Source organism: Stegodyphus dumicola, chromosome X2 (assembly GCF_044657685.1).
Source record: "Stegodyphus dumicola isolate Sdum_Otavi_A_Nest chromosome X2, ASM4465768v1".
Classification (NCBI taxonomy): domain Eukaryota; kingdom Metazoa; phylum Arthropoda; class Arachnida; order Araneae; family Eresidae; genus Stegodyphus; species Stegodyphus dumicola.
Genome location: NC_140781.1, coordinates 82,409,018 through 82,667,152, shown reverse-complemented (window position 1 = coordinate 82,667,152; position 258,135 = coordinate 82,409,018). Strand labels below are relative to the sequence as shown.

The 258,135-nt window shown below is 34.9% G+C and overlaps 4 protein-coding genes and 1 long non-coding RNA gene across 26 annotated transcripts; 4 read left to right on the top strand and 1 right to left on the bottom strand.

Annotated features, from left to right (window-relative positions):
- Positions 1–31,693: 31,693 nt before the first annotated feature.
- On the top strand, positions 31,694–38,746 carry LOC146992792 (uncharacterized). Of its 2 annotated transcripts, none has more exons than XM_085809292.1 (2): positions 31,694–32,541; positions 38,459–38,746. In XM_085809292.1, exons 1-2 carry the CDS (start codon positions 32,336–32,338, stop codon positions 38,625–38,627), a joined length of 375 nt encoding a protein of 124 aa, XP_085665418.1. In that variant the 5' UTR covers positions 31,694–32,335; the 3' UTR covers positions 38,628–38,746. The 2 variants fall into 2 exon arrangements, 1 of the variants encoding a protein (XP_085665418.1); XR_015039023.1 differs by lacking the exon at positions 31,694–32,541 and adding an exon at positions 36,317–36,453.
- On the bottom strand, positions 32,841–251,602 carry LOC146992788 (uncharacterized). 18 transcript variants are annotated; one of them, XR_015039010.1, is made up of 15 exons: positions 251,445–251,602; positions 214,855–215,049; positions 153,387–153,504; positions 153,110–153,191; positions 116,294–116,411; positions 116,027–116,108; positions 102,274–102,629; positions 84,652–84,769; positions 84,392–84,473; positions 64,765–64,881; positions 64,515–64,596; positions 41,492–41,666; positions 41,092–41,208; positions 40,839–40,920; positions 32,841–37,645 (listed from the first exon to the last, which is right to left on the bottom strand). XR_015039010.1 is itself a non-coding variant. In XM_085809287.1 (5 exons), the coding sequence occupies exon 5, from the start codon at positions 108,158–108,160 to the stop codon at positions 107,384–107,386; it is 777 nt and encodes a 258-aa protein (XP_085665413.1). In that variant the 5' UTR covers positions 108,161–116,108; positions 116,294–116,411; positions 153,110–153,191; positions 153,387–153,504; positions 214,855–214,993. The 18 variants fall into 18 exon arrangements, 3 of the variants coding, with proteins under 3 accessions (XP_085665415.1, XP_085665413.1, XP_085665414.1); XR_015039012.1 differs by lacking the exons at positions 32,841–37,645; positions 64,765–64,881 and having other exon boundaries at positions 38,727–40,920; XR_015039008.1 differs by lacking the exons at positions 32,841–37,645; positions 40,839–40,920; positions 41,092–41,208; positions 41,492–41,666 and adding an exon at positions 80,874–81,229 and having other exon boundaries at positions 63,399–64,596.
- Positions 55,909–62,356, top strand: LOC146992791 (uncharacterized). The gene is made up of 2 exons (XM_085809291.1): positions 55,909–56,114; positions 62,106–62,356. Exons 1-2 carry the CDS (start codon positions 55,909–55,911, stop codon positions 62,272–62,274), a joined length of 375 nt encoding a protein of 124 aa, XP_085665417.1. The 3' UTR covers positions 62,275–62,356.
- On the top strand, positions 133,840–173,216 carry LOC146992790 (uncharacterized). 4 transcript variants are annotated; one of them, XR_015039025.1, is made up of 3 exons: positions 133,840–134,163; positions 165,237–165,286; positions 172,960–173,216. It is a non-coding gene; the product is annotated as an uncharacterized LOC146992790 (long non-coding RNA). The 4 variants fall into 4 exon arrangements; XR_015039026.1 differs by lacking the exon at positions 133,840–134,163 and adding an exon at positions 163,435–163,666; XR_015039024.1 differs by lacking the exon at positions 165,237–165,286 and having other exon boundaries at positions 133,965–134,163.
- Positions 195,276–216,244, top strand: LOC146992789 (uncharacterized). The gene is made up of 2 exons (XM_085809290.1): positions 195,276–195,557; positions 214,823–216,244. Exons 1-2 carry the CDS (start codon positions 195,421–195,423, stop codon positions 215,097–215,099), a joined length of 414 nt encoding a protein of 137 aa, XP_085665416.1. The 5' UTR covers positions 195,276–195,420; the 3' UTR covers positions 215,100–216,244.
- Positions 251,603–258,135: the final 6,533 nt, after the last annotated feature.

Genomic DNA, 258,135 nt, shown 5'->3' with positions numbered 1-258,135 from the left:
TTTATTATTGGTGCTTCAGATTTAAGGTCACACAAAAGTTAATTTGATTTATCTGACTACTGTGGAGGACTTTCTAAGGAAAACTGACTTGTATTCACATTACACATGGGGGAAAAATACTAAAAAAAACAACCATGCACTCAGCTTGTCCAGAAATAGAACAGAAGATGGAACTCCCAGCATTCAGGAACTTTAACCATTCAGCTGTTGGTGGGCCTAACTATTATTCGAAGAGACAAGCAACAATTTTTCAGTGACAACTACTCTACTTTTTTACAGACAAAACTGAACAGTAAAAACTTCTTAAACTCTTGATTAGATTCTAATTTACTTTCTTCCTTTTAAAAGCAGGAGATGCAAAACTTCGCCCATGCTGCTTTTTATTTTGAAGAAGCTTCTTGAGACCAATTCGACGGGCAGTCAAATAATGTTTTATTATTATTTGTTGTACGTTTTGATATTGCAACCAGGAAGGAATATTTATCTCACCTGCTTTCTTACAAATCATATTAATAAATTCCTCATCCATAGTTACATTTCCGCATATTATTTCGTCTTGAAAATTTTGAATTATTTTCTCACACAGAAGGCACAGTTTAAAAATTTTAGGAGAAGGACATTTAACCCACCTAAATTTGCAAAATTAATTACATAATGTTTATTTTCATCAATGGAAGGAATAATTTGCTCACAAACAAAGAAAAACTGTGAGCATAAACTACAAGCATTTTCCAGTACAGAATTTATGCTCTTGCAATATAGCAGACATTATTTTCCTCATTAAGGGTGAGATCCTGTAGAGATAGATCAGAAACTTCTGATATGGGAACAGGCTCTTAAAAAAGCTTTTTTCCCCTTCAGAAATTCAAATTCGTCTTTCGCATAGTTTAATAAATAAATATCTGAGTCAGTAGCATAACTGGAGTTCTTAATGTCAGATATAATGTGAAATAAACAGATAAGCTTTAATGCTTTCGCAGCTTGCAAAGCACTTGGCCTCAAACCAACTTTTTTGCATATCTGAAAAACTGCATTTTCTAGAGCATCTTGTGTCAATCTGCTTGTCAAAATAAACTGGAAATCATTCAGAAAACATGCCTCTGCTAACTGTATGGCTGATAAAGTTGAGAGAATCACACCAGTATGTAATGATTTCCACCCTTTACCAATTTCTACAAGCTGTACAACATTAATAAACTCAAAAAGTAACTCATTTTTTTTTCTTTTATTTGTCCCAGAAATTGAGTTCTTTCTATGTCTAGAGGATAGCATTTGAAACCACTGGCACATAAATCTTATCCACCATGCTGTTGTAAGAGCATTAGGGCGTACCTCTTTTAAAGCTACTGCCTTCTCCAATCCTACAGCTGTTTTAATTGAAAAAAAACCTCACAGCAGAAGCAACATTCATTTTATCAAAATGTGAAGGGAAGAGGTCTTCTTTGCTGAGATGATGCACAGTCCTCAAACCACAATTTTGGTTTGTTTCTGTAATCTAGATATCTTTTATAAATCCTGCAGATACATGCGAAGTAACCAAGTTTTCTTTACAGCAAACATAACTGGGCAGTTTTATACTATGATTAAGAGTTGCAGGCCAGATATTTTTTAAAGATGTGGCACATCTGCAAATACATAGATAATTTTCCTCTTAATTTCTGTAGTGAAATTAATTCTTTAGTTTTGAGAAACAGATATTCCCAAAGAATTCCACAGGCTTATATTTACTGCTGCCATATCGCTAACAATACCAACAACATTAAATTCCACAGAATTAACAGTTTCGATAACATTGACAACAAGTTGTTTCAGCTGGCATCCTGTTACCTGTCCAGTTACCTCATGGGCAACCACTTGCTTCCATTTCAGCTTCAGACCTCTTAGTAAAATAACTAAATAGTAATTTCCTGCACACTTTTGATTTCCTAATGTACATTTACCAATAAATTTACGTTTCGAAATATCACAGTCAGGATTGCCAGAAATCTCCATTTCATCCAATGATAAAATACAGTCTTTATCACTAGCATCCATTTTTTCTTCTTTAATTTTCAAAAGTTCAATCATATCACTGATAACTCTAAAATTCATTTCCAGACCTTGAAGTCTTTTATTTAAAGTGCTGTATGTAGGTACAGGAAAGCCTATTCTGTGCAAGTAATTATAACCATGCTTGCCCAAGACAAATCTAACTTTGACGCCTTTTATTATTCCTTCGTTAGACCATTTTGCAATGCTTCTACCTGGGATTTTCAACATTGCTATTTGCTCATCTGAAAGGAATGTTTTCACTTCTTTCAGCAATTCCTCATGCTGTACTTGAAGATCGTGAAGTTGAATTTAAGTAGTGCTATGCCATTTTTTTTAAAACATTAATTTTTTTTTTTTTTTTTGTTGTTGTTGTTGTTGTTGCTGTAAGTTTTTTCAGAAATAATTTATTTTGGCGCTGCAGAAGCGAGATCAATTCAGTCTGCTGTTTTATAATATTCCTTGAAAAACATCCTGGAATTAAGAAAAATCTATATGAACATAAACATCAAAAAGTACCAAAAAACAATTCTGAAAGGTTTCAGATTTTAAGTTACATCCAAAGGGGCTTTTTTTAACATTTTGTGAATTACCTGTATTTATTAAATATCACGTTCTTCGCGCTTAAACCATAAAATTCAGTTCAAGAGCAATATCGCAAGATAATTTTAAATTGAGCATATCTTTAGAATTTCCGATACATTGTCTCACGCCCTGGAGATAAAAATGTTTTTTCTGTACACCATTGCCGTTGCTCGCCTTAAACTCCTTGAGTTTGTTAATCAAAAATTCGTTTAAGTTTTACAAAATATGAAATACGTAATAAAACAAATTCAAAATTTCAAATTTGGGCTTCCAAATGCCCATATTCACAGTAGAATTACATTATTCAAAATTTGATGGCTCTAGGTACCATTGTTTTATCACAATGCGAGAAACATGCATACATTTATGCAGATTCTTCATTATTTAATTTCTTTAAAGATTATACAGGGGATAATATTTGGTGGCAACAATTTGAAAAGTGATACAGCCGTTTATAGTGTTTCAACGCAAAATCACAAAACGAAAACAATAGTCCTTCAGGAACAAAGCCCTTTTAGATTAAATGCCAAACTTAAACAGATAACAAATCCACAAAATAAAAATACAACTTCCAAGTCTCTTTTCCTATACTGTGGTGGGTTTTTAAATTTGACTTTTTTCTTTTCACATATCTAACTTCATTTCAGCATTTCCTACATTATTTTCGCTTTATTTTCTAAACTTTATTAGAATATTTAAAATTTATTTCACTTAAAAATAGATTTTTAAAATTTATTTCCTGCTTTTCAAGGGTCAATTATCTCCATAATCATGAGCAATTTAATAACACACAAAACATCAGCTTGCATCACAGCCTTCACAAATAGATGGTATTTCATTGCAAGATGAGGAGAGGTTGTTCTTGCAAACAAACCTGAAATATACATAGAGAATTTGCAAATATTGATGAAATTAATTACATTCCTTTTACCAAAAAATTACTTTATGGAACATTTTAAATTTATATAAGGAAGCAATTTAATAATACATTAATTATCAACTTACAGCAGAGCCTTCACAAATAGATGGCATTTCATTGCAAGATGAGGCTAAAGGTTGTTCTTGCAAACAAACCTGAAATGTGCATAAGAATTTGCAAATGCTGATGAAATTAATTACATTCCTTTTACAAAAAACAAAACAAAAAAAAAGTTTATAGAACATTTTTGTATAAGCAAGCAATTTAATAATACACTAATTATCTACTTACATGAGATCCTTCACAAATAGTTTGCATTTTATCACAAGATGAAGTTGAAGCTTGTTCTTGCAAACAAACCTGAAATATATATATATAAGAAATTTACAAATACAGATGATATAAACTACATTCATTTTAAGAAATAATTATTTTACATAACATTTTATAATTCACAAACAGATAATAAATTTTTACACTCAAAATTAAAAAAATAATTCCATAGCATAACAGCCAGATATAGTACAGCTGTTTAGCAAGGCACACAATAAGACAAACAATTTCATATTTCAGAAATCATATTAAAATTCCTTAATATATGTAAAACATATGACATCTCTCCAAAATATGAAGCTGAAGGTTGTTGCAAATGAACCTAAAAGAAATAATATATGAAATACGTGGAAGTGAAAGAATTTTAGAAACTCTGGTCAGATAAAAATAATCATTACCATTTCAAAAGTAATTTTCAACTTATAAAAAAGGAAAAATACATTGGACTGTTCATAGCATCCATACTTCTTAAACTTAGTTTAGGTTATTTAATTACGGCAAAGCCTCGAGGGCTATCTGCCTAAGGGAAGGGATGCCTTCGTGGAGAGCTTTCTAAGGGAACTGGCTCATATACACGTTACGCATGGGGAAAACCACGAAAACAGCCATCCCGTTCGCGGGATTCAAACCTCGGACCGAACTACCAGTGTTCAGCGACTTTTTACCGCTTGGCCGCTAGTGGGCGCCTTCTTAAACTTAAGAACATATTACGTTATCATATTTTCCAATTACAGAAACAGTGTTAATACTTTTTAGAAAAAGTTTATAGTAGTAAATATTTAATAACTGTTGAAATGAAGACTTCCAACAGATGGTTCAGCAACAGAAATCACTGCAGTTGATAAGCTGTGCAGCAAGCCACGCTGAAAATGCTGATAAATAAAATATACTTAATGTAATTTTAATAGTAAATGATATAAATATTCCTAACAAGTTTTGTAAATCTTTAAACAAAAATAACAACATTCAGAAAAGACATATAAGGCAGTAAAATATACATTTAAATCAATGTACGAGTATTATTACTACATTACCATATTCTTATTAAAGTTATTAATTTCAGTATTATTTCTTTTACTTACTCTATGCGTATTCCTCTCTATTTATCTAGAATTTAAAATTAAGCAAAAAAAGCAACTTTAGTTTAATCCAGATTTTGACTTAAACTCTTTCAACTTTGAAGGCAATCAGATACAAGTTTCTCCCTTTCAGGAGCAAGTTTGAAGAAAACAGATCCACGCATGATTGTCCTCGAAAAACTATAAAAACTTCATCAAATTGAGGTTTTATGCCTAATTTTAAATATATGATTATAATAACAAAGTACATATTTATTTATATATTTATTTATATATATAATAACAACACAATTTTAGCCAACATTATGGATTATTATATCTTATTAAAAATTTTAATTTTTTAATCTAATCTTAGGCACTGTAATTACAGCTTTATCACATAATGCCTTAATTTCAATATTTTGATTCTTCTATAAAGCAACTTAGTCCATTTGTAGTAAAAAAACGTATCTTTTTTGAAAACCATAAAAATAAAAAACACATACATTACAAAAATTTAATGTAACTTAATGGTGCTTTCGTAAACCAATGCATTTTAGACGCTGTTGGGTCAACAGTTGTGGCGGATTAAGCACATTGAAAAGAGTTGGCACAGCATTGGGCTTTACGTTTTTACGTCCATCTTGCCTAGAGCAATTGACTTAAATTTCTCGATTTAAAAGATGCCTCATAAGCTCAAAAAACATTTGAAAAAGTCATGTCACATTTGAAAAAGTATTTAGAAGAAGCTCTATAAATAGAAAAGAAATAATGCATAATTTTAATATTAATTATACAATAAACTTTGATCTTAATTTTTATAATCCTTAACCAAATAAAATCGAATTACCCTAAACTTTTTCCCTAATGTAATTAACAAAAACTTGTGAAAATATTTCATTAAACCGTTCTGAGCAAAATGTTCTGTGAAAAGTATAGCATTTAATTCCGTCCAGAATAAAATGTTGTTTAAAAATGTATTCTTTTCACATACTTAAGACTCTGAAATATTATAGAAAAAGAAAATATATACATTTATATATTTACGACGTAACTACAAAATATTTACATCCAATCGTGTCAAAAGCTATTGATCTTAATGATAAGTCACTCAATGTTTTGGTTACCACGAAGGGATCGCTAGTGTTTCAAAGCAGTGTATGGCTCAAATCGGTTAAAGCCTCTCTTTCTTACTTCTTACCTCCATCAGCCTTCTTGTCACCCACATAAACGATGACCCTTAAGTAAATTCAAGAACTAATTGTGACTTTAGAAGTATAGAATGGACTCCAACTTTTTCTGGATAGGTATAGTGTTTCATGTACTCGCGGAAGCCAAAAGCAGAGATAGAATACGTACACTAGTTACAGTTATAGACCTAAATTATGAAATTGCCCAAACACAGGTACCGGGATTTCACGCTGGAAGAGTTTATCTAGAATAATAATAAATAAATAAATAGTTCAGATATAGTGGTCCTTAAGGGGCCCACCGGAAAAGGGCTCACCAGCGGACGAGCAGTAAAGTTGCTAAAAAAACTGGTAGTTCGGACGAGGTTCGAATCCCGGCAAACGGACTGACTGCATGGACGTTTTCATGGATTTCCCATGTTTAACGTGTATATGAGCCAGTTTCCCTGAGAAAGTCTTCCACGAAGGCATTTCTGCCTTTAGGCAGATAGCTATCGAACGCTTTGCCGTGATGAAATAAACCAACCCGACAGCGGAAAGCAAGGCATCAGTTCAGCCAAAACCCTCGTACAACTGCGTAGATCATAGTGAACTATAAACGGCCGTTTGCATTAGGGTTTATCTGAGCACTATCTGTTGACATCTAGCACAGCTGAAACTATTCCATGATGTCGAGAAATCTAGCTTTTCTTTAGTTTAAACATTTGTAATTTGACGTATAATGGAGCTAGTCGACACATGGAACTGAATTTTATTTTTAAACCAGTATGAACGGCCAATTACGTCTTTCAAGCAAATTTTCCTGCTTTTTCTCCCAAAACTCAATTCTATTAAGAGCTGAAAAGCGATAAGGATAATCCAAACAGACTGGACACTAATAAAATCGCAACGTGACGTTTGAAGAAACTGAAGATGCCTTCGAAAATATTTCTTTATCTTCTATAGGTAACGCTAAGAGAAACCACATTTTTAAACTGAAAAATAGTGCTAATGTTGCTTATTCTCTCAACAATCATGGAAGAGATTAGTGAACTTTAAAATTAAATGCTTGAACTATTGTCTCGCACTAATCTTGCAATTAGAGAACCTCAGCTACTTCTTAAGAAAACATCAAAATTTGTGTATACCGCCCTGAAAATCTTTCGCTACAAAATACCACTTTCATTGTTATGAACTAATTTTAGAATTTACCACATTATTTGCAAAACACAAATAGAAGCCACTTGATTTTATTCAGATTCAAGCGGTGAACGGAAAGCACGGTCTTTTCATGTCCCCCCCCCGTTCTGTAATAGCCAGTTTTCCTTAGAACTTTAAGTCTATTTTCCTCACAGGAGGTAACCACTCCGAAGGTAGGCAAATAGCCCTCATGTAGTTTAAAGTCTTTCCCTCGAGTCCAAATAGACAAAACCTCAAATCAAATCAAACCGTTTCTTAGTTTCCGCAGTATATAGTAGAGCAAGCTACTTTGACTGCGTCTATTGAAAGTTTGTGCCCTAAAAGGCGTTGGTAATTTTAAAAGATGAGGCGAAAATCGCCGCGCCGTACAAGGCGAAGCTCGATCAAATACTCACACGGAATGTAATTTGTAGAATTTTACATGAGAAATTTGCTTAAGGTTGAGGGAGCTTAGCGGCTAACCGTCCGAGCTGGGAGTTGCTTCAAGGTGGCTTCAAGGTGCTTCGAGGCCAGTCACGTGGGTTGTCACCCACCCAAGTACTAACCCAGAGAGGAACCGCTTGAAAAAGAAGTTTGCGTGTAGGCAAAGTTTTGTTGATACTGGTCTTTCTGTAGATAACATTTTTTTTTTTTTTTTTTTAAATTTTTTGTTTCAGCTACTTGCATAAGATATTGGAATATCTGAAATCCTATTCTCAGTTTCTCTGTGGTGTTTTTAGCGTTTTTTAATTTTTGAATTAATATCAGATTTTGAAAGTGATTCATGATTCCGGCATCTTGGGAAGTTGACTGCAGGTTTCGAAAAGCAGTGTTCAGATTATCTTCTGTTAATTTATTCTGTAGGATATTGCTATAGCTTGATTTCTTAGTAGTGTACATAACATTTTGTTTAGACAAGTTCAGAAGCGGGACGTTTTCAGCGTTATTCTCTGGTATCTGTGGCCGTGGGAAATTCTGAGTTTTCTCAGTGGGTTTCTTAGCGATGTTTCTTCTATTTATTTCTGCCATTCTACTTTGATATTCACTACATCCAGTAAATGAACTCACGTCATTTTTATTAAAGAAAACGCATTTAGGAGGATCTGTCTTCTTTAGATTACATTCTTTAATTCTGTGATTCGAACCGCATTTGCAGCTGATATGGATTTGATATGGGATGGTGACATCGATGTTGGGTATGCCTATACCGCTGGCATTTATAGCACAGGGTTGGGCGTTTTCCGTTATTTCTATATTTCTCGATCCTTACATTAAAGCTAAAAATGTTGTTTACGTTGTAGATTGCATTTCCTTCGTCGGTGTTGTCAAGTTCAGCAAAATATAGGGGAAGTTTTTCGAAAGTGTCTTCTACTCTTCTGGTGAATTGTTTGATTTTGCGGAAGGGAAATTTTCTTTCAGTTAAATTTCGAAATATTACTTCGGCGGAGATGATTTCTTAAATTCCTTTGATGACACCCTACGTTACACAAAACCTCACATAACTTCGTACTTTAATCTCTTTGCAGTTATTTCTTTACTACAGCCAATAGAATTTTAGCATTGGGATTTTTCTTCAAACTATAGGTGTTGCACGAGTCGCTGCAACTTCAGTATTCCGCTCTTTCCACAGTATTCAACTTATAATCGCCTCATTCGGAGCTGTGATAGCGAGCGTGAAGGTCGCACGTTGGATAAGCTCTGTTACTTTGTTTCAAGTTGACCCAGTCCTGTAGGCGGTCAGCGAATAAATAGTTACTTGTGGTATAGCTACCCTCATACCTCATAGTTCTAGTTAGTTCTACTTCACCGCTTTAATTGCATGCGATTATTATTGTTTGACTGTGCCATATTGCCTATAATTGTCGGTTATCACTTATTTTAGCTGATTTTTGCGGTGCACATTTTACTTAGGTTCTGGTCGTGATATCCCGTATAGTTACCCCCAAGCTTTCGCTTCAGGTGATTGTTAGGGGCCTTTCGGGATTTTCGCCTGCACATCTGTCTGCCGGGACGCCTTTGAGCGAGCCCGGTTCCAGGGTGCAGAACTCTACTTATTTGGGGTCGCTGGATTTTTTGGATTTGACTTGCGAACATGGATGCGGTACTAGGAGCGGTTAGAGTGAAAATTAAGGACTTAGAGGATTTAAGAGTGAAAAACGGAGACTACGGATACTGAATGTAAGTTATTTAAATTTTTACACAGTATGTTAGAAATGCTACAATTGGTTCATGATCAATTAACTAAGGATAAAGCGACAGAAATCCCGAAAAATATCAGGCTATGAGGAAAAGATTCACGAGGTTTATGATAATCGAAAACCGATTGAGGATAATGAACGTAGGCGAAGCCCAATCAAACTAAATGATTTTTCGACTAGTGAAAATGAAAAAGAAATCCCATTAGACCAGGTTACAAGTTCTGAAGATGAAACCCTAATTAGAAGAAAGGGTGATCAAACAGTCAGAACGAAAAGCAAATACTCCCATGTTAAGAAAATGAAATTTTCAAACATGACACAAATCAGGACAAACAATTTACCCATTAGTGACAACACTGACAGCTCCGTTACTCAATTAGCAGCACAGATTGATAACACACATATTGAAAATCACGATATGGACACTAATAACCATGAAACAATTAGCACGGATACTAATACAAATAATACACTCATGTCCATAAATTTAGGATAATGCAAAATCAGGCAAAGGAAGAGTTAGAAGCAAAACAAATTTGACTTATTTGTAAAGCTTATTTATTAAACAAAAGGTAAAGAGCAAAAAAAGATGCTATATGTTTAATATTATTAAAAAAATTAGCGATTTTTTCTCCCTGGAGCAAACTACAAAAAAAAACCTATTTACAAAAACCAATATTACATGGTTGGTATGATTGTTAATACATTGTATGTCTCCCAGACGATGCAATACAGTCTGTACAACGCCTAGGCATGCTGAGTATCAAAGTAGCGATCTGATCTTGGGGGATATTACACCACTCAAAAAGCAATGCTCTCCGAAGTTCCGGTAGACATGTAAGAGGAGGTTGACGGGCTGCAACTCGTCGGCCAAGCATGTCCCACACGTGCTCTACTGGATTCAAGTCCGGTGAGAATGCTGGCCAGTCCATACGGGTGATATCCTCCGATTGAAGGCATTCGCTTACGATGTTTGCACGGTGAGGACGGGCGTTGTCATCCATAAACACAAATTGTGCGCCCATGGCGCCCCGAAACAAACGTACATGTTGTTCCAGAATGCCGTCCCGATAGATTTGGCTTGTCATGGTTCCAATTTGAACATGCAGGTCAGTTCTGGAACCCAGAATAATTCCACCCCAAACGAGCATTCCTGCACCACCGTAACGGTGTCGTTCAATGATGTTTTCCTGGTGGTAACGGCTACCTGGAGCTCTCCATATGGAAGTCCGGCGAGAATCAGACTGCAAGCTAAACCTGGACTCGTCGGAAAACATCACACAAGCCCACTGTTGCGGTGTCCACAATGCATGCTCTCTACTCCAGGCTAACCGCAGGCGACAGTGAGTTGCAGTAAGTGGAACGCATCTGACAGGTCTACGAACATATAGACCAATCTGCCCTAAGCGTCTGTACACGGTCTGCCTTGAAATTGTCGTACCAGTGTCTGAAGAGAGTTGACGAGACAGGTCTGAGGCTGTGCTCCGCCTGTTTCTTTTGGCAGTAACTGCCAAATACCGGTCCTCATTCGGCGTTGTAACTCTGGGGCGACCTATGCTGTAACGTCTACTCACATTACCATCATCTTGGAATCGTTGCCAAAGCCTGGAGATGACACTCTGGGCAATTCCAAGTTCGTCTGATACTTCCAGTTGGGTACGCCCACATTCCAGACGGCCGATAATTCTACCACGTAAAAAATCATCCAAATGCGTCCTTTGTGTCATAACTATTCGGTTATTGCACTGAAATGCTTATAAAGCGCCTGCGAACAATTTTACTTCTTTGCCTGTATTCCTTATATATCACTCTTTTACACTCTCGTCATTGTGACGTACCATCCGTGTCATTTGGTTATTTCCTGAAATTTGCATATGATTCTTAAAGATGCGTGTAGTGATTTTACAGGTGATATATTTATTTTAGAGTTCGATTTCCTCGTGACTCGGAATTATCCTTAATTTACGGACATGAGTGTAATTCAGCTATCATGGATAATTCGCAAAAATCTAAAATCCCAACAATCACGCTCAAAGAGAGCACAATGAATTGGGAAGATATCAAAAGGCATTTTCCTCAAACTAAACTTAAATTTTACGGACAACGAATTCCTGGTGCCATGAAGGTTTATGACGAAAATCCGGATCCGGAAAATTTCCCGTCCGCAAAATCAAACAATTCACCAGAAGAGTAGAAGAAACTTTCGAAAAACTTCCCCTATATTTTGCTGAACTTAACAACACCGACGAAGGAAATGCAATCTACAACGTAAACAACATTTTTAGCTTTAATGTAAGGATCGACAAATATTAGGATTGTTAGAATACTAAATGACCGGATAAGAATATCTGTTAGAATACTAAAAAGCAATTGTTAGAATACTAAATGACCTTAAAGTAGAGCATCACTCTTACGTTTTGCCTGAGGAAAGACATATTCAAGTAGTGATTAAAGGATTAACATCCCGTACTGTAATCGATGATATCAGGGTTGACTGAGAAAGTGAAAATTTCAAAGTAGAGGACATTAAGCAAATGTCTCGCCGTCGTAATGGGGAGGTTACGAAACTCCCACTTTTTATTGTTTCTCTGCCTAGAACGGAAAGCTCAAAGAAAATATATAATGTAAGATACTTGTGTGATATGAGAGTCAGGTTCCAGGAATACAAGGGGCGTCAAGGCCCACTCCATTGTTTCAGGTGCCAGAGTTTTGGCCACACCCAAACAGGGTGTAAGTACGCCCCCAGATGTGTTCGCTGTGGAAAGGATCATGAGTCCAAAGACTGCCCTGATAAAGGCAATCTCGAAGTACCGTTATGCTGTGCCAACTATGAAGATTCTCACACCGCCAGTTTTAGGGGGTGTGAGAAATTCCCCAAGAAAAAAGAAGAAAAGGTAAAAGTTTCCGGTAGCAGAGTTATCGAAAATAAAACATATGCACAAGCCCTGTCTGTGGGGGCCTATTCCGATATGATAAATGAAGCCAAAAAAGTCTGCGGAGATCTGGCAGAATTAGTCTCTGTTATTAAAAGTGCCGGCTTTCATATCACACAACACGTGAGACAGATCACACAACCTAATCAGGAGAACAGTACTTCCAACAATGCTAATAATGGGGAGTAAATCCCCTCTCAGAGCACCCATTAAATTTATGACGTGGAATGCTAGAAGCATTCAATGTAAACTTCCAGAGCTAAACGACTTTTTAGTCTCACAACATATCGACATTGCTATGCTTACTGAGACGCATGCTACGCCGAACATGAGTTTACAAATTCCAAATTTCAGGCGTTATAGATGCGACAGGCTAAGCCATAGGGGTGGAGGAGCGGCTATCTACATTAAGAACACCCTCTAATCATGCTTCATCAGTGGTTACCGGAATAACGGGCTAGAGCTCATTACAGTTTCTGTACTGTTACCATATTATGGTATTGTATATTTTAATTCTCTCTATAATCCTCATCATCAGCTGTTAGACGTGAACCTACTTTAGGATATTTTGAAGCTTGACAGACCTGTGATTCTGGCTGGTGATTTCAATGATAAAACGAAGAATGGTTCTGCAGGAAGTCAAACCCTAAAGGCCCGTTTACACTAGCGAAACTGGTCCCAAGAAACGTACGCTAACGTCCTAAGAAACGTAAACTAAGTCGAACGGTTAATCTCAAAGGGAATTGACCTAAACCCAAGAGATGAAGAATTTTAACTCCGAACCTATGAGATGAAAGATTTGGCGAATTACAGACTTACAAACTATCACGAGGGTTTTGTTGATGCTATATGCGGAAAACATGGCGGAAGATTTGATTACGTCTGATTGCAAATTAATTACAGAAGTGCAACAACACCCGATTTTATGGGATAACAGAAAAAAAAAAAATATCGAATGAAAAGAGGACAAGACGTTGCTTGGCTACTGGTTGCCGAAAGACTACACCGAGATGGTATGTATCCATTTATTTATTTTTTGCTCCTTTCGAATTGCAATGTGCTCTCTTTTATTCTAGCTCTCTTTCGACTAACGCAATTGTTCAAGTACAAAATAGGTTTAATAACGATTACACGATAAAAATTTGTTGACATATATTAAATTATAGCATTTTAGAACATTTCTGAAAATCTGAGTTTTATAAAATTTAAATAAGCTCAGTAGATGGATTTTTTAAATTTAAAAATTATTAACTGCTTTAAACTGTATCTAAATGTACACTGTTCTATGAAAATTATATGCAGCAATCTTCAATTATATATATTTGAAATTTTTTCAAAATTATAGCAATTCAGATGATTACATATTTTTAGCTATTGTCTTTACATTAGTTTGCATTTCCTTTTTGAAACATGTTACTAAAAGCTTATGAGAAGAAGAAAGTAAAAGTATTAAGTATGAAGATCAACAGTAGTAAAAATTTAATTAAAGTTTTCATTCTCAATTTTCAGAAATACATTTTCTTCATTTCTCATGCAAATGTTTATTCCGAAATACATAAAAAATCCATAAATATAAAAATATCCATATATAAAAATATGTAACATCCATATTTCATTTTCGTATGGATACATTTTGTCTTTAATAAATGAATATAATCATTAATCCTATTTCCATAGTATAAATTACTAAGGGAAAAATTACTAATTTAACGCCTTCTAGTAATTACTAATTTACTGATACAAAAAAAGAAATATTTGACAGTCTTTCAATTTTTACTTTCAGGTTTTTGCTAAAAAATAAAAATAACTTACCGTAATTCGAGTATAATTGAAAAATAATTCTGGGTACTTCTGCCTCAGTGACGGAAACAATGTTGCATGAGCGAAATATGTATCTCGCTCTTGAAATATTGACCGAGCTCATTTTCACCATGAAACACAAACGCTTTTGTACAGCAAATACAAACATATTAGATTGCTTCTCAAATGCATAAGGCGCTTTCTTTCTTCAGCCTTTTTAACTTTCTACATTCTACCGCAAACTTTCGACATTGTAAGCCAAAATAGGAAATATTGCCCATGCGCAAATCAAAGCGACTTGATTGGTTGGATTCTTAGGCTTTGAGAATTACAAGTGTAAACGGATGGCATCCTTGGGAGTAACAACTTAACGTTCACGTACGTTTTTTGGGACCAAAGTTCCGCTAGTGTAAACGGGCCTTAACGGTGAAAAGCTATTTGAATTTGTCTGCAAATAGCCTATTTTCTTCTATGCACCCAGAGAATACACATATCTGCCTGATCAGCCAGATAAAGGCGATATTCTACACCTAATTATTACCACTACCTCAATCCCTGTAGACATTGAGGTTTTCCACGACCTAAATTCAGATCATGTACCTGTCGTAGCCACCTTAAACACTTAAACACCGAACAACGTAAGATCGCGAACTGGAAAATGTTTAGTAATTACCTTTCCAAGCCTCCGCCCAGTGCCTGCAGTCTGAGAACTACACAAGATATCTATTTTGCTGTGTATCAGCTTACACATACAATAAATACTTCCTACAATAAGGCCGCAAAGTCGATCCAGATAAATCATGGTACAGACAGACTTCCTTTGCATATCAGGGACTTAATGAGTGAAAGAAACAGACTGAGGAAAAATTGGCACAGATCATGGGACCCACACGATAAGGCCAAGCTTAATAGGATTATTACACAGCATATTAGAGAGTTCAGAAAAGAGACTTGGGACGAAAAGATTATGAGCTACAATGAACACAATAACAGTGCTATTTGGTCTCTCGTGAAAAAAACTTAAGAACAACCCCTCGATCTCCAAGCCCATTCGACCCAATAATAAAACTGCCCTGACAAATAAAGAGAAGGCTAATATTTTAGCTGAGCACTTCGTTGACCAGTTCAAGCCAAACGACGATCTATGTGATATGGAATTTACCTAGAATTTACTTAGATATTGTGTTAAAGACTGGTTACAAGCAAACAGTAATGCAAATGTTCTAGAACTTGCAAGTCCCCAGGAGATACTGAGCATTATTAAACAACTGAAAAATAAGAAAGCACCGGGATATGACAACATTACGAATGTTGGAATTAAATTCTTACCTCCGGGTATCATTACTAGATATACAGGTATCTTAAATGCCTGCATCACAATTAACTATTTCCCAAGTTTACGAAAAGTGCGAAAATGATCGTCCTGCCCAAACCAGATAAAGACACTACAAAGCCTGACGGTTTCAGACCGATTAGCCTGCTACCAGGACACAAAAAAAAATTTTTAAAGCGTCGTTTTTAAACGGATGGAACCCTACTTAGATAAATTACCAGCAGAGCAGTTTGGCTTTCGCAAATCACTGTCCACCACCAAACAAATTGTGAGACTCACTGCGTATATTGGAAGCTCTCTGCACAATCGCCAAAGCATCGCCTTACTCATGCTGGACGTGGCGAAAGCTTTCGACTGCGTCTGGCATGAGGGGCTCATCTTTAAGCTCATTAGAGCTGGTTTATCACCTGCACTTATCAAGCTCGTTCACTCGTTTTTGACGGGGAGAACTTTCCACGTCTCAATTGGTAAGGATACTTCGGATAGCAAGAGAATTAGAGCCGGGGTCCCCCAGGGTAGTATCCTTATTCCCGTGCTCTATCTGTTCTACGTAACTGATCTGCCCAAGACCAATTTATATTATAATTACTTCTTAGGATGTTATGCAGAGGACACCGCCATTTCGGTGAAGTCTGCTTGTCCCAACCTTGCTATAATGAAACTGCAAAGAGTTATGCCCCAGATAGAATTCTGGTGCCGTAAGTGGAGAATTTGCATTAATGCGGGAAAATCACAACTCTTATTCATCAGGAAAAGGAACACCAGAACTGTAATAACGACAAAACTTAGACTATTTCTCACTGAGGTTCCAATGGTGAACAAGGCTTCCTACCTTGGGGTTGTCACCAATTCAAAATTTAACTGGTAGGACCATATCATCAGTGTTCGAGGCAAGACGATAGGGGCTATTCAGAGCCTCATGCCACTCCTGAACTCAGACTCGAAAATGGACCTAAGAAGGAAGAGACATTTATACATTGCAGTAATCCGCCCTATCTTCGCCTATGCTTTGCTGGCCTGGGCCGACATCAGAGATAAGGACTTAGAAAAACTGCAGATTACTCAAAATAAACTTCTTCGTACCATGACCAACGCGCATTTCTTCGTCTCGAACAGGACTCTGCATGAAGACTTGAAAATTGAACTGATCCTCACTTTCTTGCATAAATTGAAACGTAACTTCTTTACGAGAGCTCTGAACTGCCCTCATATGAAAAACCTTAAGGTGTTTGATTATATGATACTGGAGGAAGATAAAGAGTTGAGACCACTAGCCGCTTACCTCACCCGCGACTTAAACTTCCCGACATAGCATGCGTATCCATTTGTACATAGTGTATATACTGTAAATATGTTTTTCTTTTCTCACTTGCTATGCATTTACAACTACATAATATCTTATATATAACGTATTTTAATGTATGTGGATTTGTAACTGCATTTTGTATGCACATGTTAACAATTAATTCATTTCAGTGACGTCTTCGAACTTTACTTATCAGGAATAACAACTTAAGAATGTAGTCTTTGAACTCTTAGCGCTTTCTACTAATCCATATCCTATCCTGGGAGGGGTCTCCCAGGGTAGCATTTTAGAATCTATTATCTATATTATTTATGTTCATGATTTTCCAACCTTCCCTGAAGATTACAACTTTCAACTGGCCTGTTACGCGGATGACTGTCTGCTGTTTTTCTAAAGATTGATTTTACAGACACGCGGCATTCAGCGCATATAAACTTTTCGGATAATTTATTAGTTCTCAAATAGTATATAGACGTTTTCACTTAAATAAAAATTTCGCGTATATTTTGTAAAACATATTCAAAATAGCTTATGCTTCAGATGTTTCATTTTAGTTAGCAGAGTAAAATAAATAAGATATGAATAAAAACTTTCAATAGTGTCAAATGGAGAAATAGTTAAAGTGTAGAGTGTGCAAATAAATTGATCTTGATTGCATTTTAACAAAAATTTCAATAAAAACACTGTAAATTCATACTCAAAAAGTAACTTTAGAATATGTTGTCAGTTAAGTCTGAGATATATGGAAATAATTGTGCAAGACTCTGAAGAAACATTTTCTTTTAAATGTGTGAAACGTTTCATAACATATATGGAAGAAGAAAGTACAGCATTCTGAGTTTTGGATGCTTTTCTCCAAATGTAATATAAATACAAACTAGAAACAGTAATAAAACGTCCTTCCCCTCCAATCAGATCACCTTTGTGTTGCATTGTATTTGTAATACTTCTAAAAATCCAGTTTTTACCTAAATTAAAAAACAGTTATTACATAAAAGATAATAAATTTGAACATATAAGAATGAATTTTGTAATTTGAGTTATGTTACAAAATAATTCATAGTTTATATATTTTATGTTAATAATTTAGATAAAAACCTGTCCTTTCACAAAACACACATTCTTAAATTGTAAAAGGACGACTTAACCACATGTAATTCATTTCAAAGCATAAAAGAAAGCTTATTTTTTATTTTACACAGCAACAGTCTCATGCAGTCAAGTTTTTTTAATTGCTAGTTGTTATACATAATACTTAATTTTAAAAACATTCTTATTAGAGGGCATAACTAAGAAACCTCTCACAGAGTGATTGCAAAGAATGTTGTTAAATTTACAAAAGTATTGAACATATATTGAAGAGCACTGTAACAAGAAAGTACTGTATAAAATATGTAAATTTAGCAAAACTTATTTTTTAGTATTTGCACATAGTTTCCTCCAAATGAACCTTAATGGGAAGTTATTTTGCGAAAATTTAAAAGTATTAAAATGGCCTCTAATTAAGATGTAACTGCATTTATAATCATTTTGTAATTGTGAATATTATTGCAATTATATTATGACTTACAACATAATTGCATAAAGTAATGAAATTAAGAATTCACAGACAGAATGTAAAATAATTACAATGCAATTACCTAAATTGTAATTATAATCACTTATTTAATACCACAATATTATTACAATTACAATGTAATTTAAATTGGGTACAACAATTGCATACCCTCCACTCAAAAGGAGGTACTGATAGGCCTGGACGTTATTATCAACAAAAAGCCTGTTCAGGACAGTTTGATGACAATTTCCACCGGGCGGAAAGTACATTCTTAAGCCCAAGCAAATCATGGCAATAAAAATCATTTAGTCTCATGATTCATTATATTTTCTATATATTTATACATGTATAAGTCACATATCCTAAATTTGAACTCTGCACAAAATTATTTGCCTATATTTTAACATACTTTATGAATTATTAGAAGAGATATCGCAAATATCTTCTAAAAATAACTGTCAAATATTTGTATCCATTAATTGATTCAGATACACACTTTTATTATTTAAGTATATCAAAATAACAGTTTCATGTTCCTGAAATACAAAAATTATGGAAAAAGTTAAAGTAATATTCTTAGAAGCATATGATATTACTCACCAGATGCAAAATTATAATTAATTTTTTGCCCTAAGTACAAGTTTATTACACAGTAGTAAAATGTGTAACTTAACAACATGTTATATAAAAAATTAATGATAATAAGTTAATCAGAAGTGAATTAATTCTGCAAATAAACTTTCTGCACTTGAAAATTACTTGAAACTTTTCTACACCTGAAGGGAGAGAGGTCTAGTTAAAATTAGATTTGTTATAATTTCAGTTGGACCAAACGCCTTCTATATATATATATATATGCATCACTAAAGAAATAAATAAAATTATCATGCTTAAAAAACAGATGAACATATCAGTTTTTTCCCCTTGTTACCCTTTACATTGAGAAATACAAATAGTACAACGCTGAAAAATATTATCCTTGAAATTTTGTTAAAATGAGGGAACACATACCATCTTTTTATTTAAGCATTTCACTTCAAAGACAAATACATATACCAATTTATTTTCACTATCCTTTTTACTGACAAATAACATGACATATAAAAATGAAAAACATTATCCTTGAAATTTAGATAAAATGAAGTAATACATACCATTTTTTATTCATGCATTACTAAAATCAATAAAACGATTATGCTTCAGAAACAGGATACACATAATATACAAGAGGGCCCACCAGCGGCCGAGCGGTAAAGTCGCTGAACACTAGTAGTTCGGTCCGAGGTTTGAATCTCGCGAATGGGCTGGCTGCATGGGCGTTTTCGTGGTTTTCCCCATGTGTAACGTGTATACGAGCCAGTTTCCCTTAGAAAGTCCTCCACGAAGGCATCCCTCCCCTTAGGCAGATAGCCCTCGTGTGCTTTGCCATAACTCAACACACCACCATAATATACAAGATACACATTCTGACACATATTCATGAAGGTTCACTGAAACATCACAATCATCCAGTACTTTAAATAAAGCAATATGTAATAACAAAATGGGAAAATTTACGCACGCTGGACATCTTTTTTTCTATTGCATGTTGTCTGACATGATCCACAAGTGCCTAAAAATGTACCCAAAGAAACACATTTCAATATTAACATAAAAATTGTTTACTGATTAAAATTCTTTCATTTCATATTAGTATTATAAAGATCATGCACGAAACAAATCTACTTTCCCATATTTTTAAGTAAAACTTAACTGAAATTTTATACTGGAAAATAGGCTATATTTCTATATATTACAAACAAGAAATTAATACCATAATAATATACTCATAACCTAGGAGAAAGTAACATATATAATATCAAACACAGAAATTTATATACTCGTAGCCTATGAAAAAGTAATACATATTACATAATACGCAGAAATTATTTAATATAAAACATATATACCTTCTAAAATTGTTTTATTTATTTCAAGGCAGTCGATTTCTTTCTTATTGGCTGATACTGATGAATATGAAACGTTATGGGCTCTTTTGTTGATAAGCTACTGTGTAAGGCCTTTGCATCTCGTAATAAAATTATCAATAATTACTTTCTTAATTTATTTGATTGTTATGCATGCATTAAACACTACACATGCATTAAAAACATAATTATTTTTGAAAAATACACATGCAGAGTTTTCACAAATTTAATGTTCTTATCTGAATGTTCTGCATTCATTTCGAAATCTTTACTCCATTGCCAAATTGTATAATACTGGGATTATAAATATATGGTACTTGCACAATCCTTGCAATTGTTGAAATCAAATTATATATATTTTTTCTCACACTATTCAATTTATTTTATTGACTTCAGATGTCAGTGTCAAAATTCTGGAATTTATTTTAACCGAGAAACGGTAGTGGGCACCGTGCATAAGCAACTCATCTAACTTTTCAACAACAGTGATTATAAAATAAGGATAAAAATTATATATCATTCCACCAATATTGCAACTCATTATGTTACATATATCTTTAGCAAATATTCAGATTTTAACTCGCGTTTCCAAATTATTACTTATTTTTTAATAAATTTCAATATGCTAATGATTTTCATGTTACATTAGTATAAATTCCACAATTGGCACAGGAAAACAAAATCTGCGCTTTAAATTAGAAGAGAAATTTCTTTTCCACATTCAAAACATCCACATTGGCGATGTTTGGCGACGGGTACATTAACCCTAGACTAATTTAATTATAGCTATTATGACAGAAATTAGCAGATACTTAGGTTATTGCACACAAGAATTTCACTTTACTTGCACATTATAAACATCGGAGAAGATATAAACTCTAAATGAAGGCGTAAATAATATTATATTTACTAAGCAAAGTTGAGCACCTGAACTAGGTTTCCAATTGTCTCTTCGGCAATTCTTTACCCATATTTTTCTTCTTTCTTCCCTTTTAGGAAATTTTACCAATATATGACCTTTCCGTGAATGATTTGAGCAATTAATAGCTGCACATCCCCCCCCATTTTACACAAAAAAGCACAAGAAATTGTTGTACCGCTAACTATGCAGACGCCATTAATACTCCCACTTGGGATCCCGAATGCTTGATGATTCAGCCTGGTATATAGGAGCCTTACCTCAGACAGCTTCTGGACTTTATTTTCTACTCCCTCGCCAGTTTTCAAGGGACTTACTTGAGATATTTTTCTTCTTTTTCCTTCCTCTCCCTGCTCCCTCCATGGGATTAATCCAAGAACCTTTCAACACCATGCTCATAGTGGATTTCCTTCAGGTTTACAGGGAAGTACTGCGAATGCAGTAGAACCCCTGTATAAATTACCTCTGTATCAATATCAACCTGCCCAGACACTTTGAAACTCAGGTGCCCACTGGGCTGATTTTAGTGAGCTGGTAACAGCGCGTTTTGCGCGCTAACCCAGCGATAATTGTTCTGATTGGATTGATTCGACCACAGACGGCGTTAAAGAAAGTCATTTTCCTGGTACAACTGCTGTACCGTCGGTTTTAGGAGGTTAAGTAAGTTTTATGTATATATGGAAAGGAGGGAAAAGAAAGCCTGAAATTAAAACTTGTTTTAAAGCAATAAGTAGATAAATAAAATACACTTGATCTATTAACTCCTCAAAACAGAACTGTTATGTACTCTAAAAACAAATCCCATATATCGCATCATGGTACATAAAACTCTTACAAAAGGAGAAATATGTTATTAGGAATATACTCTTTTTATTTATTTGATAACAAATAAGAGTAAAACATATGCAACATCACATTATGAAAATCCTGCAAGTCATTACAATACTATAAGACATTGATTAGCAAGGTGAACATCAGTTGATCATTCTTTTACAGTAGCAATAAATTTTTTATTCAAAATTCTTAATATGCCAAAACAGATTTACGATCGATGCCTCGGATTTAAGGTCACACAAAAGTAAATTTGATTTAGCAGACCATGAGATCTTCCATGACAAATTTATGAACTATGTCATTTATGAGCAAATTAACTCTCTTCAAAATGTACCCGAAAATTTAACAAGAGCATGCATGAAATTTAATATTAACATTTAAATCACTAGTATTTAATTACAGTTACATGTATTAAATGAATTTAATCACGCTTTCAAGAATGAAATTTTCTGGAAACCGGAACCGATGGAAATTCCCGAAGAGAACAGATTCCAACTGCTGAGGAAAATTGCAGAAGAAAGCCTAGAAGGCGGAGCCAACGCAGAAGCCCCTCCCCCACCCATTGTATTCTCACAGGAAGCGAACGACTCGATTACCCTAGATGAAATGTTTACGAAGAACTGTGTCGAACCTCATGAGTGTCAAATGAGAGGAAAATCAATCTTCGTCTATACCAAAAACTTAAAAGACTACAGTACGATGAACGAGCTACTTTTAGAAAAGAAAATCCCTTATCACTCATACCAACTTTATTGCAAAAAGCCAATACGTGTAATTCTGAAGAACCTCCCAGCAACTTTTAAAGAAGAAAACATCCTACAAGACCTTAAACGCAGGAACTTTCCCATAGAAAAAGTAAAGCAGTTCTCAAAACGACGTGATGGCGAAACAACTAAACTTCCTATCTATCTACTTGAGCTCAAAAGGACCCCAGAAGGTAACAGGATTCATGAGCTTAACAACATATTCAGTTTCAACATCACTATCGAAACGTTTAGCCCTAAGAAGTGACCTGTTCAATGCTACCGCTGCCAGCAGTTCGGCCACTCACAATCATGCTGCAATAACCCCGTCAGATGCGTTAAATGTGGACAATAGCACAGGAGCAATCAATGTTCTATGAAACCGGAAGACAAGCCCTGATGTATATTTTGCGAACTTTGCCATGTCAGTAGTTACAGAGGTTGTAACGAGTACAAAAAACAATTCGAAAGGAAAAGCAGTACACCATAAACTACAGCTCCCGAATTAACAGAGGGAAAACTTTCTCAGACCAAAGACTGCTGAGTTCCCAGCGCTGAAAAAACCATCCCAAGCTACTTATAGCGAGAAACTGAAAAGTAAAATTACGCCTCCACCGAAGGACATCCACGACGCTATGGCATGGATACAAGATGACAAGATTTATTAACGCATAACTCAATTATCTCGTGCATAGGACAAATCAGAGCTGCTAAAAGTCTGGCAGAGAAGCAGGTTTTCAGGCAGCCATGCAGAATCGGAGAATTAGAAAAGTAAATGCATCTTTCCTATTACGGACCATTCAGATTACAGGAAATTCACGCAGCTATATTCTTGACGTCACACTTCTAATTCTATCTTCCTCTACCCACGCAGCAGCGGTCTGACCGTTTCTTTCTATCCTCGGAGTAACTCCGAATTTGTTATACGTAAGGCTCACCATCGCTTCATCGAAAATCCTTTTCTGGAATTCTCTGTCAATGGTCATCTATGTTATGGTAGGAAAGCCATGTTTTTCTCCAGGCGTTACACGCAGGATGAGGCTTATTAGCCCAGGGGCCTGATTTCACGTGCTTACGCACCTGAGCCTTAGAATCGCCTGTTGTGTGCTACCGAACATTTATTCGACAATTGATAGGAAAATTTCTTCTTATTTCTCTTCAAAAAGCGTTGTTCAAAAAGCGTGTTCAAAAAGCGTTCAAACACACAAGAGATGCAGAGGGGTCGAGATAGCATTTTTGTCCTAGCACTCAGATCTGTGTTTATAAACTGGAGTTCCATAACTTCATTAAAAGCAACAATATTGGAACAAAGAGTGTATACTCCCGATTTCTGTTTGGTTGCGTAGTTAACAGAAGGAAAAATAAAACTCTGCGCAGAAACAAGCTCCTGAACCCATATTATACGAGCGACTGCAATGCTATTGTCACATCTCACCTTAGTCGAGATTCCACAGAGATGTGTTAATGCATGGGTGAAGATGATATGCCTGGTTTTACATCTGTTGCTTTAATTTGATTAGAAAAACAGATTAGTATGAGAAAAAGTAAAAAAGCAAAGGACTTTTTAGAAATGTAATATTTATTCTAATGATAGAAAACTGAAATCTACATTATTTTTCTAAATAACCTCTCTGGACATCAATGCACCTTCCCCAATGTTTCACAAGTTGCTTTATTCCGCCGGAAAAAAAAGTTTTTCGGTTGCACTTGTAACCAATTTTGCACTGCATTAATGATTTCTTCATCTGTGGAAAATCTTCTTCCCCCTTTTCAATGGTCCAAACATATGAAAATCGCTTGGAACCAGGTCTGGACTAGATGGCGGGTACTCCAGGTTTCAGTCTAGTTCACGACACATTATAATAGTTCTCACTATTGACAGTTTCGACTCTTGGAGTGACATGAATGGATGCTACATCTTCCAAGTCCCAAAATAGTGTTAGCATAATCTTATCAGCTGATGGTTGAAGTTTTAAATTTCTTAACTTCTGGTGATAATGAGTATTTCCAAACCATGGAAGCACCCTTACCTTCTGCTTCGTGATGATATACCAAAGTTTTAGCTACAGTAACGATTTGCTGTAAACATCCGTCCCCCTCGCCACGATTAACGGGCCAAGTGCTTACGACAGATTTCCAAACTTCCAAGAGCCTTATGCTGCGCTTATAATTTTTAGGCGCCCATCTTGCACGTACTTTTTGAAAATTTAGCCTATCATGTAAGATGGAATACACGGAACCATAGCTGATATGTAACGTATTGGCGATTTTGACTGTGATTCGTTTGTTTTCCGTCACTATACCCGCAACTACTTTCAAACTGTTCTCAGTCTTTGACGGCGATGGCCTTCCCGATCTTTAGAGTTCTTCCCTCTTTGAAGCGCTCTATCCATTCGTAGATTTTGCTTCGAGATAAACAGCTGCCAGCATAGTGACCTTGCATTCGACAAATGATTTCTGCAGGTTTAACACCTTCCGCAAACTAAAATCGAATCAAAATCTTCATTTCTTCCTTGGTGCATTTCGAAAATAGAGCTTCCATGTTTAACGGCCTGACACAATAAAAGTACTAACGCGGCAGTAAGAGAGACACATTGCATAGAAGTGTTGCTGACTACAACAAGTCAGCGATGGATATTAGCACGTTTACCAGAACGTAGTGCGAGAAATTACAAAACTCCCTTTATAAGGTATTTCTCCCGCCTTCTTAGCATGCCTTTGTGGCGTCAGCACGCTCGACGCGTCGAGCTGCGTTCACACCAACGCGATCACGTGTAAAGCGTTAACCAATCAGAAGTGAGTTCAGAGGCGGCATTTGCCGGATGGCCGGAGACCGCGTGAGTTGATTCAACTTCAACTTTTTGACGCCAAGTGCAGTTTAAGGCTTCTCGTTTCGAATGTCCAGTTTATGTCATGGTTTTTAAATGATTGCACTTTCAAAAATTTTTCTTGATGAAAAAAAAAGTCAAATCGACTAATCTTAGTTTAAAAAATGCATACGCTAATAGAATAAATAGCTTTATAAATTATTTTAAGGAAAATTCTCAAGTTTATTAGTAGTAATAAACCTTAAAAATCAACCATAAATGATATATGGTTGATAATTTTTACAGAATAATCTAAAGCAATAGATTGTTGCAAGAAAATAGTGATGGATTTCGAAATCCCAGATTCTGAATTTTTCTTAAAATATGTCTACATCAGTTTAAGTTTGCTCTTGTTGCCTAACGGATAAAACGTTGGCTTCTCGAGTTAAAGATTTTGGATTCAAGCGTCACCAGAGTGGTGTTGTAATTGAATTGGTATTTAAAAAAAATATTTACAGAAAATATTATGGAGCCCAGATGCTTCTTCATTTTCCTGAAGGTGAAGTTTGAAAACGATGCTCACCCACAAGGTACCTTAGCGCGGAGGTAACACGCTCAAGTAAAAAATTTGACTTTTTTTTTGGGGGGGGGGTGACACAAGAAACTTGCACTTATTTCATTCATACAAACCTAATTTTCGCTCAGCATTGTGTTCATTATCCTTCTTTTGGCAATGAGCCTTTAGTACAATTCATAAGATGATCTGACTACTATGATCTGATTCTAATTCGGCTGACATGAGACTAGTAAAAGCGATACTGGTATTAGTATAAAGTTGCTGTTTCATCTAATTAAAAAATTTATTGAGTTCTGAATTTTAAACGAGTGGTGACAAGTAAACTATTTGCTTAAAAAATTTAAGAAAACTGTTGTTTATACAGAAAAGAAGCTCGCTAGTATGTATCTGATTTCATGGAATACTTCTATGCATTTTAATGGCTTCATGTTTGTTTTTTTAACATGCATGACCACTTTTCGACAGGTTTAATCTTGGTGTTAATTTTTCATTAATTTAAAAAACTTTTGCATGAGCATTAGCAAATTTGCTAATTGTGGAATTCAATTTTTAACGCAGAAAAAGAAGTATTATATAAAATGCAGTTACTTCAATGAGCTTTAGACAAAAGTGACCTTATAAAATAAACCTTTAGATAGTGGCTGTTCATTAATATATGAATGACTAATTGAAGTAATTACTGTTACACTTAAGGCATGTACATACGGCATGCACTTAAGGCATGTGTTATGTACATACGGCAGAAACTAAAATATTTTAAAAAAAATTAATGTTGTTTATTAACTTAACTCTTTTTTTAAGTGTGATATTTAATTTAGCAATGCTGTAAATCCTAAATATATTTACACAAAACATACTTTTTTATTGCATTATTTAAACCGATTAAGGGAAGTTTATTTAAGGAAGCATTTAAAGGAAGTTCATACATCATGCGAAAACATTTATGGTATTCTACCACATGAAAAATTTACTCTCCAAAATAGAATCATGCAATTAGGATTTTGAACTATCATTAAAAAAAATTCATAAATAAATTAAATTAGATCTATACAGCGTTTGATATATACAAATGATCTATTTCTGGGATATCCTATTCCTATAGTCCAAATGGTTCTTTTCTGAGATATTCTGACAAAAATTAGTGTTATGCTTTTGAATAAATAGTTCAATGAGCGCTAAAAATTCATCGAATTGATGAGGTGTCATGCGAAAGTAATTAAAAGAAATTTCGTTTCGTTCTAGAGCATTTCTTCAATTAAATTATTTGCATCTCCTTACTGCAGTCATCTCTCACATATTAATATAAACCACTGTATTCAGCTTCTCTTACACAAAACAAGAAGTAAAATAAGTTTTAATCGAGGAGAAATTAAATGCATTTTAATTAAAAAATGTAATCGTAAAAAGTCAAAATACCACACAAAAATTTCACGTTTTTCCCAGTTTCCGATATGAAGCGCCATCTAGTGCGAGCATATTACAACTTATAAAGAGAAAGTTGCCGCGCTGCTGTGAACTGATGTACGCGCAAAGCGTTTTTTTACGCTTTGACACTTGACGTCCCAACGGACACCAGTGTGAACGCAGCTTAATCGAGAGGTCCGTGGTTCGAATCAAGACGAGGGCTTTGCTGCTCATTTTTCATCTCTCTTGCTTTCAAAAATATACCCAATGTCTCTATACCTTTACTTTTGACTTTCCCTCGTACATATGCACAAATAAAGATAAACATCACACATAAGTCATTCACCACAGTCAAAGGAGAATGACAGGCGGAATTCCACAGTGGTAGCAAGCATGCTAGTTCCAAAGTTAACCAGTTTCACGCGACATGAGTGAGGTCACTTCAATACTTCACAGATGACTACCAGCGACGGACAGGCCTGTCCAGTCACAAATTCATCCCTACCGGACAAGAGGTAAAGCTAGTAGCGCCAACTTTTTAATCTTTCTGCTGTCTAAAGGACCGTTCTGACTGGGGTTTATCTGAGTTAAAGGAGTGAGTTCCTTGTGTCGACTAGCTCTCTTATGCGTGCAGTACATATTTTTTAAGTCGCTGCGCTATGGGAAAAACAGGTTTTGTAGACGGGTCAGCTACGTCAGTTGTTTCTGTTAGCTCAAATAAACTCCAGTCTGTACATCCCGGAATAGTTCTCTGCACTGTACTCCTCGAGTTCCGAAGGTACGAAGAAAGAAGTCACAAATATCTGGTGTTCAAGCGGACACGTCTTTCCGAAGGTGTGACGACTGGTAGGGCACCAGGAGGAAGCGGGAGATCGGGCAAAGGATGAGGATCTGGAGAAGCTAACGGTTACAAAAAAGCAAGAGAATCATTGAGAACAGAAATTAGAGAATTCGAATTCGAAAGCTTCGAAGAATAATTCCTAGGACAGTTTTCTTGTCAGGCACGAGAACGGTGAAATGCTTGTTGCTACCAGCAGACCTAGAAGGGACCATAGTAAATACGAGTGAGCGGAGGTTTTTACCACGTCGGTACGCACAAACACATGAGTACAAGTGTAGGAAGCACGAATGAAATTCCTGTGTTGTGGCATGATGTAACAGTCGAAGACAGCGTTTTTATCACCGCTCGAAAGTCAGGAGAAAAGAAGATGGTTTGTCAGGAGCAGAAAAGAGTTGAAAGAACTCAGATCGCAGTCGAAGCGTCATTCCGTAAAGGAGTTTGGCGTTTGTACCTTGGAGGTCTTGCTTGAAGGAAGAACGTAGACCCAGAAGCATAAAAGCAAATGATATAGTCCAAGTGTTATTATGACACTTTAGGGCTGCTTTTAGAGCACGGTAAAAACGTTCCACCGAGCTATTTGCGAGAGGATGATACGCCGAAGTTCGAATTTGACGTATTCCAAGCATTGATGTTACAGAAGCGAAAAAGTGAGACTGGAATTGTCGATCTTGATCAACTGTTATGATTGATGGTACATCAAATCGTGAAATCGAACTAGAGATAAATTTCCCAGCCACAGCTTCAGTAGAGATGTCTTGTACCGCAAATGATTCGGGCAATGGAGTAAATCTGTCGACGCCGCAGGTCAGAAGATATCGGTAACCATCAGACGGAGGTACAGGACAAACGATATCCTCTAATTTCTGTGCTCAATGATTCTCTTGCTTTTTTGTAACCGTCAGCTTCTCCAGATCCTCATCCTTTGCCCGATCTCTTTCATTTTGTACTTTGATTCCTTTTCTTCCAATATACATCCAAACTGAAATCAGATATATTAAAAGCTAGCAGAAATTTTCATGTATAATGCATGTGGAAGGAACGAGTCCAATTAGCAATGTTCTTTTATCATATACGCCCAGACAAATCTTTCTTGTATGAGCTGGAAGCCCCAATACCTGGATGCGACAGATTGTGGAAAGAATAAAAGACTTTCAAGTTTCAAGAAGTACGTAAGGTCGAAGTTTGTTAATAAAAGTGCCGTACATTAATTACTTGGAGGTCTGGCGTAAGTTGTGATGACTTGAATTTCAATGAAATGTTTGGGCCTTCACTGAGACGTTTCAACTCGTCATCTGTGGCTTGCCACGAAACCCAATGGTGCATTTGCATCAATGTTTTGAATGCGGGAGAAAGCACCCGCCTCGACGTTGCTGGAGCCAGCTATATGCCGGAAGTACATACTGAACTCACCTATGCAATTTAAATGCCTAATTTGCCATGGTGAAGCAGAATTTGATTTTGATGTCTAAAATATTTTACAGCTGCATAAATGGCAACTAACATTCTGCCATACGTGCTATATTTTTGCTCAGTGGAAGAGCTTTCGCGAGAAAAACGCTAATGGCTGATAGTTGTCAGTGTGTAAAACGTTTAAGACAGCTCCGGTGGAAGTATCAGAAGCGTCAATCAAAATACATAGCTTTTTACTAAGAGTATGACAACCGAGAGTTGCAGCGTTAATAAGTCGTGCTTACATTTTTTCAAATGCCTGCAGGTGTTTTATACCTGAGACAATGGTAAGGACACCTAAGAAGGAAACAGATGGTTTTCCGAGTACGGGTTTAAACTCAAAAATGTTAAAGTTAGGGTTTAAATTCAAATCGTGTTTATTTAAACAATCGAATGATTGACATGATCCTCTCCGTTTAAATGCAAGTCATAAATTTCGTCGAAGAGATTCTGTATTCAAACCAACCGTGCGCAGTTTTGTAGGAAAACTCGAATGCACAGATTGCATAAGCCACCGGAAACGATATGCCACCTTCTTCCCCATAAAATGAACGCTGCCGATAGCATCAAGTTCATCAAGCAATAAAAAATGATCCTCATCGTATCGTCATTTGTCTACCTTTCAGCTCATTATGTTAAAAGCTCTGTGGTTAATAAGGAGCATGATTCTGTAGCGATGTGATCGGGTGTGAAGGTTACAGGATAAAGATACAGCACAGTGGCAAATTTATGCTTCCGGAATGTCAAAAACCGAAAAGGAAGAATCAAATTTTGCGTTATGAATATAATGCAAGAAAACTAAATATGAATCGTGCTTACTTCTCTACCAACAACTGCCCCGATATTCAGCCGATGCCATTGCAATTGCCAGAGCGTAAAACGGATTGAGAGGATAGCCGATTTCTTCATCGGCACATAGTTTTTCTAGCAAAACATCCATCCAGTTTCCGTCACAGCCACATATGTTATGCATAAAGGTAGGCAACGTACGTTATTCTCGAATTTTAGGCACCCTGTGCTTTGCAGAATATCATTTGTTTCTAACACGTGCCTTATTACACGTAGTCACTAGTGAGATACAAAACAGTTTAAGGTCACACTAGTAATCGCACCATATTCCGCTAGATCTCTATTATCCCTGATTTGACACCGGCGGCGCTGTGGATTTATAAAGTCATAGACCAACGGAACATTTATAAAGTCAAAGACCAACGGAACAATTCGAGTATACCAGTGAATTTACACAACACGTGAGACGCACTGAATATCCAAGAACTCTCAGATTCCTATCAAACTCTCCGTGGTTCGTTAGGAACACTGTCATCTATAATTCTCTAAAGAATTTACGATTACTAAACATCACATTCAAATTCTACGAAAAATGCGATTCCTCTACTCACGAAGTCATTAAAAACATAGGGGAGTACGACTATCTAATCAAACAGCCGCATAAACGACCCAAAACTATATATCATAATGTTAGATGATAGTTGTATATATTTTATTCTTTCGACTATTTAATCTAGATTTTGTTTCATCTTATTATGGACTTTGCCCGGTACCAAGGCTACTGACTTTATCATCATTAAATTCATATTTCACGTGACAGTCTACTTCCCTATGAGTATTAAGATATAGGTACTATCACCTCAGACGAAAGCACAAAAATTTTTAGGACTTGAATATAATATTTTCTATTTTTACTGTACGATACTGTGTCAAATCTACGATAATGTGTAAAAGATATGCCAAAGTTATTATTTGCTATTACTGCTTATCCAACAAAGACTTCATTTGTGGCCGATAGACAGCGCCACGCCTGATCAACTTCTTCACTACTGAAGACACCCGGCACTTTTATTATAAGTGCACAGGATTATTCCATTTTTTTGGAATTTAACGAACTTTTACAGGTCATTAGGGCAATGATAAACACGTGGTGGTAAAGGCCTTCGGGTGGAACACCACTTAACGAATGATGATCTCCGATCTCCGTAAAACGTTATATGCATGTATTTTGAAGCTTTTACCTCTCTTTGCCGTTGAGCGTAATATGACCTGGATAAATACGATGGACATATTAGATAACTGCAAAATGTATCTGCAATAAACAACTTATCTTGAGCTTTGTAGTTAAACATCGTTTCATTTAATTTTAGTCTTCTATTATTTTCTCTGTATCACCATCGCACCATTCAGAAACCGATAATTACACAAGTTGCTCGAAAGCCTCATGTGCTTCCCGTTCCTCTTTCTAAATTGCATTGTTTGAATTGGTAACTTTCAAGCCTCATACATGTTTTAACCTTATTTCCCTTTAACGGAAATAACTCAGATTATAGATTCCTCTTTTTTATTATACTATAGGTCCCATCAGTACTATTTTTTTAAAACAATGAGTATTATTTGGGAGCTCGCTGTGGGATATTTTGATTTAGCCGTGGTTCATATTCAATTAGCTGTGGCTCATATTAAACTTGCTATAGATTATTTTTTCCTCCTTCTTCTCTGCATGCTGTACCTCATCCTGGAAAATCGGAATTTCTTCCTAGAAATCCCATCTAGGATCTACAATTGTATTTGCAGAATCATGAACAGAATGTAAGTTCTTTTATTACATACTTTGCTAATATTTTAATAATAGAAACATTAAATTTGAAATAATCAAAACACAGCAGATTCCTGTAATACTATACCATTTAAATATTTTATGTATGAGCTCCAGGTTTATGGAATAATTTAACTATTTAGCTGAATGAACTGGAAATCTTTATAAACCAGGACCTTTAGACGATTTTAGCAAGATTTAAAATAGAATTTGTGCATTAAACCACTTCTGTTTTGATAATTTTGAACATTTCATACCTAGAATAAAATAAAGAAACATCTGCTACCAAACCTGCATACAACACTTTATTTCTTTAAATTGCATACAGACTTATTTAAATATGCTGCCAATGCAAATTTGTATATATATTTTTAGACGGAACACATTCGCGGCTGCGAAAAGATCACCAATATCTGACAGCCAATATGATGAATCAAATCTATTTTATACATATTTTTTTTTTGCACTTCATTCAACCATACATTGAACTAAATTATAAAATTCTGTAAAAATTTGATTTATATTCACAATCTTCCAGAACCTGCATAGCATTAATTTAATATATTTACTATTTTAAGTAACTTCAATTTGTAAAAACTTTATTTATGTTTATTAATAATTAAGTCTTCAGTTACTAATACATGCAAAGATGTTTAGCAGTAATTTTCTGAATGACACAATTATTTGGATAAAATCAAGAAATTTTTCTCTATTTTGTTTTCTTTACAATATTTTTGCAAATTTATTTTACCTAGCGCAAAATGTTGCACAAAACACTGTAATAGAAAGCACCAAATCAATAATATTTTATGGAATCTAAAAGATGCTCCTACTTTAAGTTATAGATATAATTAAAAAATAAACCAGATCTCCCCAAACCATTAAGTACATAGATGTTACATAAAACAAGTTTTTATAGTGACTTTATTCCATGCAGCTATTTGTTACAGACATGGCTTTTAAGTGTGAAACCTTTAAATGAAGAAAATATTTATGTTATGGTATTTTTTAACTTTACCCAGCATGGTTTTGCTATTGTGAATATCAACCTAGATTGAATTTCACAGGCAGCAATATTGCTCCAAGCTGGAAACATTATGTAGCTAATGAACTTTCACATGTTTTCATAGTGTGTAGCTGTATGTTACAGACATAAATGTTGTAAGAGGTGTTATTTTTATAAAAATGTAGCTATTAGCATAGTAGCCAACATTGAAACATTTTTCATTTTATCTGTAATATATTTTAAACTGGCATGACTATTATTCTTTTAAAAATTATTTCAATATTAAACATGTGTGACAGAAATAAGAAGAAATGGGAAAATCATAATTTTGTACATGATTAACTCTCTGACTACATAAAATTCTATGTTCCTGTTTAGCGATACCAGGCATTCAATCAGAGTCTGATCATACAAAGTTTCTGTGGTTTTATCCATTGTTTGTGTTCTTTTTTAAATAACTAGTTTTTATTATGCCAAAAAAAAATAAATAAATAAAAGGCGTTGGCTGGTGAAACTGACTAATGAAGTTCTGTTTTCAGCCGTGCTTAGGGGCAACGAAAATGAAAGTGGGGATGTTAATAAAAATTTATGAAATGGCAACAAATTCACAAAAATAGTGGTGACACAATTTTATGGCTTTTCAAATGAATCTGTAGAGGGCCTGCAAGTAAAATAGACTTTGCTGCACTGTCAGAAAATGCAGGCAGAATGCTGAGTGTGGGAACATAAAACAAAAATTACTGTTGGAGGTGTTCCAGCATCATCTGCAAATAAGTAAAACTGTAGACGATGAAAACATGTATAGATCTTTTTTTTTAGTTCTTGTACAAACAGTAGATGTGGGAAATGAGTTATCACTGAATGCATGCTGTTGCAAAACAACAATAATAACATGTATTCTGGTCACACGTAACACATCCAATTTCAGTACTACGGTTTACCGTAAACCTTCATCAGTTTGTCTACCACCACACTTTAAATCATGTCATCTGAATAAACAAAAGTTAGCTTCATTTTATTCCTATGTTTTCCGTGCTCTTCAAGTTTGCTCCTTCAAACTATCCCTTAATGAAGAACTAAATTATTTAAAAGCAATAGCTCTTGACAGGAGCTTTTCACCCAACATTATTAATCAAGCAGTTCAAAAATTCTCATCTCAACACACTAAAAGGCACACTCTTGCTTTAGGAGATTATAAAAATTTTGCCGTCATTCCCTTCTTTCCATTAACTAGCTATAAAATTGCACATATTTTGCAGAAATTTAACTTTCAGGTCGTTCATTCTCCCATCAATAAAATTTCGAGTTCCATACTCAAGGACCCCATTCCGGATATGAATTCTTGGGGTATTTATAGGATTCCTTGCCAGTGTGGTTTAATTTACATTGGCCAAACTAAGAAAGCCTTAAAATTTCGCGTCAAGGAACATGAGGCATATGTTAGAAAAAAGGAAACACAAAAGTCTTCTGTTGCTCAACATTGTTGTTTCCGAAAATTACACTCTCAATTTTTCTGCTGCCAAAATTATTCAAAAAACATCTTCCATTGGAGAACGAGATTTTCTAGAGACATTTCACATTCAAAAAAATCTTTCTGTTCTAGTTAACCATCCTAATTCCAATCAATCTTTGACTTCAGCCTTTAAAGAAATTATGTTTTAGTTCTGGTTTCATCAACAGATGGCACCACTTGCTTATTTTTGTCCAGGCTGTCTTAACTTATCTAATCATTATATCCTATCTCGTTCATTTGCGGTTTTTCAACTCAGGATGGAGGTTCGGTAAAGCCATTGAAACTAGTCTTGTTTAAATTTTGAAAATATAACGATGATTTTTGTTGTTTGACTTCTAAATTAGTATTTGTTCAGTGTGCTATCGTTTCTTAAAAATAGAGCCTGCTTACAAAATGCGTTACTGTTGCAAAAACATAAATTAGGTTTTACCAGCTATGAATGCCTACAGTGATCAAAGATATATTTTGTCATAATCTTTTATACTTAAAATATTTTTTACAGTTTTGGAAACATTCTTTCAACTCCATGCAATTGATTACTAAATACAAAGTTTTATATGCAATTATTCTCTCTGCATACATTGTCGAACAATTGCTACATGGATGACCATAGCAGCAATAACAACTACAAAATGGAAGCCAGGAAAACGTGGAAATTAGCATAAGTATGGGATATAGTATGACGTGTTGTGGGTGTGCAAATTTTGGATCATCGAAGTTGTGCGTCAGGATTAAGTACACTTACATTCATGGCTACCAGCCACAGGGGTTCCACTGACTGCTGAGCACAAGACTAGATGCATTGTGTGGTGTCAGCTTCATAGTGCATCGACCTTTGAATGGCATAGGATTTTGTTCACGGATGAATCTCGTTTCTGTCTGTCAGGAATGACGGCCATCAATGGACATTGTGGCGACCCAGAGAACGCTACGAAACAGCCAATTTTGCCAACCGTCACACCCATCATTATGGTTTGGGGAGGCATAATGTTTGATCACAAAATGCCACTGGTACACATTAATGGCAGTTTGACAGCGGACCGCTGTGTCATGCAAGTTGTGGAGCCTGTTGTTCTGCCTGGTTGCAGTGTGCCCCCAACACAGTATTCCAACAAGACAATGCCAAGCTGTATGTTGCTTGACATACTCATAACAGACTGACATGATTTCACATCCTACCCTGGCCGGCAGCCTCTCCAGATCTGAATCCCATTGAATACCTGTGGGATGTCATTGAGCATGATATTAACGAAGGACCAAGGCCGCAAACCCTGGATGATATGCTTACAGCAGTGGATGTGGCTTGGCAAAGGCTACCTCAGGCAACCATCAATGAACTCATTGAAAGCATGCCTCGCCAGACTGCAGCCTGTATCGCTGCCCTAGGTGGAAATATTAGATACTGAACAAATTGATTTATAATGATTCTATGTGTCTGTTTTTTTATTCATTTGCATATCAATCTCGTAACTCTCAAACGTGCAATTTGCATAATACTATGAGCATTCTTTCTTGGTGTTGCAATTTCACTTTTGGGGAGTGTATTTCAAGATGCACGTATATATATATATATATATATGTTCTTACAGACATCACAAAAATATTTTTGACTGTATATGTATATATATATATGGCCTAGTCAGTCAGTGAGTTTTAAATGCTACTAAATTACCATGAATAAATCTTAAGTTTGAGAATTATTTTTTTGCTGTTTATATATATATATATATATATATATATTTTTTTTTTTTGCAGTATGTTTTACATAAGACCTTTTGAGTTTTTCATTACATAATTATTCATTTTGATACTTAAATATTTTATGAAAAGTTACCATTATTTTAATATTTCTAATGTAATTTTTATTTTAAATTATGCTTTAATTTAAAATTTCTGCACTGTATATTTCCATAAATAAATGCAATCTTTATTATTACTGATAAAAATATCATGGAGAGTAGTAAGAAGTTTACAGCCTGCAGTAAATCTTAGTGGTCATAATTCCAAACACTAACCATGTCCTTGACTGCTTGATTTTAGGGTAACACGGTAATAAATCCAGTTTTTATCTATGGACTACAGGAGTGTGAGGGGAAAAAATCAAACTAAGGCATAGATTTAAATATTATTCCGAAATAAAATCAGTTTTTAAAAGATTAGGAATCAAAGTGCATTTACTATTTCGGGATTTCAGAGCGGAAAGTGTGTTGTGAGTTACCTCACTTGTCTGACAGTAACAACAGAACAAGCCCATGAAATTCATCTGCAAAAGAATACAAGATTGCACTTGTCATTGGCAAGAACCTTAAGCACCATACAGGTAACAGTATGACTTTACTCAGTTCTTCCCCCAATTTTGATTGCGAGCATACCAAGGGGGATGGGACCAAGGATCTCCCATACCTTGTCCAGACACCAAATTCTCGAGTGACTTTTGTCTCTGTACATATCTGGAGTGCCCCCATGCTGTGCAGACACTATACAGTTACAAACATCCAAGCCTTCTCAGGAATTTGAACCTGGCTCTTTCGGTATGCTAGTCAGCATCACTAACCACTATCCCGACTGGGCATCAGCCCTGAAAGTAGAAAGTTGTTACAATAAGAAATGTTAAGTAGGATAATTTAGTGCCTCTAAAGATGTTTTTGAGCTCCCACATTATGCAAAAGTATTTTATGAAATTTTTATTGGGGTTAATGTTGTTAACTGTTTCAGGATAGGATTTAGGTTTCAAGGTAGGTACAAATTTGGAACTGCTTCTGTTAGATGTTATTTTGCGTTTGCTAGGAGGAGGTATTTATTAATTTGTGGCTAGCACTATTATTATGTTGCATATTAATGGTTTTGATGAAGCTCGGTTTCTGAATATTTTTGGCAGGCATCAATTCCTAAAATATGACTGAGAATCTGCATTGCTTAAGAAAATTTTACACTGAAATAGATTATTTTGATTTCTTGAGTAGTTTGAATAATAATTTTAAAATAAAATATTTCAATGCAAATTAAGTTTCCATTCAAACGTATATTACATGTGACTTATATATTCCCTTCCCCTGTTTTGAAATGGCACTGGCAACTTAAAGATATTTCTAACACAAAATAGAATAAGAATTAAAAGCTTTATGTTAAATTAAGGGTTTAAATCATTAAGCATAGTTCTGTGACAGGCTCCTTGATGTTGTTGATTTTGGTGCACATGCATAGATGAATTTTAATCTCTCTGTGCCTGTCAATTTTGTCTTAGGCAATACTCTTTCAAACGAATTTTTGTCTATGGTGTTTTTGCTGACAGTGAACTAATAAATCTTAATAGTGTTATTTAAACTATACACTTTCTCTCTGTAGGTATAAATATGTTTACTTAAAATTTATTATTGAACTTTTCTTTCAGATTTTTTTACACACCACCTCCTTTAATCACCTTATACATCCGTCATCGGTCTGGAGAGGTGGAGGAAGTTGACATTCAGTATGCTGCAGAGCAGGGCAATGATTGGTTTAACGATGATGAGAGCTTTTTCAGGGACTCTGATGATAATATTGAAGAACAAGAAAATTAAATTTGATTTTATCATTTAAGAACTTTTATAATAATCAAAGATGCATTTTTGGCTAAAGTTATATGTAATATTTTTTGACCAAATTTTATTATAAACATTTTTGCTAAAGTTAAAAGTAACATTTTTTTGAAATTCTTTGAATAGTAGCCACTACATTTCTAAACATAAAAAGGTTTACATCAGTTTACTCCTTTTCTTATATTAGTAGTACATTAATCTTATGATGAAAAGATTTTCTCATCTAGGATGGGCAAAAAAACTTATATCAAATCCTGAATACTAACTTTCTCACAATGTACACACACACCAAAAAGTATGAGCAGGAGAAGAAGGCAAGATCTGTAGACATAATGTAAACATATTTGCTCATTTCAGACTTCAGGCCAGTATGGAGTCAAGACAATGCAAGAGGCAGAGGCGAAGTTCATTTCTGGACAATCAATCCTACTTTAACTGCTAGTGAATTACAAAATGCTCTGTGCACTTTTATATAAATACTTATTAGCAATTAATAATAACTGCAGATTTGTTATGGGAAATATGAAATTCAGGAAAAATTAATACAAATTATAAAATTCCTGCACAGTAAAATATTTTCCAACTTATCAAAAGACCATGTCTTACATCTCCACTTTTATACACATTGCTATAATTATCAGCACAGTTTTAGTACGATGCTTATTTTAATAATGTTTATGATTTATTTCAAGTTAATACCTATCAAATTTTAATACATTCATGAATTTCTAAACTGTGTATTTCTTGATTTTACCTCTTTCCTCGTGTATTTTATTTGTTTACATGATGACAAATACATTAACTTCAAATAATCACTAAATTTTATTACATCTTTTATAACGAAATATTCAACTTAAAATTTTTAAGAACACTTCCCGGACAGCCATCATTCACACCATAGTTTGTGTGCACATCTGCATCAAAATTTGCCCGACTACGGGTCATTAAGAAGTGGCAGGACAAGTGAGGTCAGGCCACAATTGACTCGCTTGGTCATTAGGCAAGAAAGTGTGTTGGATTAAGAGTAATTTAAAGACCAGCATACGTGCCACTGCCTCGCAATTAAGAATGTCTCGTGCCATTGTCCAGCATGTCTTGAATGCTTAGTCCTACCACCCCTTTTTTCTCCAAAGGGATCAGTTACCGCTCCCTGATGACTATCCTGAACGTGTGTCTTCCGCACAGTGGTTTCTGGAAGAAAGTTCTGGAAGAAAAATGTTGCTTTCCCAGCTTATGTGTTGTTTACGGATGAGGCCACATTCAACAGGGATGGCGTACTTAATTATCACGATCAGCACTTGCAGGCTCAAGAAAACACCTACGGTGTGTGGCAGGACTTCCAAGTTAAAGTACGGGCAAGTTTACTCGGCGTCTGCGTATTTGAGCTGTTTCTTTTACCATCCAGGTTGAATGCCACGAATAACCTGATTCTCCCGGCTTCCTTGACGATGTTCCAGGAAATGTGAGGCGCAACACATCGTTCCAACATGATGGGGCGCCTGCTCATTTGGACTGGATGTTCATAGCTATTTGGACAAAATCACCACCGCATCAATGGAGCTGCTACTATCAAAGAAACTCTCAGTGTGTTTGAACATGTCTGGCAATCAATGGTCCATCGGTGTCAGGCATGTTTGGCATCTGATGGTGCAAACTTCGAGCATCTGTTGTAACATTCAAGCTGTTGTACACCATTTGTATTCATGCCCAATAAATGTTTCAATTTCTTGTAACAGGGGTAAGTGGTAGAAGATGGGAAAGAAAACTCTTGTTTCCTTTCCCATCTTCTAGATCCGCTACCACTTACTCCTGCCAATGACGGGCATGGGATCCTATGTAATTCTTAATCCTTATGATGAGTTCCACCTTCCCCCAGGAGTTTGTCGCAACATTTACGGGACACCCTGTATAATTACTGAAATAATTAACTACAGTTGGCATATATCAAATGATGTCAACTGTCGATAAATAGAAGTTAATTGATTTGGACAAATAAATTATTATTATTATTTTGATTACATTAACGAACTATCAGTTTTCACTCATTATCGCGAAGTTCACGCATCTCACACTATTCTTAACATCATTTCAATTAGAACAAGCAATGCAATATTAGGTTGATATTGAAATTATTTAAAGAATTATTTGCAAATGGAATGAATAAATTGACTATAAAAACTTATATTTCTTCACCTTCGTATTATTCACCGTACTTGCCGGATTGTTAGATGGGCCTCTCAATTTCAGTCATCCAACAGAAAAAAGGGATTCAGTTCTAAAAAAATAAAATGAATAAATAGCTAGCAAATAATTTGAAATAATCAATTTCAATTTATTAATAACACTTGTATTCCTATGTAAATTAGTAATTTGGAAAAATCTTTCCCTTTTTTTTTTTTTTTTTTTTAAATCACTAGAAAATGGGGAACAGCATTAAAACACTCACCCATCATGCCAACATAATCTCCAGGCGCTTTCTTGGGATTTCTAAAGGTGAAAAGCTAGAGGCATGGAAAGAAGCCCTCATCGGATAAAGAAATGAAAAACCACCACTAATGCAGCACTAAAAGAGATGTTTTAAAACAGGTTACATCCTAATTTTGAATTCTTAATACAAAGCAGAAAAATTCATAAGACAGAAAATGAACTTCGAAAAATAATACAACATCATTTTATTGCCAGCATTTGAAAACAAACCATAAGTGGTTCTCGAACTACTGAGAGAAAAATAAGTTTCCTACATCTGTTCTAGGAAATCACGATGCATTCAAATAATGGGAAGATATGGAAAAATGTATTTTTAATCTTATATCTTAATAATGAATGCAGGATTAAAAAACACTCACAGCCTTCTCTCTTTCTCTACTAGACTACTCTTCCCAGATGTTCCTATCGGCAATGAAAAATGATTTCCATCATCTTCAACTCATATTCACCATTTTTGGCAGGAATATGAAATCACCTGAGTTGTCAAGGTGTTCAAGAAGGAAAAAGGAGGCAGGTTGAATGTGATGTCACTTTCTACATATTTTAAAAAGAAAGAGAAATAATTCATTAAACATTAGAAATAATTCATTATAAACCACTGAAAGAGAAATAATTCATTGACATAATCAACGATTACCACTCCGATCAATAGGCATTGCATGCTACTTTAGGCCCATAAGAGGCTGAATGAAACTCCAAGTGATACTGGGAGGTGCTACTAAATGGTACACAGTTTAAAAGTGTTTATATGGCAGAATTCAAACCATCCGTCTGCTTAATTTTCCAGGAGCATATTATTTGCAACTGATACCTGTAACCGCAACATGATCCGTTTGTTGCCTTGGTCTAGCGTTTTGTTTGGTTAGAACATGCCTTCCTCCCCCGGCCCCTGGGAAGCAATAAGAATGCATCAGAGTCGGTGCTAGGCTTTTTGCTGCCCGGTGCAAGCTCTGAAAATTCTAAATTCTGGCACCCGGTTTCTTCCAAAAATTGTAAAAGGTTTGGCACCTGTAAATTCTACCGTCTGGTGCAACTTTACAGGTAGCACAGCTTTTGGCGCCAGCCCTGGCCTGCTTTTATTACTAAACCGTCTACAGTGCGCAACTGTGGCCTGAAATCTTCTCATGATAACCACTTCTAAAGAAGATAAACATCCACTGGAAATGATAATGGCTGTCTTTGAGAGAATACTGTATATATTCTAAATTCTTATCTGTGCACACAAGATGGATACGGCATTCAGCTGGGTGTATGGCATGTTTAACTGGGGTTTTGGGGCACTTCCTCTGTGTAGCCTAATCAGAGCCGTCTCTTCACCCACATACAGGATTATCATTGAGTAAATTCAAGAACTAACTGTGACTTTGGAAGTGAAGAATGAACATCAACACTTTCTGGTTAGGTACAGGGCTTTCATGAACTGGCCACCTCCTTGATCCTGCCTTCACAGAATATTTCCGAGCCATTTGGTGGGCAACGTCGACACCAAATTTTGATGAGTTATAAAATGATATTGTTTCTGGAAGCTTTTTTAGGTGATTATTGTCGATATCAACAGTGGGATGAAGGTAGCTCAATAATAAGACATTTTTGCTGGTTTTCCCCTGATAAACTGTCAAAGTTATATCATTATGCTCCAATAACAATGTATTGTACAATGGCATTATTACTTTTTTCACAAATTCAGGTACTTCTTTCCCATTTTGTTTCATCATTCCAGTTAAACTACTGATCTTCATTTTTAACAATTGAGACAGATTTAGTGTAGTGAAAGAATTATCTGTAATGATATTTCTTCCTTTATTTTTGAAAGGTTCTATCAAATGCAAAACGACGTATTCAGACAAAGGTAGGTTTTAAGGACCTTCCTCATCTTTATCCAAATATGGAAAACCATTGAGCACGTATTTACTTTTAACATCTGCTGCAAGCCAGAACTCGATACCAAATTTATCTGGTTTACTTGGCATATATTGCGTAAAATGACATCAGGCTTTAGACGAAAACAGGTGTTCACCAATATATATATATATATATGCTCCTGGTTTCTAGCAAGTTATCGAATTTTCAATAAATTTCTTCCAAACTCCAGAAATGAAACAGAATTTATCTGATTGAAGGTGTTCAGACCGTGTAATTTTTTTGTCGAATTGCAGAAATTTCAAAAGTTCTCTGAGTCTATCTCTCGCCATAGTATCGCGGAAAAAAGGTGGACCCCAAACAACATACCACAGATTATCAAGCTCTATATTATTTGCACCGTATATACCTCGAGCATACACAATTGATACAAAAGCATCTAGTTCGTCAAAGCTGTTGACCATTCATTTTTTCCCAGTTGCCAATGAGCTTCTTCCTCTGCACAATTTTTGATATGACGAAGCATAGCCTCATCTAAAAGTAGCCTCCATGAACTATAATTGCATAGCCATTTTCAATATTTCGCTTTGCATAACTGTTTGGGCCAATCTTTTCTTTGAAAACATCACGTTCAGCAATTCTTCCATGCATACAAGTGATGCAGAAGTGATGATTTCCCAACACGTTCCATCATTTGTAACAAACGTTCCAGAGTTCGCTTCACCGTAATTTGAATCTGATAACTTTTTACGTTTATTTACACATTGTTCTTTCTTCCCAGAAGTGTTTTTTTCTGCTAGTACATTGTACAGGAAAATTAGATACGGTATCTTCATCCGAGGAAATATTTTCTTCACCTGCAGGTACATATTCATCATTGCTGATTTTTTATCATTATCGTTTTTGGATTCATTTTCTCATAATTGCCGCATATATTCGAGGGCCTCGCTAACTGTTAATTTACGTATATTTCTTCCAGCCATTTTCACCTAAGATCAATTTTAACTCTGGGGGTAAACAAGGTGGCAAAAATCGAACAGACACTCAAACTATCAGCAAGGCAATGCGAAAAACCAGTTGTGTAGTCATAAAGAACCAGGTGTGCCCCATTAGACTACCGCATTGGCTACAGTAGTATTGCATCACATTCCATTCAATAGTCCAAAACAAAACACATCAGAGGCAAAACAATCCTTGAATACGCTTATTTCTAGACATTGCTAAGGCTTTTGACAGAGTTTTGCTGGATGCTCTCACCTACAAATTACCCGCCCTGGGCTTCCCAGGCTACGTCATCAACATTATTAATTCCTACATAACCGGTAGATACGTCGACATTCACGTTTCTGGCACAAACTCCATGCTATCCAGGCTGATGTTCCACAGGGGTCCTTACTTGGACCCACGCTTTTTATTATTTACGTGAATGACATACCAACCACACATGACACAACATTAGCTATGTATTCAGACGACACTGCGATGCCAGCACAAAGTGCATGCGTACATCCATTCATTCAACGATTACAAAACTACATCCATACATTAGAGAATTGGCTTATAAAATGGAAAATTCAAGTCAACGTGGATAAAAGACTGGCCATTATGTTCACCAGAAAAAGCAAATTCAAGAGAAATCTCATTTTTAAAGGCACCCCTACTCCCTGGGCCAAGCAGGCCCCTTATCTTGCGGTGATCGTCAACAAAACTCTTACATGGGCCCCACACATTACATCTATAAGTATTTAACGTATCATATTTTCACACATTGTTATTGGTATAAAAATAGGAAAAGTCAAGAAATTTTTTTCAATTCCGTTAGAACTTTTTAGGAAAATCGGAAACAAAATTGCTTTTGGGTCAAAAATGATCCAATCCGCGGTTCTAGTGTTAAATACATGTCTTTTCAAAAACATTTTTGGGTTTTCAAAAAGAGACATATGTCAGATCACTTTTGAAATTAATAGAGTTTTTTTCACTCTCTGCACCCAACTAAGGCTCCTTTTAAGCTTAATTTTAAATAAGAGGTAATTCTTTGAATGATAAGTTGTTTCAAGAAATCTGTATTGAAACTGATGAAAATATCACTTGCTTCATTCTTCATAAAAAAGTGAGTTGGTTCTTGCAGAAAATCTGCTTTACTCGTTTTCCCACATTTTACAATTAAGTTTTAGACTTTTTTGAAGAAAAAGATTTTGCTTTAACAGCAGACTTGATAAAACCAAAACACATGTAGTTTATTCGATAGATTTGTTTAATAAGTTTTATAAATCAAGTTATCAGCTCCAAGGTGTTGACCTGAATCTAATAAAAACGGAAAATTTAATTTCTGTGTTTCTGGAAAAGTTTTATAGCAAACTTGAGATAAGATAATTTATAAATTTAAAAACTGTAGAAAAAAATGACAAAGATGAATCTCTAATATTGCCACTATTTGGAAGCTTTGGAATTGGACGTTAAGAAATAATAACTTCCAGATATTTTAAAAATGAATTTACCCCAGACTTTAGAATACATTTTCCTACGGAATTTTCAAGCCATCTCCAAACTTAAGAGCATATGACTAGCTGAAATTTAAATTTACATTTAGATACCAAAACCTTAGGCTACAGAAGCAGTTCCTGGACTTTATTTTAGTTAACGGAATATTCTGTTTCAAAGTAAAGAAATTCATCTGAGCCTGGGTAAATGGCAGAAGTAACTATGACTCTATTAAATAAATATTGTATAGAAATTTCCCGAAGTATTTTTGCCTTATTTACTGCAAAGTGGTTTAATGCAGTAACAATTCTGAAAACCAGAAATGAAACTGGCTGCAGATAACTAATTAATCGCAGAGAACTGAAAATGTTGTTAACTGAAAGAGAGCCGAGTATTCAGAAATCAGGAGAAACTCATTACATCCTATCATTCTCCTTACAGTTATTTTGTTACAGGTTTAGAATCCCAACTTTTTTATTCTAAATATTAAATATGTGTATTTACTGTTAAATTAATAAACACTCAGATAACTCAGCCTCACCATTATTTTTTTATTACATATTCTTATAACAAAAAGCGACGTTGATTCATAGACGGTATTGAGTATTAATTTTCTTCCATAAATGATTGATTTATTTCATGAAATGAAAAATGTTTCCAAAAACGAATTAATGAATTTCACTTCTTTTTCTGAGACTTCATCGAATGAATCTACAAATACGCATTTCTACAGTTGCTAAAAGAAAACTTATAAGTTTTCTTCGCTTCACACAAGAAATATCTCCTGCGTTTCAAACATTATTTACCTCTTGTCTGTGAAAAAGTATTCGGACTAAAAAAACTTAAAAGACTAAAAAAAAATCTTTATTTTGTGCTACATATATTTGCATACTATTCGTAATTTTGCTTAAATCTTTCCCTTAACTATTTTATAACATAGTGCAAAAGGACTATTCAACAGTCAAATCCATCTGTGATTCAGTTAATCGTCTCATCTAAGAGAATGATGCCTACGGTGAACAGCACAGACAGCTCGATATTGAGCGCGCTAGGAAGTAGCAAAGGTGCACATAATTACAGGACACGTCTTACGCGGGATTCACGCACCAGCGGCCGAGTGGTTGCTGAACACTGGTAGTTCAGTCCGAAGTTCGAATACGGCGAACAGCTGGTTTCGTGTGTTTGCCCAATGTGTAGCGGGTATACGAGCCAGTTTCCCTTAATACGTCCTCAACAAAGGCCTCCCCTACCCTTAGGCAAACAGCGATCGAGGCTTTGCCGTAATCACATAAAACAAACTTGCACGGGATACGTAGCCACATTCTCCCCCCCCCTGCAATAAGCAGCCTACGTCAGGACCGATACGAGGCTTTTCTAAATTCCTTCATCCCTTTTCCTCTAAGTTCTGAAAGTTTTGTCGTCCCTAAATTTTGCAGCCCACTTCGACTTCCTCGCCCTTGCCCTGCGTTTGCCACTAAATCGTCTAGGATGGCAAACCGTGGATAGACTCTTCTCTATGATAATCACATCCAGAGAAATCAAATATCGATGTTGGTATAAAGTACAAAAATAGTTTGATGTATATTGCTTTTAATATAATTATTAACATCACAAATAAATTTTCCTAGCCTTCGCATCCACCAGTGGCCGAGTGGTAAAGTCGTTGAACACTGGTAGTTCGAATCGAGGTTCAAATTCCACGAACGGACCAGCTGCATGGGCGTTTTCGTTGTTTTCCCCATGTGTAACGTGTCTACGAGCCTATTTCTATTAGAATGTCCTCCACAAATGCATCATTTCCCCTTAGCAGATGGCCCTCGAGGCTCTGCCGTAATCACAATAACCGAAGCAATCCACTCAGTTTTGTGTTCATCAAATTGAGCTCCAATACTGTATTAAAAACAACAGGATTCAAACAAAGCGCATACACACTCGACTTCTGTTTGGCTGCGTATTTAACGGAAGGAAAAATAAGATTTTGCGAAAGCAATCTCGTGAAGCCATATTATACGAACGACTGCAAATCTGTGGAAGCATTAGGTTAATTTTATCAGAGGAATATTTATTCAAACCAAATACGCACAATTTTTTTGCAGAGTTTGAATGCACGGACTGCGAAATTAAGACGAAAAATATGAGGTAAAAATTTTTTCATTTCTTTCCAGATATAGTGATATTCAGAGACTTAAAAACAACTTTCTTTAAAAAATATATCTTCTCTTATAACCTCTGGCCCACATATTCACTTTCCCCTTCGTTGATTAACATCCTTCTCCTCTTCCTGATCGCATATGAGACGACACCAGCTATTTCACATAATTTTAATCATCTGTTGTTTTCCTTAAATCGCCATCGCGCACTTAGAAACCTAAAACTCTTTTTTGTTTGCTTTACATACGCTGTTCCAATGTCTCACGCTGCTTCTCGTGATGTACAATTTTGAGCTCTCTTAAAATTTAAATGTTTGAATTGGAATTTTTTCAGATATACAGGGTGTCTCAAAATGTCGTTGCCAAACTTAACATGCTGGTATGTCATACCATTGTAATGTTCTAATCTAGAATTTACAGCTAAGCGTGTGGAACCTTGAGAACTGATAAGCGATTAATTGCTTTAGCTCAAAGAACAGAAACTCAAGAAGGATTATTTACCCTTTATTGCTCAAAATAAAGTTCACAGATGACCCTTTCTCAGGACATACAAATATCTGGTGTTCAAGCGGGCACGTCTTTCCGAAGGTGTGACGACTGGTAGGGCACCAGGAGGAAGCGGGAGATCGGGCAAAGGATGAGGATCTGGGGAAGCTGACGGTTACAAAAAAGCAAGAGAATCACTGAGCACATAAATTAGAGAATTCGAATTCGAAAGCTTCGAAGAATAATTCCTAGGACAGTTTTCTTGTCAGGCACGAGAACGGTGAAATGCTTGTTGCTACCAGCAGACCTAGAAGGGACCATAGTAAATACGAGTGAGCGGAGGTTTTTACCACGTCGGTACGCACAAACACATGAGTACAAGTGTAGGAAGCACGAATGAGATTCCTGTGTTGTGGCATGATGTAACAGTCGAAGACAGCGTTTTTATCACCGCTCGAAAGTCAGGAGGAAAGAAGATGGTTTGTCAGGAGCAGAAAAGAATTGAAAGAACTCAGATCGCAGTCGAAGCGTCATTCCGTAAAGGAGTTTGGCGTTTGTACCTTGGAGGACTTGCTTGAAGGAAGAACGTAGACCCAGAAGCATAAAAGCAAATGATATAGTCCAAGTGTTATTATGACACTTTAGGGCTGCTTTTAGATCACGGTAAAAACGTTCCACCGAGCTATTTGCGAGAGGATGATACGCCGAAGTTCGAATTTGACGTATTCCAAGCATTGATGTTACAGAAGCGAAAAAGTGAGACTGGAATTGTCGATCTTGATCAACTGTTATGATTGATGGTACATCAAATCGTGAAATCGAACCAGAGATAAATTTCCCAGCCACAGCTTCAGTAGAGATATCTTGTACCGCAAATGATTCGGGCAATGGAGTAAATCTGTCGACGCCGCAGGTCAGAAGATATCGGTAACCATCAGACGGAGGTACAGGACAAACGATATCCTCTAATTTCTGTGCTCAATGATTCTCTTGCTTTTTTGTAACCGTCAGCTTCTCCAGATCCTCATCCTTTGCCCGATCTCTTTCATTTTGTACTTTGATTCCTTTTCTTCCAATATACATCCAAACTGAAATCAGATATATTAAAATCTAGCAGAAATTTTCATGTATAATGCATGTGGAAGGAACGAGTCCAATTAGCAATGTTCTTTTATCATAGACGCCCAGACAAATCTTTCTTGTATGAGCTGGAAGCCCCAATACCTGGATGCGACAGATTGTGGAAAGAATAAAAGACTTTCAAGTTTCAAGAAGTACGTAAGGTCGAAGTTTGTTAATAAAAGTGCCGTACATTAATTACTTGGAGGTCTGGCGTAAGTTGTGATGACTTGAATTTCAATGAAATGTTTGGGCCTTCACTGAGACGTTTCAACTCGTCATCTGTGGCTTGCCACGAAACCCAACGGTGCATTTGCATCAATGTTTTGAATGCGGGAGAAAGCACCCGCCTCGATGTTGCTGGAGCCAGCTATATGCCGGAAGTACATACTGAACTCACCTATGCAATTTAAATGCCTAATTTGCCATGGTGAAGCAGAATTTGATTTTGATGTCTAAAATATTTTACAGCTGCATAAATGGCAACTAACATTCTGCCATATGTGCTATATTTTTGCTCAGTGGAAGAGCTTTCGCGAGAAAAACGCTAATGGCTGATAATTGTCAGTGTGTCAAAGGTTTAAGACAGCTCCGGTGGAAGTATCAGAAGCGTCAATCAAAATACATAGCTTTTTACTAAGAGTATGACAACCGAGAGTTGCAGCGTTAATAAGTCGTGCTTACATTTTTTTCAAATGCCTGCAGGTGTTTTATACCTGAGACAGTGGTAAGGACACCTAAGAAGGAAACAGATGGTTTTCCGAGTACGGGTTTAAACTCAAAAATGTTAAAGTTAGGGTTTAAATTCAAATCGTGTTTATTTAAACGATCGAATGATTGACATGTTCCTCTCCGTTTAAATGTAAGTCATAAATTTCGTCGAAGAGATTCTGTATTCAAACCAACCGTGCCCAGTTTTGTAGGAAAACTTGAATGCACAGATTGCATAAGCCACCGGAAACGATATGCCACCTTCTTCCCCATAAAATGAATGCTGCCGATAGCATCAAGTTCATCAAGCAATCAAAAATGATCCTTATCGTATCGTCATTTGTCTACCTTTCAGCTCATTATGTTAAAAGCTCTGTGGTTAATAAGGAGCATGATTCTGTAGCGATGTGATCGGGTGTGAAGGTTACAGGATAAAGATACAGCACAGTGGCAAATTTATGCTGCCGGAATGTCAAAAACCGAAAAGGAAGAATCAAATTTTGCGTTATGAATATAATGCAAGAAAACTAAATATGAATCGTGCTTACTGGTCTACCAACAACTGCCCCGATATTCAGCCGATGCCATTGCAATTGCCAGAGCGTAAAACGGATTGAAAGGATAGCCGATTTCTTCATCGGCACATAGTTTTTCTAGCAAAACATCCATCCAGTTTCCGTCACAGCCACATGTTATGCATAAAGGTAGGCAACGTACGTTATTCTCGAATTTTAGGCACCCTGTGCTTTGCAGAATATCATTTGTTTCTAACACGTGCCTTATTACACGTAGTCACTAGTGAGATACAAAACAGTTTAAAGTCATACCAGTAATCGCACCATATTCCGCTAGATCTCTATTATCCCTGATTTGACACCGGCGGCACTGTGGAGTTATAAAAAAGTCAAAGATCCAACGGAACAATTCGAGTATACCAGTGAATTTACAGAACACGTGAGACGCACTGAATATCCAAGAACTCTCAGATTCCTATCAAACTCTCCGTGGTTCGTTAGGAACACTGTCATCTATAATTCTCTAAAGAATTTACCATTAGATGCCGAATTACTAAACATCAAATTCAAATTCTAAGAAAAATGCGATTCCTCTACTCACGAAGTCATTAAAAACAAAGGGGAGTACGACTATCTAATCAAACAGCCGCATAAACGGCCCAAAACTATATATCATAATGTTAGATGATAGTTGTATATATTTTATTCTTTCGACTATTTAATCTAGATTTTGTTTCATCTTATTATGGACTTTGCCCGGTACCAAGGCTACTGTCTTTATCGGAGATCGGAGATCATCATTCGTTAAGTGGTGTTCGACCCGAGGGCCTTTACCACTACATGTTTATCAATCCCCTAAGGACCTGTAAATGTTCGTTAAATTCCATAAACTGGAAAAGTCCTGTGCACTTGTAATAAAAGTGCAAAGTCTTCAGTAGTGAAGAAGTTGATCAGGGGTGGCGACTTATATCGGCCACAGATGAAGTCTTCGTTGGATAAGCTATAATAGCAACTAAATTTTGGCATATCTTTTACACATTATCGTATATTTGACACAGTATCGTACATTAGTAAGATGAAAAGGATGATAAAGATGAAACAAAATCTAGATTAAATAGTTGAAAATAATAAAATATATACAAGAACTACCATCTAACATTATGATGTATAGTTCTGGGCCGTTTATGCGGCTGTTCGATTAGATAGTCGTACTCCCCTATGTTTTTAATAACTTCGTGAGTGGAGGAATCCCATTTTTCGTAGAATTTGAATGTAATCTTTAGTAAATCAGCATCTAATGGTAAAATCTTTAAAGAATTATGGATGACAGTGTTCCTAACGAACCACGGAGAGTTCGAGAGGAATCTGAGAGTTTTACTCTGAAAACTTTGAAGCCTTGCTCGGTTTGAACGTGCAGTAGCTGCCCACGCCGGAGCGGCATATAGAATTATGGGTCGGATTGCCTGTAGATAAAGTGTTCTTTTAGCGTTGATATTTAACTTCGAATATTTGCACATCAGAGGGTATATGCTCATTAAGGCACGTTGTGCTTTGTCTCTGATATAATTAACATGAAATTTGAAAGTTAACTTCTGGTCGAGATAAACACCTAGATATTTTACTTGGTGGTCACGTGACACGATTTTTCCGTCCATTGTAATTTCTTCTAAGTCTTGAGGGATATTTCCTTTTTTAAAGTAAATCACTTTTGATTTTTCGGGGTTAATTTTAATTTTCCATCCTTTAAACCGGGGTGAAATGTAATTAATGGCATTCTGTAGTTTATTTCTTGCATGATATGGATTAAGTGAGTGACATAAAAGTGCCGTGTCATCGGCATAGCATGCAGTGAGAATATTTTCAATATTAGGAAGATCATTAATATATAAATTATAGAGAAGCGGGGAAATTACCGACCCCTGTGGTAAACCCGCGTGAATTTTTCTTGTGGTAGAATCTTGAATCTTAACTTGAAAAGTTCTGTTCTTTAAAAAATCAGCGATTAGATGGATGATGGCAGGTGGGAAATTATAGTTCATCAGCTTGATGATAAGACCGTGATGCCAAACTTTATCGAAGGCTTTCTCTACATCCATAAAAATAGCAGCAACTACTTCCTTTTTATTAAAATTTTCGCCTATGAATTCTACGATTCGGGCGATCTGCTGAGTCGTTGAGAATCCCTGGCGAAATCCAAATTGATGGTCTTTGATGATGTTATTTTCATTAATAAAAGTGGTGAGTCGAGACTCGATAAGCCTTTCGAAAAGTTTGGCAATCGCAGGCAGAAGACTGATCGGTCTAAAGTTACTTGTGAGATTTCCAGCTTTGCCAGGCTTTTTAATGACAGTTAGAATGGCGTGTTTCCAATTTTTTGGGAATGTATTAAGTCTTAAACATGCGTTAAAAATATTTGTAATAAGAACGATGCCTTTCCTTGGGAGGTATTGCAGGGCCTTATTAGTGATATTGTCATATCCAGATGCTTTCTTTGGATTAAGTTTCTTTATAATTTTCTGTATTTCTTTGGGAGAAGTCGGGTTGTTTTGATTTTCAGGATCTTTGCAGAGGAAATCGGTCACGTGATTGATAATATTGATATCATTCGGGTGTGGGAAATTATTTATATTAAACTGTTGTTCATAGTTATCAGCGAAGAGGTTGACAATTTTCTTATGATCGTAAATTTTGGTATTATTATCATCAAGAATGGGTCCAATATTGGAGGGAGTGCTTCGGATAGCTTTAGTAACTTTCCACACAGAGTGGTCGGTGTGCGAAAGACTTTCAATGAAGTTATCCCAGCAATTGTTTCTGTACTCTTGGATAAGTTTTCTGAGGTTTCGATTGGCAGCATTAAAACTTCTTTTGTCTTGGGTGGAGTGAGAACGTTGATAAATTTTTCTTAGTCTATTTTTCTCTGTAATGTTCTGTCTAATATTGTGTGGGAGCGTATAATTAGTCTGTTTTGGAATACATTTGGCGTGGTTGAGGGCTTCGTTGATTTTACTGATAAGATAGGCTGTGGCATCATAAATTTCGCTGTTGTTAGTCATTTTAGTGGTAGCAGATATGTTTTCTTCAAGGTGATAAGCATAGTTTTCCCAATTAATACGGCACTTTATAGGCGGAAGACCATGCTTTAAGCCATATAAAGTGAATTGTACTGGTAGGTGATCTGAAAAAGTTCTTTATACACTTGGAGAAAAGGTATTTGAGGAACATTGAAGGTAATTAAGATGTCTAATACATCAGAAGTATTTGAGATTTGATGAAGATGCGTAGGTTCATCTGGACCATAAATGTTGATATCAGGGTTGTTGATGATGTAATTATTAAGAATAATTCCGCCTGGATTATTTCGCCTGGAGTTCCAGTTAGCGTGTTTACAATTTAGGTCCCCAGCAATAATAGTTGGATAACCTAAGTTGAGAATATAGTCAAGATCTTGAGTGTTGAGGCTATTGTTGGGTGGCTTATAAACAGCAATGATGAGATATTCTTTATTGTCACTGTTCAAAATACATGCACTTGCTTCAAAGCTCATAAGGGGAAGAGGAAAGATGGTACTGTTTAGGCATTTTTTCATGAGAATAGCTATACCACCACCACGGTTATGAAGACGGTCAGATCTATAGATGTTGTAGTTGGGAATTTTAAATTTGTCATTCGGTTTGAGGTGGGTTTCACTTAATAAAATAACATCCAGACTGTGCTGGTTGATGTAGTTTTGAATTTCAATTTTTTGATTTTTAATACCATTATTATTATAAAACATAAACTTGGCATAATTAATATGTTGCATGGTATTTGGATTAGCCGTATGGGCGTAATTATTCATGCTCGTTCTGGATGAATATCTTTAGTGCTGTCATTGCAGTCTTGAGCCTGGAGTCGGGGTTAGAAGCCTGCTTGTATTGCAGGTAAATTTGGTAAATTTCAGTAATGAACCCGGTGAATTCTTCAAAGGATTGTTCTTCTGTGTCTATGTTTACTGATTTTCGTTTATTTTTGGAGGATTGATCTTCTTTATCGTTATTTACAGATTTCTTATTATTCTTGAGGGGTTTCCTGTCGTTAACCGTCTTCGGGTTGCTCTTGGTAATCGCCGCATATGATTGGTTGTACGGGGCAGTGCCCAAATTACGTGATTGGCTGAGAGTAGCCGGACTCTGTTGATCTTGCTTATTTTGGGAACTTTTTGGTGTTTCTTCTTCATTAATTTTTTCAATAGCTGTATTTCCTGGTCTTTTGGGGCATTCCTTACTACAGGATGCATGTCCTCCTCCACAGAGGACACATTTTGCAGGAAATTCTTTACCTTTTTGAGGGCACTGGAAGGATTTGTGATTCTCGGCGCATCTGAGACACCGGGGCATATTTTTACATGCATGTTGAGTATGCCCGTACCGTTGGCAGTTGAAACACTGCGTCGGTCCGGGCCTGCTTTTGTACGAAACCACTTTTACTCTAATATCAGTAATGTGACGTACATGATTAATTAATTTTCCAGCTTCAGTGCGTGGTAGTTTCAACATAAAAAACGGGTAGGTTCACAGCTATGCCATCGCGCATGCGCTGTATTTGTTTGCATTTTAGTACTGGAATGTTTTGAGATTTAAGATCATCTTCAATTTATCATCATTAAATTCATATATCACGTGACAGTCTACTTCCCTATGAGTATTAAGATATAGGTACTATCACCTCAGACGAAAGCACAAAAATTTTTAGGACTTGAATATAATATTTTCTATTTTTACTGTACGATACTGTGTCAAATCTACGATAATGTGTAAAAGATATGCCAAAGTTATTATTTGCTATTATTGCTTATCCAACAAAGACTTCATTTGTGGCCGATAGACAGCGCCACGCCTGATCAACTTCTTCACTACTGAAGACACCCGGCACTTTTATTATAAGTGCACAGGATTTTTCCATTTTTATGAAATTTAACGAACTTTTACAGGTCCTTAGGGCAATGATAAACACGTAGTGGTAAAGGCCTTCGGGTGGAACACCACTTAACGAATGATGATTTCCGATCTCCTTAAAACGTTATATGCATGTATTTTGAAGCTTTTATCTCTCTTTGCCGTTGAGCGTAGTATGACCTGGATAAATACGATGGACATATTAGATAACTGCAAAATGTATCTGCAATAAAGAAATTATCTTGAGCTTTGTAGTTAAACATCGTTTCATTTAATTTTAGTCTTCTATTATTTTCTCTGTATCACCATCGCACCATTGAGAAACCGATAATTACACACGCTGTTCGAAAGCCTCATGTGCTTCCCGTTCCTCTTTCTAGATTGCATTGTTTGAACTGGTAACTTTCAAGCCTCATACATGTTTTAACCTTATTTCCCTTTAACGGAAATAACTCAGATTATAGATTCCTCTTTTTTATTATACTATAGGTGCCATCAGTACTATTTTTTTAAAAAAATGAGTATTATTTGGGAGCTCGCTGTGGTAAATTTTGATTTAGCCGTGGTTCATATTCAATTAGCTGTGGCTCATATAAAACTTGCTATAGATTATTTTTTCCTCCTTCTTCTCTGCATGCTGTACCTCATCCTGGAAAATCGGAATTTCTTCCTAGAAATCCCATCTAGGATCTACAATTGTATTTCTAGAATCATCAACAGAATGTAAGTTCTTTTATTACACACTTTGCTAACATTTTAATAATAGAAACATTAAATCTGAAATAATCAAAACACAGCAGATTACTGTAATACTATACCATTTAAATATTTTATGTATGAGCTCCAGGTTTATGGAATAATTTAACTATTTAGCTGAATGAACTGGAAATCTTTATAAACCAGGATCTTTAGACGATTTTAGCAAGATTTAAAATAGAATTTCTGCATTAAACCACTTCTGTTTTGATAATTTTGAACATTTCATACCTAGAATAAAATAAAGAAACATCTGCTACCAAACCGTTACAACACTTTATTTCTTTAAATTGCATACAGACTTATTTAAATATGCTGCTAATGCAAATTTGTATATATATTTTTAGACGGAACACATTCGCGGCTGTGAAAAGATCACCAATATCTGACAGCAAATATGATGAATCAAATCTATTTTAAACATATCTTTTTTGCACTTCATTCAACCATACATTGAACTAAATTATAAAATTCTGTAAAAATTTGATTTATATTCACAATCTTCCAGAACCTGCATTGCATTAATTTAACATATTTACTATTTTAAGTAACTTCAATTTGTAAAAACTTTATTTTACGTTTATTAATAATTAAGTCTTCAATACTAATAAATGCAAAGATGTTTAGCAGTAATTTTCTGAATGACACAATTATTTGGATAAAATCAAGAGATTTTTCTCTAATTTGTTTTCTTTACAATATTTTTGCATATTTATTTTACCTAGCGCAAAATATTGCACAAAACACTATAATAGAAAGCACCAAATCAATAATGTTTTATGGAATCTCAAAGATGCTCCTACTTGAAGTTACAGATATAATTAAAAAATAAACCAGATGTCCCCAAACCATTAAGTACATAGATGTTACATAAAACAAGTTTTTATAGTGACTTTATTCCATGCATCTATTGGTTACAGAAATGGCCTTCTATGTGTGAAACCTTTAAATGAAGAAAATATTTATGTTATGGTATTTTTTAACTTTACCCAGCATGGTTTTGCTATTGTGAATATAAACCTAGATTGCATTTCACTGGCAGCAATATTGCTCCAAGCTGGAAACATTATGTAGCTAATACACTTTCACATGTTTTCATAGTGTGTAGCTGTAAGTTACAGACATGAATGTTGTAAGAGGTGTTATTTTTATAAAAATGTAGCTATTAGCACACTTTTACATTATATCTGTAATATATTTTAAACTGGCATGACTTTTATTCTTTTAAAAATTATTTCAATATTAAACATGTGTGACAGAAATAGAAAGAAATGGGGAAATCATAATTTTGTACATGATTAACTCTCTGACTACATAAAATTCTATGTTGCTGTTTAGCGATACCAGGCATTCAATCAGAGTCTGATCATACAAAGTTTCTGTGGTTTTATCCATTGTTTATGTTCTTTTTTAAATAACTAGTTTTTATTATGCCAAAAAAAAAAAAAAATAAATAAATAAAAGGCGTTGGCTGGTGAAACTGACTAATGAAGTTCAGTTTTCAGCCGTGCCTAGGGGCAACGAAAATGAAAGTGGGGATGTTAATAAAAATTTATGAAATGGCAACAAATTCACAAAAATAGTGGTGACACAATTTTATGGCTTTTCAAATGAATCTGTAGAGGGCCTGCAAGTAAAATAGACTTTGCTGTACTGTCAGAAAATGCAGGCAGAATGCTGAGTGCGGGAACATAAAACAAAAATTACTGTTGGAGGTGTTCCAGCACCATCTGCAAATAAGTAAAACTGTAGACGATGAAAACATTTATAGATCTTTTTTTTTAGTTCTTGTACAAACAGTAGATGTGGGAAATGAGTTATCACTGAATGCATGCTGTTGCAAAACAACAATAATAACATGTATTCTGGTCACACGTAACACATCCAACTTCAGTACTACGGTTTACCGTAAACCTTCATCAGTTTGCCTTCCACCACACTTTAAATCATGTCATCTGAATAAACAAAAGTTAGCTTCATTTTATTCCTATGTTTTCCGTGCTCTTCAAGTTTGCTCCTTCAAACTATCCCTTAATGAAGAACTAAATTATTTAAAAGCAATAGCTCTTGACAGGAGCTTTTCACCCAACATTATTAATCAAGCAGTTCAAAAATTCTCATCTCAACACACTAAAAGGCACACTCTTGCTTTAGGAGATTATAAAAATTTTGCCGTCATTCCCTTCTTTCCATTAACTAGCTATAAAATTGCACATATTTTGCAGAAATTTAACTTTCAGGTCGTTCATTCTCCCATCAATAAAATTTCGAGTTCCATACTCAAGGACCCCATTCCGGATATGAATTCTTGGGGTATTTATAGGATTCCTTGCCAGTGTGGTTTAATTTACATTGGCCAAACTAAGAAAGCCTTAAAATTTCGCGTCAAGGAACATGAGGCATATGTTAGAAAAAAGGAAACACAAGTCTTCTGTTGCTCAACATTGTTGTTTCCGAAAATTTCACTCTCAATTTTTCTGCTGCCAAAATTATTCAAAAAACATCTTCCATTGGAGAACTGGATTTTCTAGAGACATTTCACATTCAAAAAAATCTTTCTGTTCTAGTTAACCATCCTAATTCCAATCCATCTTTGACTTCAGCCTTTAAAGAAATTATGTTTTAGTTCTGGTTTCATCAACAGATGGCGCCACTTGCTTATTCTTGTCCAGGCTGTCTTAACCTTATCTAATCATTATATCCTATCTCGTTCATTTGCGGTTTTTCAACTCAGGATGGAGGTTCGGTAAAGCCATTGAAACTAGTCTTGTTTAAATTTTGAAAATATAACGATGATTTTTGTTGTTTGACTTCTAAATTAGTATTTGTTCAGTGTGCTATCGTTTCTTAAAAATAGAGCCTGCTTACAAAATGCGTTACTGTTGCAAAAACATAAATTAGGTTTTACCAGCTATGAATGCCTACAGTGATCAAAGATATATTTTGTCATAATCTTTTATACTTAAAATATTTTTTACAGTTTTGGAAACATTCTTTCAACTCCATGCAATTGATTACTAAATACAAAGTTTTATATGCAATTATTCTCTCTGCATACATTGTCGAACAATTGCTACATGGATGACCATAGCAGCAATAACAACTACAAAATGGAAGCCAGGAAAACGTGGAAATTAGCATAAGTATGGGATATAGTATGACGTGTTGTGGGTGTGCAAATTTTGGATCATCGAAGTTGTGCGTCAGGATTAAGTACACTTACATTCATGGCTACCAGCCACAGGGGTTCCACTGACTGCTGAGCACAAGACTAGATGCATTGTGTGGTGTCAGCTTCATAGTGCATCGACCTTTGAATGGCATAGGATTTTGTTCACGGATGAATCTCGTTTCTGTCTGTCAGGAATGACGGCCATCAATGGACATAGTGGCGACCCAGAGAACGCTACGAAACAGCCAATTTTGCCAACCGTAACGCCCATCATTATGGTTTGGGGAGGCATAATGTTTGATCACAAAATGCAACTGGTACACATTAATGGCAGTTTGACAGCGGACCGCTGTGTCATGCAAGTTGTGGAGCCTGTTGTTATGCCTGGTTGCAGTGTGCACCCAACACAGTATTCCAACAAGACAATACCAAGCTGCATGTTGCATGACATACTCATAACAGCCTGACCTGATTTCACATCCTACCCTGGCCGGCAGCCTCTCCAGATCTGAATCCCATCGAATACCTGTGGGATGTCATTGAGCATGATATTAATGAAGGACCAAGGCCGCAAACCCTGGATGATATGCTTACAGCAGTGGATGTGGCTTGGCAAAGGCTACCTCAGGCAACCATCAATGAACTCATTGAAAGCATGCCTCGCCAGACTGCAGCCTGTATCGCTGCCCTAGGTGGACATATTAGATACTGAACAAATTGATTTATAATGATTCTATGTGTCTGTTTTTTTATTCATTTGCATATCAATCTCGTAACTCTCAAACGTGCAATTTGCATAATACTATGAGCATTCTTTCTTGGTGTTGCAATTTCACTTTTGGGGAGTGTATTTCAAGATGCATATATATATATATATATATATATATATATGTTTTTACAGACATCACAAAAAATATTTTAAACTGTATATGTATACATACAGCCTTGTCAGTCAGTGAGTTTTAAATGCTACTAAATTACAATGCATAAATCTTAAATTTGAGAATTATTTTTTGCTGTTTTTATATTTTTGTTTTGCAGTATGCTTTACATAAGACCTTTTGAGTTTACAGAGATGTTTTTCATTTCATAATTATTCATTTTGATACTTAAAAATTTTATGAAAAGTTACCATTATTTTAATATTTCTAATGTAATTTCAATTTTAAATTATGCTTTAATTAAAAATTTCTGCGCTATATATTTCCATAAATAAATGCAATTTTTATTATTACTGATAAAAATATTAAAATATCATGGAGAGTAGTAAGAAGTTTACAGCCTGCAGTAAATCTTAGTGGTCATAATTCCAAACACTAACCATGTCCTTGACTGCTTGATTTTAGGGTAACACGGTAATAAATCCAGTTTTTATCTATGGACTACAGGAGTGTGAGGGGAAAAAATCAAACTAAGGCATAGATTTAAATATTATTCCGAAATAAAATCAGTTTTTAAAAGATTAGGAATCAAAGTGCATTTACTATTTCGGGATTTCAGAGCGGAAAGTGTGTTGTGAGTTACCTCACTTGTCTGACAGTAACAACAGAACAAGCCCATGAAATTCATCTGCAAAAGAATACAAGATTGCACTTGTCATTGGCAAGAACCTTAAGCACCATACAGGTAACAGTATGACTTTACTCAGTTCTTCCCCCAATTTTGATTGCGAGCATACCAAGGGGGATGGGACCAAGGATCTCCCATACCTTGTCCAGACACCAAATTCTCGAGTGACTTTTGTCTCTGTACATATCTGGAGTGCCCCCATGCTGTGCAGACACTATACAGTTACAAACATCCAAGCCTTCTCAGGAATTTGAACCTGGCTCTTTCGGTATGCTAGTCAGCATCACTAACCACTATCCCGACTGGGCATCAGCCCTGAAAGTAGAAAGTTGTTACAATAAGAAATGTTAAGTAGGATAATTTAGTGCCTCTAAAGATGTTTTTGAGCTCCCACATGATGCAAAAGTATTTTATGAAATTTTTATTGAGGTTAATGTTGTTAACTGTTTCAGGATAGGATTTAGGTTTCAAGGTAGGTACAAATTTGGAACGGCTCCTTTTAGAAGATGTTATTTTGTGCTCGCCAGGAGCAGCGTTATTTTTTTTTTTTAATTTTATTTATTTATTTATTTATTTTAGATTATCCATTTTGTGGCAAGCACTATTATTATGTTAAATATCAATAGTTTTGATGAAGCTCGATTTCTGGATATTTTGGGCAGACATCAATTCCTAAAATATGACAAGAGAATCTGCATTGCTTAAGAAAATTTTACACCGAAATACATTATTTTGATTTCTTGAGTACTCTGAATAATAATTTTAAAATAAAATATTCCAATCAAAATTAAGTTTCCACTCAATCGTAAATTGCGTGTGACTTTTTATTAACTTCTGCTGTTTTCAAATGGCACTGGCAACTTAAAGATATTTTTAACACAAAATAGAATAAGAATTAAAAGCTTTATGTTAAATTAAGGATTTAAATAATTAAGCATAGTGCTGTGACAGGCTCCTTGATATTCTCGGTTTTGGTGCACATGCATAGATGAATTTTTATCTCTCTGTGCCCGTCAAGTTTGTCTTAGGCAATACTCTTTCAAACGAATTTTTGTGTATGGTGTTTTTATGCTCTGTAAAGTATTATTTCATTTCCCATTCAAAATCTTTCCTTACAGTGAACTAATAAATCTTAATAGTGTTATTTAAACTATAAACGTTCTCTCTGTAGGTATAAATATGTTTACTTAAAACTTATAATTGAACTTTTCTTTCAGATTTTTTTACACACCACCTCCTTTAACCACCTTATACATCCGTCATCAGTCTCGAGAGGTGGAGGAAGTTGACATTCAGTATGCTGCAGAGCAGGGCAATGATTGGTTTAACGATGATGAGAGCTTTTTCAGGGACTCTGATGATAATATTGAAGAACAAGAAAATTAAACTTGATTTTATCATTTAAGAAATTTTATAATAATCAAAGATGCATTTTTGGCTAAAGTTATATGTAATATTTTTTGAACAAATTTTATTATAAACATTTTTGCTGAAGTTATATATAAAATTTTTTGAAATTCTTTGAATAGTAGCCTCTACATTTCTAAACATAAAAAGGTTTACAACAGTTTACTCCTTTTCTTATATTAGTAGTACATTAATCTTAGGATGAAAAGATTTTCTTATCTGGGATGGGCAAAAAAAGTTATATCAAATCCTGAATACTAACTTTCTCCAAATGTACACACACACCAAAAAGTATGAGCAGGAGAAGAAGGCAAGATCTGTAGACATCATGTAAACAAATTTGCTCATTTTAGACTTCTGAATTCAGGCCAGTATGGAGTCAAGACAATGCAAGAGGCAGAGGCGAAGTTCATTTGTGGACAATCAATCGTACTTTAACTGCTTGTGAACTACAAAATGCTCTGTGCACTTTTACATAAATACTAATTAGCAATTAAAAATAACTGCATATTTGTTATGGGAAATAAGAAATTCAGGAAAAATAAATACAAATTATAAAATTCCTGTACAGTAAAATATTTTCCAACTTACCAAAAGACCATGTCTTAAATTTTATACACATTGCTACAATTATCAGCACAGTTTTAGTACAATGCTTATTTTAATAATGTTTATGATTTATTTCAAGTTAAAACCTATCAAATTTTATTACATTCATGAATTTCTAAACTATGTATTTCTTGATTTTAACTCTTTCCTCGTGTATTTTATTTGTTTACATGATGACAAATACATTAACTTCAAATAATCACTAAATTTTATTACATCTTTTATAACTAAATATTCAACTTAAAATTTTTAAGAACACTTCCCGGACAGCCATCATCCACACCATAGTTTGTGTGCACATCTGCATCAAAATTTGCATGACTACGGGTCATTAAGAAGTGGCAGGACAAGTTAGGACAGGCCACAATCGACTCGCTCGTTCATTAGGCAAGAAAGTGTGTTGGTCATGGTGGAGAGTAATTCAAAGACCAACATACGTGCCACTGCCTCTCAATTAAGAATGTCTCGTGCCAGTGTCCAGCATGTCTTGAATGCTTAGTCCTACCACGTCCTTTTTTCTCCTTTTTTTTTACTTAGTCCTTTTTTCTCCAAAGGTATCAGTTACCGCTCCCTGATGACTATCCAGAACGTGTGTCTCCCGCACAGTGGTTTCTGGAAGAAAGTCCCAGTGATGTTGCTTTCCCAGCTTATGTGTTGTTTACGGATGAGGCCACATTCAACAGGGATGGCGTACTTAATTATCACGATCAGCATTTGCAAGCTCAAGAAAACACCTACGGTGTGTGGCAGGACTTCCAAGTTAAAGTACGGGCAAGTTTACTCGGCGTCTGCGTATTTGAGCTGTTTCTTTTACCATCCAGGTTGAATGCCACAAATAACCTGATTCTCCCGGCTTCCTTGACGATGTTCCAGGAAATGTGAGGCGCAACACATCGTTCCAACATGATGGGGCGTCTGCTCAATTTGGACTGGATGTTCACAGCTATTTGGACAAAATCACCACCGCATCAATGGAGCTGCTACCATCAAAGAAACTCTCAGTGTGTTTGAACATGTCTGGCAATCAATGGTCCATCGGTGTCAGGCATGTTTGGCATCTGATGGTGCAAACTTCGAGCATCTGTTGTAACATTCAAGCTGTTGTACACCATTTGTATTCATGCCCAATAAATGTTTCAAACTCTTGTAACAGGGGTAAGTGGTAGAACATGTGAAAGAAAACTCTTGTTTCCTTTCCCATCTTCTAGATCCGCTACCACTTACCCCTGCCAATGACGGGCATGGGATCCTATGTAATTCTTAATCCTTATGATGAGTTCCACCTTCCCCCAGGTGTCTGTCACAACTTTTACGGGACACCCTGTATAATTACTGAAATAATTAATTACAGTTGCCATACATCAAATGATGTCAACTGTCGATAAATAGAAGTTAATTGATTTGGACAAATAAATTATTATTATTATTTTGATTACATTAACGGACTATCAGTTTTCACTCATTATCGCGAAGTTCACGCATCTCACACTATTCTTAACATCATTTCAATTAGAACAAGCAATGCAATATTAGGTTGATATTGAAATTATTTAAAGAATTATTTGCAAATGGAATGAATAAATTGACTATAAAAACTTATATTTCTTCACCTTCGTATTATTCACCGTACTTGCCGGATTGTTAGATGGGCCTCTCAATTTCAGTCATCCAACAGAAAAAAGGGATTCAGTTCTAAAAAAATAAAATGAATAAATAGCTAGCAAATAATTTGAAATAATCAATTTCAATTTATTAATAACACTTGTATTCCTATGTAAATTAGTAATTTGGAAAAATCTTTCCCCCCCTTTTTTGGGGGGGGAATCACTAGAAAATGGGGAACAGCATTAAAACACTCACCCATCATGCCAACATAATCTCCAGGCACTTTCTTGGGATTTCTAAAGGTGAAAAGCTAGAGGCATGGAAAGAAGCCCTCATCGGATAAAGAAATAAAAAACTACCACTAATGCAGCACTAAAAGAGATGTTTTAAAACAGGTTACATCCTAATTTTGAATTCTTAATACAAAGCAGAAAAATTCATAAGACAGAAAATGAACTTCGAAAAATAATACAACATCATTTTATTGCCAGCATTTGAAAACAAACCATAAGTGGTTCTCGAACTACTGAGAGAAAAATAAGTTTCCTACATCTGTTCTAGGAAATCACGATGCATTCAAATAATGGGAAGATATGGAAAAATGTATTTTTAATCTTATATCTTAATAATGAATGCAGGATTAAAAAACACTCACAGCCTTCTCTCTTTCTCTACTAGACTACTCTTCCCAGATGTTCCTATCGGCAATGAAAAATGATTTCCATCATCTTCAACTCCTATTCACCATTTTTGGCAGGAATATGAAATGACCTCAGTTATCAAGGTGTTCAAGAAGGAAAAAAGGAGGCAGTTTGAATGTCATGTCACTTTCTACATATTTCAACCAGATAATGCACTAAAAGAGAAATAATTCATTGACATAATCAACGATTACCCCTCCGATCAATAGGCATTGTATGCTACTTTAGGCCCATAAGAGGCTGAATGAAACTCCCAAGTGATACTGGGAGGTGCTAATAATTGGTACACAGTTTAAAAGTGTTTATATGGCAGAATTCAAACCATCCCTCTGCTTAATTTTCTGGGAGCATATTATTTGCAACTGATACCTGTAACCGCAACATGATCCGTTTGTTGCCTTGGTCTAGCGTTTTGTTTGGTTAGAACATGCCTTCCTCCCCCGGCCCCTGGGAAGCAATAAGAATGCATCAGAGTCGGTTCTAGGCTTTTTGCTGCCCGGTGCAAGCTCTGCAAATTCTAAATTCTGGCACCCGGTTTCTTCCAAAAATTGTAAAAGGTTTGACACCTGTAAATTCTACCGTCTGGTGCAACTTTACAGGTAGCACAGCTTTTGGCGCCAGCCCTGGCCTGCTTTTATTACTCAACCGTCTAGAGTGGCAAACTGTGGCCTGAAATCTTCTCATGATAACCACTTCTAAAGAAGATAAACATCCACTGGAAATGATAATGGCTGTCTTTGAGAGAATTCTGTATATATTCCAAATTCTTATCTGTGCACACAAGATGGATACGGCTTTCAGCTGGGCGTATGGCATGTTTAACAGGGGTTTCGGGGCTCTTCCTCTGTGTAGCCTCATCAGAGCCATCTCTTCACCCACATACAGGATGACCATTGAGTAAATTCAAGAACTAATTGTGACTTTGGAAGTGGAGAATGAACATCAACACTTTCTGGTTAGGTACAGGGGTTTCATGAACTGGCCACCTCCTTGATCCTGCCTTCACAGAATATTTCCGAGCCATTTGGTGGGCAACGTCGACACCAAATTTTGTTGAGTTATAAAATTATATTGTTTCTGGAAGCCTTTTTAGGTGATTATTGTCAAGCTCAATAAGACATTTTTGCTGGTTTTTCCCTGATAAACTGTCAAAATTATATCATTATGCTCCAATAACAATGTATTGTACAATGGCATTATTACTTTTTTCACAAATTCAGGTACTTCTTTCCCATTTTGTTTCATCGTTCCAGTTAAACTAGTGATCTTCATTTTTAACATTTGAGACAGATTTAGTATAGTGAAAAAATTATCCGTAATGATATTTCTTAATTTATTTTTGAAAGGTTCTATCAAACGCAAAACGACGTATTCAGACAAAGTTAGGTTTTAAGGACGTTCCTCATCTTTATCCAAATATGGAAAACCATTGAGCACGTATTTACTTTTAACATCAGCGGCAAGCGAGAACTCGATACCAAATTTATTTGGTTTACTTGGCATATATTGCGTGAAATAACATCAGGCATTACAAGAAAACAGCTGTTCTTTAATATATATATATACATGCTCCTGATGTATAGCAAGTTATCGAATTTTCAATAAATTTCTTCCAAACTTCAGAAATGAAACAGAATTTATCTGTTTGAAGGTGTTCAGATCGTGTAATTTTTTTGTCGAATTGCAGAAATTTCAAAAGTTCTCTGAGTCTATCTCTCGCCATAGTATCGCGGAAAAAAGGTGGACCCCAAACAACAGATCATAGATTATCAAGATCTATATTATTTGCACCGTATATACCTCGAGCATACACAATTGATATAAAAGCATCTAGTTCGTCAAAGCTGTTGAATATTCATTTTTTCCCAGTTACCAGTGAGCTTCTTCCTGTGCACAATTTTTGATATGACGAAGCATAGCCTCATCTATAAGTAGCCTCCATGAACTAATTGCTTCCAGAAGTGATGATTTCCCAACACGTTCCATCATTTTTAACAAAAGTTCCAGAGTTCACTTCACCTGAATTTGAATCTGATAACTTTTTACGTTTATTTACACATTGTTCTTTCTTCCAGAAGTGTTTTTTCTGCTAGTACATTGTACAGGAAAATTAGATACGGTATCTTCATCCGAGGAAATATTTTCCTTACCTGGAGGTTCATATTCATCATTGCTGATTTTTTATCATTATCGTTTTTGGATTCATTTTCTCATAATTCTCGCATATATTCGAGGGCCTCGCTAACTGTTAATTTACGTATATTTCTTCCAGCCATTTTCATCTAAGATCAATTTTATCTCTGGGGGTAAACAAGGTGGCAAATATCAAACAGACACTCAAACTATCAGCAAGGCAATGCGAAAAACCAGTTGTGTAGTCATAAAGAACCAGGTGTGCCCCATTAGACTACCGCATTGGCTACAGTAGTATTGCATCACATTCCATTCAATAGTCCAAAACAAAATACATCAGAGGCAAAACAATCCTTGAATACGCTTATTTCTAGACATTGCTAAGGCTTTTGACAGAGATTTGCTGGATGCTCTCACCTACAAATTACCCGCCCTGGGCTTCCCAGGCTACGTCATCAACATTATTAATTCCTACATAACCGGTAGGTACTTCGACGTTCGCGCTTCTGGCACAAACTCCATGCTATCCAGGCTGATGTTCCACAAGGGTCCTTACTTGGACCCACGCTTTTTATTATTTACGTGAATGACATACCAACCACACACGGCACAACATTAGCTATGTATTCAGACGACACTGCGATGCTAGCACAAAGTGCATGCGTAGATCCAGTCATTCAACGAGTAAAAAACTACATCCATACATTAGAGAACTGGCTTATAAAATGGGAAATTCAAGTCAACGTGGATAAAACACTGGCCATTATGTTCACGAGAAAAAGCAAATTCAAGAAAAATCTCATTTTTAAAGGCACCTCTATTCCCTGGCCCAAGCACGCCCCTTATCTTGCAGTAATCATCAACAAAACTCTTACATGGGCCCCACACATTACATCTATAAGTATTTAACGTATCATATTTTCACACATTGTTATTGGTATAAAAATAGGAAAAGTCAAGAAATTTTTTTTCAATTCCGTTAGAACTTTTTAACAAAATCGGAAACAAAATTGCTTTTGGGTCAAAAATGATCCAATCCGCGGTTCTAGAGTTAAATACGTGTCTTTTCAAGAACATTTTTGGCTTTTCTTAGAGACCTATGTCAGATCACTTTTGAAATTGATAGAAATTTTTTCAATCTCTGCACCCAACCAAGGCTCCTTTTAAGCTTAATTTTAAATAAGAGGTAATTCTTTGAAATGATAAGTTGTTTCAAGAAATCTGTATTGAAACTGATGAAGATATCACTTGCTTCATTCTTCATAAAAAAGTGAGTTTGTTCTTTCAGAAAATCTGCTTTATTCGTTTTCTCACATTTTACAATTAAGTTTCAGACTTTTTGGAAGAAAAAGATTCTGCTTTAACAGCAGACTTGATAAAACCTAAAACATATGTAGTTTATTCGATAGATTTGTTTAAAAAGTTTTATAAATCAGTTATCAGCTCCAAGGTGTTGACCTGAATCTAATAAAAATGAAAAATTTAATTTCTGTGTTTCTGGAAAAGTTTTATAGCAAACTTGAGATAAGATAATTTATAAGTGAGTTTTTAAAAGTGAGTTTGTTCTTTCAGAAAATCTGCTTTATTCGTTTTCTCACATTTTACAATTAAGTTTCAGACTTTTTGGAAGAAAAAGATTTTGCTTTAACAGCAGACTTGATAAAACCGAAAACATATGTAGTTTATTCGATAGATTTGTTTAATAAGTTTTATAAATCAAGTTATCAGCTCCAAGGTGTTGACCTGAATCTAATAAAAACGAAAAATTTAATTTCTGTGTTTCTGGAAAAGTTTTATAGCAAACTTGAGATAAGATAATTTATAAATTTAAAAACTGTATAAAAAAATGACAAAGATGAATCTCTAATATTGCCACTATTTGGAAGCTTTGGAATTGGACGTTAAGAAATAATAATTTCCAGATACTTTAAGAATGAATTTAGCCTGGACTTTAGAATCCATTTTTCTACGGAATTTTCAAGCCATCTCCAAACTTAAGAGCATATGACTAGTTGAAATTTATCTTTACATTTAAATACCAAAACCTTAGGCTACAAAAGCAGTTCCTGGACTTTATTTTAGTTAACGGAATATTCTGTTTCAAAGTAAAGAAATTCATCTGAGCCTGGGTAAATGGCAGAAGTAACTATGACTCTATTAATGAATATTGTATAGAAATTTCCCGAAGTATTTTTGCCTTATTAACTGCAAAGCGGTTTAATGCAGTAACAATTCTGAAAACCAGATATGAAACTGGCTGCAGATAACTAATTAATCGCAGAGAACTGAAAATGTTGTTAACTAAAAGAGAGCCGAGTATTCAGAAATCAGGACAAACTCATTACACTTATCATTCTCCTTATAGTTATTTTGTTACAGGTTTAGAATCCCAACTTTTTTATTCTAAATATTACTGTGTATTTACTGTTAAATTCATAAACACTCAGATAACTCAGCCTCGCCATTATTGTTTTATTACATATTCTTATAACAAAAAGCGATGTTGATTCATAGAAGGTATTGAGTATTAATTTTCTTCCATAAATGATTGATTTATTTCATGAAATGAAAAATGTTTCCAAAAACGAATTAATGAATTTCACTTCTTTTTCTGAGACTTCATCGAATGAATCTACAAATACGCATTTCTACAGTTGCTAAAACAAAACTTATAAGTTTTCTTCGCTTCACACAAGAAATATCTCCTGCGTTTCAAACATTATTTACCTCTTGTCTGTGAAAAAGAATTCAGACTAAAAAGAACTTTAAATCTTTATTTTGGGCTACATATATTTGTATACTATTCGTAATTTTGCTTAAATCTTTTCCTTCACTATTATATAACATAATGCAAAAGGACTATTCAACAGTCAAATCCATCTGTGATTCAATTAGTCGTCTCATCTAAGAGAATGATGCCTACGGTGAACAGCACAGACAGCTCGATATTAAGCACGCTAGGAAGTAGCAAAGGTGCACACAATACAGGACACGTCTTACGCGGGATTCACGCGCCAGCGGCCGAGTGGTAGGTTCGCTGAACACTGGTAGTTCAGTCCGAGGTTCCAATACCGCGAACAGCTGATTGCATGGGCGCTTTCGTGGGTTTTCCCAATGTGTAAGGCGTATACGAGCCAGTCCTCAACAAAACGTCCTCAACAAAGGCCTCCCCTACCCTTAGGCAAACAGCGTTCGAGCACGGGATTCGTAGCCACATTCCCCCTCCTGCAATAATCAGCCTATGTCAGGACCGGAGCTAGGCTTTTCTAAATTCCTTCATCTCTTTTTCTCTAAGTTCTAAAAGTTTCGTCGCCCCTAAATTTTGCAGACCACTTCGAATTCCCGGCCCCTGCCCTGCGTTTGCCACTAAATAGTCTAGGATGGCAAACCGTGGATAGACTCTTCTCTATGATAATCACTTCCAGAGAAATCAAATATCGATGTTGGTATAAAGTACAAAAATAGTTTGATGTATATTGCTTTTAATATAATTATTAACTTCACAGATAAATTTTACTAGCTTTCGCATCCACCAGTGGCCGAGTGGTAAAGTCTCTGAACATTGGTAGTTCGAATCGAGGTTCAAATCCCGCGAAGGAACCAGCTGCATGGGCGTATTCGGGGTTTTCCCCATGTGTAACGTGTCTACGAGCCAATTTCCATTGCAACGTCTTCCACAAAAGCATCCCTTCCCTTTAGCAGATGGCCCTCGAGGCTTTGTCGTAATCACATAAACCCAAGCAATCCACTCAGTTTTGTGTTCATCAAATTGAGCTCCAATACTGTATTAAAAACAACAGGATTCAAACAAAGCGCATATACACTCGACTTCTGTTTGGCTGCGTATTTAACGGAAGGAAAAATAAGATTTTGCGAAAGCAATCTCGTGAAGCCATATTATACGAACGACTGCAATGCTGTGGAAGCATTAGGTTAATTTCATCAGAGAAATCTTTATTCAAACCAAATACGCACAATTTCTTTGAAGAGTTTGAATGCACGGACTGCGAAATTAAGACGAAAAATATCAGGTAAAAAATTTTTCATTTCTTTCCAGATATAGTGATATTCAGAGGCTTAAAAACAACTTTCTTTAAAAAAAAATATCTTCTCTTTTAACCTCTGGTACACATATTCATTTTCCCCTTCGTTGATTAGCATCATTCTCCCCTTTCTGATCGCATATGAGACAATACCAGCTATTTCACATAATTTCAATGATCTGTTGTTTTTATTATATCGCCATCGCACACTTAGAAACCTAAAACTCTGTTTTGTTTGCTTTACATACGCTGTTGCATTGTCTCATGCTGCTTCTCGTGATGTAGAATTTTGAGCTCTCTTAAAAATCAAATGTTTGAATTGGAATTTTTTCAGATATACAGGGTGTCTCAAAATGTCGTTGGCGTACTTAACACGCTGGTATGTCATACCATTGTAATGTTCTAATCTAGAATTTACAGCTAAGCGTGTGGAACCTTGAGAACTGATAAGCGATTAATCGCTTTAGCTCAAAGAACAGAAACTCAAGAAGGATTAATTACTCTTTATTGCTGAAAATAAAGTTCACAGATGACCCTTTCTCAGGACGTACATAAAAGCCTCCACTTTGGCTTGAACTCAAGAATACCAAGAAATAAAACTTAACTAATGCTTTGCAGTATCGTGTGGCCCCAACTTGTCAGCAACTGTGGTAGTGACTGCTACTAAGCGTAAATTTACACAGACACGTAAGAAGGGTTTAAAGCCCTTTTTATTCAACTATTAAAATAATAGCTGCGTCCACTTGACGCTCACAGACTACGCCGAGCCGGCGGTTTAACTGAAACAGAACGTAAAACTGAACAATAATGACTGGATGAATAAAATAGCGTGAACACTATCCACGAGGCTCTGAGATCTTAAACTAACCTAACCGCGTTCTAAAATACCGCTGAGATTCAGCGAGCTTACTAATTAAGCAGTTGAAGATTCATCAAAAACTGCCGAGATCCTTCAATAGGTGCAAAATTAAGTAATTCTTTTTTCCCAAATACATGCAATATCTCTCAGCTGTAAATTTGTAATGTTACTTAAGCCCGTTGACGACTATCAAAGTTTTTTTTTTTTTTTTGTTAATAAAAAAACACCTCTCTACTTTCAGTAACCATGTGCAGCTATTCTTTTCTCGTTTTCTTCTAGTGCATTCTGGGGATAGTTCAAAGAAAATTATTATGCAGCAAAACATTCTAATAGCTGGGGATACTTACATAATTAATAACTTGTGTCACTAGGATCCAAAAATTACATGTTCCATAATGATTCACTAGGCCAAGTGATTAAGCTAAAGAACACAAAGACTATTTACCTTAGTGGAGAAGGATGCTTTTGTGGAAAATTTGTAAAGGGAACTGTTTCATATTCACAATATGCACAGGAAACACAGTGAAAATTCCCATGCAGCTAGCACATTCGCCAGGATATAGCCCCAGCTGAAATTAGTGTTTAGTGATCTTAGCACTTGGCTGCTACTAGGTTCACAATAAGTATGAATTTTAAAAAGTTAAATTATTCTTAAATGAGGAAAAGAAAATAAATGGTGTTTGTTTATAGAATAGTAGTATATTTCTCTTGCAAGAACAGAAATTAGATATTACCATTTATGAGCTTGTACAACCATCAGACATGTGTTTTATTATAATACTTTATGCTTAATATATTATTTCATATTTTTCTTAAACATTCTTTGAATAGCATGCACTATATTACTAAATATAAAAAAATTTTTACATAAATTTTATTCCTTTCTTATATTAGCTCAAAAGATTTTCCAGTCTGGGATTAAATAAAATATGATAAGCCACTTTGGCAAATAAATGCAACTGAGGATGCTAACTTGTGGTTTGGCACTCTCTATTATGGGCACCCCTTTCCCAGGGACGACAGATCAAAATTTGTAACACCTTTCAAACCGAACCACTAGAGTAATTAGAATTTCTCTACCAATGCAGGATATTTAGCCTATGAAATGAGTAACAGAAGACTGGTTGTCCTGCTACTCACTTGGACGGCTAATGCTACTACCCTCTGGGAGAGCATACACTGCCCTTTTGGATAGTAAGTAGGCTTGGGTATTTTATACCTACGGCGCTATGACTGTCAAAGTACAGATCTCTCTCAGTACAATCAACACCCCCTGGGGCATCATTTTGAGACTGACAAACTTTTTTAAAGTTCTCAATCTTATTCTTTTCATATTGAACAGACACACAGCAAATAATATAAATAGGAGAAGAAGGTAAGTTGTTGTGGACACAATATAAGCCAGTCCATTCACTTTGGGTGACTTTTGAATCCAAACCAGTATACAGTGAAGCTAATGCCCAGGGTGCAAGTGAAATTTATTGGTGAAGAATCAGTCCTACCTTAAACCTCTGACTGGCATGGAGTTTCACAAAGAAAGCCCAAATTTCTGAAAACTGCCAAGATAAAAAGGTATTTTCCTGATTTTAATGCCAAAATGCCCCAGGTACTTTATACCTGGATTTATGCACCTTTAGCTTTTTGGACATACACTCCTCAAAAGTGAAACAGCAATACCAAGAATGCATGTAGCATCATGCAAATTACAGGAGCGAGAGTTGTGAGGTGGTTATGCATGTTAAAAATATATGTAAATGTGCCAGTCCCAATATTTACTTTATGAGAATTGGCAACAACAGTTTTGTTGTCATTCTATCCCTGTCTGGTGTGCATAGCTGTGGTTGCTTGTTCCCATGTAACCTGATATTCCCAATATATTTTTATTTGTTCGACCTGGACTATGTCATTTCTTTAACCCACGACTAATCTCGATTTTTAACACGTTATCAGCACGAAAAGCTCAAAAGGAAATGCCATTATGATCCAGGATTGAAGATCGCACCGAAGCCTAACCGCGCCGATCGCCGAAGCCTAACCACGTTGTGAATCTGAAGTGAGCTGGATAACCATCCTTTAACGAAGTAAATAAAAATTGTTTTGGTTAATTTAGCTCGATATATTTACTTAAAAAATGACATCTGAAGATTATAAAATGCCGAAACTAAACGGCGATAATTATGACACATGGTGTATACGTTCGCGTGCCGTGCTGGTGCAGAAGAGATGTTGGGAAGCAGTGGAACCCGGATATGGAATTGAAATGAATGAAGCGGAGATGAAAAAGAATGACGAAGCTCTTACCCTATTATTCCTCATAGTTGAAGATACATTTCTAGATGATAGCGGAGATTGTATTAGAGCCAGAGACGCCTGGAACTGTTTAAAAGAAATGCATACAAAATTCGGTTTGCTTCACGTACTGCAGCTTATGAGAGAATTTTTTAACATAAATATGAAGCCAAATGAGTCTGTCCAATCCTATCTAGCAAGATTAATGGACTTACATAGAAAATTAGCTAATGGTGGATATGCATTCACAGATAGAGAAGTGGCCCTAGTGATGCTGTTGGGACTGCCTAGAAGTTATGAATCGCTTATCCTAAGTTTGGAAAAAGATGAAGCAAATCTGAGAACTACAATTGTGAAACCAAGGCTACTCGTAGAAGAGAAACGTATAGTCAGAAATGAGAGTTCAGCCAAAGTGTATCATGAAGAACAAGCTCTTCACACTAAAAGTTTTGCCACTAACCAGAAGAAGCCTGCATTTGGAAAACCCATGAAGAAGTATGCAGCTAAAAGGCCAAATGAAGAAGAAACTAACAGAGGAAGAAATACTAAATGCTTCAGCTGTGGCCAGTGGGGGCACATATCTAAAAATTGTGAAGAGGCCAAATATCAGAAACAAAACAGCGCCAAAACTGCAGTTGACCTCAAGACAAACATTGCACTTCTGGCAAATGAAGAAAAATCAAGAAAAAGTAATCTGTGGATTTTAGACAGCGGAGCTACAGAACACATGACCTCTGATAAAAGAAAATTCTCAGTCCTTAAGAAGTACACATCTGAAGTTGAAGTTGCTAATTCAGAAAGAATAAAGGTCACTGGAATTGGAAATATTTCATTTTCTGTTGGAGAAGAAGACGGAGAAAAAAACATCACTATTGAAAATGTCCTATATGTTCCAGAACTAGGAGGAAATCTATTATCCATTGGTAGAATTGAAGAAAGAGGCTTAAAAGTAGAATTTGCTGAAGGAAAAGCCAAAGTAATGATAAGAATGGAGATACTCTTTTATCTGGTGAGAAAAAAGGAAGACTATACATAATCGAAGAAAAGATGGCAACTGCCTACGCTACGAAAACTGAAAGTGCCGACTTGCTGCATCGTAGACTTGGTCATCCACATTCTTGTACAACAAACAATATTGTCCCCATCGACAGAAACCTGAAATCAACAGTATTAGCAAATGAACCTTGCCAGGTTTGTATTCAAGGAAAAATGAAAAGGAAGAAATTTCCAAAAGCCGCTAGTACAAAAGCTAAACACATCCTAGAAGTTATACATTCAGATGTTGTTGGCAAAATTTCTCCCCCTTCCTTTGGAGGCTCAAATTACTTTGTGACTTTCACGGATGAATTTTCTCACTATACCACGGCATTCCCTATGAAAACCAAAAGTGACGTACTAGAAAAATTTGAGGAGTACCGTTGTATGGTAGAAAATCTCCAAAACAGAAAAATCAAATTCTTGAGAAGTGACAATGGTGGGGAATATATAAGTGGAAAGTTTGACAAGTACCTTGCTGCACATGGGATCCAAAGACAACTAACTGTACCTGACACGCCTCAACAAAATGGTCTGGCTGAAAGACTGAACCAAACATTGATAAACACAACGAGATGCTTGCTTATTGAGTCCGGAGCAGATCACAGGTTTTGGGCTGAAGCAATGGCCACTGCGGCCTATCTCCACAACAAGCGGCCATCTATGGCAATTGATGGCGATATTCCGGAGGAACGATGGTCAGGGTATGGAAGCAAAACAGACCACCTCAGAGTTTTTGGATGCAGAGCCTGGAGCCATGTTCGCTCACACTCAAGAGGAAGCAAGCTTGATCCTAAAGCTACAGAATGTGTTTTTGTGGGATATCCTAAAGGAGTTAAAGGCTACAAATTGTATGATCTGAAGAAGAAACATTTTTTCGTCAGCAGAGATGTCATTTTTGAAGAAAATGTTTTCCCTTTAAAACTGAGCAAGTGTGACAATCCTGCAGAAGAAGCTACCCTTAAAATTCAAGACTTTGAATCAGAATATCCTTTGGACCTACCTGAAACAGAAGCTCGTGACTCATCTCTAGATTATATAACTCCTGATGTAAATAACTTGGATGAAACCGAATGTCCCAATACAGATCCAATTTACCGAAATTCCGAAAGATGTCCAGACATACAGCTTGAAAATACTTCAGATTACAAAGATGAAGGCCAATCAGTTGCTCAAATACAAGACGTTGCTAATAACCTAGACCCTGAAATCGAAGTAGCAGCCAGAAACCCTACCCGTGGAAGTGAGAGAGGTGAAAAAAGAAAAACCAAAATTCCTAAACGTTTCGAAGACTTCTATCTGTACGATGCCCAAGAGGTACAACAATCTGAAGAAAAGGACCCAGTAACCCTAAAAGATGTCCTGAAATCACCCGCTGCTGACATGTGGTTAAAAGCCATGGAGGAAGAAATTCAGAACCTCACTCAAGCTCAAACCTGGGAACTAACTACAAAACCACCAGGAGCTAAGGTAATACCATCCAGATGGTTGTTTCGTAAGAAAAAAGACGAGATTGGGAACCGAGCAAAGTTCAAAGCCAGATTGGTAGCAAAAGGCTATCTGCAAATGCCTGGAGTGGACATTCAAGACACCTTTTCACCAGTCATCAAACTCAAATCTGTAAGATTATTGCTTGCCGTAGCTGCAGAGAAAAACCTAGAAGTTCACCAAATGGATGTAACAGCTGCATACCTTAATGGAATCCTAGAAGAGGACATATATATGGCACAGCCAGAAGGCTGCATTGAGAAAGGGAAAGAACACCTTGTCTGCCACCTGAAGAAAAGCATCTATGGTCTTCGACAATCAGGACGTGCATGGAATACTTGCTTGAATGACTTCCTGATCCAGTATGGATTGAAAAGGTCAAATGCAGAACCTTGTATTTACTTTTGTCATGAGAAGAACATCATAATTGGAGTTTATGTTGATGACCTCTTGATAGTTGGAAACATGCCAGAGATAAATGAATTCAAGGAAGGCATTAAGAAAAGGTTCAGTGTCAAGGACCTAGGTCCTGCAAGCCAGATCTTATCCATGCGAATATGCAAAGAAGATAATGGGTCATACACACTAGATCAAATCGTTTATGCATCAGAAATCTTAGAAACATTTAAAATGACTAAAGCAAAATGTGCATCCACACCACTGGACCCCAGCATAAAATATAAAAATGTAGATGAACAGCAGTGGGAAGAAATCAAAGAAAACAGCAAGGGAATCCCTTATAGACAAGCTATAGGAAGTCTTCTATATTTGACTTGTGGTACTCGCCCAGACATGGCTTATTCTTCCACTTATATGAGCCAGTTCAATGAAAAACACACGGAAGAACATTGGAGAGGTGTGAAGCACATTCTAAGATACCTAAAGGGAACACGACACAGAAAGTTGAGATTCCAGAAGACAGGTGAGCCACTTCAAGTCTACTCAGACGCTGACTGGGGAGGTGACAGAACTGACCGTAAATCTTATAGTGGTTATATAATGCTACTCGCAGGTGCTCCAATCTCATGGTCGAGCAAGAAGCAATCCACAACAGCTTTATCGACGACAGAAGCAGAGTATGTGGCAATGTGTCACACTGCCAAGGAAATCCTATGGATTAAAAATTTGATCAAGGAAATCTGTAGTGAATTAGCTGCTTCACCTCAAAAAGTGCTAGTCGACAACCAGGGAGCAATCTTCTTAGCAAAGAACCATGTTACTTCTGAAAGAAGTAAGCACATTGATATTAAATTTCATTTTCTGAGAGACCTAGTGAAGGAAAATGTGATTATATTTGATCATGTGCGATCCAGCGACAATCTCGCTGATCTCCTAACTAAGCAGACCTCAAAAAAACTTTTACGTGACATGAACTATGCCGGGACTTGTACGTAAAAATGATCTCCTTTGAAGTTTACGACTGATAGTGTCTGCATAGAGACTTGACTTAAAATTTCAGAAAGAAGCCTAGATACAAATTTTTCTTAATTGCTTTTATGTAAACATTGTGTTTCCTAGTATAACTTAATATGTGTTCATTTAATGATGTAATTCATAAGTAGAAGTCAATAGTGTTTAAGCATGTAATAGCAGCTACATTGTTTTTCTGTAAATGTGTACAACCACAGCGTGATCAATTTTTGTGGAAGTATGTAAGTATCTTGCAAATAGTGTGACTGGCAAGGGGGCGTGTTAAAAATATATGTAAATGTGCCAGTCCCAATATTTACTTTATGAGAATTGGCAACAACAGTTTTGTTGTCATTCTATCCCTGTCTGGTGTGCATAGCTGTGGTTGCTTGTTCCCATGTAACCTGATATTCCCAATATATTTTTATTTGTTCGACCTGGACTATGTCATTTCTTTAACCCACGACTAATCTCGATTTTTAACAATGCAAATGATAAAAGTTGTGCACACATTGGATCATGTGGTATGCATATGCAGGCGTTAAAAGATCAGCCACTTTCCCTTCTCGTAAACAGCATCTGAGGGTTTATGAAGCATTGGAGACTTTAGAAGAAAAGTGGAAAATTCCACTGAGATGTCGGCGAGTTCAATACCATCAGTTAACAACCGAGGAACGTGACCGTATTATCGAACTCCATGAACTTGGTTTGTCACTGCGCACAATAACCACTTGTGTTAGGCACAACATATGTACCATCCAATGCTGTCTCAAACGATGGATTCAGGTCAGTGCACGTGAACGTCGAAGAGGAAGTAGCGTGCACAGGTGCACATCAGAGAGCAAAGACAGGCACATTCGGCGTTCAAATAATGGAGACCCTTTCTCTAAATCATGTGACATCAGAAGCTGGTTGCCTCCAAGAGCAGGTGGATCTGCGTCCACCCAAATTATACGGTACAGACTGCATGAAGTACACTTACATTCATGGGTACAAGCCACAGAGACCATTAACTGCTGAGCACAAGACTAGATGCAAGGTGTGGTGTCAGCATCATAGTGCATGAACCATCGAATGGCATCAGATTTTGTTCACAGATGAATCTAGTTTTTGTCTGTGGAGGAATGACAGCCATCAACGAATATGGTGGCAACCTGGAGAACACTATGAAACAGCCAATTTTGCCGAGCATCACAGAAGGCATAGTGTTTGATCACAAAATGCCACTGGTACACATTAACGGCAGTTTGACAGCGGACCACTGTGTCATGAGAGTTGTGGAGCCTGTTGTTCTGCATGGTTGCAGTGTGCACCCAAAACGGTATTCCAGCAAGACAATGACAAGCTGCATGTTACACGGCATACTCATAACAGTCTGACCGGATTTGACATCCAAACCTGGCCGGCAGCCTCTCCAGATCTGAATCCCATCGAATATCTCTGCAATGTCATTGAGCACGATATTAACCGAGGACCAAGGCTGCAAACCCTGGATGATATGCTTACAGCAGTGGATGTGGCTTGGCAAAGGCTACCTCAGGCAACCATCAATAAAGTCATTGACAGCATGCCTTACCGCACTGCAGCCTGTATCGCTATCCTAGGTGGGCATATTACATACTGAATAAATTGATTTATAATGATTCTATGTGTCTGTTTTTTTATTCATTTGTATATCCATCTCGCAACTCTCGATTGAGCAATTTGCATGATGCTACGAGCATACTTTCTCCGTGTTGCAATTTCTTTTTTGAGGAGTGTATTCCAAGATGCATGTATATACATGTTCTTACAGACGCAGAAAAAATATTTTAGACTATATATTTATACATATATGGCCTTGTCAGTCAGTGAGTTTTAAATGCTAGTAAATTACATTGCAAAAATCTTAAATTTGAGAATTATTTTCTGCTGTTTTCATGTTTCTGTTTTGCAGTACGCTTCACATAAGACGTTTTGAGTTTACAGAAACTTTTTTTCATTTCATAATTATTCATTTTGATACTGAAATATTTTATAAAATGTTATCATTATTTTCATATTTCCAATGTAATTTCTATTTTAGACTTTAATTTAAAATTTATGCGCTATATATTTCCAGAAATAAATGCAATTTTTATTATTACTGATAAAAATATAATGGAGAGTACTAAGAAGTTTAAAACCTGCAGGAAATCTTAGTGGTCATGCTTCCAAACACTAACCATGTCCTTTACTGCTTGGTTTCAGGAAAACATGGCAATAAATCCAGTTTTTATCTCTGGGCTACTGAAGTGTGAGGGGTAAAATCAAACTAACACATAGATTTAAATATTATTATGAAATGTAATCAGTTTTTCAAAGTTTAGGAATCAAAGTACATTTTCTATTTCGGGATTTCAGAGCTGAAAGCGTGTTGTGACTTACCTCACTTGTCTGACAGTAACAACAGAACAAGCCCATGAAATTTATCTACAAAGGAATACAAGATTGCACTTGTCATTGGCAAGAACCTTGAGCACCATACAGGTGACAGTACGACTTTGCTCATTTTCTTCCCCAATTTTGATTAAGAGTATCCCGGGGGGAGGGCGAGGATCGGCCATTCCTCATCCTGACACCAACCTCTTGAGTTACTTGTGGCTCTGTACACATTTAGAGTGCCACCATGCTGCACATACACTATACAGTTACAAACATCCAAGCCTTCTCAGGGATTTGAACCTGGGTCTTTCGATATGGTAGACAGCATCACTAACCACTATCCCGACTGGGCATCAGCCCTGAAAGTAGAAAGTTGTTACAATAAAAAATGTTAAGTAGGATAATTTAGTGCCTCTGAAGATGTTTTTGAGCTCCCACATTATGCAAAAGTATTTTATGAAATTTTTATTGGGGTTAATGTTGTTAACTGTTTCAGGATAGGATTTAGGTTTCAAGGTAGGTACAAATTTGGAACTGCTTCTGTTAGATGTTATTTTGCGTTTGCTAGGAGGAGGTATTTATTAATTTGTGGCTAGCACTATTATTATGTTGCATATTAATGGTTTTGATGAAGCTCGGTTTCTGAATATTTTTGGCAGGCATCAATTCGTAAAATATGATAAAGAATCTGCATTGCTTAAGAAAATTTTACACTGAAATACATTTTTTTTTTTTTGATTTCCTGAGTAGTCTGAATAATAATTTAAAAATAAAATATTCCAATGAAAATTAAGTTTCCATTCAATCGGTTATTGCATGTGACTTTTTATTACCTTCTCCTGTTTTGAAATGGCAATGGCAACTTAAAGATATTTCTAACACAAAATAAAATAAGAATTAAAAGCTTTATGTTAAATTAAGGCTTTAAATCATTAAGCATAGTGCTGTGACAGGCTCCTTGATGTTGTTGATTTTGGTGCACATGCATAGATGAATTTTAATCTCTCTGTGCCTGTCAATTTTCTCTTAGGCAATACCCTTTCAAACGAATTTTTGTCTATGGTGTTTTTATGCTTTGTAAAGTATTATTTCATTTCCCATTCAAAATCTTTCCTTACAGTGAACTAATAAATCTTAATAGTGTTATTTAAACTATAAACTTTCTCTCTGTAAGTATAAATATGTTTACTTAAAATTTATTATTGAACTTTTCTTTCAGATTTTTTTACACACCACCTCCTTTAACCACCTTATACATCTGTCATCGGTCTGGAGAGTAGAGGAAGTTGACATTCAATATGCTGCAGAGCAGGGCAATGATTGGTTTAATGATGATGAGTTATTTTTCAGGGACTCTGATGATGATATTGAAGAAGAAGAAGATTTAACTTGATTTTATCATCAAAGAACTTTTATAATAATCAATGATGCATTTTGGCTAAAGTTATATGTAATATTTTTGACCAAATTTTATTATAAACATTTTTGCTAAAGTTATATGTAACATTTTTTGAAATTCTTTGAATAGTGACCACTACATTTCTAAACATAAAAAGGTTTACATCAGTTTACTCCTTTTCTTATATTAGTAGTACATTAATCTTATGATGAAAGATTTTCTTATCTGGGATGGGCAAAAAACTTTATATCAAATCCTGAATATTAACTTTCTCACAATGTACACTCACGCCAAAAAGTATGAGCAGGAGAAGGCAAGAACTGGCAGACATAACGTAGACATATTTGCTTATTTCAGACTTCCGAATTCAGGCCAGTATGGAGTCAAGCCAATGCAAGAGGCAGAGGCGACGTTCATTTGTGGACAATCAATCCTACTTTAACTACTAGTGAACTACAAAAAGCTCTGTGCACTTTTATATAAATACTAATTAGCAATTAATAATAACTGCAGATTTGTTATGGGAAATATGAAATGCATGAAAAATAAATACAAATAATAAAATTCCTGTACAGTAAAATATTTCCCAGCTTATCAAAAGACCATGTCTTACATCTCCAATTTTATACACATTGCTACAATTATCAGCACAGTTTTAGTACAATGCTTATTTTAATCATGTTTATGATTTATTTCAAGTTAAAACCTATCAAATTTTATTACATTCATGAATTTCTAAACTATGTATTTCTTGATTTTGCCTCTTTCCTTGTGTATTTTATTTGTTTACATGATTACAAATACATAACCTTCAAATATTCACTAAATTTTATTAGATCTTTTATAACTAAATATTCAACTTAAAATTTTTAAGAACACTTCCTGGACAGCCATCATCCACACCATAGTTTGTCTGCACATCTGCATCAAAATTTGCATGACTATGGGTCATTAAGAAGTGGCAAGACAAGTGAGGACAGGCCACAATCGACTCGCTCGGTCATTAGGCAAGAAAGTGTGTTGGATATGGTGGAGAGTAATTCAAAGACCAGCATACGTGCCACTGCCTCTCAATTAAGAATGTCTTGTGCCAGTGTTCAGCATGTCTTGAACACTTTGTCCTACCGCCCCTTTTTGTCTCCAAAGGGATCAGTTACCGATCCCTGATGACTATCGTGAACGTGTGTCTTCCGCACAGTGGTTTCTGGAAGAAAGTCCTCGTGATGTTGCTTTCCCAGCTTATGTGTTGTTTACGGATGAGGCCACATTCAACAGGGATGGCATATTAAATTATCACGATCGGCATTTGCGAGTTCAAGAAAACACCTACAGTGTGTGGCAGGACTTCCAAGTTAAAGTACGGGTGGGTTTACTCAGCGCCTGCATATTTGGGCTGTTTCTTTTAGCATTCCAACATGATGGGGTGCCTGCTCATTTTGGACAGGACGTTCATAGCTATTTGGACAAATCAGCCCTGCATCAATTGAGCTGCTACTGTCAAAGAAACTCCCAGTGTGTTTGAGCATGTCTGGCACTCAATGGTCCGTTGGTGTCAGGCATGTTAGGCGTCTGATGGTGCAAACTTTGAGCATCTCTTGTAACATTCAAGCTGTCGTACACCATTTGTATTCATGCCCAATAAATGTTTCAAACTCCCTTAACAGGCGTAAGTGGTAGAAGATGGGAAACTCTTGTTTCCTTTCCCATCTTCTACATCCGTTACCACTTACCCATGACAATGATGCGCATGGGATCCTATGTCATTTTTAATCCTTATGATGAGTCCCACCTTTCCCCAGAAGATTGTCGCAAGATTTACGGGACACCCTGTATAATTACTGAAATAATTAACTACAGTTGGCATATATCAAATGATGTCAACTCTCGATAAATAGAACTTAACTGATTTGGACAAAAAAATTATAATGATTATTATTATTTTGATTACATTAACCAACTGTCAGTTTTCACTCATTACTGCTAAGTTCATGCATCTCACACTATTTTCAACATCATTTCAATTAGAACAAGCAGTTCAATATTAGGTTGATATTTAAATTATTTAAAGAATTATTTGCAAATGGAATGAATAAATTGGCTATAAAAACTTATATTTCTTCACCTTCGTATTATTCACTGTACTTGCCAGATTGTTAGATGGGCCTCTGAATTTCAGGCATCCAACAGACAAAAAGGATTCAATTCTAAAAAAGTAAAATGAATAAATAATAAATAGCTAGCAAATAATTTGAAATTATCAACTTGAATTTATTAATAACACATGTATTCCTATGTAAATTGGTAATTTGGAAAAATTTATCTTTTTTTTTTTTTTTTTTTTTTGAATCACTAGATAATGGGGAACAGCATTAAAACACTCACCGCATCATGCCAACATAGTCTCCAGGCGCTTTCTCGGGATTTCTAAAGCTGAAAAGCTAGAGGCATGCAAAGAAGTCCTCATCGGATAAAGAAATGAAAAACCACCACTACTGCAGCACTAAAAGAGATGTTTCAAAACAGGTTACATCCTAATTTTGAATTCTTAATACAAAGCAGAAAACTTCATAAGACAGAAAATGAACTTTGAAAAATAAGATATCATCATTTTATTGACAGCATTTGAAAAGAAACCATAAGTAGTTTTCGAACTACTGAGAGAAAAAATAAGTTTACTACATCTGTTCTAGGAAATCAGGATGCATTCAAATAATGGGAAGATATGGAAAAATGTATTTTTAATCCTCTATACTTTATACATATTTTAACCAGATAATGCACTGAAAAAGAAATAATTCATTGACATAATCCGATGCTGTAATGTAAAAAAAAAAAAAAAAAAAATGCTTTCTTGCTGTAGTCTTAGGTAAATTACCTTAACAGATAGGGAATGCTCTCAAAGTGATTACTTCATACAAATGCCTACTTGTCAAAAGACTAGCATTTCTGAGAAAACAAACATAACCCAGGATTAATGACTAAATTACAATTTCATACAACAATCATTCCCTAACCTGACCAACAAAATCAAACAACAGTTTTACGCATATGTGTTAATTAATATGTTGAACTTCATTTGTTTTTCAGAATACATGTGTGGCATTATATTATGTTAATTAATCGGTTATTATGGTTTAAACTTTACTGTCCCTTCTTTCGGTTTCCACGGCAGAATGCAAATTAGCTTGCGTGTATTTAAACTGAGGTTTTAAGATTGTAAAAACAGAGCGCGTTCTGCCTCCCGAGGTCCCGTTAAGTTGCTGTTAACTCATATAAGAATTGTAGACTTCAGTCTTCCATTATAATTGCCGGTATTTGAATAGTTATGCTGGTTGGATTGCAAGAAAACTTTGTGTTAAATTGAATTGTTTAGCCTTTAACTACTTGCTTATTTTAAATTTGAACTTACTGTTATTCAAGTTAGCTCGCCATAAGTGTTGGCTGAGTTGTAAGCACAAGGTACGCCTTGTACATCTGCTTTGTTAGCATTGAATATTTTCTAAGCTTGATTCTGCACTTTCAACCCCAAATACATTAAATCAACGATTCGAAAATGTGAGTGGTACCCCTCTGATCAATGGGTATTGTATGCTACTTTAGGCCCATAAGAGGCTGCATGAAACTCCAAGTGATACTGGGAGGCGCTAATAATTGGTACACAGTTTAAAAGTGTTTATATGTCAGAATTCAAACTATCCCTCTGCTTAATTTTCCGGGAGCATATTATTTGCAACTGATACCTGTATCCACAACATGATCCGTTTGTTGCCTTGGTCTAGCGTTAGCGTTTTGTTTTCATGGAACATGCCTCCCTCCCCCCCGCCCCCGGGAAACAATGAGAATACATCACAGCCTGTGCTAGGCTTTTTCCTGCCTGGTGCAAGCTCTGCAAATTCTAAATTCTGGCACCCGGTTTCTTCCAAAAAATTGTAAAAGGTTTGCCAAATGTAAATTCTACCGTCTGGTGCAACTTTACAGGTAGCACAGCTTTTGGCACCAGCCCTGACCTGCTTTTATTACTAAACCGTCTACAGTGCTCAACTGTGGCCTGAAATCTTCTCATGATAACCACTTCTAAAGAAGATAAACATCGACTGGAAATGATAATGGCTGTCTTTGAGAGAATTCTGTATATATTCCAAATTCTTATCTGTGCACACAAGATGGATACGGGATTCAGCTGTGTGTATGGCATGTTTAACTGGGGTTTTGGAGCTCTTCCTCTGTGTAGTCTACTCAGAGCCGTCTCTTCACACACATACAGAATGATCATTGAGTAAATTCAAGAACTAATTGTAACTTTGGAAGTGAAGAATGAACATCAACACTCTCTGGTTAGGTACAGGGGTTTCATGAACTGGCCACATCCTTGATCCTCCCTTCACAGAATATTTCCGAGCCATTTGGTGGGCAACGTCGACACCAAATTTTGTTGAGTTATAAAATGATATTGTTTCTGGAAGCATTTTTAGGCGATTATTGTCGATATCAACAGTGGGATGAAGGAAGCTCAATAATAAGACATTTTTGCTGGTTTTTCCCTGATAAACTGTCAAAGTTATATCATTATGCTCCAGTAACAATGTATCTTACAATGGCATTATTACTTTTTTCACTAATTCAGGTACTTCTTTCCGATTTTGTTTCTTCGTTCTAGTTAAACTAGTAATCTTCATTTTTAACATTTGAGACAGATTTAGTGTAGTGAAAAATTATCTGTAATGATATTTCTTCCTTTATTTTCGAAAGTTTCTATCAAACGCAAAACGACGTATTCAGACAAAGGTAGGTTTTAAGGACGTTCCTCATCTTTATCCAAATATGGAAAACCATTGAGCACGTATTTACTTTTAACATCAGCGGCAAGCCAGAACTCGATACCAAATTTATTTGGTTTACTTGGCATATATTGCGTGAAATAACATCAGGCTTTAGACGAAAACAGCTGTTCATTAATATATATATATACATGCTCCTGATTTATAGCAAGTTATCGAATTTTCAATAAATTTCTTCCAAACTTCAGAACTGAAACAGAATTTATCTGTTTGAAGGTGTTCAGACCATGTAATGTTTTTGTCGAATTGCAGAAATTTCAAAAGTTCTCTGAGTCTATCTCTCGCCATAGTATCGCGGAAAAAAGGTGGACCCCAAACAACAGATCATAGATTATCAAGCTCTATATTATTTGCACCGTATATTCCTCGAGCATACACAATTGATATAAAAGCATCTAGTTCGTCAAAGCTGTTGACCATTCATTTTTTCCCAGTTGCCAATGAGCTTCTTCCTCTGCACAATTTTCGATATGACGAAGCATAGCCTCATCTAAAAGTAGCCTCCATGAACTATAATTCCATAGCCATTTTCAATATTTCGCTTTGTATAACTGTTTGGGCCACTCTTTTCTTTGAAAACATCATGTTCAGCAATTCTTCCATGCATACAACTTCCAGAGGTGATGATTTCCTAACACGTTCCATCATTTATAACAAAAGTTCCAGAGTTCACTTCACCTGAATTCGAATCTGATAACTTTTTACGTTTATTTACACATTGTTCTTTCTTCCCAGAAGTGTTTTTTCTGCTAGTACATTAAACAGGAAAATTAGATACGGTATCTTCATCCGAGGAAATATTTTCTTCATCTGGAGGCACATATTCGTCATTGCTGATTTTTTATCATTATCATTTTCGGATTCATTTTCCCATAATTGCCGCATATATTCGAGGGCCTCACTAACTGTTAATTTACGCATATTTCTTCCAGCCATTTTCACCTAAGATCAATTTTAACTCTGGGGGTAAACAAGGTGGCAAAAATCGAACAGACACTCTATCTATCAGCAAGGCAATGCGAAAAACCAGTTGTGTAGTCATAAAGAACCAGATGTGCCCCATTAGACTACCGCATTGGCTACAGTAGTAGTGCATCACATTCCATTCAATAGTCCGAAACAAAACACATCAGAGGTGAAACAATCCTTGAACATGCTTATTTCTAGACATTGCTAAGGCTTTTGACAGAGTTTTGCTGGATGCTCTCACCTATAAATTATCCGCCCTGGGCTTCCCAGGCTACGTCATCAACATTAATAATTCGTACATAACCGGTAGATACTTCGACGTTCGCGTTTCTGGCACAAACTCCATGCTATCCAGGCTGATGTTCCACAAGGGTCCTTACTTGGACCCACGCTTTTTATTATTTACGTGAATGACATACCAACCACACACGGCACATCATTAGCTATGTAATCAGACGACACTGCGATGCTAGCACAAAGTGCATGCGTACATCCATTCATTCAACGATTACAAAACTACATCCATACATTAGAGAACTGGCTTATAAAATGGGAAATTCAAGTCAACGTGGATAAAACACTGGCCATTATGTTCACGAGAAAAAGCAAATTCAAGAAAAATCTCATTTTTAAAGGCACCTCTATTCCCTGGCCCAAGCACGCCCCTTATCTTGCGGTAATCGTCAACAAAACTCTTACATGGGCCCCACACATTACATCTATAAGTATTTAACGTATCATATTTTCACAGATTGTTATTAGTATAAAAACAGGAAAAGTCAAGAAATTTGTTTTCAATTGCGTTAGAACTTTTTAAGAAAATCGGAAACAAAATTGCTTTTGGGTCAAAAATGATCCAATCCGCGGTTCTAGTGTTAAATACGTGTCTTTTCAAAAACATTTTTGGGTTTTCAAAGAGAGACCTATGACAGATCACTTTTGAAATTGATAGAGTTTTTTTCAATCTCTGCACCCAACCAAGGCTCCTTTTAAGCTTAATTTGAAATAGGAGGTAATTCTTTGAATGATAAGTTGTTTCAAGAAATCTGTATTGAAACTGATGAAAATATCACTTGCTTCATTCTTCATAAAAAAGTGAGTTTGTTCTTTCAGAAAATCTGCTTTACTCGTTTTCTCACATTTTACAATTAAGTTTCAGACTTTTTGGAAGAAAAAGATTTTGCTTTAACAGCAGACTTGATAAAACCGAAAACATATGTAGTTTATTCAATAGATTTGTTTAATAAGTTTTATAGATCAAGTTATCAGCTCCAAGGTGTTGACCTGAATCTAATAAAAACGAAAAATTTAATTTCTGTGTTTCTGGAAAAGTTTTATAGCAAACTTGAGATAGGATAATTTATGAATTTAAGAACTGTAGAAAAAAATGACAAAGATGAATATCTAATTTTGCCACTATTTGGAAGCTTTGGAATTGGACGTTAAGAAATAATAACTTCCAGATATTTTCAGAATGAAGTTACCCCAGACTTTAGAATCCATTTTCCTACGGAATTTTCAAGCCATCTCCAAACTTAAGAGCATATGACTAGCTGAAATTTTAATTTACATTTAGATAACAAAACCTTAGGCTACAGAAGCAGTTCCTGGACTTTATTTTTGTTAACGGAATATTCTGTTTCAAAGTAAAGAAATCCATCTGAGACTGGGTAAATGGCAGAAATAAATAGGACTCTATTAATGATTATTGTATAGAAATTTCCCGAAGCATTTTTGCCTTATTTACTGCAAAGCGGTTTAATGCAGTAACAATCCTGAAAACCAGAAATGAAACTGGCTGCAGATAACTAATTAATCACAGAGAATTGAAAATGTTGTTAACTAAAGGAGAGCCAAGTATTCAGAAATCAGAACAAACTCATTACACCCTATTCTTCTCCTTACAGTTATTTTGTTACAGGTTTAGAATCCCAACTTTTTTAGTCTAAATATTACTGTGTATTTACTGTTAAATTCATAAACACTCAGATAACTCAGCCTCACCATTATTGTTTTATTACATATTCTTATAACAAAAAGCGACGTTGATTCATAGACGGTATTGAATATTAATTTTCTTCCATAAATGATTGATTTATTTCATGAAATGAAAACTGTTTCCAAAAATGAACTACTCAATTTCACTTCTTTTTCTGACATTTCATCGAATGAATCTACAAATAAGATTTTCTACAGTTGCTAAAACAAAACTTATAAGTTTTCTTCGCTTCACACAAGAAATATCTCCTGCGTTCTGAAACACTATTTACCTCTTGTCTGTGAAAAAGAATTCAGACTAAAAAGAACTTTAAATCATTATTTTGGGCTACATATATTTGTATACTATTCGTAATTTTGCTTAAATCTTTCCCTTCACTATTTTATAACATAATGCAAAAGGACTATTCAACAGCCAAATCCATCTGTGATTCAGTTAGTCGTCTCATCTAAGAGAACAATGCCTACGGTGAACAGCACATACAGCTCGATATTGAGCGCGCTAGGAAGTAGCATAGGTGAACACAATACAGGACACGTCTTACGCGGGATTCACGCACCAGCGGCCGAGTGGTAAGTTTGCTGAACACTGGTAGTTCAGTTCGAGTTTCGTATACCGCGAACTGCTAATTGCATGGGCGCTTTCGTGGTTTTTCCCAATGCGTAACGCGTATACGAGCCAGTTTTCCTTAAAACGTCCTCAACAAAGGCCTCCCCTACCCTTACGCAAACAGTACTCGAGCACGGGATTCGTAGCCACATCCCCCCCCCCCTGCAATAATCAGCCTACGTCAGGAACGGTGCTAGGCTTTTCTAAATTCCATCATCTCTTTTTCTCTAAGATCTAAAAGTTTTGTTGCTCCTAAATTTTGCAGCCCACTTCGACTTCCCCGCCCCTGCCCTGCGTTTGCCACTAAATCGTCTAGGATGGCAAACCGTGGATAGAATCTTCTCTATGATAATCACTTCCAGAGAAATCAAATATCCATGTTGGTATAAAGTACAAAAATAGTTTGAAGTATATTGCTTTTAATATAATTATTAACTTCACACATAAATTTTCCTAGCCTTCGCATCCACCAGTGGTCGAGTGGTAAAGTCGCTGAACACTGCTAGTTCGAATCGAGGTTCAAATCCCGCGAACGAACCGGCTGTATGGGCGTTTTCGTGGTTTTCCCCATGTGTAACGTGTCTACGAGCCAATTTCCATTACAACGTCTTCCACAAAAGCATCCCTTCCCCTTAGCAGATGGCCCTCGAGGCTTTGCCGTAATCACATAAACTAAAGCAATCCACTCAGTTTTGTGTTCATCAAATTGAGCTCCAATACTGTATTAAAAACAACAGGATTCAAACAAAGCGCATATACACTCGACTTCTGTTTGGCTGCGTATTTAACGGAAGGAAAAATAAGATTTTGCGAAAGCAATCTCGTGAAGCCATATTATACGAACGACTGCAATGCTGTGGAAGCATTAGGTTAATTTCATCAGAGAAATCTTTATTCAAACCAAATACGCACAATTTCTTTGGAGAGTTTCAATGCACGGACTGCGAAATTAAAACGAAAAATATCAGGTAAAAAATTTTTCATTTCTTTCCAGATATAGTGATATTCAGAGACTTAAAAACAACTTTCTTTAAAAAATATATCTTCTCTTATAACCTCTGGCCCACATATTCACTTTCCCCTTCGTTGATTAACATCCTTCTCCTCTTCCTGATCGCATATGAGACGACACCAGCTATTTCACATAATTTTAATCATCTGTTGTTTTCCTTATATCGCTATCGCACAGTTAAAAACCTAAAACTCTGTTTTGTTTGCTTTACATACGCTGTTGCAATGTCTCACGCTGCTTCTCGTGATGTAGAATTTTGAGCTCTCTTAAAATTCAAATGTTTGAATTGGAATTTTTTCAGATATACAGGGTGTCTCAAAATGTCGTTGCCAAACTTAACACGCTGGTATAACATACCATTGTAATGTTCTTATCTAGAATTTACAGCTAAGCGTGTGGAACCTTGAGAACTGATAAGCGATTAATCGCTTTAGCTCAAAGAAGAGAAACTCAAGAAGGATTAATTAACCTTTATTGCTCAAAATAAAGTTCACAGATGACCCTTTCTCCGGACGTAAATAAAAGCCTCCACTTGGGCTTGAACTCAAGAATACCAAGAAATAAAACTTAACTAATGCTTTGTAGTATCGTGTGGACCCAACTTGTCAGCAACTGTGGTAGTGACTGCTACTAAGCATAAGTTTACACAGACACGTAAGAAGGGTTTAAAGCCCTTTTTATTCAACTATTAAAATAACAGCTGCGTTCACTTGACGCTCACAAACTACGCTGACCCGGCGGTTTAACTGAAACAGAACGTAAAACTGAACAATTATGACTGGATGAATAAAGTAGCGAGATCACTATCCACGAGATCTTAAACTAACCTAACCGCGTTCTAAAATACCGCTGAGAATCAGCGAGCTTACTAATTAAGCAGATGAAGATTCAGCAAAAACTGCCGAGATAGGCACACAGGCCGCAAAGCGCGGTTCTTAAATTTCTACCTAGCCACCTTCAAGTTCGCGATTCAAGAACCACACCTACAATCTCGTTTTCCTTCAATTTAAAACTCAACTTACTTCTGCTAAATTTGAATATACTGCGCGCTCTACTACAATTTACATACTCTAGCATTGGCAATTCTAGGGGGAAGTAAAGGCTTGACATGAAAGACAATTTAAACTTAAAATAAATGTTAGTTAAAATAAATATAAACCCTACAGCTTAACTAAAAAGATATCAAAATTCTACAGGAGTTGGTCCCTTAAACGCTAACTAAACCGCGAAGTTATCAAGGGCCTGACATACGGCCGAGCATAATAATAGCTTAGAGAGAGTGTAGGCAAAAGGAGAACGTGCGCTGTGCAATCTCTGGCTCTCTAACGAAGTCAGTGGACCTTCGACTTTAAGTACAGCTCTTCCTTCATTTGCATTTAACCGCGATTCCGAAAACACATTCTGGCAGAAAATTGTAAGCTGAAATTAAGAGCGACAGGAAAGTGGCTTTAACTAAAAATAACAAGTCAGGATAGACCTTACACCGTGACATGCAAGATTTATATAGGAACTTATGTACGAAAATGCGAACGGTGGCCGCGAGGTGATAATGTTCGCAAGAGCAAGAAAGAAAGGATATCGAAAGAGGTGTTAATATGACTTTTATTAAAGAACATGGTTAAGTCACAGAAGATGTTCAAAAGTCCTTCCAATTGTCACAAGGCGTGTTTCACAACATAGAAGCATGGATTCGCGGGTCCGTTCAAAATGAGCAGATGTGCCACGGACACGTCCCTCCACTTCCAAGATCATGCCGACGAAATCCATGTCTGATGTTGCGGTCGTCTCGTACACCATAGACTTCATGTACCCCCATAAGCAGAAATCAAGGGGATTCAGGTCGGGGGATCAGAGCGGTCATGCGACTAATCTGCCACTGCCAATCCCGCGATCACGGTATGCCCTATGGAGGTATTCTCGCACAGTGCTCTTAAAATGGGCAGGCACTCCGTCATGCTGAAACAAGATTCGGCGTGTAGCTGCTGGAACGCATCTGGTTGCCATCAGATCCGGCAACACTCTTTCCAAAAAATGTCCATAAAGACCCGAGTTAGTAAACCGATTCATTCTTCTCCTGCAACGTCCTCGCCTAAAATGATCACATTTCCCACTCTCCCATAAGCCTGCGAACACTGCCTTTTAGCGGTCGCCATTGTGATTTTCGGAGCCAAATTCCCATGTAAATCTTATCTATTATGGTATAGCAGACCAACATGTAAAGTTTGACAACGACCTTTTAAAACACCCTCTATTTGTCAGCGTGATATATATAGCCTTATATTCCCATACACCACAAGCACATGCCAGCCTACTGGAAAATTTGCAACGGATTTCATTTTTTGTGCAACAGTGGTTGTCATTAATAACCCGAATTGTTTTATGATCCTGGAACTCCATGCCTGCCATGCACCTCATAAGCTGACATGCAGAATTCTACGTGCGTGTCTCTTAACCTTAAGTTGGTTTCATACCATCCACCCTTTAAAGGAACCATGCTAAAAACAAGTAGTGTCCAATTAATCTCAAACTAGTCAAATTTAAGACAATATGGAAGATTAAACTCAAAATCGCTCAGCAACTCTTATTTCTTTCTATAATTTATTGACATCTCATGGGCTAGCTACTCCGAGGTTTTCGTTTTTTTCCTGGGTATAATTGCGAATACAAATCAATTATTCTTAGAATATCCTACACAAAGGCATCTAGGCTCACGATAGAGAACATTTGTATGTTATGCTTTAAAAAAAATTATCATAAACCAGCATCCGGTGAAATTCTTATGGCCGTATAACGAATTATCAATTTCTGCTTGATAATTTTCCTTGCCATTAATAGAAGAAATATAATCAGTGATTGGTTAAAATATTTTGCGTCCGTTACAACACTTATGTGCTACTTATGCTATGTAAAGACATAAACAGCAAAGAGAAAAAATAACACCATTTATATGGACGGTTATGGTTAAAATAATGCTGTCCCTCAATATTTAAAAAGGCAAACTGGCGCCCATGGCATTCCTTTCCTTCCCCACAAAAGAATTAGCTTTTATTTTATTATTAATTAGCTACCTGATTTTCGATTTTTAATGTGAATGTACGGTACGATACGATACCATATGATATGATACAATATCACATGACACACTTTCCTTTACTGGTAAACTGCAACAGTAATAAAAATCTTATACTCATTCTACTTCAGTACCAATTGGTCTTTGGAATTACCCATCAGTATGAATATATTTCTTGATTTCCGTGTACTTTTATTCGAGATATTTGAAATAGGTATAATAATTTTTCTCCTGTATTGGATCTGCAGAATTTCTTACTTCATCATCATTAGGAAGTAAGTCCTACATTTACATACTCTATTAATATTTTAATAATAGATAGAACTGAGAAAATACATGTTTCCATATTGGTTCATAATCATGTAACTGGTTTTTACTTTATTGCGTCTGTTTCAGAAATAATGAAGATTTTTATTAATTATAGCTTTATTCAATATAAACATAAAATTAACTAATTCATACTTTAAAATGGTTTTGGTTAAATTATAATAGCCTGAATGCAGTTTTTCTAATTTTATTTTCACAAAAAAATCTTAAAAATTTTTAGTTGGCGCATTTTGTGATTCTCATTCTGAATCACACATAATTTGTACTACAGGAAAGCTTTATTATTCACCCAAATTTTTCTTTTGTAAAACAGATGCATGTTTTAAATTAAATAAAAGCTTTAGACTAGGTAAAATATTAACGTTCAGCATTACATTACTTTTCATTACAATTCGAATATAGACGTCAATTTCTCCAAAAGAAACGAGTTTCTTATTTAACATTTTCTACGCTTGTTTTAAAGAAAATGAAACGAAACTGATGGATTCTATATAAGAGACTAACAGTAATAAGTTAAGCATAGTTAGCATTCAATTTAATCTTACTAATTGAAAGTTTCTTCACCATTTTAATTAACTTAACAACTACATTAAATAATATTTTGGGTAATTCTAAAACGGTGACATTCCTTATGCAACAAAAGTAGAATTTGAGTTGCATCGCTTTAAACTAAGGGTCAGAATGCTTCATAAAATTTTAAATCATCAAAAGAAATCAGACTGTTATAATATTCTATACCTTTTACCAATGATCTACAAGTTTGCAAAATAATTTAACTTTCTAGCTGAATAACCCAGAAATATTTATTTATTAGGATCCTTTAAGCAGGATAATTTTAGTAAGCTTTAAAACAGAATATTTATATCAAACTGTTTATGTTTTGATAATTTTCTAATCATTTTGAACATTTCATACCCAGAGTGAAATAAAGAAATAAATATTCCTAAATACACACTGTTAGTTTATAAGACTTTGAACAGCAGTTTTGAAAAATTAGAATTAATGTCTTAAGAAACAAAAACTATCTTACTCAATATTAGCCTTTTACCAATTAGCTTAAGCATAAAAATGATTACTCATTTATGAGTATATATATAGCCGAAACAAACAAAAATCTTAAACAAGCTTTACAACCAAATTTTAGCTTGCAATATGTGGTTTCTTTCTAAACAAAATCAAAATTAATGTTTTGTTCAAATTTTGAATAGAGTCAAATGCCCTTAATTTAAGGCATTTGACTCTATTCAGAAATTTCTTAAATCTATTTAGGTGACTTATTTGCATTAAATATCGTAAAAATTTCACTTATCTTCTAAATGAAACACAGTAACAGCATTCATGCTATGGAAAATGCAGTTTTTAATGCAGCTTTAGAATACTTGTATTCCAGACTTATGGTTTCTGTTTTCTTTTTTAGCTTCTGCACTTTTTCCTACTCTTTTTTTGTTGCCAACTCCCATTCTTTTTAATTTTATATAGATTTATATATGCTTCCAATGCAAATTTTATAATATATTTTTAGAAAGAAAACTACTTGTGGATGGATCCCAAAATGTCTCAAAAAATATCTCAATAGCAATAAATGTGAAGCAGAAGATTCATGGCTGTACACCTACTTTACTTTTATTACCGAATAATTTACTTTTAATGAAAGATTTAACACTATTCTTATATTCCAGATTACATACAATTGAATAAATTACTCTTATGACTAAAAATAACTTCTAAATAGCATAAAATCTGCTGTTATTGCCATAATGCCACATGTTGTATTTTCCATTTCGCATTTTTAGCAGAAGGTTTTGTTTTACATGATTAATTTGTGATCCTAATTTCTACACTGATGGCTGAGTGAATCCGTAAGCCAATTTATCATGAATTGATTAGACAGACATGTTTATATATACATACATATATAAATAAAAGAGTAAAGTTAAATTAAATTTAAATAATTCTCTTGTGCATTGCTGCAAGGAATGAAATTTGAATTCTATTTGCATAAAGCTAATTTAAATGAAAATTTTAAATTATGAAATTTTAATTGCTTACAAATAAAAGATAAATTACTGATAAATTTACAATACCATTTAAATTCTGAGAGCATGTGTAAATTAAGTGCAAGTATCTAAAATCAGGGATAAATATATAATATTCCAAAAAACTATTCCCCGCAATTTTTTTAATTTGTTAAGACTAAATTAATTTACATAAGTGAATAATTGTTGAGCAGGCAGGAGACAGATCTTATCAAGGGGAAGTTGCCTACAAACCTAATTCTTCAATTACTCAATTCCTGTTTCATCATCCATATAGGCACGTGTATAGTAATATTCAAAATCAAAAGTAAAACTAAATGTAGTGAATTACTTAAAAAAGAAATTTAAATTAAAGGAATTTTGAGAAATTTAGTATGCAAATTGACTAGGAATCAAAATATTAATTAAATGTAAATTGCCAAATTTAGGAAGTATTATTTTTTGTATTTTAATAGATTGTATATAGTTTATTCTTGGTTAAGATGCATAAGTAGTGTCGAGGAAGTTTTCAATAGGCAGAGGTTTCTAAATTACTTTGGTTTTCAAATTTAATGATGCACACTAATGGATTAGAAATCAGAAAAAGGCCTCTCAATTGGTTGCACCCAAAAAAGCTCTTACAATAATTAATGCAAAGAATATGCCTGAACATGCGGCTAACATAGAACCAGAATATCTCTACCTTATTTTGCCTTCTAAAATGACTTGAAGACAGTAAAAAGTGCTTTTCTGAAAATATAGAGGCAAACCATAATTCTTTTGCAAATAGTTTTAAATTGAAACTGGTCTTACTTTAAGTAAATGAACAATTTGATGCCCATTAGAGAATAAAAAGGTGTAATCGTGAAGTTCATGGATGTTCTATTTCTTAAAGGAATGCATATCAAACATGTATGCATTTTACCAAATTGTATCATATCAGAAATGACTAGACAAATCAAAGATATTGCAAAGATATATACTCTGGAGCAAAGAAACAAAAATTAATTTATTTGGAATTAATGGGAAACAAATTCCTTGCCAACCTGAAGCCCAGGCATAGAATTCAAAATACACAAGGAAAATTGTTAAAATTAGAGACAGCAGTCTTATGTTGTAGAATTTTTTTCTTGGTATGCTGTGGAACCAAGTTTCTTCTATAGATGGTATCACAACCAAAGATGTGGATATCTTGAAGAACACACTTACCATGGGCAGACAAATTATGTCACTAAAATTGCTTCATTAACAAGATAATATCTCAAGCATTCAGCAAAACAGACATGCTGGTTTAAATAAAATAGATTTTTCTGCCATAGCCTTCTCACTCATTAAACCTACATCCAACTGGGAATTAATGGTATGAATTAAAGACTGAAAAAAAAAATATCCCCATCAAATCAGAAGGAACCTAGAGAACTATGCACGATGCATCATGTTCAGTTCTTGCAAAATAATGTAAACCATTAGTAAACCCCACAGCAAACAATACTCCTGTCCTTGCAACTAGATATTAATCCTTCAGTGGGTGCAAAATTAAGTAATTCTTTCTTCCCAAATACATGCAATATCCTCAGTTGTAAATTTGTAATGTTACTTGAGCCCGTGGACGACTATCAAAGATTTTTTTTTTTTTTTTTTGGTTAATAAAAAAACACCTCTTTAATTTCAGTAACCATCTGCAGCTATTCGTTTCTCGTTTTTTTCCAGTGCATATTGGGAATAGTTCAAAGAAAATTATTATGCAGCAAAACATTCTAATAGCTGGGGATACTTACATAATTAATAACTTGTGTTGCTAGGATCCAAAAATTACAAGTTTCATAATGATTCACTAGGCCAAGTGATTAAGGCAAAGCACACAAGGACTATTTACCTTAGTGGAGAAGGATGCTTTTGTGGAAAACTTGTAAAGGGAACTGTTTCATATTCACAATATGCACTGGAAACACAGTGAAAATTCCCATGCAGCTAGCACATTCGCCAGGATATAGCCCCAGCTGAAATTACTGTTTAGTGATCTTAGCACTTGGCTGCTACTAGGTTCAAAATAAGTATGAATTTTAAAAAGTTAAATTATTCTTAAATGAGGAAAAGAAAATAAATGGTGTTTGTTTATAGAATAGTAGTATATTTCTCTTGCAAGAACAGAAATTAGATTTTACCATTTATGAGCTTGTACAACCATCAGACATGTATTTTATTATAATCCTTTATGCTTAATATATTATTTCATATTTTTCTTAAACATTCTTTGAATAGCATGCACTATATTACTAAATATAAAAAAAAAATTTACATAAATTTTGTTCCTTTTTTATATTAGCTCAAAAGATTTTCCAGTCTGGGATTAAATAAAATATGATAAGCCACTTTGGCAAATAAATGCAACTGAGGATGCTAACTTGTGGTTTGGTTCTCTGTGTTAGGTGAGGCAGTGGTCTCACAAGTTCCCTGTTAAAAAATAACTGCACAAACTCATCTACATCGTACCATCCTGGGCACCACTATTCCAGGGAGGCCAAATCAAAATTTGTAACACCTTTCAAACCGAACCACTAGAGTAACTAGAATTTCTCTGCCAATGCAGGATATTTAGCCTATGAAATGAGTAACAGAAGACTGGTTGTCCTGCTACTCACTTGGATGGCTAATGCTGCTACCCTCTGAGAGAGCATACACTGCCCTTTTTGGATAATAAGTAGGCTTGAGTACTTTATACCTACAGCACTATCTCTCTCAGTACAATCAACACCCCCTGGGGCATCATTTTGAGACTGACAAACTTTTTTATAAAGTTCTGAATCTTATTCTTTTCATATTGCACAGACACACAGCAAAGAACGTGAATAAGAGAAGAACGTAAGTTGTTGTGGACACAATATAAGCCAGTCCATTCACTTTGGGTGACTTTTGAATCCAAACCAGTATACAGTGAAGCTAATGCCCAGGGTGCAAGTGAAATTTATTGGTGAAGAATCAGTCCTACCTTAAACCTCTGACTGGCATGGAGTTTCACAAAGAAAGCCCAAATTTCTGAAAACTGCCATGATAAAGAGGCCTTTTCCTGATTTTAATGCCAAAATGCCCCAGGTACTTTATACCTGGATTTATGCACCTTTAAGTTTCTGGACATACACTCTTCAAAAGTGAAATAGCAATACCAAGAATGTGCATAGCATCATTCAAATTACAGGAGCGAGAGTTGTGAGGTGGTAATGCAAATGATAAAAGTTGTGCATTCATTGGATCATGTGGTATGCATATGCAGGCTATAAAAGATCAGCCACCTTCCCTTCTCGTAAACAGCATCTAAGGGTTTATGAAGCATTGGAGACTTCGAAGAAAAATGGAAAATGCCACTGAGACGTCGGAGAGCCCAATACCATCAGTTAATAACCGAGGAATGTGACCGTATTATCGAACTCCATGAACTTGGTTTGTCACTGCGCACAATAACCACTTGTGTTGAGCACAACATAAATACCATCCAATGCTGTGTCACACGATGGATTCAGGTCAGACATCACACGATGGATTCAGGTCAGACGTCGAAGAGGAAGTAGCGGGCACAGGTGCACATCAGAGAGCAAAGACAGGCGCATTTGGCGTTCAACTATTGGAGACCCTTTCTCTAAGTCACGTGACATCCGAAGCTGGTTGCCTAGAGGAGCAGGTGGATCTGTGTCCACCCAAATTATATGGTACAGACTGCATGAAGTACACTTACATTCATGGGTACAAGCCACAGAGACCATTAACTGCTGAGCACAAGACTAGATGCATGGTGTGGTGTCAGCATCATAGTGCATGAACCATCGAATGGTATCAGATTTTGTTCACAGATGAATCTCGTTTCTGTCTGTGGAGGAATGACAGCCATCAACGAATATGGTGGCAACCTGGAGAACGCTATGAAACAGCCAATTTTGCCGAGCTTCACAGAAGGTATAGTGTTTGATCACAAAATGCCACTGGTACACATTAACTGCAGTTTGACAGCGGACCACTGCGTCATGCGAGTTGTGGAGCCTGTTGTTCTGTGTGGTTGAAGTGTGCGCCCAACACGGTATTTCAGCAAGACAATGCCAAGCTGGTATATTCATAACAGCCTGACCGGATTTGACATCCAACCCTGGCCGGCAGCCTCTCCAGATCTGAATCCCATCGAATATCTGTGCAATGGCATTGAGTACAATATTAACCGAGAAACAAGGCCCCAAACACTGGATGATATGCTTACAGCAGTGGATGTGGCTTGGTAAAGCCTACCTCAGGCAACAATCAATGAACTCATTGGCAGCATGCCTCACCGGACTGCAACCTGTATCGCTGTCCTAGGTGGTCATATTAAATACTGAATAAATTGATTTATAATGATTCTATGTGTCTGGTTTTTTTATTCATTTGCATAACCATCTCGCAACTCTCGATCGAGCAATTTGCATGATGCTACGAGCACACTTTCTCTGTGTTGCAATTTCTTTTTTGAGGAGTGTATTTCAAGTCGCATGTATATATATATGTTCTTACAGACACAGACATCAAAAAAAAATATTCTAGACTGTATATGTACACATATACGGCCTTGTCAGTCAGTCAGTTTTAAATGCTAGTAAATTACAATGCATAAATCTTAAATTTGAGAATTATTTTCTGCTGTTTTGATATTTCAGTTTTGCAGAATGCTTCACATAAGACCTTTTGAGTTTACAGAAACTTTTTTCATTTCATAATAATTCATTTTGATACTGAAATATTTTATAAAAAGTTACCATTATTTTAATATTTCCAATGTAATTTCTACTTTAAATTAGGCTTTAATTTAAAATTTATGTGCTATATATTTCCATAAATAAACGCAACATTTATTGTTATTGATAAAAATAAAAAATATCATGGAGAGTAGTAAGAAGTTTCAAGCCTGCAGGAAATCTTAGTGGTCATGCTTCCAAATACTAACCATGTCCTTCATTGCTTGGTTTTAGGGAAACATGGCAATAAATCCAGTTTTTATCTCTGGGCTACTGAAGTGTGAGGGGTAAAAACAAACTAACACATAGATTTAAATATTATTCTGAAATGTAATCAGTTTTTCAAAGCTTAGGAATCAAAGTACATTTTCTATTTCGGGATTTCAGAGCTGAAAGCGTGTTGTGACTTACCTCACTTGTCTGACAGTAACAACAGAACTAGCCCATGAAATTCATATACAAAGGAATACAAGACTGCACGTGTCATTGGCAAGAACCTTGAGCACCATACAGGTGACAGTACCACTTTGCTCATTTTCTTCCCCAATTTTGATTAAGAGTATCCCGGGGGGAGGGCGAGGATCGGCCATTCCTCATCCTGACACCAACCTCTTGAGTTACTTGTGGCTCTGTACACATTTAGAGTGCCACCATGCTGCACATACACTATACAGTTACAAACATCCAAGCCTTCTCAGGGATTTGAACCTGGGTCTTTCGATATGGTAGACAGCATCACTAACCACTATCCCGACTGGGCATCAGCCCTGAAAGTAGAAAGTTGTTACAATAAAAAATGTTAAGTAGGATAATTTAGTGCCTCTGAAGATGTTTTTGAGCTCCCACATTATGCAAAAGTATTTTATGAAATTTTTATTGGGGTTAATGTTGTTAACTGTTTCAGGATAGGATTTAGGTTTCAAGGTAGGTACAAATTTGGAACTGCTTCTGTTAGATGTTATTTTGCGTTTGCTAGGAGGAGGTATTTATTAATTTGTGGCTAGCACTATTATTATGTTGCATATTAATGGTTTTGATGAAGCTCGGTTTCTGAATATTTTTGGCAGGCATCAATTCCTAAAATATGACTGAGAATCTGCATTGCTTAAGAAAATTTTACACTGAAATACATTTTTTTTTTTTTGATTTCCTGAGTAGTTTGAATAATAATTTTAAAATAAAATATTTCAATGCAAATTAAGTTTCCATTCAAACGTATATTACATGTGACTTATATATTCCCTTCCCCTGTTTTGAAATGGCACTGGCAACTTAAAGATATTTCTAACACAAAATAGAATAAGAATTAAAAGCTTTATGTTAAATTAAGGCTTTAAATCATTAAGCATAGTTCTGTGACAGGCTCCTTGAAGTTGTTAATTTTGGTGCACATGCATAGATGAATTTTAATCTCTCTGTGCCTGTCAATTTTGTCTTAGGCAATACTCTTTCAAACGAATTTTTGTCTATGGTGTTTTTGCTGACAGTGAACTAATAAATCTTAATAGTGTTATTTAAACTATACACTTTCTCTCTGTAGGTATAAATATGTTTACTTAAAATTTATTATTGAACTTTTCTTTCAGATTTTTTTACACACCACCTCCTTTAATCACCTTATACATCCGTCATCGGTCTGGAGAGGTGGAGGAAGTTGACATTCAGGATGCTGCAGAGTAGGGCAATGATTGGTTTAACGATGATGAGTTATTTTTTAGGGACTCTGATGATGATATTGAAGAAGAAGAAGATTGAACTTGAGTTTTTCATCAAAGAACTTTTATAATAATCAAAGATGCATTTTTGGCTAAAGTTATATGTAATATTTTTGACCAAATTTTATTATAAACATTTTTGCTAAAGTTATATGTAACATTTTTTGAAATTCTTTGAATAGTAGCCACTACATTTCTAAACATAAATTGTTTTACATCAGTTTACTCCTTTTCTTATATTAGTAGTACATTAATCTTATGATGAAAAGATTTGCTGGGATGGGCAAATAACCTTATATCAAACCCTAAATATTAACTTTCTCACAATGTACACACGCACCAAAACGTATGAGCAGGAGAAGAAGGCAAGATCTTGTAGACATAATGTAAACCAATTTGCTCATTTCAGACTTCCGAATTCAGGCCAAGAGGCAGAGGCGAAGTTCATTTGTGGACAATCAATCCTACTTTAACTGCTAGTGAACTACAAAATGCTCTGTGCACTTTTATATAAATACTAATTAGCAATTAATAATAACTGCAGATTTGTTATGGGAAATATGAAATGCAGGAAAAATAAATACAAATTATAAAATTCCTGTACAGTAAAATATTTTCCAACTTATCAAAAGACCATGTCTTACATCTCCAATTTTATACACATTGCTACAATTATCAGCACAGTTTTAGTACAATGCTTATTTTAATCATGTTTATGATTTACTTCAAGTTAAAACCTATCAAATTTTATTACATTCATGAATTTCTAAACTATGTATTTCTTGATTTTACCTCTTTCCTCGTGTATTTTATTTGTTTACATGATGACAAATACATTAACTTTAAATAATCACTAAATTTTATTAGATCTTTTATAACTAAATATTCAACTTAAAATTTTGAAGAACACTTCCCGGACAGCAATCATCCACACTGTTACAACTCGAACGCGAAATGAGCGAAAGTTTCTGTTCTGCCTGTGGCAATGGGGAGTCGAAAAACGAACTTGGATGAGAGCGGTCGCTCACTCGGTTTCTCTCGATAGAATTTGATACGAAGGGAGGATAATCCCCACCTTTTGATTTGAAATTAATCTTGAATTATGTATATATTATAATATAAAAGATGTGTGTAAATAAAAGTCATTAAGACTTAATTGAAGTAGTTATTTGAATCGAATATAGAGATCGAAAGCTCTCCCAAATAGAACTATGGATTTTAGAAATGACATATTTTAGTGGTGCCTTCACCAAGGGACATTTGGATTAGAATTTTGAAGATTAGCAGATGGATTACCTGTAAATAGGTAAGTAATTCCTTTTTCTTTGAAAATTTGGAAAAAAACTGAGTTTCAATATTGTGATTAGTCAATATTAAACATGGAAGCTTTAGACAAACTGAAGCAGAAACGTACGAATGAACACAGTAGCGTTATGAAATTAATTACAAAAATAGAATCTTTATTATCAGAAAATATCGAAAACACAAACATTGAGGAATTGCAGGAGATGAATGAAACAATTATCGAAAGAGAAAACACGTTGAAAATGTTGAATTCACAAATCGAAACTCAGTTAAAAGATGCTGAAGAATTTGAAAAAGATATTACTGCAAGTGATAAATACAATGAACAAATAATGATTGTAAAGTTTAGAATTAAAATAAGATTAAATAAATGTAATGAAAATTTGTCTGTGAAAAAGACATCAGATGCAAATTCTTCGAACACTTCTGTTTCTGAAATAAATGTATTGTCATCGGCTATGAAATTGCCAAAGTTAAATATTCCAAAATTCTCAGGAGATGCAGGAAAATGGTTAGAATTTTTTAACAGTTTTCAAGCTGCAATGATCAGAACAAAGCGTTAAGCAAGATTGAAAAATTCATACAGTTGAAATCATTATTGATAGGGCAAGCATATAATGTTGTCGAAGGATTTCAGTTAACTGAACACAATTACAATTCGTGCTTAGAACTTTTAAAAGAACGCTTTGGAAAACCAGAGAAAATTATAAAATCACATATAAATAATCTTTTGGACATAGAACCAGTTAAGAATTCTTCTAACTTAAGTGCACTAAGAAGATTACACGACGCTTGGGAAATAAACATTCGAAGCTTAAGTAATTTAGGAGTAACTTCAGGTTCGTATGGACACTTGTTAAATCCGATATTATTGAATTTATTGCCTCATGATTTGATTCTCGAATATCTCCGAAAGCATGATCCAAAAGAGGAATCTGATGTTACAGGTTTAATTGCTTTTTTGAAAATCGAAATTGAATGCCGCGAACAAACGTAAATGGGTTGGATTTTAATGGGAAAACTATTTGATCGTATTGAAGATGGGGAAAATGTAACTAATGCCATCTCAGTGACTTCTTTATTAATTCACACATCGAAGATTGAAATTTGTGGAAATTAGATTTATTGGGGATTCAAGACCCTGTTGAAACAAAATACTTACGCAGTTAACAAACCAGAACCGAAACTCGCTCCATTTAACGGAAAGAATAAACACTTCGACAAACACATAAGTTATTATAAATACATAAACAATAAGTTTAACTCTAAAGTTAACCCCTTGTCGGCGGCAGAATTATTAGCTCCCGTAAAAGAAGAAAACTGTATTTTTTGCAAAAATAACACACATAATAGTGAAAAGTGTAATATAAGTGTAAATGAAAAATGAAATGTATTGCGATTAGAAAGTCGTTGTTATGTTTGTCTGGCTCAATCGATTTTCTGATTGTTCTGAGAACTCTTGTGTATACTGATACAAAAAACATAATGCAACCCTTTGTTTTTGTTACAAAAATGAGAAAAAACCCGAAATATCCCAATCAAAAAGAGTAGAAAATTCAGCGTGCAATCACATTACCATCGGTAGGAATAAAATATTTTTATAGATGGCGACAGTAGAACTTAAAAGTAGGTGAAGCAATAAATTAGTTCGTTGTTTATTTGACAGCACTAGTCAACGCTCATATATTCAGAAACGTCTGTCTAAACAACTGGGATTAAAAGTCGTGGGAAGGGAAGAAATAATGATTCATACTTTCGGATCTCAAGTGCCTACCAAGCAGAACTGTGCACGAGTAGAAGTAAAAATAAAAAACATTTTCGATAACAAGGAATTAATTATTCAGGTTTTAGAGACTGATGAAATATCGAGTGCTGAGCTAGACTATCCTCCTGAAAATATTCGGGAGTTGTTAAAAGATAGGGGAATAATTTTAGCGGACGTTGATCACGAATATTTAGATAACAACAACGTATCTTTACTTATTGGAGCTGATAATTATTGGAAATTAGTAAAAGACAAAATTGAACGTTTGAACTCATCATTAGTTACAATGGAAATGGGTTGGATTTTAATGGGAAAACTATTTGATCGTATTGAAGATGGGGAAAATGTAACTAATGCCATCTCAGTGACTTCTTTATTAATTCACACATCGAAGATTGAAATTTGTGGAAATTAGATTTATTGGGGATTCAAGACCCTGTTGAAACAAAATGCAGAAAGGAAATGGAAATTGCCGCATTGAATCCTTTTAACGAAACTGTTACCTTTAAAGAGGGAAGGTATGAGGTTCAGTTGCCTTGGCATACTTGCCAACCTATGACACTCAAAAATCAGGAGATTTTTCACAATGTTAAAAAGACTTTAAATGATAAAAATATAGTTTTTAATAATGAATTTACTTTAAATAGTTACTAAGTCTTAAATGCAAGCAAAACAAAAATACCTTAGACATAAAAAACATTCTTATTACTTTCATCATTTAAAAAAAAAAGGCACTTTAATCAGTTTTCATACAAATGTTATGGACAGTGGCAGATTTTGCTCTCGTTAAGAAAGAAACTTCATAATTTTGTTCATAGCAATTGCCACGTAGGCCTGCTTTCGCTAATAAAAGTTTTTCTAATGTGTCATCACTAATATTAGATCTAAATTTAGTCCTCGTTTTCGCAACAACACTGAAAATCCTCTCACACTCTGCATTACTATGGGGAACTGTCAAGATGGCCAACATAATTCTAGAGAGTTCACTATATTTTAAAATTCCATCAGCACCTTTCAATTTTCCAATTAACCTCCACTGGGTGTCAATCCTAGCTGATTTTATAACTTCATCCAAGTTTTCTAATTGTAAACTGCAAAATTGCGACTGCAGTATATCAGTAGCAACATCAATATCATCATCTTTCATGACTAAACGAAGTAACACAGGAAATCTGTTCAAAAAGTACCTTATATCAAAAAAAGATGCATTTGCTAGAGCAGAAACATCAGCAACTTTAGCATGCAAAATCACTTCATCTTTGACTAGAAATTTATGTAGTGTGTAATCACATACTCGACAGAAGTAACTTCTAACATGAAGATAAAACTTATTTTTGTCTTCTTCTGAAAGTTCTTCCACTACTTTTGTAGTTGCAGCTCCTATTACCAAATCTTCATCTTCCTTCTGGTTTTCTGTTTCACCATAAATCACATCATATATAGAATTACAAGACAAAACACAGACTGGTTTTACAAACTTTGATAAAATGTCTTTAAACAGATCATAAATCATTGATTGCAAAACATGAATTAATGGAATTCTGCTTTGTATAATTGTGTTCAGAACATCGAATGATGGCAAAATGAATTTAAAAAAAAAAGGGGCAAAAAGCTTTGTTAAGGTCTGAAGAAAAAAACATAAATATTCGTTCTTCACAAGATAAACTTACAGTAATCGGAAAATGTTTCGTGTGTTGAGCAATTTTTTTTTTTTATTATTTTGAGAGAAATTTGTATCAGCTTTACGCTTATATTTTGCAGTATTATTTTGAGAACTGCCAGTTGAATTGCTGAATGATGCAGAAATTACAAAAAATCAACAATGTGTTCATCCACATTTAATGGTAAAGAATCTGCCCCTTCTTCAGCTGCTAAATTTAAGAGGTGACAGGTGCACCTCATAATCTGCAAATCTGAATTTGCCTTTCTTAAGATGCCTGCAACACCAGTCTTCAAGCCTACCATTACTGGTGCATTATCGGCACCAAGCGCTAAGCAATTATCCAGAGGGACTGCATTTTATTTTAAAGTTTAATAATTAGCTGTGGTATATTAAAGCCTGTCAAATGTCCTTCTAAAATGGGGACAGAAAGTAAACTGCACTCAATTTCTTAAGAATCTGGATTAAAAAAAGAAACAACAATTGGATACAGTTTTGAATTGGTATTATTGCTTCCATCCGTAGAGAGGCAGAACGGAGCTGTTTTAATGCAATCAATAACTGAAGATTTATTTTTCAAACCCATTTCTTTAACAATTGCACCTGTTTTGGTCCTTGCACTTGAGTATTTCTTAGCGATTTCACTATCGGGAAACATTTTTCTAAATAAAGCTGCAGTGTGATCCGATGCATTCAGTGGCAGGTTGTGCTCCAGTAAACAAGCAGAGAACAGACATTCTGCATTAATAACTTTTTGGTCCTTTGTTTCCGAAGAAAAATTTAATTTTTCGTTTTTTTCAAAATAACTCATGTTATCCTTGTGTTTTTGTGTACGCACATGTTTGAGAACATCCGCTCTTCCAACATACGAAATCGAAAAATCGCAACGACAGGCGGTACACATCGCAAATTTATTACATTTCCTTGAGGAAATAATGGAAGGAAAGTCAACTGTGTACAATTTTTGAAACGTGCACGAGTATTTCACCTTTCTCGCAGACATATCAAAAGACGATAATTTCTAAAACTATTTCCTAAAGGCACGTGTACTCACACAACTCAGGACAAGATGAACGAAATAGCGAAAGAACATCCAAAGAACGGCCAACGACCTTGAGCTTGCTTTGTGCTCATTGGCTAATATATGCCAGATGACACGCAGTGGAGCTCGATGCCCATCGGACAACTGGAGAACGACGTTTCTGGATACGCATGCTGTCAATCACAAAGCAGAAATTCTCATCTGATTCGCAAGGTTTCACTTTAGATATAATCTAGAGAAAATTCAGTTGCTTTCAGACGTCCAAAATCACTTTTTTTTTTTTTTTTTTTTGTTCATATAACGAAGTATTAAGCCAAGTTCCATAAAAATCATGAGAAATATTAAGAATAAGAAAAAGTCGGGAGAAATATATTGTAAATCGGGGGCGGGAGAGCGGTCAAAAATCGGGAGTCTCCCGCCTAAATCGGGAGAGTTGGCAACTCTGCCTTGGGTAACAGAAAAAAACTGTTTAAGTCAAAATTTCGGTATTGCTAGACAGCGTTTAAACAGTACGACACACAGGTTGATACAAAAAGGCAAATTCGAGGATTACGAAAATGTTTTCACAGATTGTTTAAATGAAGGAATTATAGAGGAAGTTCCTGAACATGAAATGAATAATCAGTGTCACTATGAACCACATAAAGGGGTATTAAAAGAACCAAGAAATTGACCACGAAATTGCGACCGGTATTTGATGCTTCCTGTAAAGACAAAAATTCGTGCTCACTTAATGATTGCTTAGAAAAGGGTCCAAATTTGCTGGAACAAATTATTCCTATAATTTTAAGATTTCGCAAGAATAGAATAGGAGTTATTTCAGACATAAGAAAGCTTTTTTGCAAATGTCAGTGAATAAGAGTGATCGAGATTTCTTACGATTTTTATGGTGGAAAGACTTTGACAAGAAGAAACTTGAGGTTTTAGACAAAAATGCGTTGTTTTTGGATTGAACTGCACTCCCTTTTTATTGGCTGCTGTATTAAGCCATCACATTGATCTAAATTCGTCTAAATATCCTGAAACAGCGGAAAATTTAAAAGAATCATTCTATGTAGATAATTGCATCACATCTGTTCCTGATGAAGAAACACTTACGCGATTCATCGAGGAATCGAAACAAATATTATATTCTGCGTCATTCGATTTGAGAGGGTGGGAACACATTTCTCTTTTGAAATCTGAAGACAGTATAGAACCTACACCTGTATTGGGAATTTTATGGGATAAAGAAGATGATAGCCTTTTCTGTGAGGTGAAGACTGCTACTTACAAACCAGTGAATCTTACTACAAGAAATATATTGTCTGCGGTCTTCACATTTTCGACCCTATGGGTTTTCTCTGCCCTATAACGCTAACACCTAAACTACTCATACAAAAGACGTGGTTGTTAAAAATTGGTTGGGATACAAATATACCCGAAGACTTAGGAAAAGAGTTCTATTCGTGGATTGATGATTTGTCACTTTTATCCAGTATTAGAATTCCAAGGGCTTTACATATAAATGGAAATGAAAGTCTTAGTCTTCATACGTTCTGTGACGCAAGTAAACAAGCCTATGGATGTGTGATTTATTTAAGAAAAGAAACAAGTGTAAATGTATTGGTGTATTTTCTTCTAGCTAAAAGTAGAGTGAGTCCATTAAGAAAAATGACCATAAATCGTCTAGAATTATTATCCTGCTGTATAGGAGTCAGACTCGCAGCTCTTGCTTTACAAACACTCAAATTAGACAACGTTCCAAGCAACTATTGGACAGATTCGAGTACTGCTCTTTCTTGGATCCAAAGAGATGACCATTGGGTGCCATTTGTCGCAAATAGAGTAAAAGAGATACGAAAATTGTCATCGGAATCTGAATGGCGTCACATTCCAGGAAATTCGAATCCAGCAGATATACCATCATGAGGGTGTTCGATTAAGAGTTTTGTGAAATCTCGCTGGTGGCAAGGGCCAGAATGGCTTATGAAGAACGATGAAGAGTGGCCAACTAGGGAAGTGATTACTAACGAAGAAGAAATTATGAAAGAAAAGCGAAAGAACATTATTTCGACTTTGGCTAAGATCACCGCTGAAAAATGGTATCTGATTTACTTTTCAAGTTACTTTAAAATTGTGAGAATGATTTCTTGGATTTTAAGATTCATAAATAATTGTAGACATGGAGGAAGAAATTATGGCAAAACCCTGAGTGTTGAAGAATTGGACATTGCTGAGAAGAAATTAGTGAAGATCGTTCAACAAGAAGTATTCTCTAGTGAAGAACAGTTGAAGGGACATTTTACTTTCAAAGATGAAGAAGGGATTATAAGATTGAAAACGAAGATTTTGAGAAGACATGATGATGAAAACTTCCGGTACCCCATTGTACTTCCAGCGAAACATGAATTAGTAGAAAGAAGGATACGAGACTACCATTTACAACTTTTACATGCTGGTATTCAAGTTCTTTTGACCAATATTCGTCAAAAATTTTGAATAATAAAAGGAAGAAAAACAGTACAAGGAGTCATATCGAAGTGCGTTCAGTACAAGAGACACTCGGCGAAAGCTCTAGATACAGTGCCTTGTCCTCTCTCAGAAGATCGAGTCAGAGATGCTTATGCATTTGAGGTGACAGGTGTTGATGTAGCAGGACCACTTTATTTAAAAAAAAATAGAAAAGCTTGGATCTTGCTTTTTACTTGTGGAGTTTATCGTACGGTTCATTTAGAATTAATTCAAAGCTTATTGACTAATGGATTTTTTCTCGGATTTAGAAGATTCATAGCACGAAGAGGACGGCCTAGAGTAGTATACAGCGATAATGGCACAAATTTTGTAGGGGCAAGGAATTTGCTCCGATCTGTTGACTGGAACCAAATTATCAGAAATTCTTCGATAATGAAGATTCAGTGGAAGTTAAATCCACCAACCACAGCATGGTGGGGCGGCTGGTGGGAAAGACTGGTTCAGATGATCAAGAAATTATTGAGAAGAGTCCTGGGAAAAGCATTACTTTCATATGAAGAAATGTTAACTATCCTGTGTGATGCAGAAGCAAATATCAACTCCAGACCATTAACATACGAGTCAGAAGATTCCACCGATTTATGTGCACTCACTCCATCTATGTTTATTCAGGATGTGCAAACTGAAGGTGTTCCGGATCTGGACAGTTTGGATAAAATCAACTTATCGAAAAGATGGCGATACCACCAAAAGTTACGTGTGGAATTTCGTAAAAGATTTAGAGAGGAATAGCTTGGTATATTAGTACATTGACCAAAGACTGTACCTTGGCAAACTATCAAGAAAGGTGATTTAGTGTTTGTAGAGGACGACAGAAGGAAAAGAACAGACTGGCTTATGGGTCGTGTGATCGAAACATACCCAGGAAAAGACAACAACATCAGAGTGGTGAAAGTAAAATCATCTAGTGGTGAACTGTTAAGACCAGTTCAAAGAATATTTCCAATGGAGATAAACAATAAAGAATCTATCTTTGACCTTAAAACTACTGAATCATCCACATCTCCGAGAAATACTGGTAAAAGGAATGATTTAGTAATTGATACCAAAAACTGTGTACTTAAAAATTCTGATAAAAACATTCAGTTTAGTAAATATGGCAGAAAAGTTGTGAAACCAAAGAAGTTCATTTAGTTTAATTTTGTTTTCATTACCACTATTATTTGTTTTCTTTATTCCTTTCTTTGAATTTAAATTTTGTATACAATTTGATTTTCCAGTTTAGTGAATTAATCTCTTTTGCTAGTATTTTTCAGAAAAGAATTTTTTGCCTGTTGTTTTAAGAATGTAAGTTTGCAGAATATTAAGTAAATTAAAATATTCAAGATATTTGTTACGCCTAGGTGAAATTGTTGATTTTTGTAAGATTTAAATTACTCATCTTATATTCGTATTTCAATTTTCATTTCAGAATTGTTTTGATTTTTTCATACGTTGTCAAAAATCAAAAGGTGGGAGAAATGTTACAACTCAAACGCGAAATGAGTGAAAGTTTCTCTTCTGCCAGTGGCAACAGGGAGTTGAAAAACGAACTTGGATGAGAGCGGTCCCTCACTCGGTTTCTCTCGATAGAATTTGATATGAAGGGGGATAATCCCCATCTTTTGATTTGAAATTAATCTCAAATTATGTATACAGTCAAAAGTCGTTAATTCGGACACCCATAATCCGGAATGATCTATAATCCGGACCTCAAAGCTACAAACTTTCTGCGCAAGCGTTGCGTTGACGCATGCGTGTAAGACCTTTACGGCTGCGAATATGCGTGTGCGCAAAATATGTTTACGAATGCGCGTTTAATGTATAACGGACGGTATAAGCTAAGCTAAAATTATCTAATTCAGTTAATGTTGCAGATTGCATTGTTCCTTAATCTTCGAATTGGATTTGGCTTATTATTTTTTGCAGACTGATAGAGCAACGTTGTAAAAGCAAGCTTGAACTTTCGATTATGTTAAATAGAATTTCTGATATATATTTACTAATATGTAAAGGATCTACAAAGCGAAAGTATGTTTCGAAGTCCATTAAACAAAAAGTGGAATTACTGCAAAAAATGGATAAAGGCATATCCTTTGTTTATCTAAACTTTGTTTATCTTTAACGCCGCGCAATGAATTGGAAGTTGATCTGTCAGCACTATCCTTATTATCTGGGCAGATGTTTTTATTTTATTTGGCTTATAATTCCTTACTAAATGTAGTATTTCATCTCGATGTACTCCATCTTTGATATGATTAAAATCGAATTCCTCGTCATTATAATTCGATTCCGATAGCGAAGAAACTGACAGAGGTTATTGAAAACGAAAAAATTTCGATTGACAAATTAGTCGGCATTCTCGACACAGCAATTATAGGACTTGAACAGCGGAACTTTGTAACTGAACAAGAAATTATGTCTGTTTATAGAATTAAAGAGAATGTATTATGACATAAAAACCGAAGCAACTTAAACAACTTACATGGAAAGAAATGTTTAATAAAGTAAACAAATAAATATTAAGCTTTTTTTTTTTTTTTTTTTTTTTTTTTTTTTTTTTTTTTTTTGTAAATTTTGATACCCTTTAGATCATAATTGTTCTCTATTTCATAAATTAGGTTTTCATATTTTTCATTTTATAATTTCTGCATGCGATCTTACCAGATTTAAACTGATGATCTATAATCCGGAAAAATCGATAATCCGGAATCGCCGAAGTCCCGACGAGTCTGGATTAACGACTTTTGACTGTATATTATAATATAAAAGATGTGTGTAAATAAAAGTCATCAAGACTTAACTGAAGTAGTTATTTGAATCGAATATATAGATCGAAAGCTCTCCCAAATAGAACTATGGATTTTAGAAATGAAACACACCATAGTTTGTGTGCACATCTGCATGAAAATTTGCATGACTACGGGTCATTAAGAAGTGGCAGGACAAGTGAGGACAGGCCACAATCGACTCGCTCGGTCATTAGGCAAGAAAGTGTGTTGGATACGGTGGAGAGTAATTCAAAGACCAGCATACATGCCACTGCCTCTCAATTAAGAATGTCTCGTGTCAGTGTCCAGCATGTCTTGAATGCTTAGTCCTACCACCCCTTTTTTCTCCAAAGGGATCAGTTACCGCTCCCTGATGACTATCCTGAACGTGTGTCTTCCGCACAGTGGTTTCTGGAAGAAAGTCCCGTGATGTTGCTTTCCCAGCTTATGTGTTGTTTACAGATGAGGCCACATTCAACAGGAATGGCATATTAAATTATCACAATCAGCATTTGCGAGTTCAAGAAAACACCTACGGTGTGTGGCAGGACTTCCAAGTTAAAGTATGGGCGGGTTTACTCTGTGCCTGCATATTTGGGCTGTTTCTTTTACCATCCAGGTTGAATGCCACGAACAACCTGCTCTTCTCACTTGCTTGACAATGTTCCAGCAAATGTGAGGCACAAAACATCGTTCCAACATGATGGGGCGCCTGCTCATTTTGGACTAGATGTTCATAGCTATTTGGACAAATCAGCCCCGCATCAATGGAGCTGCTACTATCAAAGAAACTCCCAGTGTGTTTGAACATGTCTGGCAATCAATAGCCCGTTGGTGTTAGGCATGTTTGGCGTCTGATGGTGCAAACTTCGAGCATCTCTTGTAACATTCAAGCTGTCGTACACCACTTGTATTCATGCCCAATAAATGTTTCAAACTCTTGTAACAGAGGTAAATGGTAGAAGATGGGAAAGAAAACTCTTGTTTCCTTTCCCATCTTCTACATTAACTACCACTTACCCTTGACAATGACGGGCATGGGATCCTATGTAAATCTTAATATTTATGATCAGTCCCACCTTCCCCCAGAAGATTGTCGCAACATTTATGGAACACCCTGTATAATTACTGAAATAATTAATTACAGTTGGCATATATCAAATGATGTCAACTGTCGATAAATAGAAGTTAATTGATTTGGACAAATAAATTATAATTATTATTATTTTGATTACGTTAACGAACTATCAGTTTTCACTCATTATCACTAAGTTCACGCATCTCACACTATTCTTAACATCATTTAAATTAGAACAAGCACTGCAATATTAGGTTGATATTGAAATTATTTAAAGAATTATTTGCAAATGGAATGAATGAATAAATTGACCATAAAAACTTTTATTTCTTCACCTTCATATTATTCACTGTACTTGCCGGATTGTTAGATGGGCCTCTCAATTTCAGTCATCCAACCGACAAAAAGGATTCAGTTCTAAAAAAATAAAATGAATAAATATTAAACAGCTAGCAAACCTAATAGCAAATAATTTAAAATAATCAACTTCAATTTATTAATAACACTTGTATTCCTATGTAAATTGGTAATTTGGAAAAATTTATCTTTTTTTTTTTTTTTTTGAGTCACTAGAAAATGGGGAACAGCATTAAAACACTCACCGCATAATGCCAACATAACCTCCAGGTGCTTTCTCGGGATTTCTAAAGCTGAAAAGCTAGAGGCATGGAAAGAAGTCCTCATCGGATAAAGAAATGAAAAACCACCACTACTGCAGCACTAAAAGAGATGTTTCAAAACAGGTTACATCCTAATTTTGAATTCTTAATACAAAGCAGAAAACTTCATAAGACAGAAAATGAACTTTGAAAAATAATATATCATCATATGTCAATAATGACAGCATTTGAAAAGAAACCATAAGTAGTTCTCGAACTACTGAGAGAAAAAATAAGTTTACTACATCTGTTCTAGGAAATCCCGATGCATTCAAATAATGGGAAGATATGGAAAAAGGTATTTTTAATCTTCTATACTTTATACATATTTTAACCAGATAATGCACTGAAAAAGAAATAATTCATTGACATAATCCGATGCTGTAATGTAAAAAAGTAAAAAAAAAAAAAAAAAAAAAATGCATTCTTGCTGTCGTCTTAGGTAAATTATCTTAACAGATAGGGAATGCTCTCAAAGTGATTACTTCGTGCAGATGCCTAGCATTTCTGAGAAAACAAACATAACCCAGGATTAATGACCAAATTACAATTTCATACAACAATCATTCCCTAACCTGACCAACAAAATCAAACAACAGTTTTACGCATATGTGTTAATTAATACGTTGACCTTCATTTGTTTTCCAGAATACATGTGTGGCATTATATTATGTTAATTAACCGGTTATTATGGTTTAAACTTTACTGTCTCTTCTTTCTGTTTCCACAGGAGAATGCAAATTAGCTTGCGTGTATTTAAACTGAGGTTTTAAGATTGTAAAAACAGAGCTTGTTCTGCCTCCCGAGGTCCCGTTAAGTTGCTGTTAACTCAGATAAGAATTGTAGACTTCCGTCTTCCATTATAATTGCCGGTATTTGAATATTTATGCTGGTTGGATTGCAAGAAAACTTTGTGTTAAATTGAACTGTTTAGCCCTTGACTGCTAGCTTATTTTAAATTTGAACTTACTGTTATTCTATAAGCTCGCCATAAGTGTTGGCTGAGTTGCAAGCACCAAGTACGCCTTGTACATCTGCTTTGTTAGCATTGATTATTTTCTAAGCTTTATTCTGCACTTTCAACCCCGAATACATTAAATCAACGATTCGAAAATGTGGGTGGTACCCCTCCGATCAATGGGCATTGTATGCTACTTTAGGCCCATAAGAGGCTGAATGAAACTCCAAGTGATACTGGGAGGCGCTAATAATTGGTACACAGTTTAAAAGTGTTTATATGGCAGAATTCAAACCATCCCTCTGCTTAATTTTCCGTGAGCATATTATTTGCAACTGATACCTGTAAACGCAACATGATCCGTTTGTTGCCTTGGTCTAGCGTTTTGTTTTGTTAGAACATGCCTCCCTCCCCCCCGCCCCCGGGAAACAATGAGAATGCATCACAGCCTGTGCTAGGCTTTTTGCTGCCTGGTGCAAGCTCTGCAAATTCTAAATTCTGGCATCCAGGTTCTTCCAAAATTGTAAAAGGTTTGCCGCCTGTAAATTCTACCGTCTGGTGCAACTTTACAGGTAGCACAGCTTTTGGCGCCAGCCCTGGCCTGCTTTTATTAGTAAACCGTCTAGAGTGGCAAACTGTGGCCTGAAATCTTCTCATGATAACCAATTCCAAAGAAGATAAACATCGACTGGAAATGATAATGGCTGTCTTTGAGAGAATTCTGTATATATACCAAATTCTTATCTGTGCACACAAGATGGATACGGCTTTCAGCTGAGTGTATGACATGTTTAACTGGGGTTTTGGAGCTCTTCCTCTGTGTAGTCTACTCAGAGCCGTCTCTTCACCCACATAGAGGATGATCATTGAGTAAATTCAAGAACTAATTGTGACTTTGGAAGTGCAGAATGAACATCAACACTTTCTAGTTAGGTACAGGGCTTTCATGAACTGGCCACCTCCTTGATCCTGCCTTCACAAAATATTTCCGAGTCATTTGGTGGGCAATGCCGACACCAAATTTTGTTGAGTTATAAAATGATATTGTTTCTGGAAGCATTTTTAGGCGATTATTGTCGATATCAACAGTGGGATGAAGGAAGCTCAATAATAAGACATTTTTGCTGGTTTTTCCCTGATAAACTTAAGCTGATCAAAGTTATATCATTATGCTCCAGTAACAATGTATCGTACAATGACATTTTTACTTTTTTCACAAATTCAGGCACTTCTTTCCGATTTTGTTTCATCGTTCTAGTTAAACTAGTTACCTTCATTTTTAACATCTGAGACAGATTTAGTGTAGTGAAAAAATTTACTGTAATGATATTTCTTCCTTTATCAAACGCAAAACGAAGTATTCAGACAAAGGTAGATTTTAAGCACGTTCCTCATCTTTATCCAAATATGGAAAACTATTGAGCCCGTATTTACTTTTAACATCAGCGGCAAGCCAGAACTGGATACCAAATTTATTTGGTTTACTTGGCATATATTGCGTGAAATAACATCAGGCTTTAGACGAAAACAGCTGTTCATTAATATATATATATACATGCTCCTGATTTATAGCAAGTTATCGAATTTTCAATAAATTTCTTCCAAACTTCAGAACTGAAACAGAATTTATCTGTTTGAAGGTGTTCAGACCATGTAATGTTTTTGTCGAATTGCAGAAATTTCAAAAGTTCTCTGAGTCTATCTTTCGCCATAGTATCGCGGAAAAAAGGTAAAACCCAAACATCAGAACACAGATTATCAAGCTATATATTATTTGCATTGTATATACCTCGAGCATACACAATTGATATAAAAGCATCTAGTTCGTCAAACCTGTTGACCATTCATTTTTTCCCAGTTGCCAGTGAGCTTCTTCCTCTGCACAATTTTTGATATGACGAAGCATAGCCTCATCTATAAGTAGCCTCCATGAACTAATTGCATAGCCATTTTCAATATTTCGCTTTCCATAACTGGTTGGGCCACTCTTTTCTTTGAAAACATCACGTTCAGCAATTCTTCTATGCATACAACTTCCAGAAATGATGATTTCCCAACACGTTCCATTATTTGTCACAAAAGTTCCAGAGTTCACTTCATCTGAATTTGAATCTGATAACTTTTTACGTTTATTTACACATTGTTTTTTCTTCCTAAAAGTGTTTTTTCTGCTAGTACATTAAACAGGAAAATTAGATACGGTATCTTCATCCGAGGAAATATTTTTTTTTTTATCTGAAGGCATATATTCATCATTGCTGATTTTTACATCATTATCGTTTTCGGATTCATTTTCCCATAATTGCCGCATATATTCGTAGGCCTCACTAACTGTTAATTTACGCATATTTCTTCCAGCCATTTTCACCTAAGATCAATTTTATCTCTGCGTGTAAACAAGGTGGCAAAAATCGAACGGACTGGTACACTCAAACTATCGGCAAGGCAATGCGAAAAACCAGTTGTGTAGTCATAAAGAACCAGATGTGCCCCATTAGACTACCGCATTGGCTACAGTAGTATTGCATGCCATTCCATTCAATAGTCCAAAACAAAACACATCAGAGGGAAAACAATCCTTGAATACGCTTATTTCTAGACATTGCTAAGGCTTTTGACAGAGTTTTGCTGGATGCTCTCACCTACCAATTACCCGCCCTGGGCTTCCCAGGCTACGTCATCAACATTATTAATTCCTATATAACCGGTAGATACTTCGACGTTCAAATTTCTGGCACAAACTCCATGCTATCCAGGCTGGTGTTCCATAAGGGTCCTTACTTCGACCCACGCTTTTTATTATTTACGTGAATGACATACCAACCACACACGAGACAACATTAGCTATGTATTCAGACGACGCTGCGATGCTAGCACAGAGTTCATGCATAGATCCAGTCATTCAACGATTACAAAACTGCATCCATACATTAGAGAATTGGCTTATAAAATGGAAAATTCAAGTCAACGTGGATAAAACACTGGCCATTATGTTCATGAGAAAAGCAAATTCAAGAAAAATCTCATTTTTAAAGGCACCCCAATTCCCTGGCCCAAGCACGCCAGTTATCTTGCGGTAATCGTCAACAAAACTCTTACATGGACCCCACACATTACTACCGCATGGATAAGTATTTAACGTATCATATTTTCACAGATTGTTATTGGTATAAGAATAGGAAAAGTCAAGAAATTTGTTTTCAATTCCTTTAGTAACTTTTTAAGAAAATCGGAAACAAAATAGCTTTTGGGTCAAAAATGATCCAATCTGCGGTTCTAGTGTTAAATACATGTCTTTTCAAAAACATTTTTGACTTTTCAAAAAGAGACCTATGTCAGATCACTTTTGGAATTGATAGAGTTTTTTTCAATCTCTGCACCCAACCAAGGCTCCTTTTCAGCTTAATTTTAAATAAGAGGTAATTCTTTGAATGATAAGTTGTTCAAGAAATCTGTATTGAAACTGATGAAGATATCACTTGCTTCATTCTTCATAAAAAAGTGAGTTGGTTCTTGCAGAAAATCTGCTTTACTCGTTTTCCCACATTTTACAATTAAGTTTTAGACTTTTTGGAAGAAAATGATTTTGCTTTAACAGCAGACTTGATAAAACCGAAAACATATGTAGTTTATTGGATAGATTTGTTTATTAAGTTTTATAAATCAAGTTATCAGCTCCAAGGTGTTGACCTGAATCTAATAAAAACGAAAAATTTAATTTCTGTGTTTCTGGAAAAGTTTTATAGCAAACTTGAGATAGGATAATTTATAAATTTAAGAAATGTAGAAAAAAAATTACAAAGATGAATATCTAATATTGCCACTATTTGGAAGCTTTGGAATTGGACGTTAAGAAATAATAACTTCCAGATATTTTCAGAATGAATTTACCCCAGACTATAGAATCCATTTTCCTACGGAATTTTCAAGCCATCTCGAAACTTAAGAGCATATGACTAGCTGAAATTTAAATTTACATTCAGATACCAAAACCTTAGGCTACAGAAGCAGTTCCTGGACTTTATTTTAGTTAACGGAATATTCTGTTTCAAAGTAAAGAAATTCATCTGAGCCTGGGTAAATGGCAGAAGTAACTATGACTCTATTAAATGAATATTGTATAGAAATTTCCCAAAGTATTTTTGCCTTATTTACTGCAAAGCGGTTTAATGCAGTAACAATTCTGAAAACCAAAAATGAAACTGGCTGCGGATAACTAATTAATCGCAGAGAAATGAAAATGTTGTTAACTAAAAGAGAGCCGAGTATTCAGAAATCAGGACAAACTCATTCCACCCTATCCTTCTCCTTACAGTTATTTTGTTGCAGGTTTAGAATCCCAACTGTTTTATTCTAAATATTACTGTGCATTTACTGCTAAATTCATAAACACTCGGATAACTCAGCCTCAGCATTATTGTTTTATTACATATCTTATAACAAAAAGCGACGTTGATTCATAGACGGTATTGGGTATTAATTTTCTTCCATAAATGATTGATTTATTTCATGAAATGAAAACTGTTTCCAAAAATGAACTACTCAATTTCACTTCTTTTTCTGACATTTCATCGAATGAATCTACAAATAAGATTTTCTACAGTTGCTAAAACAAAACTTATAAGTTTTCTTCGCTTCACACAAGAAATATCTCCTGCGTTTTGAAACACTATTTACCTCTTGTCTGTGAAAAAGAATTCAGACTAAAAAGAACTTTAAATCTTTATTTTGGGCTACATATATTTGTATACTATTCGTAATTTTGCTTAAATCTTTCCCTTCACTATTTTATAACATAATGCAAAAGGACTATTCAACAGCCAAATCCATCTGTGATTCAGTTAGTCGTCTGATCTAAGAGAACGATGCCTACGGTGAACAGCACAGACAGCTCGATATTGAGCGCGCTAGGAAGTAGCAAAGGTGCACACAATTACAGGACACGTCTTACGCGGGATTCACGCACCAGCGGCCGAGTGGTAGGTTCGCTGAACACTGGTACTTCAGTCCGAGGTTCGAATACCGCGAACAGCTGGTTGCATGGGAGCTTTCGTGGGTTTTCCCAATTCGTAACGCTTATACGAGTCAGTTACCCTTAATACGTCCTCAACAAAGGCCTCCCCTACACTTAGGCAAACAGCGCTCGAGCACGGGATTCGTAGCCACAGTCTCCCCCCCCCCGCAATAATCAGCTTACGTCAGGAACGGTGCTAGGCTTTTCTAATTCCTTCATCCCTCTTTCACTAAATTCTAAAAGTTTTGTCGCCCCTAAATTTTGCAGCCCATTTCGACTTCCCCGCCCCTGCCCTGCGTTTGCCACTAAATCGTCTAGGATGGCAAACCGTGGATAGAATCTTCTCTATGATAATCACTTCCAGAGAAATCAAATATCGATTTTGGTATAAAATACAACAATAGTTTGATCATATATTGCTTTTAATATAATTATTAACTTCACACATAAATTCTCCTAGCTTTCGCATCCACCAGTGGCCGAGTGGTAAAGTCGCTAAACACTGGTATTTCGAATCGAGGTTCAAATCCCGCGAACGGAGCAGTTGCGTGGGCGTTTTCGTGGTTTTCCCCATGTGTAACGTATCTACGAGCCAATTTTCTTTAGAATGTTCTCCACAAAGGCATCCCTTCCCCTTTGCAGATGGCCCTCGAGGCTTTGTCGTAATCACATAAACCCAAGCCATCCACTCAGTTTTGTGTTCATCAAATTGAGCTCCAATACTGTATTAAAAACAACAGGATTCAAACAAAGCGCATATACACTCGACTTCTGTTTGGCTGCGTATTTAACGGAAGGAAAAATAAGATTTTGCAAAAGCAATCTCGTGAAGCCATATTATAGAACGACTGCAATGCTGTGGAAGCATTAGGTTAATTTCATCAGAGAAATCTTTATTCAAAATACGCACAATTTCTTTGGAGAGTTTGAATGCACGGACTGCGAAATTAAGACGAAAAATATCAGGTAAAAAATTTTTCATTTCTTTCCATATATAGTGATATTCAGAGACTTAAAAACAACTTTCTTTAAAAAAAATATCTTCTCTTATAACCTCTGGTACACATATTCACTTTCCCCTTCGTTGATTAACATCATTCTTCTCTTCCTGATCGCATATGAGACGACACCAGCTATTTCACATAATTTTAATCATCTGTTGTTTTCCTTATATCGCCATCGCACACTTAGAAACCTGAAACTCTGTTTTGTTTGCTTTACATACGCTGTTCCAATGTCTCACACTGCTTCTCGTGATGTAGAATTTTGAGTTCTCTTAAAATTCAAGTCTTTGAATTGAATTTTTTCATATATACAGGGTGTCTCAAAATGTCATTGCCTAACTTAACACGCTGGTATGTCATACCATCGTAATGTTCTAATCTAGAATTTACTGCTAAGCGTGTGGAACCTTGAGAAATGATAAGCGATTAATCGCTTTAGCTCAAAGAACAGAAACTCAAGAAGGATTAATTACCCTTTATTGCTCAAAATAAAGTTCACAGATGACCCTTTCTCAGGACGTACATAAAAGCCTCCACTTGGGCTTGAACTCAAGAATACCAAGAAATAAAACTTAACTAATGCTTTGTAGTATCGTGTGGACCCAACTTGTCAGCAACTGTGGTAGTGACTGCTACTAAGCGTAAATTTACACAGACACGTAAGAAGGGTTTAAAGCCCTTTTTATTCAACTATTAAAATAACAGCTGCGTTCACTTGACGCTCACAAACTACGCTGACCCGGCGGTTTAACTGAAACAGAACGTAAAACTGAACAATAATGACTGGATGAATAAAATAGCGTGATCACTATCCACGAGGCTCTGAGATCTTAAACTAACCTAATCGCGTTCTAAAATACCGCTGAGATTCAGCGAGCTTACTAATTAAGCAGTTGAAGATTCAGCAAAAACTGCCGAGATAGGCACACAGGCCGAAACGCGCGGTTCTTAAATTTCTACCTAGCAACCTTCACGTGTGCGATTCAAGAAACACACCTACTATCTGGTTTTCCTTCTATTTAAACCCGGCGGAAGTCGCATCAAGAAAAGTTACTAGAGTGAGTGCGTGGGGTATCACATAACCCAATATTTAAAATATGATAAAAATAGTATTATTTAGTTTTAAAACAGTTTTTTTTCCCGCGGGTATTATAAATACGTGAATAATAATTGGGTTTCAAAAAATTAATTTCCGAAACAATCTTAAGAGTTAAAATTAAGATAAATAAAAATAATAAAAAAATAAACATAATGCCTCTAAGTTTCATTGCATTTCTAATACACCATGCTTATTTTATTTCTTCACACTTTGAACGAAATACATTCATGTGTTCTTGGCACAGAATGTTTTCACATTTTAAACATTGCAGTCACGTTCCTCTGTCCTTGGCGCGAGGGCAAAAAATTTATCACATCTTTCATACTTAGTTGTGTGGTGATGGCGATAAGTGTGGCAATCCTAGAGGAGAAGTTTCTTACGAGTAGCGAGCAGAGCGAAACAGGCCGGCTGTCGGGGAGCGTGCGCGAAGTTCCGAAATAAAGCTTAATTTTTATTGTGCACTATGTCTTGTTAATATTTATATTCAGTAAGAACATAATCTGTGATATGGAATGCGAGGATTGGCGGTAACAATATGATAGGAATCACCATAATGGTAACCCGGGCTGTGTTAAATCAGGCCGTATGAACAGTTCTCAAGCATTTTCGGTTTTGACTACAAGCCATCACTCAAGATCTCCAAACCAGAAGTAATGGATTACATCGGTTTTCATCCTCCGGATCACAGATGAGTAGTAATTATAGATCATTTTATAATTCTGTTTTCTACTTATCATTTAATTTCATTTTCTTTAGTTACATTTTTGCTTTTATTTTGGCTTAAAAACCTTGCACAATGTCTGAAGTTCATGCCGTCCAAATTCCGGTTTATAACCGATCAGACCCATCTTTATGGTTTATTATGTGTGAAAGTACCTTTGCTCTTGCCACCCCCAAACCTATCACAGAATCCATTACTAAATATAATTATGTAGTTTCTCATCTTCCTCCAGATATTGCATCACTAGTGAGGGATTTACTTATGAAACCAGACCCTATTGATCCATATACAAAGCTCAAAACAGAGTTAATAAATCGTTCAGAAGAATCTTCTCAGCAAGAAATTCGCCAATTAGGGTTTTCATCCGCAGAGAACCCGTTGGCGCTTCGGGAAAGAACCCGTTGGCGCCGTTGCATTTTTACTCGCCAAGCTCGCGGTTCATCGAAGATGATCCGAGCCGTAAACAGATTATTTACCGTAAACGTGATATTTTGTTAACGTGATTTTTAGTGCATGTAAATTCAAGTTAGCAAACAAAACAATATATTAAGCATGTGGTAGTAAAAATTCACAGATAATATGCATGTAGACGTAAAACTAACCGGTTAAACGTGATATATTCATTTAAAAATATAAATTAGTATTAATGTACTGAAATTAACCGGTTAAACGCGATAAACGAAAAAAAAATTGTCTTAAATTCCAGTTAACACAGAAAACAATATATTCCTTACACCAGCAGTGGTTTGCTAATTTTGATAACCATGGTGATGCATCAAACTATTCTGTCATCTTAGATAATCAATAATATTTTTGATTTCAATTTAATCATCTATTTATGTCACACCTGCCATCCTCTGAAAGGTTATTGTTAAAAAAGCATTAACATTATCTCGTTAAAATTTTACGCCATCAAAATTGATTTATTCTCATAATTTTAGATGACAATAACTAATAATAAAAATAAAAGCATTATTTATTTATTTAAAATGCACATGCACATTTTTGCGGCCTACGGAAACAAATTATTTTAGAGGTTGGAAACCTCATGATTCTGCTCGTGGTTCTTAAGAGCTGTTAATAATTAAGAACACAACGTGAACAGCCTTGTTACAAATTAGCATTCACCCCTCCCGCCGTATTTTCTTCCTTCATCCCCGAGGAGAACCGGCATCTATCTACGAAAATATTTCTATCTATTCATTGTTAAAAAAATTCAGAAAAAATAATAATAAATAAGAGAAGAATAATATAAATCTGCAAATGCGAACAACAACAGTGATAATTCAACAAAATGAACGCAAGAGGAATGGTTGCAAACTTCGAACAAGCGAATAGGATAAATCTGCTGGGTTACCAGTCTTGATATATTATCGCCAAAGTTGGCAATGTTTACATTTACCGGGTTCTCTGCGGAAGTGCTTCCGCCAATTATTATCTGGAGAGGAATTAGGTTCTCGAAAACCTTCCGATTTGCTTAGAAATATGAAACGTCGAGCAGAATCTTTAAATGTTCCTGATAACGTAATGTTAGAATTATTCCTTCAACGTTTGCCTTCCGACTGTTCAGTCTATTTTGGCAGCGGTTTCCAATTTAACTGTAGATAAAGCTGCAGAAATTGCCGACAGAATTTTAGAAGTAAATCCAACCCCAGGGACTTGTGCCGTTTCTCGCACAGTCGATCAGTCTTTTGAGGATAAATTATTTAAACAAATAGAAAAATTAAACAAACGTATTGATCGCATTTCTCTTTCTCGTAGTCGCTCGCCAAATCGCGGAGATCGCAATAAGGAAAGAAGCAATTCCAAAAGGAGAGATTATTCTGTTTGCTGATATCATAGACGCTTTGGGAAAAATGTAGAGAAGACAAATGTACAAAACCTTGTTCATGGCGGGGAAACGAAACCAGCAAAGAATAGAGGCGACTTATTCTTTGCCTCAAGTTTCACGTCGCCTGCTCGTTCGTGAGCGTAGAACAAACCTTTCATTCTTAGTCGATACCGGCTCTGACGTGTCCTTACTTCCAGCAAATAATTCTCAAAAACGGAATTCTAATCAACAAACACTTTTCGCTGCTAATTCTTCCACTATTCATGTTTATGGTCAAAAAACACTTTCTTTGGATTTCAAATTAAGACGACAGTTTACATGGACTTTCCTTATAGCAAATGTTAGTACACCCATTCTTGGAGCAGATTTTCTCCATTTCTTTGAATTGGTGCCTGATCACAGAAACAAATGTCTCAAAGATTTAAAAACGCAATTTAAAACCGTCGGCTGCGTGAAAAACGCAAGCATTTATTTAGTAAAAACTGTGTTTAGTGATACACCATATCACAAAATTTTAAAAGAACTTCCTTCAATTACTAGATTACCAGATCCTAAACAACCTGTTAAACACAACACCGTTCATTATATCATAACTAAGGGTCCACCTGTGGTTGCAAAACCTCGTCGGTTAGCTCCAGATCGCTTAAAAATAGCAAAACAAGAATTTCAAACTATGATGCAATTGGGGCTTTTGAGACCTTCCAGCAGCAATTATGCATCCCCACTTCACATGGCTCCAAAAAAGGGTAGTCTGGAATGGAGACTTGTAGGAGATTATTGAGCATTGAACGCTCAAACAATAAAAGACAAATACCCTATTCCATGCTTAGCCGATTTTACTGCTGCATTGCACGGTACTAAAATGTTTAGTCATGTTGACCTGATTAAGGCATACCATCAAATACCAATTAACCCAGCCGACATCCACAAAACCGCCATATGCACACCATTCGGTTTATTCGAAAGTACCCGTATGCAATTCGGCTTATGCAATGCATCCGCGACTTTTCAACGTTTTATAGATGGAAGTCACGCGGGATTTAGAAGGTGTTTATGCTTTCGTCGATGACTTGCTCATAGCCTCTAAAGATTCTGAGGAACATTGCAGGCATTTGAAAGCTTTATTTTCCAAACTTCAGGAATATGGACTTTGCATAAATGTTTCAAAATGTACCTTTGGTCAAACGTCTATTGATTTCTTAGGTTTTCACCTTAGTGAAAACGGAATTGAACCTCTTCCTGACAAAGTCAAATGTATTTTAGATTTTCCTCAACCTACGACTCTCACTCAGCTTCGCTGATTTTTAGGCATGTTTAACATTTACAGATGTTTCATACCTAAAGCAGCACATATTCTTTCTCCTTTAATAAAATTGTTAGAAGGCTACATTAATAAAAAGAAATTTCGTTCTCGTGTTCAGGATTCATCCCCACAATTAAATTGGAACGAAAATGCTGAACAAGCCTTTATTGCTGCTAAAAATGCCATTGCTCGGGCTACCCTTTTGAGACACCCTATTCCCGGAGCCCAGCTAAGCATCTAGGTAGATGCCTCAGACGTCTCAATAGGCGGCACACTTATGCAATTGTCTCAACAAACATGGGAACCTATAGCATTTTTCTCTATGAAACTCAATAAAAGTCAACAGAAATGGTCCGCGTACGATAGGGAATTATTTTCAATTTATTCTGCAATTAAGAAATTCCGACACATGTTAGAGGGCAGAAATTTTATAATTTATACGGATCAAAAACCGTTAATATACGCTTTTAAACAGAACCCTCATAAATGTTCACCTCGGAAATTGCGCCTTTTAGATTCTATTTCCCAGTACTCTACTGATATTAGGCATGTGCAAGGTTCAAAAAACGTCGTTGCTGACGCTCTTTCAAGAATTGAAATTGATTCCATAACAAAATCTCCATTTTTGGATTTTAAAAAATTTTCGGAAGCTCAACGGCATGATCCGGAGGTACAAGACCTTCTCAAAAACAATACATCATCTCTGAAACTGGAATTTAAATCGTGCAATATTCTGATGGTAATATTCTTTGTGACATATCAACGAACATTACTCGTCCATTTGTTCCGAATTCCTTTCGCACACTCATCTTTAATCATCTGCATAATCTGTCACATCTAGGAATTGCAGCTACTACGAAGCTTATTTGTTCTCGTTATGTATGGCCAGTGGCGTAGCTAGGATTCTAGAGCCCAGGGACAACTGAAGAATTTGCGCCCCTTTCTGTGTGCCAAGAATGCAAAACATTTCATTAAAAAATTTCGTAGCATCAATTTGGCGCCCCCTGGATGCTGCGCCCGGAGACAGATGTCCCCTCTTGCCCCACCCTAGCTACGCCACTGTGTATGACCCGATATGAAACGTCATATAAAAAATTGGGTGAAATCCTGTGAATCTTGCCAAAAATCGAAAATTACTAGGCATACTAAAGCACCACTGGTCACATTCTCTTTTCCTGATGCACGTTTTTCAGAAATCCACCTGGATATCGTCGGACCGTTACCTCCATCAGAAGGCAACGTGTACCTTTGACTCTAATAGATAGATTCTCCAGATGGCCTGAAGTCATTCCCATCCCGGATATGAAAACGGAAACCATTTGCAGAGCCATCTTCAACTGTTGGATATCTCGTTTTGGCTGCCCATCGATCATAACAACAGACCAAGGTTCTCAAATGAGATCCGCACTTTTTGCAGAATTTACGCGCATTTTAGGTACCAACAGAATCACAACAGCCTATCATCCAATGTCCAACGGCATTGTTGAACGATTTCATCGACATTTAAAATCTTCTCTCAAGGCTCACGAGACCAATAACTGGACTGAAACACTACCAGTTGTTACGCTTGGTATTCGGAGAGCCGTAAAGGAGGATCTACAGTCATCTCATGCTGAACTGGTGTACGGCACAACTCTCAAGCTGCCCAGTGATATGATAACGTCATCTAAGATATCTCCGTATGACACAATTTATCACGAATCTTCGGCATAGAATGCAACAATCGAATCCAATAGCAACATCTGCACATTGCTAAGAAAAGTGTTACGTAAGTGCTACCTTAAAGTCGTGTACGCATGTATACTTACGTGTCGATCGAGTAAAGCCACCTCTGGCCAACCATATACAGGTCCGCATAAAGTCCTTTCTAGAACGAACAAAACTTTCACAATTGATATTAACGGTCTAAAATCTACTGTGCCTATAGACCGTGTGAAACCAGCCTATTTGCTTTCGGACTCTTAATTTGCCTGAACTGAAAACAAATAAAGACTTAAAGACAATTCAGCAGAATAAATCTGAAAACGAATTCTCTAAGACACGAACTGTCAAGAGATCGGGAAGACATGTTCACTTCCCTAAGAAACTTGCTTCTTACATAACAATTTAAAACTTTTTTTTTTTTTTTAAATTCATATCGTAACGTATTTTTTGTTATTTCATGTTTATTATATGTTATATATTGAACTGCATTTTGATCTTTTCTAATTTTATATTCTAATTTTGCAATCATGAAAAAAATACCCGACAGTACGGATCCTCTGAGATAATTTCATAACCTGATGTCGTTCCTTTGAATAGCCATCAAATGAACTGGGCGGGGAACTCCGTGGTGATGGCGATAAGGAGCGCGCCTTGCGCCCTCCGATAAGTGTGGCAACTCTAGAGGAAAAGTTTCTTACGAGTAGCGAGCAGAGCGAAACAGGCCGGCTGTCGGGGAGCGTGCGCGAAGTTCCGAAATAAAGCTTAATTTTTATTGTGCACTGTCTTGTTAATATTTATATTAATGCAGTAAGAACATAATCTATGATATGGAATGCGAGGATTGGCGGTAACAATATGATAGGAATCATATTGTTTCGAATTTCATGTATTCGTTTTAATTCTTCGTCGAAACTTCTGCTTTTGTTTTGCATGCAGTACGTCAATTTCTTGGAAAAGTATTAATCTCTGATCTTTGTTCAATACTTTTTTTCATTAATTGTAATGCTAAGTCCTTCAAAAACAGACTTCTGTTTCTGGTTTGTGGATTAGCAGTTGAATGTAATTCAAGCATTTATTACAGCAACATTCAGTGCAGGAAAGAAAATTACCATTGTCCACCTCCTTGTTATTCTGGCAATTGAATAATTGGCTGACATTTCATCCCCCATATCCACTGCTCCTTTAGTCATATTACATATTAAAACATATAATTCCTGACGTTTTATTTTCTCCAATAGTATCATGTATAGCATGATCGTTAGATAATGTTGAAAGCATAAGAACAGTTTTTCCTTTTTTTAGGAACATCATGGATTAATGTTTTATCTTTTTCGAAACCAAAGCATTGTAGAAAATATTCTTAGCTTCATCTTCAGTTTCCGAAAGGCAATCTTCATCGCTTTCAAATATCTAATAAATCTCACATGCGTTGCATCTCCAGTTCATAGGGACTCATTCTTTTTATCATAATGCAGTTAGAAATTTTTAAGAATTTAATGTTAAGTACTTTAAAATCACTTGCGAGTAGAAATACTTACTGTTACACTCTAGAAATAAATTTCTGGACTAAATATTCAGTCAGAAAAGCACTTAAACGGACAGGCGCGTGGGGTGTGTCATACCCCAGTTCCAACAAAATACCGATAAATCTTTTTCTGAAACAAACAGGCAAAGAAAAAGCAGTTCTGTAAGTCAACCACAACTACGAACTCAGCTACTGAAAGCAGCACAGAATTTCAGTTTCACAAGTTAGGAATATTCCACTTTTATGTAGGGTTGGATTATGATACAGCCCACGCGCTTTGCCGCGGGTTAAACTCAACTTACATCTGCTAATTTTGAATATACTGCGCGCTCTACCACAATTTACATACTCTAGCATTGGCAATTCTAGAGGAAAGTAAAGGCTTGACGGGAAAAGATAGTTCAAACTTAAAATACATGTTAGTTAAAATAAATATAAACCCTACAGCTTAACTAAAAAGATATAGCCGAAGCTATTAAAATTAAATGCTACAGGAGTTGGTCCCTTAAAAATAACTAAACGGCGAAGCTATCAAGGGCCTGAAATATGGCCGAGCATAATAATAGCTTAGAGAGAGTGTAGGCAAAAAGAGAACGTGCGCTGTGCAATCTCTTGCTCTCTAACGAAATCAGTGGAACTTCGACTTTAAGTACTGCTCTTCCTTCATTTGTATTTAACCACGATTCCGAAAACACATTCTGGCAGGAAATTGTAAGCTGAAATTAAGAGCGACAGGAAAGTGGCTTTAACTAAAAATAACAAGTTAGGATAAAACTTACACCATGACAAGCAAGATTTACACAGGAACTAGTGTACGAAAATGCGAAGGGTGGCCGCGAGACGATAATGTTCGCAAGAGGAAGAAAGAAAGGATATCGAAAGAGGTGTTAATATGACTTTTATTAAAGAGCGTGGTTAAATCACAGAAGATGTTAAAAATTCCTTCCAATCGTCACAAGGCGTGCTTCACAACATAGACGCATGGAATCGCGGGTCCGTTAAAAATGAGCAGATGTGCCACGGACACGTCCCTCCACTTCCAAGATCATGCCGACGAGAAGATTCCAAGATCATGTCTGATGTTGCGGTCGTCTCGTACATTATAAACTTCATGTACCCCCATAAGCAGCAGAAATGCAGGGGATTCAGGTCGGGGGATCAGAGCGGTCATGCATTTTATCTGCCACTGCCAATCCAGCGATCACGGTATGCCCTATGGAGGTATTCTCGCACATTGCTCTTAAAATGGGCAGGCACTCCGACATGCTGAAACAAGATTCGGCGTGTAGCTGCTGGGACACATCTGGTTGCCATCAGATCCGGCAACACTCTTTCCAAAAAATGTCCATAAAGACCTGAGTTAGTAAAGCGTTTCATTCTTCTCCTGCAACGTCCTCGCCTAAAATGATCACACTTCCCACTCTCCCATAAGCCTGCGAACACTGCCTTCTAGCGGTCTCCATTGTCATTTTCGGAGCCAAGTTCCCATGTAAATCTTATCTATTATGGTATGGCAGACCAACATGTAAAGTTTGACAACGACATTTTGAAAAACCCTGATTTGTCAGCGTGATATATGTAGCCTTATATTCCGATACACCACAAGCACATGCCAGCCTACTCGAAAATTTGCAACGGATTTAATTTTTTGTGCACCAGTGGTTGTCATTAATAGCCCGAATTGTTTTATGATCCTAGAACTCCATGCCTGCCATGCACCTGATGAGCTAACATGCACAATTCTATATGCGTATCTCATAACCTTAACTTGGTTTCATAACATCCACCCTTTAAAGGAGCCATGCTAAAAACAAGTAGTATCCAATTAATCTGAAACTAGTCAAATTTAAGACAATATGGAAGATTAAACTCAAAATCGCTCAGCAACTCTTATTTCTTTCTATAATTTATTGACATCTCATGGGCTAGCTACTCCGAGGTTTTCGTTTTTTTCCTGGGTATAATTGCGAATACAAATCAATTATTCTTAGAATATCCTACACAAAGGCATCTAGGCTCACGATAGAGAACATTTGTATGTTATGCTTTAAAAAAAATTATCATAAACCAGCATCCGGTGAAATTCTTATGGCCGTATAACGAATTATCAATTTCTGCTTGATAATTTTCCTTGCCATTAATAGAAGAAATATAATCAGTGATTGGTTAAAATATTTTGCGTCCGTTACAACACTTATGTGCTACTTATGCTATGTAAAGACATAAACAGCAAAGAGAAAAAATAACACCATTTATATGGACGGTTATGGTTAAAATAATGCTGTCCCTCAATATTTAAAAAGGCAAACTGGCGCCCATGGCATTCCTTTCCTTCCCCACAAAAGAATTAGCTTTTATTTTATTATTAATTAGCTACCTGATTTTCGATTTTTAATGTGAATGTACGGTACGATACGATACCATATGATATGATACAATATCACATGACACACTTTCCTTTACTGGTAAACTGCAACAGTAATAAAAATCTTATACTCATTCTACTTCAGTACCAATTAGTCTTTGGAATTACCCATCAGTATGAATATATTTCTTGATTTCCGTGTACTTTTATTCGAGATATTTGAAATAGGTATAATAATTTTTCTCCTGTATTGGATCTGCAGAATTTCTTACTTCATCATCATTAGGAAGTAAGTCCTACATTTACATACTCTATTAATATTTTAATAATAGATAGAACTGAGAAAATACATGTTTCCATATTGGTTCATAATCATGTAACTGGTTTTTACTTTATTGCGTCTGTTTCAGAAATAATGAAGATTTTTATTAATAATTGCTTTATTCAATCTAAGCATAAAATTAACTAATTTATACTTTAAAATGGTTTTGGTTAAATTATAATAGCTTGAATGCAGTTTTTCTAATTTCATTTTCACAAAAAAAATTTTAAATATTTTTAGTTGGCGCAATTTGTGATTCTCATTCTGAATCACACATAATTTGTACTACAGGAAAGCTTTATTATTCACCCAAATTTTTCTTTTGCAAAACAGATGCATGTTTTAAATTAAATAAAACCTTTAGACTAGGTAAAATATTAAAGTTGAGCATAACATTACTTTTCATTACAATTCGAATACAGACGTCAGTTTCTCCAAAAGAAACGAGTTTCTTATTTAACATTTTCTACGCTAATTTAAAAAAATGAAACGAAACTGATGGACTCTATAAAAGAGACAAACATAACAAGTTAAGCATAGTTAGCATTCAAGTTAATCTTACTAATTGAAAGTTTCTTCACCATTTTAATTAACTTAACAACTACATTAAATAATATTTTGGGTAATTCTAAAACAGTGACCTTCCTTTTGCAACAAAAGTAGAATTTGAGTTGCATAGCTTTAAACTAAGGGTCAGACTGCTTCATAACATTTTAAATCATCAAATAAATTCAGACTGTTATAATATTGTATACCTTTTACCAATGATCTACAAGTTTGCAGAATAATTTAACTTCCTAGCTGAATAACCCAGAAATGTTTATTTATTAGGATCCTTTAAGCAGGATAATTTTAGTAAGCATTAAAACAGAATTTTTATATTAAACTGTTTCTGTTTTCATAATTTTGTAATAATTTTGAAAATTTCATAACCAGAGTAAAATAAAGAAACAAATATTCCTAAATACACACTGTTAGTTATAAGACTTTGAACAGCAGTTTTGAAAAATTAGAATTAATGTCTTAAGAAACAAAAACTATCTTACTCAATATTAGCCTTGACCAATTAGCTTCAGCATAAAAATGATTACTCATTTATGAGTATATATATAGCTAAAACAAACAAAAATCTTAAGCAAGCTTTACAACCAATTTTTAGCTTGCAATATGTGGTTTCTTTCTAAACAAAATCAAAATTAATGTTTTGTTCAAATTTTGAATAGAGTCAAATGATCTTAATTTAAGGCATTTGACTCTATTCAGAAATTTCTTAAATCTATTTAGGCGACTTATCTGGCATTAAGTATTATAAAAATTTAACTTATCGTCTAAATGAAACACAGTAACAAAATTTATGCTATGGAAAATGCAGTTTTTAATGCAGCTGTACTTGTATTCCAGACTTATGGTTTCTGTTTTCTTTTTTAGCTTCTGCAATTTTTCCTACACTTTTTTTGTTGCCCCCTCCCATTCTTTTTAATTTTATATAGATTTATATATCCTTCCAACGCAAATTTTATAATATATTTTTAGAAAGAGAACTATTTGTGGATTCCCAAAATGTCTCAAAATTTTGCACGGCGAGTGGTAAAATCACTGAACACTAGCAGCTGAAGCCAGATTCAGACCTCCATAAGTGGGCTAGCTGCGTTACAGTTTTCTTAGTTTTCCTTACATGTAATATAAATACAAGACAGTTTCTTTCAAACCCCTTTGATGCAGGCACTCTTTTCAGGCATATACCCCTCATGTGTTTTGCCATACTCTAAACAAACCAATCCAATTTTTAGTCCAACAATCATAGAAAACATTCATTTGATTGAAAACATATTTCATTTATGCATATAATTTAATGCGTTTGCTATAAGCCTGTATTGAAAGACTAGCGCTGTTTTCTCAAGTACAAATTCTGTAACATTCTAAGAATTAATTCTTCTTTTTGAAAAATTACCCAATCATCAAAATTTTCTTAACAGTGTGTATAACAACACTTGTTCACAGTTACTTGTTAACTACACTTGTTAGATAAAAACCTAATTATTTTGCTCTTCAATCAGTATACAACTACTGAAACTGTGTTGTATTTTATATGTGTTGGGTACGTGCTCAGTGATGATTACAAGATGTACACAAACATCGTTTATTCTACATTACTCATCTACTATATTATATTACAGTTACGATTAAAGATAATAATAGTTACAGTTACATATATAACATCTCCCTTTTTTATAAAAAATGATAATAGTAGTAAAATTAAACATATTCTTTTAAATAATAAGGTTTCTTAACAGTCCTACCAGATCGAGTGACGTAGTTATGTCCATTTGAAGAATTTGATGATACTATACCTCTTTCACTATTTGGTGACACAACACTTCTGTTAGATTTCGAAGGACTTACAGGCACATCTAAATTTGTAGTGCTCCTACTATTTTCATGTATCTCGGGTTCATCTATAACTTCATTCTCATAGTTGTTTTGTATTGCAAACTCTTCCTGATTAGTTCCTTTAAGAAGGTCTCTTCTGTTCCTTTCTGCAATTCTTCCATCTGTTCTTATAATCCTATATGAACGTGGTCTTTCTGCTTCTTCTATAATTTTCCCTCTTTCATTTAGTTTTTTCCCTTTCTCTTTTATGTAAACATGATGTCCTGTTTTCAGTGGTTTTAATGGTCTTGCATTCATATCATAATAACTTTTTTGTGAGGTTTGTCTCTTCAGTAAATGCTGTTTATGGTCTTCATATCGTTTAGCTTGGATGAAATTCTCTTTTATAGGCATCAATCCATTTACTTTTCTTCCAAACATCAATTCAGAAGGTGACTTAATTTCATCTGAAATAGGAGAGTTACGATATTCCAGTAAAACTAAATATGGATCCTTGTTGTCAACTACAGCTTTTTCTAACATTCGCTTGACAGTTTGAATATGTCTTTCAACCATTCCATTAGACTGTGGATATTTTGGACTTGAAGTTCTGGTTTCAAAATTCCATCTTCTTGCAAAATCTTTATATTTCCTGCAATTATATTGTGGACCATTATCCGAATATACTATTTTCAGAATACCATGTCTTGCAAAAACTGATTTCAATTGCTTTATCACTGCTACACTTGACAAATCTTCCAAACGTCCAATTTCAACATATTTGCTAAAATAATCTATAACTATTAGATAATCCCTTCCTTGAAAGTAAAAGAGGTCTGTTCCCAATACTTCCCATGGACCATTAGGTATTTCTTTAGATATCATTGGTTCTTTAGTATTAGCATTTTGTAAACTTAAACATGTTTGACAATTCAGTACCAAATCTTCAATTTCTTTGGACATTCCTGGCCAATATAATATTTCTCTTGCTTTGATCTTGCATTTTACTACTCCTAAATGACCATAATGAATTCTGCTTAACATATCTTTTCGTAAACTTCTTGGTACAACAACACAGGAATTTTTAAATATTAATCCATTTGCTTCTGATAGTTCTTCTCTGAAGTTAAAATATGGTTTTGCCAGTTCTGGAACCATACATTTTTCATCTGGCCATCCAGTTTTAATTAATTTTCTTAAAACTTGTAGTTCTTCATCTTTTCCTGTTTCCAGTTGAAAAACTTCCATTTTACCATTAGACATTGGTATACATTCTACAACTAATCCAACATGAGCTTCTATTTCTCCTTCAAAGAAATCAGATCCTTTATCAGTGAATGATCTTGATAATGCATCCGCTATAAAAAGTTCTTTTCCTGGTTTATATTTTATCTCAAACTGATATGGCTGTAATCTTACACGCATTCTTTGTAGTCTTACAGGACATTTATTTAATGGCTTTTTGAAAATTGATTCCAGTGGTTTATGATCACTTTCCACAGTAATATTTTTTCCAAATATATACTGGTGAAATTTCTCACACGCAAATACAATAGCTAAAGTTTCCTTTTCAATTTGAGCATAATTCTTCTGTGTATCTGTTAATGCCTTAGATGCATATGCCACTGGTAAATTATTCTGCAGTAAGACTGCTCCTAGTCCTTCTTGAGATGCATCTACAGATAAAACTACTGGCATGTTTATATCATAATACTGTAAAATTGGTTTATTTACCAAGACATCTTTTAGTCTTCTAAATGCTTTTTCATGTGTTACATTCCAGTTCCAGATAACTTGTTTTTTCAACAAATCTCTTAAACATGATGTCAATTCTGATACATTAGGTATAAATCTAGAAACATATGTAATCATTCCTAGGAAAGTTTCTAATTCTTTCACATTTTTTGGTGGTTTTATATCTAGAATAGCCTTAATTTTGTCTTCATCTGGTTTTAAACCATCTTTAGAAAATATATGTCCCATATATTTCACTTCATTCAGCCCAAATTTACATTTATTTAAATTAAATTTAACATTCTTTTCTCTGGCTCTGTCCAACAACTTCTTTAATCTTGAATCATGTTCTTTTTTATCTTTACCCCAAACTAATAAGTCATCTATATATATTTGAACTCCTTCTAAATCACTAAAAATTTCAGAAAAACTTCTGTGGAAAACTTCTGGTGATGAACTCAGTCCATATGGCAACCTCAAAAAACAATATCTACCAAACGGAGTGTTAAATGTAGTAAATTCACAACTTGAAACTGACAGTTTAATTTGCCAAAATGCTTTGTTTGCATCTAAAATACTAAAGACCTTCGCATTTGTCATTTGAGATGAAATTTCTTCAAAGGTTGGTATGTGATAATGTTCTCTCAGTATATTTTGGTTAAGGTGCTGAGGATCTAAACACACTCTTTAATTTCCATCCTTTTTCCTTACTACCACTAATGAATTCACGAATTCTGTTGGTTGGTTAACTTTCTTTATAATACCATCTTTTTTCCATTCTTGCTATTCCTTTTTTAATGGATTTAATAAGCTAAGTGGAATTTTCCTACAGGGTTCTATTTTACTAACAGCTCCTGGTTTTAATTTAATATGATATGTATATCCAGTTAAATTCCCAGTTCCTTTAAACAAATCTTGATATCCTTTTAAAAGTTCTGGTAACTTTTCATTAGAATCAGGATTTACTGTACAAATCCTTTGTATTAGGTTTAATTTTTGCAATGTAGGTAAACCTAAAATAGCTGGAACAGTTTTATCACATGCTACGACTTGAAATTCTATTTCATCCTTGTCCCCTTTCGATGTTTCACATAATAATTTACATTTTCCAACTACATCAATTGTAGTACCATTGTAATTATTTAAAGTGACTTTTGATTTAGTCAAACATTTCTCTCTTAAATTTAATTGTTTAAATTTAGGCAATGGTAGCACATTACACTGAGCTCCAGTATCCAACTTAACAAATAAATATTTAGATATGTTTACTTTTAGTTTTTCAAACCATTCGGTTTTATTTTTAGAAAATGGCTTTATATCTTCTACTAACCCTAAAATATATTCATTACCATTATTATGTAACTCATGCTCTAAATTATTCTGTACAACATTAACATTTTTATAAGTGCACATTTTAGAAAAGTGATTTTTCTTTTTACAGTACAAGCAAATCTTATTATAAGCAGGACAGTTGTATAACTTATGAAAAGTTCCACATTTTCTACATGGTTTTGGATTATTGTACTTATTTCCTTGATAGTTTGAAGAAGATTTAGTACTTTGTTGCTTTTGGTTTACATGAAAGTCTTTCTTACAAGGCTGACTTTTTTCCTCTGAAGGTCGAAATTTATTACGTTTGATAGCTTCTATTTTATTTTCTTCAGTTAAAGTTTTCAGCTGAAGTTCTGCTAATTCAGAAGCTTTACACATTTTAATACATTTCTCAAATGTTAACTGATCTTCCCTTAATAATCTATCTTTGAGATTTTTATTTAGAATTCCACTTACTATTCTATCCCTTATTAAACTATCTTTTAATTCTGCAAATCCACAGTTGCTACTTAATTTCTTTAAATCGGTCAAGAAATCATCAAACGATTCACCTACATGTTGTGTTCGACAGAAAAATATATGTCTATCAACACTTTCGTTTGCTTTCGGTATGCAAAAATTTTTGAAAGCTTCAATTACTTTGTCAACATCCTTCTTATCTTCTTCACTTAAATTAAAAGTATTAAATTTTTCAAGTGCTTCTTCACCAATTATATGCAATAAAATAGCTACTTTAATTTCAGGTGATTTAGTAATACCACCAGACGCTAACATATAAATTTGGAATTTCTGTTTCCATTTCTTCCAATTTTCGCTTAAATTTCCTTCGAAACTTAGATTACTTGGTGGCTTTAATCCATCCATATTTAATTTAGGACTTTAAATAGTTTATATATACATATTTTTAGCCACTTCCAATAATAATAAACAACTCACTTAACAGCGATATAAGTTTCGATTTCACAGTAAACAACTCTTCATGATGTTTTTGTTTAGAACATCTTTACCGAGGCTGCATGGTTCTTCAAAAAAGATTTTCTTTTCTAATCAACGACGAGCTGCGCCATGTGTTGTATTTTATATGTGTTGGGTACCTGCTCAGTGATGATTACAAGATGTACACAAACATCATTTATTCTACATTACTCATCTACTATACTATATTACAGTTACGATTAAAGATAATAATAGATACAGTTACAGTTACATATATAACAGAAACTTCATCTTAAAATTTTAAACTAAATCATTTATTCAATTTTTGTCAGTACCAACACTAAATTACTTTCTCAAATATCCTAGTTTTCAAAGTTATCTTCGTAAGGACATGTGGTTGCAGTGACACATTAAGTTATATTCAAATGATATACATCATAAAATACTATAAAGGAATGCCAGATCAATTATATATATAACATGAAGAAACTATACAGGAAGGCCAAATCAATGATCTTTGCAATCAAATGAAGTAGTACAAAATTATTTAATGAAAGATAATAGAGAGGCAACCCCTGTTTAAGGTGGTTATGTTAAAGATGATGTTGATGGCTCAACCAAACTTATGTTGAATTCAAGACCAGTCAAAACACACAGAAATAAAGAGTAACCCATTAACCTGCAGAAAATACTATTAACAATCTGTACTTTCAAACACTTGAATTTGCACTAAATAAACTCAAGTTCTTTTTGTTAGTAAATTAAATGAGTAAAAAAAACATTGATTTCATTTATATTACATGAGTATCTCAATAGCAATAAATGTGAAGCAGAAGATTCATGGCTGTACACCTAGTTTACTTTTATTGCTGAATAATTTACTTTTAATGAAAGATTTAACACTATTCTTATATTCCAGATTACATACAATTAAATAAATTACTCTTATGAATAAAAACAACTTCTTAATAGCATAAAATCTGCTGTTATTGCCGTAATGTTGTCTTTTCCATTTCGCATTTTTAACAGAAAGTTTTGTTTTACATGATTAATTTGTGATCCTAATTTCTACACTGATGGCTGAGTGAATCCCTAAGCCAATTTATCATGAAGTGATTAAACAGACATGTGTATATATACATACATATCTAAATAAAAGAGTAAAGTTAAATTAAATTTAAATAATTCTCTTGTGCACAGCTGCAAGGAATGAAATTTGAACTCTATTTGTATAAAGCTAATTTAAATGAAAATTTTAAATTATGAAATTTTAATTGCATACAAATAAAAAGATAAATTATTGATAAATTTACAATATCATTTAAATTCTGAGAGCATATGTAAATTAAGTGCCAGTATATAAAATCAGGGATAAATATATAATATTCCAAAAAATTATTCCCCCCCCCCCAATTTTTTTAAATTTGTTAAGACTAAATTAATTTACATAAGTGAATAATTGTTGAGCAGGCAGGGACAGATCTTATCAAGGGGAAGTTGCCTCCAAACCTAACTCTTCAATTATTCAATTCCTGTTTCATCATCCATATAGGCATGGGTATAGTAATATTCAAAAATCAAAAGTAAAACTAAATGTAGTGAATTACTTAAAAAAGAAATTTAAATTCAAGGAATTTTGACAAATTTAGTAAGCAGATTTAGTTTTTTATTATTATTATTATTATTATTATTTGTATTTTAATAGATTGTATATAGTTTATTTTTCGTTTACATGCATTAGTAGTGACGAGGAAGTTTCCAATAGGCAGAGGTTTCTAAATTACTTTGGTTTTCAAATTTAATGATGCACAGTAATGGATTAGAAATCAGAAAAAAACCTGTCAATTGGTTGCATCTTGCACCAAAAAAAGCTCTTACAGTAATCAGTGCAAAGAATAAGCCTGAACATGTGGCTAACATAGAACCAGAATATCTCTACCTTATTTTTGCCTTCTAAAATGACTTGAAGACAGTAAAAAGTGCTTTTCTGAAAATATAAAGGCAAACCATAATTGTTTGGCAAATAGTTTTAAATTGAAACTGGTCTTACTGTAAGTACATGAACAATTTTGATGCCCATTAGAGAATGAAAAGGTGTAGTCGCGAAGTTCATGGATGTTCTCTTTCTTAAAGGAATGCATATCAAACGTGCATGCATTTTACCAAATTGTATCATATCAGAAATGACTGGACAAATCAAAGATATTGCAAAGATATATACTCTGGAGCAAAGAAACAAGAATTAATTTATTTGGAATAAATGGGAAACAAATTCCTTGCCAACCTGAAGGCCAGGCATAGAATTCAAAATACACAACGAAAATTGTTAAAATTAGAGACGGCAGTCTTATGTTGTAGAACTATTTTTCTTGGTATGGTGTGGAACCATGTTTCTTGTATAGATGGTATCACAACCAAAGATGTGGATGTCTTGAAGAACACACTTTCCATGGGCAGAGAAATTATTTCACTAAAATTGCTTCATTAACAAGATAATATCTCAAGCATTCAGCAAAACAGACATGCTGGTTTAAATAAAATAGATTTTTCTGCCATAGCCTTCTCACTCATTAAACCTACATCCAACTGGGAATTAATGGTATGAATTAAAGACTGAAAAAAAAAAAATATTCCCATCAAATCAGAAGGAACCTAGGGAACTATGCACGATGCATCATGTTCAGTTCTTGCAAAATAATGTAAACCATTAGTGAACCCCACAGCAAACAATACTCCTGTCCTTGCAACTAGATATTAATGCTTCAGTGGGTGCAAAATTAAGTAATTTTTTCTTCCCAAATACATGCAGTATCTCTCAGTTGTAAATTTGTAATGTTACTTGAGCCTGTTAACGACTATCAAAGATTTTTTTTTTTTTTTTTTTTGTTAATAAAAGACACCCCTTTACTTTCAGTAAATATGTGCAGCTATTCTTTTCTCTTTTTTTTTTTTTTTTTTTTTTTTCCAGTGCATACCGAGGATAGTTCAAAGAAAATTATTATGCAGGAAAACATTCTAATAGCTGGGGATACTTACATAATTAATAACTTGTGTTGCTAGGATCTAAAAATTACATGTTCCATAATGATTTACTAGGCCAAGTGATTAAGGCAAAGCACACAAGGACTGTTTATCTTAGTAGAGAAGGATGCTTTTGTGGAAAATCTTTAAAGGGAACTGTTTCATATTCACAATATGCACTGGAAACACAGTGAAAATTCCCATGCAGCTAGCACATTCGCCAGGATATAGCCCCAGCTGAAATTACTGTTTAGTGATCTTAGCACTTGGCTGCTACTAGGTTCACAATAAGTATGAATTTTAAAAAGTTAAATTATTCTTAAATGAGGAAAAGAAAATAAACGGTGTTTGTTTATGTCAAAGTCAAAAGTCAGTCTTTAATCAGTCAAAAGTCTTTAATCCGGACTCGTCGGGACTTCGGCGATTCCGGATTAGAGATTTTTCCGGATTATAGATCATGAGTTTAAATCTGCTAAGATGGCATGCAGAAATTATAAAATTAAAAATATGACACCGTAATTTATGAAATAAAGAGGAATTATGATCAAAATTTAGGAAAAAAAAAGTTTATATTTATTTGTTTACTTTATTAAACATTTCTTTCAACGTGCGCATGCGTAAAGCATACATTACGCATAGTCAAAATTAGAATATTGCAACCAGAAAACTATTTGGTGTGTATTCGTGATATTTATAATGACGAGGAATTTGATTTAAATCATATCAAAGACAGATTACATCGAGATGAAATACTACATTTAGTAAGGAATTATAAGCCAAATAAAATAAAAACATCTGCCCTGAAGATAAGGATAGTGCTGACAGATCAACTTACAGTTCATTGCGCGCCATGTCATCCCTCCCCCCACAGCAGCGTGATATTGATAAACATATTTTGGAATGATTAGAGAATCAAAGGATATACCTTTATCCATTTTTTGCAGCAATTCCACTTTTTGTATGATGGACATCGAAACATGCTTTCGCTTTGTAGATCCTTTGTTAGCCCCAGAATCGGAAATTCTTTTTGACTTAATCAAAAGTTCAAGCTTACTTTTATAAAATTGCTCTAACAGTCTGCAAAAAATAATAAGCTGGATCCAATTAGAAGATTAAGGAACAACGCAATCTGCAACATTAACTGAAATAGATAATCAGATAATTTTAGCTTAGCTTATACTGTCCATTATACATTAAACGCGCATGCGTATGCGTAGACGCATATGCGCTTGCGTAAAGGTATTATGCGCATGCGTTGACGCATGCGCAGAAAGTTTGTAGCTATGAGGTACGGATTATAGATCATTTCATACGAGGGCTATCCAGAAAGTAGATTACGTTTTGGAATAAAAAAATAAACAAAGTATAGGAAACAAATTTTATTATATACAGATGAAAGCCACACTCAAATACTACTTTTCTACATAGTCACCATACAAATTAAGGCATTTATCGTAGCGATGTACAAGCTTGGAAATTCCTTCGTCGAAAAATTCGGCCGCCTGCGCCTTCAACCACTTCGTTACCTCTTCTTGCCTTCCATCTTGCACAAAACTTGTGGTAACCAAGCTTTTCGCTGATGATTTCGTGCAACAAACTTCGCGAAATTTGTGGAAAACTCAAAGAAAGTTCCGTTATTGTGAAATTTCGATTTTCACGGACTTTAGCATCGACTTTTTCGAGAAGTTCGGCGGTCACTATGCTGGGTCTCCCACTTCGATCTTCGTCATGAACATTGGTTCGGCCATTTTGAAATCTTATGACCCACTGACGCACTCCACCTTCAGTGATAATGTTGTCCCCATACACTTCACGAAGCTGCCGATAGATTTCTATCGGTTTACAGTTTTTTGCAGTCAGAAACCTTATTACTGAGCGCACCTCGCAGCTCGCGGGATTTTCAATTAACGCAGACATTTCAAACCGTCACAGTATCTGAACGGAGCACAGCACGAACCTCTCACTAGCACGGCTAGATGCAGACTGAGCTGCGCAACGCTCTGACCCCAAGATGGCCGCGCTAGCCCCGCCCCTAGCGGACACAGACGGAAACGTAATCTACTTCCTGGATGGCCCTCGTATTATGGACATCCGGATTAAAGACTTTTGACTGTAGTCTATTTCTCTTGCAAGAACAGAAATTAGATTTTACCATTTATGAGCTTGTACAACCATCAAACATGTATTTTATTACAATCCTTTATGCTTAATATATTATTTCATATTTTTCTTAAACATTCTTTGATTAGCATGCACTATATTACTAAATATAAAAAAAAATTACATAAATTTTATTCCTTTCTTATATTAGCTCAAAAGATTTTCCAGTCTGGGATTAAATAAAATATGATAAGCCACTTTGGCAAATAAATGCAACTGAGGATGCTAACTTGTGGTTTGGCTCTCTGTATTAAACCCATGACGGCAGAGTATTAAACCCTTATCACATTACGATATTTGTTGCCGGAACAAAACGTTTGCAGCAACAGTTCTGAGAAACGGCCTTTGGTGAAATAGGGTTACCATCTTCACTTGGTAAACAGGCTGAAAGCCAAACAAGAATCAGTTATCGCTCAGATTGGCGAAAGTCACGTTTGCTTCTTCGTGTTGTTTTGTATCGCTCACACTCTTTTCGATTTAAACTTTATTGTTAGTAATGGAAGATAATAGACAGATGATTGCTATCAAGTATCTCCTGTTAATCACTTTGATCTCCACTCTGGCACTTCAAGTAACAGATAAAGACACTTCTGGTTATAGCAATCCATTACATCAGTAATAGCCAAATTCTGTATACACTAAGAATAGTTTAAAACGTGTGCTGGATAATATATTTATTTGACATTAGTTATGTTTATTTTCTGTTGTCTGCATTCCATTGATGGCTCACTGGAAAATTTGTGACCTGGTGAAAGCATTTTCTTGACTAACTTTATGGCTCATAATTACTGTTCTGTCCATTCAAACAAACAAACAGACAAAAAAAAAAAAAAAAAAAAAAAAAGAAGAGACCTTCTATGAGAAAAATCTATATGGCTGATATTTACATCCTCACAGCCAGGAGATACTATTCAGCAAAATGAAGATCAAATAAAGCATGTGAATACATGAGCAATCAAACATGTGCGAGTTGTTTACTGTCCCATAGAACACTCGGTAATATACCTAAAACACATTAATTATACCAACTCTAGAAATCAGGTGTACATCATGAGTTTGTATTATGTGATTACGGCAAAGCCTCGAGGGATATCTGCCTAACAGGAGGGATCTCTTTGTAGAAGATTTTTTAAAACTGGCTCGTGTATCAGTTACAAATGGGGTAAACCAAGAAAACGCCTATGTAGCGAGCCTGTTCGCGGCATTCTAACCTGAGACAGAACTACCAGTGTTCAACGACGCTTCGGCCACTAATAGGCCCGTGCACTTAATTGGAAAGTACAATTCATTATGTAATCAGACATGAAGGTGATAATCAGTTGTGCACTGTTTTAAGTAATCAAATGTTATAAATACACAGCTGTTACATCTTATTTTATTTATTAGTCATGTTTATGTTACGTAGATCATACGTATGATATCATTATGAATTAGCCCAATAACAAAACGTGTACACTCTTTAGTACTCAAATGCTCAGCAATTATTTTTCAACTGATTATTACATATCCATAATAATTTGCAAAGAACTGATGACTACAGTTGCTGCCAATTACATGATCGTTATATGAATTAAAAGTAACTTTAAATAAACTTTTTGGCAATCTTCATTTTTGTATTCATACATACATTTCTAATAAGTCTATCTTTCTATCTGTATGTAAATATATGACTTATTAGATACACATGATTTAGAAGTTGTTAATATATATTTATTAGTATTAATGTAATGAATAAGATTTATATTAATGAATGTATATACAAATGTTTTTCATCATGCATAATAATAAATCCATAAATTTCCAATGTTTCAATATGTAGCATTTACAATAAAAGTATAGTTTCTAATGTATTTATAATCCAAAAAGTATTTGATTAATAACATGAAAATAATAGAAAAATTTAATGAGTATTCTCATTATTACATAAGCTATGCTTCACTGATTATGCAATTAACAATTTAAAAGAAAAGTAATTAGGAGAAAAGCCGCGCATATACAAATGGATTTTAAAAAATTATTAAACTTAAATTTAAGAAATAAAACGCTATTATATAACAGTGATAATACACGATCAGCATGAAATACACCATATTTGGCGAACTGTTGGCGACGAACAATTTGTAAACAAATCCGAACTGCAAGAACTAGTAAAATACTGTCAATTCTGAAATTTCCACGATTATATATTTAATGAATATATAAACATTTTAAAAATGACTCAGGCAGTTATATTACAACAAAACAGCAATAATTAAATAGGCCTCTATTTCCACTGTAATTGACTTCACAGTGAGAGCCATCGCCATATCGAAAGTTACCTGTGATCCTTCAGAAGCAGATCTTTCATCTGATTGGTTGAACATTCGAGGAACACGTTTCCAGTCGGAACATTTTCGGAAAAGTTTTAAAATGTTGCTCGCAGCCGGGACATGTTCCTCCTAGCTAGACGAAACATTTCTCGGAAGCCTCCAGCTTAAAGCAATGCTACTAGAATCTCGTTTCTAAGAATTGTTCCACATAGCCACGCATGTTCCTAGAAGTGATAGCCTCTTTGGGTGAGACAGTGGTCTCGCAAGTTCCCTGTTGAGAAATAATTGCACAAACTCATCTACATGGTACCATTCTGGGCCCCCCTTTCCCAGGGAGCCCAGATCAAAATTTGTAACACCTTTCAAACCGAACCACTAGAGTAACTAGAATTTCTCTGCCAATGCAGGATATTTAGCCTATGAAATGAGTAACAGAAGACTGGTTGTCCTGCTACTCACTTGGATGGCTAATGCTACTACCCTCCGGGAGAGCATACACTGTTCTTTTGGATAGTCAGTAGTCTTGGGTATTTTATACCTACGGCGCTATGACTGTCAAAGTACAGATCGCTCTCAGTACAATCAACACCCCCATGGGGCATCATTTTAAGACTGACAAACTTTTTTAGAGTTCTGAATCTTATTCTTTTCATATTGCACAGACACACAGCAAAGAACATGAATGTAAGCCAGTCCATTCACTTTGGGCTACTTTTGAATCCAAACCAGTATACAGTGAAGCTAAAGCCCAGGGTGCAAGTGAAATTTATTGGTGAAGAATCAGTCCTACCTTAAACCTCTGACTGGCATGGAGTTTCACAAAGAAAGCCCAAATTTCTGAAAACTGCCATGATAAAGAGGTCTTTTCCTGATTTTAATGCCAAAATGCCCCAGGTACTTTATACCTGGATTTATGCACCTTTAATATATTGCTTTAAGTTTTTGGACATACACTCCTCAAAAGTGAAACTGCAATACCAAGAAAGAATGCACGTAGCAATTCATTAATTACAATTAATGCAAATTACAGGAGTGAGAGTAGTGAGGTGTTTATGCAAATGATAAAAGTTGTGCACGCTTTGGATGTGGTATGCATATGCGGCCTATATAAGATCAGCTACTTTCCCTTCTCGTAAACAGCATCTGAGGGTTTACGAAGCATTGGAGACTTTAGAAGAAAAGTGGAAAATGCCACTGAGACGTCGGCGAGCCCAATACCATCAGTTAACAACTGAGGAACGTGACCATATTATCGAACTCCATGAACTTGGTTTGTCACTGTGCACAATAACCACTTGTGTTGGGCACAACATAAGTACCATCCAATGCTGTGTCACACGATGGATTCAGATCAGTGCACATGGACTTCGAAGAGGAAGTAGCACGCACAGGTGCACATCAGAGAGGAAAAACCAGCGCATTCGGCGTTTAACTATTGGAGACCCTTTCTCTAAGTCACGTGACATCTGAAGCTGGTTGCCTCCAAGAGCAGGTGGATCTGTGTCCACCCAAATTATACGGTACAGACTGCATGAAGTACACTTACAATCATGGGTGCAAGCCACAGAGACCGTTAACTGCTGAGCAAAACACTAGATGCATGGTGTGGTCTCAGCGTCATAGTGTATGAACCATTGAATGGCATCAGGTTTTGTTCACGGATGAATCTCGTTTCTGTCTGTGGAGGAATGACAGCCATCAACAAATATGGGGGCAACCTGGAGAACGATATGAAACAGCCAATTTTGCCGAGCATCACAGAAGGCATAGTGTTTGATCACAAAATGCCACTGATATACATTAACGGCAGTTTGACAGCGGACCACTGTGTCATGCGAGTTGTGGAGCCTGTTGTTCTGCGTGGTTGCAGTGTGCACCCAACACGGTATTCCAGCAAGACAATGCCAAGCTGCATGTTGCACGGCATACTCATAACAGCCTGACCGTATTTGACATCTTATCCTGGCCGATAGCCTCTCCAGATCTGAATACCATCGAATACCTGTGCGATGTCATTGAGCATGATATTAACCGAGGACCAAGGCTGCAAACCCTGGATGATATGCTTACAGCAGTGGATGTGGCTTGGCAAAGGCTACCTCAGGCAACCATCAATGAAATCCTTGACAGCAGGCCTCGCCAGATTGCAGCCTGTATCGCTGTCCTAGGTGGGCATATTACATACTGAATAAATTGATTCATAATGATTCTACGTGTCTGTTTTTTTATTTATTTGCATATCTATCTCGCAGCTCTTGATCGAGCAATTTGCATGATGCTACGAGCATACTTTCTCCGTGTTGCAATTTCTTTTTTGAGGAATGTATTTCAAGATGCATGTATATATATATGTTCTTACAGACACAGAAATCAGAAAAAATATTTTAGACTGTATATGTATATATATATACGGCCTTGTCAGTCAGGGAGTTTTAAATGCTAGTCAATTACAATGCATAAATCTTAAATTTGAGAATTACTTTGTGCTGTTTTGATATTTTTGTTTTGCAGTATGCTTCACATAAGACCTTTTGAGTTTACAGAAACTTTTTTCATTTCATAATTTTTCATTTTGATACTGAAATATTTTATAAAAAGTTACCATTATTTTAATAATTCCAATGTAATTTCTATTTTAAATTAGGCTTTAATTTAAAATTTATGTGCTACATATTTCCATAAATAAATGCAACATTTATTGTTATTGATAAAAATAAAAAATATCATGGAGAGTAGTTAGAAGTTTAAAGCCTGCAGGAAATCTTATTGGTCATGCTTCCAAACACTAACCATGTCCTTGACTGCTTAGTTTTAGGGAAACATGGCAATAAATCCAGTTTTTATCTCTGGGCTACTGAAGTGTGAGGGGTAAAATCAAACTAACACATAGATTTAAATATTATTCTGAAATGTAATCAGTTTTTCAAAGTTTAGGAATCAAAGTACGTTTTCTATTTCGGGATTTCAGAGCTGAAAGCGTGTTGTGACTTACCTCACTTGTCTGACAGTAACAGCAGAACAAGCCCATGAAATTCATCTACAAAGGAATACAAGATTGCACTTGTCATTGGCAAGAACCTTGAGCACCATACAGGTGACAGTACGACTTTGCTCATTTTCTTCCCCAATTTAGATTGAGAGTATCCCGGGGAGGAGGGCGAGGATCGGCCATCCCTCATCCTGACACCAACCTCTTGAGTGACTTTTGGCTCTGTACACATTTAGAGTGCCACCATGCTGCACAGACACTATACAGTTACAAACATCCAAGCCTTCTCAGGGATTTGAACCTGGGTCTTTCGATATGGTAAACAGCATAACTAACCACTGTTATTTTGCGTTTGCCAGGAGGAGGTATTTATTATTTTGTGGCTAGTACTATTATTATGTTGCATATCAATGGTTTTGATGAAGCTTGGTTTCTGGATATTTTTGACAGGCATCAATTCCTAAAATATGACTGAGAATATGCATTGCTTAAGAAAATTTTACACTGAAATACATTATTTTGATTTCTTGAGTAGTTTGAATAATAATTTTAAAATAAAATATTTCAATGAAAATTAAGTTTCCATTCAATCGTATATTGGATGCGACTTTTTATTCCCTTCCCCTGTTTTGAAATTGCACTGGCAACTTAAAGATATTTCTAACACAAAATAGAAAAAGAATTAAAAGCTTTATGTTAAATTAAGGCTTTAAACTTAAAAATTTGAAGAACACTTCCCGGACAGCCATCATCCACACCATAGTTTGTGTGCACATCTGCATCAAAATCTGCATGACTACGGGTCATTAAGAAGTGGCAGGACAAGTGAGGTCAGGGCACAATCGACTCGCTCGGTCATTAGGCAAGAAAGTGTGTTGGATATGGTGGAGCGTAATTCAAAGACCAGGATACGTGCCACTGCCTCTCAATTAAGAATGTCTCGTGCCAATGTCCAGCATGTCTTGAATGTTTAGTCCTACCACCCCTTTTTCTTCAAAGGGATCAGTTACCGCTCCCTGATGACTATCCTGAATGTGTGTCTTCCGCACAGTGGTTTCTGGAAGAAAGTCCCCATGATGTTGATTACCCAGCTTATGTGTTCTTTACGGATGAGGCCACATTTGACAGAGATGGCGTATTAAATTATCACAATTGGCATTTGCGAGTTCAAAAAAACACCTACGGTGTGTGACAGAACTTCCAAGATAAAGTACGGGCGGGTTTACTCGGCGCCTGCATATTTGGGCTGTTTCTTTTACCATCCAGGTTGAATACCACGGCTAACGTGATCTTCCCGGCTTGCTTGACGATGTTCCAGAAAATGTGAGGCACAACACATCGTTCCAACATGACGGGGCGCCTGCTTATTTTGGACTGGATGTTCATAGCTATTTGGACAAATCACCCCCGCATCAATGGAGCTACTACTATCAAAGAAACTCCCAGTGTGTTTGAACATGTCTGGCAATCAATGGTCCGTCGGTGTCAGGCATGTTTGGCATCTGATGGTGCAAACTTCGAGCATCTGTTGTAACATTCAAGCTGTTGTACACCATTTGTATTCATGCCCAATAAATGTTTCAAACTCTTGTAACAGGGGTAAATGGTAGAAGATGGGAAAGAAAACTCTTGTTTCCTTTCCCATCTTCTACATTCACTACCACTTACCCTTGACAATGACGGGCATAGGATCCTATGTAAATCTTAATATTTATGATCAGTCCCACCTTCCCCCAGAAGATTGTCGCAACATTTACCGAACACCCTGTATAATTACTGAAATAATTAATTACAGTTGGCATATATCAAATAATGTCAACTGTCGATAAATAGAAGTTAATTGATTTGGACAAATAAATTATAATTATTATTATTTTGATTACGTTAACGAACTATCAGTTTTCACTCATTATCACTAAGTTCACGCATCTCACACTATTCTTAACATCATTTAAATTAGAATAAGCACTGCAATATTAGGTTGATATTGAAATTATTTAAAGAATGATTTGCATAAGGAATGAATGAATAAATTGGCCAAAAAAAATTTATATTTCTTCACCTTCATATAATTCACCGTACTTGCCAGATTGTTAGATGGGCCTCTCAATTTCAGTCATCCAACAGACAAAAAGGATTTAATTCTAAAAAAATAAAATGAATAAATATTAAATAGCTAGCAAAACTCATTATTTGAAAAAAATCAACTTCAATTTATTAATAACACTTGTATTCCTATGTAAATTAGTAATTTGAAAAATTCCCCCCTCCTTTTTTTTTTTTTTTTTTTTTTTTTTTTTGAATCACTAGAAAATGGGGAACAGCATTAAAACACTCACCGCATAATGCCAACATAACCTCCAGGTGTTTTCTCGGGATTTCTGAAGCTGAAAAGCTAGAGGCATTGAAAGAAGTCCTCATCGGATAAAGAAATGAAAAACCACCACTACTGCAGCACTAAAAGAGATGTTTCAAAACAGGTTACATCCTAATTTTGAATTCTTAATACAAAGCAGAAAACTTCATAAGACAGAAAATGAACTTCGAAAAATAACATATCATTTTATTGACAGCATTTGAAAACAAACCATAAGTGGTTCTTGAACTACTGAGAGAAAATCACGATGCATTCAAATAATGGGAAGATATGGAAAAAAGTATTTTTAATCTTATATACTTTATACATATTTTAACCAGATAATACACTGAAAGAGAAATAATTCATTGACATAATCCGATGCTGTAATGTAAAACACTAAAAGAAAAAAAAAAAAATGCTTTCTAGCTGTAGTCTTAGGTAAATTTTCTTAACAAATAGGGAATGTTCTCAAAGTGATTACTTTGTACAGATGACTACTTGTCAAATGATTTGCATATGTGTTAATTAATACGTTGGACTTCATTTGTTTTCCACCATACATGTGTGGCATTCTATTATGTTAATTAACCGGTTATTACGGTTTAAACTTTACTGTCTCTTCTTTCTGTTTCCACAGGAGAATGAAAATTAGCTTGCGTGTATTTAAACTGAGGTTTTAAGATTGTAAAAACAGAGCTTGTTCTGCCTCCCGAGGTCCCGTTAAGTTGCTGTTAACTCAGATAAGAATTGTAGACTTCGGTCTTCCATTATAATTGCCGGTATTTGAATATTTATGCTGGTTGGATTGCAAGAAAACTTTGTGTTAAATTGAACTGTTTAGCCTTTAACTACTTGCTTATTTTAAATTTGAACTTACTGTTATTCAAGTTAGCTCGCCATAAGTGTTGGCTGAGTTGTAAGCACCAAGTACGCCTTGTACATCTGCTTTGTTAGCATTGAATAATTTCTAAGCTTAATTCTGCAATTTCAATAACAAATACATTAAATCAATGATTCGAAAATGTGGGTGGTACCCCTCCGATCAATGGGCATTGTATGCTACTTTAGGCCCATAAGAGGCTGAATGAAACTCCAAGTGATACTGGGAGGCACTAATAATTGGTACACAGTTTAAAAGTGTTTATATGGCAGAATTCAAACAATCCTTCTGCTTAATTTTCCGGGAGCATATTATTTGCAACTGATACCTGTAACCCCAACATGATCCATTTGTTGCCTTGGTCTATCGTTTTGTTTTGTTAAAACATGCCTCCCTCCCCTTGCTTCCGGGAAGCAATGAGAATGCATCAGAGCCGGTGCTAGGCTTTTTGTTGCCTGGTGCAAGCTCTGCAAATTCTAAATTCTGGCGTCCGGTTTCTTCCAAAATTGTAAAAGGTTTGCCACCTGTAAATTCTACCGTCTGGTGCAACTTTACAAGTAGGACAGCTTTTGGCACCAGCCCTGGCCTGCTTTTATTACTAAACCATCTAGAGTGGCAAACTGTGGCCTGAAATCTTCTCATGATAACCAATTCCAAAGAAGATAAACATCGACTGGAAATAATAATGGCTGTCTTTGAGAGAATTCTGTATATATACCAAATTCTTATCTGTGCACACAAGATGGATACGGGTCTCAGCTGGGTGTATGGCATGTTTAACTGGGGTTTTGGGGCTCTTCCTCTGTGTAGTCTACTCAGAGCCGTCTCTTCACACACATACACGATGATCATTGAGTAAATTCAAGAACTAATTGTGACTTTGGAAGTGGAGAATGAACATCAACACTTTCTGGTTAGGTGCAGGGGTTTCATGAACTGGCCACCTCCTTGATCCTGCCTTCACAGATTATTTCTGAGCCATTTGGAGTGCAACGTCGACACCAAATTTTATTGAGTTATAAAATGATACTGTTTCTGGAAGCTTTTTTAGGTGATTACTGATGATATCAACAGTGGGATGAAGGAAGCTCAATAATAAGACATTTTACTGGTTTTTCCCTGATAAACTGTCAAAGTTATATCATTATGCTCCAGTAACAATGTATCACACAATGGCATTATCAATTTTTTCACAAATGCAGGTACTTCTTTCAGATTTTGTTTCATTGTTCCAGTTAAACTAGTGATCTTCAATTTTAACATTTGAGACAGATTTAGTGTAGTGAAAAAATTATCTGTAATGATATTTCTTCCTTTATTTTCGAAAGGTTCTATCAAATGCAGAACAACGTATTCAGACAAAGGTAGGTTTTAAGGACGTTTCTCATCTTTATCCAAATATGGAAAACCATTGAGCCTGTATTTACTTTTAACATCAGCGGCAAGCCAGAACTCGATACCAAATTTATTTGGTTTACTTGGCATATATTGCGTGAAATAACATCAGGCTTTAGACGAAAACAGCTGTTCATTGATATATATATATATATACATGCTCCTGATTTATAGCAAGTTATCGAATTTTCAATAAAATTCTTCCAAACTTCAGAACTGAAACAGAATTTATCTGTTTGAAGGTGTTAAGACCATGTAATTTTTTTGTCGAATTGCAGAAATTTCAAAAGTTCTCTGAATCTATCTCTCGCCATAGTATCATGGAAAAAAGATAGATTATTAAGCTCTATATTATTTGCACCGTATATACCTCGAGCATACACAATTGATATAAAAGCATCTAGTTCGTCAAACCTGTTGACCATTCATTTTTTCCCAGTTGCCAGTGAGCTTCTTCCTCTGCACAATTTTTGATATGATGAAGCATGGCCTCATCTATAAGTAGCCTCCATGAACTAATTGCATAGCCATTTTCAATATTTCGCTTTCCATAACTGGTTGGGCCACTCTTTTCTTTGAAAACATCATGTTCAGCAATTCTTCCATGCATACAACTTCCAGAGGTGATGATTTCCTAACACGTTCCATCATTTATAACAAAAGTTCCAGAGTTCACTTCATCTGAATTTGAATCTGATAACTTTTTACGTTTATTTACACATTGTTCTTTCTTCCCAGAAGTGTTTTTTCTGCTAGTACATTAAACAGGAAAATTAGATACGGTATCTTCATCCGAGGAAATATTTTCTTCATCTGGAGGCACATATTCGTCATTGCTGATTTTTTATCATTATCATTTTCGGATTCATTTTCCCATAATTGCCGCATATATTCGAGGGCCTCACTAACTGTTAATTTACGCATATTTCTTCCAGCCATTTTCACCTAAGATCAATTTTATCCCTGCGTGTAAACAAGGTGGCAAAAATGGAACAGACTGGTACACTCAAACTATCGGCAAGGCAATGTGAAAAACCAGTTGTGTAGTCATAAAAAACCAGATGTGCCCCATTAGACTACGGCTTTGGCTATAGTAGTAATGCATCACATTCCATTCAATAGTACAAAACAAAAAAACATCAGAGGGAAAACAATCCTTGAATATGCTTATTTCTACACATTGCTAAGGCTTTTGACAGAGTTTTGCTAGATGCTCTCACCTACAAATTACCTGCCCTGGGCTTCCCAGGCTACATCATCAACATTATTAATTCCTACATAACCGGTAGATACTTCAACATTCATGTTTCTGGCACAAACCCCATGCAATCCAGGCTGGTGTTCCACAAGGGTCCTTACTTGGACCCACACTTTTAATTATTTACGTGAATGACATACCAACCACACATGACACAACATTAGCTATGTATTCAGACGACACTGCGATGCTAGCACAAAGTGCATGCGTATATCCAGTCATTCAACGATTACAAAACTACATCCATACATTAGAGAATTGGCTTATAAAATGGAATATTCAAGTCAACGTGGATAAAACACTGGCCATTATGTTCACGAGAAAAAGCAAATTCAAGAAAAATCTCATTTTTTAAGGCACCCCTATTCCCTGGGCCAAGCAGGCCCCTTATCTTGCGGTGATCGTCAACAAAACTCTTACATGGGCCCCACACATTACATGTATAAGTATTTAACGTATCATATTTTCACAGATTGTTATTGGTATAAGAATAGGTAAAGTCAAGAAATTTGTTTTCAATTCCTTTAGTAACTTTTTAAGAAAATCGGAAACAAAATAGCTTTTGGGTCAAAAATTATCCAATCTGCGGTTCTAGTGTTAAATACAGTCAAAAGTCGTTAATTCGGACACCCATAATTCGGAATGATCTATAATCCGGACCTCAAAATTAAAAACTTTCTGCGCATGCGCCGCGTTGACACATGCGCATAGGCGTTTACGTGTGCGCGTAAGACCTTTTACGACTGCGCATATGAGTGTGAGCAAGTGCAGAATACGTTTTCGCGTGCGCGTTTTATGTATAATGGACGTATAAGCTAAATAATTATCTATTTCACTTAATGTTGATGATTGCGTTGTTCCTTAATTTTCGAATTGGATCCGGCTTATTATTTTTTGCAGACTGTAAGAGCAATTTTATAAAAGTAAGTTTAAACTTTCGATTATATCAAATAGAATTTCCGATATATATTTGTTAATATGTAAAGGATCTAAGGCGAAAGTATGTTTTGAAATCCGAAATCTGTTTATCAATTTCACGCTGCTCGGCGGGGGGATGAATTGGAAGTTGATCTGTCAGCACTATCCTTATCTTCAGGGCAGATGTTTTTATTTTATTAGGCTTATAATTCCTTATGAAATGTAGTATTTCATCTCGATGTGCTCCGTCTTTGATATGATTTAAAACAAGTTCCTCGTCATTATAATTCGCTTCCGATAGCGAAGAAAGTGACAGAGGTTATTGAAAACGAAAAAATTTCGATTGACAAATTAGTCAGTATTCTCGACACAGCAATTATAGGACTTGAACTGCGGAACTTTGTAACTGAACAAGAAATTATGTCTGTTTAATAGAATTAAAGAGAAAGTATTATCATATGAAACGAAGCAAAACTTAAACAACTTACATTGAAAGAAATGTTTAATAAAGTAAACAAATAAATATTAAGCTTTTTCTTTTTGCAAATTTTGATACCCTTTAGATCATAATTGTTCTTTATTTCATAAATTACGGTTTCATACTTTTAATTTTAGAATTTCTGCATGCCATCTTACGAGATTTAAACTGATGATCTATAATCCGGAATAATCGATAATCCGGAATCGCCGAAGTCCCGACGAGTCCGGATTAACGACTTTTGACAGTACATGTCTTTTCAAAAACATTTTTGGCTTTTCAAAAAGAGACCTATGTCAGATCACTTTTGAAATTGATAGAGTTTTCTTCAATCTCTGCACCCAACTAAGGCTCCTTTTAAGCTTAATTTTAAATAAGAGGTAATTCTTTGAATGATAAGTTGTTCAAGAAATCTGTATTGAAACTGATGAAGATATCACTTGCTTCATTCTTCATAAAAAAAGCGAGTTTGTTCTTGCAGAAAATCTGCTTTACTCGTTTTCCCACATATTACAATTAAGTTTCAGACTTTTTGGAAGAAAATGATTTTGCTTTAACAGCAGACTTGATAAAACCAAAAACATATGTAGTTTATTCGATACATTTGTTTAATAAGTTTTATAAACCAAGTTATCAGCTCCAAGGTGTTGACCTGAATCTAATAAAAACGAAAAATTTAATTTCTGTGATTCTGGAAAAGTTATACAGCAAATTTGAGATAGGATAACTTAAAATTTCTGAAAACCAGAAATGAAACAATTCTGAAAACCAGAAATTAAACTGGCTGCAGATAACTAATTAATCGCAGAGAACTGAAAATGTTGTTAACTAAAAGAGAGCCAAGTATTCAGAAATCAGGACGAACTCATTACACTTATCCTTCTCCTTACAGTTATTTTGTTACAGGTTTAGAATCCCAACTTTTTTAGTCTAAATATTACTGTGTATTTACTGTTAAATTCATAAACACTCAGATAACTCAGCCTTCATGATTCATTCATTTATTCATGATTCATTTATATTTCATGAAATGAAAAATGTTTCCAAAAACGAATTAATGAATTTCACTTCCTTTTCTGAGACTTCATGGAATGAATCTACAAATAAGCATTTCTACAGTTGCTAAAACAAAACTTATAAGTTTTCTTCGCTTCACACAAGAAATATCTCCTGCGTTTTGAAACATTATTTACCTCTTGTCTGTGAAAAAGAATTCAGACGAAAAAGAAATTTAAATCTTTATTTTGGGCTACATATATTTGTATAATATTCGTAATTTTGCTTAAATCGTTTCCTTCACTATTTTATAACATAATGCAAAAGGACTATTCAACAGCCAAATCCATGTGTGATTCAGTTAGTCGTCTCATCTAAGACAATGATGCCTACGGTGAACAGCACAGACAGCTCGATATTAAGCACGCTAGGAAGTATCAAAGTTGCACACAATACAGGACACATCTTACGCGGGATTCACGCACCAGCGGCCGAGTGGTAGGTTCGCTGAACACTGGTAGTTCAGTCCGAGGTTCCAATACCGCGAACAGCTGGTTGCATGGGCGCTTTCGTGGGTTTTCCCAATGTGTAATGCGTATACGAGCCAGTTTCCCTTAAAACGTCCGCAACAAAGGCCTCCCCTACCCTTAGGCAAACAGCGCTCGAGGCTTAATCACATAAAACAAACTTACACGGGATACGTAGACACATTCTCCCCCCGCCCGCAATAATCAGCCTACGTCAGGACCGGTACGAGGCTTTTCTAAATTCCTTCATCCCTTTTTCTCTAAGTTCTGAATGTTTTGTCGTCCCTAAATTTTGCAGCCCACTTCAACTTCCTCGCCCCTGCCCTGCGTTTGCCACTAAATCGTCTAGGATTGCAAACCGTGGATAGAATCTTCTCTATGATAATCACTTCCAGAGAAATCAAATATCGATGTTGGTATAAAGTACAAAAATAGTTTGACGTATATTGCTTTTAATATAATTATTAACATCACACATAAATTCTCCTAGCTTTCGCATCCACCAGTGGCCGAGTGGTAAAGTCGCTAAACACTGGTATTTCGAATCGAGGTTCAAATTCCGCGAACGGAGCAGTTGCGTGGGCGTTTTCGTGGTTTTCCCCATGTGTAACGTGTCTACGAGCCAATTTCCATTAGAATGTCCTCCACAAAGGCATCCCTTCCCCTTAGCAGATGGCCCCCGAGGCTTTGTCGTAATCACATAAACTGAAGCAATCCACTCCAATACTGTATTAAAAACAACAGGATTCAAACAAAGCGCATATACTCTCGACTTCTGTTTGGCTGCGTATTTAACGTAAGGAAAAATAAGATTTTGCGAAAGCAATCTCGTGAAGCCATATTATAGAACGACTTCAATGCTGTGGAAGCATTACGTTAATTTCATCATAGAAATCTGTATTCAAACCAAATACGCACAATTTCTTTGGAGAGTTTGAATGCACGGACTGCAAAATTAAGACGAAAAATATCAGGTAAAAAATTTTTCATTTCTTTCCAGATATAGTGATATTCAGAGACTTAAAAACAACTTTCTTTAAAAAATATATCTTCTCTTATAACCTCTGGCTCACATATTCACTTTCCCCTTCGTTGATTAACATCATTCTCCTCTTCCTGATGGCATATGAGACGACACCAGCTATTTCACATAATTTTAATCATCTGTTGTTTTCCTTATATCGCCATCGCACACTTAAAAACCTAAAACTCTGTTTTGTTTGCTTTACATACGCTGTTGCAATGTCTCACGCTGCTTCTCGTGATGTAGAATTTTGAGCTCTCTTAAAATTCAAATGTTTGAATTGGAATTTTTTCAGATATACAAGGTGTCTCAAAATGTCGTTGCCAAACTTAACACGCTGGTATAACATACCATTGTAATGTTCTTAGCTAGAATTTACAGCCAAGCGTATGGAACCTTGAGAACTGATAAGCGATTAATCGCCTTAGCTCAAAGAACAGAAACTCAAGAAGGATTAATTACCCTTTATTGCTCAAAATAAAGTTCACAGATGACCCTTTCTCAGGACGTACATAAAAGCCCCCACTTGGGCTTGATCTCAAGAATACCAAGAAATAAAACTTAACTAAAAAGATATAGCCGAAGCTATCAAAATGCTACAAGAGTTGGTCGCTTAAACGCTAACTAAACGGCGAAGCTATCAAGGGTCTGAAATAAGGCCGAGCATAATAATAGCTTAGAGAGAGTGTAGACAAAAGGAAAACGTGCGCTGGTCAGAATCTCTGGCTCTCTAACGAAGTCAGTGGAACTTCGACTTTAACTACGGCTCTTCCTTCATTTGCATTTAACCGCGATTTTGAAAACACATTCTGGCAGGAAATTATTAAGCTGAAATTAAGAGCGACAGGAAAGTGGCTTTAACTAAAAATAACAAGTTAGTATAAACCTTACACCAAGACAAGCAAGATTTACATAGGTAGTTGCATACGAAAATGCGAACGGTGGCCGCGAGAGGATAATGTTCGCAAGCGGAAGAAAGAAAGGATATCGAAAGTGGTGTTAATATCACTTTTATTAAAAAACATGGTTAAATCACAGAAGTTGTTCAAAAGTCCTTCCAAGCGTAACACTGCGTGCATCACAACATAGACGCATGAATTCGCGGGTCCGTTCAAAATGAGCAGATGTGCCACGGACACGTTCCTCCACTTCCAAGATCATGCCGACGAAATCCATGTCTGATGTTGCGGTCGTCTCGTACACCATAGACTTCATGTACCCCCATAAGCACAAATCAATGGGATTCAGGTCGGGGGATCAGAGCGGTCATGCGACTAATCTGCCACTGCCAATCCCGCGATCACGGTATGCCCTATGGAGGTATTCTCGCACATTGCTCTTAAAATGGGCAGGCACTCCGTCATGCTGAAACAAGATTCGGCGTGTAGTTGCTGGGACGCATCTGGTTGCCATAAGATCCGGCAACACTCTTTCTAGAAATTGTCCATAAAGACCTGAGTTAGAAACCGATTCATTCTTCTCCTGCAACGTCCTCGCCTAAAATGATCACACTTCCCACTCTCCCATAAGCCTGCGAATACTGCCTGCTAGCGGTCGCCATTGGCATTTTCGAAGCCAAGTTCCTATGTAAACTCATCTGTTAGGGTATGGCAGACCGACATGTCAAGTTTGACAACGACCTTTTTAAACACCCCGTATTTGTCAGCGTGATATATATAGCCTTATATTCCCATACACCATAAGCACATGCCAGCCTACTGGAAAATTTGCAACGGATTTCATTTTTTGTGCACCAGTGGTTGTCATTAATAACCCGAATTGTTTTATGATCCTGGAACTCCATGCCTGCCATGCACCTCATAAGCTGACATGCAGAATTCTACGTGCGTGTCTCTTAACCTTAACTTGGTTTCATAACATCCACCCTTTAAAGGAGCCATGGTACAAACTAGTAGTATCCAATTAAACTCAAACTAGTCAAATTTAAGACAATATGGAAGATTAAACTCAAAAGCGCTCAGCAACTCTTATTTCTTTTTATAATTTATTGACATCTCGGGGGCTAGCTACTCCGAAGGTTTCGTTTTTTTCCTGGGTATAAATGTGAATACAAATCAATTATTGTTAGAATATCCTCCACAAAGGCATCTAGGCCCACGATTAGAGAACATTTGTATGTTATGCATTAAAAAAAAATAACTATAAACCAGCATCCGGTGAAATTCTTATGGCCGTATAGAGGAATTATCAATTTCTGCTTCATAATTTTCCTTGCCACTGATAGAAGAAAAATAATCAGTGATTGGTTAAAATAGTTTGCGTCCTGACTGAAGAAGAGGTCCATACGTCGCACAAAACCTAATTACAATACTTAAGTGCTACTTATGCTATGTAAAGACATAAACAGCAAAGAGAAAAAATAACACCATTTATATGGACGGTTATGGTTAAAATAATGCTGTCCCTCAATATTTAAAAAGGCAAACTGGCGCCCATGACATTCCTTTTCCTCCCCACAAAAGAATTAGCTTTTATTTTATTATTAATTAGCTACCCGATTTTCGATTTTTTAATGTGGATATACGGTACGGTACGATACGATATGATATGATACAATATCACATGACACACTTTCCTTTACTGGAAAACTGCAACAGTAATAAAAATCTTATACCCATTCTACTTCAGTACCAATTGGTCTTTGGATTTACCCATCAGTATGAATATATTTCTTGATTTCGGTGTGATTTTATTCGTGATGGGTATAATAATTTTTCTCCTGTATTGGATCTGCAGAATTTCTTACTTCATCATCATGGGGATGTAAGTCCTACTTTTACATACTCTATTAATATTTTAATAATACACAGATCCGAGAAAATACATATTTCCATAGTAGTTCATAATCATGTAACTGTTTTTTACTTTATTGCGTCTGTTTCGGATATAATGAAGATTTCTATTGATAATAGCTTTATTCAATCTAAGCATAAAATTAACTAATTCATACTCTAAAATGGTTTTCGTTAAATTATAATAGCTTGAATGCAGTTTTTCTAATTTCATTTTAACAAAAAAAATGTTAAACATTTTTAGTTGGCGCATTTTGTGATTCTCATTCTGAATGACACATAATTTGTACTACAGAAAAGTTTTATTTTTCACCCAAATTTTTCTTTTGTAAAACAGATGCATGTTGTAAATTAAATAAAACCTTTAGACTAGTTAAAATATTAAAGTTCAGCGTTACATTACTTTTCATTACAATTCGAATATACACGTCAATTTCTCCAAAAGAAACGAGTTTCTTATTTAACATATTCTACGCTTGTTTTAAAAAAATGAAACGAAACTGATGGACTCTATAAAAGAGACAAACAGTAATAAGTTAAGCATAGTTAGCATTCAAGTTAATCTTACTAATTGAAAGTTTCTTCACCATTTTAATTAACTTAACAACTACATTAAATAATATTTTGGGTAATTCTAAAACGGTGACATTCCTTATGCAACAAAAGTAGAATTTGAGTTGCATCGCTTTAAACTAAGGGTCAGACTGCTTCATAAAATTTTAAATCATCAAATAAATTCAGACTGTTATAATATTGTATACCTTTTACCAATGATCTACAAGTTTGCAGAATAATTTAACTTCCTAGCTGAATAACCCAGAAATATTTATTTATTAGGATCCTTTAAGCAGGATAATTTTAGTAAGCATTAAAACAGAATTTTTATATTAAACTGTTTCTGTTTTCATAATTTTGTAATAATTTTGAACATTTCATAACCAGAGTAAAATTAAGAAACAAATATTCCTAAATACACACTGTTAGTTATAAGACTTTGAACAGCAGTTTTGAAAAATTAGGATTAATATCTTAAGAAAGAAAAACTATCTTACTCAATATTAGCCTTGGGCCAATTAGCTTCAGCATAAAAATGATTACTCATTTATGAGTATATATATAGCTAAAACAAACAAAAATCTTAAGCAAGCTTTACAACCAATTTTTAGCTTGCAATATGTGGTTTCTTTCTAAACAAAATCAAAATTAATGTTTTGTTCAAATTTTGAATAGACTCAAATGCCCTTAATTTAAGGCATTTGACTCTATTCAGAAATTTCTTAAATCTATTTAGGTGACTTATTTGCATTAAATATTGTAAAAATTTAACTTATCTTCTAAATGAAACACAGTAACAACATTCATGCTATGGAAAATGCAGCTTTAGAATACTTGTATTTCAGACTTATGGTTTCTGTTTTCTTTTTTAGCTTCTGCAATTTTTCCTACTTTTTTTTTTTTTTTTTTTTAACCTCCTCCCATTCTTTTTTATTTTTTATAGATTTATATATGCTTCCAATGCAAATTTTATAATATATTTTTAGAAAGAAAACTACTTGTGGATGGACGCCAAAATGTCTCAAAATCTTGCACGGTGAGTTCTAAAATCAGTGAACACTAGCAGCTGAAGCCAGATTCAGACCTCCATGAGTGGGCTACCAGGATTACAGTTTTTTTAGTTTTCCTTGCATATTATGTAAATACAAGACAGTTTCTTTTAAACCCCTTTGATGCAGGTACACTTTTCAAGCAGATAGCCCTCATGTGTTTTGCCATATTCTAAACAAACCAATAAAATTTTTAATCCAACAATCATACAAAACATTCATTTAATTAAAAACATATTTCATTTATGTATATAATTTAATGCATTTGCTATACGCCTGTATTGAATGACTAGCGCTGTTTTCTCAAATGCAAATTCTGTAACATTCTAAGAATGAAGTCTTCTTTTTGAAAAATTCCCCAATCATCAAAAGTTTCTTGACAGTGTGTATAACAACACTTGTTAACAGTTACTTGTTAACAACACTAGTTAGATAAAAGTCTAAATATTCTGCTCTTCAATCAGTATACAACCAGTGAAACTTCATCTTAAAATTTTAAACTAAATCATTTATTCAATTTTTGTCAGTACCAACACTAAATTACTTTCTCAAATATCCTAGTTTTCAAAGTTATCTTCGTAAGGACATGTGGTTGCAGTGACACATTAAGTTATATTCGAATGATGTATATCATAAAACACTATAAAGGAATGCCAGATCAATTATAAATATAATATGAAGAAACTATAAAGGAAGGCCAAATCAATGATCTTTGCAATCAAATGAAGTAGTACAAAATTATTTAATGAAAGATAATAGAGAGGCAACCTATGTTTAAGGTGGTTATGTTAAAGATGATGTTGATGGCTAAACCAAACTTATGTTGAATTCAAGACCAGTCAAAACACACAAAAATAAGGAGTAACCCATTAACCTGCAAAAAATACTATTAACAATCTGTATTTTCAAACACTTAAATTTCCACTAAATAAACTCAAGTTCATTTTGTTAGTAAATTAAATGAGTAAAACAAACAAACATTGATTTCATTTATATTACATTAGTATCTCAATAGCAATAAATGTGAAGCAGTAGATTCATGGCTGTACACCTACTTTACTTTTATTACTGAATAATTTACTTTTAATGAAAGATTTAACACTATTCTTATATTCCAGATTACATACAATTAAATAAATTACTCTTATGAATAAAAACAACTTCTAAATTGCATAAAATCTGCTGTTATTGCTGTAATGCCACATGTTGTCTTTTCCATTTAGCATTTTTAACAGACAGTTTTGTTTTACATGATTAATTTGTGATCGTAATTTCTACACTGATGGCTGAGTGAATCCATAAGCCAATTTATCATGAATTGATTAGACAGACATGTGTATATATACATACATATATAAATAAAAGAGTAAAGTTAAATTAAATTTAAATAAATCTCTTGTGCATTGCTGCAAGGAATGAAATTTGAATTCTATTTGCATAAAGCTAATTTAAATGAAAATTTTAAATTATGAAATTTTAATTGCTTACAAATAAAAGATAAATTATTGATAAATTTACAATATCATTTAAATTCTGAGAGCATGTGTAAATTAAGTGCAAGTATCTAAAATCAGGGATAAATATATAATATTCCAAAAAATTATTCCCCCCCCCCAATTTTTTTTAATTTGTTAAGACTAAATTAATTTACATAAGTGAATAATTGTTGAGCAGGCAGGAGACAGATCTTATCAAGGGGAAGTTGCCTCCAAACGTAACTCTTCAATTACTTAATTCATGTTTCATCATCCATATAGGCATCGGTATAGTAATATTCAAAATCAAAAGTAAAACTAAATGTAGTGAATTACTTAAAAGAGAAGTTTAAACTAAAGGTATTTTGAGAAATTTAATAAGCAAATTGACTAGGAATCAAAATATTAATTAAATGTAAATTGCGAAATTTAGAAAAACCAAAGTTTTTTTAGATAAGTTTAGATAGTTTAGTTTTTTTTAGTATTATTTTTTGTATTTTGATAGATTGTATATAGTTTATTTTTGGTTTACATGCATAAAAAGTGTCGAGGAAGTTTCCAATAGGCAGAGGTTTCTAAATTGCTTTGATTTTCAAATTTAATGATGCGCAGTAATGGATTAGAAATCAGAAAAAGGCCTCTCAATTGGTTGCACCCAAAAAAGCTCTTACAATAATTAATGCAAAGAATATGCCTGAACATGCGGCTAACATAGAACCAGAATATCTCTACCTTATTTTGCCTTCTAAAATGACTTGAAGACAGTAAAAAGTGCTTTTCTGAAAATATAGAGGCAAACCATAATTCTTTTGCAAATAGTTTTAAATTGAAACTGGTCTTACTTTAAGTAAATGAACAATTTGATGCCCATTAGAGAATAAAAAGGTGTAATCGTGAAGTTCATGGATGTTCTATTTCTTAAAGGAATGCATATCAAACATGTATGCATTTTACCAAATTGTATCATATCAGAAATTACTGGACAAATCAAATATATTGCAAAGATATATATATTCTGGAGCAAAAAAACAAAAATTAATTTATTTGGAATAAATGGGAAACAAATTCCTTGCCAACCTGAAGGCCAGACATAGAATTCAAAATACACAAGGAAAATTTTTAAAATTAGAGACAGCAGTCTTATGTTGTAGAACTATTTTTCTTCGTATGGTATGGAAACATGTTTCTTGTATAGATGGTATCACGACCAAAGATGTGGATGTCTTGAAGAACACACTATTACCATGAGCAGAGAAATTATGTCACTAAAATGCCTTCATTAACAAGATAATATCTCAAGCATTCAGCAAAACAGACATGCTGGTTTAAATAAAATAGATTTTTCTGCCATGGCCTTCTCACTCATTAATCCTACATGCAACTGGGAATTAATGATATGAATTAAAGACTGAAAACAAAAATCCCCATGAAATCAAAAGGAACCTAGCGAACTATGCACGATGCATCATGTTCAGTTCTTGCAAAATAATGTAAACAATTAGTCAATCCCAAAGCAAACAATACTCCTGTCCTTGCAACTAGATATTAATCCTTCAGTGGGTGCAACATTAAGTAATTCTTTCTTCTGAAATACATGCAATATCTCTCAGTTGTAAATCTGTGATATTATTTGAGCCAGTTGACGACTAACAAAGATTTTTTTTTTTTTTTTTTTTTTTTTTTTTTTTTTTTTTTGTTTTGTTAATAAAAAAACACCTCTCTACTTTCAGTAACCATGAGCAACTATTGTTTTTTCTTTTTTGTTACAGTGCATACTGGGGATAGTTCAAAGAAAATTATTATACAGCAAAACATTCTAATAGCTGGGGATACTTACATAATTAATAACTTGTGTCGCTAGAATCCAAAAATTACATGTTCCATAATGATTCACTAGGCCAAGTGATTAAGGCAAAGCACACAAGGACTATTTACCTTAGTGGAGAAGGATGCTTTTGTGGAAAATTTTTAAAGAGAACTGTTTCATATTCACAATATGCACTGAAAACACAGTGAAAATTCCCATGCAGCCAGCACATTCGCCAGGATATAGCCCCAGCTGAAATTAGTGTTTAGTGATCCTAGCACTTAGCTGCTACTAGGTTCACAATTAGTATGAATTTTAAAAAGTTAAATTATTCTTAAATGAGGAAAAGAAAATAAATGGTGTTTGTTTATAAAATAGTATGTTTCTCTTGCAAGAACAGAAATTAGATTTTACCATTTATGAGCTTGTACAATCATCAAACATGTATTTTATTAATATTTTATTATAATCCTTTATGCTCAATATATTATTTCATATTTTTCTTAAACATTCCTTGAATAGCATGCACTATATTACTAAATATAAATAAAAAAATTTTACATAAATTTTATTCCTTTCTTATATTAGCTCATTAGTCTTTATGAAGAAAAGCTTTTCCAGTCTGGGACTGAAAAAATATAAGCCACTTTGGCAAATAAATGCAACTGAGAATGCCTACTTGTGGTTTGGCTCTCTGTATTAGGTGAGGCAGTGGTCTCGCAAGTTCACTATATAGAAATAATTGCACAAACTCATCTACATCGCACCATCCTGGGCACCCCTTTCCCAGGGAGGCCAGATCAAAATTTCTAACACCTTTCGAACCCAACTACTAGAGTAACTAGAATTTCTCTGTCAATGCAGGATATTTAGCCTATGATATGAGTAACAAAAGACTGGTTGTCCTGCTACTCACTTAAACCGCTAATGCTGCTACCCTTTGGGAGAGAATACACTGCCCTTTTGGATAGTAAGTAGGCTTGGGTATTTTATACCTACGGCGCTATGACTGTCAAAGTACAGATCTCTCTCAGTACAATCAACACCCCCCTGGGGCTTCATTTTGAAACTGACAAACTTTTTTAAAGTTCTGAATCTTATCCTTTTCATATTACACAGACACACAGCAAAGAACATGAATAGGAGAAGAAGGTAAGTTGTTGAGGGGTCTTTTCTTGATTTTAATGCCAAAATGCCCCAGGTACTTTATACCTGGATTTATGCACCTTTAATATATTGCTTTAAGTTCCTGGACATACACTCCTCAAAAGTAAAATTGCAATACCAAGAAAGAATGCACGTAGCAATTCATTAATTACAATTCATGCAAATTACAGATGCAAATGATAAAAATTGTACATGCATTGGATAATGTGGTACGCATATGCGGGCTATAAAAATCAGCCACTTTTCTTTCTCATAAACAGCATCTGAGGGTTTACAAAGCATTGGAGACTTTAGAAGAAAAATGGAAAATGCCATTGAGATATTGGCGAGCCAAATACCATCAGTTAACAACCAAGAAACGTGACCGTATTAACAAACTCCATGAACTTGGTTGTCACTGCACACAATAACCACTTGTTTTGGGCATAACATAAGTACCATCCAATGCTGTGTCACACGATGGATTCAGGTCAGTGCACGTGGACGTCAAAGAGGAAGTGGTGCGCACAGATGCACATCAGAGAGCAAAAACCGGCGCATTCGGCGTTCAACTATTGGAGACCCTTTCTCTAAGTCACGTAACATCCGAAGCTGGTTGCCTCCAGGAGGAGGTGGATCTGTGTCCACCCAAACTATACGGAACAGACTGCATGAAGTACACTTATATTCATGGGTACAAGCCAAAGGAACACCATTAACTGCTGAGCACAAGACTAGATGCATGGTGTGGTGTCAGCGTCATAGTGCATGAACCATCTAATGGCATCAGATTTTGTTCATGGATTTCATCTTGTTTCTGTTTGTAGAGGAATGAAATCCATCAACAAATATGGTGGCAACCTGGAGAACGCTATGAAACAGCCAATTTTGCCAAGCGTCACAGAAGGCATAATGTTTGATCACAAAATGCCTCTAGTATACATTAACAGCAGTTTGACAGTGGACCGCTGTGTCATGCGAGTTGCGGAGCCTGTTGTTATGTGTGGTTGCAGTGTGCACCCAACACGGTATTCCAGCAAGAGAATGCCAAACTGCATGTTGCACAGCATACCCATAACAGCCTGACCGGATTTGACATCCTAAACTGGCCCGCAGCTTCTCCAGATCTGAATCCCATCAAACACCCGTGGGATGTCATTGAACATGATATTAACCAAGGACCAAGGCTGAAAACCCTGGATGATAAGCGTACAGCAGTGGATGTGGCTTGGCAAAGGCTACCTCAAGGAACTATCAATGAACTCATTGACAGTATGCCTCGCCGGAGTGCAGGCTGTATCGCTGCCCTAGGTGAGCATATTAGATACTGAATAAATTGATTTATAATGATTCTATGTGCTTTTTCTTTTCATTTGCATATCCATCTCTCAACTCTCGATCGTGCAATTTGCATGATGCTAAGAGCATACTTTCTCCATGTTGCAATTTCACTCTTGAGGAGTGTATTTCAAGATGCACGTATATATATGTTCTTACAGACACAGACATCAGAAAAAATATATTAGACTGTATATACACGGCCTTGTCAGTCAGTGAACTTTAAATGCTAGTAAATTACAATGCATAAATCTTTTGCATTTATTTTTTGCTGTTTTGATATTTTTATATTGCAGTATGGTTTGCATAAGACCTTTTGAGTTTACAGAAACTTTTTTCATTTCATAATTTTTCATTTTGATACTGAAATATTTTATAAAAAGTTACCATTATTTTAATATTTCTAATGTAATTACTAGTTTAAATTATGCTTTAATTTAAAATTTCTGCACTATATATTTCCATAAATAAATGCAATTTTTATTATTACTGATAAAAATATAAAAATATCATGGAGAGTAGTAAGAAGTTTAAAACCTGCAGGAAATCTTAGTGATCAGGCTTCCAAACACTAACCATGTCCTTGACCGCTTGGTTTTAGGGAAACATGGCAATAAATCCAGTTTTTATCTCTGGGCTATTGAAGTGTGCGGGGTAAAATCAAACTAACACATAGATTTAAATATTATTCTGAAATGTAATCAGTTTTTCAAAGTTTAGGAATCAAAGTACATTTTCTATTTTGGGATTTCAGAGCTCAAAGTGTGTTGTGAGTTACCTCACTTGTCTGACAGTAACAACAGAACAAGCCCATGAAATTCATCTACAAAAGATTACAAGATTGCACTTGTCATTGGCAAGAACCTTGAGCACCATACATGTGACAGTACGACTTTGCTCATTTTCTTCCACAATTTTAATTGAGAGTATCGTGGGGGGGGGCAAAGATTGGCCATTCCTCATCCTGACATCAACCTCTCGAGTGATTTTTGGCTCTGTACACAGAGTGTCACCATGCTGCACAGGCACTATACAGTTACAAACATCCTAGCCTTCTCAGGGATCTGAACCTGGGTCTTTCGGTATGGCAGTCAACATCACTAATCACTATACCGACTGGGCAGCAGCCCTGAAAGTAGAAAGTTGTTACAATAAGAAATGTTAATTAAGATAATTTAGTGCCTCTGAAGATGTTTTTGAGCTCCCACATTATGCAAAAGTATTTTATGAAATTTTTATTGCAGTTAATGTTGTTAACTGTTTCAGGATAGGATTTAGATTTCAAGGTAGGTACAAATTCGGAACTGCTGTTAGAAGATGTTATTTTGTGCTCGCTAGGAGCAGGGTGTTTTTCTTTATTTCTTTCTTTTTGTTTTTTAGATTATCCATTTTGTGGCTAGCACTATCATTATGTTGCATATTAATGTTTTTGATGAAGCTCGGTTACTAGATATTTTGGACAGGCATCAATTCGTAAAATATGATAAAGAATCTGCATTGCTTAAGAAAATTTGACACTGAAATAAATTTTTTTTGATTTCCTGAGTAGTCTGAATAATAATTTAAAAATGCAATATTCCAATGAAAATTAAGTTTCCATTTAATTGGTTATTGCATGTGACTTTTTATTACCTTCTCCTGTTTTGAAATGACACTGGCAACTTAAAGTATTTCTAACACAAAATAAAATAAGAATTGAAAGCTTTATGTTAAATTTAGGCTTTAAATCATTAAGCATATTGCTGTGACAGGCTCCTTGATGTTGCCGGTTTTTATGCGTACACATAGATGAATTTTAATCTCTCTGTGCCTGTCAAGTTTCTCATAGGCAATACTCTCTCAAAGTAGGTATAACTATGTTTTCTTAAAATTTATTATTGAACTTTTCTTTCAGATTTTTCAAAACAGCACCTCCTTTAAACACCTTAAACTTCCGTCGTCACTCTGGAGTGGAGGAAGTTGACATTCAGGATGCTCAAGAGCAGGAAAATGATGAGATCTTCTTCTGGGAAGATTAAGAAAATTAAACAAATAGATTTTTATAAGAATTAAAGATGCATTTTGTTATAAACGTTTATGCTAAAGTTATATTTAACATTTTGTGAAATTCTTTGAATAGTAGAATTACTAAACATAAAAAGTTTTACATCAGTTTAGTCCTTTTCTTATATCAGTAGCACATTAATATTATGATGAAATGATTTTCGATTCTGAGATGGTCAAACAAACTTTTATCAAATCCTTAATATTACCTTTCTCACAACACACACCAAAGAACATGAGCAGGCAAAGAAGAGAAGCTCTTGAAAACATAATGTAAACAAATTTGCTCATTTCAGACTTCCGAATTCAGGACAGTATGCAGTCAAGCCAATGCAACAGGCGCAGGCGAAGTTCATTTGTGGAGAATCAATGCTACTTTAATTGCTAGTGAACCACAAAACGCTCTGTGCACTTTTATATAAATACTTATTAGCAATTAATAATAACTGCAGATTTGTTTTGGGAAATATGAAATGCAGGAAAAATAAATACAAATTACAGTACAAAGTCTTTAATTCGGACGCCCATAATCCGGAATGATCTATAATCCGGACATCAAAGCTACAAACTTTCTGCGCATATGCGTTTACGCATGGGCTGTTAATGTACAACGGACGGTATAAGCTAGGCTAAAATTATCTAATTATCTATTTCAGTTAATGTTGCAGATTGCGTTGTTTCTTAATCTTCTAATTGGATCCGGCTTATTACTTTTTGCCGACTGTTAGAGTAATTTTATAAAAGTAAGCTTGAACTTTTAATTATGTCAAAAAGAATTTCCGATTCTGGAGCTGCCAAAGGATCTACAAAAGGAACGCATGTTTCGATGTCCATCAAACAAAAAGTTTAATTGCTGCAAAAAATGGATAAAGGCATGAAGAAAGTGACAGAGGGGTTAGCGAAAACGAAAAAATTTCGATTGACAAGTTAGTCGGTATTCTCGGCACAGCAATTACAGGACTTGAACAGCGGAACTTTGTAACTGAACAAGAAATTATGTCTGTTTATAGAATTAATTAGAAACTATTAGCACATGAAAAGAAGCAACTTAAACAACTTACATTGAAAGAAATGTTTAATAAAGTAAGCAAATAAATATTAAGCTTTTTTTTTGTAAATTTTGATACCCTTTAGATCATAATTTCTCTTTATTTCATAAATTATGGTTTCATATTTTTAATTTTATAATTTCTGCATGTCATCTTACCAGATTTAAATTGATGATCTATAAAGCGGAATCGCCAAAGTCCCGACGAGTCCGGATTAAGGACTTTGTACTGTACAAAATTCATGCACAGTAAAATATTTTCCAACTTATCAAAAGACCACGTCTGATACCTCTAATTTTAAGCACATTGCTATAATTATCAGCTCACTTTTAGTAATGTTTAGTTTAAAAAAAGAAAAAAAAAAAGGGTCTCAATTCAAACCAATAAAAATAACACGGCAATCCCTGTCCTTTATCTGCATCCTTTATCAAACTCACAGTAAGACTTTTCTTTGAAGAATTCAACCCACTATTTGTTTAGACCTGCATCCATTCTTCTTTGTATTTATTATATAACCAGACAAAGGAATTTCGAAGAGAAGCATAAAGAAATTTTTGTTACCTTTACGTTTTTTGAAACTTTATGGATATTATGAATTAGACAAAATGGATTTGTTTGCTAAAATTTCAAAAAAAAAACAAAAAAAAACAGATCTATCTTGTGCCTATCAACAGCTGAGCAGGTAAGACCAATAAACATTGTTCCTTCCACCTCGGCTCAAATACCAGAGAAGAGACTGCCTACATGTGCATTTTACTATTTCCTAATGCTTTCCTCCTCTTAGGCAGTCCTGCATGAAAGCATCCCTTCTCTTAAGCAGACAAGCTTGATGCCCTTTCCCATAATATAAGAAATTAAATCTGTCATAGGTATAAACATTGCTTTTATTCCTTTTTTAATGCTTGCCTACCTAAGAGGGCAATTTTCATTGAGCTCCCTATCTTACATCTTAGAATGCAAAAATGCTTTGGATGGATATTTTCTATAAATTTTATAATAATAATTATAATATTTTATACAAGACTAATGCTCTGAACTCAGCTGTTTCATAAGATGAAAGAAATTTAGACTACATTTCATGATATTAATGAACTGTAACTTCTTAATGCAGCTAAGAATATATTACTGTTACTTTAAACTTCCACAGTTACATATGCTTTTAATAGTCTAAGCTTTCATGATAAAGCTTTTAGAGATTTAATTGCAGCTACAGTAAATAACAAGTTTTTAAGAAACATAACAACAAGGAAATGCTATATCATTTCAGCTATTTTAATAAAAATATTTCATATTTCTGTCTCCTGAAAAATTCACAGAGGTTATATTTTAATTTGTTACATTTTCCCTCTCTTATGAATATATACATTTTTCTTATGCATGTGCAGAAAGCATCCCCCTTTAAAATTAATTCAGTGTAATGTAGTTTCTCGAATCACTAAAAAAAGTCTAAACTGACACTGATTCTTTAAAATGTAGTTACATTCAGAGCCCCAAAAGGTGCTAAATTTTCATTAATATGTAATTGTTGAAAAGATTAATTGCAGTTGCATATATCAAATTATGTCAATTCTCTATAATGATTTGGACTATCAAACTATAATTACTACTATTATTATTTTGATTGGCAGAGAAATTTTTACCAATTACCAAGTTTCTTCCTCATCATTACATTCAGGCATCACTACCGTTTGCATCATTACATTTGATGTAAGCAGCATTCAGGTGGCAAATAGTGCATTCCATAAATATGTTTAAACAAACAATACTTAGTTAACATAGAAATTATTTTAAGAACTAAATACAGATGGAAACAATGATTAAAACTGACCACTAAAATTTATACTTCTTCAGCTTCATATTATTTACCATGCTTGCTCGGTTGCAAGACACTAATTCTTTAAGGAAGCACCCTTGAATTTCAGTCTGACAGAGAAAGAAAATGATGGTTTAGGAATATTTGATTACAGTAAAGCACTTGAAGGGTATTTGCCTAAAGATAAAGCATGGAGGACTTTCAAAAAAAATCTGGCTCATATACATATTAAACATGGAGAAAACAATGAAAGTGCTCATGCAGCCAGCCCATTCGCAGGGATTTTTAACTCTCATTGAACTACTGGTGTTTAGTGATTTTACAACTCAGCCACTGGCGGACCAAAAAAGAGTTCGGTTTTAAGAAAATAAAATTAACAAATATCAAATGCTATAATATACATAACCATAGCTTCCAACCTTACAATATGGAAAACTAGGAGTTTTGGGAAGGTTTTTGCACTGTGCAGTGGCACTATTTAAAAGAACTCAAAATCGTTTAATTTGATTTACAATGCACAATTCAGTTTGATCAACTCCTTACATTATGGTTCTGATGTAAAAGGTATTAATTACATATTCTAACTTTAATTTTCTTTGGCTAGTTTCATTTTGCAACTTTCATACTGAGAAAATTCTGAGTAGGGAAGGAAAACTTCAGTATATGAAAATACATTTAAACAAGATAAAAAAATAAAATTAATAACTAATGCACATACTACTGGGTGGATAAACTTAGTCATTTGTAAGAGACTATCTCCCTCCTTACCACGATTCTCGTGATGTAACTGGAAGCACATACAACCAGCAATCATGGATTCTCAAGTTCAAATCTCAGCGAGAACCATACGCACTTTTATATCACCTACTAAAAAATTTAAAAAAAAAAATATGCTTTACAGTGGCCCAAATTAAAATGTGTTAGGTGTTACTTCGTCAACACTAGGATCTGGTGGCTATATCCAAAGGCCGTTGTGCTTTCGTGATGCAATAAGAAGCACATCTGGCTATTAATGGGTTGGTCAGGAGATGGCATCATGGTGAAGGTAATGCACATTTTTCTTGTTTCCTGTTCTGAAACTGCCTTAGTGATTCTACATATTGATTAAAACAAAATTAAATACAGATATTTACTCATTAAATATATAGCTGAATCCTCATATAAAGTTCCAGAAATGTCTATAATATATTAAGACAATTCAGATCAAATAAAATTTTTTAAATTATACCGAAGATCACTTAGGATGAGGGAATGAAATTTACACAACCTTAAAAGCTTCATTAATTCAATAATGAAACTAAACTGGGAAAAATTTTATTTTCAGAATTTAGTTTCATAACCGAAAAATACTTATGAATTTATTAATAAGTATTGTTCATTATAAAAGACATTTATTAATATTTAATTTTTATCTCTGGAAAGGCTAAAAGTTAAAACCATGAGATTTGGTTATCTTCCAAACCAGGAGATGTATATCTAAAAACCGGAGGTGAAACCGGGAGAGTTGGCAACCATGCATACCAAATAATTCTGAAGAAATCATGTCCAATTTATTAACAATTTCAAATTATTAAATAGAAAAACTATTTTTTGGAAAACATTAGAAATCGAGAAGAAACTGCAGTTTGAAGATGTTGATTCTAGTTTCCAGCCCATTTTTAAGAGAGTTGATACAGCAAAAAAAAGACACATCATAAATTTATTAATATTATTATTAATTAAGTATTACATTTATTCATTTTTATTCTGCCATAAGACTAATCAATTTATTAATATCCCCTTTTTACTTTCAGTGATAATATAGTGGATAATTTGTTACAGCAATCTTATGAAGAGCGAAAGATTTTTTTTTTTTTTTTTTTTTTTTTTTTTACTGTTGATTACAAAATTCAAACTTGAGAAATAGTACTGTTAGAGAACTGTTTACAGATAAGAAGGAGGGGAGTAAATGTGCAAGAGGCTAGCTAAAGTTTAAAGCCTGTCTCCGTATCTTCTCTGTGAAATTTGACAACATGAAAGCATGTTCAAAAACATGTTAAAAGAAAATTATATAAAAAACAATACATATTTTGTATATACAGGGTGTTTATAAACACCTAGTCTTTCATACACATTCTACCAAGAAAATGTTACATTTCAAACTTCAGTGTGAAGAAACCACTCTCGGTGTTCGCGTTGACAAGTTGCAACATCTATGAATGTTATCTATACATACAACGGTTAATATGTGATAATGATAAGTTTTTTATTTACTCGTAATCTTTCAGAAACTTGGTTAACAGTGTAAGTGTAATATCAGAATTTAAATTTTATGATTATGTGTCTTTTTTGTTACCATTTTCCTTTAGTGATGGTGCCACTTTCATTTTTGCTTTGTTCCACCCATTGTTTTTAATTATAAAATGGCATTTGCTCCTCCCAATTTTTGCAACATTTGCATGATTATTTCCAATTTGTATGGATTTGTGTATGTTATGTGTATTTTCAGTATCATATATCATTCATATATATTGTGTACAGTACGCATAGGTTTTAAGCTGCCAATTTTGCATTGGACTTTTCTTCTGATGTTTAATTCAGTTCATTACATCTGAACAACTTGGAAATGTCGTATATACACTGGTGTGCAAAAATTAAGGACGAGACGGTTTTTTCAATATAACTTTGTACAAAAGCTTTCCAAATCAACACATTTAATACCTTAAGATCCCCAATACGTAAGGACATGAGTAATGTAAGCAACACTTACTAAAAGAGAAATCAGAGGGATAAAAAAAAAAGCTTTATTGAAAACGTAGCATGGAGCGCAATGAGATTGAAGGCCAAAACATCCCTGTGATGGGTGTCCAGCAAGAAACATCCGGTCTTTAATAGGGGATATGATCTCCCCTGACTGCTAGGCAGGTTTCACAGCATCTGCCCATGCTGAGAATGAGGGTGTCAATGAGTTGTTGAGGCATTGCTGCCCATTCGTCTTGCAGCGCCAATCGAAGCTCCGGAATCGTTACTGGTGGTAAGGTACGAGCTGCCGAGCGTCTGCCTAGAAAATCCTATGCATGCTTGATGAAATTGAGATCTGGAGATCGTGCCGGCCAATCCATACGTTCAATATCCTCACTCTCTAAGAGGTGTTTGGCAGCTACTGTGCGATGACATGGTGCATTGTCGTCCATGAAAAGGAACTGTGGACCCATAGCGCCTCTAAAAAGACACACATATGGAAGAAGAATCTTGTTACAATAACGGGTCCTGTTGACTGAACCTGCGTCGAAGATGTGAAGGTCTGTACGACTACCAAGCATGATACCTGCCCACACGAGAACACCGCCACCTCCATACGTGTCCCTTTCAATGATGTTCGAGGGATGATTGCGGCTTCCCCGCACTCTCCAGATGAGTATGCGATGAGAATCGCTACTCAGACTGAATCTGCTCTCATCTGTAAAGAGTACTCGTCCCCATTCATTGTCTCTCCAATTCCGGTGTTCCCGGCACCACAGAGAACGCCTTCTCCGATGGGCAGGCGTTAGAGGTACACACCGTACAGGGCATCGTGCAAATAGACCACCACCATGCAGTCTTCTGGCCACGGTAAAACGCGATATCGGTCGTCCAGTCGACTGAATCTGCTCTCATCTGTAAAGAGTACTCGTCCCCATTCATTGTCTCTCCAATTCCGGTGTTCCCGGCACCACGGAGAACGCCTTCTCCGATGGGCAGGCGTTAGAGGTACACACCGTACAGGGCGTCGTGCAAATAGACCACCACCGTGCAGTCTTCTGGCCACGGTAAAACGCGATATCGGTCGTCCAGTCGCCTGTGTCGTGTGTCTAGAGATATTTCCTGCTGTCTGCTGCCTGTTTCTTCTGGCCTGTAAGGCAATATACTGGACATCTGTGGGTGTGGTTCCTCGTGGACGACCACTACTAAATCCCCGGATAGCTGTCCCTGTAGTTTGAAATTGTCTCCAAAGTCGTGAAACGATGCTGTGAGCAATTCCAAACTCTGCAGCCACACTTGTCACACTGCGGCCTTCCTCCAACTTCCCAATGATTCGACCTCGGGTAAAAGCATCCAGATGTCATCTAACAGATTGATTATTCGCCATTTCTCGCTGAGGCAGCAACTCGGTGTGATTTTAACTGCTATACGGCGTGCAATCTCTTTGCCAGAAATACTGATCTTACACCGACAACATGCTTTATACTACTCAGACACTCCCCCATTACGTCTACCTGCATATTTGTGCATGTGCTACCGTACATCATCTTACTTAATCTCCTGATTGGTCTTTCTGTCCGCTCTGCCTCTTCGTTCAGCTGATATGCTAATTTTTCGACTTCGTCCTTAATTTTTGCACACCAGTGTATCTTGCTGGTACTATTTGATTTAATTTTTTGTTTTGTTTTTTGGGAAGGGTGCCATAAAATTTGCTTCTTTTATTTAATTGTAGCTAAGGTCATAAAATAAGTTTCCCCTTTTAAAAAGTTCCAGATCAATTAACTTAAAGATAAAAAATTTTTGCTAAATAAGAACAACAACTGAACTATTGGACGACTTTTTTAGCTTTTGAAGGAAGGGCCTGTGTCAGATCGCATTCAAAATGAGTACAGTTTTGTTCAATCTCTACACCAAACTAAGGTTGCTTTTTAGCCTAATTTTGTTTTGAAATCGATGAAGATTTCAGTCGTTCGTTTCTTAATAAAAAAATGAGTTAGCTATCAAAGATAATCTGCTTCAGCTGTTTTTCCAAAATTTTCAACTTTTCTAAAGTTTTCCCGAAGCGAAAGATTTTGCTTAATTAGCAGACATGAAAATCGAAAACATATACAGATTATCTGAAAGATTTATTAAATAAATTCAAGGAATTGAAATTTCAGATCCAAGGTCATGAACTGAATCTAATGAAAACTAAAAATTTCATTTTTGTATTTGTTTTATAGTTTCATATGCCTAATAGAAACTTGGGAGGATAGAGAAAATATATAAATATGTCAGTTGAACCCCCCCCCCCAAAAAAAAAGATGATGATGGTGAAATTCAGTATTTTTGCATTTGAAAGATTTGAAATAGGAGGAAAAGGAACTCAAAATATTTTTTTAATGAATGAATGGTATTTTAAACATGAATGCCTATGCATTTTCCTGTGGAATTTTCAAGCCATCTCCAAACTTAGAAGAATCTGTTTAGAGCAAATGAATTGCTGAAATTTAAATTCACATCTAGATACCTTAGGCTGCAGAAGCAGACACTGGAATTTTTCAAGTGGAGAAATTGATCTAAGCGCAGGTAAATGGCAAGAGTAACTACAACTCTCTTAACCTTTTAACTGTCATGCCCGAGATTCACTGGTGTTCGAAAATGTCACGTCCGAGTATTTCTCGGAGTATTTTTTTTTTTTTTTTTTGAGTGCATCGTATTGTCATACCCGAATATATATCGAGAGATGTTTATTTCGGCTACATTTGGTTTTTCCAATAAAAAAATTTGACAATTTGTGTAGCCAAATCATCAAAATAACTTGACAGTTAAAGGGTTAAGGAATATTGCACAGAAATTTCTGATTACCTTCGTCTTACTTATTGGAAAGGTTGGTTTAATGTAGTAACAATTTTAATAACTGAAAAATGAAACTGGCTGCAGAAAACTAATAGCAAACCTTTGAATATATTGTGTAACAAAATGGAGTCCAGTCGGCACAAATAAATAGGCACAAACTCATTACACAAAATTAACAGTCTCAAAAAAATTATTAATTAATTTACTACCTTTTTCTGAAACTTCATCGAATGAATCTACGAATAAGCATTTCCGCAGCTACTAAAACAGCTTTTTTTCGTTTCACACACATTTTTTGCGTTTACGGGGCGGGGGAGATTAAAATAATGATTTTTTTTATGACTTTTTTATTTTTGACGATATTATTTGCTGCTTATGTTCGTATTTTATTTTTAATTTTGCTCAGATTCCTCATTTTTTAACAGACTGCTAAATGGTTTTTAAATAATCAAATCCATCCGTCATTTAGTCGTTTAATGTAAAAGAATATTGCCTACGGTATATCTATTAGATCAACATTATGCGCACGAGGAAGGAACAAAGATGCATAAGTACAAGCCTAGCCTTACACAGGGTTTGAAACCATATACTTTCTTTTCGCCAAGCAAACGGCCGCTATACACCAGTAAACCATGTATACAGTAACAAAGCGTAAACAGAAATATTCTCAATGATGTGATAACAGAAATAACCTGCAAATGTTAGTGACTGTCTTTGAAAGGGTTCAAAATGTTTTTCCAGATGCTTATCTCTGCATTATAAGACGGATACGACTTTCAGCTACGAGTTGAAGGGGACGGCTAAGTGAAGTTTTGCCGCTTTTTCCTTGTGTAGTCTACATATGAGCCAGTTTTAGGTTAAAAAGTGCTTGACGAATGCATTCTGCCCAGACCAGGGAAAAATGAAATCGCTACATGAATTACTTAAGACCCTGGAAGAAAGTCACTTTGTTCAGATCCCGGTGGAAGACTGGAGGCACTGTGTTTTCGTGTTTTTTCCCTTATTAATTTTTCTCTTAAAAAAATCTCTACGAAGGCTCCCTCCTTTAAGACAAATACTCCCCATACGCTTTAAGGGCCTCCTCGCTTCATTCCCAAATAAACAAAATCCCCACCTGACCTTGCAATTCAGTCTCGTTGCAATAATTTCTTTACTACAGTTACGTCACATCCAAAAGGATTTTAGTGTAGAGATTTTTCTTCAAACTAAGGGGCTTGCATAGGTCGCTGCAACTTTGATATTTTGCTGTTTTTATAACATTCAACTTGGAATCGTCTATTATGTGGTACCAAACATTTATTCGACTACTGGTTGAATTATTTTCCACTAATTTCTTCTTTGTTCTCTTTAGCTTAATTGTTCAAAAATCGTTCAAGTACAGATGCAAGTACAGATGTTCAAGTACAGATCGTTCAAGTACAGAGTAAGAGATAGCACTTTATTCCTAGAACTAACCTCTGTGTTTATCAACTGAATTTTCAAAACTGCATTAAAAAAAATATTCAGACAATGTGCGTATACCCACGATTTCTGTTTGGTTGCGTATTTAACGGAAGGAAAAATAAGACATTGCGCAGAAGCAAGTTTTTGAAGCGATATTATAATAACGGCTGCAATGCTGTAGAAGCATTACTCTAATTTCCTTAAAGAGGTTCTCTGTTCAAGCCAACTATACACAGTTTCATTGGAAAGTTCGAACTTGTGGACTGCATATGCCACCGAAGGTGATCTTGCACCTACTCCCCCCTCCCCCCCCAGTGAATGAAGCCGACGGCGCGGAGATTCATTAAGCAGCCAATCGTACATCGTGCAGGATAATTGTTCCAACACATTTAAGTTCATCTCAACCTATGCTTGACCACCATACTAAAAGTTATATTTTTTACACGAAATAGATTTTTTGTAGCGATTTGATCAGGTGTAAAATTTACAAAATAGAGATCCAGCAGAGCGACAGACATTTGGAATGTATGAACCTAAACGCGGAGGATGTTTTTGCACTATGAATATCGTAGACATAAGACGTACATATTAATATAAACTGACAAATAAACATGGACTGTGTTTGCCAACGCCACTGCAATAACCAAACCGTAGTACAAATTGAGAGAATGGGCGATTCCCTCCTCGGCGCAAAGTTTTATTTGAAAAACCCCACACACACATACAATCTACACTATTAATGTAACACAGCCACAACTTACGCATTAGCAATATACGTTATTTCGGAATTTTAGGTACGGTTACTTTAAAGAATGTTCGTTGGCTCTAACACGATGCCTTATTACATTTAGTTGGAAAATTCTTCACGAAGGTATCCCTCCCTTCAGGCAGATAGCAGTAGCGTGCTTTGTTATAATCAAATAAATAAAAGCAGACCCGAGCAAGTAGCGTAGCTAGGGGGCGGCAAAATTTTCTTAAGGATAGTTACATGGATCTGCGGAGTAGAAAGACAAATTATAATTTTATGAATTACAGCAAATGCTTAGGTGGTCAAAGGCCACGAGAAATGTCCTCCTGGGCTGGAATCCTTCTGAATAGTCTGGAAACGTTTCCAGACTATGTAATTTGCAGGAATTTAACAAGTAAGTAGCATTTTAAAAGATACTAAATAAAAAGTTCGAAGTGAGGTAGCGATAAGTATTTCAATAATGAAGAAGAAACCGAGGTGTGGAACCGTGGTGGTGATTTACCGGGGACAAAATAAAGAGTTCGTAGAGTGCTGCCGAAAGCAAGATGTGACAGTAGGTTCGTTCGAATTATTGAGGGGCATGAAAAATAAATGCAGGGGAGACTGAAGAAAGACATACATCCAACATGGCAGGCGAGACTTGAATGAAGGACAACGGTGGAGTAGAGAGTGTTGTGGACGGGGTCAGGAGTCACAATAAAAGCTTAGCTATTGGCTGAAAGTAAAGAGAGCACCAGAGCAAGAGAATACTAAAGACTTTGTTCCAAATTAAAATGAAAAGTACGTAAACAGGGCTTCCGAGAGATGGGGGCACTTATGCGAGCTATATTATAAACATTATTATATGGTTTTACATATAGAATACGAATACAGTAAGCTATAAAATAAAAATCAAAGTATGAGGAATACAAAAAACAAAATGCAAACGGAACATGGAAGGTTAGTGAGAGTATATAGGTACCATACTTTTAGAAACGGTTAGCCATTAAAATGGGGAGTGAATGGAAAACATACATAACAAAATACAAACAAAAATTAATTCAAGTTTCTAAGTACAGCCCCTGGTCGTCGTCTGTTACCCACACGAAGTGGAGAATAATTTAGCATGTGAATAGAGGTATTTTTTACTAAAGTGATTGATTCTGTTAAAGAATTTTTTAGCAGTCTTTAGTCATGAAACAAGCAACTGGTTTTATATCAAGCTCTTCGTTTATCTTCACGTTTCGGTAAAACCAACATGCCCGTTAGATTCGTTTAAAGTAACATTTTGTCTGACTTGCAGTCTAATTAAGGTGGTTTCACAAAACCCCAGACGAGACAGACATAAGTGATAATGGGACGCATCATGGTCTTACAGATGAGTAACTTCTTATTTAATGATAAAACAGTTCCGGGGAATTAGAGTAGAGGTGAAAAGCAGATTTACACTTCCAGAATTTGGAAATTATATGTGCACTGTAGGGTTTCCATGTTAATCTTTGGTCTAGATAACACCAAGATAGGTAACTTGCTTGGACCAACGGATAACAGTATTGCACATACTGATACTAACGTACTAACGATGATTGTCTGTCGGTGAATGAACATCACTGCAACAGTCTTATCCACATATCTTTATCCTCCATCGCTGAAGCCAGAACTCCAAAGCGTGTTATGTGATTTTGTAATGCATATGTAACTGAATTAAAGAAAGCATTTCCTGCGAAGATCGTCAGCATACATGGCCAGTGTTGTGCTGGGAGTGCGAAGTATGTCATTCACATAAAGTAAGAATCCAGCCGATTATCGACCCCTGTGGAAGTCAACTTTGATTTGCCTGCTTGTGGAATACGTACTTTTTAAGCGAACGACAGTGTCTATCGGTAAGATATGAATTAATTCTGTGAGCAGTGTAGTCTGGGAAAGAATATTAAACAGGGGACAGAGTATTTAAAAAAAAAGAAGTTTCAATAACTTCACTTTCTTCCTATGCCTTTCTTACTCCGTCAAAACGTTTGAATAGAAGATATACATGACATTTAAACTTTGAACTCAATGACATAACTAAAGAAGAATCCCTGACTGACTTAGAAATACCTCAGAGTTTCATTTCTATTACAGCTTTGGGAAACGAAACGGAGAAATAAGACGATAGCCATTAAACCTTTTACAATATATTCTAAAATACAATCTCCATAACAAAATTGCAGATACTGTAACTCTACTTTGAATTTTCCTCACACTTCCAAACGTGAGTTTTTCTAGGTACGAGAGTGAGTGAGAGTGAGGTTTTTGGCGCAAAAACAAAGATGATTATGACGCGCCAAAGTTTTTCTAGATTCAAACCGGTTAATAATCACCTAAGACAGAAAAATGAGTATCTTGTTTTTAATAATACTGTACTCTTTAGAGACTCCAGTAGAAGTGGTACATCACCGGAGTACCTAGCTGGAACCGCCTATCTTCATCGAAGAATATCCTTTCGAATAACCTTGTCGGAAAATGCATGATAGCCAGATTCACAACATAGATTTTGACATACCGATCACATAGAAACGCAGCTAAACTAACTGGTGAACATAAAAACAAATATGTAAAAGTAAAAATAAAGTAATAAATAAAGTAAAAGAAAATACGAAAAATAATCAGGCAAAAATACGTATAAGAATAAAAGAAATACCTAACATGAGAAAATACAAAAACACCAAGTATATACTCAAATAGAAATATTACATACTATACGAACCTGGTATATTAATTAATTACAAGTGGGAAAGCATAAAAATCACTACATTATAATTTCTATTTCCACATAAGTTGGGACTATTCAATATGTCCACTCGAAAATACTAAACGTAAAAGTGTTTGTCAATGAGAGTGGGGGTACTGCGAATTTCATTTACCCTTCCCAAGAAAGGCCTAATAATACTAATAATTGAAAAATCTGCTAAAATATTATTTATTTGACAATCCCAGGAACGTCAGTGAAGGGACTTGCAATATTGGTACTATTTCCATTACCTTCAGCGTTTTCCTTAGCTGCTTTTAGGTTCGCACGTGGCTGGTTACTACTTCTGGTTACTACTGTATTGAAGACCTGTACTCCAGCGGAAGCATCTGTTTTTAAGAATCCTTGATTGTGAAACTTTTAATTGGTTTGACTAGGGCTGCAGACGGTTCAACAAAAGAACTTCTGGTGACTTGCGAGCCACTGAGTAGCCGATCCGTAGGTATCCTAGATTCATCAGTTTTACTTTTCAGATTCAATGGGTTTTTAGGGCATAATCTAGAATTAGCAGCATGTTTTTGATTATAGCTACAACATTTTAAATTTTCAATCCATTTAGCAGAATATTCAGAGCTTTTGTGACCGAAACGACATTTAACACAGCTGGAAAGAAGCCTGTATTCATCCGAAGAAAGTATAGTAATGCTGGCTGGCAGTTATGGTATTGTGCCACACACACACAGAGCCCTTGAATTTATATGGTTCAATTTTAATTTCGAAATTTAAGACAACAGAGAGTTCGTAAATTTTTCCGACTCCAGTTTCGTTAACTAGTTGTGACATGGATTAACAATTAATTACATTAAATAATTCATCCGCACAACTGCTTTATTTCATCTGAGGGCAACCCCCGCAGATTTACCTTGACATTTTACTGAGGCATTACTTACAACAAAATGCTTAACAGAATTACTTTTTAAGTACTAAGTAATTTTTCTGTACGCATACGGGCAAAATTTTGAGAAAATCATCAGAAAATGAGCCGTAGCAATAGCTGCAGTATGCTCATTTAACTTTTTAACATAGTCAGAAAATTTCCAGGGGAAGGGTGCAGTTATTAGAACAGGTTCAAACTCGCACCCTTCCATGCTGATAGCATCCATCGGTTATCATTACCATTATTATCCAAATTCCGAACATTATTTGCATCCAATACGTCAAACTTACCAGAATACGTAACATCAACATGATATTTTAACATTTTATTTGGCCGCGCAATTTTCCTGGGCGACAAAAAATTATCGTTAGTTACACTTTTCTCTTGGACATGCTTTTTTGATTTTTTAGAAACAGTTTTAACATTTTTCAAATCCGATTTAGGAGATTTGCATTACCCCGGTCTACATGAAAGTTGTCCTTCAGAAACCGTTCCAATAACTCAAAAAGCTTTGCAGCAAGTCCCACCAAAGTGGTGAAAAAGTGCACAACGTGAACGAAATTTGTCTCGTCGAATTTTTCTTTCCGAACCAGTCCGTCAAAAACCTGACACAGTTTCGAAACTGGGAATTAAAAGTCCATATCCGAATCACGTTACATATAGTATAGTTACATACGGTATAGTTTGATTTATTTGATTATGGCAAAGACCTCTAGGGCTATCTGTCTAGGGAAAAGAGATGCCTCCATGGAAGACTTTCCAAGGGAAAGTGGCTTGCAAATACGTTACATATGGAGAATACTACGAAATACCCATGCAGCCAGCCTGTTCCCCGGGATTCGAGCTCCGGTCCGAGCTACCAGTATTCAGAGATTTAAGACCAAAAATATCAGGCAAATTTTTTTTTTTTATTTCGTCCCTGATATAGTGATATTCAAAGAGACCTAAAAACAATTTTCATTTAAAAAATATCCCCCTCTTATAACCTCTAGAACACATTTATTTTCCCCTTCGTAATAAATGTTATTCTCCCTTTCCTGACGACACCCGCTATTTCACATAATTTTAAATCATCTGTTATTTTCAATGTATCGCCGTCGCGCACTTTAGAAATCTGTAACTCTGTTTTGTTTGCTTTACATACACTGTTCCAATACCTCATGCAGAATCTTGTGCTCTTTTGAAATTCCTATGTTTGAACCGGAATTTTTTTAAATAAACTGTAAAAGTGCTATATATGTCTTAACTTTATATTTATATAAAGAAAGCATTTGCCAGCTCATAGCAAAATTAGCAATGAATTTTTTTTTTTTTTTTTTTTTTTTTCCCCGAGTTGTTTTATGACTCCCAGAATTCCGCGACTTCTGTCATTTGATACACGGACGTGCAGAATGCTATATGTCTATCTCTCATCTTGACTCGTTTTCCTAATTTCCATCTTTAAAAATGGGCGTTCACAATATTAAGTAATAAAAATCTATTGGCTCCAATTAAATCCAAACTAATAAAATCTAAGGCAGTATTGGAAGATAAAGCTAAAATTCAGCAATCGGAAACAATTTTCTTCAGATCAGGGTTTGCATACCCTTTTCATGCATCGATCCCCTTATTTTTTCTTTATGCAATATGCCAAATAGAACATAATAATAACGCACATAAATAACTTAAAACAATTACACTAAAGAATATGAACAGAAGTTTTGGAAAAAAAAATGGTTTATTAGATTTGTTTTATTTTTAATTTCGCAAATATAAACAGGTTTTTAGACACAAAAAAAAAAAAAAAAAAAAAAAAAAAAAAAAAAAAAAAACATATTCGAATTGCACAAGAGTTCGATATTAATTAATGTGTATTGATGCAGTATTTTTTATATTTGAATGAATCTCTTAACTCTTAAATCACTTCGTTCAATTTGTTTCTTTCTTAACGAAAAAAATTATTGACTTGAGGAAAGCTTGCTTCCACAAGGGAAGAGGGGGAAGTCAATAATGTTTGTCGGTAACAGTGTTTTTGCACTTACTGCACAAAATACTGATATAATTTTAAATGATTATTGATTTAAAAATATATTAAATACTTTAGAAGCAACTTAGAAGTAACGAACAGGAATTTGATGGTGTAGAAATGTTGATCCATAATGAATAAGAAACTGGCATCCGAGGCAGATTAAATCTTCATTTTATTTCAGTAAACGTGTTACGGTCACAAACAAGTTAGCACATTATTTGTGCCTATTTCAAGAGGTTTACATTTTTGATAACTTTGCAATAAGAAGGAAGCAGCAGTCAGCAAACCGAAGAGTAGAGAGCGAATGTGTTATATTGTGACTTGTTGGAGTTTCAAGCGTTCAACCCTCGAATTTTTACTTGTCGATAGGGGTGTTCTTGGCCAGCGGTCATATAAAAAAAAAAGCTTGCAATGAAATTTTAATTCAGAGTGAGTGAGCTTTTGTTCTCAATGCATTTCATTGGATAATTATTATTGCTGTAAAAATATTAATGGCTGTTTTAGTTCCATTTACATCATCAGAATTACGTAAGAAACATATGACATGGATTAGTTTCGAAATGACGCAGGGCAAACAGAGGTTACTATTTTTAGAATAGAGGGAGGGAAATTAATTTAAGCTGCTAATTTAAATTATAATTTATCTTTTACTTTCCATATATATAAATGTTCGTAATCAATAGGATCTCTCCTAAGCTTATCAATCGCCGGTGCATATTTATTAACCGAGGTCGGTATTGACCTCTTTCGGTCGGTACCAGCATTCAGTGAAATTCTTATGGCTACAGAGATAAATTATGCTGATTATTAAAATAATTTTGATAATTCTCATTGCCACTGATGGAAAAATAATAATTTAAAAGTTCTGTGCTTGGTTAAAATATCTTGCATTTTGACTATGGAACAGGGCCTTACGTTGCAGAAACCTAGTTACAGCATTTAAGTACTACATATGCTATATAAAAACATTAGCAGGAAAGAATAACAATAATACAATTTACATGGACAGTTATTGATTAAAATAATGCTGTTTCTTACCATTTAAAATAACCCACTAGCGTTTATGGAATTATTATTTTTTTTATTATTTTTTACGTTTACAACTATAGCATTTGACATCGCATTCCGCTTAATGTTTTCATAATTAAAGTAATCGCCACTAAACTTAACCCCCCTCTCTCCCCTCCAAAAAATTAGCTTTTAGAGTTAACTAGTTAACATTTTTTTAACGCGGATAACTAACAACACGATATGATGCGATACATTTCCTTTATTGTATAGTGCTGCCCATCCCAAATATAACATGAAGAAAGACAAGAAATATCACAGCCAAATTTATTTCAGATATTACACATAGTGCCAATGTTAACTGATTTGAAATACGGCCTTTTTTAAGGTTAGGAAGACGAGAAAATCAGTAATGAGTGTTGCCACCACGTTTGTCAATAACCGCTGCTACACGCAGAGGCACTGAGTAAAACGTAAAGCGCAAACATATGTGGCTTTGGATGCGTTGGGGAATGTCAGCCTATGCTGCCTCCACACCCAGCCAAAGTTCATCTGCTGTACCCGCCATTCCTCATGAAGGGCTACGCATTCTCCAGTCATTGACCAGACGTGTTCGATGAGCAATAGATCTAGAGAACGGGCAGGTTTGGGTAGCAAAATACAATATTGTGTGCTAAGAAAAAAGCTTGAATGTTGCGTGCAACATGTGGTTACGCACTGCCCTGTTGAAATGTGGCCACAGGCAAGCCCTGAAGGTAAGGAATGAGAACAGGCTGCAAAACCTTACATCTATAGCGTTGGTTGGTAAGTGTACTGATAATGCGTACTAGGGGGCTCGGGAGTGGAATCCAGTACCACTCGACACCATAACACCACGTGCAGAATCAGTATCACGGTGCATAACATAATAGCCCAGCAGCCTTTCTTCACGGTGTCTCCAAACTCTAATCTGACCATCATGGTACAGCAGACAGTAGTGTGATTCGTCGGAAAACACAATTTCATGCCATTTGAATAACTATCTCCGCCATTCAGTGCACCATTGCAAGTGCAAACGTCTATGATTTAAAGCTAAGTGAAGCAATGGATGCCTAGCGAATAGTCCATTGTACTGTATAAACGACGACGAGTTGTTGGTGCAAACACCGATTATTGCGTTACAGACTGTATTCGTTGTGATACGGTTGCGGATGTAAGCAGTGCGCTTCATCAGTGCCATGCGTACAATATGCTTGTCTTCCCGTGGAGTGATGCGACAAGACGGTTGCAATTGCTCCTGTTCGTCAGTCGTTCTCTCCTGCATCCACCGATTCCATATTCGCATGGCTGTTACTCGGCTACATCCGACAAGATGACCAATTCCCCTGAAGGATAATCCGCAATCTCTGTATGCAACGATTCGGCCTCGGTTGAACTCGGAAATGTGTTCAAATGATGTTCGTGTTTTTCTGTGAGGAATATTAAAGCTGCACACCCTCAAAATCTCACAAAAGAATAATGCCATGTTATTCAAAACGCATATTAAGTTATAAACGTATCAGCTACCTAGGGTAGCTCTTTTCTGTAAATTCAGATAATCTCCAGTGTGACAAAAGAGATGAGTCTTTATCTGCTTTCTCAAGGAGTGATTCGTGAAATTAAAAAGAGAGATGAGGCACTTTATTCACCATCGAAGCTCTTGCCAGTATTCGGGAGGGAAACTGTCGATACATCAGGGTTGTCAATTCATATATTCGCAGCACTCGTTCAATAAGCAAAATTCAATAAATCAAATGCAAAAATTTAGCAGATAATAAAATGCACTGTGTACATAAATAAAGATTTAAGGAAGTATGTGCACGTCCACTAAGAGAGCTGAGGCGACTCCTCAAAAATGAAGCAACAATGACTTACGTTTAAATTTTTTGCCCAAGTTTGTAAGCTGCAAATGATCTAATATGGAGATCTCTGATAATTTCAGAATTTAGATTTTCGACAAACTTGGCAACAGCTCCGCGGAAAAAATTTTCGTTAATTTTGCTGAGTCTTTCACTTACGATTTCAATTTTGAGATTACGATGAAAAGAATTTTTTCCGAATGATGTAAGGGCCCCTGTGCTGATTCCCAGTAACTTATGTAGGATAACTTGTAGTCATCCAAAATAAGTAGTGGCATTGTGGTGGTAAATTTTCGGTGGCATTTTCCCATGCAAGCGAGGTGTAAGTGAAGAAGGGCCTAATGATGAAAGTGTAGATTTTCCTTTTCCTGGTCAGGTTTATGCCGGAAGTACTTGAGAGGATCTAGTTAAGCTTGGAGATAATATTGAGGGTCTTCCCTTTTATCCGCTTAATTATTTTTCCAGTTGAAGAAGCAATTTGAGCGACTCCTAGGTATTTTGCTGGGGAAACAAAAGGAACTGAACATGACATGATTTATTATTTTTCTTGAACTTTCTTATAAGTAAAACTTCAGATTTATCCAGAGTGCTTTTGGTCTTCGACTGGCAGCACCAATTTGCGATGACAGGTATCTTATTTTACAGTCTCTTGATAGCATGATTTGGTCTCTTGGATTTTGCCAGAACTGCCGTGTCTTTGGCATACCATGAGAGTAGCATGTTGCTATCTTCATTATACTTGGGAAAATCGTTTACGGAAATTATGTGTAAAGAACCGAGCATAGTACTGATCCCTGCGAGACTCCTGCATTAATCTTAGCGGAATCGAAGAATTTATTTCGTCTAACCACAAAAGTCATATTTTTCATGAAGGATTTAATTAGCAAAATGATTTCACGGGGAAGATTTATCTTGATTAACTTGTAAATAAAACCCTCGTACCAAACGCGGTCAAAAGCTTCGGCCATGTCTAGCATGAGCATAGCCAAACTTAGCTTATTCTGACAAGCCGATCCAATGTATTTACATACTCTTACAAACTATTTTAGTAGTAGATAAATCCTTTCGAAATCATACAGTACATCCGAGGTATCTTACAGTTAGGGCTTTATTCTGTTGTAAATAATTCTCTCTAGCAGCTTTCCAAGCATAGATAGGAGAGTAATTGGTCTGTAGCTGCTGGAAGAATCAGCAGGCAGACTTAAGAAGCTTTACTATCAGGAAAACTGATGCTTGCTTCCAAGCACCCGAATAATGCAAATTCCATAGACATGCGTTAAAGGTACTGCACACTTGTTAGGCAGATTTTTTAGCATTCCGTTACTAATATGATCTAAGGCTGGGGCTTTTCTGGACGATGAAATCTTGATGATATGACTTATTTAAGCAGGGAAGATTATTTAATGATGCTTCTAAGGTGCGGAGAGTTGAACCAGATATTTACTTAGTCTCTTTATCCGAATCCTTGTTGCAAAGGAATTCGTTAGGCTGAAAGTACATTTTAAGATATTCGGCATATTAGTATAGGCCATGTTATTGTCAGTTCTGATTGGCTAAATACACTGCTTAATTTTTCCAATGCAGTTCCAGAAAGAATCATCTTCGAGATTGAGATTATCCACCTTCCGTTGCAGGATTCCTGATGGGGGGGTGTAGTTTGCTCGTAGTATGGTCACTAATAAGAATTTTAATTATTCTGTTGAGTCTGTTAATTCGGGTCTTCGTATCAAGATCTCAAGTTTAGTTAAAATATTTCCTTAGCCTGTTTTCTTCTTGGATAAGATTTTTGAAGTGAGTGGAAAGTTTTCCATAATTATTATCGGTCTTGATAGTTTTCGTGGAGTGCTTCAAGAGAACTAGATCCTTATTTTGAAGCTATTGATTTCACTATCTATGCCACTCGTTGTTCTCAGGCCGCTAATTTTTTATGGAGTGGTGTAAGGAAAATTCCAGAACAGATCCCAGTCGGTGATTTTTTTTACCAGAGAATCTTTCTGCTTCGTGATACATGGTTGAGCAATTATTGGTACACGGTCGGATGAAAGGTCTACGGCTATTAGAATGTTGATGGTATTTAAAAAAAAATACAGGACGTCAAGTCTACGACTAACGATATATGGGCTGTAAAGTTGTTGTGTCCGGTACGTGAAAATGTATATGATCATTTAGAATGAAGTTGTGAATTCTGTTCGCGTTTTGGCAGCCCTAATCCATATCTTTTCCATTAAAATCTCCGCCGACGTAAGTGGGGTACTGGTGGCAGAATAGTTTGCTCAGAAAGGCGTCGGATTATAAATTCCACAAAAGATAATCTTTCCATACTTTGGAAGATACACATAATTTTTCACTATTTCATACATTTTCATATTATCCGTATTGAATGAGCTCGGATTTAAAGAACGTTTGATGTATATGACAATTCCTCCTCCAAGATGTCTTAGTCTATCACACCTGTACGTGCAGTAATTTCCCAGACGTAAGTTGTGCTGCAGCGTTGTATGGGTTTCAGTGATGCTTGCGACCTGAGTATAAAATTATGGCACTCCGCTAAATTTGCATACAGGTTACATGCATTTCATAGCATGACCGTGCATGGTGAAAATGTTATGTGGGGCGTGCTATTCATGATGTTGGTTTTGGTTGGTTCAAAACGGCAGCACCAGTAGTGAATTAATACTGAATTATCGCATGAAGCGCGATTTTACCAGATCTGTTGAAGTACTGCCGGTAATAGGGTCGTGGCTTTAGTCCTTTCTTAACGATTCAAAACAGTTTCAGGTTCCGCTGTTAGCCGCAATTATCGTGCTCGTTGGCACGACTTGTTCCGGCTGTCCTGTAGTTGTATCCATAACGGGCCTAGAAGTAAAGTGATACATAAGCTTGGTCCACGAAGACATAATAGCAAATTCAACCCTCCACCTTTATATACGGATTGTAAAGAGTGCTGTAGTCGCTCTTGATGTGCGCATACGCTGAAATCGTAATCATTTGCGCATTCCATTGCGGTATACACATGATGTAAGTTTCATGCTGTTTGGAAGCTTCTTTCATATTGCTCCATTTTGGATGGCCAATAATTTATAACTGTCATAATTTTAGCGTTTTCCTAAACTGCAACACTCGACTCGTCCAGAATTTACAGTTCTTGCATTTTTAAATAAGAATGGGGATGAGTTATGATTCTGAGAAGGAAGCTTTTCTTCATTTAGCCCTATTCATAATCGTGGTGCTTGCGATCGTCATTGAACTGAAAATTCTTTATAAATTCTGGCGAAATTTGCAACAGTTTCTCAGATGGGTGTAAGTTTTGTTATTACATACTGCTCAAATATTTTAATAGCTATATTCTATAAAAGACAACATGTTTTCAGACGTATATACCGTGCATTTGTTTGTTACTTTACTGTGCCAATTCTTTGAATAATAAAAATGTTAAGCAATAAGATATAGCGGTAAAAAAAAATAACTTCTACTAACTTGATTCCAAACACATAATTAACTAATTCATAGTTTAGTTATTTTGTTAAATCCTGACTACAGCTTTTTGAGACTCCCATACTGAATCATAGGACTTGGAAATTGAGCATCCCGTTTTTTTTCATTACAAATCGTATACGAGTAAATGTACATTTTCTCCAAAAGAAAGGAGTTTATCATTTAACATATTTTAGTTTATCATTTAGCGCTTGCTTTAAAAAATGAAACGAAACTAATGGATTTCATAAAAAAGACTAACAGCAATAAACATTTCGCATTTGAATTAAGCTAACTACCTGAAGTAGTTTTCCCCTTTTAATTAATGTAACAATTACATTAATTAATATTTTGCGTAATTCTGAAACAGACTTGCTGTATACAATAAAAGTAGACTTTGAGTTCCATCACTTTAAAAGCAAGGGTCAGGCAGCTTCATTAAATTTCAAATAATCAAAAGAAATCAGATTACTGTAATATTGTAGACCTTTTATCTATAAGCTACAGTTTACTGAATTATTTAACTTCCTAGCTAAATAATCCAGAATTTTTTTTTTATCAGGATCCTTAAAGTAGGATAATTTTAGTAAGATTTAAAACAGGATTTTGCATTAAACTGCTTCTTTTTTGATAATTTTTAATAATTTTGAACATTTCATATCCAGAGTAAATTAAAGAAACATACACTCCTAAATACAAACTGTTGTTCATTATATGATTTTTGACAGCAGTTTGAAAAAGTAGAATTAATAGCTTAAGAATGAAAAACAGAAAAAAACTATCTTACTCAATATTAACCTTGGACCATCAGCTGCAGCCTAAAAATGACTACTTAATTATACTTAAATGACTGTATTAATAGCTGAAAACAAATTATCTTAAACAAGCTTTTCAGCCAATGTTTAGTTTGCATTAAATGGTTTCTTTCTTAGCAAAATCAAAATTCATTTTTTATTCAAATTTTGCTTAGTGCCAAACAGCATAAAATGCAAAAATTTCTTAAAACTATTTGGGAAACTGATTTGCCATTAAATATCATAGAAATGTATCTAATATTCTAAAATGGTGACAAAAACACAATCTTGTGATTGAGAATGCAGTTTTTAATGCCCCTTTACCATACTTTCATTCTAGAATCATAATGTCTGGTTTCTGTTTAATTTCTGCAATTTCCCCCTTTTTTGTTCCTTCCCATTCCCTTAAATTATATACAGATTTATTTGAGCTTAAATATACTTCCAATGCAAATTTTTAAATATACTTTTAGAAGGAATACAGTTATCACCCATATCTCAGAGCCATGTGATGAATCTATCTATTTTACATGTCTACTTTGCACTTCATTCAACAATATATTGAACTAAATTCTAAACTTTTGCAAAAGTTGTATCTTACGTAAAATATCCTAAAGAATACATTGCACAAATTTATTAGGCTTACTATTTCAAATAATTTCGGTTTGTAAAAACTTAATAATTAAAATCAAATACTAATAAATGCAAAGAACTTAAAGGGCAACTTTCCAAACGGCACAAATATTAGATGCTATAAAGAGGTTCCTCTACATTTATTGCCTTTCTCTATACAATATTTTACCCATTCATTCTATTAACTGAATTATTATTTTATGGTCATGATATGAAAACATAGCTTAAAATATTACACAAAACAGTAACAGAAGCAACAACTGAGTAATGTTTCATGAAGGAATCTAAAAGATGCCCCCACTTAAAGTGTAAGTTATATTAATAATTATTTAATGAATAAACTATGAGGGTAAGTTGAAAAATAAGTTTCCCCTGTTGACTGTGGTCAGAGTTGTGTATGAAAGTCAAAAAATAGAATGAGACATTAAAGATATGACATACCTTTATTTTTCCACATAGGTACCAAGTACATTGAGACATTTGTCATATCGCTTGATAAGCTTCAAAAAGCCCTCCAGGAAAAAATCAGGTCTTTGCATATGGAAGAAGCGTTGAACGGCTTGTTTTCAGTATTGCTTCCAAAGCGCCTTCCCCCGAGATTTTTCTTCAAAGCCGGAAACAGATGGAAGTCGCTTGGTGCAAGATCAGGACTGTATGGCGGATGGTGTAGGCACTCCGAACCAAGAGTTGCAATATGGTTTTGCGTTGCCGTCGCCGAATTTGGTCTGGCATTGTCATCACACAGCAGAACGCCAGATGTGAGAAAGCCAGGCCTCTTTTTCCGAATCACCTCTTTCAATTTCGACAGGGTGTCACAGTAGCGAGTAGCATTGATGGTTCCAACCTCCAAAAAGTCCAGCAACAAAACTCCTTGGGCGTCCCAGAAAACTGTGAGGAGCACTTTACCTGCAGAGGGAGTTGTCTTGAACTTCTTTCGGACAGGTGATGACGGATGTTTCCCCTCCATAGATGCAGCCTTCGATTCTGGCGTGAAATGGTGGACCCACGTTTCATCCCCTGTCACAATCCGAAACAGAAAGTCATTACCATCTTCATGGTAACGCACAAGATGTTCCAGGCTGACCCCCATGCGTTGTTCCTTGTGTGTCGAGGTCAATTGTCGGGGCACCCATCGTGCTGACACTTTTCTGTATCGAAGAATGTCATGAATGACGTTTTGAGCTCGCTCATGTGAGATTCCAAGTTCTTCCGCTACTTCATCGATGGTGATACGCCGGTTCGTTCTAATCATGTCATCCACCTTCCTGAAATTTTGCATCTGTAGTGGCAGTGCGCGTCTGTCCAGCTCTCGGTATGTCCTCCACTTGCTGACGTCCATCACTGAATGTGCGATACCATTTCCACACCATTTGCTTCGACATCACACCTGGCCCATAGACATAGACACGAGGCGGTTATGAATTTCTGTTCCTGATACTCCATGTGCCCATTCAAGGCGGATAACCGCTCTCACTTCCTCCTTTGACCACGAATTCAAAACGCACCTTCTCTCCATACCTACTGGGGCTCAAATGAGAGGCTGGTCTCCGCTTTGCGCAGGCACTGCAACAGCGCCATCTGCTTGATTTGCAGCGACCTCTACCCAATGGTGTATCGGTGACTTGCGCATTTTCCTGCTGTGTCGCCTTTCGCCCATAGCCGTTCAACGCTTCTTCCATATGCAAAGCGTGAATTTTTCTTGGAGGACTTTTTGAAGTTTATCAAGCGATATGATGTCTCAACATACTCGTACGAGAATAATAAAATAAAGGTATGTCATATCTTTAATGTCTCATTCTATTTTTTGACTTTTATACACAACTCTGACCACAGTCGACAGGGGAAACTTATTTTTCAACTCGTAGATATTTTATAATTTTCAGGTATACTTCAAAGTTATTACGTGAAGTCCTTACACTGCCTTTTTCCCCCACAAATGTTGGTTAGAAATATGTCCTCCCAAATGCAAAACTGTTTGGAATGATGCAAATATTTATGCTAAGGCATTTTTTGATTCTGCACTGTATGGTGTTGCTATTTGTCAAAATAAATGTAGATTACATTTTATAGGCCCCTATCTTGTTTTCAGTTGGAAACAAAATGCATCTAGTTAATGTTCTTATGTGTTCTTTGCATGCAGTTTTTATTTACATTTATAAATGTAGGACATGTATATTCATAAATGGAAAAAAGACAACTTTGCATAGGACTGACTGCATTCAGTCTGCTGGTACACACACATACACATATCAGCTCACAGCTGATATATGTGTATACATATCAGTTTACAGCTACGCATTTTTTCATATTTATGAAGTTTTATACATTGTTTACAAATCTTTTTTAACAAAATATAATGAAACGAGAAGTGAAAAGTTTATATTGCGGAACATATCAGCAGTTAGTGAACCTGATTAATGAAATATGGTTTTCAATAACATTTCCCATTGACAGTGAAGATGAAAATGGGGGACAGTTGAAATATTTATGACAATGGCAACAAATTCACAAAAGCAAGTGGTGATACAGTGGCTTCTGAAGTGAATGCTGTTATCCAAACAGGGTCTTCAAGTGAAACTGACAACGCTGAACAATCAGAAATTGCAGGCAGAATGTCAAGTACCCAAATCGCATATGAAATTGCTGTTGGAGATGTTCCAGAACCAGTTGTAGAAAATAAGGCATAAAAAAAGTAAGATGAGATGTACATTAGAAGAAGTAGAAGATAAAGTCTGCAGACCTTTATTTTGAGAGGGGGGCAACGGTCTACTTGAGGAAAAACTGTGCATGAAACTGATTTATTAACCAATTTTCTTGTTTGTAGGCCTACTGTGCAAGTAGTAGCAGTGAATGGTGAGTTGTCACTGAATGCATGCAGTTGCAAATTAGCAATCTCTACATATAATAAAAGGAATAGTCTGTGTGTGTGTGTGCGTTTCTTTTGTTCGTGCTATGCATAAGCTAATAGACCCAGGGCTATAAAATTTGGCACATAGATTAAGGTGACCAGACGTCCCGCTTCAATCCCGATTTTTAACAATTTGTCGCGTGGCGTTTAAAGAAGTCCCGATTTCGGGAAGCACGACAAAATATATTCTTATGGCTATATATGCAGTGGGCTCATTGAAAAAGAATCTTCAAAAATTTGGCTAGAGTTTGTACGCTATCAAGTAGCTTTTTTTCAAAATGCTATAAAACTTATTGCAGGTGACAAAGTTTCGTTAATCGAAGTAGCAAATAAATTTAATAATTTAAAATTTCGATGTCAAGAGCAGTTAGAAAATAATTTTCCTCCGTTAACTTTCTGTACAGATAGAACAAGGTGCAATAAATTGCGCAGATATCATGAATCACATTAAAATGTTCTATAGTAACTGCATAGATTATTTAGAAGAGTGGACGGTACATTACAATGACACTAAGCATTTATTTTCATTGGGTTACATTAAAACAAGAACTTAATTGGAATGATGTGCAAAAACCATTCGATCATATTGCTCAAAATTTCCCATATAGCAATATTTCCGAAAATGATATTTTTAATGAGGTACCATTATTAAAAAAATATATTGATAAGGAAAAAGTTAAATCTTGGGCATCAGCAAAAATCACACTAGAGAATAAATAAATGGTTAGAAATATTTCATCATTTTGAAACAAAACCATGTTCCCTACAATAATGCACTAAAAATTGTGGAATACGCTTTGTCCTTACCAGGAACTAATGCTGTGACTGAAGGTGTTTTTTTCTACAGTAAATAAAGTACGGACATCAGAAAAATCACAATTAAGTGTTGACACTTTAAAAAGCCATTTTATACCTGAAATGTAATTCAACAAACTCTTGTGAAAAGCTTCATGACCTTTTAAACAACAACAGCAGTTTAATAAAAAAAAAAAAAAATTCACTCAAATGAGAAGTATGCCAAATAATAGAATAATACTATACATAATTTTTTAAAGTATAATATTTGTAAATTGTACTTATGTTGAAATTTAAAAAAAAATATATTGCAATACTATTTTTGCATTTATGAAAATTTTACTTGCTCCATATAGACCAAATTTTTGATCAAGAACCACACTCCTTCTGGTCAATGGTGTCCCGCTTTACCAATGTTAAAATTTGGTCACCTTAACACAGGTGCATCTAGACAAGAGCCAGTACATCTCGAAATGATTTTTATCAAAATTCGAATAAGTTTTTTCTATTTTATGTTTCTTGAGGAAAGAAATCGCATCAGACATAATGGGCATACCAGCAACAATGGAACGCAGCCATTGTTGCTGATATCTCACTGTTGCCACTCAGAAAAATGAGGGAGAAAATTAGAGTTCGAAGATTTTTTAATTAATATCTCTAATATTTTTTTTTTTTTTTTTAAGTGGACGTTGACCTTTTCCAGGACCCACAAAAGAATTGTAAAAGCTTGGTGATGATAGCTACAGTAGTGACCGAGTTATTAGCGAACAAGCACACAGACTTTCTCACTATGCTTTGTATACTGGACTGCTGTTTTCTCTTGAAAATATGAGATAAAATATTATTAATTACACTTTCCTTTTCAGAATTTTTTATTTTTATTTTTATTTATTTATTTATTTATTTATTTTGTGTGTGTGTGTTTTTTATGCTATTTATTGCTTATTTCACTGTTTTTAAGATACTGAAAAGTTATGCATGATTTTTTTTACATTATTTGAATTCGTACGATTTTGTAATGCGAAGTTGGTTAATTAATATTTGTATTAAGGGATATTGCTTATTTCATTGTTATATATATATATATATATATATAGTAAAAAGAAAACTCTTAATGCTTTCGCTTAAAAGTTGCTATGATACTGTGGTTCCAGTGAAAATTTTTTAAACATAAGTTAAAATAAAGTGCAATGAAAAGTGTAAATACAAAATAAATGAAATTAATCACTAGAATACTGATAATTAAAAAGCATATTTAAAACTCAAATGAAATTAGAAGTAATGTGTTGATTAAAGTTAAGACAAGCTTTAAACATTTGAATAAAAATACAATTGTGATATAAGACAGAAGCAAAAAAGCTGTAAATGTTTAGTTTGTTCTCCTTTCTTTAATAATATATATATATATTCATTGAATTTTTTTTTTTTTTTTTTTTTTTATAAAGTTGTTCTGCAGAGTAAAACTGCAGTTTTTAAATTTAATGTTTAGTGTTTCCTTTAAGCATTTTTCTGGTACATTTAAAAGCCAGATAAAGGCTGGCCACATAGCGGGTAGTAAGCAATAAATAACTTAATAACACAAGAAATATATATCTGCTAATGATCACCCCTGTTTCTGACAAGTCTTTATATACTACATCTTTTTAGTGCTAAAATATTCATTCATTCGTGGTTTATTTTATTGATTTATTTATAAAATATATGAAAACTTAATAACACAAGAAATATATATCTGTTAATGATCACTCCTGTTTCTGACAAGTCTTTATATACTAATACATCTTTTTAGTGCTAAAATATAAATTCATTCATTCGTATTTTATTGATTTCTTTATAAAATATATGAAATTATATTTAGTCTGCACTCATTCTTAAAAATGCAAAACCTTTGCCTCCCATATGTCAGAAGTTAACCAGACTATCCAATTTCATATTTGAGGATTTTCGTACACTTTTCGGCAGGGGGAAAAAAAAATTTAATCACTAAATTTTCAGAGGTACATTAAAACATTAGGATAATTTGAGGTTGATATTTTTTCTTCATTTAATACTATTCAGTGTAATTCATTGACTTATTTATCATTGTGTCTTACTCAAATGTCATTCATACTGATATATTAAAGTATAAAACTATTTACTTAATAGTGTTACATTAGAAATGCCAAAAGGGTTTTTACATCAGTAATTAAAAAGCTTTCAAATAATACAACATATGTTAGTAATATTCAACAAATATTCTCTATTTGTATAAAGCAAATTTAAATTTGAAACTGTGAAAATTTAATATACTTATAAATAAAAATACTAATAAAAGTTAAATTAAAACTTACTATTTACTTGCATTTTTAGTATTATTTTTTGTATTTTTATATATTGTATTTAGTTTATTTTGGTTTACATGTACAATTCGTGTCAGGGAAGTTACCAATAGGCAAGGTATTCTAAATTACTTTGGCTTTCTAATCTTAATTACATTAGCAATTTTTATTTTAATAATTTTGATTCCTGTCAATTTACCTACTAAATTTCTCGAAATTCTTTAATAGTTAAAATTTCTTTTTTTCTTTTTTTAAGCAATTCACTACGTTTGGTTTTACTTTTGGTTTTAAATATTACTATAACCATGCCTATATGGGATGATGAAACACAAATTGAATAATTGAAGAGTTAGGTTTGGAGGCAAATTCTCCTTGAAAGGATCTGTCTCCTGCTGCTCAACAATTATTCACTTTATGCAGATTAATCTAGTTGTAATTAATAATTAGTCTTAAAAATTCTTAAACATTTTTAGGATTAATTTTTTGGATTTATTTAAATAATTTTTTCATAGTTTTAGATACTTGTACTTAATTTACATATGCTCTCTCAATTTGAATGACATTGCAAATTAATTCACGGCAATAATTAACCTTTTATTAGTACATTAATTTTCATAATTTTAAATTTAAATTAAAATTTGCTTTGTACAAACAGATAATATTTGTCTGTAGAATTATGACTGTAATTTTTGCTATTGCGTAATAAGCAAACTAATTTTTGCTTCAAGCAGGACCCAGTTAAACAACAATCCCAATGTTCTGCCCCTGGTCCACTGGGGTTAACTTTACATACATGTAATGCAAAGTAAGAAGAAACTAAAAATGCTCATGTAATGAATTCCCTTATCCAATGCAAGTGGATCAAAGGGCCAGTTTGTTCAGGCATAAAGTATTTCAATAATAGAAATAAATAAAAAATAATTAGATGCAAGTTTAATGGAAATTCCAGTTGCGTAAATTGTGAACGAAAAGCCAAAACTACATATCAGTGAATCAAAATAAACCACAAATTCCTTGCAATAGAATTTCAAAAGCTTACCAGATGTTCTGAAAGTTAATAAAAGCATCTAGTGGAAAAATTAGACATTTAAGTGACACTTCGGGAAATGTTCTAACATGATAAAGAAAGCAACGAAAAATGAAACTCTGCATATGCCTCATTTGGGGACCATACACCAAATATGACCATGTTACCTTATGAAACCTTCATTGCCCGCTGATACTTTTTGGTGATGTCATCTGGCTTCATTAACAGCAAACAAATTTGCATTCATTGTCATACTTATTTTATTTAATCCTATCAACATACCTGAACTCAAAGAGCAACATTAACATTTTAAATTTGCATGAAAAAATAATCAAAAGTATGACCTCTTATGAAGGAAAGAATTATGTTGGACTAAAAATTTTGATTTGGTCAAATTTCAAGGTTTTCATAGATCAAAATTTTTATAAAAATGAAATTGTTTAAATCGTGATTCGTTAGCAGCAGAACTGTAGCAAAACCAGAGAGGATTACATATATATATACAGTACAAAGTACGAAATCCAGACCTCAAAACCACCACCACCGTTTTTGTTGTAGGCTTTACGCATGCGCATTTCATTCCCCCCTCTGTGCATAATAAAACTTCTGGAGAGTCCTGATTCTTAATTTTACTTTGACACTAAATAAAATACCTTGTCATTGAAGAAATCATTTTAGCAAAAATTTGTATGATCAGTAATTTGGCTCTGCTGCTGCGCATCTGCTTGGCACACATCTCAAACCGAAACATTCCACATAGATACATCATTGATCTGACACCAACCTGGCAAATCATTATTTATTATACTTTTGTTTCATCATTGTATATTTATTTATCAACACCTGACAACTTGAGTAATGACTCAAGTAGTGATGCCTAAATTTTTTTTATGTTAGTAATTGAATAATAAAGGAGTATGGTAACCTTTTATGTTGACATTACGCTTGGCGATGATGACAGATTTAAGTTAAACGTGCTAAAAAATGTTGACGAGGAAAAATTTAACAAAAATTTCTTTCCATATGCTAAAAATAAGATTTTGTTGGTGATACTCATAGACCCAAAAATTACATTTAGGGCTATTTGAATTACAAATAACTGATTTGTTATTCATATAAACCCAGAACCAGTGCCAGGGCTCATATGGCCGCACGGGGTTGTGAATTAAGGACCCACAGAGACTGCATCAGGCTGTAAGATATCTACCCTCAATAAGGTTTAAGTATATGTAGGAATTTATTTATTCAGAACTCTGATAAGCCTTAAGCATGCGCAAGAAATAGACATAAGTATAATAAATAACTAATACAATCTGGGCTTAATTGTCTCAATGCACGATAGAAGCAAGATAAAATTTAACTGAACAACTTGCTATTAGTCGCCAAGCTCATGATGCATAGCCAAATGCGTATAGTTAAGGATAGCTAAATTTGATGATGATAGCCACTAACTTTAAAGGTCTTTGTATATCACAAAACAAAGGTGAAATTTTCCAATTAATGAGCAGACTAGTATAAACATAAAGTCTGTGGCAGCCCGCAGGATATTTTGGAATTTCAAAAGGGCTAGCTGGGATTACTTCAGGCTGCTTACTGAAAGAGCACTTGGTATGGGGACATTCACCGATGATTTGGAGCAGGACTGGCATACTCTCAAACAAGCAACTATCCATGCTTTCCATCATTCCATTCCTAGAAGTAACTTCAGACACCTGAAATCTTTCTTTCAACATAAGGGTCCTGAGTTAAATGCCTTCATCCTAAAGAGAAATGAATTACACAGGGCATTCTCCAGGTCAGGTGACACTGAGACAAAGTTGAACTCAACAGACTTAATACTGCTATTAAACAGCTATATATTAATCGTAAGAGGAAAGCATTCATGTAGCAACATTCAAGACAGAGCTCCTAACACAGAATTATGGCATCTTGCTGATTCCCTCGGCCGTATTCAGTCTAAATCTGTAGCCTGTAACATTGTCCTTACTTCAGATGGCAAAATCTCACATCATGACAAAACTGCTGCAAACTTGGGAGATTTTTCTAACAACAAAGAAATCAGCAAACTGACCTTCAATCAAAACAATACTGTCATCAAAAATAATTTAAAAAAAAATATTCACAATTGGTGCACTTCCAGTACTGGTAACCCTATTTTCATGGATGAAATTTCCTTGAATGAACATAATACTGCTTTTAAAAGCTATGGATCTTGGCAAATTACCTGGTACTGACGGCATTCATGGCACTATTAGCAGTCATCTTGGACCTCTACGTAGGCAGAGACTACTTGATTTCTTTAACCTCTCTTGGAGACTTGGTCGACTCTCTCATAAATTGAAAAGAGCATTTATTGTCCCTATTTAAAAATCAGGTAAGTATGCCAGCTTCCCTGGGAGCTTTAGGCCTATTGTGCTGACTTCTTTTGTTTGTAAACTAATGGAAAGACTTATTCTTGCCAGGTTGAAACTCCATCTGAATTCTGAAGATTTGCTGCCAAAAAAGCAATATGGTCACACAGGGGACTATAGAACAGATTCTGTTTTTCTGCCAGAGTGTCAGGGAGCCCAGAATATGAATCCAAATAACCACACTGCTGCAGCCCTTTCAGACATGTCTAGGGCCTTTGATACTTTTTGGTGGCAGTTGTTGATTATCAAACTTCATGATGTATTTAGTATCAGGGGAAGAGCCCTGCCCTGGATTTCAGACTTTCTTTACAACAGATCCAATAGAGTAAAATACAGTAATGCCATGTCTGGTCTATTTGGTTTGATAGAAGGCATTCAGTAGGGTTCAGTTTTAAGCCCCATCCTATTTTCTCTACACATTGGCTGGTACTGAAAGAGTGATTTCTAGCAGTTGTAAAGTGGGAATCTTTGCTGATGACATTATCATTTGGCACTCTGGATCAGACAATGGTACAATTGAGCAAAACCTAAATTGTGCTCTTGAGTAAGCTCATTATTTTGGAGTGCATCATAAGTTGACTTTTAATACTTCAAAGTCCTTGACAACGTTATTGACAACTGATAGACACCTCTACAATTATCAGCCCAAGATCTTCCTGAATGGAACACAATTATGTTAAAAAAGGTAAATATCTGGGTTACACTTTAAGATCAGGAAATTACAAGCAATAAACATACTAATGTCCATGTGGTCAAGGGGAGAAATAGACTAAATATTCTGAAGTGAACTAAATATTCGTCGTGACTGGGGAGTAGACGGTTAGCATTCTTTAAACTACCTACATTTCTCTTGTTAGGCCAATACCGGAGTATGGTTTTTCCATCTATGCTTGCGCTGCCAGTTCCAACCTAAATAAACTTGAAAAGGTGCAGTTGAGTGCTGCTACAGTTATTACTGGACTTTTTCACAGTTGTCCAAATGATACAGTGCTCTAAGAAAGTAACTTGCCTCCTTTTCATTGAGAAGTTATCTTCTCTAAAAATACTATAACAAGCTCTTCAGTTACAATGATCAACACAGAACCTCAGCCTATCTTCATACTTGGAAAGACAATTAACGCTTGAAGAAGCTCAGTTCCTTTCCGTTTGCTAAAACACTGGGGTTTCTCTTTACAAATGTGGAAACTCATTCTCTATATCATCTGGGAGTTGGCTTGACACTTGGTAGGATTCGTTTTCATGAGACCCTTTTGACTAGAGTGAAGAAAAATATTGAGAATCCGGCTCTCATCAAGCAATTAGCCCTGGAGACTATCAATGAAATCCCACAATCTTCTTTAAATATGTATACTGATGACAGTAGAGGAAATGAGGGAATTTCTGGTAGTGAAGTGGTTCTGTGAAATTTAAGACAAGAAATCCCGACTTATGCTTGGTTTTTAGATCACAGCTCATTGCTCTCAGGAGGGGCTTACAATATGCATACTAAATTGAGAAACAATTACATAGTGTCTAGACTATAATTGATAATCGTGCTTCAATTAAACACCAATCTAATTGGATAGCGATAGGAGACAATACAAGCCTGGATATCTTTGATCTTCTTATCCGGCTTTCTTTTGGACACTCTATCCAATTTCAGTGGATCCCATCTCATTTTGAGATCGGCAGAAATGAAAGGGCCAACTACCTGGCCAACTAAATATTAATAAACGAGTTTAAAATTTTAAAATGAATGTTTTCTGTTCTCACTAACCACGTGTTTTTATTTATTTATTTTTAGTTCAATGCAAACTGAGATTGCTACCAGAAAAATATTACGATGTGAAAACTTCTGAGCAATTGGCAATGATACAGAATGGAGAGTTAATTATGGTGTTGGAGTATTTAATTATGGCAAAGCACACTAGGGCTATCTGCCTACGGGGAGGACTTTCTAAGGGAAACTGGCTCGTATACACGTTACACATGGGGAAAACCACAAAAACGCCCATGCAGCCAGCCCGTTTGTGGGATTCGAACCTCGGACCGAACCACCGGTGTTCAGCGACTTTACCGCTTGGCCGCTGGTGGGCCGTGAGTAAATTATGTGATTAGGGGCAAAACAATATATATTAGCCAGAATTAGGTAAATGATTAAGGCAAAAAGTACATGGAGTCTAATCTGCCTAAGGCCAGGCATGCATTTGTGGAAATATTTTTACAGAAAACTGTCTCGTACTTATGTTACTCAAGGGAGAAATTTAACAAAACTCCCCCAACCTTACCATTTAGCCTCTAGCAGGAACGCATTAACAATGACTAAAAAAAAAAACTTTAATTTTAAAAATCTGCCAAAAATAAATAAACAAAATAAAAGTAATGGGTATGTCTTTGTCTTATTTAATATTTATATATTATAACTGTACGTGAATAATTGCTTATAAAGTATGGTTGCAAAAAAAAAATACATTATAATGTTTATGAAATTTTATAATGAACTTTTATGCTTAAATATATCCTTTTTTTATATAAGTAGTATTTATTTATATAAATAGCCTTATATAAGTACTTTTTTATATAAGTAGTCTTATGATAAATAGTTTTTCCATTCTGGTATTTTCAAACAAATGTTTATCTAGTCTCGAATACACTCACGTTTGTGAAAATTGCAACACCATGAAGGACTTACGCGAGTGAGCTGAAATTTTCAGGAAATGCAAAGTAGCGCATGATATGCAAATGATTAGAATTGCAAATCCGTAGCGCATGCGTATGCTGAGCAGCGCCCTCTGAACGGCTGATGGATCCGAATAAATAGACGGCTGTAGCGAGGCGTGTATGGTTATCGGTGGTTATCTGCTAGTGGTAAACGTTAACTCAATCTGTACTTATGCCTCGTCGACGAAAGAGAGCGAGATTTGAACAACTTACAGAGTTTGAACGAGGGAGAATCATCGGCCTTCGTGAAGCTGGATTGTCGTATCGTGCAGTAGCCTCTCGTGTGCAGCGTAACAGCAGCACAGTGATGCGCGTTTGGAAGCAGTGGACGGACGAGTGTCGGATAACTCGGAAATCCGGGAGTGGACTCCGAAATGTGACGTCAGCTCGCGATGATAGACACCTGGTCCGCATGGCGCGGTACAGGTGTTTCATTGTGTGCTTTATCAATTCGTAGACGTCTGCTGAGTGTGGACTGCGCGCACGGCCTCCTTTATACAGGATCCCCCTAACGCACGACCATCGCCGCCTGCGGCTACAATGGGCCAATCAGCATAGAGACTGGCGTGCTGATTGGCAGCATGTCGTGTTTTCTGACGAATCCCGCTTTAATTTGTGGTACCATGATGGCCGCATTCGTGTCAGACGCTATGCCGGTGAATGCCACCTTCCGGAGTGCATTATCGAACGCCACAGTGGACGAACACCCGGAGTTATGGTCTGGGGCGCCATAGCATATCATAGACGATCTCAATTGCTACGAATTGTGGGCAATCTGAACAACAATCGGTATATCCGTGAAGTTCTACAGCCCGAAGCTGTTCCCTTCTTTCAAAGCTTGCCAGGCGCTGTATTTCAACAGGACAATGCCCGCCCTCATACTGCTCGGATTGTTAAATCCTTCTTTGCAGCGCAGCAGGTACAGCTTCTTCCTTGGCCTGCGTGTTCCCCGAATATGTCGCCAATTGAACATGTGTGGGATGTCATTGGTCGGCGTCTTGCTCGTGATCCTCGTCCTGTTGCGTCTGCAGACGAACTTTGGGTACGCGTACAAACGATATGGAATGCTCTTCCTCAGTCAGACATTCAAACTTTGTTTGACTCCATGCCACGTCGTGTAGCAGCACTTATTGCGGCGCATGGTGGCCACACAAAATACTGATTCTGATCTCTTGTTCTTGTTTGTTTGCTTTGAACATTTAATCATTTATTTGTACCACTACCACTCAACTGTGTATTAAATTGCATTCAATTATGACGATTCCTTCTTGGTGTTGCAATTTTCACAAACGTGAGTGTATTATCTTTTTCATAATGCATACGCTCATAGCATAAAACATAAATTGGAGAAGAAGGCAAGCTATTCAACACAATGTAAATATAATTGCTTGCTTCAGGCAACTTTCGAACCCAGGCCGTATACTGTGATGCCAGTGCACAGGGTGCAGGCAAAAATCCATTCATGAATAATCAAATTTATTTTAAATGCTAGTGAACTAAAATGCATTCTGTGCACTTTTATATAAATATTGGGTTGAAAGTATTTTCGGTTATTTTAGTGTGAAGTAAAACTCAAATTTTCCTATACAGAAAATTAACTTAATAATAAAATAAATTCTTCCATTCTATTCAGTGACTTTTTGCCATCTTTCTGGTAAATTTGCGAGTCTATGCTCATAAAACTTCTTGTCTTTATCAGCAAAAATACTTGACCTAGTGCAATTTGAGGCCATTGTTATTACTGAAAGTTTTACCATTTAAGAAGTTTAGTAGACTTTGAAATAATGATACTCTGATGGCACAAGGTTAGGGCAATATGGAGGATGTGACATTACTTCCCAGTCAAGCTCCAATAATTTCGAACATGCTGCTAAAGATGTGTGAGGCCTTGCATTGTCATGGTGGAACACAATTCCTTTGTGATTTGCTAATTATAGCCTTTTCTCTTTGATTGTTTCTTCCAATTTGACAAGTTGTTGGCAGTAAACATCTGTGTTGATCATTTGGTTGCTTGGAAGTAGCTTAACACTCCGTCGGGCACATATGATCTGCTAGGCACACCTTGAGCACTTTTGTTTGCCCTGGCTCCTTCAAACGTTGTCACTCCTTCCCCATCCAGTTAGCTTTCCCTCTTCTAGTGCCACTGGCAGTCTTAAGGTGAGTCAGTGAATATATTTCTTCATTTCCAGCTGACAAGTGAAATAATCTAACAGGCTCATTGCGCTCGATTACGTTGCTATTTGATAAGTAAGTTTTCTGAGATTTTTTAATATGGTATCACATTTTTGGGTTAGCAATTTTGTATAATAAAATATTTTATGATTATCTATACAAAAGTGAGTACATTTTGGGGCTCTGGCTTCTCAAGCACATTGCCCCTGATCATGTCATGAATTGTAAAATATCTTAATAATTAAAAATATTGCTTATAACAAAATTTGACAGACATTTTTATAACAACATTATATATATTTGTTTGATTCAGGCTTCGAAATGTTAAAAAAGAAAGGTGTAAAAGGTGGTCCATGGTAATTAACAGCTCTTAAAAAAAGGTTGTTCAAAAAATAACTGTCAAATGGACTTGTGCTTGGACAAATTGCTCAACGGCATCTGAAGTTTATTGGAATGCCTGCATACTTACAACAAAAATTAAAAAGATATTCTTCCAACCAAGAACATCTTCAAAAGTAGAATGAACCAGAGATACCTCCAAACAAATGCAAAAGTGAAATATGCTATTTGGAAACTCATAAGAGAAGATTAAGCCAACATGAGTGCAAAAAGTGTCACACGGCAACCTGCCTCTCATATGCTGTTTTTATTTGTCCTCCATGCTATAAGAGAGTAGAAGAACAGATATTTCCTAAATTAAATTTAAATCTATAATTAGTCTTGTACAACCAACATTATAAAAGTTATTTTATAAAATTTGTTTAATATAAATAGTTTCCTTTTAAGACTATAAAAATTGTTTTATTGTACCTTAAGTTTTATAACTTGTGGAAGTTCAATAATAATAAATAGCATTTGAATTTTATGTACAAAAAAGTTTAGTAAATCAAAAAGTACCTCTCAGGATCAATGTGCCCAAACTTGTTCCAAAACATATTGTGTCTGAAGGAGTGTTAAAATGCTCAACACCTTTGTAATCCCCTGAAATTGAAAACATAATCTTTTCTTGATGCAGTTTAGCTTTCAATATTCATTGGCACTAATTCATCATGCTTGGACCATGATCTTTTTTTATTAATGCTACTGTAGACGATCCATTTTTTATTGCCAGAGATAATTCATATAAAAAAGGATAGATTGCATTACGTTTGATATGCCTATTGCAAATATGGATTTGTCAAGTGAATTTCTTTTATAATTCATGCAGAAGTCAAATATCGAGCTTCTTAACTAGTTTAAGACATTTTATGCAATTTTCAATTGTTGTGCATCATACAATTAATCTTTTTGCAATCTCTCACACAATTAAATGACAATTTGATTCAACTATGGCTTTAATTTTGTCATCAACTTCAGAAGGTTTGCCAGAATGCTGCCACCTTCAAATGAAAAATCTCCAGAATGAAATTTTTTAAACCAATTCTAAGACAAGCTTTCTATTAAGAAATCAACACCATAAATTTGATATATCTCTTTGTGAGCCTCAATCACTTTCTTGCCTTTATGAAACTAAAAGCGTAAAATATGTCAAAAATGTTTATTTTGCACTCCTGTTAAAATTGACCATAAACTAACAGTTGTAAACAAAAATACACTGTATGTGTTACTATAGCCATCTAAAAGTGTCAGCTGCCACATCTCAAAAGTAAAAAAAAAAAAAAAAAAAAAAAGGAATTCAGATTGACAGAAGAATAACAAAATGAACATGAGACTATTGTGCAATTTATATCTATTTGTGCAAACCGAAATTACTTTCTTGCCAATCCAATACTTACTAGGAATGTTAAATAATTGCAAATTTGTTCCAGGAAATAGTAACAAATTATGAAATGCAGAAAAAAACAAATACAAATTATGAAAATCACCTATAGTCAAATGTTTTCCAGCTTGTCAAAAGACAATGTTTTACATCTCCAGTTTCATACATATTGTTATAATTTTAAGCATAGTTTTAGTACAATACTTACTTTAATAGCATTTATGTCTTATTTCAAGTCAACACCCATCAGTTTCTAATATTTTTGATGAGCTTCTAGATTACTTATTTCTTGAATTCACCTTGTTATGTATCTTATTTCCTTTTGGGATGACAAATACTTTACCTGCTGATAATCACTAAATTCTGTTAAATCTTTCATTATTAAATGCCCAAATGATTACACATGAAACCAAAAAATGTACATAAATTCAAACTAATAAAAATAACAGAACAAGCCTTGTTAATGTATTTAACTGCATTCTTAATAATACTCATGGCAAGATTTATCTTTTAAGAATTCAACCCAGTATTTGTTTAGCCTCACATCCATTCTTCCTTGTTCTTCCTTGTATTTGTCATGTAGCCAGACAAAAAAAAAAAAAAAAAAAAAAAAAAAAAAAAAAAAAAAAAAATCCTCCCTTTACACTTTGAAGGTTTATGCAAATTATGAATAAGATAAAATGGATTTGTCTGTTAAAACTTAACCAATTGAGATCTTGTGCCCACCTGCAGCTGAGCAGATAAGAACTACATTGTTTGTTCCACCTTGGCTCAAATACCAGAGAAGGGACTGCCTACATGGACATTTTACCGAGTTTCCTAATGTTTTCCTGTTTCTCTTAGAAAGTCCTACATGAAAGTATCCCTTCCCTTAAGCAGACAGATCAAGTGTGCTTTCCCACAATATAAGAAATTAAATCTGCCTTAGCTATAAATGTTGCTTTCATTCTTTTTTCAATGCTTACATACCGAAGAGGGAAATTTTCAAAGAGCTCTCTATCTCACGTCTTTTAATGTAAATATGCATTGGGTGTATATCTTCTACAGATTTTATAATGTTTTATACAATGCTAAACCAATCCTTCCATCTGTTTCTTAATGAAATTTTCACTACATTTCAGAAAATTAAACGTGACATTTTAAAATTTTTATACAGATAAAAATTATATTACATCTATTACTTTAAACTCTCAAATTTTTAAATGGTCTGAAACTATATAAAAAAGTTTTTAAATACTTAATTGCAGCTAAAATGAATAACATCAAGAAACATAAAGAAATATCATGCTATTATTTTGCCTCTTCTTATAACATTTCAAATTTCTGAATCTTCTGAAAAATTTAGACTTAATAGTTCATTAGACTCACACATTGTTATGCTTTTATAAATAAATCCATTTCTACTATTTCAAATCCTAAATAACATTTTTTCACAATGCAAACACATATAGTAAATTAATAAATACTGAGTAATCAAGTGTTATTTAAACTCTGAACCTTCTCTATATTTTTCATTAAAATTTATCATTGAGCTCTTTTTTTTTTTTTTTTTTTTTTTTTTTTTTTTTTTTCAGATTTCATGATGAAAATAATAATGTAGTGTTACCACAAGTAGACCATCCACGATTCTGGGTTATTGCTCGCCAACGTGGATTTGTGAACCTCAATCCAAGTGAAGAGAATGCTGAAGAGGAAAATAATTTGATGAATCAAGAATTTCCAAATGAAGAACAGAATCATCTACAGCAAGACGAATTTGACGATGAGGAGGACTTTCTGCTGTATGATGATGATGGTGATTCTGAAATGGAAGAAGATGACAGTGAGACCAAAGATAAGAAGTTAAGCTAAATAAATATTTTGCTCGACATAATATAATATTTCTTTCTTAAGTACTTTCATACTTATAAAGTGATTCCATGTTCTTAAAATCTTGCTTTGAAAATGCTCTCAAAAGACATCCAACTGTGTTTGATTTTCCTTGAATCTAATGACTACTTGACTTTTGGTGTTTCCGAATAATCTAAACTAGTGATTCTCAATCTGTTTTCCCCCATGCACCCCTTTCCCAAAATTAAAAAAATACATACATGCATTTTTAGATTCAGATTTTTTATAATGTGTTTTATAAATTTTACAACTAAAGGTGTAGAAAATATTGATAAATGCCAAAACATGAATAAAAGTAGTTTCCTATATTCATAAACTAAAACTGAATATTACTCAATAGCTACATTAAAGGCTTACCCCATCCCCACTGAAAGCATGAAATTTCCCCCAGGGGGAATTTATCCTGGTTGAGAACCCTCAATTTAAATAACATCTTTCAGAGAAATTAATAGCATCTGATCGTTTTGTAACCTACAAATTTATGTTTAACAGTGATATATGCATGATATATAACTTTCCTATTATGATTTGTTCATGTTTGACTTATTATCATATTGTGTGCACAAAAATTTGTTTTTGGTTCAGTAGAAAGTCTGTATATTACCTGTCTAAAAAACATAAAGATAATGTTAATATAATGAGAACAGTTTTTCTGATGTGATGAAGCTTGACAACCAGTAAGAGTGACCTCTAATGCACATGTATAAATGAGCAAAAATTTAGTGGTCACATTAGCTAGAGGATAAGATGCTGGTAAGTGAGCGCATAACATTTGCAATGACTTAAGAAGCAGTGTAAGATGTAGGGGAGAGACCCAGCACATCTACCAAATCCTAAACATTATATATGGCAATGTCCACTACTTTCAGTTACTACAGCGAAGCATTTACCAGGATTTGCATCAAAAATTCCACTGAAAGATTTATTCTACAATACAAACTGCATGTCTGCACTTCAACAAATTATGAAATGTGTTATTGGAAATGAAGGCACATTGATTATAAATAATTAATCTGATTACATGAGTGAAATAGCAAGTATTTAAGAGCAAGTAAAAACTATAACATGTCCTGTCTACTTTTGTAAAGAAAAAGAGAATAATATATCTTCTTTCCATCTGTATATGTTTTCCTTCCTTACTCTATTATTTTATTACTTCATATGTTTAACAAATGATCAGTGGGTCTCATTGACAAGGTTAATGAACGTTTATGCTCTCAGTTTTATGGTTGCATATGCTGAGTGGATGCCTGCTCAATTATTTTGGCTGTTTTGGCGCAGGATTTAAGATTAATTTTCTCCCCACAGTGTTCTTCATTGAATGGGATGGGAGTTCAAAAGATAAGATTAGATAGATAAAATGCAAACACAGCAGTAAATCTGCATTAAATTTCATGTGAAACAAGGTCATGATTGCTAGAAATCCATTCAATGTGATCTACATTTTGGAAGATGAGCCAAAAAAGAATAGGAAAATGTTGGATGTGTATATACAACAATCAACAATAATCAGAGAGTTATAATCTGAAAACCTGATGATGAGATCAGAGATTTGAAAAAATAATATCTGAAATTTTGACGGATGAAACATTTTAAAGTAAAAATTCATTTTGTAGCTATTGTTTTCATGAGAACATGAAAGTGCTCAATTTAGCAAATTGCCACCTGATATTTGGAAAAGTTGCAAAAACAAACAGCAGAAAAGAAGGATTAAGAAATATCCTGTCTTATTTAATTAAAGACAGTGTAGGAACATCTCTTCAATAGTATGTGGGACGAAAGAAGCGGAAGCATTTCTGAAGAAACAGGGCCTGGAGTCCTAAAGGAACCCAAGTGCCTGGTTCTTAAGTTATTTTTACTTTCTAATTTTTGACAGCTATTTTTGCAAATAAGCTCTCATGCAAGTTTTGGGGCTCAACTCAAAGGTTAGCCTCAGGTCACTAGCTGGCTCTCTATGGTACTCAAAAATACTTTAAATTTGGATTATGTGACTGACACCGCATCGTTTCACGGAGTGTACTTTTAACAAATATGAATAGTAACTGCTTTACCCACACTCAAACATCTTTCAACATTTGCTTACTAAACAACTACAATACATGTTCGTCCACCGTTTAGTGAATAATAAAATTATGCATTAACAAAATAGGCATAAGTGATCTCTTTTAATAAGAGAGAAACTAGAGATAAGGCAATCCAAAAAGATCTCATGCAGTAAGAAAATTAGTAAAATAATGTCACTTTTAGTTTTTATCAGTTTTTAGTGGAAGCAAAATTTAAAGATGCACATGACTTTTGCAACACCCCCTCAGTATGTCACTATATGAAAATGATATAGAAAACTCGAGAACATTTTAATTATGAATTTTGATTAGAAAAGCACTGTCAGCCAAGAGTATGCTCTTGCAAACTGAAGTGAATTATGAAATTTTATTGAAGAAATTTAGAGACTGATTTTAGTCTAAGTTAATCATAACATTCTTCTTCAAAGCCATGAATAAATCTGTAACCTTTTTACTTACTTTTCTTTAGAAATCTCTACACATTTCCAGTATTAAATAAAACGCTATTATTATTTTTATTAATGCTTTCTATGTAACAGATTTTTTTTTCCCCCAGAAGCTGAGATTATATCTAAAATGTAAAAAATACTGAGATCTAAAAATCATTAATTTACACATTTACAACTTTTAATTTTTAATGCTTTACTTCTGTGTTCAATCTAAGTAAATAATTTTCTTTTTCTTTTCAAAAAAGGATCTAAAATTCCAGTCTTTGGAAAATATCTTTTATTTCCCATTCGCAAAAATCACATAAGATTTTCAAAAACTGATAAATTGCATTATTATTATGTTATCCTTATAAATCTTTTCCCATCTGACAGTTCTTCACAGAAAGTTCTTTTACATTTTATCTAAATACCTGACAAGAAATATCAGTTTAATCACATGGATTCAAAATGTTAGCACAGAAATGTATCTAGATACTAAGTACTGTTAAATAAATTCTTTTTATTGTATTATATATTGTAACTTTTGCCAGTTCACTAGTATTTTTTCTGAAACTGGATAACCTTGTTCCCAAAAAAGCATTTACTATGGTATTTTTTTCCTTCTTATGCAAACCTCAACTAATTTTAAATGTGTATTAATACTATACTACTCAATACTGATTATACTGCATTTATATTGATTACAATGCTTAACATTTAGAGTGTTCAATAATGAAAGTGCTACCTCAAGAATACCATTAGGTTATGTAGATTATGAGGAGGGGTTGCACGTGTAGCTAAAAAATGCACACAATGGAATATTTAAGTGCCTTGTTTCAATCAGTAAAGCAGTCAGTGGCTTAACAGTATAAAAGCCTGATCAAATGCATTATTTTTCTGCCACATGGCACTTCAGAAACCGGATTAAATCTTATGGTCTGAGGGTGATGTCTAAAGTTGCCAACAAGATAGTCATTATCAAGTGTCACAGAAAGGAACAGAAAACTTAAGTGCAAAGATGCTGGTTTCTCCTTCCAATACATTATTGAGTGTTTAATGCTAAATAATTTGAGGAGGGTTTGTTTTATATTAAAACAGCATTATGAGAACAATGGTGAAATCGCATGACAGCAAGTGGTAGCCTCAGGGAGAAGTCTGCTCGAATGGATCGCCATGTTAGAGAAATGCTACAAAATAATTTTTATTCTACTAAAATGAACTTACATATCACATATTAAGCTCACTGTATCCAGAAATAGCAATGCAAACTATAAGAAGACACTTGCACAACCTAGGGAACAAGTGTTAGATATTCCTTTGATCATGAGTTACCAATTTCAGAGACATCATAGAGTATATTCAGACAGCAGTGGAGGTTGGAATGGAAGACTATCCTTTTTAGCAATGAGTTCTCACTTCTGTGCGAGAAGCATGACTACCAGTCAATATTCATGAAAGGACATTATGTTGGTCCTGCTCTTCGAATAATTGTGCAGGGTGGCACACTGCATGGTAAACAGACTGTTTTAATATACATGGCTTCTACATTGAAAGCTTAATGTTATGTTGATATAGTCATTTAATCAGCTACAGACTCATTCTAACAAGATATCCCAACGGCCATTTTTCAATAGGAAAAAAACTAGGCTGTATGTTGTTTGTGGTACTGTGAAAAGCCTGCATGAAACTGATATGCTACCATAACTTGCCACATGTTTGCACTTTCTTCCATTGAGCAAATCTGCAGTATCACTGGTCAGCTAATGTAAAAGGAAGAGCCAGCTGCTAACTTTAACACTTTTTGTACCCAAGTACTCAAAATGAGGCAAAATATTTCTCCAGCAGAGCTTAATATTTTCACTCATAGCATGTCAAGCATAGATCCAAGGATTTCTGCATGTGGTCATTGTATTCTATATTGAATAAATTGATATATATTGTTTTTAAGTTTCCGATCATTTGTGCATGCAATTAATATGTCTATCAATCACTTCAGGTTTATATTACCTTTCCCTCTTGGAGTTGCAAATTTCAGTCTTGACCAATGTGGTATAAAAATGCTAATTTGAGACAAAGCATAATATTAAAACCTTTAAAAAGATTGCTGGAACCATTTCCCATGCAAAGCATAATAAATGTACTTTATTATTCAAAGAAAATCTAGTCCCACATATAAAATTATATAATAATTCCAGTAAACGTTAGCACTTGAAGATGTTTTTTAAGTTTCTATGAAAGATTAAATCCTTATGCTTACTGCTGTTAGAAATCTAAAAACTGAAAAGGTACTAGAATTGCTAATTCAAAGTTATGGACTTTTCTTGATCACAAGAATTTTAAGAGTTATGTATCTGGCATGCAAGCCAGAAACATTATTACCAAGGATAAAGTAAATATATGCTTATATATTTTATTTCAGAACTTATTACACATAGATAATTTTCCATAGCAGAACCCCAAATTAAATTCCTGAGTTTCTCCACAAGATAAATTAGTGTCAGAGCTAATTATTCAGAATAAAAAAATTGCACTTTGTTCAGCTATATATAAGGCGTGCATCTTACAGCAAATGGATTACAGAGACCATACCCAGACTTTTTGAAGAGAAAATTTATTGTTTGACCCACTGATGGGTGAATGAGTTTATTAAAGTCCAAAGGAGCATATCTTACCTCATTAGCTGCGAATAAAAATGGTATGAAATGTTTCTCATGATTTGTGTTTTAACTCTCCTAGAAAGATACAAGGATAGTCCAGGTAATTTGAGCCTTTCTTTTAAATGTTTATGATAACAGTTTAATGAAAGTGGCTTGCTTCCTCCATGATGACAGGCATATTTACATAATAAGTTCCAGGAAGTATGTATGATTTGAAAAGGCATTGCTTTGATGAAAGAAGGAAGAAAAGAGAACTGTCTGGCATCTCACAGCTCCGCCACTATCCCCCTGAATATTTGAAATAAAACATGAGCTACAGCATGTCATTTAGTACCAATGATGCTGAATAATTTTATTTAGCTTTATCATTAATATTTATTTTGGATGAATATAATCTTAATTCTAGCAAGATTTAAAAGTCTAGCAACCTTCCCAGACAAGTGGAGATGGTAATAGAAACAAAGATCATACTAAATTCCCATTAAAGTATTTAACAGAAAAGTTTGTTAATGGAAGAAAAGGCTCTCAGGTACTTTAGGGCAAATAATAAAGATACTGCAGGAAAAAACTGGGATTTTAAACTGTACACTTTTCTCTCAGAATATTATTTTAAAAGAAAATCTCGGAGATTCCAAATGATATATTAGTGCAATCATAAACTATGCTTGTTTTATTTAATGCACAAGCCACTCACTTGCACAACCTGCCTTAAGTCTAACATGCCCATACCAACAAAAAATTCCAAAATTCTATACTTCGAATAGTGTTTAAAAAAAAGTGAGCGAGAAAAGAAAAGTTGTATAAAAAATCATAAAAACTTAATTTTTTAAAATACAGATAAAATCTCTAATCATTTTGGGACTATCTAAAATTTGGGTTCTAGGTGCTAATGTCTTTTTCATGGTACTACAAACTTACATACTCCTTCAAATTCTTAACTTTTTAATTACAATGTACAGTACAAAGTCCGTAATCTGGACGCCCATAATCCGGAATGATCTATAATCTGGACCTCAAAGCCATAAACTTTTTTTTTGTATGCTTTACGCATGCACATTTAATGTATAACAAACGGTATAAGCTAGGCTAAAATTATCTTTCCTGATTCTAAGGCATTTCAGTTAATATTGCAGATTGCACTGTTCTTTAATCTTCAATTTGGATCCGGCTTATTATTTTTTGCAGACTGTTAAAGCAATTTTATAAAAATTAAGCTTGAACTTTCGATTATGTCAAAAAGAGTTTCCACTTCTGGAGCTGCCAAAACATCTACAAAGTGAAAGCATGTTTCGATGTACCACTTCTGATAGTGAAGAAAGTGACAGAAAGGTTATTGAAAACAACAAAATTTCGATTGACAAGTTAGTCGGTATTCTCAACACAGCAATTACACAAGAACAAGAAATTATGCCTATTTATAGAATTAAAGATAAAGTATTAGCACAAAAAACGAAGCAACTTAAAACAACTTACTTTGAAAGAAATGTTTAATAAAGTAAACATTAAGCCTTTTTTTTTTTTTTTTTTTTTTTTTTTTGTAAATTTGGATACGCCTTAGATCATAATTGCTCTTTATTTCATAAATTACGGTTTCATATTTTTAATTATATAATTTCTGCATGCCATCGTACCAGATTTAAACTGATGATCTATAATCCGGAAAAATCGATAATCCGGAATCGCCGAAGTCCCGACGAGTCCGGATTAAAGACTTTTGACTGTGATGCAATTTGACAAATATTTAAATGCTCTCAAGAACAAAGTAAAATTACTGAATTTTTTAAAGAAATAAATACATACAACATGCATGAAAATTAATAGTTTGGACTACCTTTTTTTTTTTTCAATTATCCATGACCTGCTTCCCTGGCATTAGTTGGAATTATCAAGAGTACACTGTATAGAGATTTATGCAAAGCACAGAAGGGCCAGCTATTTGCCAGAGAGGCATGCCTTCATGGGAAACTTCCAAATGGCAACTAAGTTGCATGTATCTTAAATATGCAGAATGTCCCCCTCCCCCCCCCCAAAAAAAAATACCATGCAGCCAGCCTGTTTTCTGAGATTCACACCTAGGTTCAACTACAAATATCTGGAGGTCTTACTTATTTGCAATTGGTGAAATTCCATGAAATATGAGATAACACATTTAATCCAATAAATTTTACTTAGTTTTAGGAAATAAATATTTATATAAATTGCATGATGTTGTGAAATCATTTTCTTTCACACAGGACATAAAACAAACTTTTTTATGCCCTTTTTACTGAGCATAATTTCCTGTTTAGAATCTGTCAATAGTTTTTTACTTTTTTTTATGTTATGTTCCAGATAATAAAATATTCTAGAGGTAACACAAGCTAGTTTTACAGTGTATTCTTCCGATTTGAGTTTTATGCATTTGGAGGATCTTATACAGCAGTTTGTCACTATGTCTACAACTATGATGAGTTTCATTAGCTTAATTTTGAATACTGAGCATATCATTTTAGATTCTACATGTATTAAGAATTCCAAAAAGAATATCCTTAATTTCAAAGTGGAATTCAACATTTGGCATCCGTGACAGGATCTGCAAGTAAGGTGACTCAGTTTTGTTTTTGCTGATAAATTAAAAACATTTCAGAAAGAGAACAGATGATTATCCACCATTGCAAGCAATAACTTTTATGAAAGTACATTACCTAATGATGAAAAAATTTCAAAGCTACCACTAACAGAATCTCAAGCCAAAGTAATTAATGTGAGCATGTGAATATGAATGTAGGGAGGTTTTACTAGAATCTGAAGAAAAAGATCAGGTTGCTGATAAAGAAATTGATGATTAAGAATATTACATTGATAAATGTCCATCTTCTGAAGTTAAATAATCTTCCGAATGAGAAAAAAGAATTTGTTGCCAACAGTGTTGACAATTTGCCAAACACTTTATTGCATTATCACAATTCAATTACCCTTATTGGACGGTAATATAAAGAACTGGCTATGCTTATGGAGACAATTCAAGTCGGTAGATAAGGATCCAAATCTGGATAATCATGATAAATTTGCACATTTTGCATAAGCCACAGATAAAAATTCATCAGATGAAGAGTTAATAAAAGATTTTCCTTCTGGTGGAGAAAGTTATGAGAAAGCTTTGAAGCAATTACAAGCTTGCTACGGCAGACATGAGTTGCTGCTAGAAGTCTATGTGCGAGACCAATTATCGATAATAATGTCAAAACAAAAGTCAGGAAAAACTGCCCTGTGAAAAATATATGATCAACTGGCATTGAAACTGAGAGTCTTAGAAACTTTATGAGTTACAAAGAATAAGTACACTGGTATGCTTTATCCTCTGGTTGAGTCTGTTCTCCCTAATGACTCTTGGTGTGTATGCCAGAGATTTAGATCTGCCAGTTGTTGCTCGAGAGATGAGTTATCACAAGAGCAGTCCAACTAATCAAAGAAAGTCACAAGAGATTTGGACCACCTTCTTACCTTTCTGCAAGATCAGTTGAAAGTGAAGACAGAATTTTTATAGTAGCTCAAAGTTTTAACAGTTTTGTGAAAATAAACCATTTTGATGATTGCCAAGAGAAAACCTCAAGAAAGTACCAGTCCCACATTTCCTACAGTACCTGAACTTCTACATTCTAATGAAAACAACAAATAATCATGCATATCACAAATTTTGGAAGTGTAGAAAAGCTCAAAAAAAATGGCCATGCATGAAAAACTAGTAGAAAATGCACATTGTTGTTCCTTGCCTGAAAGAAGAACATGGAGTTAAAGTTTGCAGGTCGAAATTCCACTGCCAGTTATGTGGGAAAAGGCATGAGTGTTTTGAAAGAGCTCACTTCTTCAATGAATCAGAAGTATGAAGTACAACCTAAAGTACAAGATTAAGCTCTTGTTAGCTTTTTTGTCTAAAGCTTCTAATGTTACTTTACAGACATCCATTGTAATCATGAAAGAAAAAAGAATGAAACATAAGTTAAGACCATTTTAGATGCTGGATCAAAATATCTAAGTCACATATTCTAAGATCTACTGCTAAAGAAATGAATTATCAGTCCAGAAGAAAAGAGTACCTATAATATTCATTGTTTGGAAGATGTAACACAGCAGTTTTCCAACATGAAGTTTTCACAGTGAATTTATGAAATTCGTCAGAAACATAATTGTCATTCTGATGTTGAGTCAAACAATAATTTGAGAGGCAAATAACAGCTGTGACATAAGAACCATACATACAAGAGCTCCCCAAGTGTGACATTCATTTCACTGATATTAATGGATCTGTAGTGGTTGTTACATCCCAAAGGTGTTATTTTTCTGTTTAAAAATAACTTGTCACTACCATATTTTAAATAACATTACTTATTACTTTTTAGACATCAATCTTTTTTAAAACATTATTATTATTCTAATCATTCTTATACATTTTTACCATTGCCACTTGCAGTCTACATAAAGTTGTAAAAACAAAGATTATATATCGTTTGTAGAATCACTCTACTCCCCCCTTCCAAGCAGAGTTGTCAATATCACCTAAATACTTGCACTGCAGCTAGGTACATCAAGACTTTTCACAAAATATTCATAATCATTAAATCAAAAATTAATAAAGAACATTAAATGTTCACGTAATCTTGATAACATGTTAACAAAAGTCATTCTTCTCCCACTATCTGCTATTTTAAATCCTCCATCTTTATATTTTCATGTCTGTTTAACGGGATGTTTTGTTTTTCTTTAATTGTTAGGTTCGTTCCGAGTATCATTTTCATCTGAGGCTAACAAATAGGCTTGCTTAATGGATCAACGGAAACATTGACGTCCTTTACCTTAATTCTCACTGTATAATACTTGCCATTTCTGGCAATTACAGGAAAAGGTCCTCGATATCGGGGATTCTAATGTTTTCTTGATACGGTCCACTCTGACAAATACATGTGAACATGAATCTAAATCCCTATGGAAAAATAATTTCTTTTCTTATACATTGGCTTACTTGGTTTTAATTTTTCCATTCGTTCTTGCAGTTTGCTAGCGAAGGTTCTAATTTATTTTCTGATTCTTGAAAGAATTGTTCCCCTAGCTTCAGTGATTTACCATAAATCATTTCTGCAATGCAGCTGTTGGTATCATCATGTAGAGATGTGCATACACCGAGGAGTACAGTTGGTATCACTCCACTCCACTAAATTGGAAGTTCTAATGGCTGCTTTTAATGTTCTGTGTAGTCTTCCAATTTTTCTGTTGCATTGTGGATGGTATGAAGTCGTTGTTTGCATTATAATTCTGTAAATAATACCTAAACTTCTGAAAATTTCTGATCTGAACTGATTTCCTCTGTCTGTGATCACACTGTATGGAGAATCTAAGCGACTAATACAATTTGCATAAAATGCTTCTGTGGTAATATTTTCTATCACCATAACTTCCATCCACCAAGTAAAATGATTGATGCATGTTAAGCAAGATTTATTTCCATTTTATGGTGAATAGGGCCCATATATATTGATATGGACAATGCTAAATCTTTCATCAAGTTGTTTAAATGAGTTTAATTTGAAATGTGCGTGTTGAATATTTTTATTTTTCTAGCAATTAATGTTACTTGTTTCACTGAGGTATTAATGCCAGGATGGTTCAAGTCATATATTTTGTGGAAAACATTCATTCGAAATGATTGTGGTATGAATGGTCAAAAATTTGGAGTTGAAATAGCACACCAGATTATTTCTCCAGAAGGTAGTAGGTATTGTGTAAAATTTTGGCACTCTTTAGCAATTATTTTAGTTTTTCATTACTAATTTGTTCATTCACAGTTTTGTCATAATCGATGTTTGAAACTGATTTTATTCTGGACATCGAATCTGCAATATTATTATCTTTCCCAATTACGTATTTTATATTTGTTGAAAATTGAGAAATGTACTCGAGCTGTCTTAATTATCTTGGTGATGATTTATCACTTTTCTGTTTAAATGCATACATGAGTGGCTTGTGATCTGAGAACATCGTAAATTCTCATCCTTCTAGCATATGTTTAAATTGTTTGATTGGAAGATTAGACAGTTAAAAGTTTCCAGTCATATGTGCTATAAGCTTTTTGAGTGTCACTTAACTGTTTGGAATATAAGGTTATTGGTTTCCAATCTCCATCTTTATAACTGTGAAATTAGAGGTGTTTGTACATAAAGCTAACATCAGATCTGGATTAGGAAAGGTTAATAAAGCAGCACTAGCTAAATCTTCTTTGCCTCTGTGTATTTAATTTCCCTTCAATCTTTTTTGTTGAACGTTTTAAATGTTCATTTAAGAAAGCTTGGGTATTAGCTTCATCTTTTAAGTATCTTCTATAAAAGTTAATCATTCCAAAAAATTTAGGAACTTCTTGAATAGTTTTAGGAAGTTTGTAATTTGTTATGGCTTGTACTTTTTCTGGAAAAGGTTTTGAACCATTTGGTGTTATCAGATATCCTAAAAATTCTAATTTGTTCAGTTCCATCACTGACATCAGTTGGTTGATGCGTAGACCATACTGTTGAATTCCATATGCTGTTCAGTTTCTGATGCTATTAGGATGTCATCCAAATGCGCTATATTAATGAATCTCTGAAAAGTGGAGGGAGCATTTCTCAAGCCAAAACTTATTACATTAGATTCAAAAGGCCAAAATTAACTTATCATTGTTCTGTTTATCTTCTTTTATTGAAATTTGGTAATAAACTTTAAGTAAATCAAGTTTAAAAAATATCGTCTTGTTTTTTAAAATGCGATGGAAGTCTTCAATTCTGAGCAATCTGGTACAGAGATTTATAATTTAAGTGGTGCTAATCTCCACATGGTCTCAGAGCGCTGTCTGTTTTTGTGGCTAAATGAAGTGGGCTTGAACATGGCAATTTTGAAGGTCTTATAATATTTTCAAGCATTTGTTTGGCTTTTAGGATCTTTATTTATCAAATGCCTGGCCATTGACCATCAGGTAATTAGGCAACAAGCTTCCCAGTATATCTTTACAATACAGTCCAAATTAGCAGCATTCATGACTTGTCCAGAGTCACACAAAGCACATGAAGGTGAGGCAGTCAGAATAAAATGAAAGGCAGAAGTGTCCAGTCAATATTCTAAATTCAGACACAGCAGTAGCACTAAGAGAGTTTGAGACACAGTCAGCTTTTAATAGCACCCTCCATGACTTATTTTCAGTAGCACTAACAGCAGCATTACGAAAGGATTTTATAAATTCCATTAATTTCAAATTTAGACGAGTGAAGAGATAGGTCTCTGGAAGACCATTGGAGAATATCCGTACCTTTTATTTGCCAAAAGGTCTGCCATCTCATTTCCCCAAAGGCCAAAATGTGATGGCATCCACTGAAAAGCAACCTTTCTCTGAATTCTGCTCAACAGCTCTCTGCTGCTCTGGACACGAGTACTTTGTTTTCCAAGGTTACTTGCTAAGGCCTGAAGAGCAGAACTCGAGTCCGATAAAATTACAGAATTATCAAGAAGAGAGAGATAGGCAGAAAACTGTTCAAGGGCTAAATGGGTGGCCTCGACTTCACCGTCAAAATGTGTTGTATATGAGCCAACATGAAGAAGGTTCTTAGAAGGTTCAACAGCAGTACAAGCCATAGAAGATTTTTCTTTAAGAATGGCAAGGTATTTAAGATCTAACTGTCTTGCTTTTGAATAAACTGGCTTGCCATTAATAGTTATATAATGCTCAACATTGTGCTTTGTTTCAGAAATTAGTGAATCAGGTTTCGTTCGTTCCAGAAATTGTGTCAAAATCTTATCAAGTTTATTATTTTTGTTTAAGGTGCTTATATTTGATTCATCATCAGCTGACAATGCAAGTTTACCAATAATGCTCAGCTTAGTTACACAATCAGTTTTTTTTTTCCTCCATATCGATCAATAAATTAAAGAGGTTAAGAAAATCTGCACCAAAAATAAATTCATTAATTTGGCTATAATAAATGGCTATCGAGAATCACAGCAATGTCTCAAATCAAGAGTTAAAATCTTGTCTAAAACAAGGGGATTTCAGTACCATTTGCAGCATAAAGTTAAAAGTTACCACTCATTTTGTCATTACATGAGGCTGGAATTAGATTTACATCCACATTACTATCGACCAAAAATTGTATCCCACCGTTTTTGGTCAGTTACAAAAAGTCTATAATTGAATTCACGGCAATTCTTTAAATCTTCAGCAGCAGAACCGGTTGCTAATTCTGATATGCAGGTGAGTTTTCCTGGTTTTTCAAGTTACATTGGCGGCTTACATTTCCCCATAAAGCATCTTGATTCAAAAGTAAAGCGATCACAGTTCACCATCCAGGTTGTAACACATCCAACTTCTGCCTCTACACAATGATCTGTAAATACTTTCTGTACTATGACTTCTTTCATTTAACTGGTGATGGAAATGGAACTCTTCAAATCCACTGTTCCAACGAAAATATCTACTCCAGTAATTGTGAAATGATAATTTGCGATGTGCTCAAATTCTTAACTTCGGTTGAATGAGTCTTATGCACTTCTTTTTGTAAATACATGTAAAAAAACCTTATAAGACATAATCGCCAGTTTATCAATACCTTCATCACTAACCAGCAATGTTTGTTTAATATTGTGCAGCAATTTTTCAATACCATGTTTTCAGTTGTCTTTTTAATACCATGTTGAAATTACCATTAGTTGCCAGAAGTTAAATTTTTTGTAATAGATGGCTTGGTTTCATGTCACCAATTTCAATGCCAGCGAAAAGGCATTCTATTTGTTTTCCTTTTTCCTTAAATATATTTAATAAACAAAATTTTGCCAAAGAATATTTATTTTGAGACTTATTATGCCTCAAATAGTATCTTTATGTTTAGGTTCCCTTTGTAGGACATTATCTAAAATCTTCAGCAATATGGTTTACCATAAACCTTCATCAGTTTGCCTTCCACCACACTATAAATCATATCATCCGACTAAACAAAAGTTAGATTCATTTTATTCCTATGTTTTCTGTGCTCTTCAAGTTTGCTCCTACAAACTATTCCTTCATGAAGAACTAAATTATTTAAAAGGAATAGCTATTAACAGGGGCTTTTCAACCAACATTATTAATCAAGCAGTTAACAGATTCTCATCTCAACACACTAAAAGGCACACTCTTGTTTTAAGAGATTATAAAAAGTCTCTTCATTCCCTTCCTTCCATCAATAATTAGCTATAAAGTTGCACATACTTTGCAGAAATTTAACTTTGGGGTCATTTATTCTTCCCATCAATAAAATTCCGAGTTCAGTACTCAAGGACCCCATTCCAGATATGAATTCCTGGGGTATTTATAGGATTCCTTGCCAGTGTGGTTTGATTTACACAGGCCAAACTAAGACAGCCTTAAACATCAAGTGTCAAGGAACATCAGGCATATGTTAGAAAAAAGGAAACACAGAAGTCTTCTGTTGCCCAACATTGTTGGTCTGAAAAATCACACTTTCAATTTTCCTGCTGCCAAAATTATTCAAAAACATCTTCCATTGGAAAACTGGATTTTCTAGAGGCATTTCACATTCAAAAAAAATCTTTCTGTTCTAGTTAACGATCCTAATTCCAATCCATCTTTGCCTTCGGCCTTTGAAGATGTTTTAGGTCTGCTTTCATCAACAGATGGTGCCACTAGTTTATCTTCTGTCCAGGCGTGCTTATCTTATCTAATCATTATATCCTACCTCGTTCATTTGGGCTTTTGCAGCTGAGGATGGTGGTTTGGTAAAACCATCGAAACTAGTCCTATGAAAATTTGAAAATGTAACGTTGATTTTTGTTGTTTGACTTCTGAATTAGTACTTGTTTGGTGTGTTATTGTGTCTTAATTATAGAAGCCCCAAACAGGCTTATTTTTTGCTTTCTTTTTTCCACGTGGTTTTCGTCATCTTGCGTTTGTATGTGTTTCAGAGATGAAAATGGCTTATTTTTCGCTTCCTTTTTTGCACGTGGTGTGGCCACCATTTTGTGATTGCATGGGTTTTGGTAAGTACTTTTTTGCAATTTTGAAGTTCAGTTTGTGTTTCGCATATTTGGATATTGTGCTTTGCTTGTGCGATTTCATAAATTTTGGTTGCAAACGTTTTGTTTTCTATTTATTTCAGTGTGGAACTTTTCTGCTGTTTTGTGCGTGCTTTACTATTGGTTAGTTTATTTTGTATGATTTTCTGCATTGTTTATCATGCCTTCATCCGTTAATCGTTTCACTAAATTACACCTCAAATGGCAAAAATTCCTGAATCACCTTGACTTAAGTGTAAATGTATAAACATTGATCCCCAATATCATTCAAATCAAATCTAATCAAAAAAACTTCCACTTGTGTTTCAAGAATTCTGTTAAACTGCAAACTTGCCTTACTCCGGTCCACCATAAGGGATACATGTCAACAATTGTCCAAAATTGAACATGGGCTCTATAAGCTTCATCTGGAACTCGCTAATTCATATCCAAAATTCACTGCCCTTGAACAAAAGTCTTGGTCTAGAGTGGAGAATGCAGTTAACCATCATAAAAACACCCTTGCAGTTAAATTCGAAAAACTTCTTCTACAGTCTTCCAGTTCAAGTAGTTCATAAAATCTTCGCATTGTAAACATTAAGCCAATAGTTAATATTTCTAATGTTAGTTTATCAGAAGAACAAGAGAGAATTCTAAAATATAATTTTAACTTCTCAGAAACCTCAATTCCAAAGATTTTGACTCCTATCGAAAAAGATTTCAAGTTCAGGAAAGTTTCAGGTTCACAGAAAGAAATGATTAGGCATCTTATTGCTCATAATGTGAAATTCAATAATAAACCTTTGAAACCAAATCTAATTGCGAGAGAAAGAGCTACAATGCGCGAAATTCATTCTAACCTGGATATTATCATTTCAAAGGCCGACAAAGGTGGCCAGATAGTCGTCATGGATAAGAACACTTATATCGATAGTGTCACTAAACTCTTAAATAAAGGACCATATAATCCGATCCCTAAAGATCCTTCACCTTTGGACCTCTCAAAAATAAAAACTGCGATCAAATCTTCACAAATCATTTCAAGCAACTTAAAAACATTCACTTATCCCATCTGTTGCAAATTGTGCCAGATTATATGCTCTTCCCAAAATTCATAAAAGTGGTATTCCTTTCCGCCCTATTATATCAAATTTAGGTACTGCCTCATATCCAGTAGCTAAATATTTAGTTTCTAGATTTTCAACTTTATTAGACAATAATATTTACACCATAAAAAATTCAATAGAATTTGTAAAAAAGGTTAAAAACATTTTTCCCTTACTCATGGTTTCCTTTGATGTAAAATCATTATTCACCAATGTTCCAGTGGAGGGTGCATTAAGATGTCTAGAAACCAGACTTCGCGAATTTCATTTCTCTTGCATCGAAATTGATGAGCTAATTTCTCTCACTCAACTCTGTTTGAAACAAACACATTTTGTTTTACAAAATAAATATTACAAGCAAACTGAGGGATTAGCCATGGGAAGCCCCTCAGTCCCTTCCTGGCTGATATCTACATGCATTATTATGAATCAAAATTGTTTGAAACTTAACACTTCCTGGTATAGTCCCGCTATGTAGACGATACCTTTACCCTGTTTGAAGGTAATAAAGATGACTTAAATAAAGTTCTTTCAACTATGAATTCTATTGATCCTGCTATTGAGTTCACTTTTGACTTTAGACTTGCAATTCTCTTCCGTTTCTCGACATTCTGGCCACATGTAACACATCCAAATTCAGTTCTACGGTTTACCATAAACCTTCATCGGTTTGCCTTCCACCACATTTTAAATCATGTCATCTGACTAAACAAAAGTTAGCTTCATTTTATTCCTATGTTTTCCGTGCTCTTTAGGTTTGCTCCTCCAAACTAGCCCTTGATGAAGAACTAAATTATTTAAAAGCAATAGCTATTGACAGGGGCTTTTCACCCAATATTATTAATCAAGCAGTGAACAAATTCTCATCTCAATACACTAAAAGGCACACTCTTGTTTTAGGAGATTATAAAAAGTCTCTTCATTCCCTTCTTTCCATCAATAATTAGCTATAAAGTTGCACATATTTTTCAGAAATTTAACTTTTGGGTCGTTCATTCTCCCCATCAATAAAATTCCGAGTTCAGTACTCAAGGACCCCATTCCGGATATGAATTCCTGGGGTATTTATAGGATTCCTTGCCAGTGTGGTTTGCTTTACATAGGCCAAACTAAGACAGCCTTAAAATTTCGTGTCAAGGAACATCAGGCATGTGTTAGAAAAAAGGAAACACAGAAGTCTTCTGTTGCCCAACATTGTTGGTCTGAAAATCGCACTTTCAATTTTCCTGCTGCCAAAATTATTCAAGAAACATCTTCCATTGGAAAACTGGATTTTCTAGAGGCATTTCACATTCAAAAAAATATTTCTGTTCTTGTTAACGATCCTAATTCCAATCCATCTTTGCCTTCGGCCTTTAAAGATATGTTTTAGGTCTGGTTTCATCAACAGATGGCGTCACTAGCTTATCTTCTGTCCAGGCGTTCTTATCTTATCTAATCATTATATCCTATCTTGTTCACTTGGTCTTTTGCAGCTGAGGATGGTGGTTCGGTAAAACCATCGAAACTTGTCCTGTGAAAATTTGAAAATATAATGCTGATTTTTGTTGTTTGACTTCTGAATTAGTATTTGTTCGGCGTGTTATTGTGTCTTAATCTAAACGCTTATCTATCCAAAAAGTAGGAATTTTTATACTTACCTTAATAGTTTCCGAAGATTTAGCAGCATTTGCTGGTTTTCTGTCTTCTCGCTATTTGCTTTAATATTTAAGGTTACTAACTTAGATCACCAATGAATGTACTACTTTGTACATCACAAAAACATTATTTTTCTGTTTAAGAATAACTCAGACATTGATCTTTTTTAAAACATTATTCTAATTATATTTATATATTTTTATCATTGTCATTCAAAGTCTATATAAAGCTGTAGAAACACAGATTATATATTGTTTGCAGATGTTACAGACCCAATGAAGTACTCACAGGAGCAAATGTTGCAGGAAGGCCATCCACTGGAAACTGCAAATGAATTCAGAAATCACTGCCCTGGGAACAAAATTAGGTTGCACAACTACTGACAAACAATACTAATAATAATGATAGTTTGGCTACGTCAGTGACTTCTATGCTCAATACTAATACTTCTATTAAGAACAAACAACAAAGCAACGTTTCTTAAACACAAAGTTGCATATGCCTTAGACTAAAAGAAATCTCCCACTTCCTAACAATTTTGAACTGGGTCTAAAGAAGCGTAACAAAGTTGGGAATCATCTGAGGAAAGAACTTTGAGTTTTATGGAAATGTATTTAAAGATTGGTTAGATGAAGAAATAATTTAGTGCCAAAAAATGAATTGAAGTTACCTGCGTATTATTTACCTCACCACCTTCTGATAAAGAAAAATAGTACTACAAGGATTCCATTGGTTTTCAATGACTTGGTGAAACAGAAATGCTTACCTACTCTCAACAATTACTTAAAGAGTGGAATAAATACATCATTGAATTGATACTAACTGTACTATACTGTTTTCAGCTGGAAAGCATAGGTATAATAGCAAACATTAGGAAGGTTTTTTCCTCTCCAAATCAGTATCCTCCCTTCTGAGAGGAATTTTTTGTTTTTTGGAGTCTGGAAAAGAAGGTGAGGTAAAATATTATTGACACTGTCTTGTGGTTTTCATGGTAAGATACAAGTCTTTCCTCTAGGGAATTCTGATTCAATATCACTTACACATTGTTTTGAAAAGTAATAATGATGAATAGCCTGAGAATATGACTGAATCAGTCTTGAACAGTTTTTATATGGATAACTATGTTGCAAGTGTACTAAACTAAGAACTGGATTTATTCATAAAAATGGCAACAAATGTTATGGCACAAAGAAAATTAGGATTGAGAGGGTAAGAGCATAAGAACCTCACAGATGATCCTAAACTGGATGCAAATGTGCAAGGAATATCATGGAATAATGAGGCAGATACATTAGGTAAAAGTTTAGCCAGCTTAGAGGAGCTTGGCTTTGAATTAGTCACCAGGAGTCTGCAGCCCATAGGATACTGTCTGCAGCCCATAGGATTTTTGATCTGATTGGAGTGACTTGTCCTACATCAAAAGAAAAATTTCTCATTTAGAAATGTTCATATTCCGTGGTAGTTAAGAAGTGATAACATCAGTGAGAAATGCTCTCTGCATTTTTTCTCTGATGCTAGCAAACATGCTTATGCAGCCGTAGTTTTTATCAGAATAGTGAATCTCTTTTAAGTGCAGTTATTAGAGGCCCCATCCAGAGTTTCTCCTAAAGGCAAAAAGATAACTACAATCGTGAGATTGGAATTGCTTGTAGCCACCATTTCATCTTGCTTGCATCTACAATACTGAGATTCTGAATTAAGAAATTTATTTTTGGTCACATTCTACCACTGTGCTCACCTAGATAAAAAGAGAGGAATCCTAACAAATGTTCATAAACAATACAGTCCTATAAATAAGAACTTTAACCTCCAAGGAAAGAAGGAGGCATGGGCCAGGAGATTCGAATCCTGCTGACCTACCCAGTAGAGCTTTCTGTAACCATCAATCACTGAAGTCAAAGTGGTGAATGGATTGGATTATTCAATTATGGCAAAACACATGAGAGCTATCAGCCTAAAGGGAGGGATGCCTTCGTGGAGGACTTTCTAAGGGAAACTGGCTCGTATACACATCACACATGGGAAAAACTACGAAAACGCCCATGCAGCCAGCCCATTCGTGGGATTCGAACCTTGGACCAAACCACCAGTGTTCAGCGTCTTTACCACTCGGCCGCTGGTGGGCCAAAGTGGTGGAAGGGACCCCAATGGTTATACTTATCATATGATAAGTGGCCTTCAACTGTATTTGTTGCTGACGAAAATGAAGCTTTTAAAGAGCTAAAAAAAGTGGTATTTCCTCCTTGGATGCTGTCCTATTTCCAAAAGTGAAAATGTTCAAACTGATATATTATCACTACTGTTCTCAGTACGAAAAGACTAATCTTGATTGGATGAATTTTGAGATTCTCAAGAAACTACCATAATTCAAAACTATTAAGAAAACGAGTCCTTGATTCAGAATTTAAAGAAGCTGAAAGAATATTAATGAGACAAAAGAATACATTTCTACATGAAAAAGATGTGAAACAAAAGACATTAGAAGTTTTTAAAGATATAGAGGACATCAAAAAGCTGAGAATAAAAATTGTTTACTAGGACAACCATGATGACTTCAGGAGACCTGGAATTCTTCTTTCTTACCACAAAGTATTAAGGCAGTTGATATTTTATTACCAAGTAAAAACTGGTTATACTCAGATTCTATTAAATATTTTGAGAAAGCATTTCTAGTTACTAAATGGCAGACAAACAGTGAGATCTGTTGTCTCTAAATGCACTAAATGAAAAAGGTATTCTGGAAAGCATCTAGACACCATTACAGCTCCCAGAAAATCATGTTCAAGATGCTGCGGTATTCGAGGAGTTGACTCTACTGGACCATTGCTTTTAAAGGGACAACAGAAAGACTGGGTTTGTCTTTTCACTTGTGCAGTCTACTACAATTGGTTTAGCAATTTGACTGCTTTTCTGTTGCACTGCATAGATTCATAGCAAGAAGGATAAGGTATTCAGTGATCTACTGTGACAACGGAAAGAACAATAAGTGGAAAATTAGTTAGGCCCATACAACATCTCTACCCACTGAAATTGCAGCTAATAAAGTTTTTAAAGGATCATTCACCAAACACTAATGTATCTTAACAAGAGAATTCCTGTAGTGCCTGTAGAAGAAATCTTTCGTTGGTGAATTAGATTTTCTAGAGGTGTTTCACATTCCAAAAAAAAAAAAAATCTTTCTGTTCTAGTTGACCCTAATTCCAATCTATCTTTGCCTTCAGCCTTTAAGGAAATTGTGTTTTGAGTTCTTGTTTCATCAACAAATGGCACCAGTAGCTTAATTCTTGCCCAGCCATTCTTATTTTATATAATTACTATATCTTATCTCGTTCATTTACACTTCGGCAGTTGAGTTTGATGGTTCAGTAAAACCATAAAAAATAGTTCTGTGAAAATTTGCAAATATAATGCTGATTTTTATTATTTAAGTTCTAAATTACACAAATATTACTTTATATAATCAAGAAAATTTGCAGAATCCCTTTCCTTTGGATAACTGGGGTATACAACCACCTCAGAATGTCATTTTCACAAAGGAAAAAAAAAAAAATTAGAATTTAAAGAAATTAAATTAAAAATTATTACCGATTTCTGAACGACTGCTAATTTAGTTTACTTTAAAAATGCCTTTTGCTTTAAACCTTTCAGCACTCAAAGTAAAATTTTCCTTGAATATAGAAATCGCACAATTTTAACAGATTTATTGAATAAATACTCTACTTATTTAAGCAGTGCCAAAAATGCTTAGACATAAGGTCACACAGAATTCAGACACATTCAAAATTTATAACAAATACTTAATACCATCATAATCCTCTCAGTTTATGCCTAGAAATAAATTACTTTAAATGTATTTTATGGTTTGAAAATGGCCCAAATGTCTTCAGCAGGTGTGAAGAACATTTAATAATGGCAAGGAACTCATGCATTTGAATGGGAAAAATTTGGGGGTGTAACTTTTTAATTTAAAAAAAAAAAGTCAAACACAGAAGAAATCTATAAAATTGAAATCTAGGAGATGAAGCCACTTTATGAGCGATAAAATTCAATTTGAGCACTATTTTTAAAACTGGCAAATTATTCTCAAGAAGTTGAAACATCTGAAAGCCATTGATTCAACTTAATTATGGAAGAGAAAGCTGCTAAATCACCTTGTTAGAGAAGACCTACATATATTATATGAAAGTCTAGGCTATCTTAAATATTAGAAATAAAAGTGCCATATTTCGCTATCAGATGGTAATTTGATTAAGAGATCATTATGCTCTAAAGTGTGTAGGTTGTAAGGATTATGTGAATTTTATTAACAGTTAAATTTTGAGTTCCTTTCCTATCAATTCTTAACTTCAACTTACTACTTCCGGCCGGAACGTAGTTTTAGAATCACGTCTGAATACATAATGAGGAAGAGCATTATTTAACCGCAAAGTTCTTCGGTCTTAGAGAGAGAGAGATACCAGGTATTCTGGCTGCACGCGTCTGCCTTTTCAGTCTACTCTTTCGTAAGCTATTATTACGCTTGGGAGTACTTTAGCGCCTTGATAGCTTCGCAGTCTATTAATGTTACGGAGTTCGGGGAAATCTTGAGCTGATAGTAGCAGATGTGGTAAAATCACCTCGATGAGTTCATTATTGGGCCGTATAATAAATTGAAAATTTTGGATTTTTCTTAGAATGAACTCCGTCAAATCCTTGAAAGTGCTTTGATATTTACTAAACAATTCTGATTCTAGCTTCGCACGATCTTTCAGAACTGGAAAGGTTTTCAGTAACGCGGACTTTAAATTTTCCTAGTTGTACGATTCCAATCCTGGGCCCCCCAACAAGAATTTTCCAACCCCTTTATACCAGCCAAGAACTTGACCTCTTAAATTTGTTGTGGCAATGGTGACTTTCTGCAGTTAGTTTACTGGGTATAAAGTAAAATGCAGGTCCAGTTGTTCCAGGAAGGTCATAACTGAGCCTATGCTGTCAAATGTTGTGGCTGGCTTCATCACAGCACACATCGTTTCCACGATAAGTCCAAATCCTTCAATTGGATTCACGGCCGTCTGAGGGACCTGAAAGTTCAGAGGGGTCCACGTAAATATCCCACACTCTAATGACATGGTCCTTTGACCACTTTTCGGGTGCCAATTGTAGAGTTCCTCACTTTGTAATTCTAAGTTACTGTTGGAAGTGAAGAATCTCAAGAACTGATAAGTGAATAATCACTTGAGTTCGTGTGAGAGGAAACAAGATAAAAGGGTAAACTAACCCTTTATTATTCCAACTAAAGTTTAATAAAACTCCGTCTTGGAGTGTACAATAAAGCCGACACTTGGGCTTGAATTTAAGAGACTAAGAATTAAACTACACTAATCTTAACTAAAGAGATATAGCCGAAGCTATCAAGATTCTAACAGAGTTGGCTCCTTAAAGATAATACACTGCGAAGCTATCAATGGTCTAAAGTACGGCCGAGCGTAATAATAGCTTACGAGAGAGAAGTCTAAAAAGGCAGACGCATGCAGCCAGAATACCTGATATCTCTCTCTAAGACCGAAGAACTTCGCTGTTAAATACTGCTCTTCCTCATTATGTATTCAGATGTGATTCTAAAAATACGTTCTGGCCGGAAGTGGTAAGTTGAAATTAAGAATCAGTAGGAAAGAAACTTTAACTCAAAATTTAACTGTTAATAAAATTAACATAATTCTTACATCATGTTTAATGTTTAATTCAGTAATTATTCCCATACAGCGGAGGGATTAATTAAAGAAAAATTCCTCATAAGAGTAAATTTTTTTTTTTTTTTTTTAATTTCTGATGGTTAGACATTGCTTGGTTAAGCATTCATCAGAAATCATGGCCATGATATGATCATTTAGCGATCTCATCACTAAGAACACTGCTTAAAGTGCCTCACGGGTGATGTCTTATTTTGCATCTGCAAGAAATGGGAAGTTTTATCCCAGTTTTTAAGATAACTTTATCCCAGTTTTTAAGACAGATATAAGAATCTCCTGCCACTCTTCCTCAATCACCAACCTCTTGAAAAGACTTTTGGCTTGACAGTATGCAGCAAATGCCTTTATGCAGCAAAGATGAGGTCTAACAGCAGCCGAGTGGGCCTGTAACACCAATCAGAACTAAAACATTGGATCAATCATTATACTTAATTGGAAGCCAGCCAGAATACTTCATTATATATAGCGATGAAATACAGAATCTATATATATATATATCTAGTGATGCAATACAGAAGTACAGCTTTATAATTAAAAGGAAATTGTGGAATCTAATAAAATGGTACGTCATTATAACATCTACCTTTATGAAAAGTGAAATAAGTTATTCATGAAGTGGAAGTAGACAGAGGCATAATCCCAAAGAAGTATACTGAATTGAAGGAACTGTTTGGGGATTTGAAAAACCAATATAAAAATAAAAATTAAAAAAAAAACCCAAGATCCAGTATTAAATACTGACATCAGAGAGATATAGTTAACAGCAATTATGGAAGGCAGTGGGGGAAATATTATAATGAGCATATTATGATATGAAAAGAAAACAAAAAAATTAATAGACATTATTAGGAGTGAAAATGATACAGCAAGCAATTCTCATGGGTCAAAGATTCAAAATTATAAACCTTCAAAATAGAAAAACAATTTCATGGGTAGTTAATAAATTGTCTTAACTTTGGGTCTTAGTTTAACAAGGCTGAGAATTTCACATGACAGTGCAAAGTTTCACTTACTTCATATAATGCATGCAACCAGGTATGCACGCAGGACAAAAAAAAAAAAAGAAATTATTTGCAAATATCTGAAAATTACAAAAATGCAATTTCTGTGTTAGAGAATAGCGCTAAGCAGGAGGTACACTTATTCATAAAAATATATATTAGAGAAGTGTTAAAGCTAATGCTTTCTGATGTGGGGACAAATGGTAAAACTAGATTATCATTATTTAGGCTTTTTTTTTTTTTTTTTTTTTTTTTCATAAGATAAAAGCACTTGAGGGTATCTGCATAAGGCAAGGGATGCCCCTATGGAGGACTTTCTAAGGGAAACTGGCTCATATACATGTTACATTTGGTGAAAACGCCCAGCTCGTCCACCGGAATTCGAATCTTGGATCAAAATACCAGTATTCAGTGCCTTACCACTCATCTACTGGTGGGCAATGGAAACAATGGCAATTAATATTCTGTTGACTACTTATACTAACAACAGCATCAAAAATATTTAACCTGGTCGCTTTTAACCACACCTCATATGTGCCCAACTCTGAGAGAACTTCATACAGGTCACCAAATTACTATATGAGATTCTAATAAAAAGATTACACAAAGTGAAAGAAAATACCCAGAAAAAGTATCCTTATATTTTTCAGTCTAGCAAAACATTAAAAGAGGATGCAAGGAAAACCAACACACTTTTATAAATCCACTTAAGAAATGCATCTGATATTTGGCCCTTAAACCTTTGCACTTGAGCACCGCCGCCACAGCGGCCATGCGATTTGAAGCATCCACTCAAGTAGCTGCACTATGACACCTGAGAGTTTTGATGCATCCATGTTTTGATGGACGCTGTACTGGCATTCCGCTATTTTGGAACTCTATCTGTTTATTTACAATGTGCCGTAAGATATTATCTGGAGTACTTTCGTGGACAAGGCTCGGCTTGCATTCTTAGCCAAATCTCAGTTTAGTTAGTCTCAGCAGAGCATTCACTTGAAACAATCTTGGAAGTGAGTATAGCAGTTGAAAAGTTTCTGTATGGATCAAGATCAGATCAGCTAAGTTCAGATGAATTCGAGTTTTCGAATTTGAATGAGGAAATTATATTGATTTCTGATAGATTGTGCTATGAAACAAACAAATCCAGTGGAGAAGAAAGTGGCAAAGAGATGCAAGACAATGAAAATTCAGAATCGCAGATAGTGAAAGTGAAATTGTGAAAGATGCAAGCAGTTCAGAATGGGTACTGTTATTTCTATAATCCATAGTTGTATTTGGGAGAGCTTTCGATTTGTTTATTCGATTCAGATCACTACTTCAATTAAGTCTTAATGACTTTTATTTACACACATCTTTTATATTACAATATATACATAATTCAAGATTAATTTCAAATCAAAAGATGGGGATTATCCCCCTTCGTATCAAATTCTATCTAGAGAAACCGAGTGAGCGACCGCTCTCTTCCAAGTTTGTTTTTCAACTCTTCGTTGCCACTGGCAGAAGAGAAACTTTTGCTCATTTCCCAGTCGAGTTGTCACAGGTACTTTTGGCAGAGAATACAAAGAAGTGCTGCAAAGTACACAATTTATACCTGAGCAAAACCCCACAGCATCATGCTTTCAACACAAAAGAACCAATAAATGTTTTTCAAACTGTTCTTCACCGATGAACTCGTGTAAAAAAAAATTTTTGAAACAATTAACTATACAAAAAAGAAGTTGGAAAGGAAGACGCTATCCACAAATTCAAGTATGAAGAAGTTAGCATGATGTGAAAAACGTACAATTCTGGACATTTATTGCTGTTGTAATCAATATGGGCACAGTGCCGTAGGCCAATTTGCAAGAATACTGGTCGAGAAATAACATCAATTATATCCCTTTCTATTCAGAAACATTTACAAGAGATCGATTCAGTCAAATATGCTGGATGCTTCGTCTGACAAACATTCCAACACGCAATACGAATCTGAGAACATGTCTACAGAGAGCAAGTTGCTTTTTAGACTACATCAATTCAAAATTCTTGGATTATTTTATATCGGGTGAGCAACAGTTGATGGTAAAATGCAAGAGCCAAATTTTGTTCATCACATATAATCCAAAAAACCCAACAAAATGGGTTAGAGTTTATACTCTAGCTAACTCAAATACTGGCTACATTTGTTGCATTTTACCATATTATGGGTCACTCACAACCAAACTCTTAGTCATACATGATTTACCTGTTTCCTCAGGAATTCTGATACACCTATATAAAATATTGTTGAAGGAAATTCCAGGTGCTCAGGAGCACCATATGTACATGGATTACTAGTTATGTCTAAGCTCAAGAACGTGGACAAGGCCAAATGGAAATGCCATCTTACTGGAACGATCCTAACAAACAGGAAAGAATTGCTCAGTGAAATAAGAAAGCTAAAATTTTTCAAAAAATCCACGGTAGTGTACTGATGAAGCAATACCTCACTTTATAAAGCATTTTACGGGTACTTTAAAATCATTTTGTACTCAAACAAATTTATACAAATATTAAATTTATTTTATAATTTCTGCATTCTATCTAACTAGATTTAAATTGATGATCTAATAGCCAGAAAAATGCCGAATTCAGAATCGAAGTCCAGATCTCAGACTTTGTACAGTAGTAAATTAAGCAATCACTGGACAATTAATTCTGTTACACTTTCAACATTAGATAAGGGAATAATTTCTAAATTTCAGTTGTCCAAATATAAATTATTTATCACTTGTATTTATTATTGGTGTCATGAAGCATACAGATATAAAACTGAAGCTAAGCATCAAATGGGAATCCATACAATGTATTTAAGCAGATATTAGGAGCCTAAAAAATTAAATCTTAAGGCACACAAAATTTTCCAAGTTATGAGGCGTGTTCGGAAACTAAGTACCGTTTCGAAAAAAAAAATAGTAAAACAATTATTTCGAATCCAATTTTATTTTTACATGAAAATACATGTCTTAAACTATTTTTCAACATAGTTTCCGCCAATGATCAAACACTTGTCATAGCGGGTGACCAGTTTTTGTATACCATCGTCAAAGAAACTTCCCGCCAGTTTCGATAACCATGACAGCATTTTTCATGTCACCGTCAGATTCAAAGCCACCAAGCTCGCGCTTCATGTGCAGGAACAAGTGATAGTCGGACGGCACCAAGTCCGGGCTGTACGGCGGGTGATCGAACTGCTCCTAGTGAAACTGTCGAATTAACAATTGAGTGACATCAGCAGTATGGGGCCGAGCATTGTCATCGAGCAACACAATTCCTTTACTGAGCATTCCTCTTCGTTTGTTTTGAATGGCACACCTTAGTTTTGTTAAAGTCTCACAATATCGTGCCGCATTAATAGTTTCACCTCTGGGAAGAAATTCAGTAAGCAAAACGCCTTTCCTATCTTAGAAGGCAGTGCACATGATTTTTTGTGATGACATTGTCATTTTGAACTTTTGTTTTTTCGGAGAATGAGTGTGTCTCCACTCCATCGATTGTTGTTTCGATTCTGGTGTGAAATGACACACCCAAGTTTCATTACCTGTCACAATTTGGTTTAAAAAGTTTCTTCCCTCATCACTGTACCGCGTGACAAATATCAGGGCACTACCAAGTCGCTTTGTTTTGTGAGCATCAGTGAGCATTTTTTGGAACCCATCGAGAACACAGTTTGCGATAATTCAAGCAGTCAGACACAATTTCGAACAAAACAGTACGTGAAATTTGTGGAAATGCCTCTGAAAGAGTTGTCATTGTGAAGCGTCTGTTCTCATGAATTGCTTCATCAACTTTCCTTACCAAATCATCGGTGACAACAGAAGGCCGACCACTCCGAGCTTCGGCATGGACATTTGTTCGACCTGCATTAAACATTCTTACCCACTTTCTCACCATTCCATCCCTTATCGCGTATTCACCGTAAACTTCTGTCACTTGACGATAAATTTCGGCCGGTTTAACATTCCTCGCGTTCAAAAATTTAATCACGGCACAAATCTCACAGTCTCAGCGGAAGAACTAATTGTCTTAAACATTTTGAATGTGCACAGCAAATTGAAAACACAACATAGAGCAACCAAAATGGTGACAATTGAAAGTCAGTGAACAAGAAAGACTAGTGCGCATGCGCAGTGTGCGTACCACAGCGCTGCGACGGCGCTAGAATGAAACGGTACTTAGTTTCCGAATATGCTATGTACAATACATTCATCGCTTATGCACATTAATATTTCTCTCACACATGATTCACACATCGAATTAATTTTAAAGGTTTTTAAAAAATTCCACTTTTTTGTTTTTAGTTTGTTTTAGCAGGCAAAAAAATTAAATTAGAAAAATCAATAGACAATTGCTATTGAAAACATGAATAATATTTCACAAGGATTTATCAAAGATAAAGATATATGAATGCTACAAACTTTTTTTTAATACAGTATAACTATAGAAAAACTAGGTAAAATAGCATGCATCCACAAAGTAAAAAAGAAGGAAAATATCAAAAACATTTATTATGTATTAAATACCAAGGCAGAACAGGGAAAATAACATATTTTCAAAAATAAAATATTAACATATTTTACTTTTCTTATCCAGAGTAATGAGATTGGTTTTTGTTGGTCTAAATTTCTAAACATGGTTAATTTTAAATTATATAATCCGTTCCAGCCTGTCTTTTCCCAAATTAGTTTATGTATAATATTTGAGTAAAAATAATTTATGAATAAATACTAATGAGTAAATGCTGAGTAAAAATAATTATTGTAATTAAAAATATAAAAATAAATTAGCAATTCTAAATAATTATATTATTAACTGTTAATTATAATGACCTAAATGTAAATTTTAATTGTATTTAATACTGCAATTTTCCCTCACACTTTTTATCCCAGGCTTGGGACTGGGCAGTGTCATGATTGACACTGGCGGTTTAAAAATTGCAGACTTAACCTTTATTTGATAAATCAATCAGGCAATTGAAATTGTTCTCATAAAATATGTCTTTCAAAAAGCATTTCTTCAATCGATTTTTATTACACAGCTGAAGACATTTTTTTTTAAATCATATGTCCTTTTGCGTCATGCCATAATAATGTAAATTTCTTCATCTAATTTAACATACTTTTTTCTTTTTTCCAAATGTTTCTTCCAGGTCTGCAGATTTTAGGAAAAAGGATCTATATTCTGCATGCTTCTTCTGAATTTTAATTAAGAGGTGGATGTTTTGTTGATTTTTGTCAAAAATCCTGTTTAATTTTGCATTGAATCCTTCCACAGGGTATTTGTCCTAGGTCACTGTACAAAAACATTCCACAACACAGCATACATAATGTGACCAAAAAAATCCAGAAATGTCAATGACTTTGCCTTTACAAGAGCTTTTTACACGATGATTGCCCATGCATCAATCAAATTTACAAGGGTAATAAATGTTAATGCTCAGAGACTAGCATTTACTATTTAATAAACTTAATATCTGGCCCAGATATTGCTGATATTATTGATGATTTTCTAAATGACAACTACTTCAAGAGAAACATTAAAAATTAATGCATAAGTAAAGGCTTTATTAAAGAACATTTTATCATAGCGAGCAGTCCCACATTCTAAAAAACCATAATATTCTCTACTGGCACCAGATACATTAACTCTTTTAAAATCAAGAAAAACATTAATGTTGCCAAATATTAAGACAAAGTTATACTTCTATAAACAAATACTATCAATTTCCTTCTTATTTATGTTAAAAGACTTAGTTTAATTACTCAGTTATGTTCATACTTTAAAGTTCATCTTGAATTTTACACTAGGCAGATAGTTAAAATGTCCACTTCCCAATTTTGTGAACATAAGAACTGATGAATGATTTGATTCATATTTTATAAAGAAATATTTTTGGTTAATATGCCTTGAACTAATACTTTGGTCTGGGAGTTTTATCCAATCTATTAACGTTTGACAGATTTAATTTCTATAGGTTTGTCAATTTTATCATCTTGTCCCGATTCTTTAAGTAAATAGATATACTAGTTAATTTCACATGCATATTAGCAAAATGTTAAAAGTTCAGCTTTCCACTGTATACAGAGCAACTATACTTTCTTTGTTGCATTTCCAATTTATGAAATTTTTACCTAATTTAATATCTTTTCACTAGTATTATGTCTTAAATTACTAAAGGCAAAAGCTAAGTCTGGCTTTGTGCCCACTGCTAAGTACTTCAACGAACCTAATGCTTCTTGACATTATTTTGTTTTTGATACAGGTGGAGAAGAAGCTATGTCATCAAGATTTTCACCTAATATTTCTTGTCTTAACAGTTTTTCATTTCAAATTTTAGTTACGTATTTTTCTTAACTAAGTTTTCCAAATTCTGATGTCTATTGCTAAAAACATGTGTGTTTAGTGACTTCTCATAAAGTAAATGATTTAGAAGTTGAGAAATGAAGTCAACTACTCCAAAATCACCTTACTTCCAATAATCACCAGTTATCCACACACATTGCTGTAAGTTAAGTTTATCTTTATAAATATAAATGTATGGATCATATTTTAATCTTGTTAAACTGTTTTTCTTAAGAACTTCACATAATTCTTCCTACCAACATCTTCCTGATTATAGTAATCCATACATACTTTCATTTACAACATACACTTTGTTGAGATCCAGGATAAATCCAGGTGGTTGTTCCATATAAACTGGTTATCTAAGTATTGATTTAAATAGTTTTTACATAAAAAAAAAAATTAAAAAAAAAAAAAAAAAAATCTTACTTGCAGTTTCCATTACTTTGCTAAATCCATCTTCATACTCAATTTCTCTTCTTTGTTTAAATCTGATTGCTACTATCTTTGTTTCGTAAATTGTTTACAAAACACCCATTACCTGCTTTTGTGAATATCTGATGTTTTAATAACTTTATTATCAATGGATCACTCAGTTTATTTCTAAGCTTCACTAGCCTCCAATGATCTCAGTTTTTTTATGACTACGTGTAGCCAAAATTAACTTCAGCAGATTCCACAGCTTCATCATAGGTCTTAGGTAATTCTTAATTTGCATTGTGTACTACATAATCTTTTTATTTTCATCTCTTTCACTGGTCTCTTCAGTATAGATTTTCGTGCCTATCATTTCCAGGTTCTTCAATTACATGAGGGAATTTGATACTGGCATTTCCAATGAACTGCTTTCTTCATGTTCAACCTGATTTTGATAGTAAAATTTCCTGACTTTTATATCATCCTTTGTCTGATCTTGAATCTGATCTGAAGTCAAATTTTTTTTCACTGCCCTTAGTTTGTTCGTTGAAGAAAATAAATTCTTCTAATATTTGATATTTATTAAATTTTAAATCATTTCTTTTCAGTAACATTGATCCATAATGCTAATTATCATCAGTTTTATACTATCATTAAATTTTACCTCTCTCACTTCTTGAATTTTTAGTTCAGGTATTATTCGTTTCTCTTCATGCTCTAACCTACCATAATTAGAGTTTGAGATTTTAGATCCATTTTTGCATGCTTTTCTCATTTTATATGAATATCAGATCCAAATCTTCTAACATAAGTAATGTTAGGATTGCATCATACATGTAGTTCAAAAAGTGTAAACATTTTGTCAATTTTTTTTAATCCTGTTATTCACATACATGGCTGCTTTAACACTTTCACTCAAAATCTGATGGGTAATTCTACAAACCATAATTCTAGAAGTTTTGATTATAGTACAATTAAAACATTCAGCTTTTCCGTTGCTCTTAGGAGTGCGACAAATTTTAAGTTCATGCTTAATACCCATTTTTCCAAAAATTTATTTTATACTTTTAGCCTAGAATTCACTGCCGTTATTACTGTGAATTGCTTTTAGTTTCTTTCCTGTTTTCTTTTTGAGTGATAAGCTTTATTGCTGTGCAGACACTATACATTTACAAACATCCATGCCTTCTCCAGGATTCGAACCCAGGCCCTTTGGTATGGCAGTCAGCGTCGCTAACAACTATCTCGGTTGGGACGGGCCTAACACCTTTACAGATGTGTTTAGATGTTTTACTTTACGAAGAGGTCGAGTTGAAGTCAGGTGTGGTGTATTTAATTATGGCAAAGGACACTAGGGCTATCTGCATACGGGGGAGGGATGACTTCATGGAGGACTTTCTCATATACACGTTACATATGGGGAAAACCACGAAAACACACATGCAGCCAGCCCGTTCGTGGGATTCGAACCTCGGACCGAACTACCAGTATTTAGCGACTTTACCACTCGGCCGCTGGTGGGCCAAATTGAAGTCAGACAACGGTTCAAATTTTGTAGGTTTAAATAAAACTATGAATCGCCAAGATTGAAGTAAGATGCAAAAGAAATGGTGAGAACGTAAAAATTTCAATTGACAATTTAGCTGGAATTATCGACGCCACAATTACAGGACCTGAACAATGGAACTTTGTAATTGAACAAGGAATAATGTCCCCCCCCCCAAAAAAAAAAAACCACAGCAAATCAAGTATGCACCGAAAGAAATGTTAAAAAATTTAAACCAATGAATATTAACTTTATTTTTTGTAAATTTTGATTTTTTTAAGGTCACAAATGCTTCATTGTTTCAGATTTTTAATTCTATAATTTCTACATGTATGTTACTAGATTTAAACTCGTGATCTAATATTCAGAAAAATCCCATATACAGAATCAGCAAAGTCCCAACTCCGACATAACTGAATGATATAAATATATACATACTTTTTAAATTTTTCATGAAAAACCTATGATTTCAGTTCATAATACTCCAAGGCTCCCCCCCCCCCCATGGAAACCAGCAGAGCTGTGCCCAGACATATTTTCACCTGAGGCCAAGTGATAAATATGCACCTTATTTACACAATCAAGTTATACTTCTTTATTCAACAAATAATAAAATACATAAAAAATGCCCTAAGAAGTGCAGACAAAAACCTATAGTTCGAACTATACAACATTGTACTCTTTATTACTTCTTTACTTTTGAAAACTATAGGTTATTTGCAATTACCTATACAACCGATAGTTTTCAAGATAAATGCCAAAGAAAAATATGATATCACATGTGGTACAAGGAAAAAAAACTTAACTAGAAACTCAAGGAGAAGTGATGTCTCATTTTTCACATTCCAATCTTGACAGAAAATGTAACTAAGATGCCAATTCTCTAACTTATTTTACAACAGCTGCAGCTATTCCAAGAAAATCATAAATGAATGAATTACACAGTTCTGGGAGATATTAAATATGCATAAAGCAGGGAAAAAAAACTCTTAATGTGCATTGCATTAATCGATAAATTTCATAATGTTTTTTACAACCGAAATTGCAGCAGGAGTTGAAATTAGAGTTAACGGGTGAAGTACAAAACTCTTAAAATTAAAAAAAAAAAAAAAAGTTTAATGTTAATGGATAAAGAGAGCATAGCATTTCCTGGGTAAATACAGTTTGCATACGTCATTACCTAAATATAAACCAACGTCAACATCTCTTCCAACTATAAGGTTTAACATTAGTATAGTACTTTTGCAAATGTCTTTAATGCTTTACTTAATTTAGCTGGATTATTTACAACACAAATTTTTTAACTACTTTCTGGAAATCCATACAATGAAAAAATGTACATTATCCTTTCGAAAGCCAAGGCCTTCGCTCACCTGTCCGCTTTAAAATCTGAAACCCCTCAAATTTCATTTCAGATTCTTGGATGACTTCAGAGAGAAAAGATAATCAATAGAAGCAAAACTTTCACAAAAAGGTTGAAAAATAGCTTTAGTTATTGACAACTGCATAGCTCACACAGAGTAAGCAATTCAGAAAACAAAAACTGTTTACCTACCATCAAGTGAGACTAGTGTATTGGAACCTATGGACCGTGGGATTATTCACAATTTTAAATTAAACCATACAAACTTCGCATGAAGGATTTTATAGCTGCAACTGAAAACAAATTGTCCTTTTCTGTTATACAGTGCTTAAAGCAATTTTCTACATGGCAAAAAAATAAGAGCATGATTTCCACCAAAACTACTCCCATTTGCTTCAAACATGCAGGTTTCAAAATAAATACTTCAGAAGCCAATGGCAGTGAAGATGATATCCCTTTATCAGACATAGACTATGAACTAAAAAAATGCAATTTAATACTTGATTTGGATGAATATGCACCTGTAGACAGTGAAGTAATCACAAACTGTAGAATAATTTCAATGCTAAATATAATTTCCAAAATAAAAAATTTTAGCTATCCCAAAGCTACTGATGAAAGTGATAATAAATTAGATTAAGCACCGAGAAAGGTCGACTGTATATCAAGTTTAAACAGTTTTGACTGCATATTAAATTTTCACATTATTACTACATTGTTCCCACACAATAAATATTTGTATACCATGGATTTTGAAAAAGGATTTGCCTATCATGGATTCTGCATAAAGAGTATTTTCTTATTGACGAAGAATTTCCTTCTTGCTGATAGGCCATCGTATCCATATGCCTTAATAACTCTGTTGACAGTTTTAAAATTAATTTTTATTAAAAATTCATTCATCTAAATCTAATTATTTCATCAATCTTCTGATATAATTATTTTTCTAAATCAACTTTTTACAACACTAATTTTTTCATCTTGTTCGATTTTTCATAATATAAATCTCAAATTCCTTGGCATTAGGTTGGAACGTGGTCCGTCTTTAGCACATTTACAAGAGTTCTATGAAATTCAATCACTTAAAGATAACTGAATACTTTACATGAAGGATTTTTAAATACTTCGAATACTTGTACTATCTTAAAGTACTGAAAAATTAAATAGAACTTGTCATTAATTTTTAGCATGTTCACTTCAGATATGAAAGCATTAATGTAACTTGTTAAATAAGTATAAATCAACAAATACAAATAATAATTCTCGAATGATATCATTTAGAATAAAAAAATATGAAAAGAAACATGGTCTTCCAAAACTTTTGAGTGTTTGAATTACTATGCAAGTTTCTGATTAAAATGTGAGTAAATTATTTCATTGCAAGGAATATCTTGATATTTTGCAACAAGCAATACTTAAAAGCAGAGAAGATATATATTCTTTGAATGACCCGTTTACTAATCTTATATGTCCAGTTTTTACTACTCATCATAAAGTCGCCAAATCCCGTGTGCACCGGATACTAGAATTAAAACAAATAATACATCAGAAAAAAATTTGAAATCCATATTCAAATATTAAGTACAAGATCTATGCCAAGTAAATTTCACAAACACATGGGTCCGAAAACATGTGCCAGTATATGATATATATATATATACTAAATAAGGAACTTCTGGTTGGTATTTCAGAGATGCTCGCTAATCACAAGTATGATGTGAAGCAACTTATTTTTGAAAATTTAGAATTTATTCATTTTTCTAGGCACAGCGGCTGCCCTAAGCTGGAGAAGTGTAGCCTGGTATTCGTCATGTATAAACTTACCTCAGTTCACAGAATTTGCCATCGTGTTATACATATATTATCTCTTATCTTGCAATGAAATAAACAGAAGCTAAAGGCAAATTTATAAATTGAGCAAACAAGTTTCCATAGCAAAGAAACTACTTGCCCTTTGAAGAAACTCGTTAAGTGTTGCAAATTTTCACATCTACGGAGCACAGAGAAAGCGATGCTACATTAGAAAATATCTGATCCAAGAAAACGCTCTATCACCAACTTGCGCAGTTGTTCTCTTTTGTATGTGACGTAGTTTATAGACAGACGGGAGCGACTAAATTTCAACTCAGCAGGAAAATTTCATTGGTCGAAAATATACGTCACGTGTGACGTCAAATGTGGCGTGTTTTAGCTCTACCCCAAAGGTTTGTTTGCCATTTTCGGTTACCTGTTTCCTGAACTGTGAAGTGGTATTTTTTGGCGGGCTAAAAGTATTTTTTGAGAAAATATTTTAATTCGTGATTTAGGAATTGGTTGCTTGTAAAAAAACACATTATTATAAATTAATGTAAAGTATTTATTTTTGAGACTAACTTTTTGTAATCTATTTTTAATTCATTGAATTTTGAGAATAGATAAATTTAGCTGAAATTTCCTGTGTTCACGACCTCGAAAAATCTTTCACAATAGCAAGCCGTTAGTTTCAAATATTAAATATTTTAATACCATATGCTATTATTTTGTTTTTCTTAATTTTTTAATATTTGTGATGACAAAATTAATTTTTTAGTCTATTGTAGTACATAACTTTTTAGGAAAGTTCACAATGGCATATCAAGGAGATGGCAGTATTTGAATGTATGTACTGCTGCAAGGAGTACAAAAAAAAGAAAAGATTTTATATGAACACATTCGTTAAGTACATAAAATACCTGTTGTGGCTGAAGGAAATTTTAAATGTCCCAATTTTTCATGTAGAACTTTTGAAGATTTAAGAAATCACATAAAAGATCAACATGGATTTCTCTTAATTCCGTTGAAATTACATTTAATACATATGAACGTAAAATATTAGAAAATAACATTTACATTTTTTGCGATAAACATTTTTAATTTGAATTGTCCAAAAAAAGAGCACAAATTACCTTTTTTGCAAATTCATTTATCAACCTGGAGAATAAAATACATGTATTTTTGTGAATATAATTGATACCTGAATAATTTCCTTAGCATTTGCTTTATTCTGATACATCTGTTTTAAAAACACAATAACACGCCGAATAAATACTAATTCAGAAGTCAAACAACAAAAATCAGCCTTAAATTTTCAAAATTTTCACAGGACTAGTTTCGATGGTTTTACCGAACCACCATCCTCAGCTGCAAAACCGCAAATGAACAAGGTAGGAAATAATGATTAGATAAGATAAGAAAGCCTGGACAAGAATAAACAAGTGGCTCCATCTGTTGGTGAAACCAGAACTAAAACATAATTTCTTTAAAGGCCGAAGGCAAAGATAGATTGGAATTAGGAGCGTTAACTAGAACAGAAAGATTTTTTTGAGTGCGAAATGCCTCTAGAAAATCCAGTTCTCCAATAGAAGATGTTTTTTAAATAATTTTGGCAGCGGAAAAATTGAAAGTGTGATTTTCGGACCAACAATGTTGCGCAACAGAAGACTTCTGTGTTTCTTTTTTTCTAACATATGTATCATGTTCCTTGACGCGAAATTTTAAGGCTCTTCTAGTTTGGCCAATGGGATAAGGTTCGGAGAACAGCCTTAACGCTAAAACGGGGAGAAACAGCTTATTATGGTAGACCACGTTATGGTTGTCATCCGATTTTCTTGGAGGACAGCGTGATACTTTTTCCCTACTAAGGGATTATCCGTAGCAGCAGATCGCTATACGTATTCGGAAAATATTATATTTTCTCTCTGCTTATGAAGCAAAGAGTATTAAATTAGAAATAGCACATAATTGAATAAAATAAAAAAATTAATAATACAGTAGACGTTCGTTTTTACGAACCTCTTTTTTACGAAGACTCTCGATTTGACGAACTAGCGAATGGTCCCGAATACACTCCCATAGATGTAATGTAATTTTGCGCTCTTATTTACGAACAACAAATCAGGAAAATCTCTTTTTTGCGAACTCAGTTTTCATACTTCTTCGTGTTTCATTGGGATAAAGTGTGAAGGTCAAATAAAATCTCCAACTATTTTGAGGCAGCAAGTGCGAAACATTCGAAGAAGTACTGTAAGGAAGGAGGGGGCGGAGAAGAGGGGGAATTAGGACAAATTTATGGTGTTGTTTGTTCTGGGAGGCTCTCAGAAGAGCATCGGCCTGATGTTGTTGGGTGGGGGTGAGACCATTCGTGTTAAAGGGGTTTGGGTTGCTTCTAAAAGAGAGTTGTTGCTTTTTGTAATGTCATAGTCATTTGATATGGACAACTCAATCAGTGAAGTCTCGTTAGTCGAGAGGGAGATTGGGCCAGTTTTTGTTAAGTAAGATTCTTAGAGCTATGTCGCAAATGAAGAAACGAGTGTGTGTATTTAATTATGGCAAAGCACACTAGGGCTATCTGCCTAAGGGGAGGGATGCCTTCGTGGAGCACTTTCTAAGGGAAACTGGCTCGTATACACGTTACACATGGGGAAAACCACGAAAACACCCATGCAGCCAGCCCGTTCGCGGGATTCGAACCTCGGACCGAACTACCAGTGTTCAGCGACTTTACCACTCGGCCGCTGGTGGGCCCCAAATGAAGAAACGAATTTGTTTAGCGGTTGAAATAAAGAAGAAGATTTTAAAAGAAGTTGACGAAAAAAAATATTAAGCAAGACACAAATTGCTCAGAAATATGGAATTCCTAAAAATAGTTTATCGACGATTTTAAAGGCAAGAGAGAAGATCTTTGGAGCTAAAAACGGAAACGATGAATGTGGACCCTCCTCTCGAAAATATTTTCGAGAATCAAAACACCCAAATTTGGAAAGGGCTTTGCTTGTTTGGTTTCGAAAGATGAGAAGCCTAAACATTCCAATTGATGGAAATGTACTTAAAGAACAAGCACACTTTTTTGCTTCCAAATTAAACATCAAAGATTTTAAAGCATCGGATGGTTGGTTACAGAAATTTAAATTTCGGAATGGTTTGAGTTTCCGGAAAGTGTGTGGTGAAAGTGCAGCAGTAGACACGTCATCAGCAAATGAATGGAAAGAAGAAAAGTTGAAACTGCTTCTTTCTGAATACGCTGCAGATGACGTTTTTAATGCGGACGAAACGGCTTTGTTTTTTAAGATTTTGCCAGAAAGAACATTAGCTTACAAAGGAGATAAATGTGTTGGAGGTAATAAAGCTAAAGAGAGACTTACAGTTTTGATTGCAGCCAACATGACTGGGTCACAAAAATTGCCTCTGCTCTTTATTGGAAAATAGCTGAAACCAAGGTGTTTAAAAAATGTTCAGAAGATTCCTGCTGCATATTATGCTAATAATAAGGCCTGGACGACTGGCAACATCTACGAAAAATGGTTGAGAGATTTAGATAACCGTTTTTCAGCAGAGAAGCGCAAAGTTCTCCTAATCACAAGCGTCTAGACCCCAAACCTCACTTTTCCTCATAACCGGTTTTTCCCCTTCTCTGGGAAATGAAGAAGGGAAAGGGATTTTGAGTATAGGGAATTTTAGTCCATAGCGTTGTTCATATTGTGTGTGATTGAAATTACTGTGAATATGTCTTCAGAAAATATTAGCGTATCTTCTGAAATAATAAAACGGCCCTTTTCAGGGCCAAGTAATTTCTCTTCGGAAATCCAGCCGATACACCTGGAAACATCTGAAGGATCTTTTTCAGGCCCAGATATTGCTGACATTGAAAATCGAGTGTTGACTTCAATACACGTGGAAACATCTCAAGGATCTTTTTCAGGCCCAGATATTGCTGACACTGAAAATCAAGTGTTGACTTCAAGTTTCTCTTGTATGGAGTGCGGAAAAATGTATGCCACATTTTTTAACTTGAAAAGACATGTGGGAAGTGTTCATCCCACAAAATTGCATGACTTAAAGCGCAGGAAAGATTGCGAATTTAAGTGTTCTAATTGTACTCGCCAATTCAACAAACTATTTCATTTAAAAGCGCATGAAAGGCAGATGCATGGAGCAGCCTTGTTACCACGGCACCAATCCCACAAATGTGTATTATGCGATTCCTATTTTAATAAGCGAAATATCATTTTGCATTTTGAAAATGATCATGATATAAGAATAGACGAAGAACATTTAGAATTTTCTTCATTAGAGACATTTTATAACTGGAAAGAAGATATTCAGAAGGAAACATGTTCAAAATATATTGTTGAAAGCACACCCAAAAAATCCAGCAGTGCTCCGTGTTATTCTTTTATTTGCCATAGATCTGGTATATTTAAATCTGAAAGTCAGGGGAAGAGACATTTAAAAATACAAGGTAGTTGTAAGATAAATGGATTCTGCCCAGCAAGCATCACAGTTAAAGAAAATAATAGTAAATTTACAGTAGCGTTTCGAAAAACTCATATTGGACATAAAAATGATATTCGATACCAATCATTATCAAGTACTGAAAGGGATCTTATGGTCGGAAAAATTGCTTCAGGCATATCATTCACTAATATTCTAGACGAAATACGTGATTCTGATTCAGGTTCTGAATTGACAAGGCTACATTTATTACAAAAAAAGACCTGCACAATATTGAACAGTCATACAATCTATGTTCAGATGCAGTCAGGCATAAAGATGATTCACTTAGCGTGGAATCGTTGATTATGGAACTGGAAAGCAATGATGATTCATGTGTTTTATTTTATAAACGGCAAGGGAGCATATTAGAAGGAAATTCTAATTTAAAAATCGAGGATTTTGTACTTATTATAATGAATAACGCACAAAAGGAGATTTTACAAAAATATGGCTGTGATTGTATTTGTATGGATGGCACACATGGCATGAATGGCCATGACTTCGAATTAGTAACGCTGCTTGTTATTGATGACGTTCGGCAAGGTTTTCCGTGTGCATTCTTGATATCTAATAGAACAGATCAAGCCGTTTCATCTCTTTTTCTTTCATGCATAAAGGCTAGATCTGGGATGTTAAAACCAAAAGTTTTTATGTCTGACATGGCCGAGTCATTTTATAATGCATGGATACGAGAAATGGAAGAGCCAAAGAATCGTCTATATTGTTCATGGCATGTTGACAGAGCATGGAGGAAGAACCTGCGTAAAATTAAAAACAATGAGAAGCAAATTGAGGTGTATAAAATCCTTCGAACATTACTTGAAGAAACAGATCCAGCAGCTTTCACAAAAATGTTAGCAGAGGCAATGGAAAAATTTCATAATGATCCCGATACAACAGATTTTGAAGCCTATTTTTCTTCGCAGTATATAAAAAATGCTAATCTGTGGGCATACTGTTATCGTCTGCATTGTGGTTTAAATACAAATATGCACATTGAAAGAATGCACAGAACATTAAAATATGTTTATCTCCATGGAAAAAATGTTAAAAGATTAGACAAGTCAATTCATGCCATCATGAAATTTGTAAGGGATCGACTATTTGATAGATTGCTGGTGATGCACAAAGGAAAGCTAACACAAAAATTGCAGAAATTAGAAAAAGACGCAAATTGAGTGAAACTTTAAGTTATGAAATATTTGAAACTGAAAAAGATGGCTGGGCAGTCACCTCATCTAATGGAAAGGAACTATATGCGGTTCAAGAAGTAAATGCAAATTGTACCTGTCAATTAGTGTGTGTAAAATGTTCTTCGTGTATCCATCGATATACATGCAGCTGTGTGGACTCTGCAGTTAAATGGAATATGTGTAAGCACATTCATTTAGTTTGCAGGTTCCACGGTGAACACAGTGATCCAGAGTTTGATAAAACGATGGCAAATATTGATAATATTTTATGTATTTAATTGAATGAAACAGATCCTGAAATAGAAATTATTACAAATCAACTGAAACATAATTACCAGCCTGCTATGAGACAAGAATGCTCGTCTCGGGAAATAAAGCTCGAGAACTTAAAAAGAAGCTACAATAATTTGATTTCGTCCTTGTCCACTGACACTGAAATAGATATCATGGAAAAAAAAATTTAAAGCTTTAAAAGCAAAAGTAGCAGCAGTGAGGTCTAACATATGTCCTATTGCAGTGGCTAAAAATGTTCCTGTTCCTTCAAATAAAAGAATACAACCTCAACGGCATTTATTTTCTACCAAAAAGCAACGTAAAACTTCAGTTAAGAGCATAGTGAAACCAAATGAGGAGGAATGAAATCAAATTGCTATGAATCTAATTTTAGACAAAAATTAACATTTTATGTTTGGAACTATTTTTTTTTTCAAGGAACCAAGAAAACTTTTTGAAAATGAGCAAATTTTTAAACTTACTGTCAGCAATAACGGCATGGCTTGGTCAGAATGACACTGAAGTTGTTTACTTTTTTAAATGGTTCTTATAGCGATCTCACTGGATCGCTATATTTCTTGAAAGGCGTGCCTCGGATGAAGACAAAGGAGAACAGGTGGTGACATAGCTTCAGGAGAGGAGAAAGCAGACAGGCGTCGGAGAACACTGACTCTCTTGACTTGATGTTCTGAGGTATGCAGTAGAACGCTCCTGTAAGTTTCAATATAGAAATGCTGTATATATAGCACGTGTAGCGGTGAAAGCTCCTCCCTTCTCGCGGGCAAATCCAGAAATCTGGTTTCGGCAGATGGAAAGCCAGTTCGCGTTGGCCACAGTAACAATGGAGTGCACAAAATTCCACCACATAGTTTCTGCTTTACAACC

Coding starts and splice junctions, on each gene's coding strand:
- LOC146992792 (XM_085809292.1), top strand. CDS start 32,336: ATGAGTATTATTTGGGAGCTCGCTGTGGGATATTTTGATTTAGCCGTG. Junction 32,542..38,458: donor TGCAGAATCATGAACAGAAT/GTAAGTTCTTTT, acceptor CTTTTCTTTCAG/ATTTTTTTACACACCACCTC.
- LOC146992791 (XM_085809291.1), top strand. CDS start 55,909: ATGAGTATTATTTGGGAGCTCGCTGTGGTAAATTTTGATTTAGCCGTG. Junction 56,115..62,105: donor TCTAGAATCATCAACAGAAT/GTAAGTTCTTTT, acceptor CTTTTCTTTCAG/ATTTTTTTACACACCACCTC.
- LOC146992788 (XM_085809287.1), bottom strand. CDS start 108,160: ATGATTTATGATCTGTTTAAAGACATTTTATCAAAGTTTGTAAAACCA.
- LOC146992789 (XM_085809290.1), top strand. CDS start 195,421: ATGGGGATGAGTTATGATTCTGAGAAGGAAGCTTTTCTTCATTTAGCC. Junction 195,558..214,822: donor CAACAGTTTCTCAGATGGGT/GTAAGTTTTGTT, acceptor TTTTTTTTTCAG/ATTTCATGATGAAAATAATA.